This window comes from Leuresthes tenuis, unplaced genomic scaffold (genome assembly GCF_036924035.1).
Source record: "Leuresthes tenuis unplaced genomic scaffold, fLeuTen1.0.hap1 SCAF_20, whole genome shotgun sequence".
In the NCBI taxonomy this organism is placed as follows: domain Eukaryota; kingdom Metazoa; phylum Chordata; class Actinopteri; order Atheriniformes; family Atherinopsidae; genus Leuresthes; species Leuresthes tenuis.
In genome coordinates, this window is record NW_027325374.1 from 8,693,873 (window position 1) to 8,908,173 (window position 214,301).

At 40.1% G+C, this 214,301-nt stretch overlaps 3 protein-coding genes across 4 annotated transcripts; 1 reads left to right on the plus strand and 2 right to left on the minus strand.

The window, feature by feature from the left end:
- Nucleotides 1-23,094: 23,094 nt before the first annotated feature.
- On the minus strand, nt 23,095-24,579 carry foxi1 (forkhead box i1). Its single transcript, XM_072373283.1, has 2 exons — nt 23,841-24,579; nt 23,095-23,654 (listed from the first exon to the last, which is right to left on the minus strand). Exons 1-2 carry the CDS (start codon nt 24,436-24,438, stop codon nt 23,119-23,121), a joined length of 1,134 nt encoding a protein of 377 aa, XP_072229384.1. The 5' UTR covers nt 24,439-24,579; the 3' UTR covers nt 23,095-23,118.
- Nucleotides 24,580-35,269: 10,690 nt separating this feature from the next.
- On the minus strand, nt 35,270-212,457 carry dock1 (dedicator of cytokinesis 1). Of its 2 annotated transcripts, none has more exons than XM_072374073.1 (52): nt 212,256-212,457; nt 190,638-190,721; nt 190,356-190,396; nt 190,185-190,240; nt 188,909-189,005; nt 188,082-188,230; nt 187,341-187,476; nt 184,713-184,870; nt 183,603-183,684; nt 182,959-183,094; nt 181,383-181,455; nt 179,501-179,580; nt 176,369-176,494; nt 175,974-176,098; nt 172,790-172,888; nt 171,237-171,309; nt 168,324-168,427; nt 167,701-167,884; nt 161,626-161,723; nt 159,471-159,560; nt 158,458-158,558; nt 158,236-158,364; nt 156,476-156,584; nt 153,195-153,265; nt 149,743-149,849; nt 144,699-144,826; nt 141,104-141,199; nt 92,593-92,694; nt 90,765-90,859; nt 78,194-78,272; nt 77,330-77,430; nt 71,659-71,717; nt 70,885-71,033; nt 69,727-69,812; nt 69,320-69,476; nt 68,685-68,725; nt 68,270-68,360; nt 66,232-66,351; nt 65,053-65,142; nt 64,367-64,471; nt 58,576-58,717; nt 56,917-56,998; nt 55,019-55,103; nt 53,302-53,388; nt 51,482-51,658; nt 50,116-50,199; nt 43,204-43,341; nt 41,505-41,647; nt 41,090-41,288; nt 39,680-39,854; nt 37,879-38,030; nt 35,270-36,159 (listed from the first exon to the last, which is right to left on the minus strand). In XM_072374073.1, exons 1-52 carry the CDS (start codon nt 212,296-212,298, stop codon nt 36,064-36,066), a joined length of 5,610 nt encoding a protein of 1,869 aa, XP_072230174.1. In that variant the 5' UTR covers nt 212,299-212,457; the 3' UTR covers nt 35,270-36,063. The 2 variants fall into 2 exon arrangements, with proteins under 2 accessions (XP_072230174.1, XP_072230173.1); XM_072374072.1 differs by having other exon boundaries at nt 179,501-179,640.
- On the plus strand, nt 103,504-137,010 carry LOC140278947 (inhibitory synaptic factor 2A). Its single transcript, XM_072374074.1, has 4 exons — nt 103,504-104,010; nt 114,485-115,718; nt 123,109-123,180; nt 134,090-137,010. The coding sequence occupies exons 2-4, from the start codon at nt 114,490-114,492 to the stop codon at nt 134,271-134,273; spliced, it is 1,485 nt and encodes a 494-aa protein (XP_072230175.1). The 5' UTR covers nt 103,504-104,010; nt 114,485-114,489; the 3' UTR covers nt 134,274-137,010.
- Nucleotides 212,458-214,301: the final 1,844 nt, after the last annotated feature.

Genomic DNA, 214,301 nt, shown 5'->3' on the forward strand with positions numbered 1-214,301 from the left:
TGATGGTTGCTAAATCTGTCATACGCGAGAAAAAGTCGTAATGATTTTACATCATTGACAAGAGACATTACTGAGAAAATTGTTTCAGATTTGTTTGTGATGATTTTGTCAAACGAAAGACAGACTGGAAAATAGCTGTCATCCAGCAGTGAAATCTACATACTTACACTTTGCAATTCATTACAAAACTGCTGAGACATCTCTGAATGACAGTTAACCAGTTTTCAGCTAGTCTTTGTTGCAGCATATAATGCATGTATGCAATTGTGTGAATATAGAGTCCGGCAGCTAATTAAAGTAAAGCATGTTCCCTACTGTGAGAGGTCCTGGGGGCTCTGTTGTACTGTCAGGGGCATTTTGTTAGCATGGTTTAGGTCCACTTGTTCTTTTAGAGAAAAGTCTCATTGTCACAACACTTGTGTTGTTCCATTTCATCACTTAATCACTTAATCCCATGAAGCAACATTTTCTTAACAGATGGAGGTGGTAATTTAACAAGAGCCCGGTTGAACTCCTAGAGGAAATTTTGGACCTTATATCTTAGCACTTTCCACCAACCCTATCAAAAGGGAATACCTTTTGACAGAAGGACGGAAATCCACCCAGTCATAACAATACACCATTGTGCTAAACTGCATTTTAATCTCCGTTTGCTGTATACGTTGTTTTTTTTTCTTACAATTTACATCCATCTTTACATATTAATCACTGACAAAGGCAATATGAATGATTTTTGCCTACTTTCATGAATTCGAGACTTGTGGCAGAGGAAGCGTTTGAGTCATGCCATTTAAACTCAAGTCATGTATCTCATCTCAGCTGGATCTCATTGCAAAAGCCTTGATGAGAGATAAAGATCTATTATAGACAAGTTTAATCCATTTCAAAGGTTAAAAAAAAAACACTACTGACAAATACAGTGATGGGAACAAAGCCTGCTGATTCTGTGGAGGTTCACACAGATCTTGCTGAGAGTTGCCCTCTATTGTCTTGTGGATCTTCAGACACGCTCACAGCTGTGATTCACATGACTGTGTTGACATTAGAGGAAGGCCTAAGTGTCCTGTTACCTTTTCCCGTGTCCCATCACTCAGGGCCTAAAGTCTGTTTGGACATGCCCTTTGCAGCACCTCTCAGCCTTGCAACGCCTTCTACCTGCCTTCAAACAAACCACTCTTCCTTCAAGTTTCACACTTCAAGGGATCTGTGGAAGGATGCAGCAATTTGCTTTGTTGTCGTCAGCACAAATATGTATTAGATTTCTGGGAATGCCTGCTTTCTACAACAAATCAAAGACATTTTTGGCCTGTTAGAAGAGAATAGAGAATCCAGTGTGTCTTCTGGGCTTATTCAGAGTCTAGCTTTATTGGTTTGTCTAAAGATGATCCCAATATATTCATATATTGGACTGAATTCTGTCACCAGATCAGTCCTGTAAAAGATTTTCACCTCGTGGGATGATGCTGCCTGATATAATCCATAGAAGAGATGCAACATGAAGCTGGGAAAGACTGTATTCTCCAGAGCAAGCCACCTTATAGCACTTTTCAGGGCAAATTCACTTGCTATGAAACTGACAGTGCTGATTTTTCAGCTTTTAGAAACCCTTTTCTTTAATATCTGTCCTTCCGAAATTAATCAATTACTCAATCTGACCCCAGTTGAATCAACAGGCTAAAGAACTAAATACTAAAACTTCTCCTTGCTGTTACAGTTACGGTTAAGCCATATGAAACATAAAGCAGAATTGAGGGAGAACCTTAATTGCTTAATTGCTTTGTCATAATTTCATGCCAAGAAGTCATTGTCATGTTGACATGATGCAGGATTCTCCAGTTCTGAACAAAAACCCTTAAAGCAGGTTCCAGAAGGGAAATTTAACTGTATCTATCACCAATCTTCTTTTGTGTGCACTGAGGTGCGGGATGGTCAAATTGCTCCCTCTTTCCATTTGCTGTTCAAACATACACAGAATAAAATCAGTGAGGGGCAGTAACCTCTTCCTCTCTGCACTCTCACCAGGATGGATAAACCCGGGATTATGCAGAAGCCTTAAGCCTTGACCACTCATTGTGGGTGATAGGATTAAAGTGGAAACTTTTGTACCTGTGAAACATTATCCTTCCATGTCCCGCATCACAGAGGTCTGTGAAACAGACACCTGCAGCTGCAGGGCAGCGGGGGCGCACACTCAGCCATGTAGAGTGAGCTATGGTGGTGCAGTGGATCGGGGGAGGGGGTCTGGTTCATCTGTAGGTGTATACATGTAAGGGAGCTTTAAAACACCTGTTTACAGAAAAACTTTAAGACACTGACTATGAATACACAGATACAATGTTGTAAGTAGACAATATAAACAAAATTGATAATTAACACAGTCTGAAAAAATGTCCCCTAACAAAGCTTGTCTACATGAAAACTTCAGCTATGCTTCAAAACGTACTTATCTAATGTTCTTTTTACAAGTCTGCAACCTTTCCCCTCCATGTGGCAACAAGATGGGTGTGTGTCCCTCAAGGTGTGTCCCTTCATCATTTATTTCACATTTATGGCATCGCCCCTCCTTTGCTTGATGCCTGCATAGTCTCAACTGTTCCGAAGCAAATCACATGCTAACAATTTGACACAGGATCATCACACACCTGCAAACTTATATAGTTAGATACATTTAGGATAATCCTTCACTGTACTGTTTGCAGTTATTTTTTACTTTTTTCAGTTATCGTTCACGTTCTTCATGTAAATCTATGGTGCTTTTCTAGTCTAATAAACTGCTGAAAGCACTTTGTAGCACAAGGACTTTGCTTTAAATGTACAAACTCATCACTGACAGCTAAGGGTACATATTATTTTTTCTTTCAATACCTTTAAGGTATAGGCAAATAGGGTTAACTTTTAGCTTGTTCAGAGCTTTTATTTAATATTCTATCAATTTTAATCTTGATAGCAGGACATATTTTATTCTGGGGCAAGTTTCTTAATTTAGTCAGTGCAAAGTTAAATGTTTCATTTTGCCCTCATAGTTACTCCCATGTCTATTTTATTTTCCTAATGACGGTTTTAACACATCCACTGTTGATTTTTTTGTGTGTGTGCGTTCATTGTGCGTTTATTGTTATTTTTATTTTTTGCCTGTGTGCTAGTCAGGTGGTTGGCACTGTCACCTCACAATAAGATCCGAACAAAATATACCATAAAGGCAATTCAGTTTTTAGAATAGAGAAGATTAAATATAATTAAGTTTGAATAATCTTAAAAATGTATGTTTTCTCCTTTAAATTATTGCTTTGAATAGAAACGTTTGAATTGAAAACGTTATCTTAGTTTGCACATTTGTCTTTGTGCGTTGCTATACACATAATATGCTCTCACGCTCAAGCTTACCAGCTGATACTGGAAGGTAGGCAGGTTCCTGACTTATCTCAACCATTAATCTTAATTTGTCAGGCAAGGCTGAAGAAAGGCAGAGGGAGGAAGAGAAGAAGAAGGAGGAGAAGGAGGAGGAGGAGGAGGGCTAAAAGGTAATTGCACCCCTGCTGCTCCATTATGGTGTCATGCCTCTGTTAACATAAGATAAGATCTTCTCCAAATCACCTGAAGCCAATTCTCCACTTTACCTGACTGAGACTGAGAGACTGGGAGAAGAGGAGAAAAAGACAGAGAAGTGTCCGTTCCTAATCAGCATGAGCAGAATCTTACTCGCCATTCTGTGTGTGGTTGAAAAAAAAAAAATCAATGTTTGATGCTATATGACACTTTATAGCCAGAGTGATGGATGCATGGAGGGCTGAGCACTTTCTCTGCCCCACGCTGCTTGACATGTTGTTGATAAATGTGACCCTGATTGACAGGTGTGATTTATATCAGTGGGTGCAACACACACAGGGATAGGGATACAGTTAACCTACTGACACAACACACGGTTCAACTCAACTGGTGCCTTTTGACCTGGACACAAGAAGAAGAAACAGTTAACTTCAATGACACTCAACTACAGAGAAAAAAAAAAATACTGGGAACTGATATTGCTGTTGGATACAAATAAGCTTGTTTCATAATGGTGGTGATAAATAATTTGAAAAAAGTGTGAGCATATGATGTGTGCAGTATCTTTGATCAAAAATCCATCATTTATAAAGGCATGTAAATGTCATATATTTGCCTCCGTCTTACATGGAGGAACTGTGACCTATTTTCATCTAAAGTACTCATTTAGCCTTTTCTTAAAATTTCAGTGGAGAGCTGACATTCCTCATCATCATACACAAATTGAGTAAAGAAACTTACAAAGACTTTGCCTCTTTAGTCTCATATAGATTCAGGATTCAGAGTCAGGTCTTAACTTTTTAATATTATTCCTTACGTTGCAGAAAATGGTACCAAACCTATGAATCCCTTCCAACATTTCTCGGTGACTCATAACTGATTGCATTGATTAGTTGTTGAAAAGAATTTTAGCACAGAAAGCCCATACAAAGAGGTTGGGGTGAATCTGGCAGGGTGCACAGTAGGAGTGTCACCAAAGGCTGCCCGACTGTTCTGACACCCATGCTGTTTCATATCTATTGCTGGCTAAAATCTGGATAAGTGTGCTCCTGACTCCAGGTCACAGTGTGTATTTAAACCTCAGAATATATACAGGTTTACAGGTCTGGTGTTTTTTAAGTAATTGACTGAAAATAATTCACATTTCCTTCCTTTTTGGTGTCAACGTGTCTAGAGCCAAAACTGTTTTCAACACAAAATGTATAATTTATTTTTTTTTAAAAATCTCTCAATGATTACAGTATGAGAGTAAGTTGCTTAGGTTTTGCACAAGGTGGCGACAAATAACTGAATAAACTGAGTTAAACAAATCCCTGTTTGAAACTTGTTGAATATTTTGTGACTTATTAGCTGAGACTTATAGGGAGATATAACAAACAATTAAAAACATACCGACAGATTACTCCATGAAACCTCCACAGTTTATTACTTAGATTAGGACAGATGTACATATATGCATACATAGGCATATGTACAAGCAAGACATTATCTACATTTATTTTAGAAAAAAAGTTGATGAAATTTCTTGAACAAAGAGCTTAACAATGAATGTGAAAGATCTAAAATTGTTGTTACTTTTTGTCAGCACATCACGGCCAAAGGATTATAAAAAGGGGATTTTGGATACCTGCTTTCACTAAAAAGCAACAAATAACTGTGTAAAGTAAGCTTACAATAATACAGAAAACATAAGCAAAGCCTGCTCACTTTTATTTTTCTGTTCACAGTTTCAAGGATCGTCAGTGTCTCAGAGAGATAAAAGGCTGCAGTGTGATAGAGGAGCTCAGAGCGTCACTGGAGTGGGACCCAAATCCATAGATCACAGACACTCGCCTGTAACTGAGACACTCAGTCACAGTAGCAGGCTGTTCTCCAATCCACATGACCATAAAACTGCTGAGATTCCACCAGTCTGCACTCATGGACAGCAGATATAAATTCTAGTCTGCCTCACAATAAATTCTCATACTTATTTGGAGACAAACTCATAAGTAATTCAGCTTCTTCAAGCAAAACAACTACAATTAATAAACAAAAAGATGAATACATAAAAGAAAAGAAAACAACAGAACGCCTGCAGGGCTACAAAAATAGAACTTTCATGATAAAATATGAAGTTTCACAACTGCTCCCAATACTAAATGTCATCAGCTCATCCCAAACATCTTATGACACTGAGTATCTTTTACAGAAACCAGATGGGGAAAGGTGCTAGAATAAAGTACATTAAGTACCCCCTATTGAGCTGCATGAATGGATTAACAGATTCGCAAAGCCCTGTCAGAAGGCCGTCAATCCCTGTCACACTTTCCAAAAATTTACAGCACTATGTGGGGGGAAAAAAAACAACAGTTGGCTGTTGTCATGAGGAATATAACTTCATCTGTCAAGTTATTCCGCTCAGTGTCAACACCTTGAACAATAGGAGTGAAGAAAGAGATTTCAATCACGATATAAGAGCCTACAGATTACCACAGCACCTAAGTCACTGAGGTTTATGTTTAGGAATGTTGTTGCTGCAATTCAATACTACCACACTTCCCCATTTATTACTAAGTTTTCCCCCTCTCAACTGCTGTGGTATTTGAGCTTATGATGTAAACTGTATTCTTAAAAGCAGCAATAATCTCTCTGTCTTTTCTAGATAACAGAGGTTCTTTGAATGGAGTACAACCTGATATTGCCATTCTAAATCCTCCATAAGGAACAATGCAGCTTCTTTTGCAGGATGCAATATTCTGTGTCATTTAGCACGGACGTGGAGACATGCTGTCTGCACGCTGAATGGATGAGAAAGGCTTTAGGCTTGTTTGTACGTACATAAAACAATTTGTCATGACACATAATGAGGTGACCTGCAGCTCACCACAACTCTGACTTTGTCCCATTAAAGAATGATTACTTCAGTGATTACAACTGACTTTGATTGTTTTTGTTTTATTTTGTACTTAGGTTTTAAACTTTCTGAGATAAGGTGACACTAGACAACTGAAGAAAATGCACTTAAGCCAATAACACAATCATCTAAATCTCTGTGTTTGCATGTAAAACTGAAATTGACTGCACTGAGCGGTAACATTTAGGAATCTACAGGTAATTATCTCAGTTGACCTGTAAAAAAGACCCGGATTCCTTGCAGGTAACACATTTCATGCATCTTGGAGAGCTTGCCAAAGTTTTTCTTTGGACTGTCTTTCTGTCTACTTAGGAAATCCCAGACGAACGCTATGATCATTTGATCCGGGCTCAATGGACACCATACCATTCGCTGGACATCTGCTGGACATTTGCTGGACCAGGACTTTACAACCCTGGCTAGATGTTTGGGTAGATAACATGCTTTAGTCTGATGTCTCATTGGTAGTACTGCATCATGGATTGAAATGTAGACATATAAAGTTTGCACTCAATTGGAACAGTATTGTACTCAGTAGAAGTAAACAGATAGATCAGTTAGGTTGACTGGTAATAGCTTATTATGGCTCGATCTTCATCAGAAAATATGTCAATCAATGGCAAGGTTTGAATCAATCTGCTGACCAAATAGAGAAGAACCTGCCTAACTGGAGTGACAGCGTGATGCTTCAGAATCAATTATCCTGATGTGTGAGTAACCTGCTGTTATATTTCTGTTTTTACATTTCAAGTCTGATGTTATGTGAACACCAAGTAGTCCTTTTCAAGACGCAAACTTTTTTTAAAAGAAGAAAATATCAATGAAAGTAAGTGCAAAGTCCATAACTTACAATAAAAGCTGATGGTCTAGCCTTTTGAGGAAAGCTTGAATAAAGTTTTCCTGAAAATCCTATGGTTTAGTGAGTGTTTTCAAATATTGTTCATGTTTCAGAATCCTTCTTTGAATGAAGCTTTAAGTCTGAAGGGGTTAAGGAGACACTGGCTAATATTACACATTTTAGATAAAAGTTTCCTTAGCACCATTTAAAAATAATCTATCTTTTAAAACTGTAAACCTGTTCTCATATACCTCTCACTTGCAACTGATCTGATTTAGGTTCTTTAAGTGCAGCAATTTGAACTGGCCTTGCTAATACCGCTTCATTCATTCACAGGGTTGACTCAATGACACAAATTGGAACCACTTGGATCTGTCACATGATTATTGTATACAGTGTTTTCGCCCCTTGTCTTACAATGGTTTGCTGTACTGGGTGCATTAATGCCATCCACTGGACTGGACCCTTTGCAGGTCTTAACACTAAGGCTGTGAAACGATAACAAATAAACTTTACACGCTCTCCTAGTGAGGCAGAATAAACAAAAGACGCTCTCACGCTTAATGGAGGCACAATACGATCAAACTCTCCACAAAGGGAGGCACTATGAAACTTAACAATTAACTCTGGACTCTCCTATAACGGAGGCACTAGAAAATCAAAACACAAATCTCTCCTCTAACGGAGGTTCTATGGAACATTAACAAGGAAACAAAAACCTCTCCGTAATGGAGGAAACAAAACAGGCTCTGAACTTAACGAGTTCTAAACTATGACTATGATTAAAAAATTACGAAACAAAGATTGCTCTGTAGGAGGAACGCTCGACTACAGGTTCGAGGATTCTAAAGCTATGGTTTTTCAAGACGCTAGAGTGAAGAACACTGAAAGGTTTTGACAATGTGGCACAAGACAAGGGAGACGCAGCCTATCTGAATACACGAGGAGCCATGGGGAACAGGTGAAAACACTTTGGAATCAGGGAAGACAATCAGAAGCTTGACACAAGACGAAGGACAAGATCCCTGACACAAGAAGGAAGTTAATATTTGCATGAAAATGCTATTTAGAGTAATTATATAGCTAGACAGTTTCATCCTGAAGTGCTCAGGTCCAACTCCATAACTTCCTCTGGCATGTGAGGAAGACACTTTGTTTACATGAACAAACTGGAATCTATCAGATAAATATGACCTAAATCAGCCTAATGCAGTTCCTTCAATTCCAATAACATGTTCAAGTCTCTGTTGTAGAATGCTGTGATCGACTGTATCAAATGCAGCACTGAAATCCAACAGGACAAGCTGTTGTCAGAGTCTGCTGCCAGAGGCCAAGAGGCGATCATTGGTAACATTCACTAGTGGCGTTTTTATGCTATGATGTACTCTAAATCCTGACTGAAACTCTTCAAACAGATCATTTCAGTGTTGAGTTCAAGAACTTTAGACATAAAAGGAAGATTGGATATAGGTCGATAATTAGTTAACACTTCTGAATCAAGAGTAAAGGTTTAAATACAGCAACCATAAAACTCTGTTATACATAGCGTGTAAGAAAAGATAGATTAATCAAATACATTATCAAACTATCTTTACAGACTAACTGAGGCATTTTAAATAAAAGTTCAGAACAGTACAGTGAGACAAAGACTTACCAAGTAGGACTTTTTCAGATAGGCTGCCAGTAGAAAGCCTCTTTTCCTGGCCATAAAATGGTAGAACACTTTAGGTTTGGTAAAGGTGCATTTGAGCAAACCATAAGACTTCAGGAACAATATTGTTTGGACAGAGAAGCATAGAGTTATTTTGGCATAGTAAAGTAAGTATAGAGGAAGCACATTGAGAATTTAGAGAAAACCAAAAATAACATATCAGGACAAACACCTCAGACCAACTGTGAAGCACAGTAATGGAGGGGTAATCATTTGGGTTTCTTGCAGGAGTTGACCATGAACTCCTCCGTATACCAAACTATTCTAGTCAAAGATGAGGTCTTCTACCCAACAGCTAAAGCCTGGCTAAAATTGGGTCATGCAACAGGACAATGATCACAAACACAGCAGCAAATCTACAACTAAATGGCTGAAAATGAAAAGAATTAAGGTGTTGTAATGGTCCTGTCAAACTCTAGATTACAAAATTATTGAAATACTGTGATAGAACTTTATGAGAACAGTGTATAAACAGATCCACAAACATCAATGAAATGACGAGACATTATAAAGAAAAATGGGCCAAAACTCCTCCACAATTACATGAGACTGATAAGATCACACAGTGATCTTATTATGTTTTGAGTAGTAAAATCCTTGACTGTAGTTCATGCACAACAGAGAAAAACAACAATAGAGGAAAAAACAAACATAGACAATAAAACTAAAACATTTTTTAAAATAAGAAATGGATTTAAAGTTGTGCTATTATCTCTAAAGAATTATAGGGCCAGAAAAGAAGTGGAAATGGTGGAGATAACACTCTCAGACTTGTCTTCACCCTGTGCATCAACTCATCACCTCCTCCTTGGTGTCAACGAAGGGAGGAAGAAGACTGAGGGGTGAGGTGGAAAGGAGGGAGAAGGGGGAGTGAGCTGGCGGGAGATGGATGGGGGGTGGGTGAAGGGATCACCTTGCCAAATCCACTGTGATGGTCTCTTCTCAGTGCACTTAGCGTAGCAGCCGGAGCCAATGCGTTGCAGGGTGTAGGTCCCCCCTGAGGCGACACTCTGGCCCCGGCCTCCCTGCCATTGTCATCTGTCCGTCTCTCAGCCTGTCCATCCAGCAATCTGCCTGGAGGAAACTTACTTCCTCCTTCCACATTCCTCCTCCCTCCATTACACCCAAGAGGAGCAGGGGAAGTTGTGTTGAAGGGGACTCTCACAGAAGGTCAAACGAGTATCAGTGTCAAAGTGTTCGTTATGGAGTCTTCCGACCAATTAGATCATCTATCAAGTGCTATAGGATGGAATTAAGTGAAATAATCATGCAGATATTATGAATTGATGCTAATGTTGTTTGAAAGAGGATGTATCTGTTTTCAGTTGTTAGCTGTATGACAGTGATAAGAGAGTGATAAGATTGCAGCACACCTCACTGAGTGGAATGGCAAATATGTCATCATCCAGAGACAGGGTCTAGCTGGGCCGTTTCAGTGAGTGCACCCATGTCAGGGTGATGTATGGACGCAGTAACACAACCTCTGAGAAGGCATAGGGGGGGAAAGGCTGTACTGCCATCCTGCCCTTCAGAATCATGGCAGAAGAATAGGGGCCACATGTAAACATTTGAGACTTGCCACTCATTTCTCCTTTGGTGATTTATGACCAACCTTGACATTCTGCCGACCAGCAGCCATGTGAAGAAAATGGCTCTCCAGAGGTCAACATTTATCTAGAATTTAAGATACAATTATAGTTCCCAGTAAGGAAGATAGGCATCATATAGTTGACAACAAAGGTCAGCCACTCTGCTTTTAACACCATGGATTACACCTTCAGAGGTTTGTCTCACAAAACCCTACCCTTTGGCTGGTTCTATATTTTCTGAAGCTTGCAGAAAGCCTTTCCCAATGCTCTTAATGGAAAAGGCTGGGGAACTCATTTGTGAGGAACAGCAAGAAAAAACACTAAGTCTTAGAGGAATTTTTTTCCCCTGGGGATCCTTAAGTGATGTTCATCTCCTCTCAGTCACTCAGAGCTGAAACTGGAGAGCATGACTGACACTTTGAGATCTCTCACTCCAGATCTTTTAAGCAATCTATTTATCCAAGGCCAGTGTTTAAAGATTCAGTTCAGTCAATTTACAAAAAATGAAGGAAAGAAAAAAGAACACATATTTTCTCACCTATCCTGTGAGGAATTAAGCCATCTACATGTAGACAGTTTAACATATTAGCAAATGTAATTTAATTCATAGTGCTCAAAGCATGGAAAGAAAATCAATTAAAAAACTTTAATTTAAAAACTAAAAACTGCTGCATGTAATTTTGTGTTGTGTGTCCAGACTTTCATCACTCTACCAAATGCATGCTTCAATTCTGATCTGTCAAGAGACGAAAACTGCTTTCAGCAAACAAGACATGCATTGGAAACAATCTTATGTAACATTTTACGGATTGTTTCTAACTAAAGCTCCAGTTCCTGGGTTAAAATATGTTTAAATCAAACATTTTACTGCATATGTGTTGTAATTTCCCATACAGTGTTTGTGACAAAGTAATCAGTGCTACAACCTGCCCAGCAGAGGTCCTCATTTCCTGTTCTCCCCTCAACCAGAAACCAAAAACCCCACCGTACCAAAGCAGTGTGAAGACAGAGGATCCGAAGACACAATAAAATTGGAGATGTATGGGAACCATCAAGGTAGAGATGTCTGCAGTGATTTATTCATGCATGAATTTCCAGTTTGGACGCAGACATGCCTTCATGTGAGGATTAGATGTGCGATACAGGTGAGGGGATTTAATTGACCATGACAGAACTATAAAATATGGCAACATAAATGTACATTCTGTCTAATGGGTAAAATATCATGTGGGTAACCCATACTCTACCATTCAGTGAACCCCTACCAGCTCCTGGAACTGTGCCCAAACCTCGATTTTGGTGCTTTTTGCTCATTTTGTTTCTCACAAAAAGTAGCTCATTTGAATTCGTAAAGAAATTTGTGCTTCATCGATTAGATAACCTGAACAGACTGAACATGACTCAGTCGGTGATTGAAAACGTTTTTTTTTTCTTTTCAAAAGCTTTCTAATCCTTTAAGTGTGACACAAACACTTAACAAAGGAATGATTCTTTGCTGTGCTTAAGCACAGCCTGCTGAGAAGAGGCTTCTACTTGCCATCAAATGTCAAAATAATCAGCTCAAAATGTTGAAGAGCTGGCACGGCCTCAAAGAGCTTGCCATCATATATGACAAAGCCAGAGTGTGCGACCAGGACACACGGGAAAAACAAGGGTATAAGTGGAGTGGGCCGACAACCACATCAAAACAATCACACACACAGATACTGATAATATTGGGTGTTTGTTTCTGTATACAGACACTAACACAAAAATAAGCATCTCCTTAGATTTTCAAGAATTGATAAATGGATTAAAAAAAATAATATTATCTGAGATTCTATAGCTATTACGTCATTACAATTTTATCTGAATCTAACGATCATCACTGACTCGCCAGTCAGCAGAAAAATATACAAATCAATCATGGGAATAACTACATCTGAACTGGATGAAAATTATAAAAGCTTTCCAATTGATTACTTCTATTAAGACAATTAGTTTTGTAATATAAGTTTTGTGAAATTATATTTTAAATGTGCAAAAGAGGTATGATCTAATAGAAAAAAATTAATTTTAACATTGGACAAAGCAAATAACAACATTTCTGTTTAAATTTAACTTCTATGTTAGTAAGTGGTTTTTATGATAAGTTAGAGCAAATATTGATATCTTCTTTAATCACGAAAATCAGATAATACTGTTTCACATTTTACACACAACACCTTGTAATACCATAGTTATACAATATAAACAAATCCCTCTGCAAAAACTAACACATTTTGAAAAAAAGAAGACATATCTAATATAAAATATAGCAAACGTATTACTTGCTTTAATAAAATGATTTTTCTTACAGTGAAACTTACTTTTATTATTTCGTTTTTGAATATGCAAATGAAACACCTGCTGAATAGACCAATTTAAATGAAAGTACAATAAAGGATATACTTCTTTTTTTTTGTCTTATTTGATAGTAAGACAACATTTAGTATAGAGGCTATGAAATAATACAAATCATGACATTACATAGCATCTCCTCGTGCTTAAAGAAATTGAGACTCCCTTTTACAACTATTTACACAGCAAGCCATTCATCACTTTGCAGTTTACTTATTAATGTTGCCATTTTTGTTCATTGTTTTACTAATCTACATTACAATGCATGAGAGTAAGTAGAAATGTCCGGAAATAACCACCAGTTCCATGAGCCAAACTCAGAGCGAGGTGCCCATCAGCCAGGAAGGTGATGAGTTTGTGAAACTTTTGATTCATCCCACATGTCGATCTCTGGTGCCGTTTACTGTAAATATGAGTCTGACCTGACATGCAGGTGCTCTTCCCTCTAACTGCGTTAGAGGAAAAGTGAGACTACGACAGCCTTGTAAGGTGCAGCCAAGAAAGAAAATTTGATTTTAGGTGAGTGAGAATAATCAGTTAACGTGCAAAGCAATGTTGAACCGGTGCCAACACCTATTTATCCTGAGAGCTCCTTCTCCCACTTACATCCGACATTTATTCCCTCACTAAAATAAAACTTAACAAGCAGCCTTTTGCTGCAGAATAAGTGAGTAGACAGGGCTCTGCTGCTAAATCTTAGGTTATTTGATATGGATTTTGGGAGAATCATCTTATGCAGGAGACATTGTCACTGAGAGCATCTTTCTTTCTTTATCTTTCTTAAGGAAATATTTAAAGTCTGGCAAAAATTTGGTTTTTGAGATGAAAAACAACAATACACACTTGATCTTTTCACACCAGAGCCAAGATGCTGTTAGATTTGTAGCATTGTGTATTCAATTTGTACCTATCCTTTTCTATAATGTGCTTTTTTCCCTTCTCTGTCTCCAGTTGGCTTAACAGCAAAAAATAAAATGCTGGAGCACACACAGGGGGGCTTTCATGCATCTGCAATCAAAAACAAGTGATTATTGCACCAATTACGTCTATGAGTAGCATGATTCATCAGTGAATCTTTTTAAACGGCTGCTTGTCTCTGTGGTCTGTCTGTGCACTTTAGCAGGTGGCTCATTTTATTAAACCTAAACACCTGATGACTGGGCCCTTCATTAAAGGCCATGCAGTAATATGGGCCTGAGATTATTGCTCCTGCGGTGGTTAAATACAGTGATTGGACTAGGCCTGTGCTGCTGTGTAATGAGAAAAGTTGATAGAGCCAGGGCTATTATGCTGTCAGTGCTCATAACATTGCACACCATCAAAAACAGCACAAGTCTCTGATTCATCCTTGTTATATTTATTGGATAGATGACCTGATCTCATTGTAGAAACAGACCAAGCTCTGAATAGTTCAACCTTGTTGCCACTCTGCAAGAAATCTCCTTAACTGAAAAATAGATTGTGAAGATTTGATAAATTCCATATGTTTTAGATAAATACATGTATTTTACTTGTATTTACATGTTTGGACCTGGCATCCTGCACAACATGTTCACCATGAGGCAAGAGCACCAAGCTGTTAACTTAGTTATTAGTGTGCGACCGATACAAGCTCCCAGTGTTGACATGTACGCAGAAGCCGATGTGCCTGGCTTATTTACCAAAATGGAAATTAACCACTTGTCACTCCCCCTTAATTACACTCTTTCTACAGTGCAACGGGTTTGCGTTTGACACTGCTGAGTGCTGACTGCGCAGCCTGCTTCTGAACAAGACCACGAGACAAAAAGGGAATTCGCAAAAATCAAGCCCAGACACCAGAGGAGTCTTGGCAGGTAGAGCATCTTTTGTGTGCTCATTTCTGAAGGCCATTAATGAGTAATAGTATTCAAATGGCTTTCCAGGAGGTGTCTGAACAGCTCAGCAGTATGCAGATGGAGGTCATGGAACTCACCCTCCAGGACTTGTCCTGTGGCAGCTCTCCCCTCTTGGTCTGAATCGCCTGTAGGCCTGTAGACATGTCACGGCCCATCACCCTGCAGACACACAGGTTCCTGACTGGGATCATCCACTAGACTGGCAGACTACCTTGATAGCCACTGTTCAACCCCCTGTCCTCCCACCCCCATTGTGATTTAACTGCTGGTCACAAGCTCCATTAGCATAATGATAAGAGATAGTGACACCTCTCTTTGAATTCTATCAGGTAGCCTGAAAGCTGAGTGTAATGAAAGGGATAATTACACAATTTATATAGGGAGGGGCACTGGCAGTTGTACAAAGCTATCTGGCCATGGCCTGACCCTCCTAATTAAGACGGTATGCCATCAATCTTGATGCCCCTGTCAATGAGATGGTCGCTGGCAGCTAAAAGTAAATAAAAAAGTGTGTCTCCCAGCACCTATTTTAACAGTTCATCAGCTTTACAAGGAACCTGAATGAAATTGATAGAAAACTGATTTGCGCTTATCTATTTTAACATGAAGAAAAGAAAGAAAGAAAAATTGCTTCTGCCACAACAGATATTTATTCAAGAGAGGTTCACCACTTTCTTGTCATAGTGACAAGGGTTTAAAAAACTGCTCCATGCTGAGAACAGCAGGGGTTAGAAATACAATACTCTGTAAATCACAGCCTGGTTTTAAGCAGAGGATGGCTGAGCAGGACATGGACAGATTTGATGAAATTGGGCAAACATCCAACTGTATCTTCTGCGCAAGTAAAACCAAGTTTTCTCTCCATTGTGACTCTATCCACAAGAACCTTGAGAATACATGCAATGTTTCGGTTGAGTCTTTATAGGAAGGTCAGTCTATCAATCTATATTCTTCCCCACTGTTCATTATAACAGTAGTCTTACAGTTCTAAGAATTTTACATATCAGGTCAGAGCCAGAGTGTAAAATAAGGTAAACAAAATCTCAGATGAATAACAACAGTGGACATATTGCCCCTGGTCATTATCATTATCATTTAACAAAAACAAAGACAAAATGCAGAAGCAGTGTGTGAAAAACTAAGTCCACCCTTACAACTAGAAGCCAGGTGCTGCTAATCAAATCCACTTAAACAGCTGATCATCAGCAGGTGTAAGCATCTCTTTAAAAGCAGAAGTTTTGGCAGTTTACTGGTCTGGAGCATTCAGGTGTGCCAAGGAGGAAAGACATCAGTAAAACTCTTAGAGTTGGAACTGTTTCTGCCTATTCATCTGCTATGGGCTGCGAGGCCCTTCTTCCAGGAGTGCATGTGTCAACATTCACTAAGTTCACCCTAAGGTTAGACCATACAATGCTCAGAGAAATTACAAAAAACAAATAAAAGGCAAAAAATTAATAAAAACCCTACAGGCTTCTCTTGGCATGCTAGATATCAAAGTTCATGACAGTGAACATTTTAAAAAAGACAACTATGGAAGAGTTGCCAGGAGGAAGCCTCCTCCTCTGGCCATAACGTGGCTGGGAGAACCATTTAGGTTTGCAAAGTTGAATCTACCCAAAGTACAAAGATTTTGGAACAATGTCCCTTGAAAAGTGGAGATGTTTGGCCATAATTCACAATGCCACATTCTGGAAAGTACCAAACACAACAAATCAGCAAAAACACCTCATACCAAAGAGACATAACAGTTTGACCTTGTTTTGTATCACCACGACCTGGAAACCTTGTAGTCACTGAGTCCACCATGATCTCCCCTGAATACAAAAATATTCAAGCATCAAATGTAAGGTAATCTGCTTGACAGCTAAAGCATGTCTCAAATTGGAACATGAAACAGAACAATGATCCAAAACACAGCAAAAAAAAACCCAGCTGTGGGATCTAAAGAGAGCTGTGCAACCTTGTAAAAAAGAGTGGGGCAAAACACCTCCACAATGATAAGAGACTGATGATATCACAGGTGGTTCTACAAGTTACTAAACCATGAAGTGTACTTAGTTGTTCACACTCTGCTTTCACATTTTGTCTTAGTTTTTTGTTCAATAAAATGATGACATGATGCAATATATCAAGAGCTGTTATGCTAAAGTTGTATTTTACACATTTTAAGATCTGATTAGGACCAGATGTTCTTTTTTCATGCCCTGATATGTAAAACTTTAGAGCTGAAAGACGGTATACTCTTGTTTTAAAATCACTATAAGTTCAGTGACATAAAAAGAACAAAGAAATCGTCAAACCTCCCTGGGCTGAATGCAGTGGTACTTTTGATTGTGCCTTAGATTGTCTCAGGCTTGTAAAAACCCATTTTCTCTCATACTGAATATAAAAAATAAAAAAGCCGCTTTGTCAAGTGGGGGCATGTCAACACACTTCTGTGGATGATGTTGGCCTCTCAGCTGTGCTGTCAGTATCAGTGTTGAGTGGATACACACACGCGTACACACACAAACATGCATGCACATCCTGGGTTATGTCATAGTGCAGGAATGTCAGTGCATGACAAAGGGGGAGCAGATTGTTAGATGAGTTACTTGAGCGACACAAAAACACTTGTTTTTATCACGAACCACAACATGGGCAACAATGGCACAGTGAACACAACACGATGTGTTTGCAGGGGAGCTGCAATTCGCCTGAATCTCTGTCTCCCCTCACAGGGTGCATGTCGTGTGTTTATAGTTGACACACAAGCTGTTTGGGGTTGATAGACTCCAATACCAGAGTCAACACAAGGCACTTGTTGTGTGCTGATGTTTGTTTGAACTCTTTTCTGTTTCTGGTCTGGACTGCTACACTTCTGAAAATAATCACCATGTACCCCGAGGAGATGAATCCAACACATTTCTTTGAACTATCAAAGTAGAACTATCAAAGGAGATGTAGGAGTTGTACTTTGTAGAAAGCAATGAAATAATTAATGACATTAATACAAATATCAATAGCTGATTGAGGTATCATTACATTCTTATCACAGTATTACATCTCACTGATTAAAGCTATTTAAAAGTGCTGCCTGTCTATTCCTCCCTCTTTAGAATAATGGCAGCTGCCTTAGAAGTGAGGCAGGGCCTTGAAGTGCGGGCTGGGATTAGGGGCAAAAAACAAAAGGAGCATCTGAAGGGGGCATACCTGTCCTTTTTAAGAAGGCTATCATTTAGAGCCTTCAGCCACAGATCATCTGCAGCTTACATGGTGAAAACTCGGTTAAATGTTGATCAAGCCCATTATTTGACTCCCTGTGATGGGCACGTTTGATGGCTCAGGCCAGGGAGGGCTCCAGAGGTCTTTGAGGCTCAGTCTGTCTCCCTGCTCCTGTCTCTCTATTGGTATGCATCCCTTATAATAGAGGCAGGAGGCAGGGGGTCTCATTAGGGGCCGGGGGGAGTTCTGTTTTGGGAGGGAGCTGTCTATGAATTCCTTGGGGCAGATGCACTATCATCACAGAGGAGCAAGGTTGAATAAAGTGACATGGGAGCAGGTGAAACTCTTGTTTGCTCCTGCAGCAGAACATCACTCCAAAATGGGAGTTGCAAAAAAGTGCTCCAGGTGGTCTGTGACTTTTAACAACAGGAACTTTGTCTGATGTAACATAGCTTCCTTTAGAACTACTAGCAATGACTGATGTGTCTTACACAGACAGCTATTTTGAGGATCCCCTGAGTATCAAGTAATCTTCTAACTTCCGTCTTGCTACCAGGAGCCCCATGTTTGTGCTGGTAAAAGGGATTCCCTCTGGGTAGCTACTTCCTCTGTTATCTGTCACCACTTCCTGTCTGTGATGAGCAAGTAATGACAGCATGCAGGTGTTGCAAGCCGGGTGGTATCACTGCAAAGTGTCATCAGCAAAACCCATGCTTTTTTCTCCCCTGAGAAACTGATCATTAAATCATTTCTCTCCCACTGATTCACATACCGCATAAGTGTGAGTTTTTAGTGAGTTTTTGTGCCCTTAAATCTGCTCTTATCGTGTGTAAAATGTGGCCCCTGAACCAAGCTAAACTGATTACGCATTGCCCGTTACTCAGATATTTGTTCCGCTGCACTTCACCTAGAAATTGATGTTCCATGAACCTTGGATATTGTTCTCATAAGGTCATGGTTTGGAATTTCATGAAGGTGATGAATGGTTACAGATTTATTGGGGAGCTTATGAGTAAGCCTTTTGCTGTACTGAGATTATCAGACAGTGTAGTTATAAGAAAATCAAACCTTTTTCATTGAACATTCTACTTTTTCAGCGCACAAGAGTGACTTCAAGTAAGTTTGAAAGACCTATAACTTGTCAGAAACATCAGCCCGACTGAACATTCTTTGATGCTTCTCAGAAGTGTGTAAAACCACTGCCATGGTTTGTTATGACAAAGGTCACGGATAAAGGATGATCTGCCCACAGTTCCCTAATGTGAGAACAAAGACTTTGTCAAAATATATTCCAGCACTAGAGCGAGAGGGGGATAGGTTACACTGTTTTGGGGATAGGTTTTCCAGACAGAGCAATGTGAAGACAGACCGTGGCTGTGGATTTACTGGGAGTCGTTCTAGTCCGTTAATCCTTGTATCTCTTTGACTCTTTCAGTAGGTTCCTCAGCTGGCAAGCCTCACAACTCTGAAGTGGATCACCTGATTTCCAAATGAGACCGTTTCCACTGCTGGAATGAAGTCATATTCTAGTGAAAGGACAATCCCTTAAAAATGTCCTCCCTTCACAGGATGCAGGCAGACACAGTTGAATATTCTAGCTTTACAAGAACCAATAGAATCAATATGTAAAGAGAATTGGTGGTAAACTTGAATTCTACAAACCCCATACAGGTTTTTTCTCCACAAGTAGTGCAGAAATAGATGTCCACAATTTTTTTCATGTGCTGTCAACAACTGACCAGTTCGCACTGAGAGGACTTTTGTTCTGTATAAAATAATCCATATGGCTGCTTGTCTGGAGCAGTGATCCCATGCTGCTATTGGCCCATACGTTAGGCTTTTCATGGCCCTCGGACTGTGAATGATGAAACAGTATCAGGTCATGCCAGTTGATAGACATTCTCCTCAGCTATCATTTGCACACACAATCCTTTTCAAGTGGGGCGTAGATAGATGCCCCCTGTCCTCGTATCCTTACAGGCGTATAGTTGCTTCCCCAGAAGCTGTCATCATATTGTTCTCTTAGATATTTAACTTCCTCAAGAGATCAAGCTGTAATATAAGAGATTATTCCCATAATACCCACTGACTGCTACCAACAGATGTGGAATGTCAGGGTAAATCCAGACTGTAATCAGCCCCCCAATGGCCAAGCTATCATGTTCTTCACTGAGGTCAGGCACAGTCTCCTTTTTCCAAGTTCCCTGAACAAGATGGTGTTATAGGGGCTGTGAGGAATCATTCAGCTCTGGATCCTGAATACTTTACAAACCAACAAACTACATACAAAGCACAAAGTAAATGTCAACTTCTACTCATGACATACAGTAAGTCTACATGGCAACATGAAAAAATCTTTGCTGTACATACACACATCCAAAATAAGGTTTTGCAGTGAAAGAGAACTTCAAGTTTTTTTCTGCTTGCCTATTTATCAGCTGTGATCTTGCCCAACAGCTAATGGGAGTTAAGTTTCTCTCTTAGCAAAGTGATACATCACTCCAGCTCATGTCACTCAGTGGCAGAGCAAGCCTTCAGGTCCAAAGATGCAGACAGCTCCACTTCTTGTATTTTCTGTTCTCTGGAACCAGATGATGAGCTTTAATTTTAGTTTTGATGTTCTTACTGTATACGATCATTTTGTCTACTGTAAGCTATACAGAAGGAACTATTCAACCCTGCTTGCTAAAGTTAGCATGGGATTCTTTTTTGTATTTAGTCCAATGAAAGTAGGTTAAATAGAAACCAGTTCTGAAACAACAGCACCTCCAATCATGAGCCAACCTCACCTTTGGCAAAGTGACCCTTTGAGGATGAAACCCATCATTATGGATTTAACCCACTATAGGTGTGTGTGTGAGGACCAGGGCCACCCTGATTCTAAGGTATTCAGCAGGGCCTCAGCCTTTAGCCCCCAGAGCCAGGGGCCCTCAAGCAGGTAGTACTGAGACATGTTGGCCTGGGTGATATTCATGCGGGCATCTGAATGTGCCCTTCAGGCACAACTGGGCCACTGGTGCATTATGCTTTTGAGAAATAAGTGGGTCGAATCAAGATTAAGGTGGGTGGTGGTGGTGGTTGGAGGGGGGGGTAGCTGCTGTATGCAGGCCAGTGGTGTTGCCTTGAAATCAGTTTTGGAAGACATAAGAACTGCAGCATGATACTGAATAAAGAAGACAATGATGGTGAAGGTTTATTCAATGCCCCCAATTTTTCCCTTTCTTTTTTTTTAATCAAGGACTGTTTTCTTTATTTATGAAATTTAATTAGAATTTGAGTATTGGAGTTGAGATTATTTTGCAGCAAGATTCTGAATCTGTTGTTAAAACCACATTTGTTATGATGTAAATGGCATGAAATACTTTAGGATATAACTAATTGAAATTGAGCTTATAGCCTACTAGTGTAAAATAACAGAGACACAGAACGCTGACTGATTTAAACAGATTGTTAAAATAATTAGCAATAATCTTATAGTCACAATTAATCATTGAGTATAAACAGCTAAATAGGATGGGTTGACAGTAATCGGACCCAAAAGGCCTCTATTCACCGGACATGATGAGGATTTCAATAGAAAATTTGTTACTGTGAGAACCTGCTCCTATATGACAAAAAATCTCATTGTCTGATTCGTGCGGCCTTACTCCACAGATAATAGAACAAAATGTGTCCTGGGAGACATAATTTGTTCCCAGATCTTCGGATCGTAATATTTTCATTTGAGCCCAGGAGGGGATCTGTTGAATTGCCAACTTCCATTGTGTTCCAACTAGGGACAAGAAAGTCTTGCCAATTAATCATTCTTTTATTCCAGAGAAAAGAGCGCCTGGGTGAATTAAATTATCAATCAATTAAAAGGTGTTTCGTTTAAATTTCCGGCTTTTGCTCCGTGCGAATCCATATTGTTTATGAAACAAACCAAAGTGCGTGTCATGTCACGTGAACATTTTAGTCCGTGTAACAGCATGCTTATTGTTTACGCACAGATGAGCAGTTTATTGGATGCTGCTGTAAAAAAAAAAAGAAAAAAAAGGGTTCACACAGACACACACGAGACAGTTTTTGCATGATAATACTTTGGGAAAAGACAGGAGACATGCAATATTCTGCAAACAGGTTCAAAGCAAGCAGGAGCAGCCTGAGTCCTGGCCAGCCCAGACAAAAAGCTGAACTTCTGAACCTCATGGAAGTAAGTTAAAGGTCCAATTGCTTGTTAATGGACGGTATTGGAATTGACAAGCGGAAAATGTTTTACACACTTCACACACTGCTTACAGCCATTTGACTTCAGATTATCTGACAGGCTTTAAACGTGTGTATCCTGATTTATTTGGCAATTTGTTGAAATTCAACTGAACGTTTGGGAACAAACGCCGAATTGTCTCAAGGTTTTTGTTTCCCGGTGAGTGAAACTCCGAGGGATACAGAAAGCACAGTGGAGTCTTCAGAAGATTTTCAACGGCAGATGTAGTTATGAAATACAAATTCAAGTAACTGAATAAGAATAAAAAAGAGATTAAAATAGTCTGTGGCGCTTTGAATAATGCCATTCAGTTGTTTGTAAAAACACCACACAAGTTTTAGTTTTTGATTTAAGTTCTTGAACTACAACCATTAGAACTATAGCCTGCACATGTATATTGGACAGTCTCAAATGGTCTTTGACGCGTGTTTTTCTTCGAATGTTGGACTGAAAAGACGTGGAAAGACACATATAAATCTTCAAGGTTTGAGTTAAAATAAATGATTTTTATTCAAACATCCACGTGGGTTTAAATAAAATACAATTCAGTCTAAGATACATGTCATGTTTTCCACTTATGAAAATAATTTCTGTACAAAAATGTCTTTATTTTTAAGACAAACTCGCTCCAACAGAGCAGCTACAATAAGATATTAGAAAATAAGTAAAATATGCACCCATCAGGCCTCCGTGTAAGGATTTGTGACTTAATAAACATGTTGCACACTAAAGAGGGGCTTCTTTCTGTCAGTTTTTTTTTGTCTCAGTTTGAAAGCTATATTTCGGCCAACAATTTAGTTCCAGCATTAACATAAGAAACTTTACGGCCAGCCTACACCTCTGTCCCCTCCCGGGAGTATATGAGGTTATTCACACTGAAGTGGTTGGAGAGGCTTTGCACCGATGTGTAATAGTTCATTCTGCCGTTGTCAGAGTTCAGAGGAGAGATTACAGTGGGCGAGTAGGAGCCCAGTCCAGACATGCCCTCTCTGGTCTGTGACAACCCTCCGAGATGTCCGGAGCCGTAGTCCCGTTCCCCGCCACCCCGGGAGACGTCGCTGCCCCCGTTGCCCGCCAGCAGCGAGTTCACGCTGGACACGAAGCTGTTGAAACAGGGGCTGTGCTCCTCGGAGGGAGGTGGGGACGACTTGGGCTCCGTGGAGGCCGGGGATCCGTGCAGGCTGGGCGGGGAGGAGCTCAACAGGCTGGCGGTGTCTGAGAGCTTGTGCGGGGCGTCCTCTGACTTGATGGGGAGAGCGCTGCTGTCGGCTCCGTTTATGTCTGCTCTCCTCTTCCTCTTCCGCCTGAAGTTCCCGTTGTCGAACATCTTCTCACAGTTGGGGTCAAGTGTCCAGTAGTTTCCCTTACCTGGAATAGAAACAACACAAATATGACTACTGATGACACAGATTGAGTTTAATCTGGGAAAAATCTTCATATTTGACAATGAATTGAATGTTGTGAACAGTTCCTATAGATAAGATTCTTTCCCCCTGAAAAGCAGCATCATTATCAAAAGATATATGTTGATCTTAGAAAGGATTAAATGCTCACCAGGGTCATCCTCGTCACGTGCCACTTTTTTGAAGCAGTCGTTCAGTGACAAGTTGTGGCGAATCGAATTCTGCCATCCAGCTTTGCTCTTCTTGTAAAAGGGAAAGTTGTCAGCTACATACTGATAGATCTGACTGAGAGTCAATTTTTTGTCTTGAGCGTTCTGGATGGCCATTGCTATGAGTGCAGAGTAGGAATAAGGCGGTCTGACCATCTTGAAGAGCTCCTGCTGGCTGGATATGGACAGCCACCCCAGGTCTGCTCCACCAAACCCGGTTGGAGGCGGCAAAAACTGCCTCTGGTTCGACCCGTAACCAGATTGAATATAGGAAGCGCCGTTGTTCCCGGGAAGGTATGGGGAGGAGTTGATTCCTGGTCCGTTTAGCCACAGGTAAGGGTTCGTTGGCGGGGAAGAGTATTCTCCGAGGCCGTAACTGGAGGGATGAGTCGGCGGCCTCTGGGGGTGATGGTGGTGGAGATTCTGTTGGTAAACACCGTAGTTGTCACAGTACACGGCCATATCCAGGAGCTCCTGAGCGCTGTGGTGCTGAATAGGACTGGTCTGCTGGTTAGGTGGTTGGTGTCCAAAAGCGTTCATAATCCACCCAAACCAGATTCCCCAAACCTAAGTCGTCTCTCTGTCTCTCCCTCAGGACTGAACGCACTCTCAGGAGGGGGAGTATTTATGCGCAGCGCCCGGAGCCTCTACAGGTAGCCCATTGAAGAAAACTTTTGGGACGGTCACACCCCTCTCTTCTATCCTACTCAGCCAATGTCCGTATCAATGAGCACCGATACTGCGTCTGACAATACTGGGCTTCTTTTTACTTTTTAAACAATGTCCAAATTAAAAGGGACGCTAGTGTTTTTATCGACATCCATAACATAATTACGCGCGGAGGTCGGTGATGACGACAGCGATGTGATGTTCCCCAGCTTAGATTGTGAATATAATCGAGCCCGATTTGTTCTTCTTAATCATATGCTCTCGCGATCGAAACTAAAATGTCGTATATGCGCTTACTCACAGCTTCCATAGTATCAAATATATAAGTTTCTTTTAAAATGTCGTGTATTTGTGTATGAAAGTGCCGGTGTCAAATCCAAACAACACGCGCGCGTGTTTGTGAAAAGCCTCATTCTCTTAAAATAAATTAGTTTGCAATAAACATTTCACAAGTGCCGCAAGTTTAGTGTCAACAAGGGGACAGGCTCCCGTGGAAACCAGGCTGCATCTGTCCTGAAATAAAACCTCTTTGTTGCGAGGCCACTAATCTTTAGATTACACATCACACATTGTTACCAATTATAAAAATCAAAGACAAAAATAGGACAGCAGTTTATTTTTTTTTTTACTTTAAAGTAGGAATTAGGTAAATAATCATTAATTCTACGAGGTACAGCCTGAGCTGAATGAAGACCAGGGCATGAAAGTATTTTATTGGATTGTGAGGTTCCGGAGCTATGCTGCTCCTGGAAGTACAGATTAATTTTAAATATTTGTTTAGAGAGTCGATGATCCTGGTGGAAGAGTTACAACAGGCCACTAATCCAAGTTTCTATTAAGTGGTAGAATACAGCCTAAGAGGCTCCACAGAACACACAAGCACTGCTGAATAAGATTCAACAGGTTTCCTCTTCTGTGGAATTAAAACACCCACATGTGGCTGGAATATATAATTAGTCTGAAATCTATTGTGTCACTGCATTTCAGGTTGTTTCATATGATTCAGTGACAGGTCAAAAATGGGTCTCGTCTGTGAAGCATGTGGCTGAACGCCGAATTTCATTATTTGGTCGGTTGTCATCCCGGAAAACTGAAAACTGGGCTCTGCAGGTTGCTGCCGGAGTCCTGCACTAATCGGCAGAACATTCCTCCGCTCCATGACCTTGATGTAATTGTTTGGCTCCAAGGTGTCGTCCCGAACACAGGCTGTACAGCGGCGGCGGGCAACGGGCTCCGGGGGGGGGGGGGGGGGGGGGGGAGAGGTGGCATTTAACCCCCAGATGAATACAGCACAACTTGTTAGGTGTCCAACACCGCGTACAGCTAATTACTGCTGACTGCTGAGGACAACTGACTCTGAAACAGCTCAAGCAACAAGACTTTGAGTCATGTTTAAGGTTTTTTTTCCCCCTGGCTGCAGGAAGTCATATGAGGAACCTAAATATATCAGGATGACAGCAGATGGAACATTTAGTTACTTTTTGATAGTTACTTATATCCTAGTCTTATTATGGATGCCGCTTAAAAATATGGTCAGTAGAAATGGGATTTTTGTATTGAAAAGCAGCTACTGATCACAAATGTCTGGATTGTTCTACTTCTCTAAAGCTAAGTGATGTTTGATGTGTCTCCACATGTCAACCAAAAGCCCACTGTCATTGTAAAGTAATAATTCAAACATACTAACTCTCTCTCTCTCTGTGTCTCTGTGTGTGGTGGTGGTGGGCTATCTTGTTGCTCTGCTGTCTGCCTACATCCTCCTGTTTCTGAGGTCATGGGAGTTTTTATTTGGCAGATCAAGTGAAATCATGGAGTGGTCAGAGAAACTAGACAGAGCCACTGCAGGCCCCTTCAGCCTGAGAGCAGGGAAAAATCTCTTCTGCATGTGATGGGTGAGTCCTCACACTGTTGCAACAATTTTCAGTACTATCAGCAAATTTTACCACTGGGATTATAGCTGAACACCCACTGGTACCAACAAAGGCCCTCAGGGTTAATAAGGCTTGTTCTCTGCAAAGAGCCTTGGCTTTAATCGTATGTCTGCATGAGTTCAACATCTGCTTAATGCTTATAGCTCTGAAGTAATTACAAGACTAATAGATGCACTTAAGGCCAATAAAAATCACAAGAGGCAGAGATAAAGTCATTAATTTTGACTATGTAAACAAAATTATCCCATTGTGTAGCCAGAGGCTCGTCCTTCTCAACGTCTCCCCCCAGTGGAGGAACAAAGCACGACAGACAACATGGTTTTAATGCTCATTGACGCAGCCTGGGTGCATGAAGCAACACGCGGAAAGAAAAGCTGATTATGTTGAATATTTTAAGAAACAGTCTTCCTACAGCTTTTGGTCAAAAGTAAAATGTTGTTTATCTTCAATAAGCATTTAACATTGGCAGAGAACAGAAAGAGCTCACTCAGAAAGAACAATATGCAGTCATATGGGAAAACGTAGACCTCCTTTCAACTTTAAGGTTCTATGTATCAGAATATCATAAAAAAACCCATCTGGTCCTCTCATCTTCGAATTAGGTTAGTGCAATCTCAAAAAAACAAAAACACACAACATAATGTATTATAGCTTGTAATTTAACAAAAAATAAGCCAAAATGCAGAATATTTTACTTATGACTGATCAGTCTCTCATATCGCTGTGGATATTTGTGTCTTTCAGTCATTTTCAGCATTTGAGATAATTATCCTGTTGCACGACTCAGTTTGAGTTTGACTTACATGCTGGTATACATACGATACATGGTTAACAAGCCCAAAACATCACACCCTCCAATACTGACAGTTTGTATGAGGTGTTTGCATTTTGGTTTGATCCAAATGTGGAAATTTGCATCAGGGCCAAACATCTCCACTTTGGTCTTACCTGTCCAACGGACATTGTTCCAGAAGTCTTGTGGTTTCTTCAGATCCATCTTCACAAACCTAAGCCATGCTGCCATGTTCATTTTAGAGAAGAAGAGGCGTTCTCCTGGCAACGCTTCCAAACAAGCCATACTTGTTCAGTATTTTTCTAATTGTACCGTCATGAACTTTAATAACATTCAATATGCTAACCGAGGCCTGTCGAGTCTGAGATGTCGCTCTTGGGTTATTTAGCAGTGTCTCTGAGCATTGCACAGTCTGACCCTGGGTTAAACTTGCTGGGTCATCCACCTCTGGGAAGATGGGCTATGGGACTGAATGATGATAAGAAAGATGGAGTGCCAAAATATTTGGAAATGCCCTTATAACCTTTCTAAAAACAATGGGCAGCAATCGCTTCTCTCTGATTATTACTGATGTCTTTCCTCCTTGGCATTGTGTTAACACACACCTCAATGCTCCAGACCAGCAAACCGTCAAAACTTCTGCTGTCATAGAGTTGCTCACACTTGCTGATGCAAAGTAGTAATGACTCTTCATCATTAAAAAGAAAAAATAAGAAAAAAATCTGGATCTATACAAGCGCATCTTCACAATCTTAATTGTGCTCCAAATAGTATAGATAAATAACCAAAATCAAACCATATATTTATATTGGAAAACGACATTGGTCAACAGAATCCACATAAGCTATTGTTGGTGCAATGTCTACTTACACAGCCCAATTAAGATTTACTAAGAAACTGTTTCTTAGTAATTTGATGTTCCTATCTGTGCAGTCTCCTTTGACCAATTACAGTGTGGTCCTGGCAGCCTGCCTGCAGTAGTAAAGCGAGGAGTCCAAAAGACATTGGGCTAACAGACAGAAATACAAGCAGCTGGGCCTTGTGCTTCACTGCTACTGGTTGCATTAACTTAATTCTCTCCTCCACTGGGCAGATTTACACCTCTGCTCCTGATTAGATCCTTGGAGAGATCAGATGCTACTGGTCTGTTAGAGACAAAATCTTAACTGTGTTGGGTTTGCAGCTGCAGAGAGGTTAGATTTATTTTACCTTTCTTGTCTTTGTTGGTTTTTAACATGTAGAAACTTGGCAAAAGAAGAATCATGAGGCGGGATTTTGTAAGCAAGAGATTTAAAATCTAATATTACATTACCTTTTAATTGCCTGCACCATCAGGTAGCTGATGCTAAGTTTTCAAATACTAATGTGCTGGTGGATCAAAACTAATAATGTGACTTAAAATTAAGGCAGTTTCATGTCACTTTTGCACAAGAGATGTGATGTGGAGAGCAGTCTCTACTCACAGTATCCTCCAGCTGAGGGCAGTATTGTCTTAAACACGACACCCTCAATTTAAATGAACAAAACCCCATCCATCAAGCATGCTGTGTAGCGTACTGGGAGGCTAAATATATCAAAAGCCAGAATCTGGTCATTGTATTGATTTTGCTTACAGAGACGCCAAAGAATTCTTAAGTATCAGAATTTTAGATCAAAGGGATGAAGAGCATTTTACTGTCAAGAGTTTAACTGCCTTAATGTGAAGAATTTTAGTTTTTTTTTAACTTTCCATTTACAGCTTTGCCAGTACTGACTCTAACATGCTTTATGTATAACATTACCTAAAAAGATTAATATATTTTTAAAGACTTGCAGCAAGTAAACAGTGTCTGGTTCTCAATTATAATACTGCAGGAATCTGAGAAGGTATCAGTCTTTGAAATAGGTATAACAAATGCAAGCTAAATACATAGACATAAGATCAAAAAGATGTAATTAAACGGTTCAAATCAATATTCTGGGTTGACATGGCTGTGGCATTTATTAGTTATTTCCATGTGAAGCTGAAACTAGCTGGGAACTCTTCCTTCTCATCAAACCACTTTTCCACCCCCGATCTCTAGGTATGTTTCCTAGCAACACGTCCCTCAGACTGCCTGGGAAAACCCAATGCTTCATAATAGCCTCAGCTAATATAGATCAACACCACTTGGCTCTCCCACCCCAATCCAAGATAATAAACCTGTGCACAGAATGTACATTTTGTGCTGAATGCAGCACAAAATAACATCTACACTAACAGGCTCAGCTTTAAAATGTCATCAGGTTCTCTTGTGCTTTAATGTCTGGTGGCTATTGGCCTCCATGCTTTTAAGAGCTCCCTGTGACAAGTGATGTTGTTAAGAGTGATGAAGAGTTCGCAAAGTTGGAGGCAGTACAGAAAAAGACCATTAAAGAGTTTAGTCAAAAGGCCGCCTTGTGGCTGTTATGCAGGTGATTAAAGTCTGTCAACATGAGACAAACACTCATGAGACAATTTTCCATCAGAAAGATTGAAATTGTTTGTTTGTTGAGTTTACCACCATACAGTATATGACGTGAAAAAGGGGAATATTATGGCATTTTTGTTTATAAAACAGCAAGAAAACTGCTGCTGATTACTTTTCTTTCAGTCACAACAAAAAACTTGGTCAAAGCAGGACAAGAGTCATGTAAATAAGTCCTTTCTTCTGGCCAACACACTCGTGGGACGATTTCACACTGGATGATCTAGATGTGTGATGTTCAGTAAAATGTTCAGCTGTAAATTCTACTGAATCTTACACATATCCTGAGAACTCTACAAATCTTCTCTTCCATATTAAAAGTTTAATAGTAACCCCGAACCAAGTAGATTACTGCAGACTTATACTCCATTTGGGTGAAAAAAAAAAAAAAAAAAGCTGTGAAAAACACCACAGAGATTTGGCATGATTTATGGAAATATTGTCCTCTTTTATAATGCGAAGGAGACATTTAAAGAGACGCATGCACACTTGCTGCCTCCCAGCAAATGAAACTGTGTCAAGAGGGAAGGGAAAATATATACACATTATTCCTGGTTGAAATGACAAATGAGATGGGGATAGAGAGCGCTGTAAATACATTTCTCCTGGAGAGAGGGAGCAAGCTCATAGCTCTCCCCCAACAAAGCCTCTGGAAATCCTCTCAATTAAGCTGTGCTTTTCCCTATGTTTTGAGGAGGAGGCGAGGGTGAGGCATAATGGCTGAGCACAAATCACTGAGAGTCTATTGAAATAGCTGCCAGTTAACTATGTAATATTACCACTGCTGAAATGCCTCGCCCTTTATCCCTTTTCAATTGCAGGGCCAGATATTGAGAGTGCACAGGGTTTTCTTGATAAGTAAAGTATAACACTGATGAAACCGTTATTCTCTCCTCATAGATTGGAGAGAATGAACTCATCATTGCAATGCAATAAGCAGGTTAGAATGTCTATAAAAAAAAGTATGGAACCGCCTTTGGACTTCAAGTTGTATTGTTTTACAACTTTAGATGTAATAAAGCTTTGAGACTCATCAACTATAATCTTCTTGATCCCAGATTGAAAATCTAAATGTCCTATCTAAATTAAACACAGATAACAGCAGACTTTAAGTACAACAGTGAGCCTATGTGCATACATCTGAAGGCTCCATACAACTAGCTGCTGCAGTTTCCCCACATCCTCATTTAGGAAATTAAATCTATTTGAATCAGTAATTATGTGCATATTTTTCAGTTATTTTATCACTCTAAAACGTCTTACTCTTGACTCTCATGGTTTTGCTTTAATGAAGGGGGCAACACACAGAAAAAAATGTTCATTTCCCCAAAATACTCTGCAGTCATTAGCATTTTTGCAAAGTTATTAGCTTTGGGTTTTGAAATGATTATCTTGTTTCAAAATGCATCTTCTCATAAATTGCACTTCTCATGCAGGATGCTGCACATTTTTCTAAAAAAATTCTTTGATACTCACAACATTTTTTGGACTTGGTTCCTGTCGCACCGCTGGCTTTTGCTGTTGTTCTTTGTGAACTGGCTCCACTAATATGAAGCTGAAGTATTCTCTGATTGTGACATTTTAATTCAATTCTATTCAGTTTTAATATTTAGTGCCAAATCACAACAAGCGCCATCTGAAAGCACTTCAAAGATACAGCCCAGTTCAAGCCTATTAATTGTAACAATCATAATCCAATCAATTCCAGTTCATTAAATTCCAAATTAGTCTAATTCACACAAAACAATGATTTAAAAGGAAGTAGTTAGTTAAGGAAACCAACAGACTGCACGAAACTCCTCTACGATGTAAATCCCCCATTCTGAGCGTGCACGGGGGGAGTGTAGAAAGAAAAAAAACGTCCTTTTTAACAGGAAGACAGCCCTGGCAGAACCAGACTTAGGATGGGTGGCCATCTGCCTCGACCGGTCGGGTTTCAGAGGACAGAAAAGAGGGGGACAATAAGCATCATAACACCAGGCCAGGAATACCTGCTGAGATAGAGAAACACAAAATAATGACAACAATGATGTGACATATACACGAAGAGTCAAAGAGAGCAGAGCGAGGAAAGGTGCATTCTGAGAGGACCCCCAGCAAGCTAGGCTTATAGCAGCATAACTAGGGGATGTTTCAGGGTCACCTGAGCCATCACCATGATAATGATTGGTTAGTTTGTATTCATGGTGCAAATCCAACACAAACATCCACTAAACTGTTAAACCTTCCAGATTTAGGTGTTACCATTAAACTGAAGTTGTTTGTCCCACTTTAATAATGACAACCTGTCTAAGAGACCATTAGCTGCTTCAGTTCCACTCTGACACAATAATGACTCACCTGAATGGAACTGCGCAGAAGCCAACAAACACAGTGCAATCAGCCCTTGTTTTCATGCCGTTTAGTAGTTGCGTAGCCAACTCACAACTCCCTACTTTGTCTTATGGCTATTGATGATTAGTTTTGGTCTCCCATGACACTCCTTCAGCCATAAACGCAACCAAATGAAGCTATAAATTTCAAGTCTGACATTCAGGTTATTATGAAGTGGGTTAAACACACATTAGCGCTGAGTAAAGACTTTAATAAACACCAAAGTACTTGTGTTGTAATCAAAGTATGTCAGCATTGATAATGGTCCTTTAAGAGGATCAGGCATAGTAAAGCTATTAGAAGGAATGGAAGTAAAACGGATAAAAGAGGGGTAACCATGAAACAGAGTAAGACTTAGAGTTAGTTACATTTCTTTTATTCAACATTACGTAATTTATTTTCGTTTGGAAAAAAAAAATCCTTTAATTCCAGGTCAAATTACGATCCTTCACTCCATATGCACTGCACTGCGCCTTGCATTAAGCGATAAGAATGTGAGTAACAATGATTCATCTCTTCTTTATGGACACACGTGACTACAGAAGTAGTAGTGTGGTGAAATTTTGATTTCTTCTATCCCTTTGGGAATTTGGTTGTATAAAAGTCTTATTTATTGCTTACAGATCAAGAAAAAACAAATTTTTGCATTTTGATCCTAGCAAATTATCAATATATTTTTTAAGACATTTTCCAGCCTGACAAAGTATGCTAACACAGCCTGTGAGTGGTCTCCTATGACTGCCTTTCCTCAGAAAAACTCAAGGGGAAAAAATGTCACTCAGTGTTCCTAATTAGGACGAGAGAGCTTTATAAAGCGAATCTTAAAACCGAGCTAAAAACACCTTCAAACAACAGATGCTACAGTTCGAGCGTTTCTCCTCAGGCAGACACCCACTCACAAAGTGTCAGCAGAACAGGAGAGCAGTGGAGTATGAGCCACCTGGGGCAAACACTTTAAAAAAAGTGTACATGCACTTACCACACGTGAAAAGGGTGGTTGAGAAAATAAAGGTAGAACAATCATTAAAGCAGCTTTGATTCATGAGATCATAAATGATGGCTGGAAATGGGAGGGAAACCCCACCCACCCAAAGTATTAGTTCGGAAAAGCATCTCAGGACAGTAATCGTAGTACTAACCTTTGACTTTAATTTGAACTAAAACTGCTGTGCAGCATATAATTACAAAGTAACTTAATGATTCAGACAAAAATAATTCAATTTGAAGCTACAACACATTTAAAGCAGAACTTGCTATCTAAAATTGAACAGTATCAAAAAAACATTATCTTTTGCAGTTTTTTCATCAACACCTTTTTTTCTTCCCCGATGGCACAGACATGCACATGCACATGCATAAATCAATGCAACTCTGGGTGGTAATTGATGATGTGACATTGCACATACACTTATCGAAAAAAAAAAGCCACAATGAATACTTTTCGTAATCAAAGCTGTCACCTTTTCAAGCTCAGGACCTTTTCCAGAGGCCTGAGCTTGGATCCTGAGGGTTCTGCGCAGCATCCCCTGCCATTCGTAGGACTGTGCTTTATTTACCACTGGCACCGCTGTTACCTTCGCTTCCCAGATCTTTCCACTTTTGAATTTTTGAGCTTCTTTGCTCCTTCTTGATGTTGCTGTCACTTGGGATTGGTATATCTATCCCTACTGCCTGGATCTGGGTGTCCCACAGGACCATAGCTTTGTCATTGTAAACCACATTTAGTCATCTCCAAGTTTCACACTGACTTCGGGGCTTCAAACCCATATTCGGCACAGATGTTCCTGTACACATGGTAAAGGCGTTCCATGTATTCCGTGCCTGTCTGCATCTCACACCCTGCTACTTGGTGCTGGACTGTCACCCGTGTCCTGTCTGCTTTGGTAGACCCTGGTCTCTATTGCTCTTGTGCTCAGCACCTGTTCTTGTGCTGCCATGATTAGTGGCTTCATACCGTCGCTCAGATCAGTCTTTTCTAGCCACTGACAGGACTTCATGATATCAGTCCCTTCTTCAGTCTGTCAGTAGTATATGCTGTGCATCTCCTCTTCCTCATAGGGTTTCACCTGCCTGACTGGCTTTGACCTTCACTCAGCCACGGCCTTACTCTTTTTGCCAAATGCACAGTCTCAGGGTGTTGGTCTCAGGTGAAACCCTCCATGCATTGTAAAGTACTTTCCTGTCATGATATCAGTGGCTTCCATCTTCTCCTTTGGCCAAGTCATTATACTAACAGGATATCTGATAACTGGCAGGACATATCTGCTAAAGCCTTGTACTTTAAATTCAGCTAACTCTTCTGGACCTTACTCTTTGTAGGTGCTTTGTCAAAGCTGACTAAATCCTGGCTAAATCCTTGCAGCCTGTGTGGTTGCCTTTTGCCTGTGGAACTGTAAGGAATTTGTAGCTGTCCCAAACATCTGTCCATAGATGTCCATAGACACTTTTGTGATGATCTGCCTAAGTGGTTTCAGGTCATTGCAGAACAGCAGCATAGACAGAGGATTTCATTGGTAGATGCTGTACTTGAGGTTAACTTTGAGCTGACCTCCAGAGTTGTCTTCCACAGTCCCACTGAGCTCTTAATGAAGGCTCTTAGTGTCCTGTTGATGTTGTAAAGTACCAAGCATTCGCTCGTTATAGATTCTTATTGTCTTGAGTGACTGTTCTGTCGATCAGCAGCTGGTGTTTAACTCCTCTGGTGTTACTTCAGATTCCATTCTGGGCTTTGCTCATGCATTTAGCTGTGTCCCTGCTCATCCGCATGATGCCGAACAAGAGCTTCCATGTTAAGCAAAGGCAGATTATCGGGCTCTAGATGGATGGAATTGGTCCCTTCTGAGGAGATGGCTACTACTGACTCATTTCTTAATTCCCTGGAATAACTTGCCTTAATATTATACCACTCCTACGTACTGACAATGAAGAGGCAGCTGTGAAGACTGTCAATCACACAAGCAGAAAGCTTTGCCACTTATTGTTCAGTTGAAGTGAAGAAACAAGTACAGATTTTCAGCTTGTTCCTTTTTTTTTTTCCTTTTCAAACATGCAAACAGCTGTTTTCAGCATCTCATGTTTCATGTTCAGATAATGAAGAAGACACCTGTTTTTTTCCCCCGTTTTTTTTTAAAAATACATACATTTGAAAGTTTATTTAGAATTCATGTCAGTAGTGAACTGGAAACAGCTGGTATTATTAAAATCCAAGGTTACAGCAATCGAGGACACGGTCTAAACAATGATAATGCAGTATGAGTTAGTTGTATGTGCACTCCAAAATATTTTACCAAGAAAATCCATGATTCAATTTCTCATATACCAGTTCTATTAAGTCCCTGTCAATTCAAACCTACAAGCCCTTTTTTTGTTTCATATAAATGCCACTTAATCTAATGATACGTTAATACAAAAACGTCATGATCAAATCACATACAAAAAAAACTGAAATAAAATAAAATCATATATACAAACCTCTGTACATAGTGAAAATATGAATAAAAGAGACAGGAATAACGATGAGTTGTTTGCTCTCATATACTTGAGAGTGGGTCAATATTGGGAAGCTGTTGGTCCAAGCGTATCTGTCAGAGTACAATCTCATGTCATGATAAAATCTTTAAGTGGCGTGGTGTCGGTCGTAGACGGATATCTACAGATTGGCTATTCATCTGCGCAACATGCTCCATGCTGCAGACTGCATTGTCGTCAAACAGAAGGCAAAAAGAATAAAGGAGAGAATTAAAGACGGTAAGAGGGGCGGGCTGTGGTGAGGTATTCATCTTGTCAAGCTGGGACAAGGAGCGAGGAATGTGTGGGCAAAACCAACCATTTTTTCTGGGGGTAACGCTTACTGTTGATGTTGTTTTTGTTGTGTTGTCAGTGTGTTGTTTAGTCAAACTGTCACCGTCTTTGTTTACTGTACAATTCCTGAATCGATGGAGGCCTGTTTCCTGGTGGTCTTAGGAGGAGGTGGAGGGGGGGTCTTGCTGGGCAGAGGAGGTGGAATGTGCTGTGAAGAGACAAATAAGAGACGCTGAGATCTAATTTTTCGCAAGTCAACTGGGCTTTCCAGTAAATCTAAAAACAAATTATAAAAATCTGCAACCAAACTAAATTAGTGGCCTTTTAATGCAGGAGGCACTGGCAGGACAAGCGTAATCAACATTTATAACAGCTGGTTACTGTGATAAAACAGCACAGATTACACCAAACCTGTTCTCACAATCTAGATGACTGAACAGGGAACGAAATCAATCAATCAATCAATACACAGCAAAAATCCATCAATCATATTTCAACCGATATAACTGCATTTGGAAAAGTTGGGCCTTGCTTAAAATCAGAACCGTACATTTAGCTGAAAAAGTTGAAATCATCAAATTTAGAAACTACATGTTCATTCTGAAAATTGATACAAACAACGTGTTTAACAAAAAAAGGGATGGAGGCACAATAATCCAAGCTGTTCAGTTCTTTTAATGATATCATGATGAAATCCCCAAATTCTTTTACACTTTCAAAATGTTGAAATGTTTACCCAAACCGACAGTCACTCAAAATATACCCCCATCTTTACCTCTATAAGAGCCACCTTATCTGGGACGCTGTCTTTACACTAAATCACGTAACCTGTTGCTGGTTAAAAGATGTTCCCCGAGGTGTTTATTCTTTGACATGACACAACTGGTTCAGACAGCATCAAATTTCTTTTCAGGATACAATTCTACGTGTAGACATTTGATAACGTTTCTGAATGGTCGCATCCCATTTTTATCTTTTTTTACACAACCTTTTCGGATATTTTTGAAAACAAAATCTCCTTTTGTTAATGCTTTCTGATGAAAAAATGATAAATTACAAGCCTAACTGCAAGATTTTCCTCCATAAATCCCATCATTTTATGGATGTACTCCATATTTTTGTGGTTATAAAATGTGAGATTGAAACTAGTGGCTTGAGATATTCTTCTTGCCATGAGATAAATGAAATGCTATTTTTACTTAGTTCAGACAGAAGATGTCTCAGCTATTTATGCCTTTGCTCCACCTGCATGTCCTTCCCGAAACACAAGTTCCCAACAGAAACGAGTGACAAGGAGCAACGCTTGCCAACGACCTCAACTCCGCCTCTATAAAAGACTGCAGATGAAGAATGGCTGTCACTCAGTCTCAGAACATGTGCTCTCACTACATTACTGTCAGTCTGTCGCCACTCCGGTGTGCCCGTACTCTGTTTTACTACCTGTCCTCGGGCCGTGACAGTGGATAAATAAGATTAGTTAACGAAGTGGCGAGGCGAGAGAACGGCTTGAGTAGAAGTCAGTGAGTGTACAGAGACGAGCTGCTGATTAACAGCTGGAGAGCTTCTGATGGATGTGAGAGGTAAGGTAATCATCCAATCAATCACTTCTGAGCACCAGGCTGGCTGGCGGGACGGGTATAAATAACAGCAGGGTGGACAGGTAGGAACAGGCTTCTAACTGACTGATGCCTACACTCTTCTGTGACACACTTTACAAAATGTGATAGACAAATGCAGTGCAAGCTTAAATGAGAGTGTGAAACCTGCATGCACATAGACATGAACAATCATTAGCACAGGATGTTCAGAAGTAGTGGATTGTGGAGGAGGTTGACCCAAATGTCAAGTGCGTGCAGCGGACGCTTGTTTCATTATAAGTGCCATGCATCATTAAAGAGGTGCTCTCAGTCCTAATTAAAACACCTACTCTTTGATGTGTCGGGGGTGGTGGAGGCGTCGAGGGACTCGTCAAGTCTTGATTATCTAGCAGGTTGCCATAATCAGCTGTGCTGCCTTTCACCGGCAGCGGAGGAGGGGTTTCACCCTTGTCGGGGCAGCCCATCCCGTTCAGCTCCAGACCTGTGCAAGAGGGCGCTCATCAGCTCACATTCATCATCAAAATACATCAGCATTTCTGTAACAGCAGGGCTTGGTGCCAGAAGACATATCAGGGTACCTCCCTGATGAACTCCCTTTGACTGAAACGAACTGCAAGCTTTAAAGGAAAAAGAAATAAAATGTTGGAGACTTATAGAGGAACAGTTTAACACGTCAAGGTCATTACTATATTATCGTATGGCTGCTCTAAAGAGGCTATGAAATGCTTGCAAATGGATCTTAAAGGTGTGACAGATACTGCATAATAAATAACAGTTTCAGAGGGGTCTTGTCGAGCAATGAATCTGTGAAGAACTATACAAAAAAAAAATTGCAGCTCCCATCGCCTTTATGGAGCCTTATGGTGAGTTCAATTATGCTCTATGCAATTAAGTTTTGGTTCAGTCTTCCTGCTCCCATAATGTCCATTTTAGCTGTAACAAAAAAAAAAAAACAACATCTTTATTAACCCACTGCTGTTCTTCCTTGTAATTCACACATGCCTAAAAGAGGTGGCTCTGCCCCACATCACTGTATCCTTACACATATCAAGACAGCGTTGTGGAATCAGACAGCACTGTTGGTTTGAGTGGGGAGTTTCACGATGCCAGCTTAATGTGTACAAGCACCCCTGAAGTGGACCTTTTCACTTCTGTTACTACCTCCCTTGCTGGCACAGAGGCCAGCGGCAGATAGACTTCAAGCCCCCGCTTTGCCCTTTGTACTTTCACACATGACGCCATGAGCAATAAAGGCGCATTAGCCCAGGCTTGAGAAGGTATATGTGAACTAAATATTTTCAGCACAGAAGCTTTGAAAATTTATTGTGCATTTCCAAAACTTAAAAATAGCTCATGGTTGCTTCTCATGGCACATGGTTAAAACAGGTTGTAACCTATTGTGTGGTGTGTGCAAATGACACATTTAAAAAAAAAAAGCATATGTGCCAAAAGTCTGTGAGCAGGCCCTTCTCTTCTTAAAAAAAAAAGAAAAGAAATCAATGAACGTAAAAATGTTGCAAGTTACAAAACAACAAAATCAACGATAAAGTAAAGGACTTAAAAGTAAGACAATCTGTTACTTTGTTACACACACTGTAACTTTACTTACTTAAAGTAAGTCAATTAATGAGGGCGTTAAAACTACCTTTAGATAAACCTTTAAAATTGATGTACCACAGGACTCCTATATCACCGTTTCTGTGGTTTAGCCATTTTAGTTTCCCATTAGCGACACCTATTGTTTAGGATGAGTGGTCCAACAAATTTTGGTCTTGATGCCATGTTGACGTCACAATTCACTTGCACAATAAACAATATGCTAAGCATAGCCGTTGCTTAACTGGACAATAGACATGGATAGAAACTAGCTGTTAAACATAAGCAGGTTATTAAGCAGTTAATGGAAAATATATTTCCCTCAGGAGTTAACAAACACCTCATAACAGCTCTGGGGCAGAGCTAAAGGAGGGTAAATACATCTGCTAAATGGGCCTTTTGCTCCTGAATGTGTAAATACTCATTTGTTTGTTATTAAAAGGACATAAAAAAAAAGGATTAAAACCCATTTCAGTCCCAATGAAAGTACAGCACAGTAGGTTGTATAGCAGTGAGATTAAAGATTTCTCTTACTAGAAACAGTGTGTAGGCTAAAGGAGGCTTTGCTCCTTGGTGTGATGGGTGGGGGTGCTGGTGAAGAGGAGGAGTTGGTGGAAGAAGAAGGCCCAGGAGACACGGAGAGACGACGGTCTCCGCCCATCTGGATGAGAACTTGACTCTTTGGTCTCTGAGGTCTCAGAGGGCTGATCTGTGTGATCCCATATAGAGAAGAGAAAAGACTGAGTCAGTAGGGTGAGCAAAAAAGGTAACAATCGAAATGATTCCAGTCAATAAAACTGCAGAGAGCAATTTTTTCCTGTGTGGCAAATTAGTTGAGACTCTGATGAGGTATAAAAGAGGCAAATTAGTTCCACATCTCCTCTGGGATTGTTGTGTGCGCATCCACACACACATTACAAGTGCTATTTGTATTCCTGCAGGAGAAACCCATTTGGATAAATGCGCTCGTCGGGTTGCAGTATGTTATTTGTGGTTACGAATAATTGTTTGCATGCAAGACTGTGTTTTCCCCACTTTATTATGGCTGGAATTTGAATATGAAAAGACAAGTCCTCAGGGCTATTCCTCACTGTAGGAGACATTAACAAACAACTTTGTAATTGGCCAAACTCAAACGCTCAGCCATAAGGGAGACTGAAAATAACAGTACACTTTAGTCAGGGATGCAATTTTGTTTCACAATGTTAAAACAGCCCATCGTATTAAAGTAAAATCAACTATCTCTTGATATTTGAATTTGAGATTAGACTTGAAAAGCAAACACTACATCCTACATGAGACTCCTTGGTGCTCTACTCTTGACCCTTGAGGAACGGAGCCCCTTTCATGAGCCAGACGGCTCCACCATTACCAGGGGCCTACCTTGGATCTGATTCCTTTACTTATCTTTATGCAGTCAGGAAGCATTCCCACAGGGCATGTGTAGCGCAGTTGGGAAGGGGAGGGGGGAAGAAAAAGACATCAAGAAGAATTTTGGAGGAGCAGATGAGTAGCAGTGGAGAAGGTAAAAGATAAGACGGGAGAAAATAAGAATTCATATATTCGAAGAGAGCAGAAAATAAATCAGAAATGCTAAAGATGCCTCTCATACTCCTGAAGGGTCCGTCTACTCTGTGCGACACTGATGTTTGTATGTTTGACTTCTCGTGCGCAAGCGGAAAAATCTGACGTGACTGTTGTATAAGAAGACCACAGAATTCCCCGCTAATCCGGATTTCTTCATGACTATCTTCTTATTTACTGATTTCCTAGTTTCTTTCTTTCTAATAAGAATATTTGCAGCATTACTATTCTGGGGGGCAGAGACAATGAGAATCATTCATTAGATCAATGTTAAAAATAAATATGAAACCACGGATAAGCAAGAAGACAATGAAAGAGAATAAAGGAGGAAAAGTAAATGAAGATTCAAATTAAGATTACCGTCTCTGAGAGTATGACAGCTTCAGCTGGCTGCAGAGGGATCTCTGTAGTCTTCATCTCTTTGTCAAAGCTCTCTTGGTGCTTACTGTTCCTCTTCTCCTTCTTCTTCTCTTTGCGCTCTCTTTCAGGCTCGTCCCGGTCCAGTTTGTCCTGAGACTTGGTGTGCAGCTTCTTTGGTAGAAGAGGCTCCAGGGCAAAACTGATAAAAAGAAAGATGATTTGGTAATGGTCCAACATATCTGAATATAATCAATATCAACTCACTTTGAAATGTAAAAACAGTATTGACTTGTAGCAGTAATAATAATTTTAAAAAAATACAGTCTTCTCAAATAACTAAAGCCAGAGAACACATACTTATAGACTTGTAATAGTATTTTATGTATGTCCTGAAAAACTGTAAACCATGCGTTACCCGTCTGAGCCAGGCCTGGAGGGGGGGGTGTCGGAGGAGATGGAGGTGACTGAAGCTACAGAGAGAGGCCTCTGGGAGGAGGGCATGGTAAAGGAGCGCACCATGGAGGTAGGACGAGGTCCCCGCCGTTCATCTGCTGCCGGCTGATGGCACAGAGAGAAGAATTGAGCAAACGAGAAAATCATCTTAAACGCTACTTCCTCAAAGCTATCAGCTGATATCTATAGTTGGTTATGGTAGTAGTGGAATAAACAAGCTGTTCAGGGAGCATTCAGGGAGCAGGTTCAATAGTTCAGAACTTCATACCTATAAAACACTGATCATTTTACTTTGTGTATATATTCTGGCTCCTATTAAATAACTTAAAAAAAACCCAGCTGGCAGTGCAGACAAAAAGATAAATCTTTTCTCGGCAGACCTCCAAACACAGACAAACCACTGGAAAAAAAAACGTCAAAGGGAAAAGAAACAAATCAACCCTCTTGCGGGACTGCTAATTTCTGCCAGAAGAAATATGGCAGCTGTCGCTTTAAAAATGAACCCATCTGCATTTGGAGAGTGAATCAAGGAGCCCATCACACATCTGATAGATAGCTCAACTATCACACCCTGCAAAGTAACAGCTTCTCTGTCATTTGAAAGGTCGCTACTCTCTCAGTTTATAAGAGAAGGTGCGCACCTTTACCTCAGACAAGATTGTGGGAAATGCTTGGCCAAGCAACAATTAAACCTGTAAAGGAGGACAGAGATGGGAGGCAGTCCCCAGCAGCAACCTACTGCAGACAAACTAAGTTTAGCTCAAAGAAAAACATGAGCATTTGAAATGCTCAAAGTACACGCTTTTCCTTCTGGAATATTGATTATATTTATGTAGATATATGCAGAATTTTTTCAATTAAGCATGCTTCCCATAAGATTCTGAATTATTTTCTTTAACTAATGTTGTCCCATGTATATTATTTCCAACCAAACTATGACAAAATGACAAAGAAACGCAGAGCCCCAAATCCACTGATTTGCAAATAATTCAAACCCATTATGCAAGACATAACTATGTCCATTTTAAATTTGATCCAAACATGTCTTAAAAAAAAAAAAAAAAACACAACAAAGCATGTTACAACAAAACCTGCATAGGTTGTTATCCATGCCACATGCAATATAGCCTCCCCAAACCATCATGGATGCTTGCTTTTAAGTGTGTGCTGATAACAAGCTGGATGGTTCCTCAGGTGCTTTTCAAATTAATTAAAAAGCTTGGTTTGTCAGAACAAAATTTTCCACCTGTCCACCTTAAACGAGCGAAGGGCCAAAAGAGGCCAAAAGTTTATCAGTGAATCTTGTTTGTTCTAATTTGCGTTTGTGGATTAGGCTGTTCACCGACACTGTTTTTCAGAGGTGTTCCAGGGCTCACGCAGTGGTTTATAATGCAGAGTTGATCCAGCCAGAACCCCTCAACATGGGTTTTCAGCCTTGTAAAGTCATAAAGAGGTTTATTTCTATCATATGTTTTACTGCACATGATGAAATCCCACATTTTATTGCGGGAAACACTACTTTTAATTTGTTTAACTGTCTTTTACGTGATTAACCCTCCCTATCTTTATTTTCAAAACACAGTTTTTATAGTTATTCTATATATATATATATATATATATATATATGTATTGCTGGCATGAAAAAAAGAAAAAACCCTTACCAGAGTCTTTACTCCATACTGTTTCTCCACCTTCTCCCGCAGCTGTTTGAAGCAGGCCTCCATGCGGTCATGGAAAGGCCTCAGTGCCTCTGTGACCTTCTCACCATGGATGCGAACACCTTCAGCGAGATGAGGGATCTGGAACAAAACAGCACAATGAGAAACCTTCGTCCAATAAACAGCAGACATAAGAGGCTAGTCTTACGTCTATTCTTCATTCACTGGATAAACACATCATAGTCTGCCACAGACATTTCATTTGATTTGATATACAAGACCTTTGGTGCATGTTCTGAACAAGCAGTGAATGGACATCAGTTTGACTGTACGTACATAGAGGTTGAAGTAGAATATGTTAGAAAGAGCTGTTGCTATGACACCTCCTCCCCCTTCCTACCAGCAAGATCACCTCAACCAAACACAAATAAGAAACATGGCAATGAGAAAGTTTGGACTGACTGCATCTATAGACATGAGCTAGAAGTGATGGATGTTTTCTTCTTCACCACTGACGCAAATAATGACGCAGAGCACCCTTTGAAGTTCACTGCTGTCTCTCACACTGTAAGAAGCTGGTTTTCCTAATACAAAACAGCGGGCTCGCAGGTAAAAGGAGAGTGAGGGGGAGACTGAAAACTGCTGAAAACAGGTAATTAGGAAACCCCAGTACCACAGCCAATGTCAGCAAGCTTTTCTGACTAAATCTGGAGAGAGAAGAGGGGTGGGGGCGAGCGAGCAGCACAGGAGTGAATAGCTTTTTCTATACTGGATGAAATCACAGGTTAAGTTTTTTTTAAGGGGTATTTCTGCACCAAATGCCACCTTTAGCTGTGGAAAGGCAGTGAAGAATTACACACAATAAGTTGCTAGAAATAAGCAAAGATGTTAGAGTCAGCCGAGGCTAAAGCAGTGCTTTTCTTTCCCATAGCAACTGTAAAAACACTCCCATGCTGTCTCACTGCTGCGAGCGGGAAGAACAGTGAGAGGTGGAAGGAAAGCAGTTTAGTCTTTGATATTATGAATTCACAAAGAATAAAACATAACATTAACACCATAATGACGGTGACTAGTGAACAAAGCATAAGCAAGAAAACACTTTTAAGGGACATGCTACGTTTTCAAGCATGACAACAAGAGATCCAGCCATATGTTTTCAAGCCTAATCAAAGTGAGCAGCACGGTGAACCGCCACAATGAAGATTACAGCAGGATGTCTCTGTTAGGTAGATATATTCAACACCTGCATTTGTGCATTTGCTTGTGTGAGTAACTGTGTTTCTGAGCGGTTGTAGTAGCGACAAATGGATACGTTCAGTTGTCTTGTGTGTATATTTATTAACCCAAAGTACCATTAGCAGCGTTTTCACCAAAAGTAACCATGATGTTTGTACTATAATCTGTTTGCACATCTAATACCATCACAACAGACATTTGAAACAGCTTCACTCACTGCTAGTGGTTCAGATTTGTGCCCTTTTAGGGATGGAGCAGTCTTGACAAAAGTCAGCGTCGTACCTTGTTCTGTTGTGAGTGAAGAATAACAAACAAATCCAAACCTTTTCCAACTGTGTTGCTGGCATGAAAAACAACCTGGATCCCCTGTTCCAAGACTTTTGAGTCTTTGGGGAAGCTGGAAAGGGTCAACTTAACCTCACGACCAAAACCACATTCTCTTGAAAGCATATCTGAAGCAAAAACTCTAAAAGTACTATAATGAATCATTTGTTCCTTGCGGCGAGATAACTTCATCTTTTAAAATGCTTCCGGTGGATGACATGCATGCTGTATTTCCCATGGGCATACATTGATTTTTGTCTTTGACGTGCTGTGATGTGCAAGAAAAAGAAGAAGACGTCTCCTGAGCGACATTTTGAGACGATTGGATGAAATGAGTTCCCGCTGTCTGAAAATACTAAAATATGCCTATACCCTTTTTTTTTCTTTAAGCATTGGGTGATGTTTAATGTTTTAATGTGACAAGACATAGTTTCATTACTATGGATAAGCCAGAAAACATGGAAAAGCATGTTATGGGACCTTTAAATGTTTTATTCAAACTTTTTTATTTACTAATCACAGTCAGAAAAGTGGGTGCTTAACTGTAGACTACATCTCGTACAGTAGCACTCATGGTTAACAAATCCACTAAAGCCCTGAGCAAACGGAACAAAGAATCCCCCAAACCCTACAAAGGAGTATGTGAAGTATCTGGCCAGTAAAGGAAAGATTGTGTACGTATGTATTAACCTGAGATTCCCTGGAGCTAGCTCACCTTTCTTCCCTTTCTCTGAGGGCAGACTGCCCCTTCACAGCTGACTATAGCAGCAACTGACTTCACTCAACTGGAACACCATATCACTTCTATGATGTAACCTTTTGTAATAATCTCTTAACAATGTATGTTTTTGTTTACACATGCTTTGACATAAACTGGGCTTATAAATAGGGAGGTATATGACCATATAAGAAATATATTTCTGTACTGTTACCCCTGGTGTCCAACCATGTAATACAGTATATTAACAGCATCCTGTGATGGCAGTGGTATAAGGTGAGCAGATTGGCTTGAAAAAACAAACTGAGCAGGTATCACCGTAGCTGAAATCCAATGAGTGTTACCATGCTGTGCTCCACAAAACCAAAGCTCTGGTACAGAAAGATAAATGAGAGGAGGCTACACACATCCTGCGCGGATTTCCCCAGATATTGAACACCTTCATCATCATCACTGCTGGGACCTCTTGGTGAGAATAATAGAGGAGAGAAAACTTAGACAGAAAAGGTGAAGGAAAAAGAGGCAGAGGGGACAGCGGTTAGGAGAAAGAGAAAGAGGAGGGACAGGAGGACTGAGGGTTTTGAAACAAAAAAGCAATGAAAGAAAAAATTGCAAGAGTGAAAGCTGAGGCAAGATTCACGTCTCCCAGGATACCCACATCTTTTTATAGACCTTAAGATGATTGAGTGCGACTGAGTGGCGGCATGGCAACAGAATTCTGCTTGGTGGCTGCAGTGATAAGCTCATTGGGTAAGACACACAGGCTCAAGGGCAACACGCACACACATTCACTTGTTTAATTACATGTAGAAACTTTTTTTTTTCCTAAGAAGCTTTACTATGGCCCAGTAGTCTAAGAGGCATCAGCTAAATGATTAAGGATATGAGTAGAAGATTATCTGTTGTGAGGCTGAGGTGGAAGTCACAAAATGAGACACCGGAGACCTGGTGCTGCATTTCCAAAACGCCAGCAGTGTGCACACACCGCATTTAAGCTTACAAAAGAGTGGAATGCATACAGACAAAAAAAAAAAAGAGTTTACACTGTAAGACAGGTATGTATTTTAATCTAATTTCATCCTTTTGGGAGAAAAGGGCAAAGCTGGAGTGCCAGAGAAATAGAGGTTCATTTGTGTGGGTTAGCAGGTATCTGGATGAGAGGTCAGCGCATATGCACTAACACCACACTGTCACAGTGCTTGTAATGGTGTTGCTTTACAAAATGGCAAAAAGTACAAAATGGCAAGAAGAAACATCAGTATAGGATACCTATTTTTTTAAAAAAAAATTTTAAATTTTTTTTAAAGGAGGAATGCATACATTAGTAAAAGCACTGTCTGAGTGTAACAACTCTAAAGCAATCATATTGTTACCCGAGGTAACTGAAAGCTACATCGGTACACATAACAGCCACAAGCAAAGAGAAAGCGAATGGCTATCAGATAAAGTAAAACAGACACTATTCTCTATTAAAGTTAGTGGATCAGACAAGAGAAAAACATGATTCAGTATTAGACTTGCATTGGTCAGAAACAAGAATCCAACAGAGATGCCAATACGAGATCAATAAGGATTTTTCACACCTGTGAAGGCCACTCCTAGAGTCCCAGTATAAAAATATAGAGCTGGAAATGAGCACAATTAATTCCTGTAAATTTTGGCAAAAATTATCAGGATGTCATGAACCCGTAAAATAAGTTTATTTGAAACAAGGACAAAGCGGCATCTGGACTTGTTTTATGCTTTGGCACTTTGAAAACGTGTCACTGCAAAGCTGATGTTTCCTGATGTGCATGCTAATTCTCCCATCACAATCAATGCTGAACATTCTTCTTTCTCGCACTTTTCTGTTGGACAACAGTGAAAACCAATGAAGACACGGACACAATCATACCAGAACGAGGCAGCTGGCAAGTGAGAAATAGATACCTCTGCTGTTTAATATCAGCAGTGTCTGTTCTTCACTGAGCTCTGTTACTCTGTCCCTGCCTGACTCACAATAACCAGACTTCTGATCTGCACCCTGGGGTGCTGGGACAGCCACACTGGCTTTGAGCAAGGCTGTGATGACATATTAAAACCTTTAACGGTGGTCAAAAGGTCTTGGGAGATGTGCACAGCTATTGGTGAGTCAGGCAGTCTAATGAGCACACAGACTCTACTATACATGAGATGTAGGGGCCAGTGGCAGGGGTAAAAGATATTATGATAGAAACACAAATATCACTGTCAATACACAATTCGGCCCATACGTCTGAAGAAGCAGCTGCTACAAAGATGAATATATTCCTTAGGTCCTATGATTCAGTTTATTGCCACTAAGAAACCCTTAACTTTTTGTAGAGTGAATCATGCATAAGTTAAATGTTTATAGCAGCTATTTAGACACCTATCCAGAGCATTTACTTATTCTAAACACCCCTGAAATCACCATCCTCCTATTTACCAGGGAGCTGTCATAATACCTAATTTCCTGTTCCTCATTTTCTCTCTAATTATTGGATGAGCACAATGGGTATTTGTGAAAACAACAGAGCACACTGGCTCATTTCTCACTGCTTAGTTTGTTCACTGGAGTAGGCTTGTCTTCATCCGTCTCATTTAGACTTAAATTCAAAATGTGAGATAAACAAGTGTGCTGGCTCTAGCAAGGAGACAGCTGATACTATTACAAATCTACTTTAGTTGCGTCTTTACAAGTTTGTTGTGTATATGTTTGGCATGAGTGCAGTAAACACTGGCACCTTTCTATATCACGTATCAGTAAACAACTTCAACCAAAAACACCTTTCTGTGCTTATAGATTGAAAAGATGAAGCCTGAATCCATCACACGAAGGATGGTTTGAACCCAGTACAGTTGCCAAGATTAAGCAATTAATTCTCTCTCTGTAAGCTCTTTGTAAGTGTTAAGGCGCAATTGTTGCAGGAGAATCATTTCAAAATGCTGTGCTCTTTCAAACTCTGTTTCTAAAACTGGCTTGAGGCCAGCAGAAATCTCAGACTGGTGCTGATATGGATTTGGCTCATTCACATCTGAGCAGTTAACAGGGAGCCAAAACAAATTTAAGAAAAAGACAACAACTCCTAACCTATAAATCAACAGGAAAACATCTAACATAACTTAAAAGATAAAATCTAGCTGCACACTCCATCCTTGTCACATCTGATGCATCTGTGAAATTAGCATCTTTGCTTCAGTGCTAAAATATTTCCCCATGTCCACATTTTTGGAGTAACCTACAATTTAATATGAAATAAAATAGACAAGTATGGCGTTACGACCCATGGTCTAAAAAAAAAAAAAGCCTTACATCTAGCAAGCTGCATCACAAATGACAAGAATCTTGAAGAATTCAGTGCTAAAACTGGGTAGGTGATATGAGACTCAGATATTTGTGTGAATCATGGTTCCTTACAAAGACGAAAGGTTTCACAAACACAAAAGCCCAACTTTTCAGATTTTTGAGTTCTGACAGAGATGTGGAACATGATGTTGACCTACTTTACAGCAACTGAGACAGGAACAGAAATTCAATTAACTTTCCTCGCAGCTAACCAGGGGAAGGGGAAAAGAAAAAGCTCATGTACCAGTGCTCAGTACCTGGGTGAGCCATAAGCCAGGAAATTATGATTTCCTGAGCACTAAAGTGACACATTGTGCAGAGCTAAACAGTCAAGACAGGGCGATAAAAGAAGCTAAACAAAGCCTCTGCTCCTGCATTCTGATGTCCCAAAGAGAGGAAGCGTTGTAATATAAAATTAGCCAGGAGTTTATTAATCAAAGATAAGCCACAATTGAGCTATATATCTGTTGACTTTCATTGTAAGCTGTTTAATGGCATGTGCTGTCTTCTAACAATATGTGTGAGTGTGCATTCCTTGTCTGCTGTGTGGGCACTTCCTCCAGACTCTGAGGGTGCGAAGGTCGCAGAATCACCACTGCTGATCTCTTACCGTCCCCACAACTTCAGAATGTTTGCTTCAGCACTCTTCTTCGCCATTATCTCCTCTGAACTCTTTAACACACTTTTCCCCTGCTCTCTTCAGTTACTGTCATTGGACCCTCTTGGTGGTGCACTTACAAGTTCTTTAAACGATATTACATTTTCAGCTGTAACCTTTCAGGAGTGTCTCCTTTTTCAATAGAAGCACTTTGGTAAGGTGATTTAATATACAGGAAAAAAAAAAACCTTAATGCGCTCCTATATAAGAGGGACTCTCAGGTGTGAAGACACAGAGCATGGAGTCGGCAGGCCTCTTAGTTTGTGCGCATGGCTTCCAGTTTTCTGGTGCTTTGTTCATTAACAAAACTATAACGCAAAACCATAAGCAAAGTGCTTTGAATAGAGAATAAGACCACTCTAGTTTCAGCATCCAATAGTGAATAGCCAAAGCAAATTTGAGTTTATTAAGCCCTAAAATGTGCTCAAAAGGCCAAGTGGCATGAACGTGCATTGCTATCACTCTCGTGCTTTTCTGTACCATCTTATCCAAGCTCAACATTTAGGTTTCCTATAGGCCATGTGTTTTTTTTGTTCCATTCATGTGCCATGAAAGAAGTGATACCAGAATTAGACAGAATAAATAATCTGATATCAAAATATGCAAATACACGACTGAGAGCATCAGTCTCACCTGCCAGGCGATAAAATCTTTCAGTTTATCTATCTTCTCAAGGTCCTCTGGGTGCTCCTGCATGTACTTGTCATTGAAGAAGGCCTAATGGAGAGGGAAAAGAGATTCTGGTGTGAGCATGATTGCATGAAGGGAGGAAAAGTAGAAGTTCATGACACAAGGAACAAGAATGGAGGAGGGGGACGGATATGATGAGACAAAGATATCGGATGGTATTTAACATGAGAAAAATCTAGTCTGGACAGCAGTTATTCTGCCACCACCAGTGACCAGAGAGCAAAGAATTCCTGCTGCTCCTCCTCTGACTCACACACCTCTCACAATATCAACGTAAATCAATTCCAAGATGAAATAAACACTGGGAAACCAAGTGGATATCTATTTTTTTTTTGTTAACAAGAGTGAGGCTAAATTGAATTTCCTTTTCCATATCAGTCCCTTTGATAGTGTTTGGATGACTAAATATGATGAAAAACAGGTTGAAATTATATCCAACAAAACAAGATTTACAATGATCTATTGATCTTGAGAGGAAAACAATGAAAATATTATGGCTGATGGCATCAAAGAATCCAGGATTTGCATCATGCATGAAATTATGAGCAGGTTCTAGATCATTTCACAACATGAAGTCAAAGCTGGGGGTAAATCTGGTTGATCTGAACTCATGTATCATGTGCAGTACTTTGATTATAATTTCATGAATTAGACATAAAATATGAAAGTCACATAAAAATAAATACTGCCAGCATAACACAAGCGTATCCTTGGTTCTTTTGCAGATGCATAACATGCGTCAGATGACTTGGTGTTTGTAGACATTACAGGAAATAAGCTGATTCCCTTTATTTTCAACCATGGAAAAGAACATAAATACCCTTCTGAAGACTCCATGTGGGATATAAAGCTGCTACATCTTCACTTGAATCACTTGTTGACACTTTACAGCATCTTAAAAGCAAAAACTACAATAAAGGGCATCATAGACTGCACATAAAAGATGGATGTAACCACAACAGTGCTCGTCATCGGGCTGTAAACTGTCATTTTGAACCTTGGAGTTCAACATTTACTATTGCTGGTTTATACAACCAGAAGTCTTATGGTTAGAAGGCAAAGAGACTCCTCACAAAATAATACATAATCTTAAACTTCAATAAAATTCAAATGGATAAGTTAGAAAATTCTCACCCCACAAGAAAGGTCAGGGTCATAGTGAAAGTCTGGCATGGCTTATTTAGTAGTCTTTTCTTTCTAACATGTCAAGAAAAGCTTCTGCTAAAGTGGAAAATACAGATAAAGACCTAAAAACATAGAGGAAATGCAACAATGGTGACACAGAACAAATATTTTCCAAGTTGTCTACCTTCTCGTAGTTAGCAAAACCTCCCATGACAGCTGGGTCCACGATCCCATTCAACAGCATGGAGAGGGGATTGATGGGAAGGTTGGGATCATTGAGATGCCTCTGCACAATGCTGCTGATCTTGTCATTGGTTAGCTGCATCGTTTCCATGGCATTTTCAAGTGGACTGATCTCTTCCTGTGCAGAACAATAGGGGGAATCATCTTAATCTTAACACTTATTCACCCGTTTCTGTGTATTTATACAAACATCAATACTGTCTCTGTCCAAACAATCCAAAACAATCAAATGTTGTGTTCACCAACAAGGGAAAGGTTAACGGACGATGGACTTATGAACCCTTAACTACACTGCCAAACAAAGCAACAAATAATTTCTGTGTGTGCCCCTACATGATTCTGCAACTGTATAATGAAGATGGATTCATGATGGTGCAAGGGAACATCAATATCCATGTCAACAAAATGTAACTGGCACATTCTGAGTAAAGATTATCGCAATACTTGGCAATGTTGCTGTTAATTCTACTACTGTGTGAAAGCATATTCCAACTAAAATTCATGCATCTCCACACTGGGATAATCTAGGATAGATGGGGGGGGGGGTTAATAAAATAAAATCACCTCCTTGTAGTAAGGTTTTAGAAGAAACATGAGTGGCTTGTTGAGCAAATGTCAGATTTAGACCCCTGCCAAGAGAAGTAAAGTTGTTGTGCCAGGAAGACAAATCTCCAATCTGTGTCGGTATGTCTCAGGCCATCTTGATATAAAGAATTGTCAGATGGAGGGATTAGGCTTGGTGAATCTCAGCCTAGTCATTACGCTTTAAATAGAGAGTCTGACCTTGGGGACCTGGCCTTTCCCTGGCTCATCTGGAGGCCAAGCTGCTGCTTACAGTATGTTCCAATCCAGCCTGAAGGAAGAGGTGTCTACTCTGAATCATTATGATGCCGGGGCTAGAGCCCACAACACGGAGCCAGGAGTTTGGGGGTATAGGGAGCAATAAAGTTTTGATTGTGCTAAAGATGAGGCAACCTGAGGTATGAATGTCATGTGCTGCTATTTGACAACTGAAAGCAGAGACAGCAGACTGTCGTAAAACCGCTTTGTGTGGAGGTGGCCCTTATTTAAGGCTTTTATCGAGCACAGACATGAAGGAGACTAATCAAATAAACAAATAAAGTAGAGTAAGTGATTTTAGAATACTTACGTCAGGCTAATCAGACTAAGTAGAGCATTTATATCGGAGAAAACTAAGGGAGCATTAAAAAAATGCAAAGGGTGTCTTTACTTTACCTGTTCTCCAATTTATGTCACTGTAGTGTCATTTCTTCCCACTCTCTACTCTGCCAGACATCTCAGGCCAAAATTGGGACACAGGACCAGCATTTTAAATAATCAAAAGGGAGTTACATGATCGCAATCTTAATGCGGGTCTAGTTGGATGTAGGCAAAATGAGATCATTCCAAGTTCTTCAGTGAACACTTAAGTCATAGGCTGCAGCCAGACCTTATTACCATAGGGTTTTCAATTCAGCAATCCAGGTAATTCAACAGAAAATCAACAGTGACTGAGGGTCTGAGTGGTCCTTTAGTTGTATTTGTGCTCTGGAGCTATTTCCAGTGGAAATAGCAGTATTTGGTCAATCAATGGGGGCCATTTGGGAAAGGAAGAACGTGCCCTGTCGTTAGACTGGAGGAGTGGCACGCGACTTGTCTATACTGCTTAACTGGACTAATCATATCGATTGACTTTGAACGAGCCTGCAGATCCTCATCTGATTAGGAGTCCTGCTTGGCATAGAGCCCCTTCATACTCACTGTTGAGACTGACTTGACTTCAAACCAGCGCAGGATGCCAGGAAGCTTGTATGCTGTTGTGTATGTGGTCCTCTCAATCCACATGTTCTGGAGACAAAATGACAGAATCATGTATCAGGAACTATCTAAGACGAGTAGTCGATTAAAAACGAGAAAGAAGCATCTATTATTGCAACAAAATAATGCGTTGTACTGCACTAAATTCACAGTTAAGACTGTTGTTGCATCAATTAGATTAAGGTGATGTAACAGCTGTTCATCTGAAGCCCATTGAAGGCGAGTCTGAAAGTGGGTCTTATTGTGCAATAAAGCCCACTTTGACACAACCACCAAAAAAATTACACCTCTTAAATATATCATGATGCTCAAAAAGAATAGCCGCAAGAGATAATTTCCCTGATCATATTCCATTCCAATGCACATTCACATTCCAATGCTGAACATTTCTTCCTTCTATCATTGATAGAGTAAAAAAGGTGATGAATTAAAAAGATTTGTGCACATTGACAAGTAAGTAGATTTGACAGAGATGTAATATGCCTATGATTAAATATCCATCATCACTCTGTCGGGACAGAGACCAATCAGAGAGACAACAGGACCAAGTCTCACATGAGTTAAATGCATCATCCTACTCTGCTGAATTGATGTCAAAGTAAACACGCGGAAGGAAGTGTGAATGGGTTTAATTTGTCTTCTTGTCACTGTTACCAGGATACTAAAAGTGCACAAAGCATAATTCATTTGATGTTCTAAAAATCAGGACTTGCCAGTAACAGGCCTATTATAGGCCAATAGATTTGGATCACTGTCAACCATTTAATTCTGTCTGCAACTACAAGTTTTCACAAGTTAAAAAGAAAAGAAAATAGAATCCTCTGAATATCTCATCCTCCATGTCAAGTCTGTCAATGTAAATGAGAGCTCTACACATTTCAAATGATTTACTGTGCTGCAAATGACAAAGTATTTGTGGAGCCTCAGTTTAAGATAGTAATCCAATGATGAGCAACGATAAAAAGAGTCTGTAGAGAGTGAGACAAACAAATACTTTATCCAGACAGACAACAATTACTCCACTGTCGGCATCCCAGCATCAGCAAAGACTGACAAGCAAGATCCAGCTGGGAAATCCATGGAGAGGTGGTCAACTGGCTTGGGTTTCCCAGTCCCAATGCTGCTTATGTAAAGGACAGCGAGGTCAACAACTTATGTGACATCTGAACTGTGTCTGCTTGATCTTCTGTCCGGATTAAAGGAACATATAAGGAACAAAATTATTCTGCAGTGGCCACGTTGACGAGGCTGCCTGAAATGGAGATTGTGACTGTGACTGATGGTGACTGTCTTTGTTTTTTGTTAGCCTGCTTCCTAAAAATAATCCGTAGATGATTCAGCTGAATAACGTTTTGTTCATGCACAAAATAAATCAAGTTTGTAGGAAAATGGTGGTCCCACATGGTGACATCAAATAGTGCTGCTCAAGGTTGTCCACCTGGTAACTTTTACATCACATAAATGTCACCATCTCTCAGGGATTACTCAGCAAAGTAGTACACGGTGGAACTTATTTTTAAAATGCTGGTTTTTATTGCCACTAAAATCTTCCCACACACTTACAAGCTAAAATGTCTTGTGGTTTACTTTAGTTCAAAACCAAGCTTAATGAGAAAAAGACAAATACCCCATAAGGACAACAAAAAAAGACAGCAATTACCGCAAACTCGTTGTCAGGGTCCTTCTCTCCCTTCCTCACTGGCCTGGAATACTGGAATTTATGGACTTCATTTACCATGTAGAAGCTGGGGAGGGAGAAAATTTGTTCCAGAGTAAATTAAAACTGTTACTAGCAATCTACAGCTTGATTGATACAGGTTGATTGCTTTGCTTCAGGTCAAACACAGGACAAACCCCCTCCAGGCAAGCTCTGGCCTGGAACTATGGTATTTAGCGTGTTGGTTTCCATCTGAGGAATGGCCTCATCTACACAGAAAATGAAGTCATTTTTGGGTCACACACATCACTGGCAACCCCCAGAGTTAGCTATACATGTCAGACATGCAGATAAGCTGCAGCATATGCAACAGAAGCATGTGACTACCAGGGATGAACTTTGCCAGATCGGGTTAATAGACTTTTCACAGGAGGAAAATTACGGTGTGACATTGTGGTGGAGGATCATCTGTCTGGGAGCATACATGATGACAAAAACAGCGACAGATTTTGACTCTCATGTGGAAATGAGTACCGAGCAATAATTCTCATAAATCCCTGAAATCATACCAAACGTTTCTAAAGCATGATATGAATAAACACAAGACGAATCAGTGTTATTCCAAAGCCAAAGCCCCATTACATTTAAAGCAACAGCAACGAGGCTGAGCACATCATTTTTCTAATTAACAAACCTTGTGACAATCAAACCACAAAGAAAAGCTCTGCTCAGGTGTTACTGTCACTGGAGTCTTCTATGTTACACTGACATTCACATGTTCTCCTCTGTGGATACTCACAAAAGGGCAACGCACAATCTGAACACGAAACCTGCTAGAAAATGAGCTAAGACCGTGTGGGATTTAAAAAAAAAATCCACTGAACTACAGATCTAATAAATAGGCTAATACAGAAACTGTAAATAAGATGTGCTACCCTAACTAAGCACTTTACATGTCATGAGCCAGCAGACTACAGATGATGGAGTGGTATGGTCTCGCAGAGCAAGGTCAGAATGGGCTGTGCTCTGCCTGCTGCTGTGACCCTTTGGCTAAAATGGCTCAGTCTCATTGCTATGCACCGCTGATATCTTCACTGAATGAGAGAATAAATGAGAGAAAACAGAGAGAAGGGACAGAGAGACAACTGGGAACAGCACGGTGAAAGTGAGAGATGGAAACGAAATTGGCAGCGAAAGGGATGGGCAGTTGGTGTGCAATGCTCTATCAGTTTCTAAACACGTCTCTCTGAACTAGGACATTAACAGAGTTACATTTTCCATTCAGACACAGCTGGCAAACAAGCCAACAGGCAGCTGAAAGGATCAGTGCAGGGGGGAGAGACCAGTGCTGTAGGCTTGTGATAAGATCAGTGCCCAGGTATATTTGCCTAAAGGTTTTTCCAAGTAAACGCCTTCTTTTAATTATGTCCATTGATGCGTTGGGTGGCATATCAAAGTGAATTTACACAGCTGAGTGGTGCAGCACCCAGCTGGCATGCAGACAAGTGAGCGCAGGGGCCCACTGTTTGCTGTGGCCCCGATACTCGACACAAAGCTATTAATGATGGCAGAGAAACAATGTCATACTTGGCACAGTGACTAATAGCAGATGGCTGGTGGAAAGTTAATAACCACTACAACAACAAGAAGGTCAACCAGGATTTGTTCTACACAGACCCACATTAAAATCAAGATTTAATCAGCTTCACTACAGCGGTGCTCTGCACATCACACAGAAAATGCTAATGCGCTTTTAGCACGTCATCACAAGCTCTATCAACTGTTTGACTGACTGGGGAAAGTAAATTAGGCATTGGCAGATTGAAATACATGCTGTGTGACTTTGAGTTACACGCTCTGCAAGTGTGAAGAGGTGAACGTGTGTAAAGTGTCCAGCTTACCTGACTATTTGCTCAGACACAGGCTTGTTTTGAAACTTGGCAGGCAGGTTTAGGATGGGTTTCACTGTGAAACACTGAATATCTTGAGCAGAAATGTCAAGGAAATAAACCGACTGCTGAACTCACATCTATGAAACAAAATGACAGGACTAGATGATAACTCAATGCAACAGTAGCTCAATGTTCAATGAAATCAGATTTTAAATAGGATTACATTGTTGGCAATGCAATTTCAAAAAAGAAAAATACACTTAGAGGTTAACATGATTTGTTTCAAGGAAGCATTTGTATGATGCCATTCTCAGAAATAAATGTGCAGGACTGTGCAAAACCTCTCATTTCTTTAGATACTGCTTGAAAAAAAAGGCAAAAGGTAAAGGCGTTTCATCAAAGCGTGAGCAAACGTAAATGTAAATATAGTACATAGGGACAGAATAGAGTTTGTACTTCTTCAAAAAGCTTGAAAGTCAATATATGAATCATCCTTGGTACACTTCCCTGCAATTTATTCATGCAGGCTTCAGGAATAGTTCTCCAGGCTTCCTGAAGGACATCCCAAAGCTCTTCTTTGGATGTTGGCTGCCTTTTGTTCCGCTCTGTCAGGATGATCCCACACTGCTTCAGTAATGTTGAAGTCTGGGCTCTGGGGAGGATTCATCCCTCCATACGACCTGTTGCCAATGATTTTCAGTTAGCTTCTTGTGTCATTTGGCATAGCTCAGCCTTTTCTCCCTGTTTCTCTTCAGTAAGAATGGCTTCTTGACAGCCACCCTTCCATGGAGACCATTTCTGATGAACCCTAAGTGAACAGTAGATGGATCAGCTGAAGGTCCAGATGCATCTCTCAGGTTCTGTGGCAGGTCTTTGCTGGATTTCTTTTCTATTCTAAAGGATATCACTTTCAGATACTCTCCCCATCTGCTGTAGTTTGCTTTTTAGGTCATCTCATTCTTTTCTTTTTTTAAAAGGGACAAACTGCTCACCATGCTGAAATATGACAGGTTTTTGATTAAAAACTCTGAGAAACATCTTGATGGAGCAAGAATATTTTCATGCCTGTTAAACTGTGATATTTTTGGTATTTGCCATAGGTAGAACTGAAGAAATGGGAACAAACTATATTTCTTTGTGACAGGCAGTTAATAACAAAGTGCCAAAACATACAATTTAAACAGGTTCTTTGCCTAGCAGACAACATTGGTTTCATTCCTCGAGTTAGGTGCTCCTTTTATAATGATTCATAGGTTAGCATTACGTGACTCAACAAACGAAAAAACATTTTCCTCTGAAAATGGTCAGACACAGGACTGAAAGGACTTGTATGGAAATGACTGAAAAAGCAGCTAAAAAATAAATAACTTTGAAAGACCTTCAGAAAGCCTGGAGAACTATTGATCAAGACCACTTGAAAAGATTACAAGAAAGTCTGGCTCATTGAAAACAAATTAGAGGGGAAGAAGGTGTGGCTAAAGACTCTACGCAGAGGTGACTATCAAATAGTGAACATTAATTAAACCGCACCTCTCAGAGCATCTGAATGGATCATCAACATGTGGAAAAAAGAATAAAACATGATCAAGGGGTTTCTTTTTGCTAATGAAAAAAAAATAACTCAAACCAACAGCTTAATGTGACTTAGTGATATTGGGCAGAGGATACATTGGCCAGAGGAACACTTTGTCTCTTCACTGGGTGGTGTGGTAGTCTTCATCTTCTCCGCATTGGGAAACTGGGTGAGGAGTCGTGCTTCAAAATCCTCCCTGCGCTCATACTCCTTCCCACGATAGATGAACATTTTGTTCTGAAGGGCAAGGAAGAAAAGATTGAGACCTTGAGGGTGTATAGGAAGACAGGCTCATTAACTGCACACATTATGTGCATATAAGGTGCACTGTTCATAGTTTATGAATATGTACTAGGCACAGTGACACAGTATTGACAGCACACATACAGCACTATCTCAGAGGATTTACAAGGAGTACTTCTAGAGGCTGAAAGTGTATTCAAGGATGATGGTAAAAAGAGACCAAAATGAGACAATGACAAAATATCCACATTAAAGGGTGTTTTTGATTTGTAAATCGACTTGGCCTAGTGCTTTGGCTGGGTTAAAATACATTATCATAATCTCCACATTAAACACTTGGAAATAGAGGTGACAGAAAGTTCTAGGCAACGATTCAGTGAGGGAAAGACTTTTCTTTTAGGTAAATGATAGACTTTAGATGGCCTTTACCGCTTTCTTTCACCAACTCTCACAATTTAGAGCTACGAATGAAGCTGCCTTAAAAAAAAGTAATATTTTAAATATTTTGTCAGGTGTAGTAATATCAATGAGCCCTCATCACTCATTACCTCACCGAAAAAGAGTTCAAAGTGGAATAAATTTTACATTTTAAATGGAGACCATTATTGCCTCACCTGTTGTTTTCGTGTCAAAAATTGCAGAGGAAAACAAAAAAAACCCCTAAATGATGACGGGAGGAAAATTATATTTCTGAAGAAAGCCCACACATTAAAATAAATCTGATCTACCGACGGCAAAGCTAAAATGAAAGACTTGGGAGCAAATCAACCTTAAAATGTATTAAAGAAAAGAAGAATAGATGTTCTAAATAATGTTAAGAGGCCCCGTGTGCTGGAGGATGAGGAGAAAACCATTACAACCGATGTCAACATTCTAGGGAAAGATTTATATATATATATCTCAACTCCCAATTTAATCAAATTAATTGTAGCTGTGATGTGTGCCTAGGGCCATTTTCAAATTTGCTTTGATCGACAAGTCATCATTCTCATTAGCCTGGCAAAGAAACTGCTGCAGTTTTTGACAGGTGGTCAACTGTGTGATGCCTGACATTTTGTCTTTAAATATTTTAAATCTGACTGAGGTTACCTAATGTTTTATCAGTGCTGCATATTCTATGCTCGTTCACAGGAAGACCGTATGGAAGCTGCTATACAGATTATGCACACAGTCACCTCAGCGCCATGATTCCCATTTGACTCTCAACCTGCACTGGCTGGTTCTGAACTGGTCATTGAGACAGCAATTTATGCTCAAATGTTTTTATCCTTCTTAACTGGAAGGTGAAAAGGCCATTTCATACATTAAAGAGACAAAGAAGAAACCATAAAAGTTTAATGTCATCAAGTCCAAATAAATGCATGATGTCAGAATACACAAGTCTTATAAGGCCTTGCAGATAGAGGAATCTGTAACATATGACTACAGGAGGATGGATATGTCCATCAATTTATGGTACAATCAGCTAACTAACACAGAGCCTGATGAAAAGGTCATTTTGTTTTATTACACATGAGTAAATTGTAGGAGGAATGCTCCTAAAAGCATGAGAGGGAACATTCCTTCATCTGCCTGAGTGTGCTAAGGGGCTTGCCTGAGTAACATTTTGAAAGATAAAACATGACAGCCCCTGTCCAGCGTCTCAGAATGCGGTGTGTTAGGCTACATATTTCATGGAAACTTTCACACACCCGGAACTGCTCCGGGGTGTCACAGGAAACCCAACGCAGGGATTAAGTAAATGTGAGGTTTGATAAGAGTAGAAATGAAGGGTGAGTAAATATCCCAACAGGCTCACCGCCACGTTCACTTTTGCCGTGCCTCTTCGCTCTGTACATTGGAAATGAATGGCAACTGACCACTTCCGTCGAGGGTTTGGCGGATCCCAGCCAATTCACTCTGCTCGTACTTAGTGATTGAATCGTGTCGTCATTAATGCTTTTGCCCATGTCCCAGTGAGTGCCTGTTCTTCAGTCTGAGATGGGTGATGCAGACCTATGTGCAGTTTATAAGTTTATAAGTGTAAAAATGACAGACGATGTTGTCCTTGACACAGGGACATAATACATACACTGTATGTGTTCTGGCAGCAATAAACCAATCAGAGAACATTACGTAATACGTACGCCTTATAATCAGGTGCGCCTTTTGTATGGGTTAAGTACAGAAATGGACCCCATAATTGAGGGGGAACTTTATAATCAGGTGAGCCTTATAGTGCGCAAAATACGGTAAATGCCTCTGAAGGTTGAAACGATGACTTAAGATAAAAATTATACACTTATATTTATTTGTGTAACATATACTACAAGAAACTAACACTTTCAAAAGTCACACAAAAGTCCCTATGGATAGAAACTAAAGAAAATTGGAAATCTTTAAAAAAAAAAAAAAGTAAATTACATACTTAAAAGCAAAAAAAAAATGATAGAAAGAAAAAAAAAGAGATAATGGGGATCAATGGCCTGGCTGCGTCTGAAGTTTTAATGCAAATTATGATATCTAGGACATTTCACAATTAGCAAATACCCCAGTGTCTAACTATATTACGAACTAATAAATCATAAGCAGCTGAATTAAGCACTCTAGCATAAAATCAATTTGTGAGGGGGGTGGATACAAAATGCCTTTATAAGAATATTGATTTTCTCACATAAATGACTTTTCCCTCGGGGCACTGCAACGCAAATAGCAGGATCGAACACCCTCTAAACTATATTTGTCATAATTAGTAACCCATACCCGAATACTTCCTTATGTACTCACAAGAAAATCTTTTAACATGATCATTAAACGCATCACCAGGGCGAACAAATTCAAAAATGTTTCACCAAGACAACGTAATGCTATCCCAGACTAGGACTCTGGGAAGACTGGGACTCTGTTCAGACAAAATGACTTGTTTGGCTGTAATCTTGACATTCACTAAGTAAGAAAATATACACTGCTAGGGGACAGTGAGGTAAAAATGGTTTGCAATAAAGACAAGCATCTACTGGTCTGAGTAATCATGACCAGCATGCAGACAGGCAATCTGACAATTCTCGCAAATGCCAGATGGACTGGGCTGCATAGTGGGCTGAAAGGCCAACTAAAGTGTGGACGAAAAAAAGAGTCACCAAGGGGATGGAGCCCACTTGATGTTAGAGTAGGTCACCTTAGTGGGGGTGGGGTGTGTGGTGGTGGTGGTGGTGGTGGGGGGGGGGGGGGGGGGGGGGGGGGTGTTTATTGCCCCATATCGGGTATCAGGATAGGTCAGCAGGATATAAAGGGAAATCAAGGCATAGTCACAAAACACATATGGATAAAAGTCCCAACAATAACAAAAAAAAAGGAGCGGATAAAGTCAAATAAGGATAGAAAAACCTCAACATGATGCCAAATGCTTTAAGTTAACGAAAATATACAAAAAGAACTTAACCCGATTAAGCACCACTGTCAGGGAAAAATTTAATTTCAGTTAACCACAGTGATAACTAAGAGGCGATGATAAAAAAAACACGTGGAGCAAAGCCTGGAGAGAGGCTGACTGTTATGTTAGGCAGAGTTGGGTGGTAAAGGGGACGAGTAGCACAACAATATTGCAGGTGATACACAGTTTCCTCCCAGCCCGCCGCTACTCTGTTCTTTCTCTGCGCTTTGGTAAAAAGACTAACAGCAGAACGATAAAACAGGATATATTGCCTTGCTTATGTGTTTTGATTAACTTTACATAGTGGTGTGCAAGCTAGGGGAAAATTAAGGGGCCGGTCCAGACAAAAACTGTTCAGTTTTGTTCCTGATCCAACTCTGCACCCCTTTCTACTTCAAAAGGCATGAGTATGGTTGTAATAAATATACAGTTTCAGAAGAAGACTATTTGTCATACAAATAAATATCATTCATGAATTAATTGTCTTTTTTTCACAACTTATCCTGCTACTATGTTAAACACCTACCATTAATCTAATAAATCCCCTAACCTCAGAATAAAGAATAACAGGCATTAATTGCAAATTAACATGAGAACATAAGAATTAAAAATACAATGTCTACAAAAATAAATAAATTGGACATGGCTGATGTGCAATTTCGACAGCAGAGGACAAAGGTGCAACATTGAAATCAATAAAATCTACCATCAGTCAACTCTATCAAATGGTAGAAAACAGTAAAGAATATGACCTTTTGTCAGTTTTACCCAGCTGCTTTTTAAATAAGTGAATGAAGATGATTATGCAAACATGATCACGATTATCTCAAGTAATTGTGGTTACATGATAAACATAATCATTGTGACAGGCATGAGGAGAGCCCCGGTCTAAGAAGAGAAAGACGAATTTGAAAAGGTAAATTAGGTGCACACTAATTCCTACAGGAAAATACAGCCTGGTATCCCCATGCCCTGGTTATTTGGGCAAGGTCAATCCACTGGAAAAAGAATAGAGAGGTCCAAGCTGTCCTGAAAGGCTGGTTAAGGAGCCAGTCAGATTAGACCAGCGTAGCTTCCCCCATCTGTAATAGAGTTTCTGCCCTGACAGATAAAAGAGGTTAGAAGGGGCACATGGAGATCGGAAAGAAGCAAAGGACCCCAGTGAAAGGTCTGTCATTCAAAATAGAGTGAAAAGGGAACAATCAGGATCATCGCTTTGGGGGCTATTCAGTGTGCTGCGTGCGTGTTGAGAAAATTAATTCCTCAAAGACAAGAAAACAACACCTTCAATGATGTGCCAGATGACAGCCTAAAAACAGCTCTAACAAGAACACATAACAAAAAGAAGATTAAAAAAAAAAGCCTTTGTCAACACTGCAGCAATTCATCTTCACCTTATTTGGACATACAAGATTATTTAATTTCTCAGTTGCATCTACGGCTCATATTTCTAAAAATCAGTGGTCAATTTAGAAATCAGCATGGCTCTTTCTGATGGTGCTACCACTTTCAAAAACATCTGGAGTTCCAGTAATATCCAAACAAGTGTGGTCTTGAATGTTTTGGGGGCATCGCCCATGATTCAGCAGCCAGTAAAAAAAAAAAAGCAATTTACAATGTGACCGAATCACTTCCTCTCACTTTGTATTGGGTGTGCAGCTTGGCTGTGTAGGTGGGGATAGGATGCATTGCGATGCAGGAAATGCTTTTAGTGTAGAGTTAATGGTGTTTATCTCAAGTTCAAGTGATGGAATTAAAGCTGCACGATCAGCTTTTAATTGGACAAACAAGATCAAGCTGTTTTTATGGACCTTCATTTGGGCTGATCTAAGAAACCATTCTGGAAGGGTCAACTAGCAAACAGTTTGTACAATGCTGAAATAAGGCTTAAAGTAAAGGATGAAAAGGGATATAATGTAAATGACACTTGAAAATACACAGACAAGAAATAAACTATTATAGATTTCTTTCAGATCTTTTAATCAAAGACAGCCTTTCTCATACCTTCCTACTTAAATCATAATTCTGAATCTCCCCGGCAACCTATTCATAAAACAGAAAGTCTAAAGATTTAGTTTTCTGTGAGTAAGTGAAAACCAGATCATGTGGGATGTTAAAAAAAGGGATTCCTGCAACAACAGCTAAAACACGTGGGGGTGAAAAGTGTAAAACATAAACGGTACATACAGATGACTGAGGCTGGGAAATGTTATGCTGATCCGAGTACTCACACGTAGAAACGAGGGGAACCCATTTCCATAATAGCCCACAGCAAAGTAGTCTGGTTTGGGCCGGATGACCTTCACTATGTTCTCATAGAACTGCGCCTGTTTCCGCTGTTGAGAGATAAAATGGAAAAACTAAGCAGCCTGGAAAACGTTTACATTTTAACATTTGTATTACACTTACTGAAAATCTTGCCATCAAAATACAGTATTGTTTAATTGTTGTTCCTTGTTTTTTTTCTTGTTGCTTCCTTTCTGGACAACTCTTAAACAAGCGAAAAAGTAAAAGCAAAAGTAACATCTTGCTTCTTTTTTCCTCTTAAAAGATTAGCATCTGCAGCTACCTTTCCACAGGACTACATCAGCACAGCAACATTTTACTATTTGTTGTGTCGACCTGCGTGGCAGATTGGACTTTGTTCCAATTAGTTCTGCACAAGCTTGTTCCCTAGTTAAAGCAATAGCAACTCAAAAGTATTTATCCAACACAGTTTATTTTTATTTTTATTTCCAGGCAAAAGTCTGAAATAGGTTCTATGGGGGCAGTTCTTGCTGTTGAAATAAAAAAAGAAAAGCCGCCCTAAAACTGCCCACTAGTCCTTTGGTGGAAAATGGTCTTAAGATGGAGGCGCAGTCAGAGTTCACATGGTGTTACTGCAATTGCAATTCAACAACAAAATAATCTCACTTACCAAGGATGCACTAAGCTGCTCAAAGTCAAACATTTCATTCTCGTATTGTTCAGCCAGTTCCTTGCTCAAAATGATTGCCTCCTCCCACATCTATAGAGTACACAGACAGTCAAAAGATGAATTCATAATAAAGATTAAAGCAGAGATAAAGCACTCATTTCCTGCCAGCTGAATAACACAAATTCTATGCTAGCCTTCCACAGGCAATAGTATTCAAACACAAGCTTCTTATCATGTCAACATTTTTCCCTTTTTGTTGATCTAACCCACTAACCCCAGATGCCATCTACTTATTGCTTTTCCCTCGAGAGTCTTTCAGCACACTGGGGTGGTGTCATAGATACATGTGAACCACTCAAACCCGCTGAAAGGCTCCTGAGTGGCTTTCCGATCAAGTCGATTGGACTAAGCAGATCTGAGCCAGACTGGAGGTGCTCCAAGTCCAGATTGCTGGTCAGATCAGTGTGCCATCAGTGAGAGTGGTGGTGACAACACCATCTGGGCCTGCTTTCAATCTGATTTCTGTCATACTTCTAGAAACTGTCCTCAGTTGAAACCCTGGTCCCTGGAGTGTTGATGTATTCTTCTAGCCACTGTAACTCTTCAGTATCAGTCTGATGGGTTTGTATGCATCTGTTTATCCAAGTGCCTTTCAAACAGTTGTCTCCCTGAGAATATTTTGCCGAGTGACAGTTGGCTCGAGAACCAAGAGTGGCGGCTGCATCCCAACTCTGATGACACATACAAAGCCTTCAGACATCACACACAAGTGGCTCTGGCTGTAGTTCTGCGAACATAGTCCAGGTTAAGCTACAGGCTGAGAAAAAAAAAATCTGAAGTATTTTGAAGAGTAGCTTATAATCAGCTCCAATGAAACGTAATATTTTCTCATTCTCAAGTGGCAAAGATGGCATTCAAGTATGGCACTAATATGGTATTAAAGTAAAAGAGAAAAAGCTAAGCTTGAAAGAGGAGTGAGGGGAAGGGATTTAACAAAGGACAGGGTTATAGAAAGGACAGCAAAGAATTGGAGTAATGCTTGTGTGATCTGATGAACATCTTTATCCATCTAAAGAAGAGAATTATCAACAATCCTTGAAAAAATCAAAAATAAAACAAATAAAAAAAAATCCCTGCTCTATCGGCGCACGTGTGTATGGAAGCCGATACACGTCTTACCTTGCCCTTGTCGAAATAATTAACAATCTCTTGGAAGAGCTGGTCCTTAAGCTGTCCTTGAGTCGTGGCCTGGTAACCGTCTCTCTGGGTCAGGTGGGCTGCACATTGCTCATCTGACCACTACAGAGAACAATTTAACATGGGGTCAACACTGTGCAAAACAATGCAGAGCAATAGACGAAAGGGTGACAAGAAATCAATCCCCGACTTATAGCCAATGCAAATGGGTGAAATTGATGTGTAATTCTTTTTAACGCTGTCCTACACATTGGCAGGCCAAGATGGAGACTTGAGACATGGTTAGTGATGCACATATCAATACATATTGAATGGTTCAGGAAACAACAAAGCAATACATTTCTGTAGCCACTGCTCGAAGGGCTGCTTTGCGAAAACAGTTATTTCCATGTTGGTTTATGTTCACCAGTCATGTTTTGCACTCCAGTGGTTTTCAATCAAATTGATTCTTCCTTTTTATTTAATTTTTTTTTATTATAGGAAATCTCAAATGTTTGCTCATTTCTGAGATATTTTATGATGCTGAGGGAAATTCAATCAAACTGCTGTTGAGTTTTTCATGTTGAGAAGGGCTTTTATCCCTTTTTTGCAAATAAAATCTACACATGCTGTTTTGGTATCTGGCACATGAGTCTTCCCGACCCAGAACAGTGCAGCAGTGGGCCTGCCAGGTTGAAACCAATCCACTAAAGAAGAGCTTTAAGGCCTAACTCCTGCTTGTGATAATATAAGCACCTAACAAAACCGAGTCATGACGCCATTTAATCTTACTCAGAATATGTTTGATTTCCTACAAAAAGCAACAGAATAAGAATACTCTTTGAGCTACATTTGAACAGCAAGCCAAGAAATTTGCATGACCTGCACACGAGTTGGGTAATACATAATTGCTCTGCTGTCATATGAAAAAGGGATGCAGGGCAGCGTTGGCTTAGCTTATTGATTTCTTTACAACTGGATTGCACTATTTACATGGCAAAAAGGAACTGCACATTTACCCTGCTGTTAATTCATCAGAGGTATCATAATGTTCTTGGTATTCTACTGGAGGACCAATTGTTGCAACAGGAGCCAGTTCTACTCTATAAATGCTGGTGGATGCAGAAACCTGTATCCGACATCAGCACTTTGGTCAGATTAGATTGTTTAGAAATGTTGTATAGTCGAAAAACTAACTCAGTTCTGAATGCTGATAAAAATGATCAGTCATCTTTATTCAGTCTTATTTACATCTGTGTGAGAGTTCGAAATGAGAACAGTCAAGAAAAAAGGATTTCTACAAACAGCAGGGGAACAAAATTAACCAACTTCCACAACACCATATTAAAGCCTTCTTTCTTGTATGCTGTAATCAGGAAGGCACAGATGAGCAGATCCAAAGTAATACAATCAACTCCTGAAATGTAACTGTGACTAGTCAGTGAGGAAAATGTTATTCAGTCACAGCCTGCTATACTCTGTCAAGACCTGCACAAAGGCTGCAGCAGCCAGCTATTTATGCAAATACAGATGAGCTGTTGGATGATTTCATTTTGGATAAAAGGCAAGGAGGAAAAAAACTTTCAATTCATGGTAAACCAAACCCCAGCTGGGAATAGACACTTGCTCCTTGTGTAAAGAGTTTTGTAAATATCGGTGTGCTATTATTTTTGGCTGGGGATAGAAACTGGAGGAGAAGGACTACATTAACAAAAAGTTGCGATCAAAAAAGCAAAGCATCGTGACAACCTATATACATTTTCTAATGGAAACCTTTGTTTTTCCCCCAATAAAAGAGACTGGGGTGAAAAACATGCTGCTCTGCAATTCTGCCATCTTAGCAGCCATCTCATGCATTGGTGGAATTAAAGGGATGAGGTTTTATACTTTTAATTCTGTACACATTCAAATTAAGACACACATATGCACATTTGTTTAATGGCTCAGGTTAAATGCAACCTGCAAGACAATAGCTTAGCGGTGATTCAAAGTAAATAATTTGCTTCCACGTTTATTTACTGCCAGTCTCGTGTCTTTGTACCTTGAGCAGTTTTGCGTGTAGCAGCAGAGTGTAGGCAGCCTCGGTGTAGTTATCGCACTCTCTGTGGAGGTCGCACAGCTTGTACAGGTACCTGGCAATGAAAAGCAGTGATTTAGGGATCATATCTTTGTGGGCCTTTCACACTTTAACAATAGACAGACAGTTAACTCTGCTACACTGACAAGTGTTGACAGGTTATTTTACCTCTAAAAACCCCTGACAAACCGATGGAAAACCCAGGCGGTTTGTGTAATAGGACAAGCATTTTAACAAAATCAGCTCTTTTATTCTAGATTTCTGGGGATATATACAAACGAAACTACCTTTAAATTTAAAAGAAAATGCCTTAAAGCGACTGAATGTTTATTTGAATATTTCATCATATATAATAGCACAATGCTGGACAAGGTCTTACCTGATGTACATCTCCTCTCTGTCTATCTCCTTGTAAAAGTTCTACAGCATGACAGAGACAAGGCATTAAAACAAGTATAAAAGATTTTCAGGTTTTACACCACCGCCATAACTCCAACAAACCCTCAGTACATCACCTTTTCAATGCATAAAATGTATTTCTTTAAAGAACATTAATTTGGTAAACTAAGTAATCACTAAATAACAACATGGCTTGCAGCAGGAAGACTTTAACTATCATTGTGAAGTTAAGAATGAATGTAAAACCGAAGAAAATAAAAGATAAATATTGAACCGTGTGTCTATGAGTCTTTTCAATGCTTGTGGACGTGGGACAAAACTGACATTTCTGTGCGGCAGGATGAAATGTCACTTCATAGAGGAGAGGTGATTCAGGTGAGCTGCTCTGAGATAACATCTCTAAACACTGTGGTATATCGAGACGTTCGTTTTTTGTGTATGAGGACAGTTCCAGGCCATTAAGGTCAATTCACTGGGAACAGCAGCCCATTAAAAAAACATCTAACTGCTAATATCAGAGTCATTTACAAGTGTCATTTAATTAAGAGGCTTCTACGTATCATGCATTTCTATTACTGGGTTTGAGTGTGCATTGAGGGACCTCAGTCATCTTACCAGGACGTTGACAGTGCAGCTCATGCGGTTTTCCTTGTTCTCGTCATGCATGATGGTCCTGTAGTCCAGTAGTCTCTCCAGCAGACGCACCACCAGAGTTACAAAGTTCTCGCCAGTCCTGGCCAGGTACTTGTGTTTCCGGCAGTGCTCCAGCAAACTGGTATTAGTGTTTTGTGGTTGTGTATATGTTGGAGAAGAAACAAATTGAAGGCTGATTTTAGTTTTGTGAAAACATTACTGTTTTGCCAATGAAGGCAGAGATAGCATCTAAGTTTTCGACAAGCTGTGATGAGAAGTCGTGTGATCATCAGCACACTGTGGTTATTTTGAGGGGTGCTATGTTGCAATTAGCATTATCTAACTTGCGAGAGGCTCAGGCGTAATCCTGCCCATTAATCAGCACTTACATTTTCTGAAAGAGAACTTTGTACTGCTCGTCTCCGCGGCCCCCCTCCACCTCGTGATCCAGCTTGGTGATGATCTCGTTCTCGAACTGCAATTAGACAGAGCAGGCGTAAATAATCAGTACAGCTAATTTTTCAATTCATTAATGCCATCTCCGTGTCTCACCCTCTCCCCACATCAAGTCGTAGCTGAGGGGGTTTGGGCTTTGACTTTAATCGTCCCCCTCTTGCAGTGCAGCTGGCTGTGAGCTGGTATTTTCTGTTCATTATTAAAGTTTTTCTTTATCTGTTGAAATTTTGTCAGAAGAAAGAATAAGCCTGAAATGTGAGACAAGTCCCCTTTACTTCTGCTCTATTGTTGCTGAAGCTGTTGACAGTGATGCATGGACCTGTTTCTCTAATATTTGTATGTAGCAGCTGTAAAAAAAACAGACTTTATTGTGCTGAAACAAAACAATTTCTCTGACTTCTTGATGTCTATTGGTCCGACACAAACACAAAACAGGAGAGTGCAACCTAGTGAGAAATGATATAAAGGCTGTTGTCTGTTAAGCCATTGATTTACAACTCACAGAAGGAAAAGGAAAAACCCTTTAAAGTGAATGATACTGGCTTGCAGCCTGAAAAGGGGACCAAGTCAAAGAGGGAAAGAATAATAATAACTAGCATTTACCTCCAATGTGCAAGATTTTGAGTGACACTTTGACTTAAATGGCAACACCTGCGCTCCCCTCAGAATTATCTGTGAGGAATGCTAGATAAACTGCCAGTCTTCAAAGGACTGCAAAGGCCACCAGAACCACTTTCTTTTCTTACTATCTTATTTGATAGTAGTAACATAAGCTGGAAGCCCCTTCACAGGGCTGAAAAAACTGTGAGACATCTGATGAAAAAAATTAGCTGTAACTAAAAGGATTTCCTCACTCAGAAAGACTGAATTTTGCTTTGTAACAAGGCATAATATTAAGTTCCACTTCCGTGGCCGTTTATAACTGCAGTAAAATAAGATTTGCAGAATTATAAATAGCCTGAATAGAGCTATGAAACTCTACCTCTGACAGACTACTGTTGGCTCCCCTTATTTGTTACAGAGTCCCTTTATTACTGCTCCTCTACTACTGGTGTCATTTCTCAATTTGCAACAACTGTTTAAGGACGCACCCGCTGGAAGCTGCATGTGAAGTGGAACTCGCACTGCATCATGTCAAAGAAGATGGGGATGGTGGCCTTTCGCAACTCGATCTCAGGAACTAGAGTCATCTCCAAAATAGGGCCAACCATTTCGGGGATAAATTTTATCTTGTGTGGTCCTGAAAGGTGAAAAAGACAAGTAAGCACAAAGCACACTGTAAAGAAATATTTGTAGACTCCAATTTCGACAAAACAAGTACTAAGATTCTAAAGTACAAGCTGCAAACAAAAAGGAAATCTGCCTCTTCATGCCTCACAAGGTTCCCGTACTCAGAGTCTTAGTAGCAACAAATAACTTCAAGCTAAAACACTGGATAAAACAACGAAACAGTGGGCAAATTGAAATGACTACATCTAATATGATAAAAAGCTGTGATTAAAGGATCAGATGGTGTTGGTGACCATCAGAATAGACACAGGTGCCCAATTCTTACACCCCAATCCCTGTGCTGCAAAACAATCTCATTCCATCGAGACTTCATTGCTACAATCAGTCTCTCTCATCCCATTACAAGGCTTATTAACACATGACGGTCTATATTTAGCTGCTGATCTTTGCTTGGTTGACTGGTAATGACTTTCTGGATATTTGGTTAGCACATAATCATAAACACAAATTGAGAAAATGTTAATTCAGAATATGTCCTTTGTAAAGAGAAGTTTGCATAAATTAATGCAGAAGCAAAATGTTCACGCTAAAAAGTGAAAGTGAACAATACTGACACAAAGAATGAGTCAAATTACCTAGATTGTACCACATATCCCTGATTTCAAAGCCAATCTGTCTTCTCATGTCCTGGTACCTAAAACACAAACACAGGAAAAGCGTCACACATACTACTGTTAATTCGTGGCATTCAAGGTGTGAACAGTAAATTGACTAAATCTATGTGGAGCTATCGTTGTTCTCACTGGCTCTTTTTCCAAACATCAAGCATTTCTCTACTACACAGACAATAATAACCACACATGGGGCAATGTGGGGTTAAGCATCTCACCAAGGACCCTTGAACATGCAGACTGGAGGAGCTGGGGATCAAACAACTGACCTTCCCCTCTAACTCCTGAGTCACAGTTGTCCCATGAGGAGTGTCAGTGAGCGCACGAAAAGCACAAAATCGGGAGGTGGGACTCAACAAATGAAAGCTGCTATTTTTCAATAATTATATTCATTGCCCCCCTGACAGCTGACCTAAATACATGCCATACTTAATAATATTGAATCTATGTATGTTTTCCTACAGACAATTAAAACGTTTAAAAAAAAAATCTAATAAAAGTCACAATGCAACAAATTCACTGTGCGTGGGCCATCTTAAGTTGTGTTGTTTTGTATACCATGACCTAAAAAAACCATGCTGTAATGTTATTTAGTTCACAACATACACACGTTTGTCAGTTACTGTGCGTCTTCTGCTTTGGTTATCCATCTGAACGCAGAAAAAAAAAGGGTGGATGACACGAGGCAAAGTGTTTGATCAAGCAGTCTCTGTTTTTTTAGTTTTTTAAGGCTGACTTTGTGCGTCAAGAGCCCTCCTATAAAACAAAGACTTTCAGAGGAAACTAAAAAGATTGCTCCCATCCTCCCTCCTTGTCCATCTGCAGGGCTTTATAAGCTGATCATCTCGGTCATGTTTAGGTCATGAGCCAATTTTCATGGCAGCCCAGTGGCCGTCTCCCTGCCTACCACACTGTCCCAGGTCAGAGAAAGGACAAATAGTAAGTTGGGAAGGACAGAGAGGGACAGACATAGAGCAAGTGATGGAGAGACTAACAAGACTGGAAACAGGGGGCAGAGAAGCAGGGTGCAAAGTCAGGCCATTTCTGTGAAACCATCCACACGAAACAAAAAGTTAATGGCTTTGGCTGCTTTGACTTATTGCACATTTGTTAGGAATGATGAATAAATTCAAACCAGAGAAATACAAAAAAGATAGCAGACTTTTTGTGAGACTTTTTTAAGTCCACCGACTTATCAAAGCACACTTTAACCACACCATTACCTGCTGAGGAGTAATTACATGCACTTTTACTGTTGATTCACCATGGAGAATGACTGCACTGAACCTCCATGTTGTGTTTCAGATTTGGAGCAGTCGTCAATCTATCTGTTTGGCTCAGCAAGTTGGCAAAAAACAAAAAAAAGTTGCTTAAATCTACCTGAACAGCTGTGCTGTGTTACTGCTAATCTAACATATGCTTCTGCATCAATTGAGAGGAACTAACAAACTGTACCTGGCGTCAACTTACAGGTCACCTGGGGATCCTGTACAATTTAGAAAAGCAATTCTTATTTGGTAGAAACTAGCTTACAACTGTGGAAAAACAGCTTATGAGATTTTCAGATTGAATATGAATATTTTTTGCTATTTTCAACTATGTTGTACTATAATCAACTGTAGAAAGGGCCTGTGTAATTGTTCAGAGGTACAGCTGATTTCACTCATTTTCACAACATCCATTTACTTAGGGAGTGCATCATTACCACGGTATGACAAACCCAAGTAAAAGTGATCGCAATGCATCCACAACACAGATCTGCAGAACTAAGATATACACTTGGAATGACAAATTGCTGCTTTTCTTTTAAAGATACAAAACAATTGCCTTCTTTTGTCCTATTTTTTCGTTCAATGGGCCTTCAAAGAAGTGTGAATTGTAGACCTTCTTTTTTAGTCATGTTTGATTTGTTAAACTTGAAACGATGTCAAAGTCATCACAGATTCGCTTTCCAACTGTGGACACTTTGGAACAACTGCCATGTTCCTATAGGCTTGTCCACCATCAGACTATCACGCTGAGCTACCTAAAGTGCATGGCGACTTCTCTGCATTCTCCTCCTTGCGCACTAATAGCACAAAACTTTGGTGCGATATTGCAAAGAGATAAGAAGAGTAGAGTTTGTGCGTGCCTCATCCGCTGACCCAAAAACTAATATCAATTCGGAGCCTTTTTCGCACATCGTGCTGCTTCAGAGCATCCAGTGGCCCTTACAGAATTCTAAAGCTCGACTGACTGTTTTGCCAATACCATAGAAAGGCATGCCAATGCATTTTGACAGAGGGGAGAGGAGCATTGAAATAATCCTTAAAAAAGAAGCTGCGTCACGTCTTTATTGCCTAGCCAGGTCAAAGCACTTTACAATATCCAGCCATCAAAGGGAGCACTGTTGCAGAGCCCAAGCATTGATTTTGGGCAAAATCATTGGGAAAAAACTACTAAATATAAATAGATGCCAGACTCTAAATGACTATAGCTGCACGCAGAAATTTTTTTAATGAATTATATATAACATCCTTGACTATTTTTGCATCTCATCATTATATCAGGCAGTTTGTGCGTCAGTGGTAGGAAGTAGCTTCTTTTTCCACATATGGGTGTGCAGATGACTGAGCATGAGGCATGGTGTACTCCTCTGAGCTGAGACAGATGCTGGGTGCTGTTCTGTAGTCAGCGAGACAGACAGCTATGACTGTGGGCTGTCAGGACCTACAACGCATACCTGTCAGCTACAGGCGGAAAGCTCAGAGAGGTTAACTTCGAATAACATGTCTGCAGTGGGACAGTGATGAGGGTGTCTCAGCAGAGTGTGTCGAGTAATGCAACTGGGTCAGGGGGTAAAGATCACGACTTGGAGGAAAAAGGACGAAAAGGGAGAATGACTGTGAAGGCATGAGGTGATGGAAACGAAGAAGATGGTGAACAAAAGAGAGTGGCAGATACAACAATAGAGGGGAAAAATATACATGATTGACAAGCAGTGGCTTGTAGAGACAGCTCCGATGAGATCAAAGCTTGAAGCAAAGACATTCACAAGACCTGATAATGTGATGCTCCGTCTCCTCATCGCTCATGTGAGCACATCATAACAATGACACTGCTACTTGCTCATTTATCAAGCGGTATCTGTGTTTGTGTGGCAGTAGCTTCTTGATCTCTGAAGTCAGCCTTTGAATGAGGAAATTAAGAAAAGATGCACACACACAAAAAAACAACAACAAAAAAAAACCAACAACTTCCATCTCATTTTTCATACTTTAGACCAATTGTTTTTGATCAAGTACAAAAATAATGTGCTAGACTTTTGGGCTTAACAGCCTTTTGGGGTTTAACTGATTTCTTGCACAAGCACATTTTGAGTGTTCCAAAATCATAACAATCAACTTGGCAGGTACAACTTTAGGATTAGTGATGGGGCTCATGACCCAAACTAAGAAATTATAACTTTGGATGTGAAAGAAATTAATCACTGACTAATACAACGTAGCTGCAATCAGCCACGGGTGGCGAAGTTGTTCAACAGGACACTGTGAGCACAGCAATCTGATATAACCTTGTTCAGCAAAGAGAGGAAAAAATGCAGCTTAGATGAATGAAATAAGCCACTGGAATTGGTCTACAGACTATAGACTACAGACTTTATTTTTGTTCTTTTTAGAACAACCTCAAGAGGGGGTTTCCAGATATGATCTCTGGTCCTGTTTCATTGCTGTGCTCCCATCTTTGATGGACTGCACCAGAAAAATGCTTTTGAAAATCTAAAATCCATCCAAATTTTTGTAAAGCTGATGATCATCAGTCGTAATTATCAATAATATCTGGAGGGAGGAAAAAAAAATGTTGAAAAAAATAATTCAAGTCGATATGCTCAGGTGTTACAATTCTTTTAGCTAATTGTGGGACTTCTTAGAGGTGAAATACTGGAGATTTTGCATTTGTGTCTCCTCAAAATGGGTTCCAAGTCAATGCACCGAGGTTGTTTTTTATAGATCAAAGCACTGCCAAGACACGAACTCCCTGTTTTCACCATCTTTACCAATTTCAACTGGGTGCAACAGATTGTCTTTGAAAATCATATTCATATGATAAACTCTGTGAAGTTGGGTCTGAAGATCATCTCAGCCAATTTTGACTTGATCAAAGAAGGTAATCCATTTTCTTTTAATTAGGATTATAGTCGAACAGCTCCATGGATAAACGCACTTCCAACTTTTACAAATTGGTGGTATTTGAGTGCTGAAGGTGCAGAAATAAAATAGGTGAACAGAATCAAAGGGCTGCCCACTCAATCAGTGTCCCAAATTTAAAAACTGTCGTACAGTTATTGGGGTTGACAAAAATTCAGATGGAAGAAATAAAGAAAGATAGTTATCGGCACATTTATCCTCGTATGACCTCGTCGACAGACTTTGTTAATCAACGATTCATTAGTGAGTGTGAGGATGACATTATGATAACATCGACATCAGAGATGGACTACAAATTCCCAAAAAGCACAGAGTGATGTATGATCCAGGAAAAAAAAAGCCCAAGAGCGGTGCTTCACAAATCTTTGATTTAATTTTTTTTTGGTCTGTGTTTCTCAGCAGGACACAATATTTAGCCCAGCGGAGAGAGCTGACAGTTCATACTCCAGCACACAAGAGTGGAAGAGGGAAAAGAGGGGAGCTGAGCAGCAGATGGACAGAGACATAACTGATAATAAGCATGGGCAGGAGGAGGTGTAAGTACTAGAAATTTGAAAACGTGCATCATATCCTTCTCGGTTGCTCTGGAAGAATAAACAAATAAAAAAAGAACAGCTTGTATTTGGATTACATGCTTGGGAGTGTCAAATAAACTGGATATAGTAGAGTAGGGATCCATTTCTGCATTTACATCGGAAATGGCAGGTCTTGTTTAGATTAAGCCAAGAAAGGCCAGGTGGGGGTGGAACATCTTGTCTCTGTATTTTGCTGTTGTCTCAAATGAGAGGTACTTTCTTTTTTCCTCTATCATACCCAATAACAAAGCACTGACCAACGAAGGAATATTACTGTCAAGCATGCACTGCTGTGATGTATACTTTACTATCAAAAGCTCCTCCAAATGAAGATGAGAGCCAATATGCTCCATGTCTTCCCAGAAAGCATTTGTCCATTTGAATGCATTAACAGACACTCAGACAAATAGTAATGCAGATGAATGTCTTTTTCTAGAAGCAAGAAAAATGGATGACTGGGAAGTGGATGTTTAGGGTCTAACTTCCATACATTTGAAACTATAGCCATTCAAGTATTCTGTGTGGCATGATCAATAACAATTTCTCATCTTTATCTGCTAAGGGGGGGAAAACCCCAAACAAACAAAAAAAACAGGAAAAGTTTTTCAAGCAATGTATATTAATTCCAAGAGAGAGTTTCGAACATAACTTTATAGCTGAGATTTTCCTACAAGAGCTCACCGTAACCCCTCGAATTGTTATGAAGCAGCTCTGATTTGTTCAGCGCGGGGGGGGCAACAAGTACAGCTCCAAAGGAGCCAAGGGGTGTTTGGTATCCCTGTGGGCCTCTTTGTGCATTTCCCGGAGAGGGAACCCGGGCTGTGGTGGTTTTAAAACGAGGGTTTCCTGTGGATTCGGAGTTCTTGTACTCACTTGTGGAAGATCTTGGCCCTTTTGTCACTTGAGAAGTTCTCCAGCTGCAATGACTCCTGGGTGAGGAAGGCTACAGCCAAGTGAAAGTAGTTGTTCCACAGCTAAGCCAGATAACGACAAAGAGACAGACAGAGAGTGGTGGTGGTGGGGGGGAATAAGAGATTATTTAACTCACAGCTTAAAGCCAGTTTTACAACAGTGTTATTCAGTGCTAGACAACGTGGGCAGGAAAGCTTTATGGTTTCATTAAATCAAAAGCTTTAGATGAGCTGGTTCCACTTTTGTGTCGGGAAGCTGTCCCAGTGGATGAAGAGGTTGGTGATTTAGGCCACTGTCCTCCACAGCACACTTTTAATCAGACAATGACAGCAGCAAAAGCCAAAGGAATCTACAGATCCACCATTTTTCACTGCTGTCTAAATAGTTCACGCATTCATATGAAGTAAGAGTCTTCATGATGATTTAAATATGACGTATAGAGAAGAAAACTCTTTGTGAGAGTAGAGAGAGTAGAGTTCTATCAACGAATTGAATTTTAAGACTAAATTATTTAATCTTGTTGAATTGTCTTTTTGATTAGAAGGAAAATCCAGCAGCTTTATTCATAAACCACAAAGACAGCTTTAAGTGCTTTGAGTCATACAAACACGACTACATTATTTAATCCATAAAGGCTTTAAAAGCTCAGAGCAGTTTAGCTGTTGACAACATTCTTCCTCGTGTCAGACATTTTAAAAAAGCAAGCAGTTGCTCTTTTCAAGGGCGAGAAGGTTCAAATATTCAGCAATGCACATAAAAATGCTGGCAATTATCAATCAAGTTATTTAAATAAAAAAGAAAGATTTTCAGTGGTGTAGTGCTTACCTGTAGCTCGAAGTTGGTTTGATCCAGAAATTTCTTGTTCAGCACAGCTGCATACTGACTAATAGCCCGAAGAAAAACTCTGGAAACACATAAGAAGAGTGGTAACACCGAATCCTTGAAGTGACGAAAGTCTCACCTTAACACAAAGATATTTACGATGTGTTTGTTGCTGCAACATTTGTTTTTTCTCTTTAGTTTCATAGACGGATTTCTTGACAGGAGACTATTTTTAAGTGACAGATACTTTCCATAATAATCTAACAATATCTTCAAAATACAAGAAGCCAGCAGGCAAAATCTAACATGGTCTTCTTGTTCTGTTCATAAAAAATGAGTCAGACGTTCACAAGTTTAAATTACAGTTACTGCGAGACAGATAATGGACTTAATCTCACTTTACTGACAAGTGAAATGACATTAAATACAGCAAAATGTAGCTGTTGTCATTGTGACAAACAGAATAGAAGTCATTTCATTCATCTATGCTTTCCATGAATTTTGGCTCACAGTTCTTATTTCTGTTCCCTGCAAAAATACATGAAAGAGCTTTTTTTTTTTGTGGCATCGGTCAGGCGGAGAGATTTTGATTTTTGAGGAAAACTCTGGAGTCAGACACCAAAAATTGGAACACACTGCACAAATATCCACCCAGCTAAACAAACAACAGATCCGTAGTGACAGCACTGAGCTTACATTGTGTACATTTACATTGGGAATCGCCCAAAAATGAAGTCATTAACCACAAGAGCCAACAGTGGTCTCAAAGCCACACAAGATGAGAAACAACATTTTCTACTTTCACACATTTGCCGTTGTAAACAAACACTTTAAAACAGAGCTGGAGCACAGGTTCAATCTTCTTTCTCTTTGGCAAGACTTAAGAGGTACACAGGCCAGAGGCAGACCTGAAGTAGATCTTACTCTGAACAATGTCTGATGGGTTAATCCACTCTGATACTGGAAAATTAAATGTTAATCACTTCAGTGGCATGCAGCTTTTAGAGGCAAATTATGATTGCTATTCCCAGAGTTACAGGCCTTTCCTCATTTCCTGGAAGAACCTTTCATATAACTATATTTGTATTTGTCTCTAACACTTAGATGCTAAAAAAAAAAAAGTCAATCTGAGTGTGACAAAAAAATGTGTCAGGTACAGCATGTTCCATTAGCAGATTTATTTGTTCAAGGAGGAATAACCCATGTTGTTGTAGCTTTCTTAGTCCTTACTTCAACTGACTTGAGCATTTTTCACACAACAACCGATCAACACACAAATGCATCAGCCGATTGCCAGAATTAGTACATGAAGATACATCAGAATAAGGGGTTAGGGTTTGGGAAAAATGCCAAGGTGACACAAGGACAGTTGTTATGCTACTTGGGTGGACTGCATCAGGGTTTCATGAGCAGGCAATAAAGGGGCATTAAGATGTAACGCTCATGTAACCAACACTGGCAGGTGAACAAACATCTGCTGCACTGGCAGCTCCAAGAGAGCGCTCTGCCTTTGTCCTCACCCAGGCTAAATCCTTATTAGAGCTGGGTCTCATAGTGGGAATCGACTATTCCAAATTTATCATCATCTTACTTTGTGCTTCAGTTGTGTGACACAAGGGATCTGGGACTTTTTAATGCTGTTGAGGTAGGGCAGGGGTTTCCCGCTGGCCCAAATAGCTGACCTTGAACGGGAATATCACCACTGTTACACAGCTGTGCTGAAGGACCAGGGTATTTTCAAGCCATTCAATATTCATGCCCCACATTCATCTCCATTGCTGACAAAATCCTATCTGGGGCTGATGTGTGATACACATTCTGTGTGACCTTAATCATTAGCTGGAAAGGTTAAGTGTCACTGAACACCTTTGGATATTCCATTAGAACTCCATTTCTCTGGCTTTCTGGCCAGACCCCTGCGTCTCCTAAGCACTCAGACAGCCTATTAACACCACGCGGTGTGCACTAGCACAGGCACCCCCTCTGCACAATTCACTCAATTTTCTGCAGCTGTGAACATGCCAATATAGTTGATTCAGTTAATACTGGACTAATGCTAAAATGTATTTCCTCCCAGGGATAAATATTGACCATTTTTTGCTGGCTAAAGTAAAGACAGCCAAAAAAAAATTTACTCCTGGGTATCATTTATCATATAAATTACAGTCTTCTTAATGAGAGGAAACTTGAAATCAGTCACCGCGCTCTATTGTCTGTTATCAGACAGCATTGTGAACTGCTTAAATCATGTTTCCAGCTTTAGTTTGGCAATGCCTCCAATCTAACTCAGTTTTTCAATTTTTTTGTCACAAATGACAGCAGACTGAGGATTCTGTCAGAATTTGGTGCCATTTTAACCTGATATCAATGCGTCACTGTAGCAAAAGACCTGTTTATCCAGAGTTTCAAAAGCAGAGTAAAGAATGTAAAAAACAGTTTAGCGTGTTACTTAAATTGTCGATAAGAAAAAAGAAAACCAAATATTGTTCATTTAAATTCTCCCCGCTTTTTAAACCAGCCAAGACAAAAGTGGGATAATTCAATAAAATATATACAGCAAAACTTTCCCTTTGGGGTGAATTAAGCATTTTCTCATTCAATTTCATTCATTTAGTTTCGTGCCACAATGCCAGATAAATAAGGAAACCCATTGAGCTGAACAAACTCAGTCATTGAGAGTAGAGCAAAGAAATCTTGGAAATCATCCAATAAAATGCTTTAAAACCAGTTTAGAATAACAACAAATGTAGTGCAACAAACAATATGAACACGAAATGTACCCAAGACACACTTATTGGTCCCCTTGAGAATATATGCGACAAGATCTTTGGTAACAGTGATAGCCCTTCTTGCACCTACCTGCAGGTAGTTTCTGCCACTCTTTGCAATTTAGGTCAGGAATGGCTGTTTGTCAGTTTAAAGTGGTACACATTTTAATTTGCAATTAGAAGTAAGCTTCTGGGTTTTGTTGTGCTGAAACACCCATGTCTTTACCTTAAACCTGCTTTTCTGACACCAGGTAACACATTACAATTTTCTTATTGTCAAATTTCCTATAAAAATATTCTATGTCTGCAAAGGCTGCAACCGTCCCTCCAGGACTGGCTAAAGCTTTTTTTCATGTTTTCATGGTGTTTTTCTTTTTAAATCTACACTAACATTTGCGAGCCTCCATTATCGAGTTTCATCACACCCTGAAAAAGTTTTACAACTGCATTTTGGATGCTCTGAGGGCTCGTGTGTCTCTGTCACCAGGAAAAGAAAACTGAAACAATCAGCCTTTTTTCACGCACTAAAACTATCCTTTTCTGGGTGATTCAGTTTCGTTCCTTTCAGTTCTCTTATTGTCTTTTCTTGTTAAAATCAATATCAATTTATTTAGTTGTTATTTTGAGGACCTGATTGCAATTCCTTAACCAGTGCACCTTTCCCCCTTAATTCACTATATTAGATATGAATTTAAAACCTTAAAAATTCAGTACCATCTATTCTGGGGTCAAAATTTCTTAACCAGAACTACACATCAACGTTATACCAACTCTAATGAGAGGTACAACATTCAGCAATTCAAACATACAACGGACCATATGCCATCCCACCATTGGTGATTATTTCTAATCATGAGTAGCAGTAATTTCCCCAGACATTAGTCATGCTGTACACAGCTTCAACTTCTGGGTCACACAGTGAAGATACAAGCAAGATCGATGCTCCTCACAGCTTCTGGCTAAATATGACTCAACAGGCTAAATGCAGCTGTAATCAGCCTTTTTTCCCTGATCTCCCTTTTAGGCAGAAGGAGGCACTCATGGTTCTGCTGTAACTGCCCTATGATACGGGCGGAGGAACATTCCTGGCCTCTCCACACGACTGATCTGCACCATCTGTATGCCCATGTCAGATGCTTCCCACAAACACCTTTTATGAGCACCTCTGTGCTTTGTTGCAGTTCACACAGTAATTCAATCTATGCCAACAAAAGGCCTATTTGAGGCCAGCAGTCTGTCTGTTCGCACACATATAATGGGCTTTAACAGAAAGGACAGTTCCTGTGTGAGCACATCCTGCCATTAATTAAAGTGAAAAACTTAATGAGGTAGATGAAAATAGAACATATTCTCCCTCACAGCGGGCTCTGAGACAAAGACACTCCATTTCAAACAAGATTAAAGGAATTCAGAAACAACTTCTTAAATTTTGCAATGTATAATTCTCAGTGTGGGTTTAGAAGTGTGATATTTTAAAATTGCAGTCCTCAAGGAAATGTCATATACTAATAAAAGCTGTACTATTACTGTATTTGAGTTAGTTCAAGTGGAATTACTTGTAAAAAGAGTACTGTGCAGTTGATAATGAACGAATGAGGAATATTCTTTTGCACAAACACAGGGAAGTGATCTTGAATATACACTTTGTGCATAGTGAACATTAAGTGAGCATTATATTGTCTGTAGTGCTCCATTAAGCTTGCAAATGTTTGGTCGTCTCACAAAATCTGCGACGGCGAGTCTTTATAACACAGAGGGAATATAGGATGCTAAGATGAAGAGGAAGCCAAACCAGGTCCTTATAACTTCATTACAATAAGAAGTAAAACGTTAATGAAATGAAAAATAATTTAATCTAAGACTAAGAATTTGTGGGTACCTCTCACAAATAAGATTCCTAAACAGAGCCAACTTTCTTGCTGCTTTTTGATTTTTTTTCATCTTGAGTTCAGGAGGGAAATCAAGCTAGCTCTAATCATCTCCAGAAAGCACAAGACTTCCTTATTTTCTGCTTAGCGAGACAAAAACAGAACTTTAACTTTTTTAATTGGGCAGTGCACAAGCACCATAGCACCTCCTACACGTGAGTCATTTTGATACAGCAATCATGGGGCATCATTATGATAAGTATGCTTGATCAAGCCATGAGTATAAGAAAAAAATTATTCCTGATTGATGACAATGTGCGCTTATATTTAAGCACAGACAGAGGTTTTGCTTTTTATACCGACGTCCTCCCCTCCTTTTAAATCATGCAACCCTAACCCATGGTACACAGACTTAAAACTGCTCCTCGGATATATGCTAATGACGAGCTATCAGCAGATCATACTTGCTAATTGAGTTCAGAAAGCATCACCGATTGTCATCACGATTAATTTGCATACTACTGCTGAATAGCCGGCATATCTGCCTGTGCTGAGAGATAATGCAAGGTCAAAAACCTTTATTATCACACCAATTAATTAAATTAGATTAAATTTATTGCAGGCACTTGATCTAATAAATCAATATACCTGTGAACATATTTGAACTCAATTTCTTCTGCAATATGAGAACTCTAATGCAACTGCAACAGTCGAAAAATGGTTTATAGGCTATAAGAGCTCATACTGAGCAGCACAGCCCAGTGGTGCTAATGGAAGCTTCAATGACTCCAAAGAGTCGGACCCTTACAGTTACACAGAGGGAAGAGACTCTCACTTCCTCACTGCATCCTAACTGTTAAATCATTAAGAACCTTATAAGATCTAACTGGGACAACGGTGTCAAAAAAAAAGAAGAAAGAAAACTCTTTGTACAAAAAATTGCACACAAATTAGATCTATGTTGTTGCTAAAGATGAATTTCATTAAGTTCTTCTTAATTGATGAATCTGAAAGGTGAACGGATACTGAAAACAGTAATGATATAGTCATTTTATGACATTGACGTTAGGGGGGGGGGGGGGGGGGGGGGGGGGGGGGGGGAATGGGACAACGAACTTGAATCTGACAACTTCTAGTTTTATCCTTCAGAAAGAGGGGGATTATCATCAGCTCAAAAGACGACAACTGTGCCTTTCATTGTAATTATAAATTGGGTTTCTTGGATGAAGGCAATGTGCTTTCTAAGGCCAATAATCTACATGTCAACTGTTTTGCATTACTACTTCGGTATAGCAGCAGCAAAACTCAATATTGGTTGTGTTTGTGTTGTACTAAAGACAACACAAACATGCTGGTGTTTTGCAATTAAGAAGTACATCATGCACCAAGTTTATTTAGTGAGTCAGCATGCAGCATTGCTGATGAGCACTGAGCACAAAGTACAGCTGGGAGTGTCATTAGTTTTGCAGGTATTTTATAAATGTTTGTTGGACATGTTCAAATCTAATTGTGGCTCTAGATGAAAAATTAAGGCATAAAGTTATAAGTGAATGACCCAGCAGCCCAGTTAGGATTTGTCTGTTATGCTTTCTGTTAATTATTTCGAAGAATATTGTAAAAAGCTGCTGTCCCTTTGTCCCTTTCCCTCCCTAGTTTGTGGAAGCCTCATTCCATCTGCCTTTCAAACAGAGATCTGAAATGTTACACTGAGAGCATAGACTGGTCTCTATCCAAGGCAAAGGTTTGTAAATGATTATTAATGAAGTAAAACAGGCTGATTTAGACAGAACTCCAAGTACCAGCGAACAGGAAAAATCTGGATTCAGGCAGCTCTGGCAAAGTTCACATTGAACAACGGATGAGATAACGAGGCAGTCGTATTTTTTAAATCAATCCCAAAACAATTAAGACCTTACCTTTTGACATTTATTTTTTCCATGAATTCAAAAAAATGAAATGTGGAAAATTACAGAGCTAAGAGAAGTATTTCAACATCTTGCATAGAACAAGAGAAAAAAGAAGAAACTTTCCACTTTTCTCTGACAGTCATTTGATAAAGCTGGATGCTTGGTTCCTCGACAGCAGTTGTTATGGAGGGGTCTGGCATATTAGAAGACTAATCCCCATGTCGTGGGTGACCTTTTAATCGCTGTTGATTACTGTGCTTATTTGCATTCCACAATAAATGCACATCAGATATGCAGACATGAAATGGGGCCATTCAGCTTGACATACTGTTGATCTAAAGATGGGAGTAATTGCATGACAGGAGGATTCATTGAGAGTACTGCAATAATGCCAGTTATATTTAGAGTGGTGAGAATTAAATGAGCTGCAACATATATGCTGGGTCTGCCTCCTAAGTGATTTATATCTCACAGGAAACATAATTTCACTTGTCTGTGAGCAGTCAGAGTCAGAGTCCTTTCTAAAGTAGTAAATATATATGGAATTTTCATATAAAGTAGCTTAAAAATGTAATTTTCATAAACCTAGTCTATATGTCTCGTCTACATTTAAGAGAGAATTTAATTGAGTTTAGAATCTAATCTAATATTTAAAATGTATACTTGGGAAATGATAGCCTGTCTGTATGTATGTATGTATGTATAGAGGAAACTCAACACAAAACTTACTCAAGACACAAAATTAAGCCTAGGAAGTCTTTATAACTTTGGAGCTCCCCTTCCTCTGGCTGATGATGGTTCGGTCCACCGTCTGCCTTGCGCTCTGTGCTGCATTCAATGAACTTCACAAGTGGGTTTCAGGCACTTGATGTCTAAATTTTGGAAAATAACATAGCTGCTTCCAGGCTTGCTTTGTTGCTGTGCTATTAATAACAAATGTAGCTCGACTGAAATGCAACTTCTTGTTGTTGAAAAAAAAAGAAAAAAAAAAAAGAAAAGTCACTTTTACTTGAATTACTCATACACATAAGTGAGGGATGAGATCAAAAGAGATGGCAGGGACAACCCACTGAACCTTTTGAATTCATATGCAAATACAGCTTAGTACATTTTTCACTTTCGTTTCACAGATTTCACTATTTTTCAAGCAAAACAATATAGCAGACTAATCACTGGTTATGTTATGGGAGTTGCAGGCTGGTGTGGTTACATCAATGGAAAGGTGTTCAGGTTATGGCGCTGCTACACCTTCAGGCTCTGTGTTGATCTAACACAGAACCAGGAAGCATTAATCAAAGCATCATTAGTGTGGCTGATTGTTAAAGTAATCACGTCGATCACTTATCCAAGTGGCCCGTTTAGTTTCAGAGTGTCTACTGTTTTGCTCTTCTGTTCCTGTCCGTAACAATACACGTCACTTCTGCTCTACTCATAAACTGTATGCTTTTACTGCACGTCTTACATTACTGAGACAAAAAAGACACAGAGCAGAGTGCCAAAAGCTGCTGAAATCTTCCATCCGCATGCTGTGTTTGTTTGTAAGTGTCAAAAGCAAGTAGTGAGGTTCACTGAGGATTTTTTTTAAACGTTTTCTATGACTTTCTCACAACCCTGAACTGCTAAAGTATTTATTTTTTTCTATCTACAGGGACCTCATGATTTACATGAACTTCTAATAATTGGAAATAAAAACAAAAACTTTTTGCACTGGTCCAAAACAGCTTTTGAGTGAAATGTGAAGTGTTTCATCAGAATTCAGTCCAAGTCTAATCAGATGACTCTGCGGTAACTGTGAACACAATCCCTGGGTACACATGCTAATGTTGACTGTGATTGGGGCCACAAGAACGGACACAACTCACTTTTTTTTTTTAAAAACAAAACACATTTACAGGTCAGACATACAGGCCCTGAAACTGACACCAATAACTCCCTGACAAAATGAGAAGAGATTGATCAATTTTACTGCCTGCAAGACAAATAGCAGCTCACTCTCTGTGTGCCGCTATGTGGGGTAGACGTCTGTGGTCACATTAAGATTTAATAAACTAACCTTATCGTCTAAGGGAATTGTGATTATTAAAAATTGGTTCATACCAGCCTGAAGGATACGGCATAATGATACCCCTTCACAGTGAAAGACAGGCATAATGAAGGAGAAATGCAGACAGGAATGGGGGGGGTGCGTGCTTGGTGAAATAAATAGCGGAAATAATAAAGACATAAATACGTCCTACACAAAAAGTACGATTTGATTTATAATAAAGGCACTCGAAAATGATATACATAAATAATAAGTTTCGGGAACTCAATCAAGGGAGAAAGATGAGAAAATTATGGAAAAATCAAATATAGTGTAGTATTCATTGGCATATTACTTTATTTATCCAGCCATTTATGTATTTTCTTTGCATTTATCATGGGTTATGATAATTTTAGTCATAAAAATGGGACTAAAAAAGGACAATTCTAACTTCAAAAACTTGACTATAACCTTTAAAAATGTGTCTATCTGGCCAAGTTTTTTTTACCGATTTGTTAAATATCTTTTTGTTGTTGCAGTAATTAGTGAAGTCAATGTGTGCTGTCCTCGGAGAGAACACATTTACAAATTTTCACTAATTACACTTCACGATCTAACATAACTTTTACTATATCTGTTAATCAGGTATTATTGTTGGTGCTTGGCCAGACAGCTGAAAATAATTTTTAAAAAAATTTAACATTCTTTTTAATTGATGCTTTAGAAATATCTACATCAGATTGCATGTAAACACCCTTTCAAATAACCTACGTACAAACTGGCATCCTATCAATTTAGAGAACATGTGCAAGCCCATCTCTATTGCCAATTAGCTGTTGCTATTAAGCTACGGCCAGTCTGCAAGGAGGAAACGGCAGTTGGTGGCTAACCATGCTGACGCTGCTGTCACCAGGGCAATTAGAGCCCATAAATCAGTTTGCAACCTGGAGGAAGCAAGAGCTGATGGGTGGGGAAAGAGTAGGAGGTGATGCCCATCTCATTAGCGGTGCTATCACAATGTGCGGACATGAAAGAACTGTCTGCTGATGCTAGGATTTGCAATCCCTGTGGTAAATGTGGTATGTGTGAACTGCCCAGAAACAAGAAACTATGAAGACTGAGGGATCATCAAACATTGGTCATAAAATATTAAGAAAGTGCAGAAAAGAGTACCAATGTTAAAAATAAAGTAAGTCTTTTGTTTCGAAGTTAGGGCACATGTTTCAGTGTCACTACCCTCATCAATCCGTTCACCCACAGCGGAAGGAAGGTTTTTATTCAGCAAAACAAGGCTCTAATAAAACCCACTGTATCATCCAGCTCAGCATTAAATGACAGACGAAAGCTGTGAACAAAGTGAACAAAGCTCGTAAAGAAAGTTCTCTAAGAATGAACTTGTACTGAATAATAGTGTTCCTCAAAGTCATCTGCAAACGTTTGGAGGTGATATCCATCTAAAGTTGTGTAAGCAGGACAATTTCAGGGGGCACAAACGTTTTGCAAAAGTTGCGTTTTGATCCCTAATGCAAGAAGGATGTGCACACACAACGTCTTTCCTTCTCAGACTGTCAGTGGAAACCATTAATATCTCTGTCGAGGGATGAACTAATTTGTCACCTTGGGTTCTCCCCGTGTGGAGCAGGAAACAACCCAATCAAACAAACCTTGGCGGATGGTGTCAAACGGAGAAGTTTTGCTAATTTGTCATGAAGCCAACACCTGTTATATTCAAATAAGCCTCGAGTATAAATTCTGTGGGATAAGTCAGATTCTGACAGGCTTGTTTCTCATTGAGTTGAAGAACAATTTAACTTGAGCAAGTGGCTGAATGCACCAGCTAGAATGCAGAATTATTCTCTTAGCCGTCACAAACGAGCGCAAGCAGACAAAAGTTAAAGTTGACAGATTCTTCCAAGGTGCAGGAGAGGACAAGCAGGGCTCAAATATATGAGTGAAAAATGAAACATTTCATATGCTGCAGCACAAAGCAGCAACTAAAATTAACTGCTGGAAGCTTTGTGATACTAATCACAACCGTGAAGTCCCCCTTGAAAGTACAAGATCACATTGGGTATGTGGTTTTTGAATGAGCTTGTTACTCCACTGAATGCATGTGTAGGCATGCATATTTGATGTGCTGAGAGTGGGGCTCAGGAGGGTAAGGGTTGCCTTATGCGCTGGCACTGCAGCTCAGGCTACATCAGAACAGATGTGATTTGCTCACCTGCAGGACACTGGGGAGCATCCCGGCATAGATACACCAATGTCTTCTACCTTGTGACCCAGGTGGAAGATGATCTTTTGTGGAGGGAGTGCTTTGAATTTTAAAATGAATATGGCTTGCACCAATCAAATGAACTAATGAAAGCAATAGAATCTAAATAGAGCAGCAATGCAATCTATTGTCGAATGTCCTAGCTGGCGATGATGTTGGAATGATTTTGGAAGGGGTGGGCAGGAGCTGCAATAACAAGCGCCGCACCTGCTGTAAATGGCTACTTTCAAGCTTCACCCAAACAGAAACAGCTCTGAGTCGTGTAATTCCTATTTAGACACATTATGTTGCTTTTTTTCTGTCTGATGAGTGCATTAAATTGAGACTTAACCATGTTAAAGACTATTTATGGTTCTTATTGGCTGTCGGTGCATACGTGAAGAATGTTTTATAAAATAGTTTCTGGCTCCAAAGGAAGCTGTGGAAAATGCGATGCATTGCCTCGAGGAATTTCTTTTTAAATTTGTGAAGTTCTAAGAAACAAGCTTACCAAAGCTCTGCATCCTGCTGTTCGTCCTCAGCTTGAAACTAGTAGCTTGAGGATGCATTACGAAGCTTTTACCTTCGAACCAGTTGGATTTTTGATGACCAAATTGGCTTTGCATACACTGCAGACACCAAGTTCTTGAGAGGAACAAGGGTCTGTTCGTTCAGAAAACTAATCTGAAAACATCTGAAAGGCATTTTTAATAGATGCCAAGACCACCTCAAGTGGCTCTCCACAAAGTAGGGGAGCAGCAACTCTACTCTGAGCCCCACTCCCAGAACCCAAAGGCACAAGCCGGAGATGACCGCTTGATAAAACTAACAAAACCACATAATCTGCTAAAAGGAAAGATGTGATTCTGAGCTCATGAAAGCAGACTGTGCTGCACACAGAAGTCATGTCCATAAAAAGCATGAATATATTCTGTAACAAAGGGCAGCACTGACGGCCCAGAGAGAATTAAGTGCATTAAAAAAAAAAGATTATATCTCAGATTATGCCTTTTGATTCTTTAGTTGATTGTCTATTGTGCGTCATAATGTTAAAGGCAAAGCGAAATGCTAAGTAGGCAGATTTTTCTTTTATCATGTCGGCAGTTTTCAAAGTGATTTCCCCATAAAAGAACTCCACATAAAGCATGGATGCTGGTGGGGAACCCATTTTCTTTTTTTAGTGAACAACAAAAAGGACTTTTTCTTAAGACAGTTGTTGCCGTGTTATTACATTTTAGTGCAGTAAAACACATTCTGAAACTGTGCATGCCTCTTATGAAAAGAGACAAATGGAAGAAATCTTTTCAATTCCATTTCCTCCCTAACTTCCTCCGACAAGTGCACAAAGCGGGGCTCTGGACGAAACTCCAACACTGCAAAGCACAATCCATCTCTTTTCTACATTTTCAACAAAAATAAAATCAGGCAAGGCTCACATTAATAAAACAGGAAGCTGCAGCAGCATAACAAGCAAGAAAGTAAAGCGATGCCGAGACTAAGTTTGGAGATTAGCAGACGGCATACACCAAAGCATCTATAATTCATGTCATTGTTTGCGGCTGCACTGACTGCTCGTCTGATTGCTACACTGCTGAGGCCTTGTGCCGATATTTGCATGGAGAGAAAAACATTTGAAAAAAATATTGTTACCCACTCTGACTGCTGTTCCTTAGCAACAACAGAGTAGGGAGTTTAAAGCAGTATAGATTTTACGTGTTTTTGTTCGTGCGTGAGTCCAGAGAACTTGTACTTACTTATTTTGCATCATGTTCATTATGATCCAGTCTGAGGGGTAGACGTTTTTCCCAATCAGATCTTTAAACATGATAAATGTTTCCATTAGGAAGTCCTGTGTGAGAGAGAAAGTTCTCAAAATTAAAACGTTAAGTTATTCTCAGCACCTCTAAGATAAAAGCATTCTGCAATAAACTGATGGGTATTTGTGGTTTTCATACAGACCAATTTTAGATGAGTTTTTAAGGTCAAGGACATGACTCAAGTATTTCTATTTTACAGGAAGCCCTCAAAACCAATAATCCAGCATGATGTTAAAGCACATATATAGCAGTACAATGAGACTACAAAAAGCTTAATTCATCTGACATTTGGATGATAATAATAGCATATGTAATTGCACTATCACTATGTAAAATGCATAGTTCTCTTAAGATCCCACAACAGCATATTAAACAGGCTGAGGTCTGGATTTTGACTGGCCTGTTGTAACAGCTTGATTCTTCTCTTTTTCGAGCATTTTGTTGTGGATTTGTTAGTGTGCCCGGGTTCATTGTCCTATTGAATGGTCCAAATTCAGACTAGCGTTCCCCATTTTGGTTGTATCTAATGACATTTATTCAAAGGACATTACGCCAGAAGTATTGTAGTTTGTTCAGCTTTGCAAACCTGAGCAGCGTCTTCATGTTCTTTTTAGAGAGAAGAGGAACTATTCCGGGGAACTATCATAAAATAAGCCGTACAACTTTTTCTAATTGTACTGTAATGACCATTAACATTTACCATGCTAATTGAGGCCTGTCGAGTCTGAGATGTAGTTCTTGCGCTATTCTGCTTCAGCAGTTAGGCTCAGTTTTGTCAAATAGACACGGACGTGATATGTCATGTGTTATTCATAATTTCAAGATCTGTTTCTTTTCCTCTCAGTGTCACCAAAACTAAATACCTAAAACAAAAGTATGCCTGTCAATCTATCTGTTGCTGTAGCTCTTTACTCTTGAATGGATGAATCCCCTTGTTTTGTGGTGGAGTGATGGAGGAGGTGGAGGAAAAATTGCACATCAAAGTAATTTGGGTCACTCTGAAATGTGGATATGGCCCAGAATGGCTTCAAGAATAATAAATCTGTAGAAAAATTCCAAGCTTCGTCTCAGTGATTGTTTATCCTGCCATGAAAATTGGACAAGTCACCTCACACAAGTACCCTGTGCACTATTGTGAAGGCCAGAGAGACCTACTGCTTATGTTTATTTTTGATTTATTGAAAAAGATTGAAAATGCTGCTGAAAACGTCTGCATTAAGCAGCTCCATCACATAAAAAAAAAGAAAAAAAAAGTAATGTGACTGAAGGTAATATACAGTATCTGTCAGCTTGCATTTATCAAAGCTATACCTGAAATGCAAACCAGATGCTTGTCCTTCCTACAAAGAACCGGAGTCACTTACTGGGATGAAAGTAAATAGTGAGATTTCGTTGTTTGTTGGAGTGGAGTAATAGAATGCTAATCTGGCAGCAGATACTTGAGAAAGACTGCTTTGGAGGCAGGATTATTGGGAAATCCAAAACCTCTAAGATTTATCCCTTCTCCACCATGTGATAGCTACAACAAGTGATCCATCCCCCCTCAGGAGCCTGCTGTTCAAGTAGAAGTCCAAAGGCAAGGACTCTGATAAAAATAGATTTCATACATCATTGTGGAAGAAAAACATTGTTTTTTTTTTTCAACAACTTTTTATTTTGAGGGAAAACTAAATTATACCTAGCTAAAGGTGAGAGTTTGGGTTAGGGTTAGAGTGCGTAGACAGAAATATTCACAGTAGCACACGCAGCTTTAAGATGAACTCACCACCACATCGCTCCTTATCTTGCCAAAGGTACTGATCAGATGAGTATAGTGATAGTCGTCCATCTGCCTCAGTGTAGCAGTCATGCAGGCCACGAAGCTCCCCTGGAGAAGAGAGAGAAGAGCATTCAATAAACAATCAAGTTCAAATAGAAGGACAGAATGACTCTATGCCTATGATTTTGATGGCTACCGACTTGCTGAGCTGATTGGATCTGAGTGCTGAAGCTGGTTTGGCCTTCCAAGTTTGAAAAGGCAGGCGCCCTCACACGAGGTGTGTTCTCATTAACCTGCCGCCCTCCACGCCTTCGCTCTTTGTCTCCACTGATTATAATGCCTGTGAGGTCCCAAAAGTGCTGTCTTTACTTTTCAGCGCCCTATCCTGGCTCTGGTTAGCACAGCGTAAATGTGCTGTCAAGGAGAGATAAGGGAAAACCAATGTGTGGCTGGCGGGGTGAAAAGAGCTTGCTACTGCCAGTCTGTTGTGTCATTCCTTTGATGTGGATGGACAAAAACATGATACATTCTGGAGAAAAGAACTAGAAAGAAACTATGAGTATAGAAATATATCGGAGAAACCCTTCCTGACCATTTGTGTAATAAGGCGGAGTGTGTATGGTTTCAGGCTGAGAAAATGAGAAGAAGAAGAAATTCACAATCATGTTTATTTACTCCAGGGATTTCTGCAGAGAGTGGAGATAATCACCTATCAAGAGACTTAATATGAGAACAAAAGAAAAGCACAAGGACAAAGTAGGCAAAGAGATGTTGTTTGCTATTAACTAACTAAAGATGTGGGACTAATGAATTATACATCTGAGAAACAAGTTACAAAATATGCATTGTTATTTGAGAGAAACAAGCTATTTTTTCTAATAAACTGTCAAAAAGTGATACTTTAAAGTTTGATACATTGTTTTGACGTAATATTTTTATATGTCTGGACAAATATGAGCAAAAACATTATCAGAAGTCCTGAAGGGAGAAGACAGAACACACAGCATATATAAAATATCACAGTGGGTCATTTATTCACCAAGTAATATGATCCCATATTACATAAATGTAGCGGCAAAATGTATGTATCAAGATATTTATAGATGGTTACACAGCCATCTTGAAAGAATATGGACTCTAACGATTCACAGTCAGACAGATTGTGTAAAAGAAGAGAAAATACAAAACCAGGAGTAGTCGACCAACTAAAATCACACAAAGTGATGATCTCTGAGGTCACAAGGAAACCAGAATAACTTCTAAACAACTAAAGCTCTCTTGTATCGGCTAATGGCAAAGATAAAAAAATGGACAACAATGGTGTATGGAGGGACAGCAAGGAGAGAGTGAGTGCTCAATGGAAAGGACATTGCTTTGTGTCTGCAACTATGTAAAGATCCAGAGATTGCAGACAGAAGAGACATGAAGAGAATTGTACGTTCTAAATAAGAAGAATTTTGTTGATAAATATGAAAACCGTGATTTCCAGCAACATGAATTATCCCACGTGGGAAAGACGGTGTTAATACCATGGTTGGGGTCTGTTTTCCTACATTTGGGCCACGTAAACTTGCCATCATTATTGCAAAGATGGCTTCTGAAAAGAAAATTTAAAGTCAACGTTCTGACTTTGAACAAACAGATGGCGGTGGAGGAACCTGGAGTAAGCAGTTCGTGTGAGGAAACCCCAACGTCCCACAGCTGAAGCTGTACAGAGGAATGGGCTAAAAGTCCTCCAAGCTGACGTGCACCTTCATGCGGTAACAGATTTGCAATGTTGAATCATTTTCATCCATAAATAAATAATCAAGCTTGATATTATTGTGCCATTCTCTTAGTCGGTACTCCAGATACTTCTAGGAACATTAATTTACTTTACCTTTTTTAACTGACATTTTTAACTATCAGAGAAAAGACTGAACAAAGTCTTAAAAAATAAAAAGGCAGCGAAATAGTTGAAATAAACACTCAAGTGATGTAGAAAGAAACTGAGATTTTCTTGAGAAACAATAAGTTTAAATGAATCAATTACTAAAAAACGAATTTCCTACAAGCAAGTATCAATCCATCAAAGAGCAAACCTTGTTTGATATTAATCTGGAATGGGATCATAGGAGGACTGTCAGTGCCGCTCTCATGCAAGTGAAGCACACGCACGTTTCAGGGTAGTTCATTTTCACAAGACGTTTCTGCTGGAGAAGTTCTTTCTGCAATTAGGCCTGATTTATCAAAACTCCTGAAAACACACACACACACACACTCTTACCTCACCTGTCCTTACCAGTTCTTCTTTCTTTCTTTTTTTTTCCACTTATGTCTTTATGGTTACTGCTTGCTTTGCTTACAAGACAATGTTAGTTATTACTTAGATTAGCACATGCAATAAACAACACGAACAAGAAAAATAATGCAAAAGACAACAAAGGATTAATAATGCAATAAACCATTGTTTGTGTTTCCTTCACTTCTTCATATGCTGCATAATGCTGGCGACTGCTTCACTCTCTTCTCTGTAATGCCTCATAGAAACCAGTGTGACTCACGTTATATTAATATGGAAATGTTTTTCTGAGGAATAGAGGGCAAGGCTCTTTCGTCTGTGAGGCCATGTTAGCCTCAGTTCTACAGTATTAAAAATAGAGACACATTTAGACAACACCTGATAACAAAGTACCCAAAGAATAAGCATATAAGTTTATAAAGTATTTGGAGTGAGGAACTGAAGAACAAACGTTGAAGTTACTTTATCCAAAGGATATAGATAGCCTCTTGCACTAAGTAACTGATATTAGTCAGATCTTTCTGCAAGGGAAATATTATTTAAAGATTTGGAAGTCAGTTTATTAATAGAGGAGCAAGAGCTTCAAAGCAGACAGCAGTCTTTATAAGTCATTGGCGCCTGCTGAAGCATCTCCCCAAACCACTGAGTGGAGAGGCTAGATCAGCTGGAGGGTATCCCACATGTGCTCAGTCTCTGCATCTCCTCAGCTATGAATGAATCCCCACGATAAAGAGCCTCCAGCAAACTTTACATGCTGCAAGTCTCAGCATGGGACTTGCCAGAAGGCTCCAAAGTAGCATATAGTAGCATTAGCCCTTTAAGCTTACTCCCAACTTAGTCCCAACTTTCGAGACTGCCAATAGAACTGTCTTATATCTACAGCTGTTACTATTGATTTTATTCCTGTAATGTCTTGCAGAGGAATGAACCTTAAGCTTCCAAACAAATGCAATTCTTGCTAAAAGCAATAGGCTCAGCAAGCAAATCCTGACAGCAAAGTAAATACAGGTGAGGGATCTTACAAACACCCACAGCTTTGCTGTGGTTCAAAGTATAAAATATAGAGTGCTAATCTCTCCCTGGAACAGAATACAGACCAATCACTTCTATCACTGTGCAGCAATTAAGATCTAAATGCAAAACAGAAACACATGTCACACCAGCTGTTAGGTGTAATGTGAGAAATAAGAGATGGAGTTAATGTCAGCAAATGGGAAAAGTTCAGGAATGCTACCGTACATCGAGGTCTCCCACTCAGTTGATGGTTGTCAGGTTTAGCAGTGTGATAGCCTCTGCTGACAGCCAACTCTGTGCAGTCTATCAAAGGCTGTGTTTGGGCTGAACCAGAACTCTAAAGCCAGCCGCTTCTCCCGTGTCTCCTCTCTAAGTCTTCTCTCACTGGAATGATGCCAGGCATGTTACCATGACAACTCTTTCATTTTATATTGCGGTGTAAAGGATAGAATGTAGGTCAAATAAAGCTGTCAAGAAGAAAAAAGATTCAGAGTTGACAAAAGTCTATCAGTTTGGTAGTTTATGCAGTGATGAAGGTATGGGACACACTGAGGAGCAACTACACAGGGTGGCTGCAGAGAAGGAAGAGCCACAAAAGACTATTTCAGGTGCTGGTGGTACAAAATGCAGGTGAAATGCTAAAGTTGTATGAAGAAAGAAATAAAAGAGTCAAGAAACAGAAGTAGAACAGCGAAGAGCTCCTGAAACATCATCTTTTAATTACATTTTATGTAGAAGGTTACGTGATGTCTCTGTAATGTATTCTTCTTTGTATGACTTGTTTGTATTATGACTTTAATTTCAGTTAAAGTATATCGAAAACAAAATCCTGACAGAAAATGTGTCAGTACACAGAACTAAAGATCTGTCAGTTCTGGATGAAAGAGGAGGTCTGAAAAACATTCTCCGATTCATTATTATTACCATTTGTGGGACAAAAGATCTAAAGAGTGATGAATATGAATGACCTAAATCAAATCAACTGTGTTGTGGCATTTTACAAAGGAAAATGAATGTCCCTTAAAAATGTAGTCAAGGTCGTTTGACAGTTTTTTGCCAAACAATCTCAAAATCCAACTGGATCAACATGTGAAATGGCAGCAGGTGTATTATGTAGACTGTATCAGTGCCTTTCATAGCCTTTTTAACATATTGGTTGTGGCTTATCGGAAAAAAAAAAAAGTCCTTGTTAATCCAGCGCTTTTCCTCCTCTGTAATTCACGTATGTCAGACAACTCAGCCCTGCATCAGTGTGTGCTTACACATATCAAGCTGGCATCACAGAGTCAGCTGAGTGATGACAGCATTGTTGGTTACAGTGGCTTCAGTCTTCTGCTATGCCAGCTCTCCCTTACACACAGCTCGTTTCTCCTCTGTAACTACCTCTCTTCCTGGCTCAGAGGCATGTCAGCGGCAGACCAATTTCGATCCCCCGATGACACGTCTGTACTTTCAAACACGACATCAATGTACAACAAAGGATCATCAGTCCCGGCTTGAAAGGCATATGATAAAAAGGCCTCATGAGTGCCGGTTGTCAGCCATAGCTTAGATGATGAAAGAGTTTAAATGTTCCATAATCATAATAAGTGTATAGGATAGAATAGTAGCTTCAGAATGTGTCACCAAATCTATACTTGTATGATCAAACTTACCTAAACACCCCATAAACGGAAGTTTAAACCATTTATTCCCTTGATCATCATGGGAATAGTAAGATCACTGGATAAAACGGACAAGCATAAAGCCCTGGTGAGGAAAAAGGAATACCAGGAAGCTTTAGGACTATATGGCCAGACAGAGACTGCAGATAGACAGGCAACAGTGAAGGAGGAGGGATAACAACAGATGGTGTAATCCTGGACGTCACTGTGGAGCATCTCTGCACCCCATTCTGCTGTGAATTTCTTCAATGTCATCTACTGTAACACCTGTGTTACCTCCCGACTTTGTGTATGTAGTTATCAGCTAAGTTGTTGCCAAGCTACCAAAACATCCAAATCCATTCATGCTCTGAAGACATCTACCACCTGCTTATTTCTCTTGTTAACTTTATAATAACATACATCCCAAAGTATATGTTTATATACTGAAATGTTAAATGTGAACTTGGATCTGTGTAAAAGAGCTCTTTTCATGATGTTCACTTATAATAATGAATATTCTATTTTGTAATATGTTTATTAGACCGATTTAATTTTATGAGAAGTGGAAATTCAGACATGGCATATCTCAAACGCAAAGGTCACAAAAAAAGAGGCCTGAAGTTTTAGAATGATCACTGAGCTACCACCGGAGATGACAAAGAAACTAAAGTGCAAGACAAAAATGCTGAAATGACTTCACTCGATGGCCACCAACAGTCCTATCATTAATCTATCGAAACAATTTCTCAAGATAAACAATGAGAAGAGAAAATTTGACTCTTGATATCAATCACACCAGCTAGGAGCTACAAATTCCCCAACCTCTGCCTCCATATCTATCTTATGCTTGAGAGGAAATTATATAGAATTTTTTTGGAAGTGAAAAATCTGTGATTAGAGGGCAAGGCCAGATACATCATTCGCTGCTCTCAAGCTTGCATCTCCCTGATAATTCATCTCACTTCAGTGCCAGACAGTGGAAAAGGGAAAAATTGATGTTTGCTCTTGCTGTGAAGGACTTCTATAATAATGGAACATTGTTTTAAGCCTTTAATTAAGCCGGTGGGGAAAAGGCACGCCGGTCTACAGAGAGCCATGTCCTGAGACTCAACACATCTCTGGAGGAGAGAAAATCGACACAGTAGCATAGAGAAAAATGGGGTAGAGGGTGTGATGACCAACAGGGACCTCAACCCCTCTATTACCACCAGGCCTGATGCAATATTAATCTGCTGGTTCATTACAAAGGAAATTACATGAGTACACAAAATACCTCACATGGGTGTTGTGCCATTTGAACTGAGGATGGAGAAACTTTTCGTGTGAAAATACGGGTGATCTGCACTGCAAAGTTATGAGAAAGAGCAGCAACCAACACAATGAGACTCCAGATGAATTTTTCCTCAATGTGACTTCTCACAAGGATACTAATTCTAAGATTAAAAGCATCAATAGTCCATGAAAACGAAAGAAGCAGCTGACTGAAATCAAAACGTATGAAAATCAATTAACCAGCCTCGCATCAATAAACATTAAAAAAAAAAAAAAAAAAGCACATAGACCCTAACGTTTCACTACAAAAGGAAGATTTAGCAGACTACTACATGGCCACACCTGCACACACATGACCTTCAAGGAAAGATTTTCATTAAAACCTTTCCTGCATCCTCACAAGAAATTTCACCACCATCTGCTTTGCAAATGAACCTCGAAAAACAAACATGATGCTCTTCATATAACAAGCACTGTGGATTTAAAATAGGAGTTGAGGGCTGCAGGAGCAAATGCATGTTTCAGGACTAAAAGTCTTCAGAATTTCAGGAAAAAAACACCTAAATAACAACAGATGCTAGATATATGTATTTATTGATCACACTTTAGGCTTTTGTTGCAGTCAATGACAAGGGGAACATTTCACTATTAGAGAGCAGATTGAATTCAATTCTGAACCATAAAATTCTGAAAACAGACACCATGTCATCTGTAACACAGCTGCTGAGGGAAGGAGGACCATTTCTACAACATGCCTACAAAATGCTCTGCTATGACCCCAACAGTACAACACCGAACATTTTGTACAAAGACTGAGCGAAAATCCCTGAAACAAGAAGTGAGCCTTAGTTGTTACACACACTGTGAAATCCGCCAAAGGGGGGTTATCAAGAACAGATCGAGCCAAATAACCAAACTTTTTTTCCCTCAGGCTTTTTTTCTTCCTTTTTTTTTTTTTTTTTAAGGGGGAAAGTGGGTCATACTTCACTCTCTCAGCTTTTTACAAATAATTGACCATCCTGTACCTCTTCTTTTGATATCATTTATCAAAAAAGTAACCAGCTCAGCTCAGGAAACTACTTGTGTCTCTATTGGAATACTGTTCATCAAAAGGAAAATGCTTCTTTTGACATGTGGAGAACCTTGGTGAGTTAACGTCATTATTTTAGGTAAAAAACAATAAATTAAAATAATAAGGAAAATATCTAATATAACTTATAATCAAAACAATCCTCAATATTAAGTGCTGTGGTTTATGCTATGAAAGCAATGTTTCAAGCTGCTGCTTCAACTTTATGTAGTCTTTTCACAAAAACCATCTGTCTATCTTGTTTTTTTCTCTATATACCACACACGGACACACAAATGGGACAGACAAAGAACAGATGAGCTAGAACAGCACTAGCAGTTGAGCACTTTTCACGCTGCCTTGTAAAATAGAAGCAGAGATGACACATACAATATGCTGCACTTGGGCCACGACTGCATGATTCAGAAAGCCCACTCCTTCCCAATGCGAGGCCAAATAAGTGGCAAGGAGGATGGCCATCCAATGGAAGCGAACGAAGAACATGTTAGAGGCCAGGTGAAACCATTCACAGGGTTTTCCATTTCAGAAGCAGTTGGTGTTAACCTGATGACACGTCCAGAAAAACACTTCAGTAGGATAAATAATGACAAGAAAAAAATACCAGCAGCCAGCCATGAAAGTGACCTGTTACACTATCTTCAGACATCACCCAATGTAGAAATGTTCAGGGAAGAACTGTCACACTTTAACACATTATACTTCCTTGAAAAGATGTCTTGGCAATTAAGTGAAGAGCTGTTTCTTTCACAAGAAAGCTCTGTGTGGCTTGTGCCAAACATGCATCCTTCACTGGAGGAGACAAAGACGTTGCTGACCATTGCCTGATCAGTGTGGTAGATTGAGATTGAGATTGTAGATCACATTCATGGTTGGTAAATACTCATAGACTTGTTTGAAACTCTGTCATGCTTTCTCTTTGTACATTGTTTTGATGAGAAAACCTTAAGACTGCAGCGGATGGGGACACAGTCCCGTTGACGTTTCTGCTCAGCACATTTACAGCTTTGCTTCGGAGCCAGAGACTTGCTAGGGCAGAGCTGCTGCACAGCCGACACATCATACCAGTCTGTGAGCTGAAAAAACAACACATACACACACACAGTCACACACAAAAAACTCTCCCTTTCTGTATCACGACTGCTGCGGTGTCTAAGCCACAATAAGCCGACAGCTCCCCCCTCCATCAAGTAATTCAACTCCATACAGAAATGACAGTTAACTCTTATGAGTCCTCTGGGGATGAATGTGATCACAACGTCTGACAATAGACCTGGAATAAACTCCGCAGCTCAAGATGTAAATACAAGTAATGAGGGAATTAGTAGATTAATAAAATATTTATATTAATACTTTACTTTGGGGTTGTGTAAGATATTTTAACATAAACCACAAAAAAAAAAAAAAAAAAAAAAAAACAAAGAAAAGACTTTTTCCCTATTCCACTCGGTAATGCTAACTAATTACATGCCAAATTAGTAGTGAGGTATTGGGTATGTGGGGATAAAAGCAGTGAAATTAGTGACATTTGAAACTTTTCCAAAACACTGAGGTGTCCCAAAGTCAGCTCTCTGCAAACATATTTCAGCTTTCTCCTGCGTCAAATCTGCAGTCGTGAAGTAGGCGTGTTACTGTCACTTCAAAAATAGAAGTGGGTCTTAGAAAACTGCGTTGTGTTGCTTGTGCACTGTTCAGCATTTAAGAGGGTGCAGGCAGTCAAGAAGCAGGAGTATTTTATGTTCTGTTGTAGAGAAGTGAGATGAGGCGAGGGGGTGAAGAAACAATAACAAAACTTTCTATTGTGTCATAAAAAAACTCGGCTGAGAGAGCGGCGGATGCACTGAGATGGTGATAAACAAGAAAAGGAGGTCTAATGGATTCAAGTGCGAATTGACACAGCAACATTTCCCCTTATATACTTTGAAATCTTTGAGCACTTTCTTGTATCTGAATCATCTCCTTTGCACTGACGGAGCAGTCGAATATTCTACCGTTTCGGTGCTGGCAACATTTCTCACAACATGGTCCACATTTCATATTTCAAACTCACATCAGTGGACTGAATTTACAGTTTTCTCACATATTTCTCTTATGTTGTTGCTTATAAGATCATATCACATGTGTGACATTTCCTTTTTCTTTTGTGAACTAAAACACTCCAAAACCCATTTTTTGCTTTGTCAGAGTCTTAAATGTAAAAAAATGGTGGAACATTTCTAAGGATTTAAAATTCCAGCATGTTACGTGTTTAAACAGAGCGGAATATGATCTGGAGCGTGGAAAATGTTCTCCTAACAACATGCCCTGTCCATTACAGTGTCATGGCTTAACTTCATATCAAGTTTTAGGTCTCCTATATGAAAGAAGTCCTGCAGATGGTTTGATGATCATTAAAAACGCAACAAAAGTACCAGCAGTAATAAGCGGAAAAGACATCATCGTGACAGACTGGGTTTAACGAAGATGAGAAAAGACTCGATTTAGACTGATAATAAGGAGCGAGCCAACTGAGAAAATGTTTTGTTAATTAACATATAAAATCTGGAGGGAAAACACCTAATGAACAAAAAAAAAAAAAAAAAAGTCATTAAAAAAAACGAAGATCATAATGAGATGCGTCACATTCCTAAATAAAATGGCTTACAATGAGGAATGATAGCTATCACATTGTAGGGGGTCTTAATTTATCATAGATCACTGTTGAAGCCGTTGATCTGTTCTGGTCTGCACTGGTAAATATAACATTACAAAGTTGTTCACACATACACACACTTCGCAGCAGCTGCTGTCTCGAGAGCTGCAGCTCATTACCATGATACCTGAGGCTTAATGCTGAACTTGGATTTTCCCTGTTAAAGAAGGAGGCTGAGATACAGCTTTAACAGCATCCGACCACATATGCAAACTCCACCTTCTACATGGTCAGGTTTTAGTCAAAGGTGCTCTTTGCTCCTTTTGAATTTTGTTCATTAAATACTGCACTGGTACACTGACACAATCCAATACACTCCAATTAAGTCTAAGAAGAAAATGCACGTTCCCAGGTGAAAACACAGGGCTTCTCCTTCACAAACAGTGTTAACTACACACTAGCCTGTGACAGATGGATAAATATCTGGAAGGAGATCAGGCAAACAAGAGTGGGGGAACAAGCAGATGGAATAGTCTTCCTGCACAAAGAAAAGAGCTGCGAGGACTCTGGGAAATTGAGACGACAGAAGGTGAAAGGACTTGTAATGAAACTCTTAAGGTTGACAACACATGACAAACCTCACTTTATGGAGATGTTGGGCAACACAACAGAACTAAAACCACAGGTGTACATGCACACTGGCTAATCCCAAACACATCTGCTGCTGCCTTTCCTGGGAGGAATCCTTGCACGTCGGGCTGTGGAGCCGTGAGGGAAAGTGCACTCTCAACAAATCTATTTGAAGTTGGAAATCAATTCTCTACATGGAAGAATGCCAAATTTAGACAAAACTGGAGCTGTACTTTCTCCACTGCAACCTTCCCTCCGCCCTTCACTCTCCCCCCCTCCCTTCCTCCCGTGCTCCCTCCCACTCTCACTTAATCTCTCTCTCTCTCTCTCTCTCTCTCTCTCTCTGTCCGTCTCACCCAACATCCACATACACTCAGACGCACACAAACAGAGAAGAGGAGAAAGCCAGAGAGCGGAACTGCGGCGGCATGATGGGGATATTCTGTCTGCGTGGGCTCCGTCGCTGAGGTGTCCAGAGTTCAGCTGCGGCGCGTGTGTGTGTGCCTGTTCGTGTGTGAGTGTGTGTATGCATGTGTGAGTGAGTGAAGGCAAGCCCCTGCCGACGTCGTGCAAAGAAAGGAAAAGGGGAGCAGAGGAGAGCGGGTGGAAAGGGGGGTGAAAGAGAGGGGGAGTGTTGACTGTCTGGGGCTTAGAGGAACCTAACGCCACTGGATCAGCGGACACCGATGTGCAACAACTACTTCCAACTACTGCTCCGCCTGTCTGCATGTTCTCTTAACTTCTACCATGGAATAGCCTCCTCTTCCTGCTTGCTTCTGATCCACTAAGGAAACTGGCATGCATGGGCACAACCGGGGATCTAGGCTATCGCATCCTTTACGTCAGCATTTCACAGTCTGAGGTGAGTCGCTCCTCTTTGCTCTTGTCCTTTTCTTCTAGTTCATCTCTTGGTCTGCAGCTGCATGATGGAAAGACTGTTCAAAATAACCTCTGGAGAGGGAAATCTGCAAAATCTACTTGCTCAGTGGGATAAGCCATGAGGAACATTTCAACAGAAGATTTCTCTTTTACGTCAGCTGATGAAATATCAAATATGTGTGGCAGATGAAAGGAGGTAAATCTCAGCTTGACTTTTATGCCTCGTTTGGGTGATGTGGTTGAAGGAGATTTTAGGCAGCAGTTGTGGAGTGATTTTGTCACTTTAGAAAACTTTAAAATGTTTAAACCTACAGTAAATATGAGGAGTTGAAAAGTGAAAGAAAAAAAGAAAACTGTTCACCGTTGCTTGCTGACATTTATAAGATCTGGCACGTCTGGGGTTTTCTTGTTTCGAAGATCATTTTGATCCAGATTTAAACTGACTGGATCGGCATACGTGGATAAAACCTTGCTTTTGTACAGGGGCTTGCATGATGCTGCATTTCCTCGCAGTTTTGCAGCTGAGTGAGCGTTACATAAAACATGCTGATTTCTAAAAGGAAAGAAAAATTGCAGAATTATTGCACGAAGCTTACATCTCATATGAAGGCTGCAGTGTTCTGAAGGCAGGTAGCTTGCAGCAGAGGAATAGGTAATGAGACCTTGGCATCAGTTTGCTGCATCTGATGAAGGACCTTAAGTGAAAGCTAATCAAAGAATATTGAACTGGGTGAAATCTGAATTACCTTATAGATTATTAGTGGGTGTGAATGCTCATTCGTGGATGTGTGCAGCAGGAATGGTGGACGGGGACCCTAACATCCCCACTGTCCTTCAGTCATGTCAGTCCCACTCATCCCTACAAACCTCCTGCTGTCACCTTGTCTCCCTTTCAACCACAGCTCACATCAATGCTCTGATACAATCTCCCCTACGCTCTATTTCACTTTCCATCGACACTGAAATAAAAAAGACAAGAAAACGGATGAAGACAGAGAGGGAATACACAGCAAGAGGAAACAAATAGAAACAAGGCAGGAGAGGATATTGAGTTTTCTTACTTTTATTTCAGTTAAAGAGTATTAAGGGCTGATACTCAGCAGTGACACGAAAAGTACATACCTGCTGTCACTGCTTTACGTGATGTAAATTCACTTACACAAAATTACCGGGTAGGCATGACATTCGAAGTCAAGAAGAAAAATAAATGACATATTACCCTTCATCCCTCGACGCCTGTCTAACTTTAACCTTCATGCTGCATCTGTGAGAACTGATCAGAGCAGTCAAGGGGTGATGAGACCGATGGCCTAACACTTGAAAGACCATCTTTATTTTTTAGAAGTCTGGGATGCCAGGCTATACTTCAATCCGCTATTCACCAGAGGGAATGGAATAACACCATATATATGTACACACACACACACAAACAAGGCACAACCCCTCCAAATGCAGAGAGGCACAAAGGCGATGGAAAGGCAGGGCAAAGTTACACTATTGTGCAGAGATGTTGTCCACACAAGAGAGAACCGAGAGGCAATGTTTTAGATACTAGATATACGTTTCCTGCTTTGAAACATGTCTTCACCTCCCATGCCCCGACTCACTGGGAGGAGTACTCATTTATCTAGAAAAGAAATTGCTCTCTGACAAAAGAATGACTGCTTTTGGAGCAAGCCAGATGTTACCTTTCATGTGCTAACAGGGTTATTCCTTAAAGAGTGAGACTATTTTTTTTTTTCAGGCCAAAGAACGTCACAGCATTACCAAAACCAGCTGAGGTGAATTGTGCACGCCTGGAGCGCATGTGCGAGCGTGTGACTTTGCAAGTCAGCCTGCATTCAATAGAGGGCACTTCACACCTGATCTCACTTGGGTGTTGGTGCCTTTGTGAGCTGGTGTTTGTTTGTGTAAACCATGCGTTTTCCAACCTCTATGCGGTAGAGACCCAGTCAGCCGTGGCTCCAAAAGGCTCAGAGACAGAAGAGTAGTTGAAGCTTTTGTGATGACGGGAAGTATATGTTTTCTATCCATTTGTGATTAGAATACAGTCAGTCAAAAGCAAATGATTGTTTACATCTAAATTTGAACCACCGTTTTGATCTAATATAAATTTATTTATAATTTTAATATAAATCTAATATAAATTTATTTATAATTTTAAGTAGGAAATGCCAGACCATTTTCTAGGTGCCGAGGTGAGTTTTTTTCCTTCAAACAACATCTGGAAAATCCATTTTAAACAAATAAAAGACAAAGATTTTTAGATTTGAGAAGCACGTAAATGCTTTCCATTTTGCTAGAGTAATTAACTATTGATTAGTTATCAAAATTAGTTATCAAAATTGTTATCCAATAGGTTTTCATAGACCAACTAACTGTTTCTGCACAAATGATCTGTGGCCCAAGGGTTTTACAAACAACACTGCAACAATTTTCTGGAAAAAAAAAAACAAAAAAAACAAAAAAAACCTGATCTGAGCAGGCAGAGGTCAGGGTCAATTGTTGATAAAACCAATGGGCTTAACGTAAAGTGCAATTATTAATTATATTATTTGAGTTATATGTTTAATTCACAAAAATCTACAGGATCACTCCCAAAAAAGAATCTTGTCTATTTTTTAACTCAGGAGTTAAAACACATCCAAATAAGTCCTTAATAATCTTTCTTATTGACAGGTTTATGCTTTATTTCAGTGGTCTAAAAAATGTATTTAATGTTAAAAAAGAAAATAAAAATCTCACGCTGTGTTCCGCTCTTTTTGTTCAGCTAATTAATCCAAAGTGCTTTTGTGATAAACTAGCCTCTAGACAGACATTATGCAAATGAAATCCAAGTCATTCAAAGCCCAAACATATTTTCTTTGGGCTTACTGTCCTGAAGCGTAGCAAATGTGCAAACGCATGTTTACGTGCTATAGCTTTTTGTTGCCACTACGGGGAAACACCAGAGATGTGTAAAACAATCTGAGCAGTGGGCATCTCTTGGTTGTGCCAGTACCGTTGTTGGTGCTTTAGCAAAAAAATATCTGCTTTGTGATGGATTTAGACACTAAAAGTTCTGCTTTTTCTTCTGCTTCTTTGATATCAATAATTTTTTTTTTGTGCGCCACATTCTCTTTGTTAATAAATCGATTGTTGTTGGCTCCTCCTAGCTCGAGCTGACTTTCGGTGAATCAGCATTTGATCAACATGTAGCGTCATCTCCACAAGCCTCTTTAGCTTTGTGGAGGAGGAGCCGAGAGTGACGTAGACGAGCATAAACGGGTCATATATAAATAAAGAAAAGTATGAACGTCAAATAACCCGTTTCAGACCGTTTATAATCAGTTTTCTTTTGGAACAAATAACTTCCTTTGGTGGGGACTTTGGGCTTTGTAAATTTTACATGGAGAAAAAATATGTAACACTGAATGTATGAGAAAATCCTAAAAGCATATTATGAGCTTTGTCTGAACATATATATATATATATATAACCATGTCTTATTCTATTTACACCTAAGAATGACACATGTAAGTAACTTGGAAATATTATGATATTCAGTTGAGCTGACCAACCAATACAGCTTAACATGACAGGGTGGATTTCAGTCACATTCTCCAGTTTTTATTCATGGATCTTTTTCCATGGCTTCATCCTCCGTTCTCTGTCCATTTTACTCACATTCATTTCTACAACCTCCAAGCATCCAGTGACAACTCAACATTCTTTCTCTCAGCACCTCTTATTCTAGTCTTGTCCTCCCATTTTCCATCCTGGCGTGTGGTTTTGTCTATGTACCTTTATGTTTTCTTTGCAAGGGATGACTATGTGAAAGCAGCAGGGAAGTTCTCCAGTTACCCATCAGCTTTGAAACCTCAGTGTGTCACGAAGGCAGAGAGAGGAGACAGACAAGCACTGAGTATGCAACAAAAAGGAAGACAATCAGCAGGCAAGAGCAAAAAAACAAATAAAAAAGGGTTAAAAGACAGGAGAGATATAATGCAAAAACGATGAGCTGAAAAAAGGAGAGTGATCTGATACATTCTGATTAGAGCAGACTGCCTCTGCAGCAACCATCCTATTCTGAGGCATGCCCTCCATCTACAGTCACTGTACGTTCAGTGATGTATAGACAGGCTTCCTGCAAATTCATTAAGCACCTGGGCGCAAGCATATCACACAAAGCCAACAAACTACAGCAAGTAGGGGACATAAAACAGTACAATTCAGCAGGGATGAAGTAAAAAAAATAAATAATAAGGCTACAATGTCTGCAGGCTACAGTCTCAGGAAAAGAAGTGCCCCATAAATACAGACTGACTAACAGTACATGGCTTTCCTTCATGATGGAAAACCCTGCTACCATATTGAGTAGGAGAGAGTAGATATTATGTATGATCTGCACGGCACATGCTCTGAGGTATGGGAGGCTCATTGGCCATTATAAATTCATGGAAATGCAGCACCAAATGTAGCTTTTTTCACAATAAACAGTGCAAACTTAAATACAACATATGATGCAATATATTAAATATGAATGTCAAATATATCAAATGTATTTTTCATAAAAGATTCCCTTATGACAGAAACTAAACACAAATCTTTTAATGGTGTAGCATTGTGTGATATAAAAGATAGCGATTTAATCGCCTTATTTTGGCACTTTACATTAAAAGGTTCTCATTGCCCCGTCTCATTACGCCACCCGTTATTACAGTAGTTTAGAGGGGAAACTAAACCCTGGCTCCACTACATGTTTCACACTGGATCTATTTGGTTACAGTACTAAGCTTTTGACATAAAAACCAAAAGTTTATGCAAGTAAAATGACATTATAGTTGTTTCAGGAATACCATGATCTTATTTGTCTTACTGACAAATCCATCTTACTTGACTTTACTTTCTGTTCACAATCACTGTCACTCAGGGAACAAGTCTGTGAGCTATGAAGGGATTGAATTACACTGTACTTTACAGGCTTTCGTGAACCACAGTTTCAGACGGTTACAACTTTCTGCGATAATTTGGTTCATCAGCTTTGACTTGATCGAAGGAGTCAGCTCCATTAAGGGAGGCTGAAAGTGCGTTGAGTGTGCTCCCCATTTATCCATGAGTTGTTGCTATCACTTACAGAGCTTCCATGTGAGACTCTGTGGCCGGTAAATGTGTTTCTGCACAGAAAAAAGTGAGCTACACCCACTCATACAGCCAAGAATGCAGCATCTTCAGTGAGAAATGGCAAACATTTTCTCAAAACAATTATTTTGCATGCAACTTAGTTTAAAGAAAAGGAAAAAAAAGCCTGGTCTGCAGGTCACAGCTGATCAAGCAAATAATCAACTGATTCTAGTTACTAGCCTAGCAAATGGTACATCCTTAGTCATCCCTAGACTACAATACTTAATGATTCTGAGAAAAATCTTTAAAACTGTTCAAGGCAACAGAGTCTGATCAGCAACTGCTTGAGAGACAATCCTCTAAAATCCTTTGATATCCAGAGCTATGCTGCATCATTGAATGAAAAAAGATGTGCTGCCTGATGCACTGTACTAATGTTATCCTCATCACCGACTTGTGCAATCAGTTACAGGGCTCTATATACAATCACATTTAAAAAACGATAGCGTGAGTGCACTCAAGTTGGCAAACGTGGCTCACCACAGAGACGAACCCAAATAGATAAAACCAAACAATACAGCCACAGCATTACTGTAAATGGCCTTACAAATAGAATCTTTTTACTGCAAAATCAGTGTGTTCTTAAGAGAAAGATCAAAGACTTCTAAGAACATGACGAAGCCTCACGTAATCATGAGCAGGGGCTGAGAGAGGAAAAGAAAGAGTAGATAACGATGGATAACAGTAGTTTGGAACTTCCATGACTACTACTAATTTCTTAAAGCATTTGAGCTGTAATAATGTTAAACTGTTGCGATTATTCTTCTGTAGCGCAAGGTCAGACTTCAAACTCTTAGTTTATTACTCATAAGAATATACATTAACCTCTTGCTAATTTTTGAGGGGGAAAAAAAAGCAAAACTATTACATCCACATTCCTATCAAAATGAACAAAATGTTAAGCCACTGCCTCATATATGGAAGCACAGTTTTAATGAAAAAATAATTTAAGTGTATAGCATTAAGATATTGCCCAAATGGAAGCAAGAGACCCAGATCAGAAGTAAAAGCATGAAGCCATGAATAAATAACTTAGTCAAAATAATTTGCTCCAAACTGCTTATACATCATTTTCATATTTCATAAGCTTTCACATGTTTAGCTGCTTCAGTCATGAAAACAAAAAATTAGGATAATGGAAAAGCCCACCAGAAACACAACGTTAAATGCGTAAACAAGAAAAGCTGTTTACTTTACTTTTTAATCTACAAATTTGACTAACTGACATGTATAGTCATGTTTCCAGTGTTTCATAAATCCACTTTTGTGAGACACGCTAAACTAACAAATTTCCCCTTAAGCTGGAGCAGAAGTGATGAGGCAAAATTAGTCAGGCTAGAAGTTACGGTAAACAGTCAATCCCTAGGTTGAATCAGGACTCGGAAATTTGCATTTTTTAGGCTTTACCCTGAAGGCAAATTAGGAGAGTGCCATTCAAAACAATGCTGACTCATACAGAGTTTTAAAAAAAGAATGAAAGTAATGTGAAGCCATTTTTAATCCAAGGTGTGACGTCGTAAATGAGTATGAGCTCTGACAATGAAAAAAATCTATTCTATTAAAGAAAATGCATCTGCTATATTACGGCTATTACCTTGATTGTACCTGCAGCTTGTCATAATGGCCAAATTAACCATACACATCTTTCAGGAACTCAATAGGCCCTCCCAGGAAATGTCCTTTAGTATCTAGAATTAACCCAAACCGTGACCTATTGTGCCAGAATGACAGCCACAGAGCTGTGCTGCTGACAAAAGAACAGATATGTCCGTGTTGATGCGTTTTGTCATGCAACTCCATGAGGTCTGTTTTGGGGGCAGAAAATAGTGGGTCGGATCACTTGAAGTAACATGCCGTGAGATTTAAAACAGAGCCAGGAAGACTTCACAAAAGGGTCAGTTGTCTAAGTTTGCCTGCTGAATCATGCTGTTTATGAAAGAAGCCGTGGGGTGGTGTTCAAGCCAGAGGTGAGATACGAGCGCAGCAGCCGTCGCCCGAGTCTGAACCCAGTGGGTAATAAATCAGATATGTGGATCCAGGGACACATCTTTTAGCCCACAGTGCTGACCTGTCAAAAAGGATCAAATTAAAGTGCAGATATGATACAATGCCATGTAACAGTAAAAGCACAGTGAAGCCTGTGAGCTGGAAAAGAAAATCAGAATAATACGAGAGGATACTTGGTGAACTTCAAACGAATCAACCTGATTAGAACTGGTTGGAATCATAAATTTAAGTCAAATATTAATCTGTACATATTGAACATATGGTGTGATTCAAACTGAGCACATAACACTAAGTATTCAGAGACTGCATTTGGTTAGGGGAATGTCGGTTCAATTTATCTCCCATTCAAAATGTCACCATCTGTACAAACATGAAGAGGACACTGGGGGTGACGGATCAGGAGAGCACAGCCATGCTGATGAACAGATACAAGCCTTTGAATAAATGTGACATGATCAAACAACCAGAGGAAGAGAAAAAAAAAGATTTTCTTCAAGTGAAAAGGGTTCACATGCTGAACAGCAAGGCTAATAATTGGAATATGAGTGGATTTAAGACATGCAGTCCTGTTTCTTTCTCTTTAGATTCTTGTAAGTGACTCCACTTTCAAAGCTCAATCAGCCCAAGGACAAAGAGGTCAGGAGTCATTCAGTTCTTTCATAAATACGACACAGTTAAGATCTTGCCAACACTGTTCCTTGTGTTCCCGCTGAGAAGATAGCGTGCCTTAAAACTATCCCTTGACCTTTTCATGGCCATACTTGTGCCATGTTTTACTCTTTTGTTTAAAAGACTCTTTGATGCTAGGTACCACACATGTCCTCCAAAGACAAACATTGACCAATATTGCCATTTTACCACTGAGATGACCTACTAATAGAAATGCAAACACTACACACAGTATGAATTATTCTTGCACTGTACAGAATGAGCATTTACATCCTTGTTACTATGGGCAGAGTATTGGAACACTGCAGTATCTGTAAGGCGTTCTAATGTTTTCTGTCCTTTCTACATCCAAAAGAATGCATCCTCACTGTACTCTGTGGTCATTTGCTAACATCAGTAATTACCTGTCTGCTGAGAATCAAACAAACATCTGCCAGCACAGCAGAAAGCTGCCATCTCTAACTGGTCTATATGGATACGCTGTGCTGCTCTCACTTCCCAGTGACACTACTGGACCATGTTTGACAGGTTTCAAGGGAGGTCTGTCACTCTTCAACACTGTTGGGTTCATCATTGTTAAATATATATTTTTTAATAGCTTCAAACACTTCATTTTATTTTTTTAAATGTCTACGTAGTCTAATATGACAGGACATCTGTGATGATGTACATGAAACCCTGATGTCCATGAAATATCTGTCATCTGTCAAAGGCAAGTCTGAGAGTTGGGAAGCAAAGATTTAATTCAGGGCAAAACCGAGCTGATTTCTCATGCTAAGTGTGGACAAGAGAAGCTCCCCAATTTTCGAGTCCTTGCATAGAGGAAAAGGAAGAATTCTAGAGCTTTTTTAGCTGAAAAATGAATACACTAACAAAATTGCAATATTTATAGATGATACTAGAGATAGTCAAAGACAGGGGGCTATTTGTCCTGTAAAGGAGCCAGAGATGCTGCATGTCAAAGTTAAATCCTACAGAGGCAGATAGATGATGCTGAAGACATTGACAAAATGTTCTATGCATAGCTCTCAAGTAAGCAAACAAACATGTTTGTAATGGGAAGTCATTCACTGCTGAACAGTAGAACACAGAGAACAGTCGTGGCAGAAAAGCTGAGAAGGACAATTGTCTTATCTGGTTCAGCATCTATATGAGCATGTGGAGTGTTTGCATAGAGCAAATCAGCCTCAGAGACACATGGCAGAGTCACGATGCCACTGCCATACCTGTAGTACTGGGGCAAGACAATTCATATTCCCTGCTTGCATTTCAGTTATGCGGTTTTCTGACAGAAGTTTGTTTGTGGGTACTGTCCCTGTTTATTTTCTGTTCATCGAGATAAAGGATGAAAAAAGTAATCACTCTCACTGATGTTGGAGGAGTGTGAAGCATTTTCATCATTACAGTCAAGAGTACATTACCATTGCTCACTAAAGACCTTTTGGAAATGGACAAGAAAAAAAAAAAAAAAGATTCTTTTTTAAAAACACTACCTACACTAAAATCTGGCTTTTGTCTAAAGCAGGAAAGAATGCAATCAGAATGCAATCCCATGTCACATTACTTTGCATTCATCCCGAATATTTATCAGTCCCAGCTCCAATCAGAATCAATGCAAACGTAACACCTGAGAGGACACACTAATTTTCCCTGAGTGTGATGTACTTGGGGTTGGAAAACTAAATACAACCCTTGAAAAAACAAAAAATTTTTTGGCAAATGTCTAAAAGCAAAGCTCAAAAACTGACAAGAACAACAACCACTCTGCATGGCGGTTAACAGCTCGCTCTCACTCCCACTGCGTAGGGCTGACTCCTGTGGTTCAGTCAAAAACAATAAAATAAAAACATAGCATCAGCAAACTGAGGGCAACTACACAGCTTCTGGTGATGGAAATTAAGTCAATTACTTTGTTTTAATGTTGTATCCACATTACAAAATCTGCACATGTGCTCTAATTGTGATTTAAAAAGTGTGTGTGAACATGTGAGAGTATAATTATAACCCATGATTGTACGTACGGTGACTGATAACCGCTGCAGCCCTCCCATACAAACAGAGACACAGACACTTATCAACTGGGAAACAATAATAGAGGGAAAACTATGCTGAAACTGGAGCCATTAGATTCATGGGGACGATTTAATGCATTATGGAAATATGAAAGCATTATCATTAGGACATGTGGACACCATGAACCACGCAAAATTTCAGTACATAAACACTGAAGCCAATGAGAAAATTAAGATGTCTGGCAATAAAGAAGAAATATAAGGATCTGCTTTGGGGTATTAACATATTATACAAACAAATGGAAACTGGTGTCCGTGAAATTAACAACACCTGCAGATAGAAATGTAGCAAAGTATATCAAATATCACGCTGATTTTTTAAAATTTGTTCTTTTACAATTTTTAATTTGCCTTTTTTGGTCACATGCAAGCATGTGCTAATGTTACCCTTTAATCATGTTCCTCCATTAATTAGAGATTCCCCCTCTTCCCCCGGAGCTTTAAGAGCATGGGTGTTTTGTGAGATTGTCATACTCAGAGAAAGGGTCTTTGTCCATGCCACTCATTACTGATAATTAACACAGCTTCTTTCTCCATGCCTCTCAGGAAATATGGCGAGCAAGGAGGGGGGCAAATGCATGCTCACCAACTCAGAGTCTGACTCGGAGGCAGCGCCGTTGCCCTCCACCTCACTGGCACTGGAGGTGAAGTATTCCCTGGAAGCCAGTCGACAGGTGAGGAAGAGAAACAAGGCCCTGCAAGTGCGCTTCAAGGACATCTGCGAGGCACAGAACGAGCAGAGGGAGGCCGAGTTGCAGGCAGCAGGGAAAGGCGGCAAGCCCATATCATACAAAGTGGCATACCGCAAGTACATGACTGTCCCTGCACGCAGATCTATTCCAAACGTCACAAGGAGCACAGGCGTCCAGACGTCCCCTGACCTGAAGAAACGGTATCAGACCTTTCCCTTTGAGCGCAAAAAAGGCCACACTTTTAAACACGTGGCGGCTGTGGAAACCTATAAAGGTCAGGATAACGGTTTTGTCATGGAGGCGAAGCCGTCCAAAGCAGCTGAGCTGGGTTTGGATGAGGAGGACGACAGAGCTTGTGGGGGGAGCGGAGTCCTGAGGACCAGGGCTCTGCTCCATACTAATGAGTGCATTGCCACAGTGGAGCAGCACACTGCACCTGATGGCCTGTGCTCTGATGCTCTGCTGCTCACTTGCACTGCAGACACAGACTGCCTTGCAGACACACAGAGAGGAAGCGGAGCTGGAGCACAAGCGGAGTACCAGCTCTGCAGCATCAAATCCAAATCTGGAACCGGATTACAACACAGGGAGGCCGATACCGATCATTCGGTCAAGAGGCAGCTGCTCACTCTGGAGGAGGGCTCGTCCCAAACCCTGCCGGACAGGGCCTCCAAGGTTACCGGCCCAATCGCCTGGAACTCCCTCACACAGGTGGAGTGCCTGGATAGTCCCTCTGTGCGGAGCAAGCGGAAGAAAGGCCTGCAGCTCAACGGGCTATCGAGTCAGACACTACCACGATCTAGTGGAGGCTGTACAACACAGGCACAGTGCCATACAGGACAGTTATCTGCCCAGCCTATACGGGGCATGGATGAATCTCTGTCACCCTGCATAGGTGGTGAGGCTGATGGGGCACCATCTGACCGAACACAGGAAGCCTGTAAGCAAATAGTGCCTATGCATCAGGACGGGGATGTAAAAGCACAGCTCCAGGCAATGGAAAATCTCATCAGCTCCAGCCAAGAGACCATCAAGGTGCTACTTGGTGTCATCCAGGAACTGGAAAAGGGAGAAGCTCATAGAGAAGGGTAAGATATCTCTCTTCAAACCTGCACCTTACACAACACAAGCACAAATCTGCTCTCATTCCCTGTCACAACATTGGGATACTGCTGATGACAATACCGATACCCTACAGATGGTTTCTTCTTAACAGATGTATCATTCATAAAGCTACTTGTATGGAACTCAACAGACCGTTTTTTTAAATTAACATGAGGGCAAAGATTAGAATAGCTCTAAAATGAGTCAGCATTAAGCCACAAATGTACTCACTGTGGAAACACAACCTTACAACAGCAGTAATTCAAAATAAATTAATAAATGAAAATCAGAATATTGGTAATTGGTCTCGATCGGTCACCACAGAGTTATGACCTCATCCGCCAATAACAAAGTTACTTGGTGCCATTCGACTTTAAAAAGGTGTTAAGCCAATGTTTCCAAATAGCGCCCAGAAATCCGGAGGGGGATGCAGAAATGTAATGAATTATAAATTAAAACCTAGAAAAAGGGCCTCGTCTTCAGGGGCCAAAGTTAAAATAAGACACACAGAACACATTCACAGGGAATTAACGGGGGAAACAATGTCTCTGTAAACTGACATTTGTGTATTTATGGGACAGTTTTTTTTGTGACATGTTTAGCAGAGCCTTAACTAAAGCACCCAAACAGTGGCGAAAAAGAGATAACTCTACATTGCAGCAGTGGGTTGATGTGTTTTTTTTTACCTGGATGCGCCCTGTAGTGCTTTTACAGTGCATTGCCCTTTTGTGATGATTTCCCTCCGGATATGCAGCAGCGCTTACTAGCAATCATCCTCCTCATTCTGCCGAAGTGTTTTCGATTAGTTTTTGTATGAAAATTTCTCTCCACGAGGCTCTTAATCAAAAAGACGAAACTAGAGAACAGTTGAATATCCACATTATTTTTGAATGGAATTACATATATGTCAGATTAATATAAGTGGTAATGCAGCCATTTCATCAACCACTTGTTTTTGTCTTTAAATCAAAGAGAAAACTAACTAAATAATATCTGCACTGAATTATTAAGACACTTAAATATGAATAAATATGACTTTTCTTTTTTTCCCACTGCTTTCCAGAAAGACTACACCTGACAGCACAAACAGGAGGTCAAATCCAGCTGTACACTAATGTTCGTCCTAACACCTTGTAAAAAAAACTAAACATGGCTTGTGATAAAAGCCATTTATTGTCCAATGGATGCTGAGTCTATACAAAAGGCCTTCAGATAGCATCAAGCCTATAGAGGTAATAGAGGATTGTCTATCCAAAACAACAATGGAAGCTAAATTGCCAATTCCTTGAGCGATTTGCTGGGGCTCAGCACTCGGATCTGAATTGGTTTTGACCAGCATGTGCCAAGACACAGTGAGAAACTCCATATAAATCTATATATCCAAAACATGCACACATACAACTATCACGCTTACAACCCAGAAGCACATGACCCCAAATACTTTTACAAGCCTGAAAGCAACTCTTAGTATCAACTTGACAGATAAAGGCAATTATCCTCCTCCAATTTTGCACGAGGCAACCCTAATCGCTTTATCATGAAACTCATAAGAGTGTGCCGCGAGTGAAAAAGTAAGCGAACATGTGGTGCTGTGTGGGGATCCATCTTCACTGAGCTGCAAAGCGCATGTGGTCTATGAGTGGTACCTTGAGTGGCAGAAAGCAAAGGAGGAGAGGTACAGGGGCAGAGAGGACGCGAAGACAGAGTAAAGGGTTTAGTGAACGATCATTAGCGAGTGCTGTTTAGGAGCGCCATCTGCTCAAAAACACAGAAAAACAAACATTTCCTTTCCAATCATTAATTATAAATACCTGTATTTAGCTAGAATCAGTGAGCAGCGTAACATAAGCCTCCTCTAATCCATTCAAGCCCAAGTGAGCCTCTTTTTGTCACACAAGCACAGTTGTCTGTCTGTCTTCCCGCACGTTTCTAGGTTTGAAAACGAGATTTAGCAAGAAAAATTCTAATTCCACTTTGTTCACACATTAGCTTCCTATTCATTTACACAAATGTCACTGACCCAACAAGTAGAATCGCCCATAGGCTATAGTTCAGTGTTTTCATTACAATGCATGTGTTCATCACATGCTATTCAGAACCAGATTTAAATTTTAAGGCTTTTCAATGTGCAGAAAGACAGAATCCTCCAAAACAAAAAAACACACATACTGTATGTGAATAAGCCTTGGGACTCTTCACATGAGAACCAGAATATTCTATTAACAGCAAAGGTCGCAAAGCCAATTCACCCAGAGACCGTAGAGGCTGCAGCACTGATTCAAAGAGTCATTGTGATGTCAAGAGAAAGGCAGTCAGGGCAGTGAGAGGGCCTACTGAAAAACAGGGCGACACACGGCAAGGATGCAGTGGCAGAGTGGAAGGAAACACTGAATACTGAAAGATAAGTAAGTAACTGGAGTATCCAATTTCATTTTCCGTTTACATTCTGTGTTTCGAAGTATACCGACAATCAGAATCAGCTAATTTTTTAGGAAGGATTTGTTATTACAATTATGAACAAATCTTTGCTGTGCCCTGAACATATTTACAGCAATGTTCCAGCTGAAATCAAGGAGTAAACCAATTTCAACCAACAAATCAAAATTTCACGCTCTGTGATTGGAGGTTCATGACCAAAATCTTTTACTGCCTACATAGACTGAACATGGACATACCAAACTGCCATGACAACCAGAAGTTTGACATTTAAGGCCATATAGTCTTTATAATCTTTGGAAGCTCGAGAGGAGCTCCATATCTGAAGGAAATTTCCTTTAATCTTTAAAGAGAAATTCCAAAAGTATGCCTGCCACTATCCCGGCCGGTTCAGACAACAGGTTGGGCAGCTGACAAAGGGTGAACAAACTGTCAATCACAGCTGTCAATCGATGGAAATGGGAGACATCGAAGGAACAAAAACAACAGTAATTACCACAAGCACACTTATCAGAAGGCCTGCAATCAATAATTGAGGCCCTAAAGATACAGGATTGATAACTCTAGAAAGACGAGTTAGTTGTAGCCAAGAGCTTCTGAAGCCAGTGTCTCCAACTGTGGGGGATGCCCCTTGTTTAAATGTTTCCTACCTGAAATGTTCAAATCTATCCTTTGTGCATTATACTGTATGTCCTGCTTATAAGCTCTTATTTGTCATGAGACAGTCTCACTCTGCAGGAGCCAAAAAACTTTTTATGGCTCTTTTACTTCACTGAATGGGGCACTTTTGCCTAAAAATACTCCTACATCAAGATCTGAGCCCAAAGTGGTCTGTTTGGTCTGATATAGTGAGATTTATGAGCTGATTTAAAGGCTGCACCTAATGTTTCACTTTTGTTCTGGTTGTGTTTGGGTTTTTTTCGGAGTTGCTCAAGGACATGGTTTCCTAAGATCATATATAACCTCTTCCCTTTAATATACAGTAAATAAATATCTGAAAAGGAAAAAAAACAAGTTAAAGAAAAAGCAAACTTTGATACTGTCAATATAACTTTATGATACAACTTTATGGTCTTCTTCCAAGTGCTGTTAAACATGAGCAGTTAAAGAGCTTAACAGCTACAAAGGCATCAACAACATCACTTTTATTTACCCGCCAGATTATTTTAGCAGCTCACACGTAGTGGCTAAAAAGAACACATACATAATTGTATAGTATAGCCTTTCCCAACATATGCATTACTGCAAGGGTGCAATGCAGTTCTAGACGGAAGAGCACATCATATGTTGCATATAATAGAACAAAGCTTAAAAATATTGCTGTATCATCAGACACTGGCAGGCCAGAGCCAATTAATCCCACTCGTGAGGACTTGTTGCTAGCCTCTCTCTTAGCACTGTGTATATGTGCTTGTTTTTATACCTCTGGACTACCACCCACTCAGTGACCTTTGGGAGAGCTCTCCTGGTAGCTAAAAAGGGGGGAGGGTGTATAAATATACTGTTAATGGCACTTTTGGCTTCACTCTCCCCTGGGAGGCCTGCCGAAATGAGCCCTGCTCTCTTATTTTCTCTTATCAACTGGGTACGAGAGAGGAGTGGGGAGGGATGAGAGAGTGGGGGACAAAGAGACCGAGACGACATAAGGATGAGGAAAAGGGAGAATACTAAGGGGCTCTTCAAAGGACGTCACTCACATGCACGTGCATTCCATCGGCTCTCTATCGACTGGTTCACCTGGAGGAAAGTAAATGTGGTCTACTGCGCTGTACTCAACTGTGAACCCCGTCTCCTGTGGAAAGCCAATTGATTGCATTCTGTACATAATTAATCCAAAGCACATACTTCTAGCAAACTTGCTGTGTCACTGCAGTCATCCTCTTACGGGGCCCCATTACCTGAATCTGCCACGGCTTTAAATAACAATACTGATATCAGCACCTCTAATACTTGTCAGAGAATGTCGCACAGAATGCAGTGCAGTAGATAAAGAGGAGGAATTTATGATGGGGGTTTCATTTTTATTGGTGCCGCACCCGATGGGCAGCGTGACAAGAGTACTGGTGAGAGTGCTGAAAAATGTGTCTGTCTCTGCAAAGATGAAAGTCGGGAATTAAATTTGAAAGCGCATTAACTCCAATGATGAGAAGAATCTGGTGTTTTTTTTTTTTTTCTGCAATGTTCATTTGAGGATCTGTAATTTAGGATAGTAAAAGGTTCAGTTCCCTAAGAAAAAAAACAAACAAAAAAAAACCTGTGTGTGAGTGTGTGTAAATGTCTACATGTATGAAACGCGAATGGGGCTTTTCTTTGTGGAGTTTGCATGTTCTACCCGTGTCAGTGTTGTGGTTTGCATGTACTGGGATATAGACTCATCTTTAAACACACACTACCTCAGCTCTGTGAGATCTTCTGTGGATCAGAGGGTATCAGTGGCAACTTTAGTAGGATGATGGTAGTGTTTGATGTCAACTACCTTCCCATATAATGAAAGAAAACAGCTGAGTAGATCATCATCTACAGAAATGAAAACTTACCAACACAGCATCCCAGCTTTGTACATGTCACTGCAAACATGAGTCTACACTTCCATTGTAATGTCATTAGTACAATTTTTTTGTGTTATGGGACAAATCACAAGCAAAGTTGACACTATATCAACACTATAGCTGAGGGTTTCTGCTTCAAATCTGCAGAGCAGACTCAGAAAAGTCAGGTCACACAGAAGGAACAGCCTATAGACTATTTGGAGGAACCGGAACAAAATAATCCTGACTGCTTGCTGGGTGAGAAGCAAGTTGTAGTAGGAGCCAACACAAGCAAGGTGGAGGAGCAAGCTGGTGTTTTTACAGATTCTGATATTTTTAAGACAGCAGATTTTTGGAGACTTTGCAGTGTCCCATGAAAAATACCCATGAGGAAAGGGGTCTGAAGTCTTCGTTTTCAACTTCAGGAACACAGGAACGAGCAAGCATGTGCATTTACTGCAAGATGCCAGAGAAGACAGCCCTTTGCCAGCCCAGGCTCCCTACTGTAGCTGGGGAAAAGCAAGGCAGAGCAGTGTCTTCCGTTGGCACATTCTCATGGAGGCTGTGATTCTGCTCTCCTCTGCTTTTGAATTTGACCCAGAAAACAACTGAGTTCGCTGCTAAACTTATCATGAAGACTGACACAATTCCAGCCATCTATCTTTAAGATACCAAGAGAATGAGAGGGCATGTTGTCAATTTCGGTTTATTTTTTAGTGTTTTTTCTCTGTCCCACTCTCATTTGCTCGTCAAGCTGCTGGGGAGAGAAGCCATGGGTAACGCCACCAGCATGCCGTCCGCTGGCCGGCTGAATTTCTAGGCTCTGTGAGACGTCCCCTGGATAAACACACAGGAGTCTGTGGCACACAGCTCAAAAAGCCTTAAGGCAAGCACGCTCTTCCCGTGAAGGCGGCCGCACACCGTGTCAGACTTCTCACACAGCCGACTGCAATGATGTCTCTCTTCCCTGGGCAGCAGTCAGGGAAGAGACCCATGCAGTTGTGCTAGTGTGTGGCTAAAAGTGAAATAAGAGCAAGCGATTGCTGCATCTTATGTGAAAAGCTCTCAATTCCAGCGCTCAGTCAGAGAGTTAGCAAGCCTGATCATTATTTTAATGCTGTTCTTTACAATGTGTAGCAGAGCATGGCAGAGGGAATCTGCAGAGTCGTAGGACACTTTGAAGAAGTGTTAAGAGGTGGAGTCATAGGTGGAGCTCATTAGCATATTCATTGATCTCCATTTAGTGAATAATGAAGAAGTGGAGCCGTGTCCCATGCGGGCCATTAGAGGTTTATTCATGGCAAAAACTTTTCAGACAAATGAATGAGCTGTTAGGGAATCAGGAACTGCTGAAGCAGGACTTTATGATAGCCCTTGTTAAAAAACGATGCTTCGTGTCAAAGAATATTAATGACTGAACAATATAACACATGTTGGATACATTTTATTAAGTTACTGGAAGATGTGAATTTTGGGATCAATGTATCACAATGAATCTGAGTATGAGGCCAAGGGCAGCTGTCCAAAACAAAATAGTCAAATTATATCTGCTAAAAGCACCTTAATTATTCTCAATTCTGCAGGTAATAACTCATACACATCATTTACCACGCTATTTTTCACAGAAAGGATTAATCAATGGAGAGATTTTTTCTTGTATGAGTAAAAAAAAAAAGTAAATAAAAGGAGATGGGAGTGGGAGCCACTTAATTCAAAAGAGCGAACAACAGCTCCAGACAGTTTAATATTTATTGATAGTGTTCAAACAATTAGCTGATTAACTGATTAGCTGTGAGATTAAAGCAAAGACAATTTTGGCAATAACATTATCTACAATAAACATTAAATCTAAAATGCCAAACCCTCTCCGTTTCTAGAATTTCTAGGTTTTATCAGTTTCATCTCATTTTAATTTGAACGCTTGAGTTAATTTGGGCTTTGCACCGTTGGTCGGATAAAATATGCATTAGAATTCTGGGGACAAGCTTTTTTTTTTTATTTTTTTTTTTTTAAATATATGTAAAGAACATTCGACTGATAAATTGTAGATAAATGAATCATTCATTGCAGTCCAATCAGTTTTGTTTTTCATATTCTAATCAAAAGTGTTATGTAACCATGAGGTAAGTCTCTTTTTTCTAAACTACCTTTCAGTGCAGTCCAGAAACTAACCATGTGCATCATTTTACCTCACCTCCAAACAGTCGACCTCTGCTAATGGCCGGCACTGTGCTCCTTGTACCCTGGCTGCCGGGCACAGGCTACTCGGGAGGGCAATGTGACTCCTCATCACCCTCATTTACTCAGTCTTGCTAATAAGGAATGACAAATAAGATGAGAAAGGAAGGTGTGAGGCGGCAGCTTAACAAGTTCTGTAATTACTCATTCACGACTCTTATCTTCCCCACAGACTCTCCTATCGAACCGGACAGGACACGGCCAACTGTGACACATGCCGGAACAGCGCATGCATTATTTACAGGTTAGTGGCCATTCCTCTCAAAGACACAATGATCCAAATGTGCCCTGTCTTTTCTCCTTGAGGGAAAGGGAACGGCTGGAATAGGGGACAGCAGAGCAGAGGGGAAGGGCCACAGGATGCAAGACTAATGTAGATGCTGTTAATTAGCCCATGTGACATTTACACACTGCGCTCTCTCTCCCAAACTATGCATCTTTGTCTGATTGTCCAATTATCCCCTCACACCACTTCATTCACTGACAGGTGCAGAGCAAGTGTAGAGTTCGTTGAATTTAGAGACAAAAGGGCACACAGTTGAAAACTGTAGAATGAATGAGCACAGCGCCATGAAAGGTGGAATTAATTACGGTCCAAACATCATTAAATATCATCAGTGAGTGTTGTTGCCAAGCCAACTGAAACTCTGCAGATGTAAGATCTCAGTTAAATGTATTTGGCAACCCGTACGGATGCGAGTCAAAAGTCATCAGCAAACCGGGATACAAAGTGATCTTCTTATGAAGATGCATGTGAGCTCATATAAGAGTCAGTTTCTCATCGCATACGTTTCTTAGTGAGGGAATGTTTGCATATTTGAAGTAATGCTTACACAAGTCAATTAATAAATTTGTTGGCTGGAAAATCAACTGGCTTTAATTTTGGTAATTGTTTCAATAGCTTATCAAGCAAAGCTCACAAAAATGTCTAGTCCAAGCTAGTTAGACACGGGGAATTAGAGAGAGCTGATTTGTTGTTTTAGTTTTGATGAGTGTTTCTCCTGACATTTTTTAAAGACTAAACATATAACGGAGGAGGGTTAGGCAACATACCGAATTTTAAATTCATATCAACATTAAGAATCAATGTATGAAAACACATCCACTTCTTTAGAATGTGTAGGTGTATTCAAACTTTTGACTGCTGCTGTATATTAATATAGTTTATGTTGCCTTATATAATTGGTTTCTTTTGTAAAGACGTGGTAGTATGTAGATCTCATTCACCAGGGTGTTCCACCCCCATCCACCCTCTATTGGTGCAAGTCGGTGCGTGGCTCTGTATTTACAAAAATATATGGACATTAATATTCACTACTGGTATGCAATTACTAAAAGTCAGCTCATCAAGATTTGCAGAAGGTGGAGCTGGATTCCCCAGTTAAAACAGCAGAAGAAGAGGACGCAATAACGAAATATGTAGTTAAATTGTAGAAAGCCTAATGAAAGGAAGCAAAGTGGACAATGAAAACTGACTTCTGAACAGTTAGATAGCCGTGTGCTATTCAATGAGGACAAAGCAAGAACACAAAGCAGCCATTAAAACAAATGTTACTTTCCTGAAGTACAAATATAAACAGCAACGAGTCGGCATAACTTTGTAGGAAGGTGCCGTACTGCTGGTTTGTGTGACTGTAGCTTCACTGCAGCTCAAAAACACTTCTTTGAGACGTGTTCATTAGCGAGTTAGCAGACTAGATTGCCAAATCTACAGACTGCAGAAGAAATGTTGAAATAGCTTTTTTTAGCTCCTTGACAAAGTCGCTGTGTTTGAAAGTGATGACACCTTTATTTGGAATGCTGCTAATTACTGCAACTATGTGCTCTTGGAGGAGTTGTGTAACAGCCATGTGTGCACTGTTAGAGTCATGTTATTTCTTTGCATCGTCATTCACGGGTTGGACTTTGGCACTTTTTATTTGCGCCGATTCCTCTTTTGTATAATTTGCATATTTATTATCTACATCATTAGTTTTCTCTGTTTCTATCCCACTTGTGTATGCTTAAATTGAAAATGAGCATACAGACTTTGTCAAACATTTTTTATGGGAACAACCTAGACACAAATCTAAATTATTCTTAATTACTGGACAAACTGTAGCGACTTCTGGATAAAGATGACACAGGGGTGCATTAGAGCAACTTGTGCAACTTCTCCAATCAAAACAACTTTTTCAGGGAAGGCCTTGCACATTTCACCGAGACAATGTTAAACCATATACTGCATCTATTAAAATAGCATTTTTGAGACGTATTGGTGCCATCAAATTGAGTTAATATTTTTCATGAAATGGTAAAATGTCTCACCTAAAATGTTTGATACCTCTGAAAGTAGGCAGAGTATAGGATACTATTACAGTGTATTTTCAACATTACCAGACATTAACAGAAAATGCATCTATATATATTGTGTATCAGAATTCAGACTATAACTGCAGATATATGGATTCTGCCCTGCATCTTGCTGCCTTGCTACAATTTTTTTTTTGCAAGGTTGCATTTGTGTTGATGATGACATCAGTTCCCACTGACAACTGAAAGTTTATTAGGCATAATGAACATCATATATTCAGTTGTCTGTTGGCCAGATACTTATTTTTCATGGACAGAGCCATGCACATTCTGACATCTATCAAACTTTCTTTGACAATCAGGACCATCAGGGCTGCTGCTTACAGCATTACAGGACACAAACTATATGTGCCTATGTGTACACAGTCTGTTTTTTTCTGTTTAGTACATGTTCAACAGTCAAATAGAACAGGAGTCAGAGAAAGATGAGAGGGAAAAAAAGAGGTTTAAAACGTATGAAGGTAAGAGGATATAAATTGTTTTTCGTGGCCACAGCTGTTCAACACAGTCTGAGTTTCTCCTCTGAAGAGCCATTTAAATATTTTTTTATCTACCAACCTCACTAACTGATAAGCCTCTGGCTAGACTTCAATCGGCTTCTGCAAATCAAGAAGCACAGCATAGCCTTGTCCCCTCAGATGCTCGAGCTCGGGAGGTGCATTGTGTCCTTAAATGTTTTTAAAATCGCTACAGGTCTCCTGCATCGCCGTAGGGAGGACAACACAAAAAAGGTCCCTCAGCAGTTTAATGACAGCGAGAGGAGCTGAATTACAACAGATGATGTGAAGTACATGAAGAATTAATTAAGAGGCGATAGTTTGGGGGATTAAAAGAAGGATGGATGAAAAGACTTGCAGCCGAGATTTTATCTAGTGTTATATATAAATCAACAGTTAACTTGTTGATATTCAAAGATTGGTGTAATGTACCACTCTTACTTACTGATGTGTAAGCAAACAAGTTTCACTGACTTAAAGAAGAGAAAGGCGAAAATGTGCCAAATGCCGCCTGCGATAAAAGCCACGAATAACTATGGCCATTAAAATATGAGCCAATTAAACGTACGTGTATGCAAGTTAACCAACTTTCTATAATCTACATAAAAGGTGTCAGAGTCAAAGTCACATCAGATTTCTTCCTTAATTTAGGAGGTGCTTATCATACGCACATGATAACCACCTTCAAACATACAGAATAACACCACCCAAAAAAAATCCACATTTGTCTTCATAGACCTGCCACAATCAATTGGAAAGCTATATCGGTGGAGGAAGTGTAGAAAAATAGAAACTCAATACAAAAGGAGGTTCATTTTTGACAAACCTTGTCAGCTTCTGGCAGGGTTTCCATTTGATAAAGGGCAGAAATTTCCAACTGAGATGTTTGAAATGTGTTAAATTGACCTGAGTTTGTCTTTAAGAGACTTGCTTGACATGGTAAATTGTGTTGATTGGACACAGAATCAAATATAGCAGTTGCATTCACAGAGGCAGGGGGATTAAATGGCAATCTAATTACACAGATCTCCATGAAAACAACCTCTCTGGAGGTGGAGAAACACAGGATAGGAAGCAGAGCCATGCAGGAATATTCACTGTGTGTGGGAAGAAAAGCTGTCTATGCTGTATATTAGGATTTTCTTTTTTTTCTCATTCTACTGCAGGAATCTATGGCAGCCTCTGGAACCATGTTGTAAATACCAGTAGTCTTGATATTTGATGCTCTGATTGGGTCAGTCCCTCAATCCTTCTCGCATTCTATGTGAAAGAATATTACCAATCTAACCAGGTACCACCACATTCTGTGAATCAGTGAAAGTTCAAAACTGGGTTTCTGCAAATAGTATTTTATGAAAAGAAGAGTTTGGAAAAGTTTTGAGGCCAAACCTCAGAAAGATGGGCTGATAAAGCCTTCCAAAAGTAATCATAAGGAGTTTTTTCATTAAGCGAGCAAAAACTGGCAGAAAGCCATGAGCAACACCAGCAGCCGACAAACAGCAACTCTTTTGTCAATCACAACTTGATACATGACTCTGGACCCTTTGCAGCATTTGACCACTAGGAGCCACAGCACTAAGCAAGATTGCTTTTTTCCTAACAACTGTTGATCTGATTTTCATTCTCACAGATCTTTGTCAAAATAGATTATTAAAAATAATATCTCTTTCAGTTTCTAATCAGTTTTTTTTTGTGTGGGTGCCCTTTTGTGATATATTTTGAGGGTACAGGTTTGCGAAATGGGCACAAGTGAAAGCATCAGAGTGATACCAAGGTCGCTTGCCTCCCTTAACTGGTAATCAACTCTGGCCATTTACTGTAGATGCAATATCCTGCTAATTAGTGGGTGAACAGCATTCGAGACGGTTGTGATCAGAAACTTGACTGTTAAATATCACAAATTGTTACACACTATTCCCTCCATCAAATAATTCATGTGTCCCAGTTCCCAAAGCCAAAACATCTCAACTCGTTGAGTCAACCTAATTGATGTGATCTCTATTAACTCTTGTTAAAAAGTTTTGAAATATTTCTGATCAGGGGACACTATTTTTTTCCCCAAGTTTTCACCAAAATGAAAACTACAGATGATTTTGAAGCGTCACAAAAGTTATCAGATGGACATAAGTGTCACCAAAACCAGCCAAAAAAAAACCAGCCAGTCAAAACAACAAGTGAGATTAGATTTCAGTGATTATTTTTTGCAGTTTGTTGACTGCAAGTCCCAGCAGCCCAAAATAAAATTGACCAGTGGGAGGGAGCAGAGCAATAATCAACTAAAAAAAACGCACTTTAAACATGATGAGGTCAAGATGCCATAGTGACTGAGTCCTAGTGACTGCACCAACTGTTGCTTAGGGCTTTTGTTTGTTTCTTAGTGCCAGGGCCAAAGCCCCAACTCCAGTGTTTTGATGCAGCTCCTCTCATGAGTGGAGTGGACATTTGGGTCCATAAATCATTTTAACGCAGCCCAGTAAGGAGTCAGCCCTGGACTCTTCAATACAATCAATTTGTCCAAGAGTGTATGGCATCACCCGGCCCATCCTTAGCATAACAACAGCACCAGATCAATATAATGCTGTAGTCTATGGGTGTAGACCTCAAACAGAATAAACAAGCTGCTTTAGTCTCTTCTCCTACGCTCCTCATTTTTAACCATCTTAAGCTCTGTCGCCCTCTCTCAGAAACTTCCTCAATCTTACTCTCTCCCCAGACTTTGTAACACCCAACAGAGTTTGTTCAAATTAACTTCGGGGATTCAGTCCTTAATGCAATGTGCATGACACTGAACCAGAATATGGGAGAAAGGGATGAAAAAAGTTATTAAAGTGTATTTTATGTAATAGACAGACAGAATCTCCTTCAGAGAGAAAGGGGTTGGATAGAAGACGTGATAGACAAACAGAGAGAGGCTGGGGAAGAAGACAAATGGGACAAACTAGGCATTTGAAATGCATTTTACTGTCTTGACGTATTGCGGTAATCTCATTTTCCTGACATTGCAATTATATGGGTTAATGTGCTGATATAGGATAAAGAAATTAAATAAAACACTTATGTGGCTGTGACTAAAAAGTCAATTCTGGAGGTCCTGATGCTCAGAACAGACTACAGTTATTTCCCATCTCCACAGTTTTTTCATTAGCTTGCATGTCTTGCATTTAATTCGGAGAGAGAGCACAACAAACGATGATTAAGTTAACTATCTGATAGCAACACATTATTTCAATAACACTGTACAGTGCAAACAGATGGGGCTTTATATATGGGAATAATCCAATCTATTGTGTGAGACCATGAAAATCAATTAAGCATTGCTAAAGGCTGCAGATTTGATTACATTATCACATATGGATATTACTGAGCAAGACTGTCCTAGCGCACTACTCTGCTGGGGGGAGAAAATCTCTTTTTGCACAAGGATAATGGTGTTTTCCAGTATGGTGGCAAGCTGGTTACCATAGATACAAGAGTGATCCTCGGCGGGACGGATAGTGTGAAGGGACAGTGCGGACAGTCAAGAGAAGCACGTTCACACCTTGCAAAGATAAGGGAACACAAAGGAGGATAGGTTGACAATGTGGAACCACGAGAGGTTGAAAGAGAGATCAACACACAGAGGGGTTTAAAGTAGGGTTGAAAGGCAGATGAGAGCTGCGCGTGGCAACGAATGAGATGATGAGGTCAGGCAAAGCGCAGGATATTGAAAACTTTCTCTTTTTCTTGTATGCACACACTTCTCAGAGAGCAGGAACACGACGAAAAAGGTGCAAGAGTGTGTCAGGGACAGAGGTTAAAGACTGACATGGTCCAAAGTGCTTTCTTCAATTTGCTCTGAACCAACAAGCCACTCAGGGGACTGGCAGGCAGGGGACAGGGAAATGCCAACAACCTTTCACTCTTCGCTTTCAGCAAAATGCGGAGTGACACAGCAAGGCCCATGACACTTTCATAAAGAGATGCTGATAACTGGGCAGCAGATAAATCTTTCATTTATCATAGTCAAGCCTCTTGACTGCGTTTCAAAGTTGAGATTATCTTTTCGCTTTACTTTTGTTTTTTTTTCCCCTCCAATGAAGTTACGAGGAGCCTGATGAAGGTCTACCAGAGAAAATTACCAGTCAATAAATGTCAGAGGTAGAGGTAAGCAAGCGGGTTCTGCCATAATCATTTGCCCTGTGCTTGATAGAGGCTGAAGATTCACCTTTGAGCATTGATAGAGATGTCAGGTGAACTTAGAAGAGCCTTCAAGTGACTGCAGTCACAAATGATGATTTGCAATCTGATATCAAGCGCACTTCAAGCCAGCAGAGTTGTGTCAACAGGGCGTATAAACATATGACAGGTGAGGAATGTAAATATATCTAATAAGTGCTGTACTTACAGAAAGTGAGTGGCACATACAGGGTGTCTGCATTCGAGCTCAGATGTCAGAGTACTTTTATCTTCTCAAAAGTGCTTTCATTCATGTTTGGCTGAGCAGTGTTGCGTGGCCACAAACTATTAACTCCAGACTGCTCCTAATGCTTTATGACTGGTCACTGATAAAAGTAACCAATATGTAAACGATCTGTCCTGCTCAGAAGGCAAAGAAAGAGACTACCAAACGAGCACTTTGGAGCGAAAATGCACTGGTAATGTACAGTATGCTCACAGAGGACAGACTGAAAAGAAGTCCAATGATTGTACCGTTTAACTAGTAGTGGTTTTTAATTGTGTTAAATGGCTGTGCGTCAATGCAGGGCAACAACCTGTAGAACAGCAACAAAAGCCTCAACAGTATTACAGGCTCAAAATGTAAAGCGGGCAAAATCCCATCCCTGCTCTGGTGTATATATACACACACACGTCTAGGTACGTGTGGGTATATTTACACACCCGAGTGTGTAACTGACAAAAAAGAGAGACCATAGAAAATCCCACTCCAGTAAACCACTGACTTCTCAAAAAAAAATCCCTAAAAATGGTAATGAGATCAGTTCGTTTTTCCATTACACAGCATTAACTCAGGCTTTTTTAAGAGATTTAAAGGGCTCAGTGAAATGATCATCCTAGTGCTTCACTGGACTCGTTTACATGAAACTAGGAAAAAAAACCCGACTTATTTTGTCAATCTATTACTTTTACGATACATGTAAACACGTTAGTTTGACCAAACTCATCCATCTCAAAACCAGAGTAACACACCCAGTTAATGCGACTGGGGATCGTATCACTCCTCTGCGCGCATTCTCAACTACACTCACATGCTCTTGAGTTCCATCTTTGTCATGCAAGTACATACTGATACAGTCAAATTCCCAACAGAGCTGCTCTGATTGATATATTTTCTGTTTCTTTAGTCAGACGGCTAAATGCATTGGAAAGAGGGACTATAAATCCACCCATTAAGACTATGTGTCAACTCGGGATTGCTTAAAGCACTTCCTGGCTGTGGCTCCCCTCTAATAAATTCCTTATTCTATAAGCGCAGTATCATCTACCAGAATTACCATACAAGGGACTTAAGGACAGGATCTTTTCTGTGAATTCAGCTGCACATTCGTGTATAATGATCGCCCACAGAGAAGTAAGCCCCTTGTGTTTTCTCATGGAGTCGACACTTCAGTCGAAAACTCTATTTCACTCCCATGTGTGTAACACTGGGACAAGAAGAGTTATCCATGTCAATGTTCAAGTTGAGCCGTAACCATAATGAATGACAGCTAACTATAATAACACTCCGATAGGCACGCAGTCATTGATGAAAGAATTCTCTGAGGGTGCCAGTTTTAGACCGCACGAGAAAGTCAATTTTGTGTTCTAATGTTCTACGTACCTCATAAGCATGAGAATTGTGCTCCCATGTGCAGTTAAGTTCTCTTACTCCTGACCAAAAAAAAGTGGTATCACAGCGTTTTTGTAAAACAGAGAAAAAAGTGAGCCAAAGGAGTAATACAATAGTCTTTAGAGTTTTGTGTCAGATTCAGAGTTTGAGTGAAGCGAGCTGCTGCAGCAGAGGTGATATAATGTGGAGGCATGAATCGCTGCAACTTTTCTTGATCCTTAAAGCAAAAAAAAAGCATGTTGGACGTTCTTATTGAGAGGAATGACACCCCAAAGGCCAAAAATCTTTGTCTGGAGCAACAAAAAGTCATTTTGTGCCAGAGAAAATGACTTCCATGAACCTGGAGTTTCATGTGTTGGGCTTTTTGTTGGGCAGTTTATGGATTATCACAACCGGATAGAATAAATAATAAAACCGTAAATGATTCGTCAAGTCGTTTAGGTTTGTAGTGTATTTTAGTTCATGCATATAAATATTGGTTCAGAAGTGAAACAGAATTTTGGAATATGGAGTCCAGTAGTGTGTCAAAGGACTTATTCCATGGACAATTTCAGTGATCAGTAATCGGCACATGCACAATATGACATCAGTGTTTTTCTCAAGTTATTGCTGCCTTTTATGAAGAGCTTCAACTGTTTGTTTAAAATGCATCAAGCAACACCCTCTACCTACATACAATGATACACACATGGCTCTTTCCCCATACAGTCAAATTTGAATGCGCACACTAAACTGAGGGCCTTCACAGAGAAACGGACTTACATCAGTGTAATTAAAAGCCAGTGATTTGTCGATAAAAGCGGTGATGTTCTTGGCCCTCTGAAAAGGCTCCAGTCACACAAATGCAAAGTGCTGAGTGTCTGATTGAAAAAAACATCTGCTACAGTCATTATCAAATGCCAACTTGAATGTATGCTCCACTAATCAATGCCAAAGGCACCGATGTACATAATAAAAACTGTATTTGAACATCATTACAGATGCACTGTATCTAAAATCACAGCAGGCAGCTTGGAGTTATTATGCATATGTCTGACTCCGCCAGCCTCACTCAGGTAGTGACTGCAGACAGCTTTAGCAGATTAAAGTCCCTACACTTGCCAAAGCTCAGGCTGTAATCTGAGTTTTACTTAGCAGAACCTGGTGGTCAGATGTGCACGGGCGCCGGATTACAGCGATGGCGGGTCCAGATAAATCCCCTCATTCTCTGGGCAATTGTGGCGTAAGACTCTGTGCTTTTGTATGCCAAAACAATTATGAATAATTCTGCTTGTTCATCCCCTTTAGTGGATATTATAATATTGTGCAAGGATCCAAACACTATTCTTAAAGTTTCCCATCAATATCCAAGACTCTGATCTCAGTTTTAGCAAAGCAAATTATCTCCAGTTCAGCACCCCCTCTGGTGATTACGCCATCCTCGCTGGGAGAGACACTAATAGACTTTCTATCTCGCTCAGTGAATCACAATAAAAATGCAAATAACACAAAAAAAAAAACAGCATTGGCAGCGACCAAAATGGGCAGCCAGATACAATCAAAAATAGTCTAAATGTGGTGTTTCTACTGGCAAATGAAGATGAAACGAATGAGAAATGTAGGTCACTTTAGCAGGCTGAGCAGTGCTCAGACAGATGCCTGTGCAGAGGTCAAGTGAGAACAGGCCATATTGTATGTGCTTAATATGGTTGTGGAGTAATGTGGCAGTTGAAACATGTCAAGATTAAAAGAAGGATGGTGGACACAGAAACCTGGTTTCGCTGTTAATAACAAAAGAGAAATATAAACAATTAAATGCCTCCAAATAAAAAAAAAAATTAAAATCTGTACCACATTAATGGGAAATGTTGGTGCCTATTCAATGAAGGAAGGGCTAAATGTAAAAACTAGACAGACCTTACCCGTACCTATCACAATCAGCCATAACATTATGACCACACACCTAATCTTGAATAGATCCTGCTGCTCAGCAGTGTTTGGGGGAACCACTGCTGTCCTGTCGGGGGAAGCTTCCACTCTAGGGGAGAGCTGTTGCAATGCAGAGAGAAGGATACGACGGGTCAGCAAAAATGTCCCATCAGTGGCTTTTAATGTTCGTCGCTGATTAGTGCACATGATCTGGGTAATTGTTACATCATAAGTCACCTCTCCACTATTAGCAGCATTTATGCAATCAGTGGAATGACAGCTGTGCAACACTGAACAGGGAAAAAAAAAACACTTAATATTAGAGGCAGATTTATCTATTTTTGACCAATTCTGCACATCGGTCAGAACAGAGGTCCTTGTGGAATTCAGAGAAAAGTTTATATACTACAAACAGAGAAAGCATAGTGATACAGAAAGCAGTGGAATGAAAAGGCTCTCTAATACAATCAAGTTTAAGGACAAGATGGTGTCGATAACTTGCATGCGAGCCCAATTAGCTCGAGTTGATGAGTTAATGCTGATTGTTTGTGTCTGATTCTTTGCTGCAGTGTTGAACTGGACTTCAAGCTGCAGGAGGACAAGCTACAACCACTGATGAAGAGGCTTTGTCCGACGGAGGATGCCCACTTCCTCCCCCTGCCTTACCCCCAGGAGGCCTTCACCTCCACCCCAAAACGCAAGTCCAAAGCTGACTCCAAGAAGCACGCTCGCTGGAAACTTTGGTTCCTGTGAGAGCACAGGAGCATTTCCAACCCCTACTCCCAATGCACAGGATGTAAGCGTCCATCTGGTCTTTCATATCTGTCCGGTCTTCTGTTTTATCATGTCCTCTTGGATTTTGTAGACCAGTTTTAATGGAGAGCTCACCATCTGGATACTCAGAAATAACAGGATGCGTGATGGGAATGTGGATACAACGGACAATTCAAATTGTCATGCTAACCAAAAATGGATTCAGTCATATTTTCAACTAATTTCTTCAAACAAGATGTGAAATAATACCAGAGAAACATATTTGGGGATCAGTAAGGTGAGGAGACTAATTTTAATTCCTGCTGTCCCTTTGCATATATTTTTATAGCTAATGTCGGCGGGGTCCTGTTCTAAGATGACGGTCCGGTGTCCGTCACATTTCTATTCACCAGTTGGAACTTTGTCATTCTTCTCAGCCTTCAGGAGAAGGTGGCATTTCAACCGTGATCCTCCGAGGCCTCCATAAACAGCATATCACTGTACGCAAAAGCACAATTAACACTGTTCAGGATACCATTTCTGCAGACTAATCAGAAACAAAAACTATTTTGAGTATTAACTCACACATGTAGATCACCTACTAACCATGACAGATTGAGGACTTTCATACTGATCTAAAGAAAAGACCTAAAGGACAACATGTCAGAGATGTTTATTCGAGTTCTATGATATAACTTTCCATCGCCAAAATGTCTCCTTAAATCATCTGACTTTGAAGTAAAGAATGAATAAATACTACTTATTTTCTTAATAATATTTGCAAACCTAGACGTCAATGTACTTTTTTTCTATCTAAATATATATCTATGAACATTCACTTTAAGGTTAAGAGAAATATATTTATTTGAGTCTAAGTGAAGGGAGCCGTGCAGTACGAAAAAGCTACAGTGCAAAGGAAATGTGTAATTTCTGTTGCTTCTTTCATGCATCAAATGTGGTTCTTTTGGAATCTCGCAGTGCATAGAGTCATCGAATCCCAATACTATTAAGAGGGAATCCACGCAGGTAGAACTTCAATAGAAAGAAAAAAAAACTGTCAACAGAGAGGTAGCTTTTCAAAATTCTTCTCGTCTATTTACAGATTTTGAGAATAAAGTCAATTTAGTGAGAACAAAGTCAGACTGTCAAGGATAGCAAATTTTGAAAATAAAGTTGAAATAATGAGAACGAATGAGAATAAAGTTGGCATACAGTTTTCGAAACCAGGTCAAAATGTTGAGAATCACATTTCAAGGCTATGTTCTAATCATTGAAATGAAATCGAATCAACATTAGCTCACAGAACAACGCAGTGTCTACAAAATGCCTTTCATCAACTGGTTAAGTCGTATTCAGGAGAAATACCTCGAGTTTTAGCATAAAGGCTTTGACTTGTGGTCATAAATGCAGTGTGGTAAAGAGGGTTGGGAGCAGCCATAGCTTAGGAGGAAATAAAAAGGTTATTGGTTTGATCCCTGGGTTTCTGGTATGACAGTGAAAAAGCACTGCCTGACGAGTGCTGTGAATATGTGAATGAAATGTGCGAATGTGGCTGAAAGTGCTTTAAATGGTCAACAAGACTAGCAAAGCACTACATAAATGCAATTCTTTAATTAAGTGTTAGTACCTTCAAATTTTCTTTACAATATGCTGAAACCCTGCAGAACTGCCCTCAAGGGTTGGATTAATGGTTTTAGTTGCTCTGTCTTAGACGAACACATGTTGACCGCTGACATGCAGGCACCCTCCAAACTGGATTTCATAGATCAGAGGAGCTTTGTCTCAACATTTCAACTTTATTTTGATACAGAATTTCAAGAAAAACTTTACTCTCAACATTGACTTTATTCTTGAAATGGGATAATAAAAAAATTTGAAAAAAAAAGGGGGGGGGGGGGGGGGACAAGAAACCTTCCTGCTCTATTTTTTCTCCTCAGCGATTCCAATTTTCTTTTACACACGTGCGAAGGAAAACAAAAGAGTCGCCGTAATTCTGCATCAGTTACTACAACAGCCGCAGACACCAAGCCTAAAGGACTGAATGTGCCACCTCTGATCACAACCAGGGCTTCTACAGTGCAGAGTGGCAGGCATGTAGCTGTGCATGCTTTTTACAACTCTTGAATTTTGCAGAATATTTTCTAGCTTTTCAAGAAAGAATTTTTAAAGAAAATTACAAGTCCTCCCCCCCCCCCATTTCAAGCTCCTGTTGGCTGCTCAGCATCTGTTTGACTCGTGTTGTATTTCCACACAGGGTTCTAAGGCAATGTACAGGCAAAATACGACAAGCTTTTACTATACAAGTCTATGTTGTATAGCACCAAACAGGGCTAATACTGTTTTATGAGTCGGAAAGCAGACAATATCTAAATGAAAAGAAAAACACCCGCAGAAGCAGAAAACCGAAGTCACTTTTCAAGCCAAAAGCACTGCCCCAAAATAAAGGAATTTTGCCAAAGTGGTGTTAAAAGAATAAAAAGAACAACACAACAACAACAATAGCTAACAGACATCTGGTCATCGCTGGTTCAATCGTCACAAGCTTCAACATGCTGCATTCTGTGATTACTTGTTATTCACACCTTCCCTCTTGTACACGCCAGGTTGGTTTCTTTCAGTAGTTACACTGTAGCATTGAGAGAGAATTAGATGTTTTATCTGTACCTTAAAGAAGTGCAATTGATTTATTATGTGCAATACTGTCTTTTATACTGTTTTTTCAGAAAAAGAAAATAAATAAAGCTATTTAATATTCAAAATATGAACAAATAAAAACGTACACCTAAAGAGCTCTCACAATTTCAAGTAGACGAGTTTCATTTGAACTTCAATTAGCGTAGCAGGCAAATGCAGGCAATGGCATTGGTTTGCCTGAAAAAAAAAACATGCTTCTTCAGTTACCTCTAAAAGCATCCAGCCCACAGAAGATGGTCCTTAGTTTTTTTTTTTTTTTGCTTCGGATTCAGCAGACGGTAAACAAATTACCATCCATCACTGCATTTGATCAATTAAGAGTTTTATTTTCCCTTTTTTCCCCCCTTTTCAAGAGCAGCTCAGACACAATGTTGTTTGCTTACCATCTACTTATTTTTCTTCAATGCGGCAGAGAGGCACAAAACCACATCAGAATGCAACAGGAGGACACAAACGGCACATGTGCACAAAATCAACCTGCCTTGGAAACTGTTTTTGATCCAGAGCTCGTCGGACAGTCCTTGCTGTTAACATCAAAACTGTATGTCATTGGGACAGCAACAAAGTACAACATAAACTAGAGACAACCTAGCCACAAAGCCTTGAATAAATCCCTTAGAGATGCAGAGACGGCCTCATGCCATCCTCCTCTCCACAGGTTTGGGTGGATGTTTACAGCAAAGTGCGAGGGTGGTAAAAACACGACGTCCAGTACAGCTTAACATCTTGCTTTCTGTTAAACGAAGTCCTTTGTGGTTTAAAGGTTTTGAGCATCGACATGCAAGTCAAAGTGGTTTTCACACCATTTTCGCAGTGAATGCACACAGCATATGAGCAGGGTCCGAAAAGATGAATTAATAAAAACACCAAAAGGGGGGTGCTCAGTCAAAGTTTTAGCAAAAGTGAGGATAGAAAAGGTGCAGTGAGCGATAAGTACATTTTTGAGGCATTATGATGCAGTGCCATATCTCACTATGCTTCTTTTCTGTAAGAGCTCTGCAGCTATCTGGCCAGCATGAGAGGGAGAGGGAGAAAGATGCAAGATCTGAATACAAATATTTGGGCAGAAACAGATACAAATGCATAAAAACAGTGAGTGACACAGATGATACATACAGGACAGGATTGTGATGTGAACAGGCGTAATTGATATGGCTGTGTTGCAGTACTCTGTTCAGTCGGTGAGTGCATTCAGCAAAGTAAAAGCTCTAACCCTTATAGCTGGTCGGCCCTTCACTGTCAATCAATAACACAGAGCCCTTCCTCTGCAGCTCTCCACTCCATTCCTTCTGTACACTGCAGGGAAATCATCAGAATAACGCCACAGGACTGAATCTTACAAACAGCACAACTTGTTTTTGTGTTCAGTGAAGTTCACAAAAAGTGCAACAGGTTCTTGAAAAACAATGTCTGGATTTCTGCTCTAATCTTTCTGGTATACTGCGTAACAAATTATGAAAAGGCAAGTGCAGCTAATATAACAGACGAATAAAAACAGTGGAGCACTGGTGCGTAACACAGATTTATTTCATTTCCAGCTTCCTATTCGTGTGCATCTGCAGGCTCATCCAGGCTTAAATCTGAGAATATGTAATTCAAGGACATGAAGGTAGAAGTTGGTGATTTCAGCAGGACCAGCAGACATGTTTCTGCTATTATCCCAATGGAAATGTATTCAAAAGGACTCATTTCAACCTGCGCGTGAGGGTGGGCATGAATACAAAGACGCAGCCTGCTAGGATGTCCAGAGATGCAAATGTGTGACGCCGCGGTATCGCTAAGAGGCATAGCACTGCAGTGACAACACGCAACGAAACCAACGCCCCCAAAGTCATCACTGTGATCATTCTCATCGACATTCTGCGTCCACCACCACCACCAGGAGAGAGAGAGTAGGAAGTTAATGCATAAATCTAAATGTGAGAGTCTGCCACTCAGAGGAACAAGGTTGGTGGTTGGCTGCGGTGTTGAGTGAGCAGCAGCAGCACCCGGAGGCAGCAACAACAGTCCCCCTGATTAGAAAGCTATGACCCTTCTAGTAGCGCTAACTGGGTCTCACAGCTCATAAAAATTCATAATAATCTTATTGATCATTAAATTGTGATTCATGGACCTACTTCTAATGCAGCTTAGGTCACAACCACTGCAGTGTGTAGCATTTGAGTAGAGGAGCCATATGTTTTTATATGACCTCTAACTCCCAACGAGTAAAAGAACAATTTGCACATAGACTACATCGAATACTATTCAGCTGGGCTACTTAGAAATGTCAAATCAGTCAAGTACAGTGGAGAGCAAGCTGTAGAGGCATCAGGTAACAAAAGGAAGAGGTCAGAAGGGGCAAAAAAGCAAGCTGGATGTAGGGCAGCTGCAGCATTTATATACAAAGTAGATCATTTCAGTGAGGGCTACAGGGGGTCATGGGTAGAGTAGTTTCATTAAAAGAATGGACACTGGTGTTCTTCAGCACCATTCAACAGCCGCTGTTGGAAGCAGGGAGCACCATTTCTCCTACACCACAGGGGGAATGCTGAAATAGATGCACTTAGTATAATACAGCAGAGAGGACACATGCATGTGGTAGCTTCATCTTGACAGCCTTTTAGACAAAATGGGAAGAAGGCTCCATATCTGAAATACATTATCAAAACAAATCCTCTGCAGAGAAAAATAACAGAGGGAAGAAGGGAGGAGTGCAGGCTGAGATGTAAAGATAACTGATGCGATTATCGTAAACAAATTTACTGAAGCACTATCGCTTTTCTGAATCCACTCTTCAAACTTTTTTAACCTTAGCTAGACAGGACAATTCAGAGTGGGAATCTGCAAGAGTGGGAGTCCTGCATGGCCTCCAAGCAGCTGACTGGGGGTGAAAAAATGGGCAACAGTGCAGCCATAGCTCAAGTCACAGCTTCATTAGTTTTACATTATTCAGCATGATGCTGACAAGCAGTGTGTAACACAGGAGGCTTCCCATCTACAAAATGGGCCTGGTGCATTGCTTGAATGCCTTCAGACAGACTGAGAGACAGAAAGAAGGGGCAGCTACAGAAGCCCTGCAATATCTTCTGCAAAAATGAGTGCGACCTAGAAAGAAAAGAGCCATGAGTTAAAGAAAAGACAGGCAAGAGCAAGAGAGTACAAAGGCTGCTGCCAATATCCTATTACAGCACTATGACATAATACATACACACAAACATGCAGGATGATGTATACTTCTGATAACCGTGGGCTTTATTAAGTTGCTTGCTGCTAGTGTGGCACAGTTACTGCTAATAAAAACTTGAGATAACTAATGCAGTTTCCTGATGCTCCCCAGAGGGAGCAGGTGCTCTGTGTGTGCACTCGAAATGCAACTCCAACCAGCAACAATATCTGTATCAGCCAGGGCCAGATGACTCTGCATTCCTATTCATTTTCTAGCCCAGAAACGTCATTGTTCAACTGTATTCAAAAGAGTCCATCAACAAACGTTTACTACCCAAAGTAAATATAACACAAACTCCATGTATCATTAAGCGGATGTAACAGAATGAGCCACATAAGTTAATATTCATCCCTCAAAAAGAACGAGTGACATTCACGGTTCTTTAAGAACTCATGTAAAGCTACCGAGGCTTCTCCTTAAACATCAGGCAGACAGCATATTTACACAATGAATGATAAGCACTTTAACTGCTATCAAACTCACACCAAGAGTGTCTGGAAGAAGGATTCTGATGGCAATAGCTGGAGGATACAGGGATTAGATTGCAGAACACTGAATCAGATGTTTAAAGATAAGTGAGGATTAGACACACAAACAAGCAAACATACATCCAAAAAAAAAATGCTATAACAGCACATCCACACACAATCACAAACAACTCGCCAGGAAGAGATATGAAAAAAATCAAAGCCGCTCTGTGATTGAGGAAAGTGAAAGCAATCTACTATGGTAGACTTCACCTTTAAAGATAGTTCTGGATTGGAAAGGGAGTTCTAGTGGGCTTGTGGGAGTTTATCTTTCCGTGGATCATAGACTACTAAAGCTAAGTGTACGCATGTGTGTGCCCGTGTGTGTAAATCTAAAAAAAGACATGGCTATCGAGCCGCTGTTACACTGCTGATGCTTGCAGAGAATCAGACAAACTTACGATGTGAGGAGAGTCACGGCCCATGGAGATGACCGTCCTGTTTACTGTCCTCAGCAGCTTCTCCATGATGATTTGCACATGCCACTGGGTGGGACCCTGCAAAAATACAGATTAATGCAGGCATTAGTACAGAAACAAAGTAGTATAAGAATTCAATTCTTACAGAAAAACAGAATCGGTTGCACAGTAATTCACAGTGACGACTAATTGTATTCTGCTTATTTGTCTACATCTTTTTAAACAACTCCTTACAATAACTTAAGAGAGCAGACACTCTTTGAATAAGTCCTACTTCACATAAGGTTGTATCAAAACTATTTACCAACTGCAGGAAAGCAGTATAGGCTAAGACATTAAATTGTTTCCCAGAGCGTTTTGCACAAAATTTCAACTGAATATTTGCAAGATGTCAGTGCTAACCAATGACTCTGAATGGGTATTACACATCTGGACAAATGTGAAAAGGATTTTACATAAAAGCAAGGAATCATTTCAAACCACATCACCAGTAATTGCAGATTTATTAACGCTATCACATTTGGTTATTGAGGTAACTCTCATTAAATTTGGTAAGCCAAAAAAAAATTTGCATTTGGCTGATTGGTTTCTTCGCAAATGGTAAAATATTATGATAGAACATAAAATACTGAAACTGTTTGTTTTGGGGATTGTTGCTTTTTTGAAAATTCTGCCATGTCCAAAACTGTTCCTATCACATCCCAGCAAACCTTTCAACTGAGACTGTAGACAACCAGATCTGGTAGGCATCCAAGCTCTAAAATTGCTTCCACAGACTGTGAGAAGAATTTTGGGCTGGACACTTTGCTCTGTTTCTGTCTTGTAAGTATCCTGTTGGAAGGTGTACTGCTGCTAAAAACAATGCTTTTCTGCAGACTGCCTGATGTTTTCAACCAGAATCCTAATGAAGTCCACTTTTCTCATGACGCCGTTTCATTTTTTGAGGGCAGTCTGGTCCACTTGCTCCTCGCTACGCTACAGTCATGCTTTACAGTGTGGACCAAGCTCTTGGGGTTGAGTGCTTTTTCTTTCTTTATCCTAACGGTGCTGCACCCCTTTGTGCTAACAAATCCAATTTAACTCATCCGACCACAGAAGTGATGACCAAACGATTTCTCCTTTGTCTCCTTTTTTTTTTTTTTTTTTGACAAAGGCAAGGCAAGCTTTTGTGCATCTGTCTCAGAGAAGTTATATCTCCTTTCTCAGCATCAACGGAGTTGTTCACTTGAGGACCTGTGGACCAAGATTCAGGTGCAAAAACATCAGGCAATCTGGAGAGAAATGTAGTTCTGGGCAGTATCCCTTACAAATAGACAATGATCCAGAACATGTAGCCAATATGGTCAGAAATGGGTAACAGAAGGCAATAGCCACATTTCAGTGGAGCACAGCCAGAGCAAACTTGAATCCCATTCAAGTGGAGGAGACAGTAGCTGGGTACATGCTTTTCGCATCCTACTACCTTTCGGGTCAGATGCATTGTGGCTGTGCATGGATACATTATCAGTCTGTATATTATAGAAGCATGGATAATGTCGGATTCTCTACAAAGCCTCTCTTTAAAATAAGTGACCCTTTTGTTCTGCTTTTTATCTTCTTTGTATGATAGTTTTTAAATTCTTCTTTTATAAAGATTTATCAAGATGAATTCAAATTCAAGGACAACTTCCAACCTCAAAGAGATCCAAAGAGAGGTGCTCCAAAAATCACACTTTTTATCAGTATTATTGATGACTGTGTCTGCATTTAAAGGCTTTGAACAGAGAAATTATTTTATTTTAATTTTTTATTTTTTTTTTGGGGGGGGGGGGGGGGGGGGGGGGTGTTCCCGCACAGGCTTTGTGCATATGGTTCATATAAATTTTGTGAGTAAAGATTTGATAGGGAAACGAATGATTTTGATTTTCATAAAAAAGCAAAAGGTTGTCAGATATTTGCAATGGGGTAAGTAGCAAATAAGCTGAATTATCCTTTTGTTCTTCTAATCCATTTTATACTACTTCTACAAAAAAACAAACAAAAAAAAAACTGCTTTCAAATCTGTGATCACGACTGATGCAGCCAAATTGGTTGACTTTTAGAAGAATCATTTAAGCACACGGCTCTATGTGCAGCTGAAGCACTTATGCAAATGAGTCAGCGTATATACATGCATATCTCCACAAATTCACAGCAGCATGGGAGAAATAGGCAGAAACAGTCCTTCGAGGTTTTCTTGCTTATCCTCTTCCAACATACCAGCTGCAACAACATGGCTGGTATTATTTTCATCTTGTGAGTCTGTCATTCATCATGCCGAACACAGGGTCCTGGAGAAACCTACTACAGAGGGAAACTACCACAAAAGCTCTTTTGAGTGCTGTGACAGGTGTTTATATGGCTGTCAATCTGAACACTGATTGTGTCACAGAAAGTGTGAAAACTGTGCAGTCACAAAACTTTCCAAGCAAGTAGCTGATATTAAAAGGCAGAGTTTGAGAACTCACTGGCACTGGAGCCAGTGTGATCCCGTCATAAGCTAGCCCCCAGTCTCCCTGTGTGTTTGTGAGTCCGGAGGAGCTCTGGTTTTGTTGATGTGAGCGGCAGATATGAAAGAGAGAGCAAGAGTGTGCAAAGGAGCAGCAATTTAAGAGACAGCAAGACAGGCAGTGTAAAGGCCAGAGCAAGAGGGAGACGTGGATAATCCCTAGCAGAGTGGAGTGTGGGAGGCTGGACCATGGTGATCAATGACGAGAGTCTGAGAGGGCCTGGGGGAGGACACGAGGAGTCTGGGCATGGCAGAGGATGAAACACACTCACAGGCCAGCTGAGTGTCTTTGAGTGTGTGTGTGTTAGCATTTAAACATGTGAGCTTCAAAGCTGGTGCCTAAAAATGAGGGATCAGAGCTTCTGTGAACGATTCTAGAAGGATTTTTGTGCTAAAACGAATACTTAATCAATATCTCTGATCAACAGTCTTGGCCATAACTGATGCTTCCCTGTAGTCATTTACCAGATTTATTCCAAGTATGAAGATGCAAATCTTTTCTCTGATCTCTGTCATTTTAAATAAATATTTTAGGGTTTCAAGCTGACGATCAAAGTTTGATTACATGACTGTATGATCAAGGAACTTTTAAAGCACATTCCAGGCACATTTTTGGACACTGCAAGCAACCAAAAAACTACTTAAAAACAAAATGACTCCTCTACTCAAAAAAATAGCAGACCACTGAAACTGTAACCACAAGTGATCATCATCATGTGAACCAAATTGCAATCAGGTGCTCTAAAGCTCATAACCATGTTCTTAGAAAACATTCATGGTGTCGAATATGGCCTTTCAGCAACAATTTACTGAGCACTGACAGCTCAGTTAGTTAGTAAATTAACACGGCCATAAAACGTGCTCCTTTCAGGTCTTGTAGGGCAATAAAACAGACTGAGAACAGCACGCTGATTAGTAGCTATTCAGCAAATCAACCACAGTCCGAATGTGTTTCCTCTTTATGCAGGTACTGCTTGATCCCCTCGTTATATTTCAGTTCAACCCACGGAGCAATAAAAGTACATAATGCCAGAGAGTTGTGCTTCTCACCACATCTCTCCTGTAAAGCACCTCCAGTATGTCACTGAGCAGCTGGCAGCAAGCCTTCAGATCCTCGCGCTTCTCCAGGTGGAACTTCAGCTGGTCCGTCATCAGCGGCAAGAGGATCTCACGGCAATCTGCAGGGACGCCGAAGAAAACACACATTCATTACGGTACTCAACACATGGAACAGATGAAAGATCACCCAAAGCAGCGCAGCATATGCTCAAGACAAACATCGCAGACGCGCACCGCTTATTAATGACTTTAACCTCAAAGGATTAAATTAAAATAACGTTATTAGATCAACTTCAGAAAGAGTTCAAAAACTTTCTGAGAATCGTATTACAATAGCACAACTGTTAGAAAAAACAGCCAATAGAAGCCCCCGGCATTGTCAGTAAATTACAGTCCTCTCTCAGAATATCATGAAAGAAGAATTAAATTACTACAAAAACCTGCCACTTGAACTGAACCCTCAGCTAATACATAACCTCAGCTAATAACTTTGGCGTGGAAAATCTGTCGAAATTGGCAAAACAAATTCCTTTCCTGAAGAGTCTGGTGTTGCAACGCCCTGAATCAAAGCAACTCATTTTCCACTGGAGGAATAGATAACAGCAGTTTTCATGCAGTAATGATCAATCCTTTCAATCTTGAACAGAGAAGAAAATAAGCAGGTTTACCTAATCCGTTTAAGATAAAAACGAGGTGAAGGAGACTAAATATTACAAAAGCTCCCTTTTGCATTTACACAAAATATCAGACCATCTGAAAACATAACACTAAAAGCCTTAGTCTATGTTGATGGTGACACCACAACCTGAACTTTCATATGCAGGGGGAGGCGTTCGGTAGGCAGTTTGGACACAGAGAACATAATTGATAAGTGAGGAGGGATTCTCAAGGAAAGCAGACCAAAGGCAAACATTCATAAATTAAACATTTTCTTTCAGAAACATTTTTTTTCAGTCCTTGTTTTTAATTCAGGTCTTGTTCTTAGTCGTACTGTGTGGTGGGGGCCAGATTTATGGCAAATAAATGAGTGTTTGAGTAATTTTGTTACAGTTAAAAGATCGGAGTGAACAGGTTCAGGTTTTAAAGTGAATATTGGCAGATATTTTAAATAAAAAGCAATTATATAAGACTATCCTTGCATTGCTACGTCTCATTGGTATAAATACAAACGCTTAACCTCTCTTCACATAAATGAAAGCAAAGAAAGGAAAAAAATTATAAGAAAAATAGAGCACCTGATCATAAGCAGCACCCTTGGGCTGTCAAAGCACCACCTTATCATTTCATAGGTATGCTAAAATGCAGGTTATACTGCAGAAATTTCTGTCAAGACCCACACAGTAAAATACAGTATATACAGGGAAGATTAGTAAAAGAAATGACAAAAAGAGTACTAAGAAAATTCAATAAATCGAATTGTATAAGACAAAATGACAGCTATCACCATGGATAGTATAAGACCAAGTTATAAACAGAATGCAAATATTTCCGAGTCATTTCAAAGGGTATTGAGCCATAATTGCACAAAGACAATGTCATTAACTGCTGTGAATGAGAATTGCCATTTTTTTTTCTCATTTTGCACAGGCACCAGCTTTTCTTACAGCAGAGGTGCATGTACAAACACACGGCTGAACAAACGGAAAGACTGAAAACACAACAGCTGTTGCCAAGTGGTAGAATAAAAGAAAAACAATGAGGGAGATCATCTCTGACGCTGCAGCATAATGCAGGAAAAATGGTAATCGCCAAATAAAAACCTTTATAATGACGATGTGGAGAAACATCCAGTGAAATGGCCACCCAGCGACAGATCTGAACTCAGATCAATACAAGCTCCCAGATAAAATTACTGTTTTAAGAAGCCAATAAGCTGGGGCAAAATACAATATGAACCTCATCACTCAGCAAACACACACACATATACACACAAATATAAAGCTTTGGCGATTCTTAGCACTGCTCAAGGCCAAATGATAAACAGCAGGCTGCAGTGCATGATGAAAAGAATGAACTATGGGGGATCTCAATACCCAAAGGTAGCAAACATGAATCCAGTCGTTGTTTTACATCCTCTAAAGCCTTACTAAAGGAACTGCATGCCAAACTGAGAAGTATAGAATGGTTTCGAGATGAAGCTGATAAAAATCATTGATATTTCCATCCCAAAGTGCCAGAAAAACAAAAATCCATACCTCCGACTGCAGTGAATGTATCAATTCCGAAGCCGTTTCTAATTGCTTTCAATACAAATGGAATTAACCAAAAGCCAAATGTCTACACAGAGACCATACTAAGGGAAAAATAATGCATTGTGACGTAATTGGAAATGGAAATGGAGGAAACACAGACTCTGTTTCAGGGACGGAGAAATGAGATGCATCAACTACAAAATGCATCTCTGCCAGTGGTTTAGTCAACCTAACAGAGCTACTGGACTCATTTTGAATCACCTAGAAAACAAGTTCCCTGACTTTATTTTTTCCAAGGAAATTGTTAGAAAGTCACAAACACCTATCCCTGTTATTTCACTGACTTTTCAACAGACATCCCTATAGATGTACTTGCCCCTCTTAGTATAATGACTCTGCCCAAACATGTAACTCCTAGAATTTAAGGATTCTGGACAGAATCCTGGACAAAGCAACAACAAACAAAAAAAGCCTTATAAAATGATTTGAGAGTAGACTCGCGCTGCTCAGCTGCTCAACAATGCCTTTAAAAACTAAATAAAGCATCCATTTTTCTTCAACTGAACAGAAATGTTATGGATGTTAAGAGTTTGCTTTGCTGCACGTTTTCTGGTCCTGACACATAGTGACAACCGTGTCCGCACCAAAATATTTTTGTTGTGTTTATGAGTACAATGCCAAGCTATCCGCCTGAAACGGCTTAAGCGGGATGTGCGCTTTCATACGTCTGTGTGTGTCTGTGCCTCGCAATCTTCAAGGGACTGAACAAAAACACAAATCTCTTATTTGAGGGCGTTAAAAGATTGTTAGGAGTATTTAATGCCTTGTTTTCACAGGGCTTCCAGCCTCATTCTCTTTGCGCCTCCTCAAAGCTCAAAATAAACTCAGGTAGCTAAACACACACATACATACACACACACACACACACGGGCATGTAGCAGTATAAACACACACTGTTGCATGTGCACACTCTGGAAGCAAGGTGGGAGCAGGACAAGCAGTGTGGAACTATCAGGCCATGAGCACTCTCCTCAAACTTCTGGGGCAAACAGATTTTAGCTGCTACAGTAACTTCTCCCATTCACACAGATTCAGTTGACATATTTTTTCTGCAAGTCCCACTCTCCTTTTGCATCAACAGTGACACATGTTATGGCCCCAAAAACAGCAATAATCTGCCATGTTTTCTGAAATCATCAGGTTTCAACTTGTATACTAGTTCCAACACAGAATTTTATATTCATACATGTGTACATACATATAGGAATAATTTCAGAAGATTGTGTTGTTAATTTAAAGAATTAAGTCAATCAGGGTCTGTAATCTCCGTTTTATATATTCTTTTATACACATCACTGTGCAGCCAGAGGAGGAGAAAAAAATGCCTCAGCAAACACATGCAGAGCCTGTTAACTGAGTATATGGAAACTGCTTATAGGCACCATGGTAACAGCTGAGCCTATAGCTGAGCATTCCAGTACATGGGTGGCTGGGTGACAAGGGGACCTTTTTAGTGACCACCAGGGGATCAGGAAGCAACAACAATGAAATCCCTGAGCACATGCACTTACTAGAGCTGATTAGACCACCTCAAAAACTGTCTGGTCACCTAATTTGCTCAAGATGGTGGTTATAATACTAAACAAAGCATCTCCAAGGTGGAGCTCTGCTTGATACGAATGTGCATGGATGAACTGTACTTGACAATAAGCCTTCTACGTCACTGCTTTTGCAGAGGGTGGAAACGCATGTGCACAAAAACGACCAGTGGAGATGTTCAAAGCACCAAAACAAGAAGCCGTTGTGAGACCTAAGCAACAGGATAATCAGTATCTACATCACAGCAACAACTCCTCCTGCTGATCAGCACTCCATTCACAAGCACCAGGGGAGGCTTGCCTGTCCACAATTATAGTGACAGATCAATAGTAATGACAAGAGGAACACGCACTGAGCACTGCCCTTCAATAACTACTCACTAAACTGGCCAAACCACAGACAGGCCGCTTTTATGTTTATAAAGTATGAAAGCACTGGATTATTAAGTTAAAAGCAGTGACATTTACACTGTGCTGTTTCAATATCACACATTACTGAACAGGAGAAAGCTCCCATTATGCCTTGGTCAGAGCACCTAATGATGAAAGCAGACACCAGCCATGCAATGGATCACTGTTGTCCACGTCTTTTGCACGTTAGTTGATTACTTTAAGGAATGCGTTGTCCCTGCCAGCTAGATTAAAGCACAGAAATCTCTATTACTTTACCACCAAAAGGACAACATGTGAGGGTGCTTGTCCCAAGTTAGAACCTAATTCAACAAAAACCCAGAGGAATGGGGCCTTCAGCTGAATGCTTAACCTGAACATCAGCACAGCTGGGCCCTGTGTGCAGGTCACCATGCAGAGCCTGGACATACATTTCTAATTAACTATCTCCATGCCACACTCACACACCCACACTCACACAACATGTCCTGTTACACTGCATTGTTCTGTTCATGGTTCTGTTCGGTTCTTTCTGGCTGAAAGGACAGGAAGTACCTTCAATAAAAAAAAAAGAGAGAAAGAGAGAGAGAAAAAGGGTAAGATTTAAAGATCACCATTTTCAGATCCAGACAAGTACAGGTGGATTTGGCAGCAAGGGTGCCCAACTCCTTTAAAGAACAAGAAGGATTTCCACTATGTGTCACCAATGACCTTTCCAGGGGCCTCACACAGGGCTGCCGAGGGGAGGCAGGTGGTGTGTGTGATTGTTTATATTACTGAACCTTGAGAGCAGTTGCATCCACTGAAAACCTGCAAGTACAATTTGTGCATGCGTGTGTGTAGGTGTGCTCTCACCGTGATGAGTAAAGAGATCGCTGTGGACAATGTCAATCAGACAGTCCAGCTTCTGTTTCACCAGGCGACCCAGGGGGACCTTGAGAATGAACTCCGTGAACAGCTTGCTATGGAGACAGAAGGATGACAATAAACAGAACAGGTCAACCTGATCAAGCATCTTGGGCTGGCTGACTGCTTCCCAACATGAGCAATCATTCAAAATACATCCCACATAGGTACTTTAAGGATATCCTGGCTACAGTCGGTGCGTATGCAATATAATAGCGAACACAGACTGTATATAAATGTCTCGGGTTTTACTGTAAACCATTATGGCCAGACGTGACCACATATGTTCAAAACAAGAAGCCCAAAGTTGCAAAAAATACAATTAATTGGGGAACATTCTGTACGTTCTACTACACATCAAAATAGGAAACCATTAAGAAAATAAGCTCAACTTAACTGAGAAGAAAAACAGATAATCAGCATCCTTTTAGCCCATTCTAGTCTTTTTCAACAAAAGGCAAGCCATAGATGAAGCGGACCAAAAAATGAATAATACATTCATACCCAGCCAAACTGTGAGTAGAGAACTGAGCGCCTACTTTACATGGGAAAGAAAAAAACAACAGTAATGAATTAACCTACTGACCCGTCTACCTCCCAAGTCTTGTTAGTCACTCTCATGGGTTCCCAAGCATGTCAATCAAGCCAACCCACACACACCAAATTCCAATCTTTGAGACCCGATACATACTTAAGTATCTGAATATTTTCTGAAGGAATAAAAGCACGCTGGTCAGAAGGAGTTAAATCAACCGATGGCATGATAATAATTTGAGGGGAACGTTAAGCTTCTTTATTTAGCCACCTCAGCCGTTTTTATACCGGACAAGAAACCAACATCGGCTAACGTCAGGCTTTTGAGTGCAATGGGAAACTGATTGATCAGCATTCAAGCCCTTTATCAAATAACTCTGAAGATATTTATAAGCTCAGGCTGTGTTCACCACTCATTGGAACACAAACTCCGGATGAAAACTAAATTCTGAAGTTGCTGCACTCAAAGCTGCAAGAGTGGAAACGGTTAACTATTTCTTTACTGAAACATGTTTACCAAACGTGTCAAGGCTCCTAAACTGACAGCAGTAACTCACAAGGACACAAAAATGAATAAGACTGACTAAAAAAGCCGCTAGCCGCTCACTCTCAGTCCCACTGTGTGGCTGATACTCAGTCCAAAGATAATCAACAAGTCTCAGAAAGACATTGTATTACAAACTGGTCCAAAACAGCCTGCAGGATACAATGTAATATTATCCCTGTTACGTTGTTGTAGTTACAATCAGGCTTGCCCCCCAGGGAGTGGGTCTATTTACTGGACCAGTTCTGTCTACACTGTAGCTCCCAGAGCACTCAGGATAAACACACCAGTTCTGACAGTAGGAAATAATGTAAATGACTGAATTTGGTGTAAAAACAGCAGCACAGGTCTGGAGATGTTTCAGACTTATAGGAGCGGGACATGATGTCCATCTTTTAAATTCAGTCATTGAAATAAGAGCTGTCAGCAGAGCCAAAGGAACTGAACAACCATAACTGACAGCGGGACAACATTGCTCCCCTGTCTCACATGAATAGTGAAACATTTTCTACATTTCGGAGGGAAACGATCAAACTACATTCAACAGTTGTGATGCTGATAGATAAATCCACATTATGCACACACATGAAGCTGACTGGTTTTGTCCTCAAAGAAGGCCGAATGCTCATTATGCAGGAAAGCTCAAGGCTCGCGGTCGAGAGAAAAGGTTCTGGAAGGGGATGAAACATCCCCCATCCCCAAGGCTGCAGTCAAGTTGCCTCCAGCACAGCCTCTCGGCCATATCTGTGGTATCAACAGAAACAGCTGATGCCACCTTTACTCAGGCAAGGTCAAATTTGTGAATTATAGCTGACTTAATAGGTCATATTGACCATGGAATTACACCTGGAATTAGATGCTTTTGTGTTATTTCCCTTTAAACTGGCAATACTCACTTCATTATTACTGGACAGAAAATTATGTCATATATGTACAATTCCTTTGGAAAAACAACGCAAAAAGATTTTTTAATTTTTTTTTATGACAAATGGCCCCTAAAAGATGCAGCAGGACAACTCCAATGTTTACAATTATCTCAGCACTGTCAACGGCACATGGATGCACATTTCAGCTGAACAGATGGCAGTGCAGAGTCAAGCTGTGTCTTCACATTAAGTCGTTAAACAGCTAGCAAAATACATAATACAAGAGACACAAGATGTACATTCGAAATATAAAGTCACTATGGACATCAGCCCTCGATAGAAAAAAAATTCCAGCATTTGTAAGTGAATGCAAACAGGCATGTAAGAGTATATGTGCCAATAATTAAGTTGACTGCCAAGAGAACAGCTGATTATTGTTAGAATATTTGACAAAATATTCTGCAGCAACACAGGGCTTCACTTCTGGATGCTGACCAAGCTGAAGTGGAACAGTTCTGTCAGCATTCTGTCAAATTATCCATCATCAACTTCACAACTAAATGAACATCAACAGCCTCAGTCATCAGATATATGGATTGTCTTATGTGAATCTGTATTTTGCCATTTCACGAAAAAAATATTTGGCCAATTCTATTATTAAACTCCTTCAACAAGAAAACCTACCAACAAATTAAAAACCCTGCTTTCTATTCTCCCACTTTTCACAGAACATTGTAGTTAACTCTTCCCTTGACGTAAAAATAACAAAAAATATGTTACAAAAGCAAAAGCAGGGAAAGAGTTTTTGCTGAGGTTACATCTTCAACCTCACCCGACTTTGTCATGAATGAAAACGATCAGTTCACAATAAATAATCTCAATAAAATCCTAATAAAAAAATCTATTATTGTCACAAGCAATACACCGTAGTTGAAGATATACACAACAGCCAACATGAACTAAAATGAACACTTAAGTGGAGCAGTCATTGAGTTTCCAAGGAAACTCGAGCATATTTAAGCAGAGGACCTCGCTGTACAGCTAGTGAATGCAGAGTTGCTGAATGAAAGTAGGCCAAGGTGGAAAGGTGGACAAAAAAAATGATGTAAACATAACATCTCACTGGTTTGTCCTAACATAATCTTCCTGTGAAAATCCAATTCAAACTGACGATTTAACGAAAAAGAAGAAGAAAAAAAACGACAGCGATTTCCCCCGTTCTTCTGTTGTTCCCTTGCAAACACATATTCAACTCTTAATAGGAACATCATCTACACATTTGCTTTATGGAGCTGCTCTTTAACAACCCCAGCTTCAGAACTCCCAAATACACATAAGCAGTTCACACAGAGCTGCAGGAATGGCTGTAGTGCCACTGTATACTCACGGAATACAAGTCTACTCCTGGTGTTAACTAATACAAAAAGATGGCGTAATAACATGTAACAGAAGATTACCTTAGTTCCTTGGGATCAAAGACCAGCTTGACGTCATTGACAATGGTGGGAACATACTTCAGTGCAGCACCCTCAAGAAGAACATAAAAAAAAATGACAAGATTAGATTCATTGCCTGAGGTAACTTTGTTTTGTCATTCACTGAGACTTAGTAGTTTATTAATGTGCAATAAGCTACTCAAAGCCACGTGAATTATTACAGAGTACTGCAGAAGCAAGGTAGAAACTGTGTGTACATGTCTTGCAGTTTGATTATGCTGATAAAACGAATTACTGATGAAAATATGGTGCATCTATAAAATGCATACGTGTTGACTGGTCCTGTATACGTTTGGTGACAATTAACTCTGGTGACAGCATTTTTCAGTGTCCACCTAGCCTTTAATTTCAAGTGTCCCCTTCCTCCTTGAAACAGAGTTAAAGGGGGAGGAATTAACAACACACACTAAACTCCCATGACCTTGACTACTGTCTCTATGGCCTAAATCATTGTATTTAAAATACTATAAATAAAGTGGAACCAATGGAAGATCTCTTGGAAATTATATCTTGATGAGAAACAGCTAAATGAGATCTAAATTTTCCCATCAATAGTACAATAAAGTCATCAAGTGCATACACACTGTGACTGATTACAGAGGCTTTCATTAATAATGGTTATGATTAACCAATCTGACGCTTTCCTCTCTGACAAACTCCTGCTAAATGTCAGCCAAGGAGGGTTTGCATGTTTAAACAGCGAATTTGCAAATTAGCCTAAGTGCGAGCCTGTCTTGTAGAGGTGGATTAGCCATACAGATGCGGCACACTGGACGCCACCTACTGATCGCTGTGCACAGGTTAGGTCTGAAGACTTATCACAAATAATTGCTGATGCAAATGGGACTAACAAGAGAGAAAACACCGACTTCAGTACATGTCAAGATGTGAAATCTCTCCACAGATCAGAGAAGAGTAACTTCACAAGGAAACCGTGTCATAACTATAGCTTTCTTTCCAAGAAGACGCCCAAATGAAATTCGGCTTTAATCCACTTTGATCTCATTAGATATTTTTAGTGCTTTAATATGCATCCAACACCTTCATCTTTCTCTCTGTAGGTAGAAAGCTTTAAGAAGACGTGGAATTGGATTGCATAGATCCAGTTGGCTTCAGTTATAGAGTCACTCTTTTCTGAGGAGACATTTTAAGAGAATGTCTTTTTTTCCTCTTTGTTCCCAACAGAATACTAAACTACCACCTGTTGTTCAGCTGTGTTTTGTCAGAGGTGCACATAAAAATGTTTCTCAAGCCTCTGCTCTTGTTTGTGCCTCACAGTCCCCAGAAACATCTGTTTGTGTGTGTTTATCAAAGTTGTCGCACGCATATGTGCAGGCCTGTCCAGATGTTCATCAGATTCGGTATTTTCTCAGAGAGGTATAAAGTGACTGCTCATTAGCTTGCACCTGTCACATCATTTTCACAGGGGTAGATTTTGGAGAGGGAAAAAATAAATAAAATAAATCGTCGGTTTCATGGCCGTTCCTCAAGATCAGTTTTTAATTTACTGACAGTAAAGCTAATATCTCACCCAATTACACAGCAACTGACTCCTAATTGACTCCTGAGCTTCTCATATGGTTGACTGTGCACATGGATCTACTGTAGGTGTTCCAAGGTGCATGCACCTTGTGATTATGTTATCTTTAAAAGCACAGGGGTGGGCGGGGTGAGGCTGTGTGGGGTTTTCAGAGAGCATAAGGAACACATATCCATGTGTGTCTGTTTTCCAGTGTGGGGTCATTGAGTTTGGATTGAAGGACAGAAAAACGCACAAAAGACATGAAGCTCAATGGTAAGAGGAGCAAATACCTTCATGAGCAGCTAAAGAGTAGAAGATCAGAGAAGACCCATACGGCAGGACAGGCAAGGTCAAAGTGAAACAGGAAGAAAACACATACAAATAGAGAAAGAGACAAAAAACAGAAATCCACACACAATAAACACAAAGAAGGTCCAAAACACAAAGAAGGAAAGATCTGAAATGCTTCGGCTGCACAATAAAGCTCAATTAAATTGAATGCCTTGATCTTTCAATATCGTCCCGACACTCAACTGGAGAGATTAGCTTTTCCTATATTCTTTATAAAATATGCATTTATCAGTTTTGCATATGCAAATGCTGTAAAACAAACATCTTAAGTCTCAGGCCTACTTTTGTGTCCTTTTTAAATGAAGTCAGTGACCTAATTTATCCAAGTTAACACAATTCACTCAGCTGGCCTTCTGAAGCTGGCTAAACATGTTAAAGATCAAACACGAACTGCCACTCAACAGATCTGCTTTAATCATATAGTCTCAACTTATTTATTTATTTTTTTAAATCAGGAAATATCAGAGTAAACAAAAACAAAGACATGGCATATGATTAAAAGTTTTCTGCTTTTTGATGAAGCTGTCACAATTCAGTCTGTAACCTAATGCATTTTGGTGGCCAAATCACAAGTCAGGAGCTACAGCCAAGATATGGTTTGATTATTGTAGCTTAGCAAGAAGACTGGAGGAGTATCAGATCTTCTTGGCTCTGTCTAAACACACTAATGGCAACAATCTGTATCTGCAACAATCCAGTTAGGCACATACACACATTAAATTACTGGCCAAAGAATGCACCTACTAGCAGCTTGAATTTGGCAGACAAATACAAAAAGGCAAGCAGGTGTAGAACTTTTCAATTAATGTAAGACTCAAGGGCCATTATCAACGGGCCCACACCATAATGGCTCAGGATGCAAATGCATAGACCCAGAGCCTCTCTGGGTATATATATATATATATATATGAAATATTAGATTCTATTTAGCCAGCTTCAGAAACATATTGAAGTGGATTTTGTTCATTTGGACCAAGGCTTATAGCTTTCCTGTCCAGACTTAAAGCCAAGCTAATCTAGTCATTTACACTGGTCATTTACTAAAGTGAATAAGTTTACATAGAGGTGAAAAGAGAGTAAAGACCTAAAAATCTACACAGAAAAACATATAAAAGGTGAACGAAGAGGACACAGAGACCATAAGAAGGAACACTGATATTAATGTCTAATAAGCTGATGCAGTAGTTATCATCTAAAAAGACACATGCATCTCTCTACTTAAAGAATATGTCTTCAAAAGCTAAATCACACCACAGTTATTTATTATTCACAAAGCAGAAGTTATTTACTATTCATGCAGCAGCAGAATTTTCTTGGCTCTGAGTTTGAGCAATAGCACGCAGTGTGACTTGTGAGATAATCAGCCTACCTTCACCATGCCAGTGTTCTCTGAATTGCTGTTCATCATGTCATTAAAGGATGTGAAAAGGTTCCTCAAGGACTCCATGAAGTCGGCCTCTCCTTTGTTTTCATAGAGCCTGAGAGGAGATGAAGTAGACAGTTACTCTGGCAGATGATTGCGAGGCCGTTGTTTGTTTCATCCCCGAGTAAACAGCCCCACCTGCACTGGGAATGACAAGAGTTTGACGCTTCCCTTTTAAATCATTAAAAACAGTGAGGATAAAGGCCTGGGTGTGCTATCAACGCAATATTCTTGGATCAAAACCACAGACATCACTCTTGCTGCCAGCTAGATTAGCATTTAAAACAACATGACAAGACCCTGAAGCACCTGCCTGTTGTCAGGTGGAGACACAAATCTGAAAAATTAATGATCTATGCTAATGACTCTCCTGGAATACCACACAAGCAAGCAAAAGCAAATGTCACGCTGGGGTTCATTGGTTTTACTTTCAAATCTCTTCGAATAACTAATGTCTTTTCTGCTAGTTTGTTATTCGTAGCAAATGCTGTTTGGATCCAGTAGCAACCAGAAGCCAATGATCACACAGCAACTGCAGAAAACACTTCCCTCACTTTCTAATTGTATGGGACCACAAAGCAAGGCTTCCGCCATTATCCACCCAAAATGCAAATGTGTTTTAACCCACATGCAGAGCCCCATAAATCTCCACAAACTGGTTATTAACTGGAAATGAGCCATGTTGCACTTGCTGCAATGTCATAAAAAAGTGGCTTGTTAGAGGAACTGGAATAGCTTCAAAATGCACACACTAAAGCAGAGGGGAGGCGGGTCAAAGAGAGGTTAACTGGTAAGATTGCTGCAACTGCATCAGATTTCACTTTCCTTCTTCCAGAAAGGTGGGTTTTGTGATGTCGGGAACATCTCACGGGTATGCGGGCATTACATGGTAAAGGATAGTCACTGTTGAGGGCTTACAGAAATCATAGGATTAGAGGCATCCGTCTCAGAGTTCCCACAACAACAATTACCTAAAGCTGCTGTTCACCCGCAGCACAGAGGAGCTCAGTGAGCTCTGGACAGCCTCATGTCAGTGGGGTAAACTCTGTGATTAAGGTGCTTCTTTCCAATTTCATAGAAATGTTCCGCTAGCCCACATTAGAAAAAAAAAAAAAAAAAGCCAAAGCCCTGCTGATGTAGACTTGGCACCTTCATGTCAAGTCCGTAAGAATGCCTCAAACAAATCAAACACTGACACCAGGATGAATTTCAACTCGGACTCCAAAGTGCCACATTTAGAACATGAGCAGTTCTGGAAGAGAGCATCTAGCTGTGGTAAGATATGTGAGGTAGAGGACAGAGCGTCCTCTAGACATTGGGAAGAAAACCAATCAAAACTCTGCACACTCAATTAGTCCAGAATCGCACATCAGCCCATCAGCCCATCAGCCACCAGCGGCTTCATTCCACAGCTCAACATGATCATCCATTTAACGTCCCAAAAGCCAATTAGTAATGCAGCCATAGATATTACCAAAGGATCAGCAACTTTTACATGTCCCAGCTTTTTTTCTGCAGCAATAAAGAAACAGAAGGCGCAAGAATTAAGGCTGACTGGTGCTTGAGTGCCATGTATGTGACATCAGGTGTGAACAGAAGTAAAGATAGCCATGAAGTATTTAAAGAACAGCTGCACACAGGCTGGAAATCCAGCTTTTAAGAATGAACAACCCCTTTAAGTAAGTGCATGCTTGTGTCATACGTACTGGTTAAAGAGGACTCTGGAGCGCACAATGAACTTGAAGATGTATTCCAGGGCCTTCATGGCCCCCAGCAACTGTTCTGTCAACCTCTCTGCATTGTCCACGTAGTTCTTCAGAACTTTAGTCAGCTTCCTAAAAACACAACAACAATGTGCTAGTCACAAAGTGGCAAATAATTTGTTTTTAAAGCCCTTAATCTGAATGTACAAAGAGTAATGAACTCACGTGTATGCCAGTGTAGCACTGAAATGCTTACGAATGTAGGTCTCAAGGACAGGGTTAAAGTGCTGGAACTTTCTGTCCGCTATAAGTCCAATAATGAACACCTGTCAGAAAACAAAGACATGCTCATTAAAATGTAAACCACGAGCCCCGTAATGAAGAGCACCACATACTACCCGTCTTACTCAATATGCTGAAATAGACTGGGAAATTACACAAGATTGCATTTGAGCAGAAAGCTATTTTCTCTCAATTCTCTGGCCCGCAGATAATCTTGGACACCCAATAAGACAATTTCTCCCTCCTTACTCTGTAGAGAAAACCGCTCCTTTGAGATGTACCCCCTGATGTTCACTGATTGCATGAGAGAAAGGATTCTGCATGACACTTTGTCAAGTATTAAAGCCGGAATATGAAGCAAATGAGTTGACAAAGTTCTCTAATCACTTCAACTTCTTCTTGCCTTCTGTAAAATAATGCTCTTTCTATACCTGGATGGAAAATTAGATTTCGCAGTCAATGAAAATTGTACGTGGCGCAACAAATTCACACAGATCAATACGGCAATAATCCGACGTGAGATGCAGCGTATCTGTACTTCTGTCTGCACAGTGAGATGACACAGCGTGCAGAGAGAAATCATAAGAATCCAATTATGAAAAAGGCATCAGCATCATAAGAATTTCTTGTCTTAAAAATAAGAGTGCGAGACAACGTATGTGTTGTTTTATACATACTGTGCATTCAATGAAAATTTCTAATTAGTTTTGTTACATTTTAATTAGGAAGTAATAAGCTGTTCTCTCTTCAACTTCTCAGCAGAAGCTTCTGGCACAAAACAGATCACTGCATATAAAACAGGTTTGGTTCTCACTTCAAATTGCATTAGAAGTAGTGCAGGGATGTCCATCAAGAAGCATCAAAGCACAAGAGAGAGTTCTCAGCATCTAATATTTGCATCTGAACTGCCAGGACTGACAGGACTCTCTGCTTTACTGTTTGGGGTCTTTACTTACCAAGGCATCAAACACCAATGTATCAAAAGTGTCACTGTCCGAGTTTTCCATCATAATGTTGAAGAGAGCATCCAGGGTGTCTTGAAGAAACTAGAACGACAGAATGTGCAGCTTGTCATGGCAGGTTAACAACAGGATATGGCAATAAGAAAACATGGATATCTTAAGTGTCACTGGAGACTGACAAAGACACAAAACATCTCTTGACTGGAAAACTAAGTGTGAATTTTGGTGAGAATTTGTGCTGCTTGTCAGCAGCAAGAGGAAAACTAGGGAATAATTTGTTTGGTGAACATTCATTGTACCCACTCAGTCAGAACAAGACCTTATTCTTTTACTCATAGACAATGTATTAAATGTTTAAACATGGTTATACGCTACCAAAAGTCTTTAAACACTCTTTTAATTATTACTTTAAAAGCAAAGTGACTGCGTTAAAAAAATTATTCATCAGATTTCAGATCGATTCATCTGAAATATATAAAAACTAGTGTAGCAAATAAAGTTCAGGTAAAGATTCATGTTTTTGTCTTATGTTAATTAAAAAAAATAGTTTAATAGTTTAAAAATAATTTTTTTCCCTAATAAATAATTCTTTCAATTAACCAGTTAATTTAGTAAAAAAGGGGGACTGAACCCTATCCCCGCTGTCAAATTAAACAAACTGAACAGGTCCATCACAGGCCTCAAAAATACACAATTTATCAAGCCAGAGACAAACAGAACAAACAACCAGAATCACATTTAGAATCACAGATAACCTGGCTTTATTTTTTTGGGCCCTGGGGGCGGGATTCTAACCCCGAGATGAAATCGTAATGGGTCAGGACTGTTCTGGCACCACAAGCGGTGCCTATACAACATCACGTAGTTTTTTTTTTGTTTTTTTTTCATGTTTTGGCCGATTGCAGCGTAATTTTGTATAATGTAACCAACCAACAAGTGAACTCAATTATAGTGCTACATGGTCCTCGTTACACACCCCTTTACAGCCATTAGCAGGAGCCAACTGGGTTTCAGTACGGGTTACAGTAGTAATTTCCCTGTCAGAGGACCCTCCATAAACACTAAGTGCACAACTTTACTGTCTGAGGAAACACGCTCCATTAACTCAGTCAATTTTGAAAACAGATGTTAAAGTGTCAGAAATGGAGCTACAACTCCATTGTGCTGTCATTTGAGGATGTCTATCATTTGAGGATGGATGAGATTCATCATATTCTCAGTGAGAAACACATCGTGCTCTACATGCAGTTTTAAACACAAGTCAGTTTCACAAAGGCTGCAAATAAATAAGTAACAGAGGACGACCCCGCTCAATCACATATAGTATCAGGACAATGGGTAGGGAGCAGCCAGGTTTAAAAACACAAATTTTGCACTCATCTATGACATAATATCCATGCGTTGTATCTATGTGACCTCAACAATGTATAAGCTGATGATGATTTTATTGTTTTTCCCATTTCTCTAATTTCTTTAATGCCAAAAACAAAAATGTTATCTAATTGCCCACCAACAGCCTTGGGGCACTTTGAAGAGATTGAGTGCTAATGTAGCAGTGATAATAACTGCACCCCCGTGGTTTGATGAAACGGTCCTGCAGTGGTTGGCACATCTGTCTAGTCTGATCAAAGCTGTCAGAGTTAAGGTCTTCAACAGATACGCTACGATCTGCCAGGTACCCAACCAGCCCGTGCAAAACTTTTTCTAAAGAGTGATTTATTCATCTGCCCCATGCGGAGCACTTGAATGGCCTGCCTTCGCTTCTGACAGCGGGTCATCTCCTCCCCCTTCTATGGGTAATGTGCAGTGCTACGTGCTCCCGTCTTGCTGGAGACATCAAAACAAAAACAAAACACCTGATCTCTTTGACAGGCGGTGAAATCAATTGTAAAATCGCTGCAAGGAAGCAGCAGCATTCAGGAACATTAAGGATTACTTGTAACTGCATCATTTATGTCGCCAGCTGCTGAGAAATGTCTGCTATTTATGTCAAAGCAATCAAATGAATTGAAGCAATAGAATGAGGCACATTTTCAAGGTGACAAAAACAGCAAAAGTAACTGAGTTATGATAATTAGTTGACACTCTAGCTTTGAAGACACCACATGGCAAAGTTTTTTCGACACAGAGAAGACTTTTGGCTTCTGACCTTCACGACTTCGCCGCCCTCCACCTTCATCAGCTGGCGGAGGTTCTGTTGCAAAAGGCTTGTGTTCGAGCGCCATTTCAACAGGCCAAGGAGGTCGACTGGAGAAAGAAAATAAAGAGAAAAACAATTCATTATCACTATGCACAGTGTTCATCCTGCAAATGGGTAACAGAGTGTGAAGAGGACTGGAGTATCAGCATAAATGATAATTAAGGCTGAACATATGAAGTTAATGAGAGTTGGGGCCAGATGCCAATTTCCCAAATACTGTATTCGATCTTTTGCTTTAACTATGAAAATGAACATTAGAATAACAAGATGAGTCAGGATGTGATTAATCACACTAAGGGGAGGACTTGCTCAGACACACTTTTGGTAGATTATTAAATCAAGGGCTTGGGAAAAAAAGCAATTTGTAAAGGAATTGTTTTTTACCAAATGCATCAAGTAAGAAAAATCTTTTTCTATATGTTCTATTATTCCTGATGGCTTATTAACCAAGCTTGTGAAGATCCCCAGCCTACCTCAAATCACAACCAACCGCTGTAAATGTGTACAATGAATGCAGCCACCAGCTCTGAAACAAGAAGTCTTACGAAAATGCAAACAAATGACACCAGCTGGCTCAAAAACAACGGTAACTGCAACAGAAAGTAGTACCCTCTCTAGTTAAGTACTAAAACTACTCAATTAATTATACATTTTCCATTGTACATTGATAAAATTCATTACTTTTTCAAAATAATTTCATATTTCAAAAGTCATTGGGTTTAAAAGACTCCTCTTTACCTTTCTTGTAAAAACACGGTACCTTGTGTCCCTACAGAAAAAACTAAGAAGTTTAAGGCATTTAAAGAACAGTTTCCAAACAAGTAAAGGATATAGCATCAAACCCTTCCTATACATTGTCAGTGCCTGTGGTTCCTAGCCTCCTCCTAGTGACAAAAAAGAATGCTGAAGTCCACACTCATGATTAATGCCAACATCAGCAGCAGCTAAATTATACTTAATTATCTCCCAGAACAGGTTCACGTGCAGAAAATTGGTGTGGAAATCGGTGGTTAGTAAGTGCGTAAATATGCAAGCGCATTGCCAGCAGGCTATTTCGTCTGTGGTGAAAACTGTTGCTGCTCCATCTTTGACCGCCACCCCCCTTTTTTTTTTGTTTATATAAATCTGTACTTCAGTGTGTTCAGGACGGAGCGTTTACTTCTTGGTCTCAGAAGACCAAGAGAGTGAATGTGAACACAAGGTATAAATTTTTTTTTTTTTAAAAGTCAGCAGGTCGAACAGTTATAGATGCGCTCTTTCAAGAATTTGTTTCTTTTTTCCTGCAATTCTATAAACTGCAGAAATACCTGTCAATGCAACACACATCTGTGTGTAACAGAAGTGTCTGACGCACTTCATCCTCACACTGACAGATAAAATGCTTTATGATTTTGTACTTGTGAGATTGGGACAACAGATTGGGAACTGACGGTCTAAGCTCGTCTCAGGCCTTTTTAGAACCGCTGTCCCCAGCAGCTCTCTCTCTCTCTCTCTCTCTGTTCACCATGCCTGATTGGCCACTGGGAGAGTCAGTCAGGCATGGTAACACAATGATGGATGCCCATCATCTGTAAACGTGACAACCTATCAAGGTTCTGTTACAAGATCCCGTCAAAACTACAAAGTATCATCCTCCACAGTAAGATATAGATTTGGAAATTGAAGGTTTAGCACCTTGGAGACACAAATGGCGCACAATGAGTATAAATCATCAGACAGCTTTGTCCCCATGCTGTTCGAGGCCAAACTGCCTTTAGAACACAAGACCTTAAGGCAGAAAACCATTTTTTTATGACAAAAAACATCTGCTTGAGAATAGAGGATTCCGGAGGAAAGAACATTTAAAAGACTCAACAAAACTGGTAGATAGAAAGTGGCGGAATAATTCATTTCAACAAAATGGGTCATAACTGCACAAGTGAAATGGAAAAGACCAGATTAATATTTCAGAAATTGTTAACAAGGCCTTTTGCCTCCCTTGATTTGATTTTGCAGACACAAACATTAAATAGCATTCTCTTTTCTTCATAATAGCAGCAGTATGAATGCATTTGTAGGCAATCACAAAGTTTAAAAGTGCAACGCAGTGTCTAAAGAGCAGATTCACATAAGATTTTAACACGAATTCCTAACTTTCAAACTGCTTTATTCATGTTTGAAGCCAAGGACGGAATGGTAGGTTAAAAAATTTCACGGGGGCAGGTTCTTTCATATCTCTGCCGTCATCGGATCTGTGCTTTTCCTCCAGCCTTCGTTTAGTGAAGCACGATGCAAATACCCAGGGAAGAACCGGCAGCCACTTCACACAAGCCTGCAGCGCTGCGAGACCGACGGCATAAATCCAGCTTAATTAAAAAGCATGTTTCATCTCAGCAGTGGGGATCAGTGATGAGGTGTCATGTGTATAAAGCAACCAGTCTGTAGCAGGGAGCATTCAAGTGCTTCTTTTTGTTCCTTTGCATAAGTAAGTCTTTGTGATAAACCTCTTGGGAGCAATGAGTTAAACAATGAATATAAACAGAGTCAACGATGAAGAAGTTTAGATACTCTTAAAATTGAAAATTAGTGGTCATCTTTACTAAAAATCGATTTCTACAATGATCACGCATTGAAGAAAAACTAAAATTGACGAAGGTACAATCTTATCTTCAAATTGCTCGTTTCATCCAACTAACAGTCTAAAAAAACAAACCAATTCATAAAGGAATCATTTCAGATGCACAAACACTGCAATAAATCTAGAAAAGGATAAAAAAAAAAAAACTCCTAATTAACCGATTTATCAAGACCCTGTTATCAAAGTAAGAAATCATGTCGAATATCAGTACATCAGCTCTGTTTTGCTCTGTTTAAAAGAAGGAATTATCCTTGAGCTTTAGACGACATATCATGTGACCAACAGCCACCTCTATGTTTAATCAAATCAATGGGCAGTGCGTGGGATGACATATCCTGTGACAAACACACACCGCACTGTTAAATCAAATCGATGTGCAGTGACCAGGCTGTCTGATTCCCTTGTACCTTGTGATCCAGTGCAAATTACCACCACAACGAGCCAGGTAAATATCAGCAGTGCTGCTGTACAGGAATGAATCCACTTGCCAAGAGCCATTTCAGATGTGCATTAATTTAACAGAAACTGAGCTTCAGGGTTTTTTGTTTTTTTTTCAAAAGAGCAGTTAAGTTGGAGTTTCTGTGATGTAATGAACATTGGAATATTTTGCATTGTGATTTTCTTCTTTAGAAACAGTAGACTTGACAAGAAGGTGGATTTAACTGGCAGGTCCTTCCACGTCCCTCTCTGCTGTGCTTCAGCAGTGCTCTTATACGCCTGTACGATATCCACATTCAGGCTCGTACCCACGGTAACTGTATGAGTGGCAGTGACTGATACCTTTTTTAACCTCAGGCACAATGGTTTCTTCCAAACCAAATTATAAGTACTGGAAAGAGAGACTTGATTTTATTTTCTTAGCTGTTTCAGGTATTTCGGTAACAATTTCGGCAAATATGACTAAAGGTCATTTTTGTTCACATTACCAAGTTCTGCTTTAATGGTGGGCCACAGCATTTCTTCTCTGATTGACACACAGCGATGGGGACGGTAAACTCAGATCATATCTTTCTGAAGTGAAAGATTTTGTAAAACATGTCATACATTGCTGGCATGTTCTACGCAACTATGGTGCACATGTCAGACTGAAATAAAATGGACCTCATGCATCATATCTTACTTGATAAAAAGTCTAATCTAATGCAAATGGCAAACTGCCCAGATACCATGGCTCCCTCCATCACGGTGGTGGGTATGTGTGAATAAAGCTGTGAGGAACATCAATGTAAAAATGCCCCATGTCAGAATGACAGAATGCAGTCATTTTAACAGATTGATTAAGCTATTAATGTTTTCATGTCTTCAAGTAGTCAAGAGGCACACCACTGCCTATTGTTCTCACACGGGGGAAAAAAAAAAAACAGAACAAAGATGTCAAGGTGGATAAATGGGCATGAGGAATGGTGCTGATTGATACCTTCTTGAATACTGCAAACTACACATCTATACTACAGCTGAGGCAACTATTTCAGATACAAATTTTATTTGTCTGCCGAGACTAACCAGTGTGGGAAGGCTCTGCAACTATAACTGACACTTTTCATTGATTGACATCACCACCCCCCCCTGAGCAGAGTAGGAGGGCACTTACTCAATTGTATTTAGATGACAACTTACAGCAGACTGAACTTAACAAGTCTCTGTGGGAACATAGCTGCAAGATCATGGAACAGCCCCTGCTTTCCCATTATGTTAAAAAGCACTTTCATTCAAGGGACCCAACTGAATCCCACTCTAAAGGTCCACAGTGACCTCATTACTGTTGCTTTATGAACATTTGCTGTGCAGGTTATTGGTGCAATATGCAGGAGAGTAACAATGAAGAATTTGTTTTTCTACCATGCATGCCTTGATTAGACAGGAGATATTTACTGCAAATTGATAAAAGGTCCCTGCATTACTATGATTGCTGGTATAGAAGAGATAACACATATTAGGATTGGAGGAAAACCAATCCTGACTTTTAAAAATGTTGGTTAATGAGACTAACAACTACGTGTTATATCCTAAGATCGTGTGTTCATCAAACTGGCATTAACCAACCAACAATAAAGAGTAACTTGATTGTTCTTTAGACACATTATTAATCACTCTGCTCTTTCTTGAATGTTTAAAATCATCTTTATTATACCATGAAAAAAAGCCAGGCCAGTGCTCTGGGTAAGTAAAAAAAAAAAAGATTTCAATTCAAGTTAAAGTTAGCCTTCGGTGAATTTGCTAATTTTTCAATCCCAAAAGTGCTGTGAGGAACTAAAAAGGCTTTATTTGGGCTCTAATTAAACATGGTCACTCAGTTCTGCAGACAAAAAAAAAAAAAAAAAGACCCACACCCAACGTTTCAAGTGAGAGAAAAAAAGCAAAGCAGAGGGGGAGCATTTGACCGCTTAGACAAAGTGAGTTTTTCTACACAGTCCATACTGAGACAACCACAATGTTATGAACACACCCTGGAAATGCCAGCACGTCCAAGAGGGTTTAGACTGATGCCTGTAGGGCTTTATAAACATGTCTAAAGGCTGGTGGGAACACAAGACGCCAAAATCCTTAATCCATGAGCCAAAGGGCAGAGATGGAGATTTCCTTAGCTTAGGGAGTGTAGATCTTCTCAGAAACATGGGGAATACTGGTGCCAGGCTGACAGCAGCAAACAGAGCAGTGCTGTGGATTGCTATGCAGAGATGGAGTGAAATCTACCAACTGAGAATGAATGACATAAGGAGAGCTGAGAAAAGTAAAGTAGGTCAGAGTGAGTAAAGGATCGAGGAAAACCCTTCTCAGTGTCCAAAATGTATGCAGAAACATCTAAAAAAATATATATTTTTTAAAAATAGTGAAAAATTTCTTTGCCTGGAGTCAGTGTGAACAATCGCTTCATAACAGCAGACTCTCCATCAAGCTGGAATTGCCTGATTTTCTGGGCTCAACAAAAGCAAACAAAGAATAGCCGGGATTTGTTAACATGTTTACAAATTGGATCCTCAGACCAATAAAGCATGAACCTATCCATCCATTTACACACCTGAGCAGCTTCACACAGGAGGACTGTAACGAGAACATGGAATAAATCGGCATACAGAATTCAACACATTATATGTAAGAAAATAAGGACAAATACACATCAATGTAATCTGCAAAGTTAGTTTCATACGCTCTCCAGGTCTTTCAGTACATCAAGATGAAAGAAATGTATCCAAACTGCACGCATCAATCAGCTTACTCTGGCATGCCATAAATATTCTTAAGATTCGAGAGGTTTGCACATCTGCAAGCATCTGCAACCTCCAGTTGTGTACAACACATTTAAGTCATCGTGCAACAGAGGCGTAATTCAAACTTCGGAGAAGAGTCGGTTTGGTAAAAGTAAAATGCAGGAGAAAATTCATACAATTGTGAACAGAAGCCATTACCGTTCTGTGTAAGCTTGGTGGAGCAGACCAGGGTGGAGATCTGGAAGGAGTCTTTGCTAATGGTGCAGGTTCCCAGGTTCTGGGTGCTTTTCCCAGTGGTTGAGTAGCCCTTCTCTTCCAGCTCCACCTTAGTGGAGGGTAGGTTTAAGTAGAGAGAGGAGTCCTCCAGCTTCTTTGCTTCTGCCTGGATTTCAAGGATAATAAAAAAAATAAAAAAATTCAACATACAAGTTTTATGTTCTGAAGTGGGTTCTTTGTAATTAATATATTCAAGGAAAATGTATTTTCAAACAGCAGCCTTGACTGAGGACAGGGTTTATTTTTCCTACATTCACTTTTTATTTTACAGAAATGGGCAGCAGAACACAAAGGTATCAGTGTGTCAGGGATTTTAAGTGGAATGTAATTCAGTTACACCGTGGGGGCAGAAGCACACCAACGCCACAATTTTCCAACAATGGCAGTGAAAGCATGGGAATACTGTGACAGCTACTAATAGGGTTGGCCAGTTCTTCACCTACAGCTAGTTTCATGATAGCGTCACGAGAAGTGTGGCAACCTGGGAAGCAACCTGTAACAGAGCTTGCTTCTAACTTTGTTGAGGGACACTTTTCCACATTTACCTTGTACACGATGAGATCGTGCTCACCGTCCCTCAGAGTGGTCCCATCGTACCTCATCAGCTTAACAAAAGACAGAGCAAATATCTTCTCTGATTTATCTTTGGCTGTGGGATGAGAAAAGAGACACATGAGGAAACAGAAAACTGCTACCCTGAAGGGGATACTGATGATTATTCACAAAAGTGTTCACTTGTTTTTAGTGCAAATGTGCAAACCAACAGATCAAATCTCTCACATTAGCAATCAGCATGTTTATATCCTCAGGAAAGCAGATTCCACTGCAGAAAACAACGCAGCACTGCTGATTTTACAGAGGATGAGCAAACTAGTAGACTGATAAAGCACATCATCTCAGCAGTACAGGCCCTGAGTCAGCTCCGGAGTAGGCAAAATAAGCTGCTGCTCCCAGTTGTTCTTATGTCTTTAATAAAGTTGTTTTTCCTTAAATCACGCCGACACACATGCTACTAAGACATCTTTTTTGTATATGTATGAAAAACTATGCAGGCCACAAAGCAAAGGAAGAGGCAGGTGCAAATACAAGCAAACATATCCGGCTTTTGATGGGAGTCTATAGAACAATCTGCTACAAACTCAAGAAATAACATAAAGCAGCAAGGTTTAAATGTAGGTATCTTATGTCCACTTCTTGTCAACATGTGAAATAAACACGAGCTGCTGATCTGAGAGCTGCAGCTGTGAACAATTTGCATAAACCTTACCATAACAGAGAAAAGGTGTGTGTTGCTTGTATGCACATGTTAAGAGTATTCAGGGGGAAGCACTTCATAAACAAGGAAGAGATTTATGATGTGTCCAATAACCAAGAGCTTGGATAGGGCCACATATCATCATCTTGTATCAACAAGCTCAAATTTACGTGCAGAGAGACATGATTCATCCAAGTATATATCACACTCTATCTACATAAATCCCCTCATTGGTTTGCTGCCTGCAACCTTGTCTGTAAATAATTGCTGGGCTGACAGAAAACAGTGGAGGCAAAACACTGTACACATGCCACCCACAAATGTTTCAGTGTCTTCCTGATGAGCAAACGAGAGCCGAAACACTGCATTTCAGGGGAAAATGTCACTTTCAGGACAGGGCTACGTCTTTAAGCCAAAAAGAGTCAAGTTTCTGTGATGGTTTCGCAGACTTACAAAACTCTCAGATGCGCTGTCACTTCATATCTGTGTTGAGTGTACTCTGCCACATTTAAAAGCCCAACTCACCAGGTAGCGGCTTGATGACAGATGAAAAAGAAGTGAAAAGATGACGGCGATATTTTACAGCCGAGGCAGCGTTTGTGATAGCAGCCATCTGTCTGATGAAGCCTGACAGTGTTAGAGTGCTAGGCTGAGGCACTGTGTTGGAGCTGGCCTATTTCTCAACCAGGGGGCTGAGATACTGAGCACATGAGCTCCACTAGTGGCCTTGATGAGCAGCTCTGTCACTCTGCGTTTCCACGAAAAGTTCAGCACTTGCTAGGAGCACAGCGGAGGAAGCAGGAAGGACACGGAAAGATGACAGCAGAGACAAGCATTTCAAAGGCCTGGCAGACAGCCTATGTACTGCTTTCTTCAGGGTGCGAAAGAACTTTTGCCAGCAAAATGTAAACATGATATTCCAAGCTATCACAGTATCTGCACTCCGTCTTCCAGGGATTAATATCAAGATGGGATAGAACCTAGATCAAGCAACAAGCACGTTTTTTTTTTTAAATCCCCAAGTAAATCGAGTACGGTCAATGTTGGGATTATTTCTGTGTTTGCATATGGGGATATGTTCGCTTCAAACACATCGGATCCAAACTCAGATGAAAGGTTACATCTGGCGCACAGAGACAGAGAGGATAAACTGCATCAGCTAGCATTTCTTTCCAACATCCATCGTGATCAAAATGTTTAAAAGGCGCCTCCTGACAGACTACTGATGGAACTCTTCAGACAGCGGTGATATTCTCGAACACCAATTATCTATTCGCGTGACAGGGTTTCACGTGCGCCCTTTACACACAGGTTAATGTGAACCGGCGTCACCGCAAATCCAAAATAAATCCAGCCATTACACCTTCTAATATATGCTTCTAGTGTCGGTTTTCAGAAACAAGTTGAAGTTAGACAGCATCAGCATGCTCCTGCAGTGCCAGGGTCACTTTAGGTGAGCTTCTAGAGTAACCGTTGCAGCCTGATAAAAGCAAATAACAGAGTTTCAAAAAAGCCTCCTAACAGTATTAGTCTCCACAGAAGAAAGGTGTCAAGCATGACAAGAAGGCTCTCCAAGTAGATTATAAACCAGCATTGGGCCCTAGAAATTTCTTCCAAACCACCTGCATGTAGGTGAGAAGCAAACACAGCTGGAAGATTTCAGAACTAGGTAACAACAACAGCTGCAGGTTGGGAAGGGGTACACTTTCCTGTGATAATACCTTACAACTTCTATGTTTTATTTACATCCAGCGCTTGTGGCTGCTCTTATTCTTCAAAAAACACTTCCTGCAATACTACTGCTGTAGGTAAGGGTCTGGCCACGTGGCAGACAGATGAAATGGCAATTTTATGCCAGGCTTCCCTGCCCTTTACACTCAAAAAAAAAAAAGTATGAGGGAAAAAAGGACATACAACACTGGTTGCATTCAATTAAACACCAGCCTCAATAAATAAAGTCTCCTCAGACATTTTTCAGGCAGCTGTAGTCTGCAACAAGGCACTCAATGAGGCTGCTTTGTGCAGGGGCAGACAAATACCTCTGATTAATGTGACAAAGGGCGAGCGTCATTATTTATCACAACATAGCATATCCGCTTGGATTGGATATCTTCCATCATATTTGCCGTAGATAGATTAGCAGTCAATTGTACAGCTGGTCGTCAGCAAAACGGATTATTCACAAGCTGACATTTATACTCACAATCCTGTGATGAGCGGTGGCGGAAGGTGAACCGCAAATGGCTCCGGTTCACGTCTTCGATAGGAATAGCAACCTGAGATAAGGGACAAAGCAGAAGGAGTGTGACATTCGTACTCATGAAAATACACTTTCACCGAGACGATTTTTAGCAACACAAAGTTGCACATTTTGCCCAATTGCTTAATGTGACATGATTTGAAGTAGATGAGCATAAATCTGACATCCCAATTTATACCTGCTGCTCATATGCACATCAGTAAGTAATCAGCTGTTGATCAATTCCACAATTTAGAAGAGCCCTCAACTAACAATATATGGTTAAAAAAAAAACTGCTTTAGGAAAATTGCTGAAATTTGTCTGTAATCCTCCCCAGAACAGTTGCCAAGAGAGCAAAGAAAAGGATCTTTACTGAAAAAGAAATCAAGTTGCTCGTTGCTAAGGCCGAAGCAAACCAGCAGCTGTTGTTTAGTTCAGTCAGCCCAGTTGTGTTGAGTCACCAAAAAACGTGTCACGGCACACAGGCGAGACACATCTACTACTTTAGGAGGACAGAGCACAGCAGAACTTTCACCTTTGAACACCTACACTGAAAGCATCATTGGTGATGCAGCTTTTGTTGACTTGTCCAAAGGCACTGAATTTATTTTGGGCCCAGGAAAATGACAGCATCCAACATGGATGGCATAATCCAGCTCAGTGAAGGCTGGGAAATGCCTGATATGGCTCTGGAATCTCACTCTAGAAAGTGCTAGTGACCAAAAACCCAAGAGTGGACAAGACTTGGATCTGCATCAAAATAGCTTTCATGCAATTTCTACAATGCAGGTTCAAAATCTAACAGGATCTCTTTTGGGAAGTGGCATCTGCTTAGAAGCTTCTATGTTCTTACCAAGCAGATCAGAATGCTCTCAATGTGTTTTCAAATACCCGTCTGTCACAAGCGTCAAGCTATATGTCCATTTCAAACTGAAAAGATTCCTAACTCAGTAATTATTGATTTCAGGAAATAGAGAAATGTAGTAGTTTAGATTGTAGCAATCTGTAAGCTCCATTTGTAGTTTCTCTATTCTATCACTATCAGGTGTGTGTAAGCATTGGTCAGAGTCATGTTTATTTTGACTCTCATTACGCACACATTTCTAGGCAGAGACAGGTGACAAATGAAGACTTTTCATTCATTCACGGTCCTATTTTCTCTTTTATTCAAGTCTGAATTATTGATAAACACTGTGGTCTTTTCAATCAGACATCTATTGAATGAGAACATCATCACTTGCAACCATGCAAAGTAAGAACAAAAAGTAATCATGTGCAATCATGTATAAAGTAAAAGGGCTTTTATTTGCAACTGACCGATAGATCCAGGTTAAAAAAAAACCTGCATCGTCCCATAGTGGGTTAATATTCACTAATCAGTTCAGTCTTTTGCTACAAATTACTGGTAATAAAACAAGTGCTGTATAGACTAATGAATTCAACTCTGCTGCTGCCCTGGAGGAAATTAATGGCAAAGAGAGTTAGTAATTAAACAAAGGTAAGCAGACAAACCCACCTTTATTGTTTCAAACCACCGTGGCTGCTTTACTTGATAGTAGATGACAGACTTGTACTCGTTGATTCCTTCATCACCGGCTCCAGGGAAGATCACATTCTGGATAGAAAGGAGGAAAACACATCGGGCAATCAAAAAATTGGTCATTCTGTTAGACTGGCTTAGATTTAAGTTTGTTGAAAGTAGCAAAGTGATAATGTTTGATGCATAAACATTCAGTCAAAACATTATCACGCTCACCACATGCGGAAAATTGACTAGCACTTCATATCATCAAGTACATTCCCTCAGGTCGAAAGCCTTAATCTGGCAAAAAAAGTCTTTAAAAAGTCTGGGTGCGCTTTATGCACGAGCACCTGTGTGTTGGCTGCCAATCTCATGACAGTACTGAGGAAGAAAGAAATTAGAAATTAATTATTTAAAAAGGAGCTGCGGGGGCTCCCATAGAGCGAGACATAAAGGAAAGTAGGGTGCGGGAAAAGCAGTCCAGCTGGTGCAGATGGCTCCAACCATTTAAATTGCTTTTCCTACTGGGTCCCCCTGCGTCTCTACAACAGGTCATGGTGTGTATATAAAATATTACGTGCCACACTAAGGAAGTTGGCACGAAGGATGGAGTGACAGCGGGTGGCACACATGCCTTGTTTTCTATCAATCTGTGCTCAGCCAGCCTACCTCTTTCCTCCCACTACTCCAGCTGACTCCCTGGCCTGCTAGTGCACCACTGCTGAAATACTCCTACACTAATGGTTTCTGACAACCAGCAATTAAGAGGAATAACAGACCCAGTCTCCCCCAGCTGCTAGCATATATGTCCCTTTACTAAGAGGCAGCTTCAAATTTTGGGGAACAGGATGGTGAGGTCTAGCTGTGGGTGAAAAGGGGTTTGTAGAGGTGTGCTAATATGTCCCGGTCAGCATCTCTCATCACAAGTCCCTTGTAACACACACAAAAAAAGGAAAGTAAAGGATGGAAGAATGCAGATGGTAAACGGCCTAAAAAGAGGGAGAAAAACCCAGAGAGAGCCACAAAAAGTAAAACAACTAAGTAAACGTACTGTAAAAACTTGCCTCAACATGAGCATATTCAAGTGACTAGTATACAGGGACTTTTTAGCGTCAAGATTTTCTAAGGTAATATTAGGATTGGGGGTTATTAAAATGCAACATTCAATTATCAAAGGTCCTTCTGAAACTGCATCAGACACTGAAGTGACAGATGAGAAGCAACACTGCCTCTTATCTCCACACAAGAATTTCCTTTCAGCCCTTTAAAATCCAGGAAGGAAGAGGGAGAATTCAACCAATTAGCACTGATCTGTGGGAGGCTGAACAGACAAGATACAGAACTTCTATTAAAAGTTTTGAGTGGAGAGTTCCAGTACCGCAACAGCAAGATAACCGCGACTCTGCGCCACCTCATCCATTCCGACTGTTGTCACTGACTCTAATCAATACATCCCATGTGTTCTGACAACCTTGAAAACATTTCTGTAAGAAATTCTTCTACTAACTCGGCCTGCCAGGCACAAATTGCTTTATGTGACTCAGGTCTTTAAAGCTGTTTTTGTTTGGATATTTTCAAAGTTACACACCTGTTTGTCCAGGTATGTATCAGGTATGTCCAGGCATGTACATACAAACAATATGGGTAATGCTGTAATAAACAGCACAGTTGCAGGCAGCTGCTTAAATAGAAGTCTATATTATTGTGAAACAGAAAACAGACGCTAGTCCACTCCAGAGCACTAACTGAAGAACAATAGCGTCTGTGTTTTATCTGCAAGTAAGAAAATTCTGGCGCAATATATAACGACAACAAAAAGCACAACAGGCCTATTTTTACACTACATGCATATAACGTACTATATGAGAGAAGTCACTAATTTGCACTAATTTGAACTTCATTTTAAGTATAATCGCCATCTATTTTTACACTTCCTCTGCCTGCTGGGCCAAATCATTGACAAAGCCTCTCAATTTAGGACTAATGAGTATAATTGACGCAGACATGGGTAGTAGAGCCCTCTCCCGATTCCCTGTTTGCAGGAAGACTACTTACAACTAGATATCTGTGCCATCTCAAATTACTTCTAAACTCCAGTTACAAATAATCCTTACACTACTGCATCACTGCAAAAATCACAAAAACCTCAACAACGACAACTCCAAAGTGAGGCTAAATTATTAAGATGGAAAGCCTATGAAAGTGGCTTTACACCAGCATCGACCCATCGTTGATAAAGTACGTAGATATTAGTAATAGTACATTTACATCATGACTGACCATGTAAATACAATGCCTACTGCCAAGAAGATCTTCTTGGCAGGTTAAAAAAGCATTACGAAACACTTGAATCAGAGAAACTGTCTTGTATCTGGCTTCTTTATAAAATAGTGTTTAACATCTGTACATCTAGAACAAATGACCTAATCCATGTGCCTATGTGCCTACATGTCTCCCCCCTCCCTCCCACATGCTCCTCGTATCTAACCACACAAAAACCTCTCATATCCCCCATTAACTCATGGACAATGCAGAATATAAGTTGAAGTCAAGAGGGAGAGTCAATAATTAAACATGAGAGAAAGAGGGTCACCGAGACTCGAGATGAAACAAAAGCTTTATTAGGGCATTAGACACTGTTGGGTTGGTGCATGATTAAGAAAGCAGAACTCCAGAGTGAAAGTCTTCCAAGTCTTCCAAGTCTCAATTAATGGGACAAAGCTACAAACTTGGGAGACAACAAGGTGCTGGTAATGTACGACTAAAACTAAAGTTGGTTCATTGCTGAACGACCCCAAAATATAGTTGACTGACCTCTACAATGAGAGCTTCAAATAAAGCCTGGGTCTGTGACTGATTGTCACAATGATAAAGGCTGATTCTTATAGTGGTTAGGTAAATTCTGGACCACTCAATCACACACAAAGCACCAATATTGCATTCCATCATCACTGACAGGCTGCAGAGGCATACAGTATGGCCTGTGTATCACACTGCTTTATAGAAGTCCTGGGCAGTTAAGCAGCGTGCTGAGCTGTGTGAGATTAAAGAAAGCCGGGTAAATCACAGACTGTCTGAAAGACCGATTGGTTACAGCTCTTGTGCCCTGAATGCTGAGAGGGAGCTGAGCCCGGGAAAAATACCAGACATCACTACAAAGAGTGCCACTCAGTCATACCTCGAGTTTCTTGCCGTCCTCGTCATAGACTGACATGGTCACCTCGACGTTTTTGGGAGTCGTCTTACTCCCCTTGTCAAAATCCCCCAGAGCCAGAGTCACATAGATGTCGTTTCGCACGTCACCTTTAGCAAATAGGAAAAAAAAAAAAAGAGAGAGAGAGAGATGAGAGATACGAGGTTCTCCAAAGTTTCACAGAGCTCCTGATTTATCTTTCAGAGGCAGAAATATACATTTTCACAGCAGTTATATTATTGTTTTAGCCCATTAAAAATTATCAAAACTTTTAAAAACATTCAGTAAAGTACTTTCTCTAAATTTACAATCGCTTTTGACTGTATGAAATACAATCAAAAATAAAAAAATATATATATATATATTTTCTATTTCTCCACCTGGCATAATTATCTCCGGAAAGCCCATTTTTCGAGCCACAGCTGTTGATCGATCCACAAGGTGAGGGAAGTCCTTCCTTATCTGATGGATGTCTCCAGGAAGCAGCTTCAGAGTCACCCAAAGACCTGGTGATGCAATGAAGGGTGGGGATGGGGGGTGGGTGGCGAGATAACATAATGAGAGGACACCGCAAAAGGGAACTGCCCCAGGAGAATGCTAAAAAATAGATTTCTCCAAGCGATATCCGCTGGTAGTTGTCAACGTGACATTTAACGGCTCAAGGGCAAGACTCTAAATAAAAGCTACCCGAAGGGATTAGATGAGGTAAACATAATAACTAAGAGCACAAGTGTTTTTCTAATGCACAATTCAAACTGGAGTGAAGGACGGTGTGCATAACAGAAGCAACTAAAGCTTCAAAATTATGTAACAGCATCGTTTTATTGTTGACAAAGAAAGACTGAAAAAAAATCTCATTTATTCAGTGAGTCCTGATGGTAGTGCCTGTAGTAACATACGGTCAGATACAGAGTAAAATCGTAGACACACAAGGCAGCCTAAACAAAACGTGGTTATAATGTTATCCAAAGGAAAAATAAATAAATCAAACCATTGTATGGTAGGAAGCAAAAAGAACATTAAAGAAACTCACTGCACAATAACAGAAAAGTACCAGCTGCAGCATTATATTGTTATTTTACAGTGAACCAGACATAGTTCATTCTAACAGTGTATTGATGTACAAGTATTACAGCATATGTCAGTGGAATTACTGAGTTTTTATGTAATTCTACAGAACACCTTCTACTTCTACCTTCTACAATCCCTACATATTAAGGAAAGTGGGAACCAGTGGGAGGCAGCTTCGACAAAAACGGGTTTATGCTAATAAGTTCCAGTCATCTGCTTTTGGTTATCCGACTGCATTAACCATTAATTTACACAAAGGGGATTCATTTTGAGCTACAATTTATAGTAATTAGAAAAAAAAATAAAAGTAAAATAAAATACTGTTGTATATCCACAGCTAATTTTCAGCAGCTCTGTCTGAGGAATCCTCCCTCTGGCAATTCAACAATTACCCACATACACCAGGGTATCTTTGCTAGCCCGCTTTATTTCTTAAATATGAGAATAAGCGAAATTTATAGCCAAGGATTTCCCAGACCTATACTGCACTTAGAAAACCTAACACTGCAAACTTCAGACAAAACGGTGGTTCTGAATGACTCTAAGACAAAAGTCCTAAAGGGGATTTTCACGGGTCAAATTCCTTCTCACACCAGTAGCTGCTCTGCTTCTCTCCTGTTTGGAGGGAAAGCTTCTTGTCTCCACTGGGAGTTGGGCGGTAAAGTAGCTTCAGCTTTGTTAGCACATTTCAAAAGGTGGAAGCCTGCCCTCTTAATATTCTCTCAGCAAAGGACAACAACGCAGTAAGGTGTCGCAATTTCGAACAAGACGTGCATAACCAAAGCATCCAATTAACGCTGCGTGTGGTGCGCTCACTGACAGGCCACCAAAATGTGCAGCCTTTGTTGACCTCTGAGAGGCTTTATTCGCGTTCACTTTGCAGGCCCTGGATTGTTATGCGTTACACACCCCCCACTTACCAAGCTGAAAGGCTTTTGATATGTGAGCGCGACTGAATCAGCTGCTATCAGTACTTCACTGTTCTTTCCAGTGTGGGTCGGAGCAGACCTGACATTTATCACAGAATCTTCACCGGGCATGATAATACCATGCAGACTGTAATGTCTTACCCCTCCTCCCAGCACCAACAATCCCTGAGATGGCTGAGACTGTTCCTCTAACTCAGATGTCAAATTATTGATAAGAGTTTGCGCTTGCAGAAGACTCACCAGCGTATTTAGCAGATGGATTACTCCAGATAATGTAGTCATGGAAACATCAGCAACTGCATATGGTATGAGCGGTAATTTAAACGCGTCTTAAAAGAACACTTTTTTTTTTTTGTAATATGGACAGTTCCACTGCCCTGCCTGTATGTTGGGGTTGATAGCGCAGATCTCAAATTAAATAGATTAATAATAAACAGCATGCGTAATGTTCCCATTCAAATTTGTATTGAGTACCGAGTAGAGACCAATCACATTGAAAATGGGAGCTGATTATAACATCTGGCAATGGAAGCAGTTCTATTATAAATCCCTGCTGAAGTATAGGGTTGCTAATGAGAAGCTAATGAAAAGTACATGCCTGGTGCAGTTTTCCTTCAATTCATTCTATGGAACAAATTGAACTCTATAGAAAACCGAGAAGTGGTAAAGAAAATATATATCAGCGAGTTTTAAGATTAAAGATTGTTATAGCGTTAGGAGTGTCTTGCGTCTCCTCCTGATTTACTGTCAAAAAAGTCATTGTGACACAATCGTCTGATCAAAATTAGCCGAGCTGATTGCAGTCATTTTTGCATCGGTAGAACCGCCCCTTAAGTTCAAATAAAAGTTGGAAGACAGGAACAGAAATTTCCAACTATTTTCACATGGTTTAACAGCTCAAATGTTTAGTCTTCATGAGCTCAACCTGTATCATATAACTGACTTGCAAAATAAGACAGAAGTCTTCTGGGTTTGCTTGTGGAACGTGGAGCAAAAAGATGTTGGTCAATTAGACACTAATATCAAAATATCAACTGGTAGACAAAGAATAGAAAGAGACTCTCCAAAGAAATCTTTTTAAAAACTGGTATGATCAATTTTCTACTCAAATGTAATGGATGTGGCAGCTCTGCCAACTGCAGTGTAATTTAACCATTTACAGTTATTTTCAGTTACTTTTAGGTAAGAGGGGTGTTTGAATATAGGTCAAGCGGGGTTTCATTCAATAAAAAACTAAATATAGAAATAGAAAGGTAATCCCAATCAGTCATACGAAAGGTACAGACAGTGGGAACACACAATGTGTCAAAATGGGCCTTACCTTTGTAATATTAAAACTATTCTCCACCGGCTGCCACCGATTGATTTGGTTACATCATTTCTATAAATATTTTCGGGTTTAATATATAAATTTAATTCTAGCTCCGATAGCTTTCTCTGATCAACTTTGACAACACACTGACGAGTTTGGTCCCACGTCCCCGCTTCCTGTGTGTGAACCTTGCGCCATACCTTGGCCCTTGTGATTGACCTCTTTGGCGGTGATAACTTTGTTGATGACTGTCTGGAGGAAGTCGTTCTCCCCCGCCACCCTGGGTGAAAAACGTGAGATGTTCAGCTGCTTGTGGCGAATGGCATCATCCAACGCTAGCCTGCAGTACGCACACAACAGGCAAACACCAGAGAGGCGACAAGATGGCAGAAACAAAGGAGGAGGGTGAGGAGGAGTGGGGCAGGAAGGGCCACAAAGTGATGGTTGTAAGGAGGGGAGTGAGATGAAGGAGAGACAGGGAGAGAGAGACACACCAAAGAGTGATGCGAATACCATGACAGACACAAAGCCACTTGTTAGCAGTTAACAGTTAGTCAGGATGGGTAATGAAAGAAACAGAGAAAACATCACTTAGGAAATGAAGCCTTTTCAGCATATATAGAGCCACTGAATCAGCGAAAAAGTTTGACCCACAGAAGGGTTTTCAAATCGGAGAACTTAAAATCTCCATCACAGGAACAAAAGAATTCCTCCAAAGCCTGCCACTCTGCTTTGAGTGAGACAAACATTAAAGTCTAAGTGGTTTGTACTCCCTGAGGCTTCATGTGTAGCAAGTAACAAACTCAATGAAACAACCGACACAGAGAGTATAAAAAAAGCAGCGGATGTAATCTGGGAAGCACTGCAGAGTGGCACCCGTCAGACAAATGTGTGCAGTGAACAGAGATGGGATCTGCAGTGCAGAGGTTTCTTTCAAAGCAAGAGAAGAGAATGGAGGAAAATACAGTAGTGATGTGAGGCAATTAAATATCTTTGTGAGTCATAGTCCGTCTTCAGGGCCTCCAACTTTGGTCCAAAGACAATCCAAGCAAGGAAAAAAATAAAAATAAAGGACCCTAAAACAAAAGAAGTTAACACTTGAAGGACAAGAGGCACAAGACAGGTTTTCGCTCAGGTGTGCCTTTGAATATTGTGGATTTGGATACAAACTGGCCAACAAAGCAAAGTTGATTCTGATCTCATGCAGGATTATATATCTTCCATTTTAGAAATGATCAAATGAATAAAAACAAATAAAAACAGAATGTCGGAACTTATCACACCCAAAGGTAACTTCTTCAGATGAACGGCCACGTAAAAGGGAGTTAAACAGTAAAAGCCATACATTTTAGACTACGATGGATTTAGGTTTTCTGTCACTCTTGATCAATCGTCTCAACATGCACAACATGAATTTTTTCTGCAACTGCATCATTTAACACTGACAGCGATTATCTTGGTTCAGACTTAAAACTGACAGTAGTGTTCAGAAAAAACACCAACTACACCAGCAAGATTTTGATCGAGCTGGTCCATTTCTCAAAGCCATTTCCATTCTCTGAATGGCTCTTTTACTCAGAGCTTCTGCTGGCCTTAAAAACACATGCAAGCATGTGCTGTGGAATTTACATTTCAAAACTTACTGAGTAGCTAATATTCACATTTGAGCACAAGTACCCTTGTACAACCTACTCCTTAACCTCAGACTGGGAGGCTTTCATTTCCATGATTAACACTCGCAGATAAAACCTTTAAGTGAGGTAATCTGCCAGCTAAACTGCCAGAATCTGAAGCATTTTCAATTATGCAGGAAATCGCATTAAGGAAAAGTTTACTCCAACTCTGGGTCATCACAAAAAATGGTGGCAGTTAATCAGATTTCCTTAACTGGGCCATGTAGCAACAGGAGAATGCTACTGTCTTAAGACCAAGCCAGGCTGATGTCAAAGATTTAAATCTTAAAGAAAAGCTTTGAGTGCAACTCTATGAGTCATACATATTGTACATTTTCAGAATAAGCAAAGTAAGTGCAGGAGAATGAACGGATGGGATTCATTTTGTGCTGCAGCACAATGCACTTACGGCTGAAATGGGATAAAGTGTTGCTTGTCTTCATCGTCCATTTTGCCTGTTATGATGTCGGTGACATCCATTACTGCAGGGAAAAAAACAGAGGGTGCGTTAAAACATTCTCAAGGTCTGCAGAGAGCAGCGTAGCTATATAAAAGGTAGGGACGAGCGCACGGCAAAGACTAGTGAGGGGACAAAAAACTTTTCCTGGATGACCACTAATTAAGGAAAAGATCTATAATCATATCAGAAACCTTTTGTGAACAGCATAACAGTCTGAAATTTTAGAGGGAAGTCTTTTGAAGGTAAACCACAATGATGAAACATAAATTCAAATTTCTTCAAATCTTACTGCAGTAACATCAATTTCACACCAAAAGCCTCAAGTAAAAATGTGCTTGGGTTTGAGTTAATAAATAGTTTACAGAGCTATCAAACAATATCAGACGGCATCACTGTGATGGTAAAATCGATGTCACACTGCTACAAAAGTGTCTACTCCTGTGCCAAAACATGAAACACATCAACAAAACAGGAGGCGAGTTCCTGACTGTGTTCATTATATTTAGGGGCTAAAGGTCGTGAATAAAAAGCTCAGTGTAATTGTGGCGAAACACAGAAAAATCTCAATAATCAGGCTTTTCCTTCGCCCTGCATGTTGTGGCAATAACGATGTCTAAAGATAGGCCATCATAACTCAGACTGTCATCATTTACCCAACCTTACCCAAGTGGCACTGGGAGAAAAAAAAACAAAAAAATAATTTTCTCTGTTGGATAACTTTGGGCAAAACGCCAGTCTAATTAGTTTACTATATGCCTGGAAGCTTGTCAACTGGAGATAAATCAAACAGTCATTCTTCCCAATAGTTCATCTGGATGTCTCTGAGTTTTTGCCAAATATATAGATTTTCTCTAGTAATGACTTTGGCACTATACTTACTTTAAACAATAAGGGAACAGGTGCTGGAGCCAGTTCTGATCTGGTTAGACTTTAGAATCAGCTCTGAACTGGTTTGTTTTTCCACAGACGGTCAGAGTGTATGAACGCTCCCTAAAGCTCCAGCTTTGTTAGATGATTTCTTTCTTAGGGATTTCTTTCAAGCAGATTCTATAGATGCCAACTGGTGATATCAAAACACCAGACAATGTTTTTGAATCAAGTTCCAAATGCTGTTCATCGGTTCCGTTTAAAACTGTGACTGCACATGGCTCACAAACACTGTAGGAAAATGAGAGGAATAATGAGCTGATATTGTTCCACTGCTGCTTTGATTTCATGTTGATCCTGAGGCTCTGTTTTACGTTTTTTTTTTTTTTAAAACATGGTGGTCTTCATCACACCATCCCCCAGACACCAAGTCTCTGCCTGACGTAAACAGGCAAAGACTTGGTGCCATTGTAGCACCAGTTTTGCTAGATTCTGATTTTTTGCAGTTGAAACAGAATGCAGTAGCTCTAAGTTAGGCACCGACTCCAGGCCAGCACTGAAGGCTTTGGAGAAAAAGAGCCTGCTGTGATCAAAATAGAGCCAGGGCTCAGTTCTCAGAAAAATCCTGTATCTTGGACAATAAATAAATAATGTTTACCTGCCACTCCAAAAGGTCTTCTCAGACCCGAGGTCAGCTTCTTGGTGTTGTTGTCTCGTAGCTCCATGCGCCCCACTCTGACAATCTGACAGACAAAGCTGATCTTCTCTCTCTTCAAATCTTCACTGCCCAAGTCCTGAAGAGTGAAAAATAGGAAAAAGTTATGAAGGACAGCCGATGCTGTTGCCTCAACACAGTGACTTACTACAAATCTCAAGCAATTACATTTAGAAATCTGGTCAAAAACCCATTTGCATTTAAATGTCATAATAACTTTCCTCTAGGCCACAGCAGAGCTACTTGTGCTCCACAACCGATCGATTAATAAAGCTTTCAACTGTGAAGATGAGATTGTACTAAGGACAAACATTTTACCGCAAACGTCTTGAGCTACAACTGGGATTATGTCTACAAATACATATTTTGTGAGTAATACCCTCCAAAAAACATGCTCTCAGTGGTTGACCCCACCACCCTTGGGCTTCCATTAGAGAGAGGTGACAGCCTTGGTAAATACATACAGCGAGCCAGGCTCTTTCTAAGAGAGCTTAACAAACAGACTGTCTGCAGACGGGCTCCCACATGCTTCATAACATGGCTGTACAAACAGAGAACTACAGACGCGCACAAGCACACACACTCACCGTGAAAACCGCCCGCAGATTATGAAGCTGGTCGAGGTCTTTCACCAGACCCGAGCTAGACCATTTCACCAGGTAGTTCTCACTGTAAGCAAGAGGAAATATGTCAGTAATGCTCACCTTTCTGGATTTTCAAAAGTCCAAATAATTCATGCTTGTGCCAAATTTTAAAATAGTGGGAATTGTTATTTGACAAGTAGGTTTCTTCCCTCTGGAGCTGACAAAACAAATAACTAATGATGGCAAGAAACTGTGCTAGATATATTTGTGATGTTTTTACTTTCATGATAAACACAGTGTCTAAAATCATTTGTGCTGTTTTTGTGGGCCACATCTCTTCTGCAACAAAGTCCAGATCTTTGAGGGTTCTGATCAAAGTTTTCCTCCACCATTTTGATTGGATTCAGAGCAGATTCTGGCAGGGTCACGTCAAAACGTTCATAGTGCAAAGGTCTTACGAACCATATTTCGAATTCTGGCAGCTCATTTTAGTCTGCATTTGACTGCCCCTCTACTACCTGTGTATCACTGTTTTAATGGCAGCTTCCAAGCTTCAACCTACAGGTGCAAAACATTTTTTTTAAATAAAAAATTTGAAATTAAAACAATTTTTAAAAAAATAATAAAAATCGGAAGTTCTGACTAAACTTTGGGTCGTGCAGAAAGTCATGCCTGCTTGGTTCTTTCAAAGAATGTGTTGACAGCATTAGAAGGCATGATGTGTTGGAGTTTTCAACACATCATGCTCCCACTCAACACCATTTCACATTGGCACCTTTGCTGCATTTGGGACTCAGCATTTCCCCGAACACTGATGTGTTTAAAGATAAACTAGTGATTAAGATCAGAAAATGATCTGACAACACAAGAACACACTCACTAATGCAAAAGTAATTTCCCACTGAGCAGTACAATGATAATCTCCACTCTCGATCATTTATTCTAACATTCCTGAAAGAAAACAAGCAAACCACTGACCAGCAGGTTAAACCTGTTTTGGTCACATTCTTGCTGGGCATGTGTGCGTGTGTGTGTGTGTGTGTGTGGGTAAATAAGAAAGAAAGAACAAACGAGAGGGAGAAAGCTCAGTGAATGAGCTCCTCAGGGGTTTACCTGATAAACTTGGACTCCACTGGGTCGTAGAGCGACATGAGCACCTCCGCATCCTCGCCAATCTTACACACCACATTCTTCAGAGTCACAAAGAGGGCAAAAGCTGGTGTGGAGGCAAACTTTGCTTGTCTTGTCAGATCAATATTCTGCTTCTGAGACTGTCAGAGAAACAGAGGAATCACAGTAAAAACTGGGTGCTCTTACACTGATTTCTGCCACATGCAGCAAGGACTTAGATTTGCAACTACATTCCAGAGCAAAGAAAGTCAGCTACAGCCGCTGCACTTTGCTGAAAATATGATGTTCCATTCTTACAATTTCTATAAATCCATAAAAATCTTTTACTTTTACCAGATCTCCATCTAAGGTAAGAGAACCTAGTGCATGGGTCTCTGGATGCCCTTCAAAAGTGTGCTGAGGCCACGTCATTAAAATTTATCATGTTGACCTGGACACTTTCTTATTTCCCATGCATATGCAATAAAGACCTCAGATTGAAAAGGTCACATGAGATGAGACCACGTGACTGCAGGGCACTTAGCGTCTGGCACTCCTTGCATATTCCCAACTGACATTCAGGTGCAGGATGCCACTGAAGAGCCAAGTGAAGCAAACCGGGAACCTGGCCGAGTTTCTGACTCTGAAGTACCAGTCAAGTATCTGTGCATGTCAGGGGTGGGTCTTACTTCCCCACCTTTACACTTAAAATTGTGCAAATGACAAAGATGAAATCATATCTGCTTCTAACTTCCTGCGTGGGAGATCATCATATGTGTAAGTATAACCAAAGTCACTGCTGTGACAGTATGTTTAAGCTATTAGAATTTAATAGAATGACACTGCAGATACAAAATGAGGATTTTTGGATGGATTAGGATGGACACAAGTTGACACGTTTTAGTTTTAGTTCATTTAGTTTACAATCTGCACAGATGTAACCAGTTGTAGTGCTTCTGAGTCAGTAGCCCAATACATAGGAAGGATCTAGCTTAGATTGCGTAAATATCATGGCTTGAGTTTCTCTTGATAAGAATGGCTTTTTCCCCTTATCCAACTGTTCTTCAAATGTGGCAAACATTCAAACTAGAAGACAGTTAACCCGGTAACCACAGTAGCAGGTCCAGGGATCAGAGTTGACCTGACGATTGCATCTGCTGAAAAGTTTAATTACCAGAGTGAAGACAGTGCACCCTCTCACGACCTGGAGTGCACCCAGCATTTACATATCACTTCATACTGGTTCACTTTCAGTTCACTAGGTATTCACCCTCTCCACTGAAAACACTGCGATGTCCACTGTGTGCCAGACAAAAGGAGCAGAGAGGAGAGACTGCAGCGTGACCCAAAAAGCCATACAGAATTATTTTTTTTAAAAAAGGTTTTTTTTCCCTGTTCTTTGGCTCAGGCTCTGCGTGTAATAATAAGACTGCAGGGACAGGAACCTTTGGACAGTGCTGATATCCATTTATTTTGGTTTTGTTCAACCTAGTAATATCACTGTACAGCAGCAAGCACCAGGGTGCTTATTCAGACGTATTCTATTCTTGTCAGTGTAATGGAAAAAACTGCATGCCTGAAAGGAGCTTAAGCCGTTCACAGAAAAGTTGTGGTAAAGCGATTTAAAAAGATCCAATTTTATTGGAAATAAATCTTTTAAAAGTGGTGCAGATTTCAAAGGACAGCGGATTTGTACAAGACGAGTAAAACGGAGATCATTTGATGCAAAAAATACTTCTCAAGAACCTCAACATTTTGACACAGGATCTCTTGGATGTTGGTTTAAAAAATAAAAAATAAAAACTCAGAGAGAAATTGCACAGACTGACTCTCATTAGAGACATGCCAAAAAAACAGGAAACGAAAATCAAAAGCTAAACTACAGTTTGCCAAAAATCATAAAGGCAAAGAAGAAGCCTTTGGAAATAATGTCCTCTGGACAGATAAATACATTTTTAAAAAAGCAGTTTGGTCGCAGTAAGAGTGGAAATGTTTGGTGTAGATCAAAGAACTCATACCAACTGTGAATTTTGACAGTGGAAATTTTATGGGTTGGGGTTACCTCATTGCTTCAGGGACTGGGCAGCTTGCCGTTGTTGATTCAAGTGTGAATTTTGCATCTTATTAAAGAGTGCTTGAAGACAAAGTGAGGCCAACTGTCAGGAAGTATTTAATAAACCAGGAGGTGAATCACATTTGCTACAGGGGACCAGTACTAGTTACATTCTTGTGCTTCTGCATATCTTTATACTTGGATTATCAACGGAGGAATGTCACATCAGTGAATATTTTTGTTGAATAAATAATTAAAACACTGATTTTCCCAGTGGTTTTGTTCAAGTAAATCAACTTTTCCTGTGGTGAGAAGATTAACTTTTTGTTTGTCCAACTATGTCAAAATGAAAAGCCAACAAATTTCTTGAGATGCCTTTGCTTTTTCACATAACTGTAGAAAGTACAAACACAACATTTCTTCTCTTATCATTGCGCACACTGAAATGGCAGCCGTTTGACTGACTGAGATTAAATGGAGACAAGAAAAAGAAAAGCAAGATCTCTCTGTATCATATTTATTAACAATACGCACTACTGGGCTTTCCCTTATCTGTAACGCATTATCTCTGTGTTTACCTTCTCCTCTTGGATCCGGTCCTCAATTTGTTTTGAGGCTGCTTCATGAGCCCTGAATAGGCTGATGGTGCTGGTAAGCTCTGGGTCCAGTATGTTTCCATCCTTGTCTCTGACCACCAAATCAAGATCCAGGTACCTTACGTGAAAGAAACAGACAAATGTTGAATAAGTAGATAGAAAACAAAAGGCAAAATACTGTGGACATGTAGCAGCACTGCGAAGATGGATCTGCGCATATTAACTAAGCACAACCACTGCTGTTGTCTGATTTTCTCTTCTCATAATATTGCCTCAGCTTCACAGTATTTTTTCAAAGCTGTCCTGCTTTGCTCTGCTCTGTTCTGGAGGGCCTCAGCAGAGACACCATGCTGCCCACATGTACTCCGTGTTTTTCATCAGCTCATCCCTCCCTGCTTCGATGGAGGCAAAAGTCATTTTTCTACCTGGCCAAAAGGTTTAAAGTTTCATCACAGGAGCAGAATGGAGCTTCACGATTTTCGTTTTTAAACGATTTTCTGACACCGTGACAACTGTCATTTCATGATGGAATATGGGGCAGTTGGCTAAAGCTAAATCCCTAAAGTTTGTTTTCAAGCTAAGTGATGACCTGTCATTTTCTTTTAACTGACACAGCTGAGCTATTCCACAGAGCAATTTTTTCATATTGATACGGGGATAAGAAGATATAATCCTCAGGGAGGAGAGGACGAATCTAAAATAGTCCAATGACTGGGTCCTTACTTGTTGCCGTAGTCTATCTTGGAGGTGACCTTCTGTTTGAGTTCAGTGAGCTCATCCTGTGGGAGGGTGCCCGAGAGGATCTGTGACCGCCATTCGATGAGGTCGTAGATCATGTCACGGACAGAGTTGAACATCTCGCGCCTGTCTCCCTGTCAGAACAGAACAGAACAAAGTACAGCCCAGACATTAGAGGAACTTTAACGTGCTACTTTGTCTCAACTGCCAGAAATCAATGATGTGTCATAACCAGGAAGTAAGTTATCGTGTTGTCTGACACCTGTTCATGCAGGTGGACACACATGTGCACATACATGCAGACAAGTAACTACATTAAGCATTAACAATAATATCACACAATCCTCTGAATCACAGGTGTGGTAAGAAATTCCAGAAATGCACCAACAAGGGCAAGAAAAGAAAAGCCTTGCTTGCTTGTAAACACTGTGTTGCGAATACTTTAGGAAGTGGTTTTGTTAGACCTTGAGGATGCAAATGGTGAATTTCAAGAGTGACTCTGAATGTTAAGTCCACATGGTGCCGGTAAGGCAAGTGGCACTGAGTTGCTAACAGCTGAAAATAGATTGAAATAGGGCACCTTAAGGCACATTTAATAACCTTTTATGAAAATCTAAAAGGGCTTGTGATTGATAATTTCCAGAGGAAAAATAATCAGTGAGAGTGCATTTAATAGAAGTAGGTTTAGATAGGGAGTGACACTCTTTTATCTTTAAAAGAAAGAGAAGACATCAAATTAAAATAAGAAACATTATGAATGAAAACAAAAGTGTGGGCATGTTTTTCCATTTGGAAAGAACTGGATGGCTTACCACATATAAGTCCCTCCATATTGTCGCCCACTCCCGCAGTGTTGTGGTGACCTCCTGAACCAGGGGCAGCTCAGTGGGAATGACAGTCTCCTTTTGCCTGCAGTGACAGTGAATTCATTTGAAACAGTCACTATGTGCGGTCTCTTCTTATTTCTGCACACTGAGAAGCTGACGCCAAAAGTTGTGTGAGGACAGAAGGTAGAGAAGTCTGTCAAAGTCTATACCAAAGCAATAACACTGCATACTCTCCATGTCTCTTCCCCTGTTGGAATTAAACAAGCTTCCGGTTTAAAAATTCAGAAGAATGCCATTGTTTTATTGAACTCTATTTGCTTTAAATTAAGGGACGGTTTGATCAGCGAGCCACAGATCAATATCGGCCAATACTCTTTCAAAATAACCTGATTGATTGTCACCATGACTGACAAACAGAAGAGCTGATCTTTTCTTTTTTTTAAGATAATAGCTGAGAAGAGAAGAGAGTCTTTTTGGGATATGGATGTTTCATATCCAGGTCAGTTCACACATGTCAGTAACTCATAAAAACAAGAAACTCAACAGACAACATCACCACAACAAGCAGCAGATAGATGCCAGCAGGAAAGTATGACTGATCACAAATTTATTGCTATTATTATTAAACATTAAAAGCAGTTCCGTGTTGTTTTCAGAGAGCGTGTCTGCAGTGTGTGAAGCAGAATGGTGAAGATAAATTAAAGCAGCTGACACCAATCTGCTGTGTTTCCATAGGTTATCTAAAAGTTTCAGAACGATTATTAAGTCTTAATCCATCTACATCGAGTCGTGAATCCAAAACATCTGTCCAAAATGATTAAATATCCCTGAAAACACCAGCAGACGCTCCAGACTTGACAGCAAGTAAGCGTATCAACCGCAAGGTAAAAATCTTTTTTGACTATCAGCTCCAAAGATCCTCACCATAGTTCTCAGAAACAATATATGTCAAAATTGTAAATAGAACTCAAGGACTTTATTTCAGTCTTGAGCAAATCGAATGAGACAGACAGATCACAACAGAACAGAGAAACATGTGCCACAACAAATACACGTCACTTTAGATCAAGTGCAGACCTTTCGCCTAAAACAACCTCTGAGAGTGTGCACAGAACTCCCATTTTAACTAAGTCTACAATTATAAGGGGGGAGAAAAGATGATTAGAGAATTATTTCTGTCTTTAACAGTAACACATACGAAATAAATGTTTCGACATACAAATGAAATGACAGAGCAATTCAGAAATCCAGAAATACTGACCCGCTGCCCTCAACCGTGGCATCCTTCAGGTGTATGTAGCAAGCAGGAAAGATGCCCTGGAAGAGGAAGGAAAAAAAGAACATCCTGGTATAACTGGGACAGATTTAAAAAAAATAATTTAAGGTGGAATTGTAAAGAACAAATCAATGTGTGTCAGTAATCAACACTCACCTTTTTAGATTTTCTCCTCAGCCTATGACCTCTGAACCAGTCTAATGGAGGAAATGATTGTTATCACCACATATCAGTTAAACTTCACCTATTCAGTACACATTTGGGATTTATTAATTTTCTTTTTTTCTTAAAAAACAAGCGGAAGCAAATTTTCACAACCAAACTTTGATTAAAAAAAAAAATTGAGAATAAAAGGGTAAAAACCAAATCAAATGGAATATCTTTTAACTCTGGCCTGGCAGCTCTGATCACACACAGCATCGGGAAGTCTGTTCTCACCTTCATATGTCTCAAGTATGTGCACTGTGTCTCCAATCTGCAGTGACAGCTCCTCCTCTCCCCGGGCATCGTAGTTATAGATTGCTTAAGAAAAATGAGAGGGGACAATATAAGAGAAGAAGATATTACAGATAGAGAGGAAAAAAAAAGGCAATAAAGCGTTCTGCTCCCTCGTGGCGCGAATTATGCACCACTGGAATGTGTAGAAGAAGCATCACACATATACAGAATGTCCACCCACGCAGTCTGACTCTTTGATGGTTGGGCCTGGCACCAGCTATGCTGTGATATCAACAGATATCTACCACCTACTGAAGAGAAATCAATAATGATGGCAAAAATGTGCTTAGAACAGCACGAGACTGGCAGACTGGTAAAATATCACAGTGCTCTTGACTTTCTCAGATTCAAAATTTGAAAAAAGTAAAAAAAAAAAAAAACAATAATAATTTAAATAAAAAAAAGTACTGTTTGATTTTCTAGTCAACACTGAAACAGCATTTTTTTTCTGAATGAAAGAAAAGACTGGCCTTGTGTTCTTGGTCCCGTCTCAACACTCCTGTTACTATGGTATCCACGCAATAACAGCATTTTCATGGCTGCTCATTACTGCTATATATCCTCTTATTGAATGATGTTCCTTGGAGTCAGTTGAGCATACATGCAAGGCTGTTTACAACAGAAGTCGTTCAATATTTCAGCCAACATGCTGCCAGAACAAACACCAGGGTCTTGACTGAAAATATAAGGCTTTGTGTACAGCTCCTAAGCATTTTCTTCAACATGGCTGTGTCAAAAGGAACAAAATTTAAAAAAAATAACTGATGGGACACAATGGCCCCAAGAGTCATATTTTAGCCTGTTAATATTCCATTTCCTTATAAAATTAGATTTCTCTTAACAGCATAAAGCATCGTGGTTATGAAGTTTAGCTAGCTACAAAATGTTCGCAGTAGCTCAGGGCCGAGTGTTTCTAAAGACACATTTAACACAAGCCACACATCTTCTCAACGTTTTGACACCAAATACACATTTTCCAGACCAACAAACGAGCAGAAAATTAACTCAGACTCAGGCCTGTCTTCGGCAGATCACTCTGCCAAACACAAATAACTCTTTGCAATATAAAAACTAATAAATAGAAGATCCAAACGTTAGCTAGATACATGTGGATCTGTGAAAATACATATTTACTTTCATCTACCCACACGACGTTCACAACATTTAAATCACACCCACTTAGGAATCTATACCCTTTCATACTGACAGTGCAACTTGGTAAGTCTTAGTTGTCCCATAGCTAACACCAGCTGTTACCACTTATGTTGCTAACGAGCAGCAGGACTCTGATTAAATGCGTGCAACATCTTGAAAACTGAAGTGATGAAATGTATTTGCAACATTTTTGTGATGGCAGAAAACACTGATGGTACTGATGGATTGGCCTGGACTGATGAAGCTGGTGCAAGAGCACTTTTTATACATCCAAGCTCTTTTTTTTCCACCAGCAAACGTAACTCTAACAGTGAATAACTCATTCCATCCTGTAGCAACTGTGACTTCATATCAAACATATATATGTACATATATATATACATATACTTCTGAATGAAATTAGAAAACAAATGTATCCAGAAAGAACGTAAGAAACCTCACTGAAAACACCAAAATTGCTTTATTTTACACTAAATAAAGAGGTATTTTTTGTCTCCTGGAAAGGCCAGCAACGAAGGCCATTCCCTCTGAAGCCTTTGATTTACCTACCAACAAACATGGCATCGCACATCCACAGCCAGAGGTCCATCAACATGTCATGGCTGTATTACAAAGACAATAAAATCTTGACTGGTGGTGACACTTGTTCTCTGATTAAGTGAGAGGTGAACAGCGTGTCATTGTCCAACAGCCACGCTCAACATCTGTCAAGAGCCCACACGCAAAAACAACACACACACACAGAGACTATACATGAACACTCAGAGGAAATGTAGAGAAAGACGTGTATGGGAGGGAGGAATGACACAAGTGAGCATCTGTATGCATGTGCTGCAGCTGTAATGCACGCAGAGCTACTTCAGAGGTCTCCAGAGGTGAACAACTGCTTAATTAAAAAAGACCCTTGCTGCAGGCACTGAAACCTTTGCAGCAAGCTGATGATTCTGCAGCTAAATCAACCATTTTCTACTGCAACCACCTGTCACTTAAAGGGCTGATTATAGTGTGGTTCGTGAGGGTATCAGGTGGCACACAACATTATTCATTCAGTGATTCATTTATTTGCATATGTATGTTATCATTAGCTCCTGGGTGCTTATTTTGGACAAGCATTTACGTTTTCTTGCTTATGCTACGGGTTATTCTATGCATTCTGTACACGTATATATTCTATATGTCCTGCTCCCACACAGGAAATTACAGCATGTGCTTTCTGTAACAGATCATTCAAGTAGGTAAAGTTAAAAAAAAAAAAAAAAATTTTTAAAAAAAAAGAGAAAAAGAAACAAGCAAAAACAGCATCTGAAGCAAGAAAATGTTTATATGTAAAAATCATGTGAAAATACAACGTTATTACCGAGACAAAGCAAGGATTTTCACAACCTACAGGAAGCCGAGATCATTTACAGCTGATTGTTTATTCATCTACTGATTAAATATTTTAATTCACTTATTTGAATTTCTCATTCTGTACAGGGTGAAAACATTAAAGGATTAACCAGTCCGTTGTCGTCGTCCCCCCCCCCCGACACGTTTACAGAGCACACCTGATAACAGAGGACATTACAGTACTGACTGCAGTACAGCATGTGTCAGCTGTCGAAAAGGCTGGACAAATATCTTGACAACATAGCGGTTCTTGTGAAAGGAAGTTAAGAATGAATCATGCAAGTGCAATTACTCTAATCTAAATTCTGATCCTGGTGGCATTGAACACCATAACTGTTTGAAAACAGTTGTGGGAAACTGACTGAAATGTTGCATTTCCACACGGTTTTCCAGCATTTGATAAAGTTGACTTCAAGCTTGATGACAATTAACTGGGCTGATTTTTGCCTTTATTTCTTTTATAATCAGTAGCAAGCCCATTAAAGTCACTATTCTGCAAGAAAAGCACGAGGAGTCGTCATAAAGCAGATTATTCATATAAAAAAAGTTATTTGCAAGACAAAAAATTGCCTACCAATAATTCATAATCAACACAGCCCTAGTAGAGCAAAATAAAAATAGTCAGTGATCAAAATAGAACCTCACAAAACCACAAATTACACAACACCGGTGGCTTATACACTGACCATCTGTTGATCTAATATCGAGCAAAGTACACGACCTCATCATGTAATAGAAAGTATGAAATGCTATGCGTCACCTATTTTATTCAGTTCTATATCGTTTTGTTTTCCAAGTGTCCACAGTGCATTTTGTTATCCCCAAAACAATCCAATGAGCCCAGGGAATGCACCAGAACATGAGCGGTGGCCTGACAATAGAACAAAGACCTCAGGAAATGTATTCAGTCAAGCCACGCTGAAATACAAAAAGATACCTACAGGGGCAGAAAGCAACAGAGCAATCAAAAGGGAGGTGGGATTAATCTGTGTTGAGGCATCAGAGTAGCCTTGTCACTGTACAGCACAGTGACTCCAATTAAACTGTCATTAGGTCTCAGAGCGATAGAGCTTCATATTTCATCAGTACACGAAAAACTGGCCCTGTAATAACTGCCAATGTGACACTCTAATAGCAAACAAATGGGAGCTGAGAGAACCGGGAATATCTTCACTGGGAAAGGCTTTCAAAAAGGAACACAAACGACATCCAGGGAAAATACTGACTAAATGACGACCATCAAACATATCCCTGGCATGTGAGGCAACGATTGTGCAATCTAACACTGGAACCAAAGTGACTCGAGTCGTGTGGGGACGAAATGACAACTCAGATTACTCATAAAGCGACGCTTGCAGATTCCAGTAAACTGATGTCAATTAGGAAGCAGTGAGGGAGAGAAAATCCATCAGAAGACGAAGAAGAAGAAGATCAGCATGACGAAGTGGACCATATTCTCCCACAAGTGTGGCATGCAAATGGTTTTCTGCAAACAGGATAAACAGCAGCATCATTTAGTGGGGGCTCGTTACCATACATAACCTCTTGGATAAGGGCGTGCAAACTCTGAGAACATTATCATCATCGGAAACGAGTGAGGAATCAGATTACAGACCTATCATCTTAGCCAGCACACGTCTACACCCTCTCTACAATTATACGCAGCCTCGTCTAAACACTGGACTGATTGTAATTCTACACTTTGCGCTCACTAATGACCTGCACTAATCCACGCAGAGTATAACATATCATTACACACAGATGATAATGCAGTACGCTGATGAAGAAGGGGTGGAAAGGAGAAGCACACAGCAACTGCTCACTGGAAAGAGACTGAGCCTTCTCATGCTCTGTAAAAAATTTCCCATGGGATGTAAGCCGACAGCCAACCGGGAAATCCCAGACCACGCAGTACTACAAGAGGAAAAGACAAGAGAGGAGCATGAGGCATCTCTCTCCCTCTCTCTGTAAGGGCTGGGTTAACAGAGTAGAGGAGTCAATTTGCAACTTCAGACTTAACAAGGACTGTAGAAACTTCGACAACCATCTAGAGTCGCGGCATTCATTGTTATCGTCCTGTGCCAGTGGGGATCTGTAGAGTTCATTTTCAGAGTCAGCTCCTTGATGTGCTTTTTTTGAACATAAGACTCAAAGATGATGCAAATAACGTGCAACCCGTGCAAACTACTTCCAGCAAAAAGTGTTGGGGAAAACACAAAAGCTGCGCTTCCATCTAATTGTCAGGCGAGTAGAAAGCGAAAACTTTTGAAATGTTGCTTCAAAAAGCACGGTACGACTCAGAGCTGTGGATCTATGGAGCTGTTACACACGTGCGCTTAAACAGATTGGAGGATGTGCATTTGTAGCCAAGCGAACTAGTGCTACAGAAGGGGGGCTACTGGCATTTCATGAGGTTTGCGAAGTGAAATGAGACAAACTTACTGAGCAGCACTTAAAGCATGGAACATGTGTGATTTTTGGCCGTCCAAAAATGAAAGGGGGAAAATGAAGGAAAACATCCCAGATGACCAATATCAAAGAATCACCTTTCAGTCCAGGCTGTGGTCCTACATCGGACAGTTAAAAAGGCTTAAAGACCAAAGTGAACAAAGAAAACCACTGAAAGTGTCGGGGGTATAAATCTATATTTTGATTTGAACAAAAGGGTAAGCAAAGATTAGATGGAGGAAAGTGATCAAATGTGACAGAAAGAGGGAAAAAAACAGTGGAATATGCAAGGAAACTGAGGGAACATGTATTTAATACAGTGCTTAACTTGAAGGACAAGGACTGAACTGTGAACACGCTTTTTCAGGCAGCTGGAATGAATAAAGGACAATTATTGCACTCCAGCTGCAATTTGGGTCTCAGATGCAAGACTGAGGAGTTAGCAAAGGACAGCGACATAATAACCACGAACTCACAGGGAATGCTGCATTCACAGCAGGATTTATCTGTAAATGACTACCCAAGGCTGATGTTAGAGAGCTAAATGAAAAAAGATAAAAACATAAAAAAAAAAAAAGTTGGCAGTGCTTTGCCAACACCTGGCTGTAAAAATAAAAGCATTTCATCAATTATGCAAGAATTAAAATAATTCATTTCTATACGGACTTAGATGCAAAACGCTTTATAAGCTGTTCTTCAGAACCTGAAACATCTGGAACACGACATTTTACGAAACAAGTGCATCCTCTCAGACATCTGAGATGATTTGTCTGGTTTTCCTGTTTTTGTTGATTTTAAGACAAAACTGGCCTCGATAAGCTCGCCTGCCGAAAAGTCAAGACGTTCTTCAATCATCTGCCAAATTATTTTCAGGATAACTGAATGTAAAACGACTTAAGGGGACAAACGGATCAGGTTTATCTACCACATCCCGCCGCATTGCCGACAGACATAAAGTACCTCCTCTACTGGACTCCCTCACCATGACGATGACGCACACTAAAGAAAGCGGTGGTTCTAAATGAGCTAAACAAACATCTACAGCTCGCTTTGCAGTATGTCATACAGGGTTTAAACATCATGGGCGGAGTATAGCCCCTATTTTGTCATCTTATACTCCTAGATTAATGCGGGGTCACCACAAAGCAGTACTTAGGACCAGGCTAGTGGCAGTCCTAAGTACTTCCATCAGCTATATCTTAAGGTTTCACCTTCCCCTTGTGCCTTCATTTAATCTCACTTCTTTAGTCATATGCAATTAAAGTATACAACAACCCCAACACCCCAAAATATTACTTTTCAGTCTTTGTTTAACACTCCATATTACAAGCTCTACTTCGGTGTGTGAACTTTCAGAATATATGAGAACTTGGCCTTCCTCGTAGACATAATTTAATGCAAACAATCTAAAGATTTTATTATTTAAAACTAAAATTAATTAATTAAAATTTTAAAAAAAACACACAAACCCTGTTTTATGGCATTTGAGTGCCAAAGTTGCAGATTCCTCATCCTCAATTGAGTGCGAACACAGATCATCAGCATGAGATAATTATATGACTAAACTAGGCACTCAGCAGCTGACAAAAAAAAAAAAAAAAAAAAAAAAAGTGGACACAAACGTATTAAAGCTTCCCAATCGTGTTGGAATCGTTAAAGTAACATAGTTTGCATCCAAGAGTCGTGGAAAGACATTTCAAGGATTTCCCATGTCTCTACTCTTAAGAAACGAATAGGATTTGTAAAAAGAAATTCCTGTTATCTAATTAAAACAATACACCAACATAGGCCACTGGAATTTGGCTGAAATATTTAAATTCACAAATGTATTTGTCAGAGGCATGCAATGTGAAAGAGGATCATCAAATATACAGTATTTTCATTTCAACACTCAGATGAAGAGTGCTTTGTCAGCGACACACAAAGCGGCAAAAACATGAGAATTAAAAGGGTTTAATAAGAGGTTTAAGCATTCAGATGGAAGCATGATGGCTCCAGCCTAAAGGCAAATTCAGACATTGATCTCAGGACAGAGAAACACCAGCAAAATGATCCCATTTCCTCTAAGACCAATCACATACACAACAGCCTTTTATCTTTCTCGGCAATTGGAAAGTGGAGATAACGCTGTCACAGTTAACCTTTAATGAGTACAAGAGTGGTTAAGCAGTGAGACATGAAAGGCACAGATCTTACTCTCACTAGTTAAACCTGACTTTTACTCCTGGTAAAAAAATAAAATAAAAAAAAAAGCAGGAAATGCTACTCAAGATATCACTGTATCACAATAGAAGGGGCCCTTCCAGTAGACCAGAAGGAAATGCTGAAGCTTTTCTATGACTGCCAGGAAGATCAACAATACCTCATTTAAGAAAAAAGAAAAAAGATGAACTGAGCACATCGTGTACAGCAGGGGAAGTGGGTGGGAAAAGAGAAGTAAGGTGAAGAGAGGAGCAGGTCTTGAAAACCCGCTAAGTGCCAAATTTAGATGCCAAGAGCTGTAATAACTTTTGGCACAACTTCCTGCCATTCACCCAGCTCCAGCAGAGGCCTTGGGGTACAATCTAAAGCGGGCTGATAGCTTAGCCTGCACTGCCTCAGCACAGCTGACTTATTCCTTTAATTGAAAATCATCTTAGCAATACAACAGGGACGGAGAGCACATCCTCGCTCATTACAGAGCCCTTTCACAGAGAATTTCTCAAACAGTGGTCTGGTGTTATTTGTGCTGGTGCACGAGTATCTGCACTGACTCTGCAAGGCAAACCTGCCTGCACTGTGCACACACATCCCAGGAGCTTTCGAATGAATAAGGGCTTTTTGAAACACGTTCTCTTCTACTCAGTAACCGGAAAATAATCTTAAAGATTTGCTATTCTACATGATATCATGACCAGCAATACCAATTCTTAAACATTTTGTTAAGCAATAACAACAGGTCACATGGCTGTATTTACTCCATCTGCACACAAAATAAACAGGATGATGAAGCAGCCGGTAGAATCCACAGAAATGGGCCTTTTGCACAGCAAGTAGCCAATTATTTTCAGCCCAGCGTTACTTCTCTTGTGAAAGGAAAGCCGCTGATCGCATAATCACCTTCAAATATTTAGAGAAACTCTGCAATTGACTCAGTTTACTTTGAAACGTCTTTGCTGGCACTGTGTGACACAGAACTTGACCTTCATCTGGTTGTATCTACAGAATCTAGCGGTGCTAGCAGAGAAGGATGAGAAAAAAAACAAACAAAAAAAAAGACTTGCAACAGGAAATGCCTTGGACTGGTTTTTCATGAGGTTATTTATAATCATAAGGCTGAGACTGTGTTTCATCAAAGCAGATGAAATAATTCAGAGTAGCAATGCATCAAAGAGCTGAAACATCCTCAAAAAAAAATAAAAGGGAGAGATCAGGAAGATCAGTGACGGGAGCAGCTGCCTGAAATAAACTAAGATTTAACATCAAAATGTCAAACATTCTTAGGAACCTGATTCAAGCATTCTTGCACAGGAGGAATATCCAAAAGACAAGAAGTCAAGACGCCGCGACATCAACACTTAACTCCGTTGTTGCTGAAGAATCCATTTCATTTCAATAGGACTGAACTTCATGCTGTATTTCACAGAACATGTACAACTCTGAAGTTCTCTGTAACCTCTTTTACTTATTCTTTGAGCTCTATAGACAAAAAAAAGTGCCATCTTGATGAGCGTAAGGACACACACAAGGCAGGACAACTTCACCTCCGTTACCACCTCTCTTGCTCAGCCCAGCGACGTATCGGCGGCTGATTGACTTCGACCCCCTTTTCCCCCTCTGTACTTTCACGTGATGCGCAACGAAGTCACATCAGTCCAGGTTTGAAAAGGCATGTGTGAAAGAGGCTATTCAATTACTGCAATAAATGATGTGAATCAACTTCCAGTATGATCCACTGAACCCTGATTGTTTTATTCACTCAGAGAAAACGACAGAACAAACAGTTCATTGGGCCTCAAGATTAAAAGCTCCTTTTGTGATTGACGAGCCCCGTCTGAAAGGTCATAGGATTCTACCCATTAACAACATCGCTTTTTTGGTCTTTCATATCTACACATTAACCATGGAACTTTGGCTAACACACCACAGAAGCGGAGTGAACCTGACATCCACATAAACAGCTGAATTGGCACCCGTAGGCATAATCATAGACACTCTATCGTTCATATTTTGATTCTCAGATGCATATAGCAAGGTGCAGCAAAAGCATGTGGCACGCAGAATAGCTGCTTCCGTTGCCACGTCTGCAGGGCAGTATATATTTGTTTATTTTCTGTCTTTCGTTGGTGACACTGTAGATTAAAGGTGATGCTTGTGGTTTCCAAATGACTCACCATCCACGTTCCAAAAATATGGACAGGAAACAGGGGGGGGGGCTTGCAGAGAAACAATGGCTCTGCTATTCTGCCAGTAAGATCAGTTAATCTTCCAACAACCTACTTGTACTTTTGTGGTTTTAGGTATAGTCCATGTGCCGTATAGAATTTAGCATTTTAGATACATATTTAAAGAATTAATACATTTAAAATTATGCGCATGGCCACTATTTTTAGTGTCTATCATTATCACTTAAGACTTAACACATTACAGACGAGCTTTTGCAAACAGGTCAGAATTAGTTGCAAATATCAAATGGCTGCTCTCTATTAAAATAGCCTGGCAGAACAAATATTACCACCACGGTGAGCAGTCAGTGCTGTTTATCAGAGTACATTAAATGTCTTTCGTTTTGTTGGATGGACAAAATGGGACATTTCATAATGCAACTGTGGGCTTAAGGGGTTTTTTTAAGGCCTTTTCCACTACTTTCATTTATTAACTAACCGAGAAAATGCATTGCAGGCTAAATGATTGTGGAAATAATTGTAAGCTGCAACCCTACAGTGGGAATGAAAAAGCGTTTTTTGAACACCTTTCTGGAGGCCTATGTGTACGAATCAGATGGATGTGAGTAAATCTAATTGACCAGGTAGTATTGATAACCCCAAGCAAATAAAGAGAAATAGCTAAGTTTTAGTGGTCAGGTAGAAGTGGTAAAGGCCAGATGAAAAATTCAGTTCATTAATCTGTTCTGCTTTCGTATACAAAATGAGGCTGAGTTGTCAGCTACATCGGTGAGACGTCCTAATCTAAATCCCTAAAGGTTGGTCACAAAGTAAAGCTGCCACTCACTTGAATCTAAAGCTTTCTCTGGAGACTCTTCTGACTTTATCAAGTATTTAGCCAGACGTACACACACACACACACACGCACACGTATATATATATATACACAAACACACAAAAGGCCATTTCATCAAATGCCAGCCACACTGAAAGTCTGTCTCTCGCTGCTCGCAGCAGTCCCAAGCCCGTCTGCGACCACAATCGCTGACTGACACCTCAATTACAAGTCTCTAAAACTACCAAAGGGACATTTTAAAGGTGACAAATGCAACATTAATATGGACTGCAGCTGATATTAGTGTTGACAGTTTTATAACCTGAGCAGCCGCAGTGATGTTGTGCTCTGGGAGTTTTGGTTTGGTGTGAATCTCAGGGTGGGATTGGAGGACTCAAAACCAAGTATGACTCAAAAACATACCTCTGAGTACGTTTATGTAAGCAAAATAATATGCTGTGTGGGGAATTTTCATTTGGGAAGCACATTTCCCCAATGAGCTGCTTCTTTAAGCCCATGCTTGACTACACTCACCTACTGGCACATCTTTAGCTCAGCTGCAAGCTCAACATTCTCATGAAATAAAGCCTCAACTACAGTGTTTGACTGATGTAGAATACTCAATACAAGCTGAGCAAGCTGTTCAAAGCCAGTTACTGCCCTCCAAGACTGCTGGTCCCACGGGCAGCTGAGCCGTTTATTCTGACTCCCATTAACACTGGCGTAGCAAAATGCCAAGATGAAGTTCATGAAAGACTATGTTGAAAGTGCAACTCAAATGTGAAAATAGATATGGAAAGTTTACTGGTGAGCACAAACTGGGCAGTTAACACTGATTTCTATTTGAAAACAGAACGATGTGAAGTCTGGACAACTCAGGCTCCTTTCCATCTGATTTTCATAACTTAATTGTTCCCAAAGGTATTTCTCCACAGTCGTACAGAATTAAGAAGTCAATTGTGCTCCAGAAGAAGTCATTTTCTCAAAGTTTAAACATGGAACTACATCAGTGCTGTGCTGTCAACACAAACAGGAACACAGGTCACTGTAATGGGGTCATCACAGACGTTACTAAAACTCTATGCTTGCTGCTGTAATGCACGTGTGGATTTACAAATTACAACTTCAACTCCTCCAAAGGTAGCAAGCCTCCTTAATCGTTAGCACTTCAGTGCTGTGTGGTTCTTTCGATAGAAGGGGTGTCAAAGACCACATGAAGAGCATGCAGCCTTCACTTCATAGAAGTTGCAAAAACCAGATACGCACACGTGGGAAAGTCTGTATGTGGTCAAGTGCTGCTCTTACACTGAGGTACATTAGTTGTGTGTTGTTCTGCAAACAGCTGACTGATGTGGTTTTTCATTAAAATGGCATCACACACACACACACACACACACACACACACACACACACACACACACACACACACACACACACACACACACACACACACACACACACACACACACACACACACACACACACACACACACACACACACACACACACACACACACACACACACACACACACACACACACACACACACACACACACACACACACACACACACACACACACACACACACACACACACACACACACACACACACACACACACACACACACACACACACACACACACACACACACACACACACACACACACACACACACACACACACACACACACACACACACACACACACACACACACACACACACACACACACAGTCACTTTACAAGGAGAGCAATAGAGAAGACCCAATGCAAGGTCCCGATTCAAACAACATGTAGAGCAAAGATTGCCTGATTGTGCAAACTGGAGTGCAGAGCTGGAAATAAAAATTCAACATTTCAGGTTTTCAGAAACATCACAGCTGGCATCTCATTTCTGTAAGCTCGAGGTGGCCCGTTTGGTTTATTTTCTTTATTTATTTATTTCACGATGGTAAAACTTTGACTTACTGTTCTGGAAAAAAATCTGGTGCCAATAAAGTTTGGTAGATTGTCGTTTTGGTGCGAGATTGCATGTGGCCACGGGGGTTGGGGGCAGGGAGGGAGGCGCAGATTGGGTTGGGAACCTTTGCTTTAGATTGCAAATTGTCTGTGTAGCTCAATAGGTCACATAAGGGCATCAGTAGTGAGAAAGCCTTGGGTTTGATTCCCAGGTGCATCTTTGTTTCATTTACATTTTCATTTTCCTTTTTCCCCCTCAATCTGTAAAGAAAAATTTGCACTTTTGAGCCACTGTCCATTGGGAGGTTGGCAGCCTGCTTTTCACTTGTTAGCTGACAACTGCTCTAAACAGGACACTTTATACATTCACAATGAAACACATTTACTGACTGACACCATTTTCAGAGCAGTTTTGACACAACAGGCAAAAACATCAGGGTCCTTATCATTTTGAATAAATCATTCCCTGTGATTAACGTTGCCTAGATTTGAGTTCTGCATTGTCAGAACAGATTCATAGTTTCCTTCCAACTTATTTCTCATTGGCAGACTACATTATACAATGCTTTTAGAATACGCCAGTTAGTTACAAAAATTTCTGCCAGCTCATATAAAGAGACAGTTGAGAGGATTGCGTATATGAATTTAAACAAGCTCAATCTAAATTATGTAATAACACATGTCTGCATCAGTGACCTTTGTTCACACAGACGTATTACACACCATTAACCATCTGTCAAGCAAGCCAGAGCTGCACAGCGGGACTTATATCAGACAAAGGCCCAAGCTGCTCGGCATGTCTACAATCAATACTGAGGGAATGGACAACAACAGTCTATGTAGCCAAGTAAGAGGTACAACCCGCACGTCTCGCTGTCTTCGCGTCTCGCTGCCTTCGTCTCCCGGACAAAAAAGGAACATCGCACCCTCTGCAAGTATCATAAAGGGTGAACACATCTACATGTGTCAACTATCACCAAAAAAAAAAAAAAGCTCTGTGAAGTAATACTGTGTCACCGCCTGCCACCACCACCACATTTATGTAAAGTTTCTAAGCAACCGTGATTTCATTACCGTTCAGCTGAGGGCAGGTTTTTTTTGGCACTGACATGGAGCATATCTATTGGTGTTGAGTGCTTAAATCGCTACAGGTTCATAATTTTGGGTTCTGCAATGAAACAACCCCAAAAAAAAAGACTTACAGCAAACATGCAGGCTTAAGATTAATGGTTCCGTTTGTGAGCACCACCTCTCTCCAGAGGTTGCTGTATAAACAAAAATGTCTGCTGCCCTCAAATGGTGACCTCACAGGATAGTGATTCATTCTGATTCACGGCGCTCAGTTTCTGTCACGCTCCAGATTCACTGGACCTTCTCATGTTTTGTTGCAAAGGTTAAACATTCCAGCTTAGTAGAAACCACTGTTAAAAAAAATCTAACTTAATCAGCAATGTAATTCATAGAAGCAAATTAGATTTCCAATCTAAAGTTAACTTGTTCTATTCTGCTCTCAATCTCCAGCCCAACTCAACCTGCCTGATGACAGCAACTCTAAAAACAAGATGTAGAAAAGCCCTGGCATTGTCTCAGCGGTAAGCCAAGATGGAATAATGTGCAACCACTTAGCTATGCACAGATTAAATAGGCCAGTTGTCATTTGTCTTAGCCACCATCTCACAGCAAGCCATTGGGAGCTGTACTATTAGAACTGCCTCACCAACCAGCACGGCCCAGAGTTAATATACAATTCCCTTTCAGAATGAATGAAAGCAAAGTGACCTACAAGGACAAAAGAAGAGAAAGACGTAAAAAGTTTCATGAGTACCAAGAAAAATGAGAGTTAATGATCAGCACATCTGAATTTCTAATGATTTTTGTTGAGAAAAAAAACTATATACCCCACTATATTCACACTGTACACCATGGGTATAAATCCTTAAATCTTAAACAGTAGCCTAACAGGCAGCCTGACAAGATTTATAGATATTTATGGTGGGGAGGCTGACAGAAAGAGGAAGACGTTTTGTTTATAGATCTGCGGGGCAGCTCAATAACTGCAGCTCGGTCGTAATAGATGAGGAAAAAAATAATCTCAGCGAGATGAGGTCCCAGGTGCTGGACGGATTCATCTTTCTGCATGCATACAAAAACAAATACTCCAACACCACAATGCAAAAAGAAAATTGGAATTACTGATGTTAATGCTGTTCAATCTCTAAGTAACCGCTCAAAAGAGTTGCACAGCTCCTGTAAGCAGCCCTCAATAAAAGCACCTCTCACCGTATACAACTCATAAATACTGGGCACCACAACAAAAGGAAACAAAGACAAAAAGAAGGGGGGAAAAAGAACACTCCCACCTCCCTGTGCATTCTTTGCACGCTTCAGAAATGCAGCCAGACTGAAGCGAACAACACAGACATTTTCATTTAAATAAAACAAAACATTCTGCTTGTCCTGACAACATCTCTGCCCTTTTAATAAGCCGCTTTATTTTACTGCAGCGTGAACACTTCAATCAGCTCTGCTGTATTTCTAAGACAAAGTTCATGCACAGAAAGGGAAAAAAAATCAGAGGGCTTTTTCAAAGGGTTCGAACACACCGAGCTGACAATCAGCTGCAAGGAACGTCTGTGGCCGTCCGTGTCTGTTGTCTTTTAGGTGTGTAACTCCTCCCAGCTTTTTCAGGCAAATTATGCTGTTAAATAACAGTCTGGTCGGGCCGTGAACAAGATCACGCTGAATGACTCTTCAGTTCTTACGTGTAGCAGTTTAATGCTCCATATAGCACACAAGTACAAAACAATCCACATGATGCATTAGCTGAAAGTGAAATGTGCATTTTTGTGTAAAAACTCAATAAGTGAACCAATAATGAACTGACCTCTACAAACATTGTTTTGTTTATGCTTTTCCCTTAATTAATCATTTTTAGACTCCAGCTTTGTACAACAAAGTTGTCCTCTTGAGCACCTGTCCACTGTAAGTAAGAGTCAGCAGTGGGATTTTGTTTTTGCCGTGTGCGTCCCCAAATCTGCTGACATAAACAGACACAGCATCACCACTTGTTCTTGTCGTCATTTTGGTGTATAAGAGCCTTAAAAGTCAGCTGTGTGCTCAGTAATGCTGAATGGGTTGTGACGACAGAAGTGATAGTGAAAACACGCTGCAGGGAGGGGCTGCAATGACAACAGGAACACTTTCTCCCTTTTTGTGACTCCAGACAACATAAAAATAAACATGAAACACCACAAATATTAGAAAAAAAGAGAACTGTTCTCCCATAGTTCACACCAAATAACCTCAGCAAGGCCTTTATGTGCAGGATAGAATATAATGTGGGCATTTCTATACATATGGTTAGAATTTATGAAATAACCAAGACTGCATTTTAATTGCAACCACACTTCACTTGTTCGCTTAGTGCACTTGTGGCTGGGAGATTGTTTTCTTGAGTGCAGAGTAAAGGCTTTACAAATGACTTACGGCCTGAGTCAAGAGAAGACTGCGCCTCTATTTTCTGCTCCCAATGTGTCAGTCACTGCTAACCTGTTCCAAATGGGAGCCCTCTAGGGTTGTCTGCCCTGTTGGTCATCAGTCTGCCACACACCAGTTTAAAAATATGAATCATAGCTGTGCCACAGCTAAAATGGAGAGCTCTGTGTGTCCCTTCAGATAAGCTGCCAGTCTGTGATCTGACCTCCAGGAAGCAGCATTTCCTCTTCGGCCAAACCTAAAACTGTGAGCTGGTGAAAGAGTAAACACTGTCCACATAAATGTCCATGTCTCCTCTTCTGAGCAGTTGCTATCATAGAGAATTTAAAGTTTAACTTCAAAGAGAAAAGCATCAGTGAGTGGAAGAATTTCTCATGAGAGCTTGTGCTCTCATGGGCAATCTGTGTCACGGTCTGTATAGTTATGTATGGATTTCATGTCTCTTGCTTAGTTTTCCCTGGTTTACTTTCCAGATCTTGTCGAAGAACAGCAAAATCCCAATGAAACAGAATTAATGAGACAACACTTGAAATTAACATAAAAAACGTATTTCCGGTTAACTCAGCACAGATGCCAGGGACGGCTAAAAAAAATAAATAAATAAATAAAAAAAACTCTCAGAGGCCTTGTTGAATCACTTTTGAGGCGCCACAAGAATAATTAGGCCTAACAACTCCTTGTCCTTATGATTTATGCTGAATTGATTTGCATTTGTCAAAACGACTGCAATGAAATTAGCTCAAACATATCGTGCTCAGTGAACATCTCTTTATCAGGGGTTAAGAAATACAAGTCTGGTCCTAATCATATTTTTTCATTTGGAGTGAATCACAACAGTGTTTTTTCGAGTGTGAGTACTTCTAGAATGCTGGTGTAGTATTTGATTTTGGCTGAGAGAAATCTGAACCCATGCATTCTGAAAATGCCACTGGAACTGAAGACATTGCTTAAAGGAGGAAATCAGACTAATGCCTCAGGGTAATAGTTGCTCTCACAAACAATGGAGACAGCAATAAAGTGACTGCTGCCTCTGGTAAGACTTTGAGGATTATAGGGGCATTATGAACCAAAGTTTCCAAAATCAAATCAGCACACGTCTCACCAGATGGGAAAGAAAAAGCTTTCAACCCAGCTCCAAGAATGTCTGTAACCAGTGTTGTGCATGACCTCGCTAAAAATGAGCGTGTTCATATTTTCAGACATATTTTTGGACAGATGTGTCCAAACAGTCCTACAAAAAGCCTAACAATGCCTTGGGTCCAGTAATGACGCAACACATTGATCAAATGCTGATTGGTCGAAGGTTAGCTTGAGCTAGAGCAAGGAGGGGCCCGTCTACAACCAAAAGAAAGAGTACAGTAAGTGGTGCGAAACCATAAATGGCACAGAAGCACAGTTAAAAGCACAGACAACAGCTGCACTGGACAATCTGCATCATCTCAAAAGATTGTTTCATTTCATCACAAAGCATTTTTATGCTCACTTTGACTTCTGTGTTTACCACCGCAGAGCAGAGCTAGAGGAACAACAACAATGCTAATATAACTAAGAGCAGCCTACAGCTCAGACTGTTCCAAATATTCATGAGACTCCCCTCAAGTGGCAACAAAATGTACAGAGTATACAGAGATCTATAAGCAACCCTTTTATCATGCCTGCACCCTGAGAGATGTGCTTCCGTGGAAGCCACAGACATAAATATTGTATCTACAACAAATGCTAACTGCATTAAGACAAGATATGTGTAGTTAACTACATGTGTAGGACTGTACATTGTCGAAAGGTGCATGGTAATTCGCATTCAAATAGGCAAATGCAGAGGTATGCATGCATCTGGTTAGATGTCCGAGGTGCCCATGTTCAAGTACACAGTACAATGCACCATACCGGGAAGATGATTCAGAGGAGATCAACAACTATACTTTAGGCAGATCGATTAGTCACAAGCCCCTTTTAGCTACAGAAATAAAGCACAGAAATGAACAACCGATTAAAATGTATTTATAGCTAGAGTAAGAAAATGTAAAAGGGAACTATAGAAAAAAAATACAGGAATAAGAAATTAAGAAAGTGAAAAAGAACTGATTAAGTAAGAGAGTAATTAAAGATAGGGGTATTAGCACAAATTAAATTATTACAGTTGAAAATTAATGCATAAATATCCATCTATTTCACATTCTATACCAGTTTATTCAAATTAATGGAACTTTATCAGGCTGCAGAACTTGATGAAGAGCTACTGAGCTCATTTCAGTCTTTCAAACAGTAACAGTCAATGCTCATTATCTAGTTTAGTCTTATTGAGTGGAAACTCAGGGCAAGTATCAAAGAAGCAGAGAGATACAGGTCAACACTTTTAGTCAGAGGACTCAGATTTAAACAGCAAAACAGGATGTAGGATTTCAATAATACCATAATCTACAATCACTACAATATCAATATTCACCTTTTCAATATGACCATTATCATCAATACTGACATATCACTTTTTTTTTTTTTTACATTCCACTTCTGATGTTTCAGCATGATTAGCTGTTAGTGAAGACCCCCTTCACTACAAAATAGCCACCAATGCTATGGCTAAGGATTCCTGCTTTTCTCCAAACTACCACCTATCTCTGAAAGGCAAGGTCATGTATGTTCTACATAGACCGTTTTCAGGAACCAATGCTGACTACAAGCACAAGGAGGCTGTGCTGTTACTTCACATGCGTCATGAGGAACCATTGAAAGGAGAAGCTAGCAAGCTATGAGAAGGTAGCACAAGCTAAATGGGGAAAACTGTAGAAGCAAAGCCAAGCAAGGAGCCAAAGCTCTCAGCAAGTAAAATAAGCTGTGGGCTGGTCAAGAAGCTTGCAAGCTTAGGATCACAGGGCTCTGAGCAGCCGCAACTCAGGCAAATGATTGAGACCTCAAGAGCCACAAGCTAGCCAACTCGCTAAGCCAGTTCTTGGTCTTGGTTTGCAAGCTCTGCTTCCCGAATTCCCAAATTAGTGACCTTTCACAGAGCTCTCGGCTAAACAAGTCAGGAAATTCTGAGCAGCGAGAACCCGAGGCTAGCCGAGCTAGCGCTCCCCAGCAAAGTTCCTTTTTGAGCTAGCTAAACTAGGAGCCAGACAGGTTGGGAACTCCAAGCTGAGAGTCAGTATCTGTGTATGAATTGATTGATCAAAATCGGTTAATGTGGTCGAGGTAGCTGCTATACAAAGCCTTGTTCACACAAATACTGTCATTTTGTATGTTAACAAGACCATTTATAATTACTGCAATACTCTATACTGCTGAAAAAAGAATAAAGGAGACACTTTTCCCACATACACTAACAAAACCACTGGGGCCATTATGAGAATAGTTAAATGGCAAGACAAAAGTTTTGCTGAAACAGAAATAGATGCAGAGTGAAGGCTGAGAGCATAAGAGGTCTGGCAGAGTGCTCATTAGTGCTACTTGGTCAACACATGAAGTATTAAAAGTGCAATAGCTCTGCACCCCACCAATCCTCTGCAGCCGTGATGTGTCAGCTGCTTCTCTTTCAACTAATGACTCATCCACTCTTCCATTCAGTGAACCCTGAGAGAATTGCCTCCATGATTTTTGAAGAAATTCTACTTTTAATTTATTTGAGAATGGTGAGAAAATCATTAGAGCCAGGACTGCAAACTTTCCACAGTTTCACACACACACACACACACACAACAGAAACACACACATACACCAAGGACTAGAATGAAAACACAAGTACTCATTTAAAAGCTGTAGTCTGGGCCACCAATCAAAGCTGCAGCGTAACCCGCTGAAATCATCCATCAGTCAGCATCAACAGCTCTCATATAGCTGCAAGCCATCTGTTTCACTAATGGACACAGCCAAAATGGGCTCATTGTGCCTGTGGTGGGGTACAGTACAAGCATTAAAAATAACAATCCAGTGTAATGAAAGCAAATTCAACTGGAAAACCCACGTATTGGACTGCAAAGCTGTGGGAACTTGGATGTTCCAGGGGATCCCCTGAAAAATCTGGATTAGTGCCATTACTCTATTAATCTGGCATTAAAGTCCAGCACTGTGGATGATTAATCACGATCATTCAAGTCTAATATTTCCCCAACACCCTTGACTAATCCATCAAAATTCAACAAGTCATGCTTTACAGGCTTAAACATTTCTCCCCAACTTCCCTTCATAAGGGTCATTTATGAGGTTGTTCCCTCACACACCGTCCTGCAGACAGTCGAGTACGACATCTGAAATTCAAAATGCCCACCTGATTAGAAACATGCGTACAACATGTATTTGAAAAATGGACAAAAGGCCCTGGAAATGAAGAGCTGACACAAAGTCCGACGCGCAAACGTGAGAATGACAAGAACAAAGCCAGAGAAGGAAAATAACCAAGGTCATTTACTCAAGTACTGTACTTTTTAGAAACGAGTACAATAATTCAGCATTACCATCGTATGCTAATTTATGCTTCCACTCCATTAGATTTTAGAGGATAATGTACTTTCTGCTCCATTACCTTTATTTGACAGCTTTATTTTCTCTTTACAAGTCTTTTTTCCTACAGCTGTCTTACAAAAGATCAGTGTGTAGCGGGGGTCACAATTATGATTTCCATGAGCTGTTAATAGCGCCACCAAATATTTTATTCCCTCTAAAACTTTTCACACAGTTTCAAGAAATTATCTAATATCTCACAATAACAAATAGATACGAGAAAAAGCCCAGAACCCGAGAACGGACTTGTGTATCAGTGCTTTGTTTTTCTTCTTTCATCTTTAATTTATCATGTCATGACCCGTCAGCTGTCCCTGTAAATAAATCGGAGTCTGGCTCTGTCAAAGGTTTCCACCTGATAAAACCAAGTTTGTTGTCTTCTCCCAGCTGATGTCAAGTGCTGCTCTCAGGGAATAGCTGCTTTTCTCATAAGGTCAAGTGCTCTCAGGTGGCATTTTTTGTGAATCGCCACCATATACATAAAACATATTTGGATACATGAAGTGGTTCAAATTAGCTCCACCTCCAGCAGTCAGTGGTAACAACATGTTTCAGCAGAAATCATTTTAAGAGGTCAATTAGATGAACCAAAGCTTTTGTTTATACTTTAACTACATTTTGCTGCTAACAACGAGGGTTTTTTTTTTTTTTGCAAAAGTATTACTTTTCATGCACGAGGTCTACTTGAAATTGAGTAAGTTTATGTAGCTGTTCTGATACTTTGACATGAAGAAAAGAGCAGAATACCAACAATAACCCTGGAGTACCTCAGTTAAAGTTCTGCCTTTTCTACATCGAAAACCAGATTAAATAATGTCCTTGTGGGACATTTTGTGTACTAAACTCTTAAGTATGACTTGAGTATCACTAGCAGCAGATGCTCTTTGTGATTTGTGGTCGTTTCCCTAACGGAGAGAGTGGAAGTCTCCGTCAGACTTGAGGTTTTTTTCGGGACATGTCTCCAAGCATTTGAGGAAGTGACAACAAATGATCAACCATAAAAATCGTTGTCTACGGCTCAGACTAGGCGATAAACACCTACAACCAATAAGCTCAACAGCTGATAGAAATGCGTAGACTGTAAGTAGTTCATTTGTATCGGAGGCCCTATAACACAGGAAACAGCTCTCCAACTAGGCGCGCCTCTAACAAATCCCAATCCACACACAGTCCTCTTCTTCACAAAAGACACACACACTCACAATCCTTGTTATATATTTCATGCAAACTATCGGGCAGTTACTACTCATGTGATTTGCATTCACCCGCTTAAGGCAAATCTGACCTGAAAAAAAAAAACTTAACTATGAGAACCACTCAGGCTGTCCTAATCACAATCCTTCCCTAACTTGTGCAATCTGAGAGCAAAGGGCTAGGACGAGCTAACGATGGAGCATGCAAGTTTTCTTACGTACCAACTCCATACTTTTCCTTCTTGGTAGGCACCCAGCGAGACATCCTCACTGTCGGGGCTTCCTCAACTTGTCGCTTCACCAGCTGAAAAAGCTCCAGATAGGACTTCCTTTAAAGAATGTGGACTTTTTTTTTTCAGTTTTCTCTGAGCTTTGGGGATCTGCTCCGAGCAGCCATTTTCCACCACTGACAGGACGCTCCGCAAGGGGGAGGAAGGGAACACAACTTTTGCACTCTGTAGGCGTTCATGCTGCAGGTTTCCTACCAAAGTTTCACTGCTATTTAAACTGTAGACGAAGCTGCTACACGACTAAAAACCTGAGTGGCTTAATGTTAAATTATATATTGGATATTAACCTAATGATAAATATATGTCATACAATAGTTTTATACATACATATATGTTATGTATATGTTTATACCCAAATAAAACCACTGAATAAACAAGATACGACTAAAAACACAAACAAACAAACAAAAACAGGGCAGCTCGAACAGCTCAGGGGCGGAGCCAGATGTGGCCACCGTGGTTCCTCAGCCGGCCCACGACATTGGCCACCCCGGACAATCAACAGTGAAGTCCTTCACAGGGCTACTCCTGTGTTTGTAGAAGTGGAGTTCTGAGTTGAAACTCATCGTTTATGAGTCAGTCTGACTTTGGAGTGTTAATGCAGCGTTAAAATTATTAAAAGCAACCTTCCCTTAAACTACTCCCACCTCTGCCTACCCTACCCTACCCTACCATCCCACCTCCAAGCACAAAGCAATAATAGACAGTGTTCTGAATTTAAAGAATAGTTGTTTTGCTTTTTTAAATTGTTGGGAAAAAAAGCTACCAAAACCTCTATACTAAGGACGTTTTTAATACTGATAAAGTAAACAGAAAAAACAATGATCTATATTAAGAATAAGCCCTTATACCAAGAAGTAAAACCAGTTAGAATTCAAGTATAAGTAGAGAAATAAGACTGAGCAAAGCGCTATATATCTTTGGTTTTTCTGTGTACTTAAGATGTAAAATTTTCATGACTTCTATCAGCAATCCCGGAGGATTAACATTAGATACTGCTCCTAATCTCATTTGATCAATCGAGGGATTATATAAACACAGCGTGCTGTCACATGGCTGCAAATGTAAATAACCATGACCAAAAATGAACAATATACCCTCCAGCTGTATGTCACTTAGGCAAAACAATAATGAGACATTAGTTCCTTCACCACCCCAATGACAGTAATGGTCTTAGCCTTTTTTAACCCCCATAAAAATGTTTTTGCTCCGCCACCGATTGCAATGGCAAAAAGCAGGGCTTTGAATGTAGTGAGTCCAAGCTGTAATGTCTACATAAGTTCAGCAGAGCTGAAAGCTATTGGCAAAATTACCTGCAAATTACAGTTATTATTGTACAACTACTCAAATTACACACACACCAATAAAACATACTCCTATCTCCTAAGAAACATTTTGTGAAGGTATCACATGTCAACCTCCTGATTTTATCCAGTAAACAGTAAGAACACACTCAAAGAGAGGTTGTTCCTCTTAATAGTTCAGCCACAGAATTGGAATTCATGTGGCCTGTGACCATTTCCTGCTCTTTTTTTGAGTAAAGATGAAGCTAAAAGAGCCCAGTTGAGCCTTTTTTTCTTGGTAGTGATGATCTGAATGAATAAGAGTAGTTCATCAAAGCTGCAGGTGCTAAATAAAAGACGTAAGTGTTATGTACTTGTGCAAGCATTTGACTTTTCTCATCTTTATTCATATTATTTTACACAACTGACAACTCTTCTGGTTTCATCCCATCTTTTAAAGAAGTCTCTCAATTTTTGACCCTATGCCTTTTAACTTATTTTACCTGTTATGTCGAAGTTCAGCCAGCAGAGGGGGCTGCATCTTTCAAGATTATTCTAATTTGCCAAACCAGCCCTTTTTTTTCATTTTTTAAAATATTTTATTAAAGTGTCATAATCGAGTTTGATTAAATTTGATGTTATCTCCTGAGCTGCACAGAATAAAAGATCACAAGTTGCTGTCAAATCTTTAATTC

Bases quoted from the DNA above. Each gene is read 5' to 3' on its own strand.
- foxi1 (XM_072373283.1), bottom strand. From the start codon at position 24,438: ATGAACGCTTTTGGACACCAACCACCTAACCAGCAGACCAGTCCTATT. The intron at 23,655-23,840 runs GTGAGCATTTAA...TTTCTATTCCAG, and splicing joins ACGTGACGAGGATGACCCTG to GTAAGGGAAACTACTGGACA.
- dock1 (XM_072374072.1), bottom strand. From the start codon at position 212,298: ATGTCTCGCTGGGTGCCTACCAAGAAGGAAAAGTATGGAGTTG. The intron at 184,871-187,340 runs GTAAACACAGAG...TTTCTCTGACAG, and splicing joins ACCGGATCCAAGAGGAGAAG to TCTCAGAAGCAGAATATTGA. The intron at 39,855-41,089 runs GTAATCTTAATT...GGGATCACACAG, and splicing joins CTGTCATACTCTCAGAGACG to ATCAGCCCTCTGAGACCTCA.
- LOC140278947 (XM_072374074.1), top strand. From the start codon at position 114,490: ATGGCGAGCAAGGAGGGGGGCAAATGCATGCTCACCAACTCAGAGTCT. The intron at 115,719-123,108 runs GTAAGATATCTC...TCTTCCCCACAG, and splicing joins GGAGAAGCTCATAGAGAAGG to ACTCTCCTATCGAACCGGAC. The intron at 123,181-134,089 runs GTTAGTGGCCAT...TCTTTGCTGCAG, and splicing joins AGCGCATGCATTATTTACAG to TGTTGAACTGGACTTCAAGC.